This window comes from Micropterus salmoides, unplaced genomic scaffold, assembly GCF_014851395.1.
Source record: "Micropterus salmoides isolate LMB-PRFRI ecotype aquatic unplaced genomic scaffold, ASM1485139v1 Ms_hic_scaffold_21, whole genome shotgun sequence".
NCBI classification, from domain to species: domain Eukaryota; kingdom Metazoa; phylum Chordata; class Actinopteri; order Centrarchiformes; family Centrarchidae; genus Micropterus; species Micropterus salmoides.
Window position 1 is genome coordinate 12,629,962 of NW_024041262.1, and position 227,326 is coordinate 12,857,287.

The 227,326-nt window shown below is 40.2% G+C and overlaps 19 protein-coding genes and 4 long non-coding RNA genes across 62 annotated transcripts; 11 read left to right on the forward strand and 12 right to left on the reverse strand.

Moving 5' to 3' along the window:
• Positions 1 to 3,560: 3,560 nt before the first annotated feature.
• Positions 3,561 to 7,722, reverse strand: rexo4 (REX4 homolog, 3'-5' exonuclease). 3 transcript variants are annotated; one of them, XM_038736617.1, is made up of 9 exons: positions 7,254 to 7,722; positions 7,087 to 7,144; positions 6,816 to 6,924; positions 6,584 to 6,730; positions 5,656 to 5,849; positions 5,478 to 5,566; positions 5,316 to 5,390; positions 5,123 to 5,197; positions 3,561 to 4,232 (listed from the first exon to the last, which is right to left on the reverse strand). In XM_038736617.1, the coding sequence occupies exons 1-9, from the start codon at positions 7,470 to 7,472 to the stop codon at positions 4,074 to 4,076; spliced, it is 1,125 nt and encodes a 374-aa protein (XP_038592545.1). In that variant the 5' UTR covers positions 7,473 to 7,722; the 3' UTR covers positions 3,561 to 4,073. The 3 variants fall into 3 exon arrangements, with proteins under 3 accessions (XP_038592545.1, XP_038592544.1, XP_038592543.1); XM_038736616.1 differs by having other exon boundaries at positions 6,816 to 6,933; XM_038736615.1 differs by having other exon boundaries at positions 6,816 to 7,144.
• Positions 7,723 to 7,743: 21 nt separating this feature from the next.
• LOC119916571 (phosphatidylinositol glycan anchor biosynthesis, class P) lies at positions 7,744 to 10,613 on the forward strand. 4 transcript variants are annotated; one of them, XM_038736623.1, is made up of 5 exons: positions 7,744 to 7,838; positions 8,342 to 8,426; positions 9,558 to 9,630; positions 9,763 to 9,881; positions 10,208 to 10,613. In XM_038736623.1, the coding sequence occupies exons 2-5, from the start codon at positions 8,345 to 8,347 to the stop codon at positions 10,321 to 10,323; spliced, it is 390 nt and encodes a 129-aa protein (XP_038592551.1). In that variant the 5' UTR covers positions 7,744 to 7,838; positions 8,342 to 8,344; the 3' UTR covers positions 10,324 to 10,613. The 4 variants fall into 4 exon arrangements, with proteins under 4 accessions (XP_038592551.1, XP_038592549.1, XP_038592552.1 ...); XM_038736621.1 differs by lacking the exon at positions 7,744 to 7,838 and adding an exon at positions 7,987 to 8,258; XM_038736624.1 differs by lacking the exon at positions 7,744 to 7,838 and adding an exon at positions 7,987 to 8,258 and having other exon boundaries at positions 8,342 to 8,391.
• A 1,726-nt stretch (positions 10,614 to 12,339) lies between these two features.
• si:dkey-197c15.6 (putative nuclease HARBI1) lies at positions 12,340 to 14,674 on the forward strand. Its single transcript, XM_038736618.1, has 2 exons — positions 12,340 to 13,121; positions 13,971 to 14,674. The coding sequence occupies exons 1-2, from the start codon at positions 12,437 to 12,439 to the stop codon at positions 14,399 to 14,401; spliced, it is 1,116 nt and encodes a 371-aa protein (XP_038592546.1). The 5' UTR covers positions 12,340 to 12,436; the 3' UTR covers positions 14,402 to 14,674.
• LOC119916562 (receptor-type tyrosine-protein phosphatase H-like) lies at positions 14,582 to 29,246 on the reverse strand. Of its 17 annotated transcripts, none has more exons than XM_038736596.1 (27): positions 28,928 to 29,246; positions 27,846 to 27,930; positions 26,764 to 27,021; positions 26,268 to 26,525; positions 25,769 to 26,026; positions 25,270 to 25,527; positions 24,771 to 25,028; positions 24,272 to 24,529; positions 23,776 to 24,033; positions 23,277 to 23,534; positions 22,781 to 23,038; positions 22,285 to 22,542; positions 21,789 to 22,046; positions 21,290 to 21,547; positions 19,885 to 20,145; positions 19,464 to 19,694; positions 18,543 to 18,803; positions 18,173 to 18,266; positions 18,025 to 18,072; positions 17,709 to 17,790; positions 17,457 to 17,547; positions 17,250 to 17,326; positions 16,792 to 16,926; positions 16,430 to 16,552; positions 15,976 to 16,136; positions 15,668 to 15,803; positions 14,582 to 15,016 (listed from the first exon to the last, which is right to left on the reverse strand). In XM_038736596.1, the coding sequence occupies exons 1-27, from the start codon at positions 28,997 to 28,999 to the stop codon at positions 14,879 to 14,881; spliced, it is 5,091 nt and encodes a 1,696-aa protein (XP_038592524.1). In that variant the 5' UTR covers positions 29,000 to 29,246; the 3' UTR covers positions 14,582 to 14,878. The 17 variants fall into 17 exon arrangements, with proteins under 17 accessions (XP_038592524.1, XP_038592523.1, XP_038592533.1 ...); XM_038736595.1 differs by having other exon boundaries at positions 18,025 to 18,075; positions 28,928 to 29,245; XM_038736605.1 differs by lacking the exon at positions 28,928 to 29,246 and adding an exon at positions 27,151 to 27,278 and having other exon boundaries at positions 18,025 to 18,075; positions 27,846 to 27,928.
• A 2,075-nt stretch (positions 29,247 to 31,321) lies between these two features.
• On the forward strand, positions 31,322 to 33,341 carry zgc:56095 (uncharacterized protein LOC406286 homolog). 2 transcript variants are annotated; one of them, XM_038736619.1, is made up of 5 exons: positions 31,322 to 31,456; positions 32,097 to 32,200; positions 32,348 to 32,494; positions 32,585 to 32,710; positions 32,784 to 33,341. In XM_038736619.1, exons 2-5 carry the CDS (start codon positions 32,099 to 32,101, stop codon positions 32,931 to 32,933), a joined length of 525 nt encoding a protein of 174 aa, XP_038592547.1. In that variant the 5' UTR covers positions 31,322 to 31,456; positions 32,097 to 32,098; the 3' UTR covers positions 32,934 to 33,341. The 2 variants fall into 2 exon arrangements, with proteins under 2 accessions (XP_038592547.1, XP_038592548.1); XM_038736620.1 differs by lacking the exon at positions 31,322 to 31,456 and adding an exon at positions 31,802 to 31,972.
• Positions 33,342 to 33,495: 154 nt separating this feature from the next.
• On the forward strand, positions 33,496 to 39,166 carry syt5b (synaptotagmin Vb). 2 transcript variants are annotated; one of them, XM_038736613.1, is made up of 9 exons: positions 33,496 to 34,641; positions 35,515 to 35,742; positions 36,704 to 36,879; positions 36,976 to 37,074; positions 37,247 to 37,414; positions 37,796 to 37,963; positions 38,053 to 38,170; positions 38,323 to 38,456; positions 38,544 to 38,753. In XM_038736613.1, exons 2-9 carry the CDS (start codon positions 35,520 to 35,522, stop codon positions 38,751 to 38,753), a joined length of 1,296 nt encoding a protein of 431 aa, XP_038592541.1. In that variant the 5' UTR covers positions 33,496 to 34,641; positions 35,515 to 35,519. The 2 variants fall into 2 exon arrangements, with proteins under 2 accessions (XP_038592541.1, XP_038592540.1); XM_038736612.1 differs by lacking the exon at positions 33,496 to 34,641 and having other exon boundaries at positions 35,305 to 35,742; positions 38,544 to 39,166.
• LOC119916573 lies at positions 35,625 to 38,558 on the reverse strand. The gene is made up of 4 exons (XR_005447111.1): positions 38,412 to 38,558; positions 36,919 to 37,081; positions 36,688 to 36,785; positions 35,625 to 35,760 (listed from the first exon to the last, which is right to left on the reverse strand). It is a non-coding gene; the product is annotated as an uncharacterized LOC119916573 (long non-coding RNA).
• A 744-nt stretch (positions 39,167 to 39,910) lies between the features above and the next one.
• Positions 39,911 to 45,147, forward strand: LOC119916566 (dynein assembly factor 3, axonemal-like). The gene is made up of 12 exons (XM_038736614.1): positions 39,911 to 40,001; positions 40,550 to 40,644; positions 41,626 to 41,732; positions 41,830 to 41,923; positions 42,001 to 42,155; positions 42,346 to 42,546; positions 42,661 to 42,783; positions 42,870 to 42,992; positions 43,132 to 43,276; positions 44,023 to 44,137; positions 44,314 to 44,388; positions 44,599 to 45,147. The coding sequence occupies exons 2-12, from the start codon at positions 40,563 to 40,565 to the stop codon at positions 44,738 to 44,740; spliced, it is 1,362 nt and encodes a 453-aa protein (XP_038592542.1). The 5' UTR covers positions 39,911 to 40,001; positions 40,550 to 40,562; the 3' UTR covers positions 44,741 to 45,147.
• Positions 45,148 to 45,224: 77 nt separating this feature from the next.
• Positions 45,225 to 47,467, reverse strand: LOC119916510 (troponin T, slow skeletal muscle-like). The gene is made up of 10 exons (XM_038736551.1): positions 47,445 to 47,467; positions 47,201 to 47,277; positions 46,848 to 46,863; positions 46,659 to 46,719; positions 46,439 to 46,555; positions 46,239 to 46,316; positions 46,034 to 46,147; positions 45,778 to 45,887; positions 45,494 to 45,584; positions 45,225 to 45,242 (listed from the first exon to the last, which is right to left on the reverse strand). Exons 1-10 carry the CDS (start codon positions 47,465 to 47,467, stop codon positions 45,225 to 45,227), a joined length of 705 nt encoding a protein of 234 aa, XP_038592479.1.
• A 1,924-nt stretch (positions 47,468 to 49,391) lies between these two features.
• On the forward strand, positions 49,392 to 54,358 carry LOC119916511 (secretory phospholipase A2 receptor-like). Its single transcript, XM_038736552.1, has 3 exons — positions 49,392 to 49,431; positions 53,188 to 53,637; positions 53,934 to 54,358. Exons 1-3 carry the CDS (start codon positions 49,392 to 49,394, stop codon positions 54,356 to 54,358), a joined length of 915 nt encoding a protein of 304 aa, XP_038592480.1.
• A 1,329-nt stretch (positions 54,359 to 55,687) lies between these two features.
• LOC119915975 (carnitine O-palmitoyltransferase 1, liver isoform-like) lies at positions 55,688 to 74,734 on the reverse strand. Of its 3 annotated transcripts, XM_038735789.1 has the most exons (20): positions 74,561 to 74,734; positions 72,168 to 72,288; positions 70,088 to 70,252; positions 68,428 to 68,567; positions 67,753 to 67,924; positions 65,036 to 65,137; positions 64,457 to 64,594; positions 64,148 to 64,225; positions 63,490 to 63,597; positions 62,897 to 62,984; positions 60,806 to 61,001; positions 60,518 to 60,706; positions 60,302 to 60,407; positions 60,106 to 60,222; positions 59,155 to 59,319; positions 58,855 to 58,983; positions 58,507 to 58,662; positions 58,285 to 58,398; positions 57,834 to 57,923; positions 55,688 to 57,397 (listed from the first exon to the last, which is right to left on the reverse strand). In XM_038735789.1, exons 3-20 carry the CDS (start codon positions 70,226 to 70,228, stop codon positions 57,272 to 57,274), a joined length of 2,355 nt encoding a protein of 784 aa, XP_038591717.1. In that variant the 5' UTR covers positions 70,229 to 70,252; positions 72,168 to 72,288; positions 74,561 to 74,734; the 3' UTR covers positions 55,688 to 57,271. The 3 variants fall into 3 exon arrangements, with proteins under 3 accessions (XP_038591717.1, XP_038591718.1, XP_038591719.1); XM_038735790.1 differs by lacking the exon at positions 72,168 to 72,288; XM_038735791.1 differs by lacking the exons at positions 62,897 to 62,984; positions 72,168 to 72,288; positions 74,561 to 74,734 and adding an exon at positions 62,240 to 62,324 and having other exon boundaries at positions 70,088 to 70,228.
• A 475-nt stretch (positions 74,735 to 75,209) lies between these two features.
• On the reverse strand, positions 75,210 to 89,193 carry brsk1a (BR serine/threonine kinase 1a). Of its 9 annotated transcripts, none has more exons than XM_038736214.1 (19): positions 87,837 to 89,193; positions 87,567 to 87,661; positions 87,244 to 87,329; positions 86,641 to 86,781; positions 86,097 to 86,213; positions 85,763 to 85,796; positions 85,248 to 85,316; positions 84,983 to 85,129; positions 84,231 to 84,262; positions 83,913 to 84,077; positions 83,210 to 83,307; positions 82,174 to 82,324; positions 81,985 to 82,045; positions 80,302 to 80,578; positions 79,969 to 80,017; positions 79,719 to 79,842; positions 79,161 to 79,371; positions 78,454 to 78,543; positions 75,210 to 77,867 (listed from the first exon to the last, which is right to left on the reverse strand). In XM_038736214.1, exons 1-19 carry the CDS (start codon positions 87,919 to 87,921, stop codon positions 77,656 to 77,658), a joined length of 2,244 nt encoding a protein of 747 aa, XP_038592142.1. In that variant the 5' UTR covers positions 87,922 to 89,193; the 3' UTR covers positions 75,210 to 77,655. The 9 variants fall into 9 exon arrangements, with proteins under 9 accessions (XP_038592142.1, XP_038592144.1, XP_038592137.1 ...); XM_038736216.1 differs by having other exon boundaries at positions 75,210 to 77,855; positions 80,302 to 80,932; XM_038736209.1 differs by having other exon boundaries at positions 80,302 to 80,932.
• A 2,689-nt stretch (positions 89,194 to 91,882) lies between these two features.
• On the reverse strand, positions 91,883 to 95,433 carry LOC119915742. The gene is made up of 4 exons (XR_005446999.1): positions 95,141 to 95,433; positions 93,676 to 93,787; positions 92,789 to 92,901; positions 91,883 to 92,127 (listed from the first exon to the last, which is right to left on the reverse strand). It is a non-coding gene; the product is annotated as an uncharacterized LOC119915742 (long non-coding RNA).
• A 225-nt stretch (positions 95,434 to 95,658) lies between these two features.
• LOC119915741 (proline-rich protein 12-like) lies at positions 95,659 to 112,698 on the forward strand. The gene is made up of 15 exons (XM_038735456.1): positions 95,659 to 96,781; positions 98,610 to 98,767; positions 99,141 to 99,302; positions 99,552 to 104,266; positions 104,894 to 105,121; positions 105,236 to 105,929; positions 106,172 to 106,659; positions 106,990 to 107,106; positions 107,295 to 107,428; positions 107,822 to 108,273; positions 108,431 to 108,550; positions 109,020 to 109,117; positions 109,628 to 109,759; positions 110,954 to 111,049; positions 111,325 to 112,698. Exons 1-15 carry the CDS (start codon positions 96,699 to 96,701, stop codon positions 111,457 to 111,459), a joined length of 7,812 nt encoding a protein of 2,603 aa, XP_038591384.1. The 5' UTR covers positions 95,659 to 96,698; the 3' UTR covers positions 111,460 to 112,698.
• Positions 97,609 to 97,968, reverse strand: LOC119915744. The gene is made up of 2 exons (XR_005447000.1): positions 97,906 to 97,968; positions 97,609 to 97,803 (listed from the first exon to the last, which is right to left on the reverse strand). It is a non-coding gene; the product is annotated as an uncharacterized LOC119915744 (long non-coding RNA).
• A 520-nt stretch (positions 112,699 to 113,218) lies between the features above and the next one.
• Positions 113,219 to 118,369, forward strand: irf3 (interferon regulatory factor 3). 2 transcript variants are annotated; one of them, XM_038735464.1, is made up of 11 exons: positions 113,219 to 113,436; positions 114,419 to 114,591; positions 114,695 to 114,866; positions 115,485 to 115,558; positions 115,650 to 115,710; positions 115,809 to 115,877; positions 115,987 to 116,232; positions 116,418 to 116,508; positions 117,017 to 117,306; positions 117,391 to 117,509; positions 117,942 to 118,369. In XM_038735464.1, the coding sequence occupies exons 2-11, from the start codon at positions 114,421 to 114,423 to the stop codon at positions 118,053 to 118,055; spliced, it is 1,407 nt and encodes a 468-aa protein (XP_038591392.1). In that variant the 5' UTR covers positions 113,219 to 113,436; positions 114,419 to 114,420; the 3' UTR covers positions 118,056 to 118,369. The 2 variants fall into 2 exon arrangements, with proteins under 2 accessions (XP_038591392.1, XP_038591393.1); XM_038735465.1 differs by having other exon boundaries at positions 113,220 to 113,436; positions 115,812 to 115,877.
• Positions 118,370 to 120,672: 2,303 nt separating this feature from the next.
• On the reverse strand, positions 120,673 to 134,518 carry LOC119915747 (synembryn-A). 3 transcript variants are annotated; one of them, XM_038735462.1, is made up of 15 exons: positions 134,380 to 134,415; positions 134,165 to 134,267; positions 129,050 to 129,140; positions 128,906 to 128,953; positions 128,169 to 128,186; positions 127,983 to 128,072; positions 127,269 to 127,885; positions 126,566 to 126,701; positions 126,243 to 126,431; positions 125,929 to 126,023; positions 122,928 to 123,078; positions 122,699 to 122,794; positions 122,436 to 122,580; positions 121,374 to 121,650; positions 120,677 to 121,209 (listed from the first exon to the last, which is right to left on the reverse strand). In XM_038735462.1, exons 3-15 carry the CDS (start codon positions 129,137 to 129,139, stop codon positions 121,068 to 121,070), a joined length of 2,094 nt encoding a protein of 697 aa, XP_038591390.1. In that variant the 5' UTR covers position 129,140; positions 134,165 to 134,267; positions 134,380 to 134,415; the 3' UTR covers positions 120,677 to 121,067. The 3 variants fall into 3 exon arrangements, with proteins under 3 accessions (XP_038591391.1, XP_038591390.1, XP_038591389.1); XM_038735461.1 differs by lacking the exon at positions 134,165 to 134,267 and having other exon boundaries at positions 134,380 to 134,518; XM_038735463.1 differs by lacking the exons at positions 134,165 to 134,267; positions 134,380 to 134,415 and having other exon boundaries at positions 120,673 to 121,209; positions 129,050 to 131,409.
• Positions 134,407 to 143,952, reverse strand: LOC119915745. Of its 2 annotated transcripts, none has more exons than XM_038735458.1 (2): positions 137,628 to 143,952; positions 134,407 to 134,542 (listed from the first exon to the last, which is right to left on the reverse strand). In XM_038735458.1, the coding sequence occupies exon 1, from the start codon at positions 143,660 to 143,662 to the stop codon at positions 138,140 to 138,142; it is 5,523 nt and encodes a 1,840-aa protein (XP_038591386.1). In that variant the 5' UTR covers positions 143,663 to 143,952; the 3' UTR covers positions 134,407 to 134,542; positions 137,628 to 138,139. The 2 variants fall into 2 exon arrangements, with proteins under 2 accessions (XP_038591386.1, XP_038591385.1); XM_038735457.1 differs by lacking the exon at positions 134,407 to 134,542 and adding an exon at positions 137,418 to 137,527.
• Positions 136,067 to 166,663, forward strand: LOC119915746 (transient receptor potential cation channel subfamily M member 4-like). 2 transcript variants are annotated; one of them, XM_038735459.1, is made up of 28 exons: positions 136,067 to 136,205; positions 146,471 to 146,532; positions 146,641 to 146,818; positions 148,746 to 148,926; positions 154,151 to 154,320; positions 154,710 to 154,887; positions 155,420 to 155,484; positions 155,619 to 155,843; positions 156,620 to 156,722; positions 156,809 to 156,930; positions 157,032 to 157,322; positions 157,463 to 157,564; positions 157,706 to 157,834; positions 158,091 to 158,220; positions 158,556 to 158,701; positions 159,083 to 159,195; positions 159,292 to 159,411; positions 159,572 to 159,621; positions 159,770 to 160,008; positions 162,007 to 162,122; positions 163,133 to 163,265; positions 163,363 to 163,549; positions 163,664 to 163,829; positions 163,956 to 164,137; positions 164,393 to 164,525; positions 164,640 to 164,712; positions 165,889 to 165,982; positions 166,169 to 166,663. In XM_038735459.1, exons 1-28 carry the CDS (start codon positions 136,146 to 136,148, stop codon positions 166,198 to 166,200), a joined length of 3,780 nt encoding a protein of 1,259 aa, XP_038591387.1. In that variant the 5' UTR covers positions 136,067 to 136,145; the 3' UTR covers positions 166,201 to 166,663. The 2 variants fall into 2 exon arrangements, with proteins under 2 accessions (XP_038591387.1, XP_038591388.1); XM_038735460.1 differs by having other exon boundaries at positions 163,363 to 163,537.
• On the reverse strand, positions 144,158 to 145,714 carry LOC119915751. Its single transcript, XR_005447001.1, has 2 exons — positions 145,317 to 145,714; positions 144,158 to 145,216 (listed from the first exon to the last, which is right to left on the reverse strand). It is a non-coding gene; the product is annotated as an uncharacterized LOC119915751 (long non-coding RNA).
• A 314-nt stretch (positions 166,664 to 166,977) lies between the features above and the next one.
• On the forward strand, positions 166,978 to 174,535 carry LOC119915749 (cilia- and flagella-associated protein 251). The gene is made up of 6 exons (XM_038735466.1): positions 166,978 to 169,601; positions 173,601 to 173,695; positions 173,891 to 173,959; positions 174,062 to 174,116; positions 174,209 to 174,245; positions 174,378 to 174,535. Exons 1-6 carry the CDS (start codon positions 168,878 to 168,880, stop codon positions 174,397 to 174,399), a joined length of 1,002 nt encoding a protein of 333 aa, XP_038591394.1. The 5' UTR covers positions 166,978 to 168,877; the 3' UTR covers positions 174,400 to 174,535.
• Positions 174,536 to 191,394: 16,859 nt separating this feature from the next.
• ca15b (carbonic anhydrase XVb) lies at positions 191,395 to 210,873 on the forward strand. The gene is made up of 18 exons (XM_038736553.1): positions 191,395 to 191,448; positions 191,887 to 191,959; positions 192,088 to 192,114; positions 192,213 to 192,383; positions 193,372 to 193,520; positions 193,610 to 193,705; positions 194,325 to 194,403; positions 194,521 to 194,684; positions 194,789 to 194,966; positions 208,388 to 208,485; positions 208,895 to 208,961; positions 209,078 to 209,104; positions 209,198 to 209,365; positions 209,626 to 209,774; positions 209,869 to 209,964; positions 210,222 to 210,300; positions 210,393 to 210,556; positions 210,655 to 210,873. The coding sequence occupies exons 2-18, from the start codon at positions 191,887 to 191,889 to the stop codon at positions 210,856 to 210,858; spliced, it is 1,989 nt and encodes a 662-aa protein (XP_038592481.1). The 5' UTR covers positions 191,395 to 191,448; the 3' UTR covers positions 210,859 to 210,873.
• A 3,050-nt stretch (positions 210,874 to 213,923) lies between these two features.
• On the reverse strand, positions 213,924 to 224,120 carry mmp25b (matrix metallopeptidase 25b). Of its 2 annotated transcripts, XM_038735782.1 has the most exons (11): positions 223,967 to 224,120; positions 223,765 to 223,856; positions 222,256 to 222,388; positions 221,954 to 222,104; positions 220,602 to 220,909; positions 220,245 to 220,424; positions 218,084 to 218,168; positions 217,718 to 217,800; positions 217,388 to 217,540; positions 215,942 to 216,235; positions 213,924 to 215,328 (listed from the first exon to the last, which is right to left on the reverse strand). In XM_038735782.1, exons 2-11 carry the CDS (start codon positions 223,846 to 223,848, stop codon positions 215,072 to 215,074), a joined length of 1,728 nt encoding a protein of 575 aa, XP_038591710.1. In that variant the 5' UTR covers positions 223,849 to 223,856; positions 223,967 to 224,120; the 3' UTR covers positions 213,924 to 215,071. The 2 variants fall into 2 exon arrangements, with proteins under 2 accessions (XP_038591710.1, XP_038591709.1); XM_038735781.1 differs by lacking the exon at positions 223,967 to 224,120 and having other exon boundaries at positions 223,765 to 223,875.
• Positions 224,121 to 227,326: the final 3,206 nt, after the last annotated feature.

A 227,326-nucleotide genomic window follows, 5' to 3' on the forward strand; every position in this document is an offset into this window, starting at 1 on the left:
TAATCAAAAATTCCCATGAACACACTCCTAACCCTTGTGGACAGCCTTCCCAGAAAAGTTGAAGCTGTTACAGCTGCAATGGGTGGGCCAACTCCATGGAATAAGATTGAGATGTCATTAATCTTCATGTGCATGTAAAGGCAGGCGACTCTAAAATTGTGGTTTAAAGATTCATCAGTATGACCAGGTTTATATTCATATGTATGCAGTTGTGTCTTGATTTGTTAGTATCTAAGCCACTTTGTTCTGTACCAACAGAAGATGAAACTTAGATAAGCCACAGTATCCTGTTTTTTTTATCAGAGTACTCAAGGTAGCAAAACCAGGTTTCTCAAACCTGGGAAAAACATGTTTACAGGTGGGAGATTGACTGTCTGGTGACGTGGAGTGAACAGAAAAACTTGGAGCTAAAGACAGTTAAGACTAAGAATGCACCAATCCGATACTGATACTGGTCCGATACTGACTCAAATAGCTAGATCGGGTATTGGTGACAAGGGGGGCGACGTACAGGGCTGACCTATTCAATATAATTACATGTGTACTACACATTGCGTGAGCAATGCACCGGTAGACCCGAACATTTTGCTAGATGAGCTAACAGCACACCTCCAGGACCCCGAGGTAAGCAGGAAAAACTGTGGCTGACTTTGGGATTATTATCTCTGTACATTGCACATATTCTTTATACTTCATACTATGAACTTTGCACATACCTGCACAAAACTGAACAGCTCTTTTTATTTTAAAAAACAGATATATAGTACAGCTTTGTCGCTTATTTTTCCATTTCATATTTATGTTTTTTGACTTTGCAGCACTTGCTTCATACATATAAATGTTTGCAATTTATTTCATGATGAAGACCACAAGTCTAACAATAATGTTGTTCCATATACTACAAGTGTTGCTGGACCTCATTAGACCGTTTCCCCTTCTCCATGCACCTTGCAACTAGATGAAGTTGTGCCAAACACCCCTACTCTGCTCCTACTGTAGTTTTGATTTTCTTTTACTATGTTTGTTGTTATGCACGAATATACCAAAGGAAATTCCTTGTAGGTGAAAACCTACTTGAAAACAAAACTGCAAAACTTATTAGGCTGTGGCATTGTGACAGTAGATGGGAACTTTGAATGTGAGGTCCTTGTGTATTCATTATACATTTTCACATTCAGCAAAATATTGTTTTGCAATGTTTGTTGTTGAGCATAACAATACACACATACACACTATTATACACACTAAGATCTGATAGAAAGTGTATTTCAGTCAACAACAATGAACAGATGTGGGCTCACGACATCCCTAGTGCATGCCTCGTCCAAACTGAGATGACTATTATTTCCGGTCGAGTTCACGTAGAAGCAGATTTGTTTGAGAACTGTTACTAATCATACACCAATATATTCAGTAACTATATAAAAGCTAAAGTTTAGATCAAAGTGTTAAGACTTTGTGGCTTTGTCTGTTTCTCTCTGTATCCGACTACCTGGGCTCAGGTGGAGGACCCGTGTATGTAAAAGCAAACATGTGCTGTCACACAGACGGTGAGGAAGACACATAGCAGAGTGAGGAAGCACAGTAAGGCCGTGCATACTAAGGATGCCCTGTCTCTAGCACACAGCACAGAAGTCACCAGCTAACCGGGGCTTTCCACAAAGCCAGGTGTGGTTCAGATGACATGATCATCAATAAGCATGCCAAGGCCACAGAGGTGGAGCAGTGTACAGTGAGGCAGACATCTTTGCTCTGCTGACCAGCCACATGGTGAATACATGACAGCGACTTGGCTATCTGGTAATTTCCACAGAACCAGGTGTAGCAGTAAAGAGAGCCAGGAGATCACATCATGCTTAGAAACAGAGCTATAAAGGAGATCCAAAAAAAGTTGAAAATCAGTTGTTACGTGCCGTCATGTCAACTTGGGTCTCTGTTCTGGTAACAGGATGGGACTCTATTTTGCATCAATCTCTGACCCTCTCAGAGGAAACTTTTGTAATCTAATTGGCGTCTATTTTTGCTGAGAATAAAAATGTTGGGGAAAAGTTCAGGCCTTTTCATCTGGCCCAAGTCTTTTTACATAACATTGAGCTGAGCTGTGCCCAATGCAGCATAAAGTTCAGATAACCAATTTAAAGATTTTAATTCCTAAATATAGAAGTGCTAAACTTTCAACTATCTTCAGCAATAAATTTCCTATACCAAATTTACAACTAGTCTGTATCTTCTTTTCGTAAACCCTGACTTAGCTGTGTGATGTGTAAGTCTCTCTCCTGAATCCTTCAACAGCTGTTATTAGCTTTTATTATTTATCAGTGTTCCAGGCCCCCAGTCTCGTTGCTCCAGGTTAAGATCCAGACAAAGTGGTCTCCAGCATTATCATAATCATCCTTGGATTTTTAATTATTCAGATGATTTTCCTCCAATCTGCTGACTTTTAGTTTGCTAATAACCTTTCAATTTCAATCAACAGAACTCCATAATATATTTTGAACTATCAGAAGGGAGCAGCTTTTCAATGACAGCTTCTTGTTTTGTGATTTCCTGCATTACACACTGTGCTTCCTATGTTGTATACAACCTATAAACGTTTAACCACTAGGGTTGAGACATTACATAGCTCAACAGTTATTGTATGTACGTATGGGACATCCAATGAGGAATCATCTCTATTGCACTACAAATATAACAGATCTGCACCAAAGTAAGGGGTGTTATCCAGAAATCTAAATCTTAAAAAAAAATAAATAAAATAAACATTGCATCCAGTTCTTTCATTCCAGTTTACACTGAGGTTTGCTGTTCAGCTTTTCATCTGCCAGAGGCCTTCAAAGCGACTGACCCAGCTCCATACAGAGCCGGATTTAGAGCCTGCAGGCTCAACTAACCAAGGGCGTCATCTCCATTTCAGCAGTGCGGGGCATATTGTGCATCAGGCCAGCAAATCATACTGACATACTGTTGGCACACAGGGAGCCTAAATGCCTTACTTCATCAGCATGACTGAAACAAAAAACCTAAATAAAAATTCAGAAATGGATGAGATTACGTAAAATAATGGCCCCATAAGTTAGTTAAACTAAGTTAAACTTAATTTAGTAACTAGACTCTGAACAAGGTTTCATTTCTACTATGAGAAGGGCACATTCTAACATGGACAGCAAATCCCACTGACATACTGCGGGCACACGAGAAGCCTAAATCCCTCGCTCCACCACTGGAAATGAAGCACAAGACACATCTATAGAATACTACGTAGCTATGAGAAACCTGATCTAAATTGGAAAGATCAGTTTCATGGAACTCAAGTCTGAGGTCATCTCAGAACGCCTGGAAGTGATGTGTGAAAACAGGTTATAAAATAATCGACGTTGAAATAAACCAGCAACAAGCTACTAAACATTACTGTCACTCTGCTTCCAAACATCTTGTGGGTCATTAGGTCATCAGAGAGCATCAAAAAACACAAGAGTAAAACCCTTGTTCTGTGAGGAGTGTCACAGACAATAATTACAATGTAGCTTCACAGAATGAATTTCTTTCATGTTTATTCATACTTTTTTTTTTTTTTTAAACGTACATCTTTTAAGGCAACCAGGAATAAAATGATTTCAAACTGAGTCACAAGATACCACAGATCTAAACAAACTACTTATATAACACTGGAACCATAATGCAAAAACAACACACTGACAACTCCTTAAGTGGACATATTATTTTGAGTTATCAAGAATACTCCGTACAGGAAACTGAAAGCCACCTGCCTCCAACTGCTGGGAACTACACATTGGGAATTGATGTCTGGAAATATTCATGGAGGAAATTGCTGAAAGGATAAGTGGAAATAAAAGGCGCCAAATCTCTCTCAGATGTTTTAATCCCCCAGTGAGTCACAGCCTGAGATGTTATTGTGATAGATTTTACATAAGCTCATGACTGTCCCAGTGTCCAACATCTGTTACTTTCTTAACTCTGCCTGTGTGTTTTTTTTGTCTTTGAAAAACAAATCCAAAACTTTGATCATTTCAGTCCAGTCTGCTCTGATTCAGGGATGACAGGAAGTTTTGAATTCATAATCCCATGAGATTCTTGCCCTTGTTCTTGGGAAACTTGGGTCTTCTCTCCCTCTTCTTGACTGAGTCTTTGTTCTTCTGACTGGCTTTAATCTCTGCTTCCCACTGTTTTTTCACCAGTGTGTAGAGCCTCATGGTGGCCTGCGCGTCTTGGACCTGGTAGAGAGAGAGAGGTGGGGTGTCAGTCCAAGATGCTGGGTATTGCTGCTGGTAGGGTGGAACGGTTAATCGTTTTCAAATCAAAATTGCGATTTGAAAGAACACGATTAGCTAATCGTGAAGAGGGCGATTAAAATGTAGGTTAATTATACAGCGCATCTGCCATTTTAAGCAGTCGTGCAGTTACAGATTCCACTGTCATCCTTGTGTGACATACTTGCTAACCAATTAGAAGCACCATACGGTCCTACTCGACAATCAGGGCGTGTACATTTTACAACAAACGAAACTGGAGGAAAACGTAGGATCATGGCATCAGGCGAACCGACACAGGCAGCGGCTGTGCCACGGTTTTGTCAGGCGTAACTCACACTGAAGTGTTTCAGCAGAGTGTTTAGCCTGCCCTACAATGTTGACGTGCTGTTAATTTGTCATTTTGTGTGCTTCAACTATGGATAACAGCTCTCTGTGAGCCCATTCCGTTCTGCTCTGTGCAGGCTACATAAGAGCGTTCTGCCTTTTTGTGCTTCTGTTGTGATTAAGTAGGCTACGTAGTTTAATTGTTTCTTTTTTGGTCTGTTTTGTTGATATACAATCAGGAGTCTACACTGTGTGTTTGATTTTGAAAAATCGACCGGATTCTCTATGTTCTCTATCTGACTTCATGCTTGGTTCATCTGCTCTGTGCTGCTTGACGTGGCTTCCGTCAAAAATAGACTAGCAGTAAATATTGAACTTAAAAAAAAATAAATAATCCAAATTGAATTGTGACCGCAATATCTGGCAGAAAAATAGCAGATTTTCCCCCCCAAATTGTTCAGCCCTAACCGCTGGTCACCTTTTGAAAACAATACGTGAGAGGTGCATTTGACGTGTTGATGACTTACAGATGAATGTTCACCATGTTGGACCTTAACGTTGAGTATTTCTCTACAGAGGAGTTTCAGCGAGGGTCGACCACTCTAAAAAAAATAAAATTAAAATAATATAGATATAGATATACATAATATACAGCACTGATTCTGAGAAATGGGTCTGGGGAGGATTGACATGGGAGCATAGTTTGTCAACTTTAAGTACCTTTACAGTCTTCTTAAAAGGTTTGTACTTCTGAGTGTCCCGGATTTTCTTTTTTGGATGGTCCAACAGTAAAATCTGAAACAGGAATTTAAGATTGGTGCTCACATTCAGTATATTTAACAATGATTTTAGTTCCCTCTCAAGATATTACGCCCAGCTTACCTTTAAGTCATTGTGTATGGCATGACCAACCACTATTCTGCCTTGCAGGATCTCAGCAACCTCCCTCTGCACAGTGTGTACATCCTCTCCTGCAGTGGGGCAAACGTGGATGATAAATAACGGTATTTCAGTTCCTCGTGTCAGTTAATTGTTCATTGCAACTACTTTCATGACTTACCGTCTTTGATGTCCTCTGGTCTGATGCCGCTGACGGCTGTCCTATAGTCAGTCACCTTCTCTGTGGGCTTCACATATTTATCATAGATGCATTTCCCAAACTGGTTCACGAGGGACACGCGGGCCAAGATGCTGTCCTCTCCATCAGGACCGACTCCCACCATCTCGCAATCGATGGCCACGGCTCTGGTGAGGCTAACGGTTGGCGGATGGCAAACAGAATGGTAAGAGAGGACAGTTGTCACTACTATGTGAGCCTGCCTGAGGAGCTAAAGCTGGGAGGTTTTGTTTTCTGATTTGAATTCACGAATGACACAACCTATCTATCTATCTATCTATCTATCTATCTTCAAGGCAGCTGTAGGTGCAGGAAAGCCAACACTTAAACACACCTCCAAGAAGGCATTTTTAAAAATAGTCCTTGCTCATAAATGCAAACTTTTATGTCACTACAAGTTGATTTTCATGTCGTTACAAAATAAATGGAAACACACACTGATCGGCTTCTCATACAGCTATGAGAGTGGTATTATCTCCTCATGTAACTCTTTGAAAGAAAGCAAATTAGCCAATGATCCAAAAAGTCAAACTATTCTTTGAAATCTAAAACATGTAAAACAGCAGTACGGTCCTTTAAAAGCTCAAGCAGGGAGCATTCACATCCTCCGCTCACAGTATAATTATAACAACACCACAGCTGCCAATGATGCCTTCAGGTAATATCTGATTTATCAGTTAATGACTGAACTGTTAACATCAGAAAGATGCATGTCCATGGTGGAAATCAATTAAGATAATTTTAGATGATAGCTAGTGAATATTTCAAATTTATTATAGCAACCTGTCATTCCACTTTTACCAGTATGACTTGAACTCATTTGAATCACATCTGTGGGGCTACAAAGTACACAGACTTTGTCGTCACTCACCCCTCAAAGGCTTTCTCCTTGACCAGGGCGCTCTCGGTGTCCTTGCTCTTCTGAATGCCCTGCTTCTTCCTCATGATCTCCGCTGCCTCTGCTCCCACTGTCGCCTCAATGTCGTCAGGGTCTACATCATCAAACCAAAGGTCCTCTCTACAGTAGCACAGGACAAGATGAAGTTAGCAGACACAGTTCTTCTTGACAAAAATATTGGCAGAAGTTAGTGCTGTATACTTACTCTGTAGGTTTCATCTGTTCAAGCACAGACTTCTTTTTCTTGGCAGTTTGCTCTCTGTTTGGCTTTCCATTGTCCATTTTCCTTTTTGGAGCAGCAGCCAGTCTCGTCTCTGAAAAAGCTGGAACATTTAATTTCACCTTAGAGTCCTTGGTGACAACACTGTCAGGAACAGTTTTGTGCTTCACTTTTTTCCCAGGTGTTGTCCTCCCAGGAGTGACGGTGTTCTTGGAAATATTTGAATTTTCTTTAGCCTCCTTTTTCCGCAGCTCACCATTTTGAGGTTTTGGTATCACAGGATGCTTCTTCTCCGGTTGACTGGCCTTTAACATCTGTGCACAGTTTAGCAAAGTTGTGAACAATCTTCAGGAAAGTACTGAATGTTACAAAATCTAAAACACAAGTATGACATGCAAAAGTGTTAACAAGCTCTTGACAAACCTCTTGTAATGTTTTCCAGTTGGCAGAGAACTGTTGGACATCTTTTGGAGGTAATGTTTGCTGAACTTTAGCCTTTCCTTGGTCCTTGGGTGGAGGCTTTTTTCTCTTAAACTTTTCTTTCATCCAGTTTTTCCTTTTCCATTTCGCGGTTTTGTTCTTCTCTGTAGATGTGAGTGTTTTAGCAGAAGAGTCTGTTTTCTTTGCGTTCACTTTAGACATTATGGCCACTTAAGGTGAAATGTTTGGTGTTTTAATAAAGTCTGTGAACCGTCCTCAGCCACGTTGGGCCGTCAGGGCCCCGTCACTTGATTACCAGGTGATGTTAAACTGAAGAGTGGATACCATCTTCACACTAAACGTTTCTCCAGAGTACGTTTACCGCGTAGCCGCACCTACGCAGTGAAACGGTTCGGATATTCTCCTTAACTGCCGAGAAAATTGCTCAGTGGTAAACTCCAGGTGCTCAAAACCATGCTGAAATGCATCTTTCCGAGATGTGTAGCAGCCAAATGCGTCCGGCAAAGACATGAAACCGTAACATAAGCGCGTATTGTTTTCTACCGAGCTAAACAACCAAAGACTAAGGTACACAACTCATATCCACTTTAATTTATATAATGTGTTAATACTTTAAAAACGATATTCTGCTGTTTATTTTGCTTCTTATTCCAAATGCGGAAATATTTGTCTGGCAAATATTTCACATCGGACTGAATACCATATGGGACGAAATATAGGCAAGGTTGATTGGTCAGCGATGTTTGACAGGAACTAAATAAGCACCCTGAGTTTTGGTAGAAATTTTGAATATAACGTTGTTGTTTTTTTTTATAACTAAGTCGTTATTTACATTGTGATAAATACGTCGCGTCTCATATTTAAAGGATATTTTGGTTTAAAAAAAAAAGCAAAGCTCAGTCTAGGTGACAAGAACATATCTGGTAGCGTTTTGAGAGGCACAATCTTCTCAGTAGGCTTAGATGAACCAAACCTACTTATTTATAGGTGTGTAACTCGAGCTAACTCAGCTTTTCTTAAATTGTAACACTTCCTCATGGTACCTTTCTCTGTTTTTGTTGTGGTTTCAGATCATGGTGGTAAACTCTCCCTCTCCACTGCCTGAGAGGGCAATTTATGGGTTTGTTCTTTTCCTTGGCTCACAGTTCGGCTTCTGTAAGTGTTGTCATGTCTAATATAAACACTTGTGTTACAGCTGCTCACTATGTACATCAAGGCATTAAAGTAATAGAATTATTGATAGAAAGTTGGTAAGAAGAAAATATACAATCTAAAATTGTATATATCAAAATATAAATGGGAGTGTGTAACAATCAACAGGATTTGACTGTATATTACAGAAGTGTAATGAATAAATAGTTGAGGTAGTAGAGTTGAGCTGGAATGGATTAAATACCTTAAAAAATTCAGTGTTGGGACAGAGTAAACCAGAGTATTGCAGCAGAGAATATTGCACATTAAGTATTGAAACAGAGGATATTCCACATATTGTCAAGTATTGCCCTTTAATGACCAAGAGACTATGTGTCAGAGGCCTGACCTCCCAGGTCATAACTTAACCCAGGCAAAAGATGTAGTCTTAAATATTAGAAACAATAAAACATGGTAGTAATATAACCATCCGAGTCAAAGAGGAAAACATCTTGTTTTCATTAAAAATTGATACCCAGCTATCTTAGAAAAACCCAGTACAGTAGTTTAGCAACACTTTACTGTGAATATCCAAACAAAAATATTAACCTGAAAAGACATCTGTACTTACCAAACCCATAATATTTTATCCAACTTAGTAGATACATTGCAGTCAGTATTTATAGTAGGAGTTGAAAAAATGGCCTAAAACCTCAATAAACGAGACCTAAAGTCTTGCAGTTTAATTGTGTGATGAAAAAAAAATTAGGTTATCAGCTATTGTTGTTTGTGTTTGAAATGTTATTAATTTCTGCATGATTATTTGCTTGTGATCAATTGTGAAACGGCAATAAATATAAAAACACTTTCTATAAATTTCTGTGATCTTCCATTTTTTAAAATAAAATGAGGTGTATATTAATTTAATTTATTCACCACAGATGTACTTTACATTTTCAAAAACTAGTAAGTCAAATGTAGTCATTCAACACACTCACTGTCAACAGTAATTATGGTGATTGACACTGGCTGTGTGCGTGTGAGTGCGTACAGAGGAAGCCCAGTTTCTCCAGTGTCAAACAGTGTGGATAGGTATTCAAACAAAAAACCCTAGAAACTTGTCTACAATACAACTTTCCTTTCTTCTCTCCACAGTTCTGTATTGCATGTGGGCATTTATACCAGAGGAATGGCTTCATTCAATAGGGCTCACTTACTGGCCTCAAAAGTAAGTATAAAGTTATCATTAGATAGTAGTTAGCTAATGAAGAGCTTCCTCTCTGGACTGTTAAATGAAATTGTGTGCCTCAGGAAGTGCACAAACCACATTAGAAGTTTTATGACACCTTGTCCTGTGTAGATATTGGGCCCTTGCGATGCCGATCTATCTGCTGGTTGCATTAATGATCTTTGTGGTGTTGCTGTTCGGAGTGAACATGAACAACACGGCTCCCCTCAACTCCGTGGATAACATCACAGGTGAGGACGTTTGCTAGAGGCTACCTGTGACCTGCTGGTTAGGAGACAATGCACCTGTGTGGCAACATTATATTTATATTCTAGTAACGTTTGTTCTACAACGGCTACTGATATTAATACTACAGTCACATCGGCCCTCACAATACAGTGATTAGCTAAAAGTTAGAAGAAGAAATACATACTACTAACTATTACATACATACAACAAAATATACATGATGCAGTTGATCTGACATCATGTCTCCAGACAAATGTTAAGAGGATTTTTTCGTGGCTTTCCAAACTTCCTGACCCTCACCCCCTTGAATGTCTCCTTTTTGTCACAGATGTGTATGCGCAAGGCCAGAGGACAGAGGCCTGCAGCGAAGAGGGAATACCCAGACTGAAAGATGTTTCCATTAGTGAAGTCAACAAAATGTTCTATATGTCGCCCAAGCTATAACAAACAGAAACAGATTTTAGCTGGAGGCAGAGTAGAAGTGTAGCTGCTTGGGATTTATTGTGGTGCACTGTTTACCCTTTGTTTATAAAAGAAGGATTGTGCTTTATTTATTTATCCAGGAACTATGCAACATGGGGCAAAGATGTACTGAATGATTTGACTTTTTCTGACGCTTTACTTATTTACTGTATATATGACGTGCTGTGTGTGTGGTAATATCAGTAATATGCTGAATGTGATGTAACATAATATCACAATACAAACAAATAAACCTATTGTTGCAAATGGTACTGTGGAGAATAACCTATGTTACATGTATGTCTGAAAAAAATAACGTTAAACAATAACACCAGTTAAGATTAATAATTAAATGATGAGGAACCATTTAACATCTGAAATAAAGTACAGTGGGAATAATGTTTTCCTTAGCTTCCCAGAAGTGAATTTCAGTTAATCTGCAACTTTACTGCCAACAAGTAGGCTAATTGTTGAGAGACTGAAGAGAGAGAGAGTTAGGCAGAGTACAGCAGTTTGGCAAAAAGAAAAGGCTGTATAAATCACAAATCTAGGAAACACTAGGACTTGTGTGCACTAACTTGACCAGTTGTCTGAACAACACAATTCCAGTTTCTGGCCAACCTTCAAATCATGGGAGAAGTCTGATGTCTGAGTTCTCAGACAGGGAGCTAACTGTTATGAGCTTGAACTATTTAGTAAAATCATGTAACTTTTAAAGAGAAGATAAGATGTTTAACATAACCTAAATGAATGTAGTAGACCTGAGGAGGCATGTGGAACGACATGCCCAGATGATGAGGCCTCACCAAGCCTCACTTGAGTAGTGAGGAGATCTGTTTTTGAATTGAAGGTTTAAGGTTGTTCAATGTATTTTCATTTATCGTAAATGTATATTTTATCTTTTAATGTGTGTATTTGTATTCAATGCAATTATCTTTACTTTGTCTTGATATTCTTATGTGGAGTTATCAGAATCAGAATCAGTTTTATTGCCAGGTATGTGTACACATACGAGGATTTTGACTGAGGATTGTACATTGCTCACAATGTGCTTATTCATACAATAATAAAATAATAATAATAATAAAATAAAATCAGACACAAACTACAGAGTAGACAACACTAATATACACACTATGAACAAAACAATATAGACATATTGATCAAGCCAGCAGGAAAACCTTAGGAAAATATTTGGCCACTCAAAATGATCAATTCCACAATGAGAAATTGTGTGATACTTGTTTTTGTGAACTCAAATGGACGTAGGATAAAAAAGTACCTACAACTCCAACAGTGTGACGCAGTTTAGTAGTTGGCCACGTTGCCTATGTTGTTGTAGGTTTGAGTGTTTTTTATTGCTGAAGGGATCAGGGAGTACCCATCATTCTCCACAATTCAATCATTAGCTCATTTTACAGAAGCAACAAGCACCAAAGTATTCATTCAGATTTACCAGTATGGTCTGTCTCTGTCTCTCTTTCCCTGCTTGAGGTTGGCCTAGATTTGCTCATTTGTAATCAATTTGTTTTTGTTTATACATGTAATATTCATACAAGTTGAAATAAACAATTAGATAGTAGCCTATTTCACCTGGAAAGGATTTGGAGGTTCTGGAGAAGAAAATCCTGACTCAGATTTACCATGTTAAGGCAGCACTAAACATCTATCTGATGTCCTCCTCTTTTTTAAACCTCCTCTGAAGTCCAATGTTCCCTCTTCATTATTTCGAGAACATCATGCATACGGGAAATATACACTTTTTCCAAGCCTGTCTATTCGAAAGCTAATGAAGGGTAAAGGAATATGGCCTGGAAAGTTGTCCCAATATCTAAGAGAAAGAAGACAGAGACAAAATTCTGGTGTACTGCTTTGAAGATGTGGCAGAGTTGGACGTTTGATGAAGACATAGCTGCATTCGTTTTTAGTATTTATTCCTGTCCACTAGGTGGCGATAACGAACAGCTTTGCGGATTGTCTAAACCTCAGCGAAGAAGACTGTGCCTCCATGATACTTGCTGCTGTTTATCATTTGTAATTCATCCAGTAGTATTCGTCGGGCATGTTCAGTTAAACGCACTGCGGCAGTAAACAAATGGCCTTCGCTCTGCCGGTGTGGCTCGCGGTCCAGGATGAGCTCCTCGGGTATGGCGAAGTGGACTGCGGGCCTCCGAGCTGCTTCGACGAGTTCGAGGACGAAGCTTTGTTCCAGATGTTCCACCTCACCAGACCTTGCATCTCGTTCATCACAGACGCCGCCCGCATCCGCATGAAGAACGTCGCTTTGAAGAAACCCGGGCTGTCCGTGGACTCGATGCTCATGGTGGCGCTGAACTATTACGCGCACGGAGTCTCCTCCGCTCCCGTCCTGCAGAAAGTTGGACTCAGCCAGACGGAGTGCTACTCGGTCATCGGCACAGTCTCTGGGGTCATCGCGGGGATGTCCGATCAGTTCATCTCATTCCCGCTGATCCAGCAAGCCAGAGCCAACGTCGCCTTCAAGATAGAGAAATTATGTGGGATCCCCAATGTCCTGGGCGTCCTGGCTCCAGCTCACTTCAAGATCAGAGCCTCTCCCTACGAGAAGGACACGTTCAGGTCTTTTGTAAACACCTTGGGTTACACGTCGGTCGTGAGCCAGATCATCTCAGACTCTGACGGCAACATACTGAGCGTTGAAAAATGCTGTGTGGGCAGCACGTTTGAGCAGGAAATGTGGGACTCGTCGTTCAAAGGAAGAGAAATGGAGGAGGACTTGCACGGACCATTTTGGGTTATTGGTAAGATATTCTTAAAATAAGAAACAGAAGTCAAAGAATGGGAAAAGCCCATGTAGTCAGACGCATAGATAAGAATGGTTAGGCTACCTAGTCTTCACTCTGTGCAAAGTGATGCCTAACCCTTGACAATGTATGTTTTTATTTAAAATGTTTGCTACACATTAAACACCCAGCTAGTGTGCTTTGTATCTTAACGGATTTGTGTATTTGTTTAAAATAATAATAATATGACAAAAAAAAACTTAACTCAAAGGACCACTTACTAGCATTTTCCAAGGCTTCCTCAGCAGATAGGGTTTGCTGGGATGCCATGACAGCTCCATTTGCTAGTAAGTGGACCTTAAGTTGAACTATGTTTGTCAAACTACTTTCTAAGGTCAAGAGTGAACATTACTACTCAGTCATTCTGAAGATTGTTATATTACATCATACAGCACTGGTACTTTGTCACTATTTCATAGTAGTACCCATGCAATGCAGTCTTATTTTACCATCATTCCTTTGTGTGCTTTTGTTGGTGCTAGCATGGTCCACACTCAATGTGTAAATTATGTTCCTCTTTTAGCTTCTATTTAGCTCTGAAAATTGTTGCTTCATTATTTTCTAAATAAAACACTTGTGGTGTAATCATACTGCCTTCCTTGGAGTAGGTGTACAGATCAGTTTCTCAACTTTGTGTAATAAATTCCTGGCAGACTGCAAGGCCGGTTTGTACCCTCCACAATCCACATTACCTGTTTCATCTGCATTATTAAAACTCATTTTATTACATTACTTTAGGATTATCATTTTAATGCTCCTGTTTCTCTGCTGCTTTATTAATTGTATGATTTTGTGTCCTTCTTAAAGGTGGGAAAGGCTACCAATTAAGTAAACATGTCTTGACTCCTGTGTCAGAGCCTACAAATGACAGTGAGTTCCGCTTTAATGAGGCCCACGCAAAGATCCACAACGTCATGCGGACAACGCTCGGCTCCATGAAGAGGCGTTTCAGATGCCTGATGCAACTGGGTTTTGCACAAGAAGGCTCTTTGGACAAAAAGTCCAACATTATCAAGGCGTGCTGTGTCCTGCACAACATCGCTAAGAAGTTCTCTGACCCTCCTCCTCCTGTAGCTGGTAAAATTGAGCCCCTGCTTCCAGGCAAGCAGCATTCAGTGGCAGTAGAGATCAACACTGAGGCTCTAAAAGCCAGACAGGAACTCATCTTCAAAAACTTCTCCGCTGTCTCCAGTAGTCAGGACCCACCGAGTACAGGCATAACAGAGGAGGACATGTGAGCAGAGCAGGTGTGTTGCCTGCTCTAGAGGATCATCGACATACTGTTAAAGACAAACACTGGAACCAAATCCCAGCTTTTAATTGCAAGACTTATACACAGTTTGAGGCAAGTTGCTGTTATCATGTCACTTTGGCAGCATTTTCATCTCGTTTGCAGATTTTTTAAAACCACATTATGGTGATTTTGTTACTAAAAATACTTTATTTCTTGTACAAATAAAAAACATACTTATCTACCTACATTTCTTATAAATAAATTCAATTTGAAAACATTCTTTGGTCAGCAGGAGTATTGTTCCCTCACATGATGATGATGATGATGATGATGATGATAATAACTTTGCATATAAAAGGGAAACTATGCATATACACTAAATATATAAGGCTCAAATGTTTTTCATATTTACACTTTATAACAATATACAAAGTATGTAGACTTGAATTAGTTTGTCATGAAGTGCACAATCTTGTTTAGTTTAGGCATTTGAGTGAAACTCTTGGAGTGCAGTGGCATTAGCATAAATCATGTCTGAGTTCTCATATATGTTCTCTTCAAGCTTGTCGTGTGCCTGCAGACTGTCCATGATGCATTGGTGCAGGAAAACATACTGGGACTGAAAAGAAACCAAAGATGCTGGTCATTTCAAAAGCTGAACTTTGTACACACTGGATTCTGGCTAGTACTTCCTTGTATGCAGTATTGCCACAGAAAAGATTAAACACATTAAACTGTAGATGTTTAAAAGCCTCAAAGTTTCCTAATAATGTAGGTCAAGCTTTTTTGTTTGGATTTATTATAATTTGGCGTCACAAAGAATGTGAATTTGACTGAAAGATTTCCATTCATAGACAAAAAAAAGTGTGACGTATTGGAAAGGTGTGACACTTGCATAGAAACTGCACAACAAATGGCCCTAATTCCACACATATGTTAATATTTAGTATGATTGAATAATTCTTTCCTTTCCAGAATTACTGAGATTTTGATTCAAGATTTGTAAATGTCTTTTTTTGATAAATATTCAGGCAGAGTGACTTGTAAAAGCTAAGTGGGGTAGTAGAGAAGACTGTCTCAGACCCATATTTTGGGGATGGAAATGAGTAACTACATGGAAATATGTGCACAGCATATATGGGCTATAGTATCACTGCTTGTACTGTATCACCAGCTGTGTCTAAAAATTGAAAGAGACCCAACCTTAAATGGTTAGCTAACTAAAGATGTGGTAGTTCAGCCTGAAGCAACTTCGTACGATCAGTTTTACCTCTGTCTGCACCATGTATGGTCGACACAGTCTCATCTTGTGCACAAAACCGTTGATGTCCACTGCTCTTTCTTTCCCTAGCTGCTGGAGCAACACATCTAGGGCGATGATAGTGCCTGTCCTCCCCACTCCAGCACTAAGAGAGAGACACGCAGCAAAAGGTGAGCAGTTAGTGTCAAGGTATAAAGGTCATCATCAGTAGTGACCAAGAAAAAAATATAAAAATTAAGACAGTGACAGTTTTTTTTTTTGTTTCAAAGCGCCCAACAAATGGCTCAGTACTCTCCACACAAGCACTCATTCTGTACCTGCAGTGCACTACGGTCGGTGCTCCAGTCCCTTCTTTCTCTATATGTTGCCTCACCAGTCCCCTGAACTGGATCAGGACTTCTGTGCCCTGTGGGACGCCATGGTCAGGCCAGGCAGTGAAGTGAAAATGTTTCACCATGCGCTCCTCTGAGGTGTTCCTCTGTGAAGAAGATTCACATACGAGGAATTCAAATAACTTGGATCTATGGCTTGAACTAGTCAAGTGGTTGGTAAATGATACCTATAAGCATTACCCTCTTTAAAAGCAAATGTGTACAAATTCAGACAAACTTCTTTGATGACATTTACAGCGAAAGACATAATGTATTTAAATAAATTGCTATTTGTGCTTTGACACAGTTTGAGTTAGGCACAGTCAAAACAGAAATGTAGAGACATATTAATACCAAACCTATTTAGTCACACTATAAACATTTTAGAGATGTTTCATACATGTTTCATCCTAAATTCCCTCAATGTCCAGTTGGGCTCCTGCTGCACAGACGTGATGGTGACCAACAGCTCTCCGTGAAGGCAAGGCCTGCTATCAGCAGGCCAGTATTGTTCACACTTAGTCTAAAAAGGGAAAGCACAAACACTGTTTTAATGTAGCTGTAGCAGTAGATCAAAAAGTGTCACTAAACTTTGACACTTAATTATTGGTGTGCACTGTAGGACATGTAAACTGTCCCATTTGACAACCCATTAGCTATAAAAGCAAATGATTCACAACAAAGCAATAAATTGCTCAAAAAAGTTTGCACTTCCTGTCAAATGTGGCAATCAAGGACTCTCAAATCTTCCTGAAAACTCACCCTTCCTCCCTCAGTGCAGTTGGTAACCATGACGATGCGTTTCACTCTTTGTTCCCAGATCATCCTCCAGAAATCATTGACTGTGTAGGGCAGAGGACCCTGAGTGGCAATGTACTCTCTGTTGCTGTTGTAGCCCTGAGAAGCAATTGCCAGCATTAATGTGTACACTTCTCTAGCTTTTCTATGTCCTACATTGCTCAGTATGATATTAGACACCATGTTGTGCAGGAAGTCAGCATAAATTGCTAGACTTGAAATTAATGTACATGTGCATGTGTTTCAGCAACCATTTACTTCAGTTAAGATGAATGGTTCAAGCTTATAAAATCTGCCCTTTCTTACTAAAGGATTTTTTTGACAGTTTGAGTCAAGGTTTTTCCAAGCTCACTATATGGTGGTGCACAATAATTACAGAAAGAGTTTTCTTAAATGATTGTTAGTTATCAAGGAATACCTACTGGCATGTAATTGGCATTAATGTAGTCGGAGGTCCCGTTGGAATTTGATGTAGTTAGCTTCACCCGACACCAGTCATCTAGGAAGATAAAACAGAAGATGTTTAACTGCAATGCACCACAACAGCAGCAACTAGGATGAGTGAGTGGATCTGGACCATTTCATCAGCCTTTATTACTCGTGATAGCATGGTCAGAGGGAAGGCTTACATGGCAGGACATTGTTGAAACGATTCCTCGCTTTGTTCTCAGGTAGAACAGCTTCCTTGCGTGTCTGCTCAGTGCCAACAGGAATGAGATTCTGCGTGGAAGTTGGCAGATGAAGCCGTGTGATTGAGACAAAGGTCAACAGAAAACAATTTCAACAGTATCACAACTATGCACATAGAGTTTAACAGTCCTATACAAATATAGGAAGACACAGAAGAGGGGGAACAAAATACAATTTTCTTTTTTAAGCACCTCATATTCCTCACTGAAACCTCTGTTCTCATCTGCACTTAATTGGTAGAAGTGGTCTGGAAACTTCGTCACCGGAATAGCTCTGAAAAAACAACAACTTGTCATGTCATTTTGTAAGAAAGTTGACATACATAAATATTACAGAATAAAGATTGACATTAATATTAGATCCAGTTTATTTTTGTGGTTAACCAGCGAATTCTATCCCAAGTGAACCTCATTACATAGAGACATAATTTTCTCTTTTTTTTCACCACATTTTCAGGGACTGACAGTGGTGTTAACAATATGAAAAGATGATGAAAAGTATACTTACATGCACTTTTTATTAGATAGTATGGAACCACCGATGAACATCTTTCTTCTGCTGTGGAAAATAAGCAAATGTGTTCACTGCTGGAGTCTAATTGAGTACATTTCAGGGAGACAATCAGATAATGAATAGTCACCGAGGCAGTACAAACCTGATGATATCTGGTCTTTTAAGCATAATCAAGACAATCAGACCAACCAGGAGACCAAAAAGAAGCACAGCAAAAACTGACCCTGCAATGACTCCTACAAGGAAGAAAATTTGCATTAAATGTTTGTAACATAACGGAGAAACTCAACACAGCAGAGCAGTCTCTATTGGCATCACTGTCACACTATCTTTATTTTCCCAGAAGGGTGAATTTTGCAATGTGAGAAAAAAAGTGAAATATAAAGTCCCAAAACCAAACAACAAGAAAGTCATATAACTGATGCCAGCACAGCACAAAAATGGGTGAGAATATATTGTTTTACATCACGGAACAAACTGTTTTGTAGAGTCATTTAGTCCCTTTGACTCACCTCTTGGATCGGTAGGACATGAAAAAACAATTGGTTTATAACTCCTGACGGTCCCAGACAGTGAAGCTAAAGACACCTCATATGTTCTGGCAGGTAGGAATCCAGATATTTTGATATGCTGTTCCCCATTTTCCACTTTATGAGTTTTCCCAGTCACATTAACCTCGACTGAAGTCCACACTCCAGCCGGCTTATTCCAGACAATAAAGACAGAGTAGCCAGCTGCCCAGTACTCACAGTGAGCACTTAAATCTGGAGGAACTGAAAAAATCAAGTGAAAAGATGCCTTTACAATCACAAACATCAACATACCAACACAGTGTAACTATATAATTTGTCAAAATACACAACACAAATTCATGCATTTCTATATACTAAAGACAAATATTTGATGACCTATCTTTTTAAAATCTGCACTCCACTGCAAAAAAGGAGTGCACTTACTTTTTCCCATCAAAAATATGTAGTCCAACATAACACAATAATGCCACAATGTATTTTGTTTAAAAAATCTTTCATTCATATGATTAGTTAATCCACAGAAAATTATTAAAAACTGTAACAATAATCGATTAAGACACAAAAATGCCACTAAAACAATCAACAACACTTTAACTGATTTTAAAAAGTAGCATTAGCTACAGCCCATATAACCATATCATTTCAATTAGCACTAATAACTGTACATGTGAATGAAAGGTACTGTATTTTGCTGCACAGTGTATAATTACATTTATTACATGGTTTCAAGAACTCAAAACTAAAAGTAAATTACATTACATTATGTAATGTTAAAGTACTTGGAAATCTTTCTTAAAATACAGATTAAGCAGATCATGTTAGTACTTAATGTTATTTGTGTTGGAAATACAGAAAAATATTAATATTAATGTTAATGTAGTAAGACAGATCTGTACTTACTGATTGTCAGATTGTGGCTACACTGTTGAAAGCGTGTGGAATTTCTTTCATACACAAGAGACACTGTATAGGTTGCACCGGGGTAAAGACCAGAAAATGACACATTGCGACCTCCAGGACTGACATGAGTTTGGGATTTATTAGTGGCTGTTGCATTCGAGAACAAGCCTTCAATCACTCCTTGGATCGATAAGTTAGTAACATGCCAGGACACATTGGTACAGTCTATGGCTGAAATGAAAGAGAAAATAAATGCAGACAAAAGCCTATAAAGCACATGATTCGATCAAAAAAAATACTAACTTAAGTTTTCCAGAAACAGGACTTGTAGGCTCTTTGTTAATTTACACATAAAACAATACTGTGTTATTCATATCACAACAGATTTTGAGTTTGTCAGAGAGAAGGCATGTATATTTACCTGTCACTATGAAGCCTTTATAAGGAGTGCTTTTGAGTCCAGAGAATACCGTGGTCACGCTGAATGCATACTCTGTTCCAGGCTGGAGAGATTGCGATGACTGTGACACAACATTCAAGGATCCATTTTGGGGAACTTGAAAGGTTTCCCCATTAATTTGAAGAGTGTAGTTCCAGTTTTTCTCCACATCCACATTCCACTGCAGGGTTACGCTGGTAACAGAGCGTTCAGTCACATTGACCAAAGCCACCATTGTGGGAACTGATGAAAAGGGGGGGGGGGAGCCATCACTCACCATAAAATTAATTCAATTAAATTTTATTTATGTACGGCCAATTCATAACAGATATTATCTCATTGCACTTTGCATATAGAGCAGGTCTAAACCGTACTCTTTTTAATAGTATTTGCAGTGACCCACAGGCTAGTGACAGCCTAGTTAATCCTTTAGAAATTAGACCCCTGTGTAGATTTATCTCAAATATCTAGGCAGTAACAAGAACAAGTCCAGGTCACTATCTACTGGCTGTTGTGTGTTCAATTGAACTCCAGTTATAAGCATCTAAATTTGACTTTGCTGTGCAGTAATTACTATTCATCTGTTAATTCATGTAATGTAAAGAAACATTAGTCCCTCAAAATCCTATGTTTGTTGAAAGTTTCATTTTACATTTATTTTACTCAAGAGATTGGTGGGACTATTTGTTAACGTGTAGTTGTAGGTAAAGTTAAATATAACAATTTGTGTATGATGATTTGTGTTGCATATCGCAAGCAAAATACTTGGCTCTAAGTGTATACAGGTCACCTCCATCAAACGCCACATGACTCCCTCAAACACAGTGATGGGAGTGAAATTACATTTTGTCTCAGCAGTAAGCAAATGGATCACACATAACTGGTGCCTCTAATAAAATTAACTTGACCTTAACAAGACTGGCATTGTTATCACATTCTAGGATGTAAGTTGAGATGCTGTTAACCTTGCCCCATATCAGTTATACTGGTCTCAATTTGTGTCAACACGGTCACATTCTTAACATTTTCAGAAGCTTAAAGTCACTGATTTATTTTTAAATGAAAGCATATAACTATCATGATTTGATGTTATTTCTTTTAAATTTAATTTCATTCTTATATTTTTTCATATTTCACATATTAGGTGAGCAACAACCATTTGCAAATAAAATGTAAGCTGTTGTATCAACGTTAAATAAACTAGAAAGAGACAGGTTTTGAAAGTATCTAATTAAAAAAATCCCACCCCCTCCCTTGAGCCCTTCCTCCAAAGACATTCCTCCAAAACACATTTTCATGTGCAGTGAGTGCACGGGCAGAGTGCATGCAGGTAGACAAGCAGACAAGCCAGCCAATCATATTATTCGGATAAGGAAAGACATCTTACCAGTGACTGCAGTGATGTTTACTCCACTACTTCTGACATTTTCAAACACAGTGAAGAGACTGAAATCGTATTTAGTCCCACTTGTGAGTTCTACGATTGTACGTGTCACGTGTTCTTGTCCCTCTGATGCAGTGACGTTTATCACCTTTCCATTGAACAAAATGATATAGCTGAGGATGCCATTCACTTTCTTCCATTGCAGATTTATACTGGTCTCAGTTTGTCCAACTGATTTGAACTCCTCTGAGTTACGAGGAGCTGGAATGTAAAGAAACACAATGAAGGAATTGTCAGAGAATTGCATTTAAAAAGTTATGTTTTGTGCAGTTTATTTTCAAACATTTAATACTTTGCATTAAATTCCATTATTTTATCTGCAACAGTCCAAAATATTAAGTGAGCAACACCCCTCTGGTACTGAGACACTTTAAATTAGATAATGTTACAGAGCTTTATCCTGGCTCTTGTTGGAGCCTTTGTCAGAGGAAAAACATCTTACCAGTGACTGCAGTGATGTCTACTCCACTACTTCTTACATTTTCAAACACAGTGAAGAGACTGAAATTGTATTTAGTCCCACTTGTGAGTTCCATGATTGTATGTGTCACGTGTTCTTGTCCCTCTGATGCAGTGACGTTTATCACCTTTCCATTGAACTCAAGTACATAGTTGAGGATGCCATTCACTTTCTTCCATTGCAGATTTATACTGGTCTCATTTTGTCCAACTGATTTGAACTCTTCTGTGTTACGAGGAGCTGGAATGTAAAGAAACACAATGAAGGAATTATCAGAGAATTGTAAAAAAGTTATGTTTTGTGCACTTTATTTTCAAACAATTAATACGTTGCATTCAATTCCATTATTTTATCTGCAACAGTCCAAAATATTAAGTGAGCAACACCCCTCTGGTACTGAGACACTTTAAATTAGATAATGTTACAGAGCTTTATCCTGGCTCTTGTTGGAGCCTTTGTTCGAGGAAAAACATCTTACCAGTGACTGCAGTGATGTCTACTCCACTACTTCTTACATTTTCAAACACAGTGAAGAGACTGAAATTGTATTTAGTCCCACTTGTGAGTTCCATGATTGTATGTGTCACGTGTTCTTGTCCCTCTGATGCAGTGACGTTTATCACCTTTCCATTGAACTCAAGTACATAGTTGAGGATGCCATTCACTTTCTTCCATTGCAGAGTTATACTGGTCTCATTTTGTCCAACTGATTTGAACTCTTCTGTGTTACGAGGAGCTGGAATGTAAAGAAACACAATGAAGGAATTATCAGAGAATTGTAAAAAAGTTATGTTTTGTGCACTTTATTTTCAAACAATTAATACGTTGCATTCAATTCCATTATTTTATCTGCAACAGTCCAAAATATTAAGTGAGCAACACCCCTCTGGTACTGAGACACTTTAAATTAGATAATGTTACAGAGCTTTATCCTGGCTCTTGTTGGAGCCTTTGTTCGAGGAAAAACATCTTACCAGTGACTGCAGTGATGTCTACTCCACTACTTCTTACATTTTCAAACACAGTGAAGAGACTGAAATTGTATTTAGTCCCACTTGTGAGTTCCATGATTGTATGTGTCACGTGTTCTTGTCCCTCTGATGCAGTGACGTTTATCTCGTTTCCATTGAACAAAATGATATAACTGAGGGCTTCTTTCACTTTCTTCCACTGCAGAGTTATACTGGTCTCATTTTGTCCAACTGATTTGAACTCTTCTGTGTTACGAGGAGCTGGAATGTAAAGAAACACAATGAAGGAATTATCAGAGAATTGTAAAAAAGTTATGTTTTGTGCACTTTATTTTCAAACAATTAATACGTTGCATTCAATTCCATTATTTTATCTGCAACAGTCCAAAATATTAAGTGAGCAACACCCCTCTGGTACTGAGACACTTTAAATTAGATAATATTACAGAGCTTTATCCTGGCTCTTGTTGGAGCCTTTGTCAGAGGAAAAGCATCTTACCAGTGACTGCAGTGATGTTTACTCCACTACTTCTTACATTTTCAAACACAGTGAAGAGACTGAAATCGTATTTAGTCCCACTTGTGAGTTCTATGATTGTATGTGTCACGTGTTCTTGTCCCTCTGATGCAGTGACGTTTATCTCGTTTCCATTGAACAAAATGATATAGCTGAAGGTGCCATTCACTTTCTTCCATTGCAGAGTTATACTGGTCTCATTTTGTCCAACTGATTTGAACTCCTCTGAGTTACGAGGAGCTGGAATGTAAAGAAACAAAATGAAGGAATTGTCAGAGAATTGTATTTAAAAAGTTATGTTTTGTGCAGTTTATTTTCAAACAATTAATACGTTGCATTAAATTCCATTATTTTATCTGCAACAGTCCAAAATATTAAGTGAGCAACACCCCTCTGGTACTGAGACACTTTAAATTAGATAATATTACAGAGCTTTATCCTGGCTCTTGTTGGAGCCTTTGTCAGAGGAAAAACATCTTACCAGTGACTGCAGTGATGTCTACTCCACTACTTGTTACATTTTCAAACACAGTGAAGAGACTGAAATCGTATTTAGTCCCACTTGTGAGTTCCATGATTGTATGTGTCACGTGTTCTTGTCCCTCTGATGCAGTGACGTTTATCACCTTTCCATTGAACTCAAGTACATAGTTGAGGATGCCATTCACTTTCTTCCATTGCAGAGTTATACTGGTCTCATTTTGTCCAACTGATTTGAACTCTTCTGTGTTACGAGGAGCTGGAATGTAAAGAAACACAATGAAGGAATTATCAGAGAATTGTAAAAAAGTTATGTTTTGTGCACTTTATTTTCAAACGATTAATACGTTGCATTAAATTCCATTATTTTATCTGCAACAGTACAAAATATTAAGTGAGTAACACCCCTCTGGTACTGAGACACTTTAAATTAGATAATGTTACAGAGCTTTATCCTGGCTCTTGTTGGAGCCTTTGTCAGAGGAAAAACATCTTACCAGTGACTGCAGTGATGTTTACTCCACTACTTCTTACATTTTCAAACACAGTGAAGAGACTGAAATCGTATTTAGTCCCACTTGTGAGTTCCATGATTGTATGTGTCACGTGTTCTTGTCTATCTGATGCAGTGACGTTTATCTCGTTTCCATTGAACAAAATGATATAACTGAGGGCTTCTTTCACTTTCTTCCACTGCAGAGTTATACTGGTCTCATTTTGTCCAACTGATTTGAACTCCTCTGAGTTACGAGGAGCTGGAATGTAAAGAAACACAATGAAGGAATTGTCAGAGAATTGTATTTAAAAAGTTATGTTTTGTGCCGTTTATTTTCAAACAATTAATACGTTGCATTAAATTCCATTATTTTATCTGCAACAGTCCAAAATATTAAGTGAGCAACACCCCTCTGGTACTGAGACACTTTAAATTAGATAATGTTACAGAGCTTTATCCTGGCTCTTGTTGGAGCCTTTGTCAGAGGAAAAACATCTTACCAGTGACTGCAGTGATGTCTACTCCACTACTTCTTACATTTTCAAACACAGTGAAGAGACTGAAATTGTATTTAGTCCCACTTGTGAGTTCCATGATTGTATGTGTCACGTGTTCTTGTCTATCTGATGCAGTGACGTTTATCTCGTTTCCATTGAACAAAATGATATAACTGAGGGCTTCTTTCACTTTCTTCCACTGCAGAGTTATACTGGTCTCATTTTGTCCAACTGATTTGAACTCCTCTGAGTTACGAGGAGCTGGAATGTAAAGAAACACAATGAAGGAATTGTCAGAGAATTGTATTTAAAAAGTTATGTTTTGTGCCGTTTATTTTCAAACAATTAATACGTTGCATTAAATTCCATTATTTTATCTGCAACAGTCCAAAATATTAAGTGAGCAACACCCCTCTGGTACTGAGACACTTTAAATTAGATAATGTTACAGAGCTTTATCCTGGCTCTTGTTGGAGCCTTTGTCAGAGGAAAAACATCTTACCAGTGACTGCAGTGATGTCTACTCCACTACTTCTTACATTTTCAAACACAGTGAAGAGACTGAAATTGTATTTAGTCCCACTTGTGAGTTCCATGATTGTATGTGTCACGTGTTCTTGTCCCTCTGATGCAGTGACGTTTATCACCTTTCCATTGAACTCAAGTACATAGTTGAGGATGCCATTCACTTTCTTCCATTGCAGAGTTATACTGGTCTCATTTTGTCCAACTGATTTGAACTCCTCTGAGTTACGAGGAGCTGGAATGTAAAGAAACACAATGAAGGAATTGTCAGAGAATTGTATTTAAAAAGTTATGTTTTGTGCCGTTTATTATCAAACAATTAATACGTTGCATTAAATTCCATTATTTTATCTGCAACAGTCCAAAATATTAAGTGAGCAACACCCCTCTGGTACTGAGACACTTTAAATTAGATAATGTTACAGAGCTTTATCCTGGCTCTTGTTGGAGCCTTTGTTCGAGGAAAAACATCTTACCAGTGACTGCAGTGATGTTTACTCCACTACTTGTTACATTTTCAAACACAGTGAAGAGACTGAAATCGTATTTAGTCCCACTTGTGAGTTCCATGATTGTATGTGTCACGTGTTCTTGTCTATCTGATGCAGTGACGTTTATCTCGTTTCCATTGAACAAAATGATATAACTGAGGGCTTCTTTCACTTTCTTCCACTGCAGAGTTATACTGGTCTCATTTTGTCCAACTGATTTGAACTCCTCTGAGTTACGAGGAGCTGGAATGTAAAGAAACACAATGAAGGAATTGTCAGAGAATTGTATTTAAAAAGTTATGTTTTGTGCCGTTTATTATCAAACAATTAATACGTTGCATTAAATTCCATTATTTTATCTGCAACAGTCCAAAATATTAAGTGAGCAACACCCCTCTGGTACTGAGACACTTTAAATTAGATAATGTTACAGAGCTTTATCCTGGCTCTTGTTGGAGCCTTTGTTCGAGGAAAAACATCTTACCAGTGACTGCAGTGATGTCTACTCCACTACTTCTTACATTTTCAAACACAGTGAAGAGACTGAAATTGTATTTAGTCCCACTTGTGAGTTCCATGATTGTATGTGTCACGTGTTCTTGTCCCTCTGATGCAGTGACGTTTATCTCGTTTCCATTGAACTCAAGTACATAGTTGAGGATGCCATTCACTTTCTTCCATTGCAGATTTATACTGGTCTCATTTTGTCCAACTGATTTGAACTCCTCTGTGTTACGAGGAGCTGGAATGTAAAGAAACACAATGAAGGAATTATCAGATAATTGTAAAAAGTTATGTTTTGTGCAGTTTATTTTCAAACGAATAGTAAAGTTGCATTCAATTCCATTATTTTAACTGCAACAGTCCAAAATATTAAGTGAGCAACACCCCTCTGGTACTGAGACACTTTAAATTAGATAATATTACAGAGCTTTATCCTGACTCTTGTTGGAGCCTTTGTCCGAGGAAAAACATCTTACCAGTGACTGCAGTGATGTCTACTCCACTACTTGTTACATTTTCAAACACAGTGAAGAGACTGAAATCGTATTTAGTCCCACTTGTGAGTTCCATGATTGTATCTGTCACGTGTTCTTGTCCCTCTAATGCAGTGACGTTTATCACCTTTCCATTGAACTCAAGTACATAGTTGAGGATGCTATTCACTTTCTTCCATTGCAGAGTTATACTGGTCTCATTTTGTCCAACTGATTTGAACTCCTCTGTGTTACGAGGAGCTGGAATGCAAAGAAACACAATGAAGGAATTATCAGATAATTGTATTTAAAATCGTATTTAGTCTCAATGGTAAGTTTCGAGATTGTGTGTGTCACTAATTGTCCCCCTGGTGCAGCGACGTTTATCACCTTTCCAAAAAACTCAAGTACATAGTTGAAGGTTTCTTTCACTTCATTTTCATTTACTTTATTCCACTCCAGAGTTATGCTGGTCTCAGTTTCGTTAACTGATTTGAACTCTTTTGCGTTAGGAAGAGCTGGAACATGAACGATATGATGAAGAAACTGTAACAAAATCTGGAGTTTTTAAAATGACAGGATATTCCTAATAAAATGTTTTGTTTTGTGTAGTTTTCCAAACAAACAACAATATGTTGCATTAAATTAGATATTAAATTATAATACTGAAATCGTATTTAGTACCACTGGTAAGTTCAGTGATTGTGTGTGTCACTAGTTTTCCCTCTGATGCAGTGACGTTTATCTCCTTTCCATTGAACTCAAACGTATAGTTGAAACTGACATTTACTTTGTTCCACTGCAGAGTTATACTGGTCTCAGTTTGTTTAGCTGATTTGAACTCTTTTGGGTTAGGAGGAGCCAGGATGTAAAAGACATGAAGAAGGAACAATAACAAAATTTGATTTAAAAAAATTATAGGATGTCCCTGGTGTTTAACATTTTCAGGAGATTAAAGTTTCATTAGAGAGTGTTGAGTGTGACACGTTCACCACATTAAACATTATTCATGACTGCCGTAATATAACACAAGGAAATACAGACTTGTCACCAACCAAAAATAAGGGACAGCAGCTCACACTTACTGGTTTTCACTGCTTCTGTGGCTTTTGTCACTGTTGTTTTCTGTGTTTCGTCCGTTGATGAGTTTGTGCTGGAGTCAGTGACACCCTAAACAGATGACGAATCATTGGGGCCCAGAGAGAATCAAAAATATTATTTAAATCTAATTTCATACTGTACAAAATTGCCAGAAGTGCTCAGAAGTGCTGACTATGTAATCTACACAGTTGACACTATAATGCAATCTCTGAGTATCACAAAGCAATGCCATTTCTGTTGTTAATTTATATCTATATTATATTGTATCTATCTGTCAGCGGCAGCAGGAGGTAAAAAAAAAACAACACTCCCTATATAGAGGTGTTCTATTCTACTTTTAGTCAACAATTTTTCTTACAAGTACAAAATCTTTCATTACAAACAGGCTGACAAAACAGTTTGAGATAAATATATGATCTTGTTGTGCAGGAACCTTAAGGAAACATCAGAGATCTTCAAATGCAAATTATGGCCTGGAAACTGTTCTAGCATTTTGCACTTCTACCTCTAAAGCTTCAAGTGCAACTCTTAAAATATGCTACTAAAAGAGCTGACAAAAAGACTAATTCAGACACAATCGTCAAACCATTATTCGTTTGTTTTTAAATAAGAGCAAATCACTTTCATTAAAAACAGATATTTATATGTACAGATATCTTCCGAGGTTTAATTTTTTTACCACATCATAACATTCAAAATTCTATATCTTCTAATAAACAAACTATAAGACAAAACACTATCCAACTACAGCACCTTGTCTAAAACATACAATAAACAAGATAGGAAATGTTAAAGGTATATATCCCCTTCTGTTTTACAGTAAGTTATTTCCTCATCTGTGCTTTTTTTCTCTGAGGAAGTGAGAATAGACTACTGATGCAGAGAAAGAATTAAATCATATTTCACCATCTGAAAAAGTCCATCATTCTTATATCATGCAGATCTTTTTGTGTTCTTTACATACTGATATTTCAGGCCATGCTTTGAACATTCACTGCGGTTTCGACTCGTTTTCTTTTGTTGAGGGTAACTATCTGATCAAAACGGAAGGTTAAAAAAAACTTACCAAAAGTAGGCTGAGGAAGACACACAGCAGCAAGTGGACTGAGGTGATTTTACAAGATAAAAGCTTCATCATTGTTCATTGAGCAACACCCACACAATGAGCTTGTTGAACTCCTTTGTTGTCTGAAGCTCCCCTTCAAGTTTCTATTTTCAGTACTGCCACTGGTGTGTTGGCAGTGAATGTCCTCGTGCCACGGCTGACGTAGTCCAGTATTAACTTTATTCCTGTGGTGTTGACTTTTAATTCTTAACCATGTCCTCCTTCTGTAATCGCTGGAGCCCTTTCATATTGGCAAGTGACTAAGTAAATAGCTGCTTCTCCTTTTGGCCTTGTACAACCACAGATACCTTTGCCCCGCCTGTTACTTCCTTATTAACGGCCAAAGTGTGCCTGTTTTACATAATTATATGTGGTAATTGCTTTATGTATGCCATATGATTATTCTTACTAGTTTAATGTGTATGACTGTGTGTGTACCTTTAAGGTGTGTGTGTGTTTTAAGTATTTTAAAATGTTAATGTCTTAGTTAAAATCACTGTCTACTGTCTTCAGATCGGCTGGTTTCACAGAGCAGTAGACTTGCTTTTAGTTTCTTTGTGCGGTCTCGGTAGTCAGTAATATTTATAGCTTTGCTTGTGGTTAACAGCTATAAGGAACTGCAGCCAGAAAAAAATCACCAACACACTTTGAACAGAACATGAAGTTACGATAGTGTTTATAGGGTCATATTATGGCACAGCAGGCAATACAGCTACTGGTTAATCAAAGAAAATGTTGTCCATTGGGGAAACATGAGGAAGTTCTCTTCATAAATGATCATAGTTTTCCTCTTATGCTTATTTTTCAAGATTTCATTCTTAAACAGAACAACTACTGTATAGTGAGCTAAGATATTGAGCATAACCAGTGTTTCTTTTAAAAAGCATATTCATTCAACATTCATGCAAAATTACTTTATTTCATATGTGGCCCCTGTCTGCATGATCATTTCAAGACTCTACGATATGTATAAGCGAAAATCACATTTTTTTTGTAGTTTTAATCTATACAAACCTTAAAATTCATAATTTTTTGTGGAATTCATCATTTCAGAGGAAACCTCTTATAGTGATCACATCTGTTCGGGTCAAATTGATCACTATGAGTGGACAACTTGATTACAATAAGTGACTTACTTAAACAGCATTTTTATAAGAATTATTATGTCCCAAACTTTTTTGATCATTATAGGTTTCCACTGTACCAAAAAATAAGCCTTATAAAATCTACTTTACAAAATAGATTTCACTAATTACTTTGGTGAAGGAAGTCTTTGTATACAGAAAAAAAGTCTTATCACTATAAATTTTGTGGCTCTGGCCATTCTAACAGAGAACGACCTCAAACCTTAATGCAACACAAAAATCATACAATTCAGTGATTATTTTAAGTACTAGGTCATACAGTGCACCATGTTTATCTTTATACATCTAGATGAATGCCTGTATTTATTCTGCTTGGCATTTCTATGAGTGCAAAACTAAATCTTTTGTCCCTTAATTAGTCCTTTTCTCCTGGACTGATGCTAAAAAGCTCATCCATGTCTTCTGTCACAACTGTTTCAATTCCCTCCTGTTTGGTCCACCCTTCAAGATTCTCAACATATAGCAGCACGTGCACTGCAATTGTGCCACCAGTCCACCCACTCCTGCCACCACACCACCCCCCACTCCAGGCATCCACTGGCTTCCCATCCACTGCAGGACTTAGTTTAACCCTGCCTGCTGCTCACATACATATACAGGCTTTTGAAATGTATGAATCATGTATGAAGATGTGCTTGCCAAACAGTGTCTGCTTACCATCATCACGCTTCATTTCTGTTTTGATGACTAAGCAGCCTATTATAAGAAATGTGTTAGTTACAGTATTATGGCTCATGGCTGTTATGGCTGTTTAGGTTGGGTTGAACATACAATCTAGGTCAGGGGTTTTCAAAGTGAGAGGCGGGTCTCCCCAGGGAGGCTCAGTGAGAAGAAGTGAAACAATATTCATTAGTGATCAAAAGGAGATCACATATAATATCCTACATGTGTGATGTTGAGAGTTCAGAGATAGAGTAGTTGTGGGGAACTGTTTTGCCCACTTTATCAGAGACTTTTTTAATGTGTTTGGTCAAAGTTATGTCAAACATCAATATTAGGCAATCTTGGCTCAATTGTTGAGTGTCTATAGGATCAAATAACATAATCCTGATCCCACAGGCATCCAGGAAGTGGAGTGAAACTAAGCAATTCAACTAAGGGGGCACCAAGCTTTGTCTGTAGTGAGGCTCACCACAGTCTCACACTTTGAAAACCTCTTATCTAGATTGAACACCCACATTGTCTGATGCATGTCATGCGTCTCCAACACAAGAGGGGGCAGTAGAGATGCATAGAGAATAAAACACAAAGCGAGCTAACGCTAGCAGGTGTGTGCAAACAACAAGATAAAGCCAGATAACTTACAATACTGGCAGCGTGGAGTAGATTTACCCTCACAGAGCAAGTGAGTAACGAAAAACAAAGGTGCCATTAACCTGTAGTATAGTAATTCAACTTTATCCACAGTCAGGCCTGGCTAACTAACATGGCATACATGTCTGTTAACTAATGTTTAGTTAATGCCAACTTAGCCAAACATTCCGCATTGCAACGGAGGCTAGAGGGCAACTTTGTAAAGGTAACTTAGCGTTAGTAGCTACTTCTTGTGCTTTCAACAAACGAGCTAAAGTCGGAGCTTCTGATGTTAACGTCAGCGTTTGTTGTCTGCTTTTGAACTAACGTTAAGGTTATCAAGCTAACAACCTATGCTAACGTTAGCGTAAGGGTCTAAACACCTGGCTAGAAACGTTAACGTACATCCTACTTGAACTCCGTTTACATATTTACACATGACGGCAGTGTGACTGGTGTTTTGCTGAAGCCCTTAAATATTGGTTGCAACAAAGAAGTGCAGAACTCTTGGTAAGGGACTTCGGAGGGCGAGTAGACAAAGCCAAGTTAGCTGGCTGAGAAAGGAAAGGTGTGTATTTTTCATCCGGGATGTTTTCTGTTACAAAACGGGATATCTATCTCTCTGAAGTTAAGTAATCGCTTTATTTAAACTGCTGTTGGTTCGCTCTAATATTATTTTTCTTTCTTTTTAGAAATGCAGTCTGTAATAAAACAAAACTTCCATTCGGAGACCGAGGGAGACATCAACAAACTCGTCAACCTCAAGCTCAATACATCCTACACCTACCTTGCTCTGGTATGACTTCTATTACAGTAACATTAACCCACAGCTGTATATTTTTTTTTATTTTTTTGCATTCATATAAAACAATAGATAGCGGTCTGTTTGCTAAGAATCTTCTTTCTTATCCCCTAAATTACTGGGTTTCTTTCGTCTCTATAGGGGATGTATTTTGACAGGGATGATGTTGTCTTGCCGAAGTTCTCCAGCTTTTTCCTGGAGCTCTCGGTGAAAGAGAGGGAACAGGCTGAGAAGCTGCTGGAATATCAGAACATGAGAGGAGGGCGAATTCTGCTTCAGACCATTGCCGTAAGTCCAGTTCTTTTGGTTGGGGGCATTAGTAAGATTGGTATATTTCTTGGTGCATATGTTTATCCAAGTATCAACTTTCTGTTGTAGAAACCAAGCAGAGAAGATTGGAGAGGTGGTCTGGATGCAATGTCATTTTCCCTGGACTGCCAGAAGTCCGTAAACACATGTATCCTTGATGTGCACCGCAGAGCTGGCACCCACAACGACCCTCACGTAAGTCTGGCATTGTTGGATTCAACTACATTTGAAATCAGTGTCTTACATCTTAATGTTACTTCTTTTGCAGCTGTGTGACTTCCTCGAGCAGCATTTCCTTACCGACAGCCACGACACCATCAAGAAGCTGGGCGATTACATTGGCAGTCTGACCCGCATCACCGCGTCTGAGACACACGGTGCTATGGGAGAATACCTCTTTGATAAACACACTCTGTAAAGGTCACAGCAGTACAGACACAAGCTCCACATTTCAAAAGACAAATGTTCCCTCAGAATACGTTCATCTTCTCCGTTAAGAAAATTATTCAATGCCTTCACAGTTTACGAGAAACTTCATTCTTGTAAGTTTAAAGCAAAATAACAGAAAATACCTCAATTTTACTTGAAAGCCACAGTGGAAAAAAATAATGTTCTCACTAATATGGTGCTAAAAACAAACATTTTCTAAGCTATTAAAATGGTCACTTGTTCAAACCGACTCCTTTGTATCATATTATGCATTCCAGCATGTCAGAGGTTTTAACCTTCATAAATATTGTTTAATGCATACCATTGAGTCAAACTACTTTATTTGAAGAGTTTAGAATATCACTGAAACATTGAATAAAGGCAGATTAAGACAAAATTGGTTTTGTCTTTTATTTTTATTTTTCTCCAACCAGTTTCAACAGTTAAACTCTATGTCCAGTTGTCCAGACAGATTAGTCATTTCATGTGTCATGAAGTCTAAACATACTGTCTGTAGTTTCCCTAATGTCATGTCTGCACGTAGAGAACACTGTAAAAGATATCAGTGGGACTTTGCTTACTCACTGTTGGGTGGGAGCTTAATGTTAAACGTTAAAGACAGCTTGTGGTTAAAAATGCCCATGCTGCTGCTTAGTAAATGGCATGTTTCAGCAAAGATAAGATTCGCTTGCACTAGTATGTCAAGGAGCGCACCACAACCAGGTGTATGTCTTAATTTACTGTTAGTGTGTCAGCTGGAGTTTAGGGCGGCAACACACCCAAAATACATGAAACAAATATTGTATTGTGAGAAAACATTGGATAAATTCTTGATTTTTCAACAGTGTTTACTAAACATAAGGGTATAATTTAAATGGTCTCTAGTAATATTGTGTATACTTAAAATCTGGAGGAGTGCCGTTATAGGGGAGAAAGGCCCTGTTAATTAGCTGATGTCACTGAAAAGCCATTTTGTTTCCCTCTGCAGTTTAGTAGGTTTACTATTAGAGGAGGCTGTTGCATGTTGGCTTGGAGCCACTGTGATTTCCAGATGTAGCCGTGCAAACACGTGGCACCATGCCTGGGGATTACTGTTCACAGCGCTCTAAATACGGATCTGTGTTTTCTACAGTAAAATGGTAAGCCAAGGGATGGGGTGGATAGAATATCCACACTCAGTGAAAGTTGTTGGTAGTTTGACGAATGACTGCGAGGGCAGCTATGCTGAGGGGATTAGTGAACCACTACAATCTCTTCAGTCTAATGGATAAACACAAACACCACTGCCATTTCTCATCGGTCTAATGAAGGGTCAGTTTTCCTACTCAAAAATAGAATCCTTAAATTGTTGAACATGTGTGAATGCTGTAACAATGGAGTAGATATATAATAAAAGGTAACCGTTGCTCTTCAGGCAGAGACCTAAAGCAACAGATGTGTTGTCAGCATTCTAATATTGGGAGGAGGGGTAAAGGGGGATTAAATCAAAACACTGCTCTAGAGATTTGCCAGCGCTTTAGCTTTGATGGAAAGGGTTGCAGGGAGCCTGCTAGACAGAGTCTGCAGCATACAGAAGAAATGATGGGCATGTGAGGGCTGCAACAGGCCAAAGGGGAAGCAGCAACAAATACACTTTGAACCAGAAGTTGCTCCAAAGCTCATTCGGTATAGAGGGAATTAAAGGAGCTTATCACAAGGTAAGGTAAATATGCATAAGATTTCAAACATTTCTGTTATGATTAAGTGCAACAGCACAACACTGCAAGAGATACAAAACCAGTGGGAAAAAGCTAGACTATTTGAATTGAGGTTTTTTTAATGATGATATAACATTTGGTTTTTGACATATCCACTTTAAAGGACTGGTTAATCTATTGGCTGGTTATTTTGATTTGAATGATTTGCCTATGCTTACCTATGATTCTGAACAGAATCACCAACCTCTACTAAATGGCTGAGAGTTTCCTATAAATGTCAATAGACACAGATAATGTTTTAATGTCATTCATCTTTCTCTAGCAGCTGCAATTAGACAAATGTGACAATTGCCTCTGAGAAAGTTCTGTGATTCCAACAAAAAAATATTTTAAATAGTCCAGAATAAATGTTTTATGAAATACAAATAAAAGATCTGTGTTTTCCTTCAATCTTGGCCATAGTCCAGCATGTAACCTTCGAAATACCTTAATAAACAGTCATTATTCTAGAAAACTCTCCAATGGATTTTTTATTTAGGCTTTGAGGATCTGGGATTTTGGATTAATATTGTAGCGCCACAGTTTAATCTAGTTACATGCAGAGTCAGTGACGAGAGAAAAATGGGGATGGGAAAAACGGGGGAGTGAAAGCGGAGGGTTGTGGGGTGGGGGAGAAGACAGAGAAAATGAGAGTAACAGAGGGATTAGGGTCAGCCATGTTAAGCATCTGGCTTAGAGATGTCCCATGCTCTTGCATGAACACAGGGATTACACAGCGTACATACGAAGTTGTGTCATCTCTCACTGTAGGGGCCAGCATGACAGAGAACATAACAAACCAACACCACATGAATAACTTCACTGTTTTGACAGCTGACATGAGGTTGGCCAGTGTCGGGGTCCGGGCCCGGAGGGCTGCAGAGCCGTCTGAACCAGAGCCAGAGGAAGCAACAGAGCCCGTTCACCATGAGCACTCCCATACGGAACATCATGAGCACTCGCATACAGAACACCATGAGCACTCCCACACAGAACATCACCCTGGCCATGACTACAACCACATGAAGGAGAAGTTCATGAATGAACTTGGTCATCTGCCAAGTAAGCCACCTTTAGAATCTGCGTGAACATGGTCAACAGAAATTAATAACTTAATTTATGAAATAACCTGTGTATATTTGGTTATTATTTGAAAGACGTGATCCACACCTGTCCAGATTTGACATTATGATACATACGTATTACATATTTATATTTCCCAGTTTAGTCCAGCTTTTTAATGAATATAGTCTTTCTTGAAGATTCTAGATATTCGCGATTATGAGGTGGAAAAGAGTGTGTTTGACATATTTGTCATGGTACAAAGAATGATTTTATAGGAATATAAGCTTGTTTTCTGGGTCATCACACCAAGTATTTTTGATGTTCATACCCATGAAAATATAAGTGCATGAGAATTGTTTTCTCTTCAGTTAACAACTACTCTTGAGGTGGAGGTGCTTTGAGTAAGGCACTTAATGATAAACTGCAATGCTGGGGACTGTGTTTGTGCAGGGGCCCTCCCAGCTGGGAGTGTGTTATGATCAGATTGTAATGAAGGGTGTTGCTGATGACACACATGCCTGCCCCAGATAAACAAGTGCTTAAAACTTTTTTAAAGAGAACACAGAAATGCTCAAAAGAACACTTCAATCCACTGTCGTAAGAAGCACTGTATTTTATTTCCATATTATCCTATTTTATTTCAAAGTTGTCAAGCATTACGCCCTTGGTTCTGTTTCCAACCTTTGGATAAGCAGTTTATGTTCAATATTGTTGGAATTGATTTCCATTATAAGAGTAAACTGATTTATGAAGGTTGATTTCTTTTTTGGGATGTAATCTCAAGATGTGACTAATTGAAGGCCTCTTGAAAATCCTGAGATCAACAAGTTTTTACTATGTACTATGTTACTTTTGTGAATGTTAAGGACACCAGGGGATCAGACACCCACTTCTTTCTGGCATAACCTTCTGCATACAATGAATACTGATGAGTAAATTCACCTGTTTTATTTTGCAGTTCCCATGTGGGCAGTTGGAGCCATTGTCGTGGTGGTCCTGGTTTTGGTGGCGTGTTGCATCTTCTGTCTTTTCAAAAAATGCTTTGGGAAAAAGAAAAAGCCAAAGAAAGTGAGGGAGAGGAAGACAGGTCGCCGCCGAAAGGAAAAGGAAGGTGAAGGAGAGGCTGGAGAGAAGGTATGTGATTTCCAGTAACCCATTATTGTGCAGTCTTACCTGATTTAGATCTTCATGGTGAATATCTAGTGCACTGATGTTTTTTTGATCTTGTAGGAGGGTGAGGTGAAGAAGGAAGGGGAGCAACAGGAGAAAGAACAGGAAAATGTGGGTAAGCTGGAGTTCTCGTTGGACTACAACTTCACTGATACCCAGGTAGGTGCTGTGTGGAAACAAAACTATTATCAGGTTCATCAAAGACATTCATATTAATGATAAGAATAAAGGGACTCGACAAATATCACAAAGAGATGTATTTTCTTGTCATGACAGCTTAAACCTTTTGCATTCAATGGTCATTCTGACACCTGTTCTCTTCCCTCTGAAGCTTATAGTGGGTATCATTCAGGCTCAGGACCTTGCTGCTATGGACATGGGGGGAACCTCAGACCCCTATGTCAAAGTCTTTTTGTTGCCAGACAAAAAGAAGAAGTACGAGACCAAAGTTCAGCGCAAGAATTTATGCCCTGTTTTCAACGAGACTTTCATCTTCAAGGTACCCTGCATCTGACATTGAGTCTTTGTCGACTTGTCTGTGTTTTGTTTGTTCTTTCTCTTGTCTTTATGTCTCTGTCGCAGCTTGTGTTGGTGTTCCAGGTTGTTGATGGCATATCACTTTTTCCCTCTCATGAGGCAGAAGTTTGGCCTATGTCTCTGCTTCCCCTCGTCTTTAGTCTTTCATTCCCTGAATGCCGTCTGTCAAGGTATCCCTCCCCAAAAAATAACAACGCAGTTTGCTTTTAATTGTCTCCTGTCGCTATATGTTCTTTGTTATTGTCTGGATTTGTACATTTGTAAATGTAAATATAAATACAATTGTCTACCATCTACCTTCACCTATTCTACATCCCAATGCTGTCATACCTTCTTTTTCTAGATCCCATACGCAGAGTTGGGAGGAAAGACTTTGGTGCTGCAAGTTTATGACTTTGATCGTTTCTCCAAGCATGATATGATTGGTGAGATAAAGATTCCTATGAACAGTGTTGACTTGGGCCAGCCACTGCAACAATGGAAAGACTTGGAGAGTGGTGAGAAGGAAGAGGTATATTGTGTTTTCATTAAACCATGTGTCTATTCTTCATTTTAAATTAATTGATGGCATGATGGTAATCCACAATATTTTTCTTTCAGCAAGAAAAACTGGGCGATATTTGCATTTCTTTACGGTATGTACCCACTGCTGGAAAACTGACAGTGAACATCATGGAGGCAAAGAATCTAAAGAAAATGGATGTTGGTGGCTTATCAGGTAATTAAGCCTCCTGCAACTTATTATCATTCTGTCAGATATTTGCTTAATGCATTGTAAAAATTGGCTACTTCAAAAAATTTTAGTCTGATGAGGAAGTAAAATAAAGCCACAAAACACAACTATATCCCCCTCTTTTGCTCTTCCATTAGATCCGTATGTGAAGATCGTTCTGCAGCAAAATGGGAAACGGATTAAGAAGAAAAAGACGACAGTCAAAAAAAACACGCTCAATCCTTACTTTAATGAGAGTTTCAGCTTCGAAGTCCCGTTTGAACAGATACAGGTAGGCTGTGTCTTCATATCAATTATCAATTTGAAATGCTACTGACACTAAAAGTTGATGTGGAAAATTCTTATTTTTTTCTTTCAGAAAGTGCAGGTCGTCATCACAGTGTTTGACTACGATAAACTTGGGAGCAATGACCCCATTGGAAAGACCTTCATGGGTTATGGAGCTACAGGAGTTGGCCTGCGCCACTGGTCAGATATGCTTGCCAATCCCAGGCGTCCAGTAGCCCAGTGGCACACTCTGCTGCCAGAAGAAGAAGTCGACGCGGCACTCAAAGCTAAACCTCGTTAGTGTCGCACCTGGATTAAGTTTAAAATCACTGCTGATAAGTTATTTCACCTTTTGTTAATCCTGATGTTTTCTCAATTTGTTTTCCATTTATTTTATTTTAAGAAATTGTATGTGTACTTGTGTGTGTTTGAGAGAGATGTACAGACAATTTTTGAAATTTGGTTTTCATGAAAACGTCAGCTTCCCCTATTATTTACTTTGTGCTGTAAATCAATGACTGTATTTGTATACTTGGAAAACACGTATCTGTAAATGTTCATCTTTTGTGTGTGCTTGCGCATGGGCCAAGTAAAATGTGGAGATTTACTCTGGGCTTTTCTGCTCATTTTGAAGTGCTGTGGTGTCCTGAAACATGCTTGTTGTAACGCTCTGGATCTTTTTAAATGAAAATAAACCTACACAGTGGACAGTTTCACATCAATGCTTGGCTTACTCTTTCACCTTTAAGTTGATTTAATTCAATGGGTTATTATTAGTTGATGTTCTTACTGTTTAATTGTGAGAAGCAATTAAATAAAAGCTGTAGGAGTTGTGTATCCTAGAATGTAAAATTGGTAACTATAGCTATATAGCTATATATATCTATAGTATAGTAGCTATATATATTCATGCTTTCTGGAAATGCCCAAAGATTGTGGAATTTTGGAAGAATGTTAAAAGAAAAATTAAAGGTATTCGCTCTTGAAAGTCAACATTAAGCCGAGGCATTTGTATTTTAGGATTAGATGACACAACAAAGCAGGCTGCCAGGTATGAGGATATATTGAGAATTTGCTGGTACGTAATCGGTTTTAATGTCTGTTGGTGACTAAATATAACATAGCCTATTGTATGTGTGCTAAGCTGCTTCACTTGAGTGAGTGTTTTTGTTGTGGTCTGTTTAGGCTGAATTTTTGTTGTTGTTGTTGTTGTTGTTATGCTTGTTTCTGATGTTTGGGTGTATTATGATCATAATCAAATTGGAATAAGAATGGTATATAGGAGCACTTTGAGTTGTAAAACTGTAACTTAATTATGCAATATAAATTAATAAAAATGGAGAAATGATCCTAGAATGTTATGAGAGATAGATGAACGGATATCCAACAATGTTTCTCTATAATAATCGATTGTTTTAATTTACGGTCACCGGTAGTTGGCGCCTGTGCTCCCCATTTAGAAACCGTTTCCTAGTAACAGAACCCAAACTTTCTGTTCAGACGGTAAACTTAGCTTTGAATTTTCCTCAGTCATAATTCAGCCTGTGAGGTGAGTTTTCCCATGACTTTTGTTTCATTTGGTATCTGGTATCGTACGACAGGTTTTATCACCACATTCAAGTTATATACGGGGTTTGTGCCTCTGGATAACAGATTCATTGATAAGCTAATTTTTGATGTTCTGTCGACCAAATACCCTTTCGCTAGTTAACGTTCGTGCTAAGCTGAACCATAGACTGTGCCAACAGACACTCATACTGGTTGAGTCTCGTTAACGCTGTTTTAAGAAATTTTATGTATAGATTCGTGTGCAGACTGACAGGGTCTAAGAATATGATCATTGTGTCCATAGTTGATGTTTCTAAGACTGACACAAGGTATACATCTTGCTTTTGGAAACACTGGACCCGAAGCCTGTATATGTTCTATAAATGATGCTTCATCCGCATCATTCTTAATTGTTTTGTATTGTTTTTACATATGTAGTGTGCTGTCTCTATGGACCTTTGTGTCTTGAATAAAATCATATCTAGGCCTATATCTTAGTGTGAACCATTACAGTCAGGTGTGTGCACAGCTTCGTTTGTCTTTCTTTAGGCCACAGTACAGGATGAGTGCTGGACGAGCATCTGAGGGCGCGGGCTGCATCACTTGGTGGGGCTTCAGTCCTGCGCGCGACCTGCTGAGAACTGGTGAGAGGGGCACGAGGATGCGTGGTCCTCCTACACACGCGCATCACAGAGCAGTCATGGTTTGATGGAAAGTAACCGAGTACATTTTGTTTAGGGATGTACTTCACTAGAGTATTTCCATTTAATTAGTCTACTTCACTAGAGAATTAACGTAACTAACGTAAGTACATTTTAATTTTGTAGTGTATTTTACATTTTGAATGCAGGACTTTTACCTGTAATTGAGTATTTTATAAGGTATTGGTACTGTTTTTTTGTTATACTGGTAGACTGGTAGATTACAATAACAGAAGCGGAAAAACAGCATGAGTTTTAAAGAATTTAGCTATGCACACAAAACCAGTCAAATCACTTGTGAACACTTAAACACACTGCAGACAGTATGATAGATAAACAACTGCAGTAACTGGTAATACATTACTTAAGTGTTGTGTATGTTGGACAGAGAGGACCCAAAAGCAACGCTCAGGTGAAGTTGGTTTTATTGAGGGAAAAAGGGGTTGAGGAAGTGGAGGCGAGGGAGAGGTGGATGCAAATAGAGGAGCAGAGGAGACACAGACAGGCAGGCCAAAACACAAGGGAAAAACAGAATCACAAGAAAAAAGGAGAAATACACTCACCGTCAGCTGGGCTGCCACCACAACACTTAAGCATAGTTTTTGATACTTAATATACCTTACTTATTTCAGTGCTTTTCTTTTAATGCTCCACATTATATCCAAAAAAAGGAGCTTATTTTTCATTTCAGAAAGCCAAACCCTTGCAAAGATAAATTAGCAAAATCATGATTTAAATATAATTAAAATATCTGACTAAAGAATAAGTAAACAAGACAGATTTCACCACACTTTCAATGCCAACTTTTAAAACCCGGTGCAACAGAAACATTTCTGTTGGTGCTAAACAGTACTGAGGTTTGGTACCAAGCCCTGGAAGTATGGTGTGTTGGAACTACTATATGCTTTCTCTTTCCTCCCCCAGGCCCTGTGAGACTTGAAGGGGAAGTGAATGTTTTACTGGTTGGCACTGGAGATCCACGACATATTTTGAAGACCATTGCTGGTGTGCAGAATGAAGAAAGCCTTCACGTGAGCCTCAGTGTCTTAATCTGTCATGTGACGCCTGAGAACAAAATTAGTTTGCTCTACTGTGAGCTGCAAACGTCTTCTCTCTGCTCTACTGCAGGTGTGGGTGATAGAAAACAGCATGGAGGAGGTAGCCAGACAGCTGCTGCTCCTCTACCTGGCACTGATGCCCCAGGAAAGCATGGGAAATAATGGTGGGTGGGAGTTTGTGAAATGATTCACTTCATAATTGTTTGGTAAAAATGTTAATGATGTCCTTTAACATTTTCAGAGAAGACAGAGGTTTTCCTGGAGGTATTTGGGAACAGTGAGATCCGCAGTCAGACTGAAGAGACACTGAGACATGCAGCATCACAGCTCTCTGTGTCTGTTACTGAAACACTGGAGACGCCCACACACTCCTGTCTGAACACAACTTTTCTCAAGGTGCAGTGTTTGGCAAACAAGCGTGTCCTATGTGTTTCTTCAAGACATTAAGATTGATCTTTTTCTGAAATCAGACACTGACACCTGCTCAGTCAAACCCATGTAAAACAAGACTACATAATGGGCAAAATGTGGCTATGTAAGTGCTCCATGAATTAGTCCACTAATTTCACACTGAATATTTCTACAGTTCAAGGAGCGAGACGAACTGGCCAGGATATTCAAATTGTGGATCCAGCCTCAGTCTTCAGCATCTTCATCTGAATGTCCTGCTCCTATCATAATGTCCAAAGCCTGGGATTATCGGGTCAGGCAGCACCTTGGGACACGCTACAACGCCAAGAGGGGCTGCTTTGACTGGGACCTTTCAATGAAACTGCATGAGAAAGGGGTATTTGCATATAATTCCTTTATTTGTCGAAATATGCCCATATTTAGAAGGATGTAAATTTGGAGGCTCACATGTTGCACTGAAGGACTGAGACTGACTCTGCTGTGTCTGCAGTGTGGCGTCATCAGCAAACAACAATATGTGCGATGGAGGGAACGGGGTTTGGCTTTCGAAATGAGGGAGGGCGTCTACCAAATAACAAATCCAAGTTTGCTCTCTTCAAGAGTGTTCAGTCAGGTAAGCGTTTGTCTATTTTTACGTTTCTACACAATGCAGCAAGTAAGATGGTGTGAAGGAGCTTAAGTTTGTGTGTGTCCATACAGAAAGGGGACAAAGTAGCTCTCAGGGGCTACTGGGGAGACATTGTTTCCAGTCCCTACCTCTCCTTTGGCATTGAAACTGATGACAAGAGCCTGCTGAAGACACAGAATGGGCAGCACGTCAAGGTCAAACATACAGTAGTAATGGCACGGATGTTAGATTATAGATAGATATAATATGTCTTCTTTTTTATCCTACAGCTGAGGTACATATAACATATTAATGTCTGCTTTTTGTCCTCTCATCCTTTACTCACACCCACAGACAGCCCAGGATGTCTCCTTTGCAAATGTACAGGCATTGTTCTGGTCCCTGTCCAGTAGACGGGGCTGCACCACTACTTCTCAGTCAGACACAGAGGCAGAGGAGCCGTCCCCACAGACAGACCGGAAATCTGTCACCATTAATGGTAAGTGGCTATTACCACTGTGAAGGAATTTAGGGGTTCTATGACGCAGGTTTCCCCAGGTCATGATAGGGTCAATTACTGAGCTAAAGTAAGCCAAAGGTGACAGCCAGGGACTCTCCAAAACGGTAGGTCAGACACTCCCCTCCGCCTGCTTGGTCGCATGACTGACGCAGCTGCCTTGATAATGATGCATTGTTATCCATTTGTTAGGTAACCCAAGGTCGAGATTATCTTTATTTTGTTTCATTACATACAGACTGACTATCTAGAAAGTGTTGCACGTGGTTTAAATGGCACACAATGTGTCTTGATTTGGACCAATATCCAACAGACTGTTCACGCATGTATAGATAAGTGAACGATAACCTTATCTGGACACTTAGGGAATCTCTGTGGGTGTAGAGAGGATAAATATTCCCAGACAGGAAGTATCCTTCAGATTTGGTGTTGACATTCTCTGTGTTCACACGTTGTATGCTGGCACTGTGTCACCTTAGCTGCTTAACTCGCAGTGGAAAAGTGAAATACTGAATTTGATTTTGTGGATTTGTTGTTTCAGTGTGTTTTAATGTACATGTTTAAATACATTAAATAAGTGTACATGGAAAGCGGGTCTTTAAGCTTTTCAGGGTATGGTATCACTTCGCATCCTTTTGAAACCTGTTTTGATGCTTGGCACACAGAAAACAGCAACTGTGTGTGAAACCTGATGGTTTTATCACTGACCTTTTTCAAATCTTCTTCAGACTTGATGCATCTGAACGGGATCTCTGTGACCTTCCTGCCTATGGGCTCACTTCACAAACTGCCAGAAAAACAGAAATACTCCCACTTCTTCAACGCCATCTATTTCTCTGCCAGGTGAGAGTTTTTTTTTCTCTAATTACAATTCATATTTTCATAAATATAAATATAGTAACTTAATCTACAATAGGATCTTTTCACCATCCTGTCTCCTTGACTGCACACTACTGACATGAGTGCTGACCAGATTTAACTTCTCTGTTTTTGTTTCCGTCTTTGTCAATGCTACAAAGCTGCGTACACCAGTTGGGCCCGACGATAAGACAGATTGCAGCACCAGACGCTGTGCTCGTCGTGGAGTTGGCCAAGTGAGGGTTTTTATAGTAACAGTGCTTGTTACCATGGCGACAGTACAGTCACCAGGAGTACAGTGACTATGTTATGTAACTCGCGAGTGCAGAGTATTTTCTTTTGTATATTTGACGTTTGCTACATATTTAAGTTAATTGATAAACACTTAATACTGTCACAGCGGTCTTTGCATTTAAGTTGTATTTGTGTGTCATTGTATACATCAGGTACATTTTGGATCTGAGCAAAGAGCAAGAAGCTGGCTTTGCAAAGAAAGTGGTGAGCATCGCTCTCCAGGCTGAATTTGAGCCGTGGCATGATGGGAAGAGTGATGACGTCCATGCTGTGTTCATACCACAGAAGAAGTGAAGGTGGTTAATTTAAGCAGAGCTGTTTACTCTGCTCCGACTGTCAGCAGCCGTACCTTCAAAATATGCGACAGATTGATAGTCAAGGTGGTGTTGCTTCACAGCAAAGACATTTTACAAGATCTTATGCAGTCAGAATTTATTTTTCCTTAATAAGGGAGTTTACCAGTCAGCGAGTAGCAACTGTGAGTGTTTTGTTTGTATTGGCTGGGATTTATTTCATGTTTCAAATTTAATTTCCAATTTGAATGACAATGAATGATAGAAAATGTTCAGTTTATGTACACATGCATTTTAATAATTACAGATGCAATTGCAAGTAAATTTATTTCATTCATTTCACACCTAAATATTTAAATCCCAATTAGATAAAGTGATAAACACTGCAACAATCTTGTCCTGAAACTAGTGAACTGTCTTCTGGTCTGTCTGTCTTCTCTGTGCCTCCTGTGTCAGTTCACTTCCAGCGTCCTCCAACCTTCCCCTTACCATGGACCTTTTTGCTGCATTGAGACAAGAAAACGTAAAGTAGATTATGGACAGTCGTACTCCGCACCGAAATTACCAGCAAGTATGACTGAGTGGCAATTCAGTGGTTGTGTCATCATGGTAGATCGAGACGAGCAGACTCACAATTTCTGAGCATGTTGGATTCTGTTCAGGAGGACATTGATCTGAAGAAAAAATAAATAAGCGTCACGAATGAGCCATTTTTAAAATATCGGTTTTGTATATTCCCAGCTAAATGGCTCACCTCATACTTCTGCCTCCTCATCTTTTCAGTCAGGTCAAATTTCTCTGACTCCAGTTGGTATATGCATTCCCACATCTCCTTGGCTTTCTCTCTAAAACACAACAGCATTAACAACTTGAGATGAAGTAAAAAAAAAAAAGGTCACCAGCTACTTTTTCTGCAGCTGCTTCAAATACTATGTGTCAGACATACCCAGCTGGTTTAAAATGTAATGACCTTTACTTAGAATGAACCTAAATCTACTGGCAACAAAACTCAAAATGCATGTCTTTAATGGACCTGACCTCAGGGTTTCCTCTCTCAGGTTCTCAACAGCCAGTGGCTTGCGTCTCTCCGCCAGAGTCTTCTTCTTTATTTCCCTGGCTGTTTGCCTTTTGCCTCGCCTCTGCTCTACCTGCAGGAAACAAACACACTCATTTGACACACATGAAATCTGATTGTCATGCAGAGCCGTTCTTTCAGTGGGCACTACAAATGATATGCCCTGCACATACTCGCAGTACACAGTGACACACCTGCCTACAAATACATTATTCTGACCTTGGCCAGGAACCCTCCAAAGTGAGCACCCATGTTAGAGAGCACTTTCTTCTTCTTTGCCTCATCCTCTGCCCTCTTCTTGGCCTCTTCATCCTCTTTCCTCTGTCTCTCCTCCTGAGGAAGTCTTCAGTAGATTACTGCAGTTTCCGTTACTTATATTTACATAGTATCATATGCAGTAAGTATAATGTTAAAACCTAATTACCGCAATCCGTGTCTGTCTGTCCCGCTCTTTTTCAGCCCTCACACGCTGCTGCTCAGCTCTTTCTGCCCGGCGGCTTTCCTGTAACACAATAACCATGTCAACTCGAATTTCACACATGCCCCTTTAATCTTTATTATCATAAATATCCTGACAAATCTCGCTTTTAGACAAACAGAAAAACAACACGGGAAAGGCATTACAATCCTGTCTTTGAGTCCAATCAGCTCCTCTTCCTCTTTCTTCCTCTGCTCAAAATGGACATCAATCAGAGTCTGCAGCTCCAGAAGATCTTTCTCCATCCTTTTCCTATGGATATCCTAACAGGGACCAGCAGACACACTGATCAAGATTATTTAATGCTGTTTTAGGGGCTTGTAATTGTGTAATTGTTCAATTAATAACAATCTTGGAGGAGCATACATCAAAGTCAACCCTCTCCCCCTCAGGGATTTTAGGGGCAGCGAGCTGTGTGACCAGTGGCCTGTAAAATAATATGAAGGCATATTAACATATATGCTTTTTTGACTGCTCACATTATTTTTATTTACTACTTTTAGTGGTAAAATCAGTAAATAGTTTTTTATGTTAAGTATTCCCATGTAGCCTTACTTGTATTTGGGACGTTCTTCTTCAACATCACAGCCAGAGCAGAAATGAAAAAGCAAATCAGCTCAATTTTTATACACATATTTGAAAACACAACAAATCAAATTAATTCTGGTTTAACTTTAATAGGCAAAGACTGATGTTTTAATAAATCAGAAAACCCACAGTTCATGGCACCTGTTCATAATCCTAGAAAGATGAACAGAGTTTTTTATTGCCCTGGGGCAATTTAAGATTTTAAGTTCCCGGTTCATTTTGAATTTAAAATCCACAGCATAATCATGCAACTGAACATGGATTTGGATTCTGGAAAAACACAGCTGCAAAGCAAACAAAGTTCAGCATCGCAGTCTCACCTCCCTCTCCCTGCTCCTCATCTTCTTCTGCAGAAAGAAAGAGTAACAGAGCGATTGAGTTGAGGGAAAATATGAAACTGCAGCTTTATTAAATGAATGAATGCCCTTACCTTCGTGATGGCCTCTAAATAAAAAAATAATTAAAGATCACATCAGACATGCTATAAAACAGAAGCTTATGTATTATAAATGATAATAAATAATAATAATATAAAAGTTAACAGGTAGGACTGGACTGACTCACCCATGACCTTCTAAATCACACATAGTGACACTGGAGAGGAAATATAAAAATCAGAACTGTTATGAATGTGCAACAGCATTAGTGTGACATATGAAAGGTCTCATTATTTTTTAAATGTAGTTCAGCTAGAAATGGTAACAGCTGCATTGAATTTGTAGAACACACCTTAAATTTGCCAATAACATGGGTTTGTCCAAAATTACATTATGCAAACTTACTTAATTATGGGGATTTTAGCAGCAAAAGCAGACCAAGTCTCAACACTGTATTAAAGCTGTAATTTTTGAAAGACACAATCTTCCACCTAGAAATGAAAAGCTTAATTCATGAGAAATAAAACCATTCAATACACTTTTGTTGCTACAGACACATTCGGTCTGGTATGACCAGTAGCTTGTGCTGGCTAAAATAAGCCAGATGCTGAAGATATTGATGTGTAACAGTTTTTTCTGGATCAGTTGATGGACAGCTGGCACAGTTCTGGTGTGTTGGGTGTGTGTTTTTAATGTTTCCCTGTTTTAGTTTGTAGTTGCCTGCCTCCAGTATCGTCTTGTTTTACTTTCTTACTTCCTGTATACCTGTCTCATTCCCCTGATTGTTTTTACTTGTGCCTTGTTATCCTCACCTATCCTGTGCATATATAGTGGTTGTCTTTCTGTTGTCAGTTACTGGTTCATTGTTTTCATTTCTGTTGTTTGTCTCTGGATTATGCTTAGATCTTTGCTATTTGGACTTTTTTTTTGTGCTCACACCACATCACCTGTAAGTTTTTCATCCATACAGGATTAAACCTCACTCACAGTACCTGTTTAGCTCAGTCTGATCACCTAATAATGACGCCTTCAGAGCAACTGATGGGAAAATGTTGAACTTTCTCTATGCACACAAAAGGCCTATTTCTCTCAAACATTGTTCACTGAATCTGTCAAAATCTGTGTTAGTGATTGTTATCTCCTTTGCCGAGATAATCCATCCACCTCACAAGTGTGGTATATCAAGATGCTGATCAGACAGCATGGGTATTCCACAGGTGTGCCATAGGCTGGCCACAATAAAAGGCCACTCGAAAATGTGCAGTTCAATCACACAGCACAATGCCACAGATGTCGCAAGTTTTGAGGTACCGTGCAATTGGCATGCTGACTGCATGTCCACCAGAGCTGTTGCCCGTGAATTGAATGTTCATTTCTCTACCATAAGCTGTCTCCAAAGGCGTTTCAGAGAATTTGGCAGTACATCCAACCGGCCTCACAACCGCAGTAACCACACCAGCCCAGGATCTCCAAATCCAGCATCTTCACCTCCAAGATCGTCTGAGACCAGCCACCCGGACAGCTGCTGCAACAATCGGTTTGCATAACTAAAAGATTTCTGCACAAACTGTCAGGAATCATCTCAGGGAAACTCATCTGCATGCTCGTCGTCTTTCTCGGGATCTCGACCTGACTACAACTCCGTACAGCCATTGAAGAGGAGTTGACTAACATTCCACAGGCCACAATCAAGAACCTGAATCAACTCTGTGGAGATGTGTTGCACTGCGTGAGACAAATGGTGGTCACACCAGATACTGACTGGTTTCCGGACCTCCCCAATACAGTGAAACTGCACATTTTCGAGTGGCCTTTTATTGTGGCCAGCCTAAGGCACACCTGTGCTGTCTGATCAGTATCTTGATATGCCATACCTGTGAGGTCGATGGATTATCTTGGCAAATGAGAAGTGCTCACTAACACAGATTTTGAATATTTGAGAGAAACAGGCCTTTTGTGTACATAGAGAAAGTCTTAGAACTTTGAGTTCTGCTCATGATGAATGGGGGCAAAAACAAAAGTGTTGTGTTTATAATTTTGTTCAGTATATAAATAGATGAGAATTTTAATTCCAGGAGTGGAGATCCTTTCATTTTAATAGTCCTGTCCCCTGTCCTGATGTATTTCATGACTTATGAGTCAGCCACTGGAGATACATTACACGTTCAATGCAGGTCAGTTCTTTTGTTCAAAGAATAAGAGTAAAGGGAAGGCCATTTGTAGCTAATGATCTAGGAATAGAAGAGGCCAGAGGGACTATAGACCAGAGCAGTGTCCTGTTACCCAGGATAAGACTGAGGTATCAGCTGGCCAATCCTTCTTGTTTAATTTGATTTACAAGAGAGAATGTGGGATGGAGCGATTAAGCTGGTCGGCTGGCCGCTATTAACACCAGCCAAGTCCTCTAGTATCATTTGATCTACTCGCAGTCTCACTGAGCTGAAGGGATATTTAAATGTCTGTAGAGCCCCATAAATATTTTAGCATTCCTAACCATTGCTTCAGCAATTTATATACATATTTCAGTGTGGCTTGTTACAGGAGATATAGTATTATAATTTTACAGAGCGCAATCGTCAAGAACATCTGAAGAGCTACAGTAACTGAACGGAAACATTTGGATTCTGGAGAGACACACCAGCAATAGACCGATTTTCAAAATACAATTTTCACTGCAGACATTGTAAACAACTGGAAGCGCTCCCAGACTGCCTGTCTTTGAGTGTAAAACATGGCAGATCAAGTAATGAGGCCACCCCGAGTCTCTCAGATCCCTTCGTAGTTAGTTTTTAGCCAACATCTCAGAGCATGAGCATGTAAATCTGAATAAACACGGGCACAAGGACAAAAGGCAGATGAGGGATTGGGAGAGGAATTCATCACTTCACTGTTGAATGTTTCTAGCCAAACTGACCGACACAGTCCCAGGCGGACAGAGAGGCCAAGGGCACCAAGAATAACCTGTCATGAAGGAGCATTCAATTCCAGAGATATTATACACCTTTATCAACACCCACTGACCCACTGGCATCCTATGTTCAAACACATATTATGTTGTTATGTGCTCTTAAAAGCCCACTGACTTTTAAGATCCTACTTTTGCTGTAATTGAGTGAAGAATCCCAGAGTTTGAAAATGTACCTCATTCTTTCAGGTCTAAAATGTCTTTTAATTGATTTTTCTGTTGGGGGCAGACATGAAAACATGGCATCTTGGATTTATATATTTCACTCAATATTAAGATGTTATAGCTTCACAGAGTTACTGGAACAAGTAAACTATGAATATACTGAATCAGTGACATTGTATAATGAAAAAATAATCTGCCTTTTAAACTTATTGAGGATGACAGAGTCAATTTTGAATGCCATGTACCCGTCTAGCAGACATGGAGCAACATTACCACTTATTTAGTGTTGTGTTTTTGGCCACCTGATAAATGTAAATGCAAACTTCAATACCCTTTTAGCTCTGTTTTTGGTCTCCACCAAATCCTGCTGGAAATATCTGGCTCTTTAGCTGCCAAATGCTCTACTATGTTCTCCAGCTAACATCTGTTGACAACTCTGTGTCTGTCAGTCGATTAATGCTGGGCAGGTAGCATACAGTGGGGTTCTAGTGAATAGCTGTCTGCTGTACGACCGGTGAGAGTGAATCCAAACAAACAGTTAATCAAAACAATGAGCTGAAAAACGCTGAAAAGCTTTGTAGTGCTGAGGGGATGTGTAGATTTGATGATAATTCTCTGTGGGTATCATCACTATGAGCAACCCTGTTCACATTACAAATAGTCATTTGATCCATTGTTATCATAAAAATATTGATTATAGCTGCTATTAACATAATGATTTGCTAAATGTCCCTCACAGCCTTGAAATAAATCTAACAATAATGTCATATAAATTGTCCACAGTCTATAAACAACACTATGTAATCAAGCCCAGTGATTCACTTGGGCTTGCAAATTCTATAACTACGTATCAAGTACAGTACTACATAATGATTGTGCCATTTAAAAATGATGGAAGACTTTGCCTAAAAAAGTCTACTACTACTGCTTCTAGATGGTCACATATTTCAGTTTAGAGGAAAAGTCAAAGCACATACCTGAACAGCAAAAGAGAAGGTTGTCTACTGATGATATAAACAAGAGAAGTAACAACTAAAGGGGAGACAGAGTTTTATATAAGGGTCCTCTGGGGTGACAGAGAGGTGAAATGGACTGTGTGTGTGTGTGTGTGTGTGTGTGTGTGTGTGTGTGTGTGTGTGTGTGTGTGTGTGTGTGTGTGTGTGTGTGTGTGTGTGAGGTGGGGCATGATTTAGAAAAGGACAGGGACTATATGTGGATTATTAGCGGCTTTTGGGAGCATAAGTCTGACAGGCAGGATAATGAGCAAAGGGTTTGTTGCTGACTTCATTGCTGAAACAAGAGACAAAAAGACAGGTGGCAGAAAATAAACAGAGATAGAAGAGAGAGAATAACGAGAAGAACAATAAACTTTCAGGCAGGACTCAAAGGTGACGCAAAAAGATCCTGTGTAAGAAAGGCTCTGAGCATGATGGTACCCCTGGTCTGAACCTTGAGAGGCGATTCAAAGAAGGAAATTAACTTTAGTGCTCTGGAGGTAGTTCCTCTTTTTTTCCACTGACTTGTAAATTTTGGCTTACTGTGTGGGATTTCTCAGGGAAACTATTCCCAATCTTTATGTTTGAATGAACCGCAATATCATTTAAACATCAATAAATATATCAAATAACTAAATTAGAAACCTTGCACTGAAATGTGACACCTGTTTTGACAGAGCTCCTGCAAGATGCAAATAAATCCTTGTGATAGTCCCATGTACAGCATTTCCATAAAGACTCTTTGGGAATGACAGAAACACAACATGTGAAGAGTGAGAGAAAGAAGGAGTAACAACTTGCAGAAGTGCGCTTTAACATCTGTGTATATGGTAAGAAGAACTTAGATATTAATATGGACTATAATTAATTATTATAATTAATGTAGAATTATTTACAAAATAGAGCAGGGAGAAGATGATAAGAAATAGAATATTGTTTTAGATAAAATATCTCAAGATTTAGATTTTTTTTAGGGCATTCAAAAGAACAGATATCTGGCAGTGTAGAGAAGACGATGATGTCAATATTTTTTAAATACTGCCTGAAACTGAGTTGTATACTGGTGTCATTTTTATTGAACCACTTACTAAAAGTAGACAGCGTTATTATTTGTTTTTTTTTAATATTATGGATGGCACAAGTAGATATCACAAAAGATACAAAACATTAGGGCTGCAACCAACAATTCTTTTCATTATCAATTCATCTGCAGACCATTTTCTGGATTAATCGTTCATCCAATCTATAAAATGTAAGGAAACAGTGAAAGATGTTTATCACATTTTCCCAGAGTCCCTGTTAACGCCATCAAATGTCTTGTTTTGTCCCAAAACCCAAAGATATTCAGTTTCAAATGACATGAACCAGAGAAATGCAGCAAATATTCACATTGGAGAAGCTGTAACCAACAAATTATTATTTAACAAGAGACTTAAAGCAATTAATTGATTGATTTTCTGACAAAATAATCTATTCATTAGAAAATGGCAGTTTTCTTTCATTTCTTCAAATAACATGATCCAGTTGTGGCCTAGTTAGCAGAAAAAGCAATATACATCAAAAATAAAGAGCGACTTGCAGAACCAAGGTCACTTGAGAACCTGTTAAAAAGCAAAGCAAATTTGGTGTTCAACTGAATAAGAGGGACCTCATTTCAATCGGCTAACTATTAGAGACACACAGGTGGGAGGAAAGTGTTTTGTTTGATTTGTATAACAACTTGTATAACATTTATCCTTTCATGTTTCAGGTTTCTAGAAAACAACATGCTCCATTTGGTGACTTTGCTGCTGGCATCAGGTAAGTGAACATAAGAAACACTGTTATAATAACTGTTATAAACACTGTAATAACTTTATTGACGCTCCCCCCCCACCCAGGTTATGTCACTTTATGTTCACACATTCGAGAGTATCACTTTATAAAGGAGGCTAAGACATGGGAGGAGGCCCAGATATCCTGCAGAAACAACTACACTGACCTCGCTACTATTGGCAGCCATGATGACATGAAGAGGCTGGTGAACGTGACAGCAGCCAGTGGCATGACGGAAGAAATCTGGATTGGTCTCACAAAGACCAGGGTGGCATCCTGGCTGTGGTCTGTGGGAGAAACTCAGAGCAGTCATGGAGTGGCTGAATACACTAACTGGTCCATTGGTCCCAATTCCTCTCACCAATGTGGAGGCATGAGGGCTGATGGGAAATGGCGCAGTGCACTCTGTGAAACACCACTTCCTTTTGTCTGCCAGGAAGGTGAGTAAGATTACATCCATTTGACATTTACACTGCCTTATCTTATTCCCTTTTCGCGACAAGAGTTAGATGACCAACTTAGTGTAAAGATTTGGAATGGGTAAACTGAAAGGCCCGACTCTATCCAAAGGTACCAGAATCTACCCATCAGCACCTCTAAAGCTCACTAATTATATATCATAAGTGTAAAAAGTACAGAGTTTGGTTTAGAAATGCAACTGTAAGTGCGTGCAGCAGATTGAAAACTAGTAGTGTCTTTTTCTTTCTTTTTCTCCAAACACTTTAATCTCTTACAGAACATTTTGCAATATTCACAGAGGGGTCCAGTAGGGTGTATATTGTTCTTCAAGAGAAGTCCTGGAGGGAAGCCCAAGAGTACTGTCGACTGAATAACACAGACTTGGCCAGTGTGAGGAACCAGACTGAAAATCAGGCATTACAGCAAACAGTTTTTGAAAAGGGGTCATCGCTGTTCCTGATCTGGATCGGTTTGTTCAGAGATGAGTGGAAATGGTCGGACGAGAGTGACAGCTCCTTCAGATACTGGGAGAGAAGTCAGCCAAATGATGATGGAGTGTGCGCATTGTACAGACCCTCCGACAACAAGTGGTATGACAGAGATTGTACCTCCTCAAAATACTTCTTCTGCTATAGTGGTGAGTATATAATATCTGTAACAGTGTCTGTTTTGTTTTGTTTTGTTTGTTATGAAGGGAATTAATTACCTGCTTGCAAAGATGGATGTGAAATCCAGATTTTGGTTCTCAATTGTCCTTGTTAGTTACCACATCATTTAAAAGCCATCCTTAACATGATTGGTTTAACAAAACAAACTAAGTGTATACTTGATGTAATGGATTATTTGTTTGTTTAACCAAAGAAAAGAAAGTCATGAGGCAGATCGTGAGGGTAGAAATGAAGTCAAATTCGTCCTTTGACTTCAGTGATTCTGCTGTGAGCAAAGCCATTTTGAACCAAGTAAGTTTTACATTTCCTCAAATGTAGGTGCTGTTACGTTAATGTTGCTTTTTTTTTTAAGCAACAATAATGATATTTGCCAGTGTACACTATACTATATACTACACTACTAATACACTACACTATACTATTTTACTATATTTGCCAGTATATTTACACTGGCAAATATAGTAAAATATTAACTTGCTCATTTGAATGTAGGTGTGGTTTTTTCTTGCTTCCATAGATCCAAAAAAGGTATGACGGGGTCAAACTTCAGTGGAGTGTCCAGCCAGATGGGAAGATTTTCCATAAAAAATAAAAGAAGAAAGAAAGAAAGAAAGAAAGAAAGAACTGAAGCCTGTTATAATGCCACAATATAAAACTACCTGTTTCTCCAGAACATCTGAGCATAAAAATACTCTGCAGCTGCAGTGGTTACCACAGCCAGTAAAATCAGAGAAATGAAACCGCAATCAGCTGATTAATAGAGTTGTACTGAAGTGAATACAAAACCTGATGTATTTTATAAACAGCACAGATCACTGTTTGAAGCGAAGCCTTTTGAAAGAGCTTTGTGATGCATTTGGCAAATAAGAATTATCTTAAAAAGTCAATTGATCATTTTATCCTAGTTTAGTACCCTGCAGTCAGTATACGTGTGATGACACTGTACACACAGATCTTATTCATGTACTGATTAATATTTACATTTTTCTTGTCTTCAGTGTTTTATGTTCACTCTTATTTCTCATTAATAACTGGCAGTAGGTGTGCTGTGTCCTTTTGTTGCAGAAAAATAAGCTAAAATAAATACACAACCTTTTCCCTTCTGACAAGTCAATGCCTGAAATCATTATCTGGAAGGGGAACAACAGTTTATAACTTTTAAGTCTGTTTACAGGTCCTGAGGAGTACTGCTGCATAGGTGGGAAAAAAGCTATGTAAAGCTTTCTGAGCCTCCAGAGGGAGCTGCACAAAATCTGATAAATTGCCTGATGATGAGATGCCTGCTGCAGAGTTGCATTCTGGGTAATGTAGGCACCAGGTTGACAGTAAGAAGAATGCATAAAATAAAAAAAATAAACACACCTAATGCATTTTTCTTTAATAATTTTATGTTCACTAATAATTTGCATTAAAAAAGGCTGACAATAGCAATACAATGAGACAAGCTCAATTGATCTGGAGTGAAAACAACAAAAAAAAAAAAAAAAAAAAAAAAGAGGAGAAAAACAGGAATCTGCGTCACTGGTAACTCACCATCATTTGAATCTGATGGCTTGGCTCACTTAACGTGTAATCCACATCTGACCCACAGTACTGCTTGAGACTGAATAGCTGAACATAATATTATATGCATTATGGTGCTTGTTTATAAACACAGTGATGAAAATATAAAATACAAACAGATTTATAACTGGCAGTGAAATAACAAGTTCATTTCAGTAGTTTTTAACTTATTTAACTGACCTCTGAAAGATAAACTGACCTACATTATTTTTTTTTACAGTTTGAATAATAATGTTTGAATGTAAATAAAATAAAAGTTATTTCCTGGGTGAGCTGGCACTGAAAGGTTTAACATTTCCCATTAATATGTCTAAAAACAACTAAAACTATGTTACATATTGTGTTGATTTGTGTACTTACATTGTCCCTTATGTTCCCAACTGTGTTCAAACCCAGAGAAATCAGAAATTTTATTCAAGGTAACCGGCTAGTTGCTATAACTTCCGGGAAACACTGAAGAGTGAAGGAAGTTGGGAAACGTGACTAAACGTGACATGAATAAAACTTTTAATACAAACACTTCGACCGTGAACATGCTTTCTATCACGTCAGACAGATCTGGTGGTTGTTTAACAATGAAGACAACAACTCTCACCATATGTCACAACGTCATCAAACTACATCTTTTGTTACTGTTTTGATGTGGGAGACACATCTAGCAGCAGAAATGACAAACAAATATAATACGATTCAAACAGTATTGCTAACCTATGAACTGAACAGAGCCACATCATTTCACTACCTGTATAAACTGCTTGGCACTCTCAGCACAGCATTACAATCGTGTGTTTTTGTACAAAGCAAATTTATACATACTGAGTAAACACTTAGAAGTCACAGACTTCCAAGATTTTAAAATACCAGGTGTCACTGTTACAGCAATGTTGCATTCAGACGGTGTAAACTAAAATCACCTCAACAGTCCTGCATGTTTTCTCTCCATGCTAATGCTTCAGACTTCAATTTTAAAATGTCCTGCAATAAGGTGAAGTGTTACAATTTTCTAATTCTAACTTTTTAGTGGTGCAATTCATACTGGCCTCTTTCTAATAGTAAAACCCGTTTACGATAATAACTTTCTCATTTTAGGTTCATGATTATATTTTTCCCCCCAATAGTTTGACTGTTAAAACTAAACTAAACCAATAAACCTGTACTTGAATCACACCGCTTGATTTATTATTCTACGGAATCATTTTCCTTCTCACACACCTACCACACTGCTAATATACGTACACAAATATAGATGCGAACCAGTAAAAACACAACATCAGTTACTCCATGAGGATGCATGAGGGGAAAAAAACCCTGTCTTTCCTCACATCATAGTGTAACATGTATGCTTGCACACCTTCCCTTCAGCATCCATTCCTCGAGTAACCGCCTACAGGTCTTTCTTGACCTCTGGCCGATTCTCTTCTGTCTTGTTGGGCTCTTTTTCGTTGGGGCTCAGCAGCTGTAGCAGTCCGTTCATGGCTTTTCTGATCTCAGCACCGAACTTATGGGCATCCTGAAGGGGAGACAGGCGATAAAAAATTAGAAGAAAAGTGTTTGTGTCAATCTAAATAATAACAAAGAAATTTTACACTTCACAACCTCGGTAAAAAACAACAACTCTCAACTCGTAAGTATGGATATCAATATCTGTCTCACAAATCCAGTACCAGCCTGACTGTAAGGCTTAGCACTCTTTTCCTTTTTTTACAAACTACAGAAGTAATACATATCACACATTACAGGGCATGCACATATTCTATTACTTGAAATACACATATCTTGTGTACTCTTTCTAAATAGAAGCAATTTCAAAAATGGTGTCCAGAAGACGTAATGCGCAGCATAAAAATAAATATTCAGTCCTCGCACAGATGTTCCTGTCCCAAGATAAGGAGTTAATTTTGTTCACTTCTTATGCAGCATAAAATGACTACTTTCATTAAACTCACAGTGTCTGGACATGAGTGTTTGCACGCGATGTGGAAGTTCACATAATTTCCCAGAACTTGGTAGCACAACCCATAACCGTCATCAGCCACCTGAAAGAGATACAGACAACATTTATACTCTTGCTGTCTACATACAACCTAAGTTGTATGTGTAATATTAAAAATATTTGTTTATAATTTTACTGTCAAGACTGCAAAAAAGCATGGAATGGTATAGTTATTTCTCTAAAACTTAAACTGTGTACAGCCATTAAGAAGGGTTGCTTCCACTGGAAAGAAACACTGAAGGAGTGTCTATTAATGTAAAAGCTACTGTATGGTGTAAAAGGAAAATGTAATCACATAGATAGTAAAGTTACTTGTCACAATGGCAGTGTACATTAATTCTAGTTTCCAGTTTAGCCATTAACTTAAACAGTTTAAGGACTGATGCGCTGTGGGCAACACTGACCGGACCAAAGCCCCCTCCACAGGAGACATACTCTGGGTGGTTGACCAAGTCAAACATATGTAGCTGCTGGAATGGAATCTGACTGGTGGACAGCCGCCAGGGCTCAGACAGCACCTGAAATACCCAAGAAGCCATCGCATCAGTTTGCTGAAGTCGCTGATCCAGTAAAGAGATAAATACTCATAATGAACTGGACAGTCTGATATAAATAAAGTCACAAACCTCTTTCAAGAAAGGAGACTCCACTCCAAGGTATTTGGACACCACGTAGAGGCAAAAGAGGTGTCTGTCGATGCCACCTCCAGTCATAGCCAAGCGGTAAAGATTCTGGTGCTTCTCTGACGCTGCGTGGAACAAACGCCTGCACACATCTGCTGCCTGGTGGAGAATGGCATGAGCGGCGTGACTGCTTGGCATAGCACACATTAAAAATAGACACCGTATGAAGAAAATAGCAATTAGACATAATCATTAGTAATGTGGATTTATTTTCCTCAGAAAGCCTTAAATCATCCTCATTTTGAGTGACAAAAACCAATAGAAATCAAGAGACAGTTTCCGTGGTCTCACCTCTCCACCCTCCAGCGCTCGGACGAAGGCACTGCTCTCATTGGTACAGGAGCGAACAGTCTCGGTCCTGCCCTCCCTGAACAGACGGGTCATGGAGGCTTCATACGTCAAACAAAACTTCTTACGGTTCTGGAACGCAAAAACAAAACTCACATGCAACAGATAATATTGACAGTCCAAAATTCACTGTGTCCAAATGTCCAAACTTAATGTAGCACAGAGCCAGTATGGACTGCCTTTGTGTTCACTGTGTTGTAACCATGCAGGTGTATATAGGTTAAATTTCTGAGGGAGGCTCACCCTGTAGTTGGCCAACTGAAGAGCCATCTGAACGAAGGCATCTGGACTGACTCGACACTTCTTGATCTTGTCTTTGCCAAAGTCTCTAAAGACAAAAACGTGGAAGTCCACATCGTCAGCCAGGGCCTGGGCCACTGCCAGAGACTGGGAGATCTGCTCCTCACACTGAGACAGACACATTCAAATGGTTAACATCAACAAGATAGAGACATCTGTAACCACTGTGGTTTCAAAAGAATAAGCCATGCTTCCACATTGTCACAAACAAAGAGCCAGCTTTTACCACCCCGTTGTGCATGTCACAAAGTACAATGCAGTACATGCCTTAAATAAATACTTTCAGATTTTTGCAAATACGCTTATGAAGATATGAAGAGATACGAAGCTACAGTCGCTTAGCTGGAGTGTTTTTGTCAAAGTAAGGCTGCTCGGCAACAGCAGCAGCTCCAGGAAGTTATACTGCACTCAGACAAAAAAAAAAGTCCAAAACTGTGAAACCACAACATTTTGTTATTGGATTTCGGTTTGAGTATGATTAATCAAGCATAAATGTCCAGGCGCTGGTATGGGTACTTTTTGACCTCTGGACTGTCTTTATGCTAAGCTAGGCTAACCACTTACTGGCAATATCTTCATAATTAACATGCATGACATAAATTTGACATGACATAAATTTAAAATATGTTGACGTGTTACTTTAAAAAAGTGTTTTTCCTTATCCCAAAGCCAAAAAGGTTCAGATGGTTGGTGATTTCAGCATCAACCTGTGAGGCTATCACTGTGACAGACTAAATTAAAATACAATGTTTGCATGCTACAGTACCCACTTAAAATTGGAATAATCAAACTGGGAGTAATTGTGATCTAATTTCAGTATGAGCTTAATGTGAATTATGATATGATGGTGATTAGCTTAAGGAATTAAGGGAAACGTGTGAATGGATAACTAACTTCTGGAGGGATTTCCCAGTTCAGCTTCTGTGGTCGTGGTAGTGACGAATCCACTTCTCCTTTGCAGTGACCCTCTGCATTGTAACCGAGCTGGAAACAGTCGATGGCCAATGTGTGCTGGAAACGCACAGCAATTGTCAGTGATACTCAAAACCAGATGACAGTTTGCAACCTACTTTTTGTTCATGTTCCTTACCTCCCATAAGTGTGCTAACACTGGTGCATCAGCCCATGAGTGCTCACAATTTAAGCCATTCTTTCCATTCTTGAAGTAAACCACCGAGAAGGACTTGTCAAACCACCTGAATGACAACCGAGATAAGAAATTTACAACAATTCAACAACAAAACATAAAAAGATAAGTTATTTAATTAATGTTCACACGACAGTGATACATTAAGTGTAAAATTACCTGTCATAACATTTCCCATGTAACAAAGATTTGGCATAGCGATCTAAACTAGCTGCCGGGTCATCTCCCATCATGCCCTGTTCATCATCATCCAGGGTCACAAAGAAGGCGGCTCTCTCAATGCAGTCCAGAGAGCGTTTATTGACCCCACTGCTGAAATACTTTGCCCTGGCTTTAGCCCATGGAATTCTGGGAGACATTGCAGAGGAAAACAATGATATTACATTAAAGGATGCGGTGTGCGGTTCAGCTCATGATATTTGAGCACTGGTGGCTTGTCAAACTGACCTCTCTCCAGCAGTCAGGGCCCCCAGTTTGGCCTCTCCTTTGGAAGGCAGTGAGGGGTCATCGAGGATCCTCTGAATTTGGAATTCAATCTCCCTGGGGGAAAGGAGTCTGCCTGCCTGGTATACCCGGAGACGAAAGTAGCGCCCCCTGTGGTATACCGCTATGTAGTCACTGTCCTGCCAATGTTGCAGAGTGTCTTCGCACATGAAAGAAAGGGGGTCGAAGAGGGGAAAGTGTAAAAAGGCATGTTGTGGAAACATGAATAAATCAGAGATGATGCACTAAATTCAGTGATGTGTGTGTGCCTTGTGCTTCTATTTAGCTTATTTTTATCTTCTATTTTATTTTACTCTTTTTAACTTTGTCTATTTATGTTGTCCTGTGTTTCTTTTCTTGATGCCTCTTTTGTCTTATGTAAAGCACTTTGAATTGAGATGTTGTTGAAAGGTGCTATAAATAAACTTGACTTCCCTTAGGCTTATTCAAAACCTCAGCATTTGGCCAGTCCTACTGACACAAGTTTCTCTTCTTCTTTAGCAATGCATTCATTCAAGTCAGTTTTTTTGTTGGGATTGCAGCAACTGAATACACATAAAGTCCTGTTGACAATCATTGCATAAACTTACACAATAAAAACGTATATAATATTACACACACACACTTTTAAACTAAAATCTGAATAGTTTGACAGTGTATACACTTTTGCCTATAACATATTAGAACAGAAACAGAAGTATGTCCACTGAAGTGTCAGAATCCTTGAACCAGTCAACAAATACATTTGAGATGTGCTCCAGTAAAGTTACTCGCTGACCACAAACAGAATTTGCACTGGGAAGCTCAACAGTAAAACCTGTTTGAAAACAGAAACCCAGCTTTCAACATCCACTGGATTAAAGGCAAAAACAACACACACGGTAAGATGCCTGAGATTCCCAACACACCCTGTTAAAACAACTCAGCATGTTTCCAGAACCAAAAGGATGCATGTCATGCAGAGTGTCATGGGATGTGTGTTGTATGTACTACTCTACAAATCATCACCACAAAGCCGAATGAATAAGGTCTGACACTTGACACACCGGCGCGCACTTTACTTTACTGAATTCATATGAACAATGGAACATGTTCAACTTCACAATACAACTCCAATAGATAGTTTAAGGTTGACATAGCCTTCCTTGTGCTGCCAGGTTGACTAGCTCTAAACAGATCCTTTAAGGCCTCTTTAACAAATGGAGGAAGTAAGACATACAGTAAGAGGCATGTTTAAGTAAATCAGTGGTGCAATACTGAATGCAAGGATGTAAATTTGTGTTCCTTTTCAGTAAAATTATGTACAGTAAAAAGTGTTATGTACATTTATATTGTTATTATACTGGTTTGACATTTAGTGATCTAAAACTAGGATTGGGCTAAAAATATAAATACTACCTGTAATTGTTCCAGGGATTCGACAAGTGTCAAACATCCGCTCAAATTGATAGGAACAGCAAGGGACTGCAGACCTCAACAACCACTGAGCAGGATAACGAAGGATGGACCAGTACAAAAAACAAAGTAAGGGAGAGAAAGTGTGGAAACAAAAAGGATGACAGAAAAGAAAAAAATGAGGGATGGGATGAAAGAGAAAGAGAACCAGGGGAGAGAGGAAGGAAAAGAAGAGAAAACAAAATGTGTGGGCAGAAGAAGACAGACATCAGTTAGATGTGGACCTTTTCCAGAAACCCAGACAGACCTGAGATGAGACCAGAAGGTAAGAAGAGACAGATGAGAGATGACAGGATGGGCTGTACAGCAGACATATTATGACTCAGTGAATCACGACACCATGCTTCAGAAGACCACACACACAAACACATACTGTCTTTCACACAATTTTCTATCCCACACTTAAACTCCAGAGGGGTCAGACACCTTCAGTATGCCTCATCATCTCTGAAGCAGTGGTATGTTAGCAGTGTTCACTATTAGTCAGAAACTGGTGCGGGCTTTTTTGTTGAAGCCAACCGCTCATGTTCAGGCAGTATTGTGTGTCGGCACTGTGTGAAACATCACTTTGTCTGTGTGTGTACATGTCAGTCTCTTTACCGGTCTCCTCTCCAGGAGTGCGTGTGGTGTTGAATATCCTCTCACACTGAGCTGAACACAGAGGAATGACAGTGCCTGGTATACGACTCTGGGAAACGGAGAGGAGGAGGAGACAAAGGCAAGGGAACAGAGAGAAGAATAGAGGAGAGTGGAGGAAACGGAGAGTCAAGCAAAAGGAGGGAGAGAGAGGAAATGGGGGAGGTAAAAAACATAAGATAAAAAAAGGGAAATCAAGCAAGCGAAAGTGGTTGAAAGGAGTACAAAAGGAAGGGGTGAAAGATGAGCATAGCATGTGTACATCAAGGAAATGTCTTCACACAAACTTCAAAACAAAATAAAATGAACAGAGATGCACATTCTATCATATCACAGTCAAGACACACAAACACTGATGGATGGATGGATGTTACTCACACATTCAAAGTCTCATACATTTCCATGTTCTCTTATTATTTACCAGAACATAATATTTTGAGGTTCCACAAAGAAATATCCCACTGTCTCAAAATTCGAGACATTTGATTGACAAGTTATCTGCTGCTCTCTGCTCTGTGAATATGAAGCAGCTAAGTTTGACCGGCGGGTAAACTCACAGGTTTAAGCTCTTCTTTGTTGAGTTTGCGGCGGTATAGGAAGAATGCATGAATTTGGTTGCCTGCCCTGGCCGCCTGGATGGGTGTCGGTGTCACATGCAAGAAGTCCTGGGGAGAGAACAAACCGCGACAGGAAGTCAGGAAGAGGACAAACAAAAATTATTCCTAAGTACGCCTGGGATTGCAGAATCAAGATAGTGACACTTTCTTGGAGGTTGTGCCTGAGTTGTGTCTTCTCTTACTCATTATTACTACTATGGTTCCCTTTATCAGCTAGTAAAGGAGTGTTTATGTAATAAACATTTTTAGAAGCCATGTCTAAATAACACATTTAGATTCATATTTCTGTGTGGAGTGAACAAACATTGTCAGTTAACTTTTCCAGGATGAATAAAAGGCATAAACAAGAACACCTGTCTTAGTCCAACAAGCAGTAACACACAGTTATAAATGTTATTTTTCTCTCCTCATGACAAACAAACGGCTACAAATGATTCACAGAATGAGTCCTTAAATATCTTAAATGGAGTAAAAAGAATAAAATAACCTATAAGGTCTGGTACAGTCAACATGTACAACATTAAACAGTCACTCCAAAGTGAAGACTACACCGTGTTAGACTGGAAATTTCAGACCAAAAAGATAAAGGTTTTCATACCATGCCGTAATAGTTACTGTTGACCATTATTGGGCTCCGGCTGCGTAGATAGACATATTCCTCCCACCAGTCACTAACCTGAAGATTAAAAACAAACAGACAGACAGAATCTTTGTGAGGAGGCGAATATTGTGGCCAACTGGCAGTCACATCACTTGCATATTCAGACAGGATAAATAATTCAAACCACAGAACTTCACAAAGATATACATTGTTAATGGGATTTCCTTTGGACTGCTTTGCTTTGGACATGTAAGAGATGTTTTGAACTAGCCACACTTAACCAGAGCATTGTGGTCAACCACTTACGTAGTTGGCGGACCAGAGAGCTTTGAGTTTGAGGTACCACTGCAGGCGATTACCGAGGCTGCTCTCAAACTCTGTGGCCAGCTTGGTCATGCGTTCATATTCCGTATCATCCAACAGTGGACGCACCGATTCCAAGTACTAAACAAAACAGATGTGAAAAATAAAAAATAAAATACATATTTCAACCAGCTGAGCAACAAGCATCATTCAGTAGAAATAAAATGGTGGTCTGCTAAAAGACAGAAACACAGAAAGAGGTTAGCAGATTACTGAATTAACATAAATTAACACCCACAGTGTGTGGGCAAGTCTTCTACCATCCAATTCTGCTGATATAATACCAAATCTCTTTTCCATTCTATCCTCTCTCATCTGTCAAATATATCTTAGTTCAAAAGAGTAGATACCTTGAATTTCTTATACATTTCTCAGCTAGCTTGCAGCCAGATAAAAAACAAAAAAACAACAAACAAAAAAACACAAGATAATAAAGGAAATTTGGAGCAACAGAGGCAGAAAATGATGAATGTGAGAAAGTGATCCATCATGTCATTTCCTCTGCTTTGTGCGACAACTCACCCTCTTGACGGTGTCCTTGACGGCAGGCACAGGCAGGTTTGGCAACGAACCCTGGTAGCTGTAGAGCAGAGGCTTTCTGCCAGAAAAGATCCGCACCAGCGCCTGGCATAGAAACACAAGCATTCAAAAAAAAAACACACTCAAAATACCAAAGTCAGGACATACCTAGGGCTAATTATTTTTCTTCAATTAGTTAGCAGTATATCATATGTCATAAAAATCTGTGATTACAAAAAGAGCAGTGAAAATACTTAACTTTAATTCATTTGTTGTTCAGATTACTTACTGACTCACTCCCATTTTCCTCTGATTTATTGCTTTACTTTATGTTACTGGAAACATTTGAACAAGAGAACCTTGTTCACTGTAGAAGCACATTAAACAGTGTTTTCTTGAAGCCAGGGCCTAGCTATAGACATATAGACTATAACCACACTGTACAGGGGCCCGTGACTAGCTGTAGAGCAGAGGTTTTTTTTTTTGAATGCTTGGAGCGTGGCCCCGCCAGGTTACGAGTTGGATTTTGTCAGTTACATGGTAAAAATGCTTGCATAGTCATCAACAGTAGACTCCCAGCTCTCCTCATACCATTATGTTTCTACTGTAATGGTGTCACTCAATAGTTTTACTCACAAACATCTGAAACAAAGTATAAAAATTTAATTTAATTCCACAGAATGAATATTGTCTTTGGTGTTTGAATCACATAGCCTAAATATGAAATGAGGATTACTGGGTAATATGTGTGTGGCTGCCCAATCTTAAGTTTCTATTTGATCATGTGACAAAACTCCAGAATCCGAGTGAAACGTAAAAATCTGACAAGTAGACTAGCAGAGCAGACGTGCAAGCTAGCAGTCATGATGTTCAAACATAAAAGTTGCTGCAAGAAGAGACAAATAACAGGAGAGGGTCTCAAAGCTCCCAAGTAACATTGTTTTGGATTTTTTACTAAAGGACATTGCTGTTTAAAAGGCTGTCATCATTCTATGGACAAGTCTCCGCCGAGCACCTGTTTGATTGTGTGGACGTGCTTGTGGGTATTAAACTGTGTGCGCCTGAGCTGGCCTGGTTTCAGAACATGGTGTTGTTTATAAGTAGGCCGCTTTTCTTTCTTATTTACCATAATCTCTTGCCTCTCTGTCGAAGAGGAATTTGGTTGCTGTGATTTGGGAGATTACTGTAGTAAAAATACCTGAAAAAGTCAGCGTCATTTCAGCACAGTGGATATTTCCCCTGCACTCGGCTGTTTGTAGTGACGTTTCAGGATTTCTTTCACTCTTTTTTTTTTTTAAATGACAGCAATGGCCAGCTCCTTATAACTTTGTCTTTGACTTCTGTACTTTGCAAATACAATAGTCTAGGTGACACATTCCAACTCTAAAATCCATCACATGATGGTACTTCAGATTGGTGCGTCCAGGTACGTGTTGGAGACGCACACAAAGAGAACTGTTTAAATTTAATATGTTAATATAGAAAGAAACTGATTTAAGGAGCTTTAAATTAAGTAGGTTAGGTATTTACTGCATATAATCTTAGCAGTTGTTAAACCCTGTACAATGAGGAAACAAGGCATACAAAAAAAGGTTCCTTTCTAGACACGAACACAGAGTGTGTGCACTTGTGTGCTTCCTAACTGTGGAGCCAAAGGGCCCATCATAACAGCCTGCACTGGAGCCCATTGTTACTTCCTTACGCCACTGCTTGCAGCATAAAACACAAACATTTTGTAGTATGTTACGACATAAAATAATTTTGCTTCTCCAATCCAAAAATACAGTAACAAACAAATATGATGAGCTTTAGATTCCTTTATATTACACAGTACTAGTTGTATTTTTGACAGCATATAAAAGTGTCACAGAACTGGGGGACAGTGAAAAGTATGGTTAGTTTACAGTAACAAGTAGGGCTGAACGGTTAATCGTTTTCAAATCAAAACTGCGATTTGAAAGAACACGATTAGCTAATCGTGAAGAGGGCGATTAAAATGTAGGTTAATTATACAGCGCATCTGACCCGTTTTAAACAGTCGTGCAGTTACAGATTCCGTTGTCCTTGTGTGACAGACTTGCTAACTAATCACAAGTGCCATACGCCTCCTGTTACTGTCCTATCCCACAATCAGAGCGGGCACAGGGCGTGTACATTTTACAAGAACAAATGAAACTGGAAGAAAACGTGGGATCGTGGCGTCAGCTGAACAGACACAGGCAGCGGCCGTGCCGCGGTTTTGTCCAGCGTAACTCACACTGAAGTGTGTCAGCAGAGTGTTTAGCCTGCCCTATGTTGCTGACGTGCTGTTAATTTGTCATTTTGTGTGCTTCAACTATGGATAACAGCTCTCTGTGAGCCCATTCCGTTCCACTCTGTGCAGGCTACATATCCCACATGGAGCATTTCAGAATAAGAGCGTTCTGCCAGACTAATGTTGCTGACTTGTTCAGATTTTGTTAATCTGTTCAGCTGTCCTTGATTTTTGTGCTTCTATCATGATTAGGTAGGCTACGTAGTTTAATTGTTTTTTTTGTTGATATACGATCGGGAGACTACACAGGGTGTTTTATTTTGAAAAACATGGCTTCCGTCAAAAATAGACTGGCAGTAAATATTTAACTTCAGCGGAATGTTTTAAAAAATAATCGCAAATTGAATTGTAATCAAAATATCTGGCAGAAAAATCGCAAGCACAAAAAGTGTGAAACAACACTGACCACCCAGACTTTGGTGGTGTTGGACATCTTGCCGTGCTGTTCGAACATCCAGCGGTGGTAAGAGAGGAGCTGTTTAAGGCACAGGCGCATGGTGAAGATGAGCAAGAGCCATAGCATGGTGCTGAAGAGGACTGCTGACACCAACGCCTGGCACTGGGTACTCATAGACTGGCTGGGAATGGTGGGAGAAGATAGATGCATAAAGGGGAAAAACAGTGTAAAAACAACAGTGAGCGACAAATAAAGGAATTTAAAAAAAGTTAAAGGAAAATGAACAAGCAAAGAAATCACACACATGGATGGATGGGACTAACAAGATATATGTTTATTTAAATTACAAGAGCTAGCTGTTTCACAATGGTAATATCAAGCTAGATATTCTCTAATAAATTTTCAATTTCTGTCAAAGTAAGTAAAAGCAAAACTGGTTTATATTAAAGGAACAGTAGAAAAGAGAAAGGATTTAGAGGGAGGAACATATTTCACAGATGAGACAAAAAGAAACAAAAAAAGGATATAATTACGGAAGACTTTGAAAAAGGAATTATGGGAAAGGTTAGGGCCTGTTTGAAAAACATGATACATCTAGAGATACTGCACACCACTCTGTGTCACAATGTAGCCTACAATCAAGGCAAAGATTAATCATTAACTTTAACCATGTCATGGAGTTACCTGACTGGCAGGTGTTCCTGTATCTTGGCTATGAGTCCCATGGAGGGGTCGGAGCGAGTGTACATAGTAGCCAGGATTGCTATGACCACAAAGAGCCAGGAGGAAGGACTAGCAGGATATACCCCTGTTACCACACTGTTCTGTTAATGTGAGAGAAAAGAGATTGATTTCAAATCCCATTCTTCCTGTTTACAACATGCGCGCTGATAATTAGGTTATGATCAGATTAAGCTAATAAATGACATGTAAAAGCTCAATTCTGGCTGTCTTAACTGCATTCAGCTCAGTGCCAGACATTACTGGGAATTGAACTGTTAGTTTAAGGCTTTTGCATGTCCGACTTGGTATGAAACACATCAAACACCACTTTAATTCTTATTAACATTGAAACTAACACGAGGATTTCCACATCCTAGGAGTGTGTGATATTGTGTGCCATTAATTATTGATTGATGATTAAGTCCACACATTACAAGAGGAAAAAAAACTCAGAGCAAGCTATTTCAGATTGAAGTTTAATCCACTAAATTAATGGTTCGGAATCAGAACAAAGCTGTAGCATCAATCTCATAGCTAGCTTGATAGAGTAGAGAATACGTGATTCGGTAGACAGCAGTGGTGGAATGTAACTAAGTACCTTTACTCAAGTACTGTACTTTTGTACAATTCTGAAGTACTTGTACTTTGGAGTACTTCCATTTTACAATACAAAACAAAAAACTAAACATATTTTAAATAAAGCATTATATACCATATAAAAGGCAGCAATTAAAATACCAGTTAAAAACTTTATTTAAAAATGTACTTTTATCAGAAGGCATATCCTGATTTCATCTGAGCTGCCTGTTTTATCTTAAGGTATTTATTTTAGCTATATAAAGTTGCTATTTGTTCTAGTCTTATTCTTTAAGCTGATGATACATGGGGCAACTTTTTGAGCAATATTGCTGGGCAATCTCGCTAGTGGCAAGTCCGACTATGTTTTGAACGGATAGCGGCGGGGCGGGCCGGGTGGCGGAGTGATGGGGGAAGGGCATTACGGTAGTAATCTTTACTCATTAACATTGACAGCAACATTGCCCAGCACCATTGCTCTAAAAGTTGCTCTGTGTATCATCAGCTTTATAGTCAGCCTGTTTTACTTATGTACTTACTTGTGATTTCCCATTTTATTATTTTTTTTACCTTGTCATGTATGTAATCTTCTGTGGTTGTGTTTCGTGAACTTTTTTTCAGTGCTGTATAAATAAAGTTCTTCTTATTATATTATTAATAGACTACAATTACAAACATTAAAGACAACAACTAAAAATTACCACTCCTGCATACAGCCTCTATCAGTGTTTCAATAACTGGGGTACTTTTACGTTTGCCACTTTCAAGTGTATTCTTGCAAAGGAGCAAACTACAAACCTGAAATTGAAAAGAAAGAAAAGAAAATGAATGAAAATAGAGAAACCATTATATGGACAGGCCGAAAAAACACAGTACTTAAGATTCCTCAATATTTAGCTCTGACACAGATGCAAGTGCTTACGTGCAGAGAGGAGGAAAAACAGTAATAAGAAGGAGGAAGACACACATGCCTGTGTTGTTTAGATGGTTTAGACATATGACTAAACGAAACACACAACAAGTGTAACAGCCAGAGAGGACATACCTTGAGTCTGATGATCCGCTTCTTCCAGGAGCGCACACCAGAGAGGTAGATCTCAGTGAGGGCTTGGTGGGACAGCTGAAGATCAATGCCCTCTGCAGTGACGGTGAACTGGAAGGCCACCGCCTGGTGGGCTTCTGCCATGGTTACTGTGCACGAGGAGAGTGACTGACAGGGAGACAGAGCAAAAGAGAGGGGGAAAAACTGTCTATTTAAATAGTCAGCCAACAACTTAAAGCACGGTTAGACAGTAAGGATTGCCCGGGGCAAATGAAATTCCAAGTTGGGCAAGTAAATCTTAGCAATTCACTTGCCCGATCGAATTAGATGAAAAGGGTCCATCTCTGGTGGTAAGGGTGTGTGTGTTGCTTCGTATCTATGAGACACTGTGACCTCATTCTGATTAATTGACTTTATTATTTATAAAAATTAAACATGACAACTAACTTTAGTCTGTAGTGGTTATTTGATAACCGCTAAAAAATAAAACAATTTGAATAGTGGCAAGTAAAAACTGACTTTTTGCAAGTACATTTCTGACCTACTTGCCCAGCCGGGCAACATTGAACCCTGCCTAAAGGCAAGAAGTAGTGTGTGAAACCTGTATAAATGTCTGGTGTTGCAGATTATTGGCAGTATAAACATAAAGGATTAGCCCAAAGTCACACGGTCTTTCAGATTTAACACAATTGTATTAGACCTAGGTGTAATATATGGCGCGAGGTTGCTAATTCAAGCTTTTGTCAGACAATAAAGATAATTGATGGCTTGACTGTAAAAGGTATTACCTTGACAGCTTTCTCCGTTATGATGTAGAGAAAGTCCTGCCTGCTCTTGGGAGTTTGTAGTTAGAAACAATACCAACACTGTCAACTGTGACATTTAGGCACAATGGGGGCAGTTTACAGGGGCATCTACAAGGGCATGTGGGTAAAAGCTGCATTTTTTACTATGAAATGACCCACTTAATAACAGGACACTGAGAACTACATGCAAGCTGTCAACAAGAAACTATCAAACAAAAAGAACAATGTAAACGGCCAACTGCAACATCCTTTATTCTTTGTGAAATGTGATCACAATTCATACATAAAACTGCAGTGCAGCAGCTGGCAACAGGTGCTGTGAAGGGACTTACAGATGATTCATCAAACTAATGATGAATTGCAAAAGTTGAGTGTGTGTGCATGCCTGGCGAAGCACATCCATCTTATGCGAGAGCAATTTTAAGAGAAGCTCAATAGAGAAACATTATTTATGCGTCCTTTTCAAATGCAAAGTCAGCTTGAAATTGATACAGTTTGATGGCAAAGCGCTGACTGGCTGCTGATGTGATCAGGTATTTTTGTCTGAGGCAATAACTGCTCCTCTTCACAAAGAGAATTGATTTTCCTCCATAAATAGGCTATGGTTAAAGCCCTGAGGCGTAGTCGCTCTGACACTGGACCGCACCCCTGTGGAGGCCACGCCTGCTCTTGTTGTGTTTAAATAGGGCACGCGCGCGCGCGCGCACACACACACACACACACACCCACAGGTCCCATTGAGATTCTGCTCTTTAGGTCAGATCTGGCAGATACAGTCGTGCTTGTGCCAAGGACTAACAGCAGTACATTCAGCCGCTTTCTTTCAGTGCCAACACAGACACAACACACCTGCTCAACTCAGTGCTGACTGCGTGCGCGCACCCCCAAAGGAGTCACTTTATGCTGGTCCCACTAAATGTTATTGCCTATATCCCTCTCACTGGAATTCATGTTTTGAGAGCTTACTCTGTATTGACAGTGAAGTAATCCTTACAATCTTTGCAACTTTGATTCCCAATTCACATAGAGCTTATGCCTTTACAGCTATGTTATAAAAAAAGAATACCATTGACAAAGATAAAGCTTAACAACGATATTTTTGATTAGGCTACAGATATAGTATGAGAGAACAGAGTCATAAATAGGGGGACTGATGTATGAATAGCAGTCTGCTCAAAGGGGTTTTTCTGAAAAACTGACTGAACCCTTTACTTTTTTTATTACTTGCTTGATATAAGCATTAAACTACAATTTAAAAAACTTTGTGGAAAACTTACAGACGGAAGGCACGCAGATCAACAGTAGAGTGCGTTCAGAGCAGGAAGGGAGGAAAGAGGAAGGCAGGACCAGTGTGTGTAAACTAGGTGAAAGGTCAACAGCTCTGTGGTGTTCAGAAAACTGGAAAAGTATAAGCAAACAAAATCCTATAACAACATACAGACTACACATTGGTTTGTTCATGTGAGATAGATTAAACAACCAAAGTAAAATAGAATAAATCTGAACTTGAGCCATTACATTTTATATAAACTAATGACATTTAATTCCATGAATTTAATTCCCATGTTCTATTGTTTGACTATATTCTCTTCACGATGAAGTAGATGGGGGAGTTTGTGACCCTCGGGGCGATGGGGGGGGGCAGTTACAGAATAAAGACTAACTGAAAAGTAAAGAATGAAGAGTTACTGGCTTCACATAGCAAAAGACATATTCACAGTGTTTCTGTAAGCTCTGCCTTATCATAACTTTGTTTGACAAACCTTTTCCTGCCAGTCTGGGACGACAAGTAAGGAAAGAGCAGGCTCAAATGTGCAAAAATTTGAAATAGTAATTAATATCTAACATGCATACATATAAAAAGCATATTCAAAAATGATAATCTCTTTATCCCACCAACATATTTAACATACAACTAACTGGAGTCCCTGTGGACCCCAAGAATAGTCTACTGTAGGAAACAACCATCACAGCAAAATAACTCAATTAACTCAATTTTATTCTCAAACCTGTTATTAATGTCATCTGAAAAAAAAAAACAGGTTAATATTATGTTAAGTTACAGTTAATTTGCATATTGTGCCATAATACAAATTGGACCTTTTAAACCCAAATACAATCCGCATTAGTACTTAAAACCTTATTTAACATCCTTTGATTTTGGTATAATTTAGTTTTCATGATGATTTAAAGTTAAAGTAGGTCCAATGTCAAACATGAACTCAATAAATAGTGCCATCTATTAAACATGCACAGGCTGAATATGGTGCTTTTGACTGGATTCCCTCAGGACCCCAGTACAGTGATTTGTAAAAAGCACTAATTAAGACAAGAGACAGAAAACAATGATATGAATGCACAACCTTAACAACTGACAGCCATTACTATTAGCCAAGGTTATTTGCTGGTCACTGTGGATATGTAATCTGTCCCAATCCCAATATTTGATCTGTTTTTTTAGACAAAATCACACACACACACTTGTCTAGCAATATTAAGTAAGCAGGTCATCAATCAATGGTCATGAGACAGATGTTGCTTTATCAGGTTTTCTCCAGTTGAAAAGCCAAAGCCTTATCTTGTCACAACTTTAAATCCCCATGCTCAGCTCTCCAGCTCATGCCAGATTCTTCTTTTTAATCAATTTTAAGGCATGTGATCACAGTACTAGAATTGACTTTCTTCACTGGTCACATGTAGGTTTAGATTAGTGATTATGAAATTTCACTTACAACATTGTTCCTCTTGGTTAAAGTAATGTTGACCTCTTAAGAGCCTGACATCCCCAGGTAGGGCATTCATTGTTGTTCTTAAAACATGCCTCATACCTCGGTCTTCACTGTCCATCACCTCTAAATCAATTAATCAAACTTTATGATACTTACGAATACACAATGCCTTTGTTTTGGAGAGTTGTATTTTAAATAAATGTATTCTTCTTCAATGGAGGAATTAAAGGGTGTACACTGCTATGTCAGCAGAGTCTAAGCTTACAGCAGTCTCTTGCAGATCACAAACATATTGTGTGGATTATCATATCATATCAAAATTATCATGAGTGGTAAAATCCTTGGCATCCACACATTTCAACTCCACAGAACTTGAAAGTTTCACTAACGTTAAGCCACTGTAAGCCAGTGTCTTACTTATTGTCAGTGTTTTATGAGGCAGGGCTGTACATGCACTGCATGACTTTATTAATGATAGGCTTTTATGATAGGCCGACTTCTAAAATGAAACAAACAAAGCAAACAGGGGTTGTAGCTAACGTTAGCTAACACTTGCATCTTAGTAAAAACTAACGCTAAGAAACGTGAACATGAAGTAAAATTTAATTCAGCAGTAGTAACACTCGTTACGTTCATAAGAATCATGTTTACGTCCTTAGTTATTAAGCTCGTATTATTATTACATCTAAAGGCGCCACAATTATGTTAGCTGCGATGCTGCCATTATGGAAAGCTAATTAATGGACGTTAACGCTAGCTGACGGTTTAAATACAGCAGGTTTGAAAATGAACGCTAGCTGATGCTAGTGATGGCTAACCGCCCAGTCCATTATGTAGTTAGCTGCACACAAACGGCTGCTGATGCGGCTCCTGAACGTCCATGGAAAGATGCGACAGTTTGTTGCAACGCAGTAAACACTGCCAGAACCCTGATAGCATACCTGTTGTTGCTGTTGCTCACGGGGGCGAAATGTCGGTGTCAATGTAGAGTAGCAGAAACCGACTTGTAACTTCCGACGTCGATCGAGTCCCCGGTGCCAGTTACTTTAGCCTCGGTCCTCCGCTCGACTGAACTGTACAACAGATGCTCCCGCCTGGATGGAGCTGGTGCTGCATTCAGCGACTGTCGAAAATATCGCTATCATGCAGTGGTAGTGAGTTTTCTAATGCCTGAGCATATACGTTTAAGGGGCGGAGATTTATGGGTGATTTTGTCAACATGTCATTGTAAAGTTGGTATGTTCTGGTGGTGAGTTTTTGATGTTGATAAAGTAACCTCATCTGCGTGACCATGAGATGAGCTCAGTCCGCTGAGAAAAAGCCTAATATGCGGTTGAAAGCTCCAAAAACAACAAATCAGATTTGATTGAAAGCTCCAGGGAAAGCTAGTAAGCAGATATTGAGTTGTTTTGATGTAAAATTTTACTATTATATTATTTGATATGACAGCAGATAATTCAAGTAATTTTTGCATCCAGATGGTAAAACTATCTAAAGCAGATTTTTGGGGGCATTAGCGCAAGGTAAAAGAAACAGCCACTTAAAATGAACAGACACCTTTTTTAAGGCAGAAAGTAAATCGACACACACATGCATTTAGGGTTTATTATTGTAACCATAACAATAAGGTGGATCTCTCTTTATTTTGACCATCACTTCAATCATAATTGTTCTTTTTATCACAGGCAATAGTTATAATAGTGCACTTTTTATATTTAAATTATGATACAGACGTTTCTTTTTTTTTAAACACCTTATTCTACTGACCCTTATGAATGGAGAATAGTTTACAATCTTAGCCAGGGTTGGGTCAATGAAAGTGAAGGTGATGTGGTGATGAGAAAGATGAAATTGGTGATGGTGAGCAATCAAAGAGTGTGTACGGATAGTGAGGCAAACAACTTTGTACAGTTTCTCTTGTGATAATGGCTACACAACAGGTGAGGAGGCAGACAGCGGTCAAAGGTACGAGGCTTAAAAGCAAGAGATGAAGCCAATTAGCAAGCATTCAACATGTGTGAGAGAAATTGGGTGCCTGTTTTGGATTTGGCTATGTTAATTAATTTCATATTCCTGGGTCAGTCAAAATCTCAGTATGTAGTCAGCTCAAAATGCATCTGCGGCAAAGTTTTCAGCTCAGTGAGCCATTACCCACCCGTCTCACACACACATTCCAGTAACCAGAGATAAGCATGACGTAAGACAGAAACAAATATCGATGCAGAAGTGAGATGACAGCAACTTGTCAGTACTGCTGTCAAAGTCGTTCTTTTGCGTGGAAAGAAGTGCAAAAAAAGAGTGTTGATGAGAAATGAGTTTCTTGAATAAGCTCGATATATTTTTGTTGGCATAAAATGTAGTTTGTAAACGACACAAACATGACACAAACAATCGCATGACCAAATACCACATAAATAAATAAATAGAAATAAATAGATGTATAGTTAAGTAAACTAATAGAAAAAAACAACAAAAAATACCAGTTAAATAAACATTACTGTAGCATGAATATCTGTGAAAACATTCTGCACTTTTGTTGCATATTGTGCTGTATGGAAGACTGGTGATGGACATTGACTAGTCTGATAGTGTGCTGGAGTAATATATGAGTGTCCGAGCTGCTACGTCTGCTTGCAGAATGGTGCGACTCTCAGGGATGAGCGTGGGTGCAGTGATGGACTACTTGGCTTGTTGGTGAACACTGAAGTGAGGATGGGCTTAGGAGACTCTTTGCTTGCTTCCCATCTTGAAGTCCTGTTCAACAAGGAATTGACATCGCAAGCCTTTTAAGTCCGGCATTATGAAAATGTCCATTGATGGATTTCCTTTGTGGGTTTTTTGTTGTATTATGTAGTTTGAGTCAGTAGGTGAATACTATGGCAATAGGAGACAAGCTTGACGAGAAATGTGGCTTCTGTTTGATCCACAGGCCAGGAATGCTCTTCTCATTCTGGGCACAAACAGCTGTGATGAGGTTCATGGAACTATTCACGCATAGTGTTTTTTTTCTTAGATAGTAATGTTCATATTTCTGTTCAAATCAAAAATACCTTTCTTCAGAGCAACAGGGGTCCAATGCAAAAACATCTTAGATGCATTGTTTCATATTGTCTCTGAGTTAAAAGAAAATACAAAAGAATCAAAACATTTAACTTTAAATAGGTGCCTGCTAAAAAAGCAACTGGTCAGCTTCCCCTCTCCAGCACTGTAGTGTTTTCAGTTACTGTCTTTACTGCTATCACTGTGCTACTGACATCCCCAAAAGAAATATGTAAACATAAATAAAAACTAACTTAAAAAAATATTATTTCACATTCACATAATTAGCTTACTTTGTTGGTTTTCTTTACCTCAGGAGAAGACACTGCTGGAATTCCAGGATGTAGTTTCTCTTGAGAAAATCAGGACCCTTTCGTTCAGCTCATCGCCACTCTCTGAAGTGGTAGCAGGTTGCTAACTCTTATGGTTCATCTGCTAAGATACATCTATATTTCTTTCTTTATGGACTGGTCATTGCATGTTGCTTGATAATGATATATGAGCGTACTGGTTAATTTTAAGAGTAATCTTGAGTGCCATCACAAGACTGTTGTTTCTTTTTGGTGTCAGATACTGTATTACAATGATATGGTAGACTAGCCTATCTGATTGTGTCAGCATCCTTTAGCAGGCTGATTTGCTAACTGGCATGCACATTAGCACTTCAAAAGTAGTTTGATCTGTGAAGCTGTATTTATTATGGATACCAAACTGCCCATTCACATGTTTTTTTTTCATTAAAGGGTGATTCCTTAACACTTCCTTCTAATTTAAGGGTAGGAATCCTTGGTGATCCAAAAGATCAAAAGAATGTCGAGGTGAAAAAAAAGCATGACGGGGAAAAGGCTCAATCCTTGCTATGGTCGAGTGCCTTCAATAACGTAGTCAAGGAAGAATAGGAGTAGCTCATGGCGTACAGGGATACTTGGAGATGAAGTTATACTGGCTTCTTTCCGGTGTAGTTCAGGCATCCTGCAGCATGGTCTCACTTTCTAGCCTACGGTTGGGACTGGGTTCCATTGGAGGACAGCAGCCGAGTTCTCTCTTTCGCCGAGCCTCTGCGCTGCAGAACTCCCCCGCTGCCTCCTATTCCTCCGCCATCTGCTCGGTCGCCCCACTCGCACCTGTCGCCCCCACCCTCGGAGCGCCTCGAGTTTTGGCGGGTGGGGGTCCCGTGGGGCCGGCTGTTCTTCTCATCTGGGAAGGGATCAGGAGAGGAGGACAGGAAAGTCACTCTTAACGTACACATGCTGCAGTGTCTGTGGGTCAGGGCCAGCAATGAATTAAATGCAGGTGGGATTAAAAATGTGAGGGGTGAGTCTGAAAATTAGCAGTACCCTTTTTTCTTTCTATTCATGAGTCAGAGGCAACTACTGTTCCCCCTCGGCCACCATAGGTGATGCCTATGACCTTTCAACCGCATTCATAGCAAATAGGAAAAACAGAGTCATGTTTGAACAGTATACAAACATGCCCTTAGCCATAATAAATGACATTAAGCAGAACACTGGAAGTTAACGCGGAATCCACACAAACCACTGCTTGAAAGAAATTAAAAAGTGCTTGTGATATGAAAATGTGATATGCACATAGTCAGAAAGCTCAACACTTTAAGATACTTTAAGATACATTTAACATACTTCAAAAGAAAAAAATAAGTGTTCCTTTGCAAATATGCAAAAGAAACACATAAAAATGAAAATGTCTCTGTGCATACCTAGATGATTAAAGTCAAAGGGGGAAAATGTTATTTTTTTACTCTGGTGCGTACACAACTGTGTATAAGCAGTCTCACCAGATAGAGCTTGCACCATGGGTTGATCATGGGAGCTGAGAAGCTGAGCTTGAATCGTTTCCACCACTCGTCTGAACCTGCGACTCGGACCTAGAGATGCACCCACAAGCCACACACATGTAACTAGGTATTGTTCCAAAAAATAATGATGATGCCAATATGATACTTGAGTTTCAGTAACAACTATACTATTTTTAGACAATATTTAGCTGTGTTTAAAGATATTTGTCTGCATTTTTTTAAACAATTAACTTCTCAGATGGATTAGTGCCCAATGTCTACACAAAATACAGCCTTACTAATAACAACATCATGATTTAAATCAGGAAATGTCTAATCACAGAATAAGTAAACAAGAAAAGTAAACAAACATTTAGTGCCAACTTTCAGTTCTTCAAATATGGTTAATTTAAACAGCTGTTTCCTTATTTTGGGAAATACGCTTATTCGTTTTCTGGTGGAGAGTTAGATAAGAAGGTTGGTGTAACTCTCATATCTGTTGCTACAGTCAGCAACCAGTTAGCTTAGCTTAGCATAAACACTGGAACAGGATGAAGGATACTCCGCTAGAAAGCAATCAAGCGCATTTCCCATAATCTTGAGATTTTGTTTTAAGAACTTTTAACTAAAACTATATCCAAAGTAATATTCATGAAGTTTAATTAAATTCCCAATTGAAGGGATTAAATGTCTACACCACTTGATACCTGATATGAGGGTGAACGTCACGCTGTAGATTCCTGTTTCCCTCCTGCCCTCTCTCTCGGTCCTCTCCCTGTCCCGCTCTCTCTCGCCCTCGGAGAAAGCAATGTCCACCTGGAACTTGACGGGCTTCTGGAAGACGGAAGGGCCGCCGGAGGACTTGTATTCGGCCCGAAAGCTGGTCTGGGATAGGACGCTGTGACTGAGCGACGGGATCTGGGTGGCGGGGAGACAGAGAAGAAGCAGAGAGACCGACAGACTTACGAGGCGGGAGAGGTACGGGGTCCAACGTGAGTATAGGGAGACAAAGGGTGAGGGTGAGGAGAAGAGAGAAAGAGTGAGCCATTGGTGAAAGCAAAGTGATCCATCAACGTGCCACGAATGAGCAAGATCGAAATAATAACGCAAAATAGAGAGAAAACTGAAATAATGAAAGAAATGAAGTGTGTCCAGTATGAGAGTGCGTGTGAAGTCCTTACAGCTTTGCCAGTGAGAGCCATGCTTTCTACACACAAGCTTTGACAGTGAGAGGAGTGAAAAGACAGACCACATCAGACACTCACAGAGAGGAAGGCATGGACGATGTCGGCTTTGACTGAACTCAGAGGTTTGTCTCTGATCACCACAAAGATCTGCTCCTCTTTCTCCAAACCGATGAAGTTCCCAAACCATGACTTCTTAGCCAGCCTGGTAGCCAGACAAAAAAGAAAAAGAAATACCGTATGAGCAAAATGCAATAAGACATCCGTGAGACAATAACTTTATATTTTCAAAACGAGTGACACCAATAATTTATGTCAAGGAGTGACTTACTCGGGGCTGGATTCTGGTGTTAGACTGGACATGTCTTCTGATGTGGGAACTAAAAGAGACAAATCACTCTTAAAAATTAACATTTGTGGACAATGTTAGATCTTAAGCTGGAAGCCAGGGGAACAAAGCAACTGAGATTCACCCCACTGCCATTAGGTCTGGTGTACTGTATGCTGAAACAGAAAATTTATGTTTTACCAGTGTTAGAAAGGGGGAAACTTGAAACTGATGACCTACTTTAGTCTAGTTGATCCATACCTGTGCAGATGCTGGTTCATTGGTAAAAACACAGCCTAACTCTCTCATAATGTTATGGTAAACATTCAAACTTACCTTGCAGTTTACGGCGATGGAAACGAGGTGAGCCCAGCAGGTTGTTCTTGAAAGAATTGAGGCGAGTCCTCCAGTGGGCCGAGCTGCTGGCCGCCATGCCGCTTCCCCCTCCTGGGCTGGACGGCGGTGTCAGAGACAGCGAGCCCACCCCTCCCCCTCCCTCCGCCCGCGACGAGGACGAGGATGAGGAAGAGGAGGGCGGGGTGGAGGAGGGGTGGTGAGGGTGGTGGACAGGGGTACCCAAGGGTGTGGGCAACGGAGAGCCCTGGGGGGTGACCTGCGGCACAGAGTGGGCAGAGTTTGGGTAGAAGCTCTTAGTCACTGACTTTAGGACAGAGGACGAGGGGAAGAAGAAACGGGGGATGGGTGACAGGAGCGGAGAAGGGGAGGGTGAGCGGGAGCATGGGTTGTGCAGAGGCAGGGATTTGATGGGCTGCAGATGGGGCCGGTCGGCAGGTCCCTTGGTGGGCAGGGTCTGGGTCTTTGGGTTGGGGGGAGCTTTGGGCTTGTCGTGAGCCCGTGCTGAGCGAGGAGTGGTGATGCTTCCCTGTTTGGGCTCCTTTGTGAGGGGGGTAGCGGTGGCAGAGGTGACGTCTGATTGGCTGAAAGTGAAGACTGGGCTCTGATAGGACTGGGGAGTGGGTTTGTGGGGTGGGAGAGATGGATAACAAGAAAGAGAGGGGATGGAACATGGAGAAAGGATGGAAATGAATACCATGCTTCATGACAAGAAAGAGTGCATCTTGTGAGTAGTGAAAGTGTCAAATGCAATATTACCAGTGCTGACTATAAAAGTTTTCTTTTGTATCTTATGTGAATGAGGGTTTAGTGACAGTCGAATGCAGTGACAAAAGGACAGTGGCAGTGAAGGTGTTACTGTGCGGTGATTGCTGGCAATTAATTCATTTTACATCTGTAAACTCTTTTAATACAGTTTTGAACATGGGCAAACTAGGAAAGCAAACTACCCCATAAACGAAAAGAAATCATCTAATTTAAAGGTTCTGTGTAAATTTTCTGACACATACAACTAGTTCATGCATGGTGCGGAAGAGAAGTGACATGAAGACAGAAGAAAATGCCACGCAAACCTCCTGCTGGGTGAGAGACTTAATCTGAGGAGCTGGTGTTGTGATGATGTGTAAAAATGACTGAGGAGCTTGATAAATGGATATTTTAGGAGGTAGTGAGGTGTGGTTTACAATCTTTATAAGCAGTTTAATGCAGGGTGAGCGATATCAGAAAAAAAGTTGCAATAATAATCAAAGCATATCAATATTCATAGTTTACAATATAATTAGTAAAGCATTTAAAATTACACATGTAGCTACTTTTGATCCTATGGTTTGTTATGGTAAAAAAAAAAGTTACACAGTCCTTGTTCAGTGTAAAAGCTAATTTGAGGATTCAGCAATCTCAGTTTCCCTCTTTGTGTTTCCTAAACAGTGTTTCCTTGCTGAACCTGATTCAAAGCTCATGTGGGCACCTGACGTGGCAAACTGTAAACCTGTACTTTAACTGTAGAGCTATTAGGCAACTGGGGGGAGGCAAATAATACAAATGAACTTTGGAAATTCAATATTTGATTATACATGCTTGTATCATGTTCAAAGGCAGTGCAGGTAATCAAAGCAGCGACAGTTATGTGTGTATAGTTTTTTAAGTTGGCCAACAGGCCCTTACCCTGGGACTGCTGAGAGGGCTGGAGGAGAGACCGGTTGATGCTCCACTGACTGAGCGAGACCTGACAAAGAGACCAGAGGTCAAAAGATCGACAAATAAAAGAGTATAACCAACAAGAAACTGTGTGAGAGTGACTGCATTCTTGGTATGCACCATTTACTGTTTATGCGTAAGCATGACACACTGTACCTCTGGCTGTGTGCAGCTGTGTCCAGGGCCCTGCGAGGCGGGGTAGGAGACCCCTGTTCAGTAACACTGAGCACCTCCAGGCTTTTCCTCTCAGGGCGGCAGCGGCCGTGGCGCGTCAGCATAGGAGAGTCAACGCGTTTTCGAGGAGGGTCTGCTGAGGAACGCCAGCATAAAGTTGACACAGGATTCAATTTTAGTGGTTTAATGCTTCTGTAAAAGCAACATTTTTTATTGGTATTACATGATACGTTATGCACCTGCTTAAAGAAATAAGACCACTCTCAGAAAGATGGTTTGTTTCTTTCCCATGGCAGTGGTATTGTTAAAGACATTTCCAATAAATCCTATTGCTTTGTGAAGTGAAATGTTGCAGCATTTTCACCATCTCTGTCACCACTCTGTCACTACGCATTTATTTTCTCTTTTGCAGTTCTGAAAAGGATGATTATATTGAGAGTGATTTTTCCACAGGCCTTTCGCTCACTGCACCATCTGTGACTGTGATAAACTTAGCTTCATTTGCACTGGCAGAATAGCTGCCCTCTCCCAGATTTGTTCCATAGAGAAATTTTGCAGATGTCCTGCAAAGTCTGGTTTGAAAATCGTAAAATACAATTATGACTTATTGTGCGTAAAATGCTACACATAGTTCTGTAAATAAAATTGCATTTTACATAATTTTCAAAGAAAAAACAAAAGAAGCTTTTTGCCAACAAAGCCAAACCCAACTTGAGGGCATTGGGCACAAACTTCTGTCAGCCTGTCTTCCACATTGCTTTATGTTTTATTGCTAATGGTGGAGATTACAGTAGTGGATTATTTGGCTTATGGCTACTAGTGCAAAATATTTTATCCAAAACTTAATAAGGTTTAAAACATAATATCAAATCATCCCAAACTCATTGGCAGAGGTAATAAGTACCCGTGTAGGTATGGTCAGACTCACAGACTGTAGTACAACTGCTTCTGAGAAACTAAGGCTGAGGAGAGCAGCTCCCTCCATTGACTGGATTCCTCCTGCCCCCTAGTGACTGACCTACGTCATTGCGCGGAGGCAAGTCCTCGTCCTCATAGCTGGGGTAGCGCTCTTTCCTGTCCAGCAGCAGGTAATAGATCATCTTCTCCTGGTTTTCTCTGAGACAAAAAGAAAGACAAAAACTTAGAGGAGTGTTAAAGTTAGGGAAGAATAATGTAGAAAGGAGCAATATGTGATTAGAGTAGGTAACCCTGCTAAAAAGTCTATGCAGAAAAGATATGCAGGTTGTGGCACAGGACTGATCACCTAGCCATCATGCTGGCTTTTAACAGGGCTCTGAGAGACAATGCCCTCAATACCACTTTGTTGTCATAAACCCATTTTATTTTTTAATAAAAAGCTGACAATGTGCATTAATACTTCCTTTGTGCGACTTATCAGTTTTAATTGTTGATGACACTGTGAGAAGTGTGTTTTCTTTTAATTTGTGCTATTTTTACTTGTTTTCTGTTGTTGTCTAATGTACTGTATTGTTATTGTGTCTTGTTTACATGTTCCTCCGCGTATGTAAATGAAATAGACATAAACACCTTTCCGTATAATGCAGTTTTAAAACCATACCATAGCCTCATAACTGTTTACATTTTAAAGTAAGGGAGTAGTGTGTTTATCACATGGCTACTGCATTGCATTTTGCTGGTCACTCAGTTTACAATCGGACACTGAGAAACATAGTCATGTTTAGAGTTCGAAAACTACTTACTCTTCACATTGCAAATCACGTGTGAGCTTGACTCGGTCTCGAAAACAACCCAGCGAGTGCATGCTGTCCAACACGTCTGGGTCCAGCTCAGTCAGAGACAAGATTCGCCTCACACACACTCGCCTGGGAGGAGGCTGCTCAGGACACGGCTCATTACGACCACCCCTGGGAGCCCCACACACACACACACACACACACACACACGTCACACACAATGAAACACGTGTGAATGATACAGATGTAATGTATATATGATTAAATATGATGCAACATCACTTTAAATAAGTTTTCAGTATTTAAAAATGAATGCGTACTCACAGATACCATGCATGTTTCTGGATGGCCTCTAGCTATAAGGGGTGACAGGGCAGATGGGACCATTAGTTTGTACAGTCTGTTAACAGCCAGATGGCCACAGAGCTATGGTGGGTAAACAGTTTACACCAGATACCCTTTTTACATGCACAAAAGACGCCTCATCAGTTCTGAATATTGTATAGTTAAATCAAAACTTGCAAGACAGCAAGGATTTTTGTTTTGGAGAATATAACAGAAAATCATGCATCAGTAAGTGTACTGGAGAAATGTTATACAACCAGTTATAAATGTGATACCGGTAGTGAACACTGACATTCTGATTGTAGTTTAATACAACAAAGAAATGTAAAATCCTGGCATGAATGTGCCTTAAACACACTGATGATGCAATCACCCAATCGAAATGCAACCGTGTCTCTAGTCCATGTCAGCAATGATCATGAAAATCCTAGAGTGCAGATCCAGCTACAAAGAGCAAAAGCAGGGACAAGTTGGTAAATCTAAAAGTGAATCAAAAAATGATTTATATCAATGACAGCAGTCTAACAGCGAAAACTGCTCTCTTCATACACTATATATTCAAAAAGAATGAAAGAGAGATGATCCCAGTTCAGTGTGGACAATTTAACAGGTGTAAATCTGACTAAATGATTTCTGGATTCAGTCTGCATATGAGACTCGTATTCATTCCCGGTGTTTAGGCGACATTCAAACCCCCTGTGTATGAGCCAAGTGTGAGCACAGTCCCGTACCGTGAGCCTCTTCTCAGCGTTGACCTCAATCATGCCCTTGAGCAGGGACTGGCAGTCCGGAGGGATGAAGTGGGGCATGTGGAACACCCCGCTCTTCACCTTCTCCAGGAGCTGGCGTAAATTGTCATGGTCAAACGGTAGGGCACCCTGCAGGAGAGGAGAGGAATAGAGGGAAGAAGGACAAAGACAGAAAAAACAAATGTGATTAAATAATCTTGACAAGGGAAAGTAAGTAAGAACTGCAAAACAGGAGTAAAAGACTTACCACCAGTAGAGCAAAAAGGATGACCCCACAGCTCCACACATCTGCTCTCCGCCCATCGTATTTCTCCCCCTGCCAAACAGATATCCCATGAATTCCCCACTGAATCTATGAATACACTAATGAGCCACATTCATTTATGAATTCACTGAGCTAATTTCAGCTCATTTAAGGCGTATTCAAGAAGACTATATGTCTTTCAAAAGTAATCTCTGTCAAAGGAAACACTATACTTCATTATAATCCAGTCTGTTTCAGTCCACAACATAGTGAAACCATATTTTCATTGACAGAACTGGATAATCTTGTGGGCTGAGCGCTGTCAAAAATCACTCTTACTAAAGATGAGCCTTCTTAAAAACAACCCAAGTGACCATAATCCATTAAGACTTTTATGACTTTGAAACAATTATTGATGTATTTGTGTTTAGCTCATGTATTTGCAGCTAAATTAGTAATTTATTTACATAATATGCTCATTTATATTACAGCTACCAACACCAGAGGAAGACACTTACTCGTATAACTTCAGGGCAAGCATAATGTGGTGATCTAAAATGAAAGAGAAATGTGTTACGAGCAACACTACTATGCAATTCAATTCTGGAAGTATGGGAAGTAATACTAGTAATTAAAAAATAAATTAAAATTAAAGCATGTACTCTGTATATAGGCACATCTATAAATGTTGATGTGATGTCTTTAGCTTCTGTGGCAACAACTGTATACATTATTGTGAAGAGTATATTATGTAATATGCATAGATTTACATTCCTGTAATACAAAATATGACCTGTTTTTTCTTTGTGAGTATACGTTATTTATGAGCACACGCACAGAGTAGGTACTCACCCACAGCTGGTCTCTAACAGGCTGTCTCCCACCTGTAGGGAGGCCATGCCAAAGTCAGCGATACGGATGTTGTTCTTTTCATCCAGGAGCAAGTTCTCAGGCTTCAGGTCTCTGTGACTGCACAAATACAACAGATATTATTAGTATGCTGGTGCTGAATATGGCATTTCAGCTTAACTGTGACTTCAAGGGTTTGGAAAAAAGCAGCGTTAATATTTCCTCATGCTACAGAATTTTTTTTCCCACTCATTTATTGCTTGATATAATGTCACAAAAAGTTAACATCTTAAAAATAAATGTAAGAATGATAAGTGTGTGCAAATATTAAGTCAGGAATGATCATTTTAAAATACATTTTTGATGTTACGGACCAAGGCAGCAGGAACTTCTGACTTATTTTGCCATGACACATGAAAATTGCATTGATTTGATATTGTTTAAAGAGGCCTCCAAAGAGCTTAGTAAGTTAGCAGAGGAACCCAAAACATCACTCTACACATAACCCACACCCCAATTTAAGAACCAGCTCTATGCAAAAACCAACCAGATGGAATGACTGTGGCAGAAATCCAAAGCAGAGATGATCTGCCTGAAGAACTTCCTGGCTTCTTTCGGAGTCAGCCGGCCTTTCTTCACCAGGTAGTCAAACAACTCTCCTCCTGACACATGCTCCAACACCAAGTACCTGTCCACATACGGGTACAACAGTGTGATTTAAAACCTTCATCTCAAAAAGAGGAGAAGCTAAGGAATACATTAAGGAAAACAATACATCTAACCTAAGACACTCACTCTGTTAGATACCCTCAATTTATGATGTTGGATTCTAGAACCACAATATTGAGATGAAATGCTGTCATTTATCTTTTTTTTATGTACTGACTTTCAGCCAACCTGCCTTTCTACTCCAACAGCTGTTTTATAACAGTGTTAAAATATTTTTCGTCAAGATAGATCAAAAACATTTCTGAATAATTGCAGGAGATGAAGGAAACGTGAGAATTAGATTGATGAGAACAGATTAATATAGGTCTTATAGATATATTTATACTCATCCCACTCAAAGGTTTAGTATTCAGCAACAGAAAAAGCATGCAAACTGCACTGAGCTCAATTGTGAGGCCTCTTGAATGCAGAGGGAACTCACAGATATTTGTTATTCTCGTAAACATCATGCAGCTTCAACACATGCGGATGCTCAATCAGTTTCAGAATGGCAATCTCCCTCTCAACCTGGTTAGGGAGAAGAGACACAAATAGAAGAAGAGACAGAAAGAGATGAGCAGAGGACACAAGCCACTCTATGTTATTTCAGAAGCAACAGTACAAAGGTTAATTAATTAAGTAATACATCAGTTAAATATAGAGAATATGGAGCAGTTTGTGTACAGCGTAACACACCTCGCCATATACAAAATTAGCAATGTTATCGTCACTGTGAGCAACAACCTCAACAGCGTCATGCTGTACCTTCATCAGGACTGACTCAGACAGCTTCTCTCTGTTGACTATTTTGATGGCTACCTTCTGACCCGTAATACAATGGACCCCGAGCTTGACCAGTCCTGAAAGACAGAACAAGAGAGATGAGATTAAAATAAGAGATAATAGATAGGCATGATAGATAGAAAAGCATCATATGCAGTATTTTATTCTACATAAAACAGTAGTTTTTAATCCATTCTCACATTTCGGAAAAGTTGTATCATTTTATACTTAAAAACTGTTTGGTGTACTCACCTGTCTGCCCCTTCCCCAGTGTTTTTTCCAGTCGGTAGGGCCCAACATATTGAGCTGACTGACTTAGAGACAGTTCCTTACTCATACTGCTCTTACTGGATGCTAATACTACTACTAGTAGTACTACTGCACTGTGGTTATTACAATTACTCTGGTATTATACAGCTTATACAGGAGTTACTGTGGGATACAAGATGGTGCTTAACTTGGAGACAGGACAACCTTTTATTTCAGTGATAACACTGCTACTCTTAAGATACTGGGTGAACATGTAAAAAATGCAAAAGTCAAACGGGTGCTGATTTACAACATCTGGATGATAAATGAGCATTCTTCATCAACACCTTGTTAATGAACATAGCTAAATAGTTTTGCCTTTTTGTTCTGAAGCACGGTAAACGTGTACAACATTGATATTTAACAAAACAGCTTCCCAGTGGGAGATAAAAGCAAAGAAAGTGAGGTGAGTTGCTAGTCTGTTTTAAGCGTTAAATACTGACCACTACCCTAAAGATAAACATGCCAAGGTAGGCAAACTAATGAGGTTTACTTCTGTACATTAGCTTATTTGTATAACTTGAACCGTGTTACATGTATGGCGTTAACTATAACGGTTAATAGGACATTTATCGCAGGGTAACGTTAACGTTATATAGCCTTAACACAAGTCAAGTTTTTTCACGTCTGCTGCAAATATTTATGTAATTTGCCGGTTTAGTCCACCAACCAAACGTCAAATACGTCAAGTATGTCAGCACTGGTAAATTAAATCAATTTAATTCTCTGTGTCAGGCCTGTTTTTACAGGTGCAACAACATGCTATTTTAGCCTCGCCGCCACTCTCCCACACAGCAGCGAGGCTAGCTTAGCTTCAACGCCTTGACCAACGGCCGTCTCGCTCGCGCCGCCTGTCAAAAAAACCGACACCTCCTGAAGTTCCTGGGCATCGCCAAACGGTGAGATTGATGAGACGGCCGCCGCACTCTCACAATATTTCCTCGCGAAACAACCATCTTTAGCGTAGCGTTTAGTCCTCCCCCTCCCTGTCTCTCGCCGTCTCTCCCTCTCTACATCCCTGCAAGTAGCGGATCACAGCATCTTCTCCTTTGGCGTGTCCTCCTCCCTCACCGGCGGATACACAGGTAAAAAAAAACCACACAGATCACCCGCAGATCAACCCGCACTATAATCGACTGCCTTATTCCCTTTCCTCACTTCTGATAATAGTCCACGCAGGGTAAAGGCCCCCTGTATTACACTCCCTTCGGTTTTCTTGCCGTAAATCGATATTTTCTCTCTCCTCTTCCTTCCTTCGTCTCACTCGCATCAGCATCCGGGTCCCACTCTCTCTCCATCCTCTCGCCTCTCCTCCCCCGCCCCTCTCCTCCTCCTCCTCCTCCTCCTCCCGATCTTGTTCCTCAAAATACGCTGATCTCTGCATCCACCTCAACACCGGCCCCACCGTGAGCCCCGTGAGCTGCTGCTCCTTCACTGGTGTAGTGAAAGGCATTTGTAAACATCTCCAGAGGATGGGACGCTGCGTGTGTTGGGACGATGCTGGGGATGCGTGGTTCTTTTCACAATCACTGGTGGTGTCCCACAGGTGGGCTTTTGTTTTTAATTTTATTTGAAATAAGGTGTCACATTGGCTAAAGGTAGCAGGAAAATTTACACAGATAGTCTACTTTACTTCAGTACAATTGTAAAGTAGGCTACTTGTTCTTTACTTGAGTATTTCCATTTTAGGCTAGCCTATTACTCCGCTCCATTTTATAATGAACTATTTCACTTTTTACTTACAAAACATATAATGAACTTACAGAATATGACGGATTGTTATTTATTAAACTACCCAGAAGTGTAATATCATAAAAAATGCAAAGCGCTACCTTTAACAACATAGCTTGAAGCATTTAGAGTAATGAAACAATAATACAATATTTGATTAATATAACACTCTAAAAGGGCCCACTGTGCATAATTAGTAAGTACATTTGACTGATAATGATTTCTGTATGCTACTTCAATAAATAGCCTATTTGAATGCAGGACGTTTAATTGTAATTTTTTACATTGTGGTATTTTTACTTTTACTCAAGGATCTGACTACTTCTTTCACCACTGTCCATTACATGTCAAAGCCCTGTAGTCATAATCAGTAGCAAAATGTACAAAAAATAAAGGAACTAATTAAGCAACAGAATTGCACTGCTATAATATATTAATGTATTGTTATATATCCAAAAGGTATTTTAATTTTGTGGCAGAGGGAGACAGTTACTTTTTTGCACTGCTGAGCAGTTTAACCTAAAAAAGCTATTATATTTTATAAGGTTATCATACATTTTGTACTGTATGTAAAATCTTCATGTTCAAAGTAACTATTAATAGCTGTAAAATGTATTGGTGTAAAAATGTATTTCCCATTGAAATGTAGTGGAGTAGATGTAAGTAAAATGAAATGAAAATAAGTAGTAGGCTAATAAGTAAAGAACCTCAAACTTTTAGGACTGCGATTGAGTAAATGTACTTAATTACTTTATACCAGTAATAGTAGACATATATATCTCCTTCATTAAGATTTTCATTATTGCATGTTCATTAAATTTTCATGTTTGCTGATAGACTGTCATCACTGAAGACATGTCACAGGAGGAAAAATATTAAAATGAATGAATTCCACTTCAGTTTCAGAGTCCTGGTATTGTGCATCCCTGCCCCACTGTCTTAGTGGTATGTTAAGCACATATTTTGTGTCACCTTCTACATAAATGGTCAGCTTCAGCTTACACAATACCATTAAAAAATGTTGTTTTTGTAAATGAACACCCAAATTCTTATGCCACATGATTACAGCAATGACCCAGAAGGTGTCTATTCACAGACCATGTTCCTGTTGCTTTCTATTGTCAATTATCAACTTCTGAAAAAATGACACAGCAGCACATTGAAACCCACATTAAAAAAAATATAATTCTGATGAGCACACCTCAATGGTGACTGAATCACACCTCCTCTGGAGAGGAAACTGAAAAGACAAGTGTTGGGTGCTGATTTAAATGTATCACACAGAGATGACAGTTTTATAAAATAAAAAGGGGGGGGGGGGAGTAGGACATTTGAATGTATCATCTGTAAAGTGCCTTGAAAAATCTCTAAAATCTCAATTTAAAATGTTGTGCGTGGGCAGATAATTCCCCAAAGCCCATCTTCATCTGCGCCTAGCTGGTTGATTTGCACAAAGCCAGAAGGGGGTTGTCTCCAAATCATGGAGCAGAAATAGAAAGGAAAAGACCATTTTCTGGTTTGTTCTCATGCGACAGACACTGTCTTTTGAGATCAAAATACTTGAAAATACGTAGGCCTAAATCAGAGCAGTAAATGACACACTGTAGTTTGGCTTTCCCACAAGCAGTATTTGAAATAAAAGAATAGAGGCAAGGGAGTCCAAGAAGCAGAGCTGGGGGAAGAAGAAGTAAAACAAAATGTCTGACGTTCTGGCCTTAACCATAAACCTACGCACATACTATATACCTTAGTTTTCTTTCACAATGAAATGTCTAAATTAGATTATTACGCTCCTTCAAGTGAATTCCATCTCTCCAGAGCTTGAACCTCCCCTTCAGCTGACAGCACCAGGATCTACTCTGTCCTCTTGAATTACGCAGGAGGTTATTCTGTATCATCCGGCTTGTGAGTAAATCCCATAGGCTTACTAACACCTTTTCCTCCCAGCAGAACAAGGAACTCTGGGAAAACTTCTCTTCCAGGCCATGTCACCGGTCTACAATCCCCACATTCATTGCCAGAGCTCGGATTGGAAAAGTGACATAAGACTGCTGCGTGCAGGTACTAATGTGGGGATTAGGTATGAGATTAACAAGCTCTTCTTCATTCCATTAAGAGTAACTATTCCATGTGGAAGCCCATATGCTTGGCAAGTGGAGACGGTGCAACAGACAGTACTAATAATTTTGGAACAGAATAAAAAATACCGATATACAGTAATAAAATCTGTGATTACCAAAGAAAAACAAAATACTGTGTATGGTGGATAAGCTTTATATTTATTGTATTTGTGTGTATAAGAATGTTACGGTACATAGATGATTAGATTTATACTAGAGTCCATGATGGAGTTATAACATTTATGACGAAAAGGTTTCACATTGACAGAAGTATACAGTATCGGAAGCTCAGTCTCATCACCCCCTCTTCAGTTTTTCAGATGGTTCAGTCCAGTGCAATAGGCAAGGAAGGGAATGCTGGGAAAGTGAAGCACTTTGATAAGCTGTGATCAAAGATGGGAAAATGTATGACTCGGCAATATCATAGGTAGAAAATGTGACAAAATATGTGATTCAAATCATCCAAATACAATACAATGCCTACAACAGACAGTTTCTATAGTTTTAATGACAATAATAATATAATGACAATAATAACAATGTGGGAGTAATGAGTGTTACTGATGAAAGATCACACTCCTTCACAAAGCCAATAACTTACAGGATATATTGTAAATTGAGCAGCTTACTTACATACTTCAAATTGCCATTTCACAATATCCAATTGTCATTTCAATATACAATTTCCTTTTTCAGCTTTCTTTCTTTAAAGGCCTGATTCTGAGTCGTGCAATATTTGTTTATTTTCCATTTTAATTTTAGTCTAATTCTGGGTAAAATTATCTCCCATAAACTTTAACGTTCATCTCCTAATAAACTGATGGCCTTCTTGGTTACGTTTTTAAATAGAAAAATCCCAAAGAAGCACCCCACTGTAAACTTGCACTGACTGCCTGATTAGCACCATGGTTAAATGTTTTGCACCTTTTAAAAACTGTTATTATGGTTTACACAAGGCCACAGGACTTTTGTTTTATGGTTGGTTTCTGACTCTTATATTGAGGAAATAAAAAAAATTCTTTGTAGTCATTTGTATGAACTTACATTTTATTAAGATGCATTGCCTTATGTATTATGATCCCTCAGACAGGGTTTTTATACAGGCCTGGAAGGCATCTATCAGATCTTTACAGCCCTCTGCTCCCTTCTCTCTGACACTGAAACACAAAGCCATATTTACAAAACACACTTACAGTACCATACATGTAGCTGGGTTATTCTCTTTGGCATAGTTAAAACTGGGCAAAGAACATGATGTAAATGCAGATAACATGTAAAATAAATACACATCCAATGGATAAAGGTACATCACCTGAAACTGTGTGGAGGACATAGGAATATCTCTAAATTTAGTCTACATGTGCATCAAAGGGATTATCAGAGTATAGCTTGGCAATAAAGTATTTCAACTAAACCCCCCCCACTGCTGCTTTTATCTGCATTTGGTGAAGTACGAGAACAAGAGTGACTAATCTTCACAGAAACTCCATAAAGACTGATCGCTGCTGCGTGTGGAAACACACCAAGTGTTGCTTCTTGCATGCGTGTAACCATAGACTGCGCATGTAACATGAACCAACAGCCTGAATGTGTCAGTTCTCTGCAACAGGTCATACATGTGGATGCTTTTTTTAAACCTCAGGTCTATTTCTGCTTCTCAAGACATTTATTTTACTGTAAGGGCCCTCTGTCTCTGTAAATGTCATGCAGAGAACTCAATAAGTGATGACTGAGACAATGGCCAAAAGGACGTAATTGAAAGTGACCAGCATTTAGCTTTATCCTACACTCTAATGAATCTCCTTGGGGGCACAAAGTTATAAAGACAATCTATACTATCACTTACACTCACCAAAGAATTATGAAATATTTGTATTTATATAAATACCATTTTCCGTAATTAATTGTACATCATTGCTGTCAGTACTCACCATTTGTCAACATCCTCTTTGATGACCTGGCACGGTGCTGGCGCAGCTTCGTTAGAGTCTGGCATTTTGACAGAAGAGAGCTGGAGTTTGTGGAGGTGTGCTGCTGCAAGAGCTGCAGTCAAGTATGGTCACAGATTAGTTACAGAGATGGAGGCAAAGACAGCAAAGGAGGGAGGGAGGAGGCATAACAGTGTCCTACTATGATAAGCTTGAACGAGGGAATAGATTGTATGCAAGAGATTACTCAGGAGAACTAAGTTTGATTTGAAATTCTTCCTTTCATTTCTATAGTCTTACTATTTATTTTAATTACCTTTGTTTCTGATATCCTTTCCCATTTATGTACATCAACCTATATGATTGATTGCATTCTTAAATGCTTCCATTCATGCCCTTTCTTTTACTGTCTTTCTAATGGATATGCAGATTGCTCACCTTTTGAGTCAGGCATTATGCATCACAAAGGTCTCATAATGCATCTAAAATACTCACTACAGGGGAGGGCTTTTTCCTTAAAAGAGATTGGGAAGTCTGACTTTGTTTTACACTGTTGGCTTAGGAGGGTGAGCTGAGAGTTGTAGTATTTGTAATAAAATGTCAAATTAGCATTGAACATGCTGTTAGAAAATATGCACCTAACAATCTGAAAATAATCCAGAATTCTGAGGCTTAATAAAAGCAGTTGTGGTTAATAATAGTGAGGTAAATCATTGCTACTCATCAAAATACATTGTGCTTTCAACATTTTAACATTTATATAATTATATAGAACCAACAACTGAGCCAAGTTACAATATGTAACAAACAGCAATTTCTTCTTCTCAAACAAAATAATGACCATGTTAATTAAAGGAATATATTTACTGACACACATACACTGATGACTTGACTGGCATTTCTATCTATATGTAGCACATATATTAATCTTATCCAAAAGTGAGATACTTCCAAAAAACTAGGTAAAATAAGACCAATTCCTAGTATATAGACTTTATAAATATTTGTGGGTCCTCAAAGTCTAAGGATAGATAGTTTACTCAACTTTTATAAGATGGCAGTCACAACTGATGTCAATGAAATATATAATATTTAGGAAATGTTATATAACAGTAACCTACGTTTGGATGGATTTTAAATTGATATTTTTGAGTTAGGCAAAATCTGCAAAAACATGATATGCTTTCTCTGCCATGTTTGGCACACATGAAACAGTGCCTCAAGAAGTAGACCTAAAAATGTTTAAATGGATTAAATGATGTGTTTGCAGCTATTTACAGTATTTTAGTTGGAGGATTAAACCTCGCCACTAGAGGGCAACAAACACTTATATACACACAATGATGAATTTCTGGACAAACAGGCCTGTATAGTGTGTGATTCATTATTAGCTGTAAGAAAAGGGATCATATTTACATTCAGCAATATTACATAGTTTGGTTCATCTATTGTAACACTTTTCTATCACCTGATCTTGGCTGAAGTGTTCAGTTGGAGATAGAGACAGGTTAATAGGATGGTCATGCAAATTACAGCGTCTCAGAAAACCCTGGTCAAACACCAAAGACATGAAATAAGAGCAGAGCATCTCTCTATCTCGGTGTTTCCTCCTCCTTTATAATGACCATAAAATCCAGCGCGCCATCTGCAGGCGAACAAATCAAGTGCATATGGGGTCTAGCAGACAGGTTCTCCCAAAAAATAGCAAAAATAAAAGGGGGGATTAAAATAGGTATTGGTATCTTAAATTTTAGCATAGCTAAAGGGCGAAAATATCCCATAATGGCATGCTAATTATAGGCGAACTGCAGCCTGTTTAGTTAATTAAGCATCTGACTGGAGGCAGGAATAGCCACCGTGTCTCGGAACAGGCTGCACAATTTGGATGTGAATTTGCAAAGTGACTGCTGGAGGCCTATATAAATCTGGTTATTACTGGAAATATGTTTGCACTCGAATGCGTCTCAGCCAATCGCAGCGTTTCAGTACAAACAGCTGGCTATTTCTGTTCCTGTAAAATGTAGTCTAAGTTAATGATTAGCCATTACGATGAAAATCTGGAAAAGCGTGCAGGGCTGGTTGGCAGACTGAGGGCCGGCGAATGGAGGTCACCGCAGACACTGAGTGACTCTCAGCGGTGAGACAGAAGGGGAGAGGGAGGACGGACAGCCGCCTTCAAAAATGGCGTCTCCGGAGGAAAATGAGTAAAAAATATTAAAACGCGGCCTGTTTTCTTTACACTTCCTAGTTCGGTACTTGTTTACTTTAGCGGTATTTTTTTCCCGGTGCGAGCAAACTCGTCGTCGCTTACACTTGAATGGCGGAGAGAAAGGAGAAATAAGGGGAGCGAGCATTTGGGGAAATAAAAGCAGCCCTGTTTTATTTTGATGCGTCGTTACTGACAGCTAGCATCTTGCTGCTAGCCCACAGCTCTGCTCCGGAGGGGGGTGGGAACGATTTGCATGCAAAAGACGAGAAGGAGAGAAAAAAAAAACGATTTTGAAACTGGGAGATTTCTTTGCTCGACTACGGGGAGTGATTGCTGCTACCAACGTGGCCCGTCGATTGCAATATTTTTCTGGTGCTAGCAGCGTAGCAAAGACTAGCCTAAAGAAAGGGGAGGAGAGACGGTGAAAAAGGACGCATTCAAATCAAATGTTTATCAGCAATTCGTCCATCGCCGGCCAAATCCGCGGCATCTTCATCATGACCGTGAATGATTTCGGACTAAATCTGCATTCGTGGAAATGATAAATGTGAAGCGCGTAGGAAAAGGAGAAAGACTGGCTTTTTTTGGATGTGGTTGGATTATAACCCCGTAGACCCCCCTCTTTTTTTCATCCAGTTTTCTCCTCCTCCCCTCCATTTCTCTTTCAATATGCTGTTTTCCACTCCTGAGGACTTGCTTATGAAACCGGGGAAAATAGCTTGAAACCGAGAACGGGAAAGACTGGATTTTTTTCCGTAATCTGCTCTGCGACGTTCTCGTTGCTTTCGTCCTCATCGCACACATTGTACACACATAAATGGATAGAAATTACCCGGGAACAGGATTTGGTGATTTGGGCGCAGGAGCAGGATGGAGTTACGAGAGATCGGCAAAAGCAAGGTATGCACTGGATTCAGACAATGTGCATGCATCACTGGTACTTTGCAGGGCACTGTGTGGGCCATGTAAACAAATTGTCGCCATTGGGTTCATCTATAGTACCATGCCTTGCCATTATGTGTAGTGCATTGTCATCCAAACAGTTGCATAGTAATAATATTATAAACAGCAATGGAGCAGTGTGCGTGTCGTGGGGGTGGGCGGGGTGGAGGAAGGAAAGGTTGGGGATATGAATTGAATGTGATTGACAGACGTAGGTTTTAGGTGGACCTGGCGGGGTGGGGGTATGTCTGGAGCATCCATAGGAATTATTGTTCCCTGTGTGCAGGCCTGGACACAGACCCTGAGAGATAAATTCACTGGATTGATAGAAACTGCGAAGAGTGCAGACGCAGCAAAGCCCTCACAGCAGTCCCCCTGACAGACATCAACAAGAAGAATTGATTCATATTAAATGCATTTATTGAAGCATTTTTTTTAATTGTTACATTGTAAAGAAAACTGGCAGTAAAAAAATCTTAAATGTGAAGGTGGTGCCATTCTACTAAAACTGAGATTTTAAATGCATTTTGCCAAATCGTGATGTAGATAATTGATGGTGGGTTTGGGGTGGTTTATGTTAATTTGCACAATTAAATTGTGGCGTATCCCCACCGCATCAAACTTGCAATTTGCTGTTTGTCTAAAATGAAAAATAATGGCAGGGTGAATTTATAAGATGATGAAAATTGCCTGGACTGTGCAAGATAGCTCTATCTTTAGCTTCACGTTAGCCTGCAAGCTAGCGTTATGTTGCATGGAAGTCAGTCGAGGCCCGTACACGCAAGCACCATCCCCTCTTATTTTTATTTAGTTGCACAAATTTGAGAGATTTTGACCCAGAGTTGGCTGCCTGATCGTAGTCGAAAGCCTCCATCCTCCTATGAGAAGTGATATTAGGCTAAGCAAACCTGGCAAGTTGCTGGTGTTTGCATGCAGCTTAGCATGCATTTGCGTCGACCTGCACCGTCCAGCTGTTGGCTCTGTCGACAAAATCAATGGTTGTAGACAAATTAATCGTTTGTCTTTGGTATAACTTGAGGGAACTGTAATTTTCACTTGGTCCAAATGTGCACATTGGTTACCAGAAGTTTATGTACACGTAAAAGACTGGCCTTGCAGTTTGGGCCTAGTCTGCATTTCTTCCATAGCCGTTGTCCATTGCTGCTAGGCGGTGCGACCAGCAGCAAAAAATGCTAGCATGCTATCTGGCCGGCCAGCCACGCATTTCATCTGTCACTGGTAAAGCAAAGTTCTGCAACTGGCAAATACTTTGCATTGAACAAGAAGGTTATGTATTTTGTACATTTCTAAATGATGTAGTGGCTGGGTCTCGTGGGTCCATTATAATTGCAAATTAATTATCCCATTATTTTTTTTCATGACACTTCCATTGCTGGTTTGACAGATTTGCATCTGCTGTAATAGACTTTGGTGTCATGGCTAATAAATGTAGGTATTTATTATTTAGATATAAGAAATATGTTCCTTCCCCTTAACTTCAAATTTAAATCAGATTTGTCCGGGATGTTGGTTTTCACATGTAGACTACTATTGAGAAGTTGCATATGGACACCAAACAAATGAACAGCCTAAAGTTGACATCTGATGTATGGATTTTTAATTGAAGAACAATTTACTTGCATGGTAGATTTTGTACATTTAAGAAGTGACCCAAGCCTAGACTTTTCTCAAGGGTCACATTTTGGGAAAAGATTAGGTTTATGTAAATGTACTAGGAAATTAATGACCCTTCACAATCCCCCTCCCCACTCCTCTTCCTCCATAGTCTTGTATATGGGAGTTCCAGATCATCCCACCCTGAGTCTGAGCTCCTTCACCGACAAGCCTACGCCACCCCACACCCTCTGCAGGGCTATGCCACCAATCACCACCCAGGGAGCTCTGGCCAAGGCGGAGCTTGGGGAGCAGCTGGACGGAGTTTGGGTGAGATAAATGTCATACCTTCCATGTCACCACCATAAGGGGCCCCAGCAATGAATAATTGTATCTCTCTACGCAGGCTCCGGTAGATTATTGTCATTGAAAAAATGTGCACATTCTAGCTCAATTGAGTTGGAGACTGAGATGTTAAACCTTGATTTCAGGAAAAGCCTGTAGCATTCATTGTCAGTCTACCAATATCTTTGGAGTTCTTTTCAGCAACAGAACTGCTGATTCAAATTCTTAATGTTCGTATGTGTGACACCAGGCTTTCTATATAAGCTAAGCTTAATTTTTTTTTGTGATTATGAACAAATATATCATCTATATCTCTGCTACTAGCTGTAATTTTCATGTTTCTCTTTCCTTTGCAAAGGTCTGTCAGGGCTCTTTGACACTGGCCTGCACCATGCCAGCCCCTCTGCCCCCGACGCCTCTGTCATGAATCTGATCTCAGCCCTGGAGTCTCGGGGTCCCCAGCCACCACCCTCTGCCTCCTCCCTTCTCTCCCAGTTCCGCACACCATCCTGGCAGACAGGTGGGGCTGTGTTAGATCTTCCCTCATGCGTTGACATTCAAACAGGCCCCACAGTCAATATGACATTTAAAGAACCTCCTAATGTTTGGCTGCATTATTATTCTGACAGTGTTTGAGTATTTCCATACAACATTTTATTGTAATGCTTTTTGAATACTCTTTCTGGATTTCATTACTTTGTAGTTGAAATGACAGCTTGATGGATACCGAGTAATTTTGCAATATGTCTTCCTTTTTTTTTTTAAACAGCGATGCACACGCCTGCTCCACCTGAACTATTCATTTCTGGAGCCCTTCCTGGCTCTGGCTCCTTCCCCTCCTCTTCAGCTCTCTCAGCCTATCAGCATCCAGCATCCTTCTCCAGCCGCTCCTTTCCTGCCGCCTCCCTTTCCCTCCAGGACACGCCCACATTTAGTCCCACATCCAATGGCCTGCTTTCCCCACATGACCCTCTACTACACATCAAGGCCCCTTCCCAGTCCAGCCTGGGTTTTGATAGACTCCTGTCCTCGCAGGGTGCTGCTGCAGCCGCCTATAGGGGCAGCCAGGATCCCACCAGTGCCACATCAGCCCAGGCGTCCTCTGCCAGGCACTTGCAGTCACACCAGTTCAACCTGCTTTCATCACAGCTCCAGGACCAGTCGTCCCAGTTGTACAATGCATCAGTCTTCTCCTCAGCCCAACCCCAGCCTCAGTCCCAATCCCAGTCCAATTCGGCTCAGGAGCGGGCCGTGCCCCGGCAGGACAGTGTTATCAAGCACTACCAGCGGCCCACGCCAGCTCAGTCACAGCTCTCATCCTCTGCTGCCCACTCCCTTCAGCATTACCTCAGCTGTGGAGGAGCAGGCTACCAGCAGATTGCCACCCACCACAGGCATGCTGGCCTTTCTTGCAGCCCACTGGGCGACCAGAGCCCCTCATCTGACCACAAGCCCACCTCTCGCACTGAGCAGTATCGGCCAATCATCCAGCCTCCCTATTCCTCCTCCTCCTCCTCATCTTCTTCCTCAGCTGGGAAAGGTACCAAAAGCAGCTCTAGCAGTGGCTATTCTTCTGCCAGTTCAGCATCATCCTCAAGAACTCCTCACACCCCCCCTTCTGCTTCCTCTACCTCCTCTTCCTCCTCCTCCTCCTCCGCCACCTCTGGGGCTCATCCTTCCAACTCAATCCCCACCTCCAGCTCTAGCGCAGCCCCTTCCAGGCAGCAACCGCCCCCTCAGCCGGCTGCTCCTCCCCCAGCCCCTCAGCAGCAGCAGCAGCCCCCTGCCACCTCCACCTCGGCCCCCCAGTCTCTCGCCAAATCCTGCCTTTCAGGCTATGGGTCTCCTGTGCCCCCAGTGAAGACCCCCACCTCTGCTCTTACAGGTCAAACCCCACCCCAGCAACAGACACAGTCATATTCCCCTAATCAGCCCCCACCTTCCCACCTGGCTCAGACCTACGGAGGCTTCAGTTCACCACAAGCCCAAGATCTGAGCTCAGGTACAGGTGGGAAAGGCTATGGGAGTTTAGGAGGGCGAAGCCAGTCATACTCCACTGATATATATGGAGCTGACTCTGCATATGGATCACTTCCATCCTCTCTAGGTGGAGCTGGAAGCCCATCATTAGGATACGGAGCCCCAGGTCACTCCCCTGCCCTATTAAGGTCAAGTGGTTCATCAGGTAGTGGAGCATCTGGGGGAGGAAGCAGTAGTGGCACAGGAAGTGGGAACTCGGGGTCAGGAGGAGCAGCGGGAAATAGTATGACCAATGAGAGAGGTGGAGGTGGTAGTGGTGGAGGGTCGTATCATATTCCAGACTCTAGCCCCTCTCCGTCGAGCAACTCAGGCATCATCCGTCCAGGGTTGCACTCCCCAGTGCCCAACTGCCCCACACAATCTCCTGGAGGTGCAGGCTCAAATAAATACATTTCCTCAGTTCTCTCCCCCACCTTCCTAGCCTCCCCACAGGGCTACCCCGATACCAGAGGCCCCACCTCCCAACCTCAGTCCTATCATTCCACCTCCTCCAAATCAAAGGCGGACACTTCCATGCTAGGAGTGGGCTCTCAGAGATCCCAAGAGGAAGTAGATGATGACGACGAGTTCTTGATCCAGCACCTGCTGCAAGCTCAAGCAAGTCCTACTCCCCAGGCAGCTCATCACCATCCTCAACAACAACCCCAACAGACGTCCCAACAAACACAGCCTCAGCCCCAGTCAGTGCCCCCAACCACTGATTCAGGCAAAGGGCTGAGCTATGACATGGGTAAGACCTCTGAGGAGAGGTACCACCCCCAGAGTGTCATACGTACTCACAGTGCCACTTCCACTGCTGGAGTGGGTAATGCAGGGTCTGCAGGGTCCATCTCAGGGCTGGAGAACCAGCTGGAGATGTCACTAAAGAAACAACAGCAGCAACATCAACAACAACACCATCATCAACAGCAGCAACAGCAAAGAAATGAGAGGTCTGTTGGAAGCAGCAGGAGCAGTGGAGGGAGAGGCAGCGCCGAACAAGTGCACTCCCACCTCCATCACCATGACAACCTAGGCTCGGTAGTCCATTATGGGCGGGGTGACCCATATACCCAACACTCCCTGGCTCCCCAACACCCTTCACATAGTCAACACGTGTCCTCACACTCACAGATACCACCCCACACCCAAATGGAACTCCAAAAGAAGCCACAGGAACGAGCTGAAATTCCTTACCCTCGGAAAACACCGGAAGTCCAGCAACAGCATTCCCAGTCTCAAGCTGCTGCCTCCCTCATGGACTCGCCCACTGATCAGTCCCGTCAGCCACCACACCTGCTCCAGTCAGTGCTGTCCCACACCACCCGCAACAAACTGGATGCCCACCAACAGCACCACAAGATGGACTCTCATCGGCAACACCAACAACATCACAAAATGGACTCCCACCAACCACATCAGCAACACCCTAAAATGGATTCTCACCCTCAGCATCAACAGCACCAGAAGATGGACTCCCATCAGCATCAACAGCACCATAAAATGGACTCTCATCCCCAACAGCAGCAGCACTCTATTAGCCAACAGCAAGCTGTAATGGAAAGTGCTGGTGGGACACTTGGCTCAAGTAAGCATCAGGCTCAGTCTCAGTCCCAAACCACCCAGCTCCAACTTCAGCTCCAGTCCCAGGCTCTGGAGGTGGCAGCGGCTCACTACAACCACGGGCCCCCTCCACATCAGCACGAGCAGAGCCAGGTTAAACAAAGCTCTGTGGTGTCCTCCTTGGACATGCTGGAGCGCTCCCTTTCTCAGACGTCCACCACAGACGTAGCGGTTGCGGAGGACAGACGCGGTGGAGCAGGCAGCGGGGGAAGGAGCGGAGGTAGCGGCGAGCGCCACAGACAGCAGCAGGAGCAGCAGCAGAGGCAGCACCCATCCCACCATCAGCCGCAGCAAACCCACCACTCGCAGCAACACTCAGCCTCTGAACTCCATTCCTTCCTCTCTGAGCCTGACATCGGCTTGTCCGCCCCATCTCACATGCACCATCTTTCCCAGCACCACCCGCAGCAGCAACAGCAGCACCCCAGCTCTCAACACCAACAAACCCACTCTCACCACCCTCACACCCAACCCCACCCTCACCACATACCCCCACAGTCGGCCTCAGCCCACTCCCAGTCTCAGCCTGACCCACAGCAGCCACTCTCATCTCAGCTCACCCCTCAGCAGAGCCAGCTGGACCAACAGCGCTCAGAGCAGCACCAGTTTGACACAGTCAGCCCAGTGGAGAAAGCAGACCAGAATCAACAAAGTAACCGCTTTGTACCCCTAACTTCCATCTGCTTCCCAGACTCCCTCCTTCAGGATGAGGACCGCTCCTTTTTTCCAGGAATGGAAGACATGTTTTGTGCAGAGGACTACAAGTCAAGCTGTGCTGGAGGTGCAGGACCAGGGCAGGAGGAGATGAATGAAAGCCACACCGGGCAAGAGGGAATAGATTCCATGAAAGCTGGACAGAGTGGAGGTGGAGCAGGGGGAAGTAGTGGAGCTAGCTATGACATGATGGGTCACCATGGTGGCGATCAGGGTTATGAACCATACTGTCACGGCCTGGAAGAACCCAGCAACAACACCATGACTCTGGATCTAGACTCCCTGAAAACCCATGAACTTCCTTCCACTGTCAACACTGAACAGCTAGGATTGATACAGTCCCAGGGCCCAGCTATGGGCATGGGCTCCAATACTGCTGGTCCCAACAACTCTGGAGCTAAATTGTCCTCTGGGCCTGGAGGAGCAAGCACAGGAACTGGCTCTGGAGGCCTACAATCTCCCATTTTTTGCTCATCTCGTCCCAAGAAGCTCCTTAAGTCCAGCTCTTTCCACCTGTTAAAGGAACGCCGGGACCCCAACACACTGCCTAAGAAAAGTTACGCTCAAGAATATGAGTTTGAAGATGATGAGGATAAAGCCGACCAGCCAGCTGACATCCGGTTGAATAGCCGGAGACTCCCGGACCTATTGCCAGATTTGGTGTCAAGCTGTAGAAAGGGAAGTGGAGGAAGTGGGTCTCTCAGCCCTTTAATGGGTGACATTGACTTCTATCACTCCTCTGGCTACTCCTCTATGGGTTCACACCCCATTCTGCCTCAGGATGGACCCAAGAAAAGAGGCCGAAAGCCTACTAGACCCAAGAGAGACGGTCCCCCTAGGCCAAGAGGTAGGCCTCGCATCCGCCCAATGCCTGAGCCTTACACACCGCGAGGGATGATGGGGGAGATGGGTGGAACAACAGTAGGAGCGGGATTCAGTGTGGAGGGACGAGGTAGGGGTAGGGGCCGCGGAAGCCGAGGTAGAGGAGGAAGGAGGGAGGATATGTACATGGAAATGAGCGGGAAGGAGCAGGATCAGATGCACCAACATCACCTCCATCAGCAGCAGACACAGCAGCTCCATCACCAGCCACAACAGCAGCTGCATGAGCCTATTCCACCTCTGAAGGTCAGTGGCATTTGGTCGAGAAAAGGCTTGGAAATTTGTCAACAAACTAATTTAAGTACAGTTGTGTAATAAATGTAAAAACCAGCACTAGTTGTTGCAGCTAAATGTGGTACCATAAACACAGAAATTCTACTAGCTAGCTATAGCCATGTGCCTGGAAGTGGTATAAAAAGTGATAGTTATCATACCATGTACATTTTTATTAAAACTGGACGGAGAATCTTACCTGTGTACACATATTTTTGTTTATTTTCAAAATGGAGATTCTTTACACATACATACTTATTAAAAAAGGGGGGGGCAATTTTTGTCAGGACATGTTGAAATATAACATAAAAAAAACAATATTGAAAATAATTGTGGAAAATACTGTGAAAAACACACATTTTCTGAGTTGGTTATCACACCGTGAAAATGTCATACCGTTGCAACCCTCTTTTACTTACTCCCTCGCTCTACTCTCTCACTCTCTTTTTATTTTCAGACTAGTCACGTCTAGGAATAGGCTCAGTCAGTCTGTTTTTAAATTGCCATGTTATGTAAATGCTTGTATTCTTCCTTGAATTATCTGTAAATTCAGGCAAAGTTACTTACTTTAAACGTTAATGTTTTTTTCTTTTGTTTTAGATCAAGTTGCCAATTGGTACCCTGTCCTCCTCTGATGCCTTGCTGAGGACGGACTCTTTGTCCGGCACGGACCCTGCTTTGTCGGACGGCTCTGTGGGCTCCGCTCCTTCACTTGGTTTAAGTCCTGGACCCCCATGCAGCACTGAAAGCAACAGAAGTCAGGACAAGAACAAGCAGAAAAGCCAGATGATGAGTGAAGGAGTGGATGAAGAGGGGCTGGAGGAGAGGGTAAGAGCTACAAGATCCTGGTTATGTTAAGAGGAGTTTTATTGTTTGGTTGTTCACTACTTCAGTGGTGGCATTTGAGCTAAGTAAAGTGTCTCTCCTTTGTATCACTTTTAGGGCGATGAGAAAGACTCTGAGTCCAAGGCTGGCTTCGTCGCTTCGTTCTTGGACTTCCTCAAAACAGGGAAGAGACCTCCAGGCTTGGACATCTCACCCGGAATGGAACCAGACAATGGTGAAAACTCGCCCTGTAAAGCGGGGGGTCTGCGGCCTCTGTCTCCGGCACCTCCTCCACCACCACCACCTCCTCCGTTCGGGGACAGTGAAGGGAATGGGGGTCTGGCTCTGGGCAACTGCCCCAGTCCCAAGCGCTTGGAAGATGAGCTGAAAAGGAACCTGGAGACCCTGCCTTCGTTCTCCTCTGATGAGGAGGACTCTGTTGGAAAGAACCAGGACCTCCAGAAGAGCATCTCCTCAGCCATTTCTGCTCTGTATGACACTCCTCAGCTAACCTCCAACATCCAGCCCCCGCTCTCTCCTCCACCTCCGCAGTCTCAGCCTCAGCCTCCCCAGTCCCCACTTACTCCCACGCTGCAGCCCCCCACACTTAGCCCACAGCCCACCATGCATACTCCTCACGACCTGCCCCAGTCCAACGAACCCGATGTCCTCCAGCCAGAAGATGGAGACATGGGTGAGAACAAAGAGGAGGAGAATGAGGAGGAGAGGAGCACAGGAGGGGATGGAGAGAGTGATCTGACAGAGGAGAGAGAACCACAGCTGGAAACCCTGGGTACCCCTAATCTTGACAGTAAGGCTGTTTGTTTTTTACTCATCTCATATCCTATTTTCTTGCATATTGATTTGTCAATGTCTCAGCTCTCAGCTTAAAAATGTTTTATTTCCACCCTCAGGCTGAGATATTGCTGTACATCCCATTATGCATTTGTTAAAAAATAATTAGATTAAATTATTGTTACAGACCATATTGCACCTAAATAAATTGATCTGTAAAACTGACTCAACCTTAATGTTGCCGTTCTTTCCTTCCAGCGTCCCTCCCTGAGATTCCTCCAGCGCAAGAAACTCCTGAACCTCCCTCTGTCCCTCTGTCTCCCACCTCATCCTCCTCTTCTCCTTCTCACTCCCCCCTCCCTCCCCTCTCGCTCCCCTCACCCCTACCGCCGCCAGAAGAACAAGAGGAGAATTCCCCGCCTCCAAGCCCTGCCGCTCCCCCGTCCACTTCTCCGCCACCTCCCCCGACTGCTACTCTGCCTCAGCCTGCCACTCCTCCTCCACCAACTTCCCCTCCTCCCCCGTGTTTGGATCAGAAAGACTCACCCATGCCATCTCCGGAGTCCCTCGCCTCCCCTGAAGAGCCCCCGCCGCCTAAGATCACCTCCCTGCACCTTGCACAGAAGCAAGAAGATGCCGCCATTGTTGGAGAGAGTGAGGAGGATGAGAGTGAGAGTGGAGGGGAGGGCATCTTCAGAGAAAGGGATGAGTTTGTGGTGCGGGTGGAAGACATTCGAACTCTCAAGGTATTTGTGTTGAAATGTGTGTTGTTGTTTTTTTATGTGTTACTGACAGTTGAAGAATCACAAAGTACATTTGTTCGGGTGAAAATAGAAGTTGTTTGCTTCTTGGTGGAGAGAAAACTAATCAAATGAATCATGTTAACTAGTACTGAATCACTACGCTGATACGTATGTCTCTATACAGGCTAAAAATATTGTAATCTGACTTGTTAAAGCCTAGGAAAAATCACATGCTGCTCCTTTTAATGAGTAAAATGAGTTGTAAAGTTGAATCCTTCAGTAGCTGCCAAGTTCGAGACAATATTTACCCGTGTGTCATATGTTTGGACACAGCTTGCCCTGCAGACAGGTCGCGAGCCTCCTCCCATCTGGAGGGTGCAGAAAGCCCTGCTGCAGAAGTTCAGCCCAGAGATCAAAGATGGACAGAGACAGTTCTGCGCCACAAGCAATGTGAGTTCACCCAAAGCCCTCAGTAATCTAGCCACACCTGCAGTGTCATATAAAGTGTGTGTGTGTGTGTGTGGATAGATTCTTACAGACCATATTGTCATCTATCAAAGTAATGACACTGACAGTTGGGCTGTTGTATAAATAAATCTTTATACATATCTTTATTTATGTGTCTGTTTCTGGCTCAGTATCTTGGCTACTTTGGAGATGCCAAGAGGCGATACCAGCGAATCTATGTCAAGTTCCTGGAGAATGTCAACAAGAAGGACTATGTTAGAGTCTGCTCTCGGAGACCTTGGCGCAGAGCCACACCTGCTCTCAGGTACCAGCAGTTGCCATTTCAAAAATGCTATTCATATTGGATTACGACTTGCAAGACTTAGTTGATAAAATAACTTTGCCCAGATGAGGGAATACCTAGAGCCAGGCCTGGGAGAAGAGCACCCAGTTCAACGTCTGTAAGCCAGGCTAAGACCCAGGGGGCTCGGTTGATTGAACCCTAACAACGGAAATAGGCTAAATTGCGGGGACCTGATGCAGCCCTATGCTGGCAGATTTAGGTCCTCACCTGTGGTCATGAAGTTGGTGTTGTGATGTATTGTATTACTTTGCTGATAGAAAGGACACAGGGCACAGATTTCTGGCTATATGTGTACAAAGACACATTCTGTTAAACTCTGAAGTGGTTTCATCTCTAAAACAATTTCTGTCACAGACGCCAGTCCCTCCCCAAACTGGCTTCCCCTCCCACCACCCAGGTGCCACAGAGACTAGCTGAGAAAGAGGAGAGAGTGGTCCAGCGTGAACAGAGGGAGAAAACAAGAACAGCAACCACAACGGCAAAGGAACAACGGGAGAAGAAGGAGTTTCCAGCTGCTGTGCCCAAAGTGAAGGAGAAGGAAAGGGAGGCCGAGAAGGAGAAGCGGGTACAGCTGCAGCAGGAGAAAGTGGAGAAACGTGCTGCAGCAGCAGCAGAACGAGGCAGAGCGAGGGAGGAGAAGAAAGCAATGGAGAGGAAGGAGAAGGAAAAGGCTGAGCGCCCACCCAAGTCCAAGCCAACCAAAGTGAAGGCAGAGCCACCGCCCAAGAAGAGGAAGAAATGGCTGAAGGAAATACCTTCATCATCCGACTCAGACTCATCAGAAGAGGCAGCTAGTGAGAATGAAAGTGAGATGCCATTTTGATCCATTGTATTGGAGTTTCCTATCACATGTGTGGCCATAATAACAAAGCAGCTGTTTTGTTTTTTGTTTTTTATGTCATCATGTACCACAGTAGAACGTTGGTTCTGGACAGTTTTAAACTCTGGTTTTCATCCACTCAGTGCCAGTGAAAGGTGGTGTGAACAACCGTGCCATGAGGGAGATGTTCAGGAGCTACGTGGAGATGCTGGTCAGCACAGCCCTGGACCCCGACATGATCCAAGCCCTGGAGGACACTGACGGTAAGAACTGCACACAGCACACACTACCTCCTCAGCATATTAACAATTAAAAATCGACCGACACATGGCGGATGAAAATAGAGTGAGAAGCTGTATTGAAACAGCTGCACATGACTTTAGTATTTTCCAAAGTGGCTTCAGGCATCACTGTGCAGCTTGGGCAGGTTGAGTAAACATCATCAGCACAGACAAGCAGCTGCAGCCAGGTTTCAAGTGAACAAGCTGCCCTTACGACTGGGGAGCAGGGGAACTGCTATATAAATCTGTAGCATGCATGTTTAGATGAATCTTTTAATAGTTTTGGAAATCCCAAGTAAACAAGGTATGAGAGGTTGAAGGGAAGCCTTGGGAATGCTGATAGATCAGCAGCCAGAAAGAGCTGCTCTGAATCTGCCCTGGGTATTAAAATGATTGGCAGCTGCATGAATGGTTGCTAATGAAATTTCCTTTACCTTTGATTGGCCATCAGATGAGCTTTACCTCCCACCAATGAGGAAGATTGACAGCATCCTCTGCGAACAGAAGAGGAGGTTGTTGAGGAGAGTCAGCATGAGCTCTCAGCAGCAGGTAACCTGTCCTGAATGTACTGTTTCTCTTAATCATCATTTTTCTTTTCAACTTTTTATTTGACATTGTTGCTTTTCCTTCATTTATATTGGAACTCCTTTTTACATTCTGTAGAATATGCTAGTATTTGTGGCACAGGAAACAAATATAGACTACTGTTTGGCCACTGGTGCTCCATAAGAACAGCACTAGACTCATTCATAAGCATTATGATTAATGCAGTGGTTTCCAGTGAAACAATCAGCAGCTTCATTGATTAATCAATACACAGAAAGTTAATTTGCAGCTATTATTATTAATCAATCATTTAAGTCATTTATCGTTCAAAAATGTTTCCAGATTCTCAGGCGTGAGGATTAGCTGCCTTTTTAGCTGCTTTTTTTCATTTCATGTCATTGTAAACGAACATCACCTTGGTTTCTGACATCAGTTGCAAAAATCTGGCAAAATTTTGTCTCCCTCTGTCGGTTTCTGACTTGTATCCTCCTTGTTCTGCCACTTCCTTGACAGGAGGTCCTGCATGCTTACCCCCAGATCATCGTAGACCCCCTTGACTCAGGAGTGGTGAGGGTGCGGCTAAGCGGGGATGCTTACAACCGCAAGACCCTCAACAGAGTCAAAAAGACCCTGCCTAAACCACAGGTGTGTGCGTCAGTGTTTAGAGAGTCGGGAATCTTTTGTATGATGATTACAGGTACCCTTTTGCTTCATACCCTTTCTCCTTTCGTATTAGATGTTGTCAAATATTCATACACTACCGAGACCTCTATGGATTGTCATAGGAGAATTTTAGTCTGTAACCATGTGATTCTCTCTGGTTTCTGGGTGACACTGAAACCAAGGCATCAACAAAATTAACCATTACTGTGTTTAAAAAACACTCAACAGTGAAGGGTGGATGACAGATGGCTCGCTGGGGCCAGAGAGGGTAACACAGTAGCAGCTTCCCCTCTAACATCTGCTGCAACTTTCCAACCCTGCTCCACTTTCACCCTTTGTTACATAGAACTGTCAGATAAATACTCCCAGTAGCTTTATTCTAGGGCTGTACCGAATAGTTCAGAACTGTGACATTTTTTGCATGTATATTTGTTCTATTTAAAACCTGTTTTTCTACACAGTTACAGATAAAGATTATGCTACGCTAATATCATTAGTACTATACTATTTGTATTTCAGTGGTGGCTGTGTAGGATGGATTTCTAACGGCAGAGCGTAGTGAATAGATAGATGTAATCATTTCCAAAATTCACAACATGTTTTTATCTAAAAGTATATTCTGCTTCAATCCGTATTTGTTTGCGATTAGCCGTTCAAAAACATTTTCACTGCATTAATCTCATTTGCTGCACACTAAGGGAGGCACGCACCTGTATTAGGAGGGCGGTCTAGCAGCAATGTAATAGCATCATAAATTACATTTATACAACCACAATAACAAAAAATCCATTTAGTCTAACAGTATTATAGTAAATTACGTAACTTGTTACAAAAAAAAAGCTCATTGTGTGTCTGCATTAGTGCTTAATCAAGACATCCTCACTTTCACGCCGACAACGGCTGTAGAAAGGTGTTAAAGAAATCGGCAGTTTGGAAGAACTTTAAGATTGCTGATGATGATCCTAAAAAAAGTGCCATGCCAGATATGCAAAGTGAAAGTGTTATACCATCATACTACCATGAATTTGGCAAATATGATGAGACATGCAAAGCTTTATTCGAAATCCTCCAAAAGAAAATTTGAATGCACACATTATACTTTTCTGTCCATTGAAGTAATAAAATTGGCTGCATCTTAATCTGATATTTAATCTTAATCTTTTGTGTTTTTTTTAGGACCTTAAACTGTCAGCCGATTCGTACCGGATCTACAGTCTCTACCACTCCCTACATCACTATAAATACCACACCTTCTTACAGTGCAAGAAAGAGGTAAGAAAACATGTTTGTAGTTCTGGTACACGCTTCTGTCATGTTTGACAAGTTTATTTAGATAGTGTTGACATTTCGGAGCTCGAGCTGTCACTACAGGCATGCATTTAGCATGTAGGTACTCAACCTCATTTGAATGCGTTTCCTTCAAATGCACTGTATGGTAAAGCACAAATCTCATTAGAAAGACTGCACAGAGACTGCTTGTATATGCTTTCATGTTCGGCCCTGGTGTGAGTCTTCAAATCATCTGTGTTTCCATCCCACTTTTCCAGACCAACACCATTGAGCAGGCAGCTGAGGATCCGGGCCAAGAGGAAGTGGTGCAGCAGTGCATGGCCAACCAGAGCTGGCTGGACACCCTCTTCAGCTCCTTCATCGAGCTGCTCACGCTCAGCACCAAACCCTGAGTCCACCACAAAAAGAGTGAGAATGAATGAAAGCAAGGGGATTTAAAAAGAGACTCAAAGAAAAAACAAAAAGGTAAAAAGAGATGGATCCTACTGTACAGCCCCCCACCCTCTTCACATCTCTTAGATCTGAGGATGAATTTTTAAGGCCCTTGACGAACACAAGGGGGTCTGTTCGTGTGACCTCGGACACTGGCCTCTGTTCTTTTTCTTGTTGTTGATCAATGACTAAAGAAATGTTTTACTTTGTAAGAAGGCGGACCCCACCGGATCAGGGGTCTCACTGGCTGGTCAAGAGGGAATTGACTGTTGGTGAAAAGTGAGTGGCGTGAAGTGCAAGAACAAAGAGGAGGAGCCGCAACACCAAGTCAACTGAGGAGCCACTGGCATCTTGTTAACTCTGTGTCATAAAGACGATAGTTCAAAGAGAAACTGTTACCACTTAGTTTTTACATAAATTATTTTTTGAAGACTAACATCAGCTGTTGGCTTTTGAACAGAGTGGAAGAGGGTGAGAATGCTTTTTAAACTGCGTGTAGAGTGTGCCGTGAGCAGCGTGAACATGGACTCGTCTACGGATAGAAACGTGAAATGTGTTAACAAAACGCTCTCTCTCCCATCCTGTGCTATGTGAAGGGCAGCACCAGGCCGCTGTGTGATAATATATAAACACATTTTTATTATTTATATGAGGAGGTTTTTAACTTAAACTCTCACAAGCGCTGGGTTGCTGCCCTAACATTTTAAATACCTTTTTATTTTCCACAGGTTCAGTATACAATCATAACCCACATATCCAAGCCGTCTTCCCCTCTATACAAAAGAACAGACATTGAGACATAAATATTGTATCAAATACAGTGGGTGTAAAATAACAACAAAAAGAATGGAAGAAAAGGAAAAAAGATGAGAATGGGGAAAATCTATTTGAAACTTAACATTGTTGTGGTTCAGTTCAATCATCAGTCATGCAGGTGCAAAGAAAAAGAAGTAAAATATCCATTTCCCATGTCGGGAAAAAGGAATATAAATAAGTAATATTTAAAGAGGAAATAGTCATTTCATTTTTATCATTTTGATGTTTGTGCATACTATGACTTATTTTGAAAACAATCTAATTTTCCATAAAAAAGGAAAAAAAGGCGTGTAAATATTGTACAGTTCTTGATGAAATTCTTTGTCCTTCTGTACATTAACTCTCCTGTATTTGAAAAACAAATAAAATCTGCAAAGAACAAATGGTGTTTCATTTCCCTACAGTGTGGGTGTTCTTTTACATCCATCTTTGTGAGGACATTTTGGCTGGTCCTCACATATTCCAAATACTTTTTGGAACATTGCTCTGTTTCCCCCCTTTTTAAAACAGACTGTAATACTTGCACCTACGACCACGACTTGAGGCTTCACAACTATGGTTCAGTATGCAACATGTGCAATTGTGATGTGGAACCTGAAGACCTCCAGAAAACACACTGAAAACTGAGAGACTTCTAACATCCAGTAAGTAAACTTAAAGGGAAAATATTTTCAGATTCTGATTTTGGATTCAGGAGGAATAAATTCTAATTGATTTGTGTTCTGTGGTATTTTTAAAAGTAGAATAGAGTATATGTCGTATGTCTGGAAGTGATGTTTAATTTAGGGGTGAGGTGAAGGAGTGCATTATATGAATGATTGTCTTCTTAAGTATGGAAATATAACCGTGTGTAGCCCCACCTAGCGCCCGGCTGGTATGAAACTCGCTGACGTCACATCTGGAAAACGAAACTGATCAAGGACTCGGAGTTTCCCGAGAAAGCCTCTGCGGCTTAGCAGCCGAACTCTTGCTTGGTATTTAAAGAGAATTAGCTGCTGGGATTGAATGCCAGTTTGTCAAATAGCTTCAGTTCCTATTACTCATACTTACAGTCACCAGCCGTACCGTATTTCTGACTTTTGACCCTGAAAACGACTCAACACCCACCTCCCTTCCCTCAGGTAAGAAAGCTTTAATGTGTTGTTGAGACATTTTTACGTGAATTTAAATCTTCCCAATGGTGCTCTGTTGTGAAATTGTAGGCTACCATAAAACCTGTGAAAAAACATGTAGGTTACAATTCGACACATTGCAAGGAGCATTGAATACATTTTACTGGAATAATGAAATACTTTGACTTTTTTAAAAGAAAAACCTCATATTAGAGTATTTATGGTATTGAGTGCTGAACCAGTTCAGAAATTGCAAATTCAGGTGATTTTTCCCAACTGCACCTTAGTAGGCTGTAGATATCGATATAATGTTTCATAATTTAGTGGGAGTGGGAAAAGATAAAAAAAAAAGAGAGCCATCCCTCATTCTAAGTGCGTGAGGACCTTTTAGAAAATAGATTTTCTACACAAACATGCAAAGGTTAAGGTTCTTTTTATTTTATTCACTCCCTTTTACATTTTTTCCTGGACAAATCCCTTTGTAAAACGACTAAATAACGCCCTCCACAGGCAAAAAGAATATTTTAAGATGGACCTGAAAATTCAAATAATATATTAAATAATTTAAATAATATAAACCTATAAATACACTGGATTAAACATCCAGCCCAGCTCTGCTTAATAAGGCATATTAATTATTCCTCCACCAGCTATAATCGTTGAACTTTTCTATGATTCTTTCTGTTTTTCACTGTTGCATTCAGTGAATATACTCTGGGTACTAATATTTACAAGACTAAATGTTTCATTTGGAAAGACATGAGTTTTAAATTGAATAGATGTTATTTAAATAAACTAATCTTAAATGAAAGGCAACAGCAGAATGTATAAATTATTTCTGGTGTCTGGGAATCATGTTACAGGTCAGTGAAAAAGCTCAGCCCTGAAGTATATGACAGCAACCCAGTGCAATGAGAAATGATCAGGGATGCCAAATAAAACCCTGATGATGCTGTTGTGTTGACCTGACATTTTTTTCTTCCTACTGCAGAAATGTCTCATTCTAAACCACTGCTCATCCCATGGCTGCGAGCACAGATTGACAGCGGTGCGGAGAGGTATCCTGGTGTCCACTGGATGAACCCGGAGCACACAGAGTTCTCCATTCCCTGGAAACATGGTTTAAGACAGGACTCCTCAAACTCTGACATTCTCATCTTTAAGGTAATCGTCATTGACGCAACTTATCCCTTGTATTCATGGTGCTCTACACAGAGACTGGTCTTTGGTGTAATTCTTCCTGCTTTAACCTGTTTCTTCCCTGCAGGCGTGGGCCGAGACGAGTGGCAATGGCCGGGCTCAGGGAGACCCCTCAGTCTGGAAGAGGAACTTCCGCAGCGCCCTCCGAGCCAAAGGCTTCAAATTGGTCTCTGACAACAAGAACGACACCGCTAACCCCCACAAAGTGTTTCGCTGGCCGGATGAGTCAGCATCAGGAGGTGAGGATCCATAATGATGGTCTGTAGATCATCACCATTTGGTCCTTTATTGTAGTCGATAACAGGCAAGTTTTAAAAAAGGACTGTTTCCTCTGATGAACTGTACTAAAAATGAGCCACTAACAAAAACAGTGAATTAGATGTGAATGTGACATGTTTTCACTGGCTTCAGGCATTAAAAAGACACAGAAAAAACCCAAGAGAGATTGTTCTCTTGCATGCAAAATCCAATCATTTAATTTCTCCTTTAGTTTTATTTATGCAAAATTATTCGCCTTGTGTCTTAACTATAATCTCAGGAAGATGGAGGCATCAGTTGGATCTTCATACTATTGTACTGCTAAATCAGATAAATGCAAAAAAATCTGGTGATACAGTAAGTGGACCAAAGATAATCAGTGAAGCACCTTTCTGCTCGTGTGGCCACAAACAATACATATCTGATCACCTCCTTACCGGATGTAGATGATCACATTACTATCTATCATGCACACATTTATCTGGATTTCTGTGTCTGTGGTCGAGATTTGTCAAGGTAATATGCATGATGTACCATGCATGCATAAATGATTTAAGGGCAGCAGATATTTACTGAGCTCCTTGCTTTCACTCTCAAAGCTAACTCCTCTGCTGGATCCCAGGACCAAGATGACCCCGATTTGTTTGAGAATATTGGCCTTCCTACACAAGAAGTAAGTGACTGTGATTGTGTGTTTGACTTGATGCTGTGCAATTATATAATGGCATATGAACTCATTCAGATGTGTGTCCGTGGTTTCTTAGAGCCAGGTTGACCCGTGCTTCGAAGAATGTCTCTATATTCCAGAAGACGCTTTGTTTTTAGGTAAGGGAGAAACTCTCATACTATTTTTTACCTCCTGACTCAGAAGGTAAATTTATCACATCATTATCATCATTTCTGAACTTATCAATATTTGCCAGCAGAATCCACTGCCGACCAGGATATTCTCCAGGAGTGTCTAAAGGGCCTGAACATTGGCCCTCAAACAGGTAGGCGTGCTCATCATGTCCTCCTCACTGCTGCAGAATGAGCAAAAAACAAGAGTATCCAGGCTACTTTCCTAGAAACAGTTATTTACTTTCTCCAACTTTTCCACAGAGGGCACCGCAGGCTTTGAGCCTCCTCCCGAGCAACAGCAGCTCCAAAACCCAGTGGTGATTGGTGGACACGCGTTGCCTGGGCAACAGCAGTATCCAGTCATTTTTGAGGGTGCCGTCTGTGAAGCTGGGTTGCCTGAGCAACCGGCACATCCAATGGAGGGAGCCGTGGGAGGGGCCTGTGATGGGCAGTTGGCGGAGCAGTTCCTTCACACCATGACCAAGACCAGTGATGGAGATAATTTCAGTGAGTTGATAGATGTCACTGTAAAAACAAAAATAGTAATTTACACAGAACGACAAAAAGCACATCCCTCACATTTAAACAAAGTGGCCTGTCAATATAATATCGGTCGGGAGTTGCAACAATGTTTGAAACAGGAGCTGATAAACACTTTTTCTCAAACACTTCTCCTCTTTGTGAATCCTTAGAGACTGAATTCAGGATATCAGTGTACTACAGAGGGGTGAAGGTGTTTGAGCAGCAGGTTGAGAATGAAGCTGGGATCCGCTTAGTTTACAGGTAACATCAAAATAAAGTCTAATGTCTGACAAATGTTCATTATCCCCAGCTTAGCTTCAAATTGACTGTCATAGTTAAAGGCATAAGTTTATTTTTGGAAATATGCCGTTCTCTTTCTTGTGGAGGGTGACTCATGTCTCAACAGTAAGAATGTAGATGATGCCATGTAGCATAGCATAAAGACTGGAAAGCAGGGGGTTACAGCTAGCCTGGCTCTGTCCAAAGGTGTCACACTCTGCCTACCAGCTCCTGTAAAGCTCAGTTATATTGTGTTTAATTTGTCCAAAAAGTATAGAAAGGACCAGGCTAGCTGTTTCCCCCAGTTTCCTCTTTTTGTGCTAAGGTAAGCTATCAGTCTCCTGGCTGTAACTAAATATTTACAATACAGATGTGAGAGTGAATGTTGCCAAAATGTCAAACTCTTCCTCTAATTTTCTCAGGGCTCTGCCAGGCATTAAACCTGCCATTCAAGTTTAAATCTAATGAATAAACATTGTCTTTGCATCAGGCCCGAACTCATCGGGACAGTTTTTGATCATGAGTCAGGCCTTACCGTGGTCTCTCTGCCAAGTCCTGGAGCCATGCTGGATCAGACCCAAGCCAATCTGACCCAGCGCATCCTGGACAAGCTGGGCGACGGTTTGGATGTGGGGGTGTCCGGCCATGTGGTCTACGGCCAGCGACTGGGCGAAACCAAAGCATTTTGGAGCTTCTCCAAGTTTGACAGCAGCAGACAACCGCAAGAAATTTCTAAATTGCAGCCTCAACCACTGTACATGTTGAAGGACTTTGTGCGAGGTGGGTGAAAAGGCTAAGTGTGTAGCATGTTGTTGCAAATACATGTGGCGCTTGATGTAGTGACTGATTTCCCTTGCCCTCTAGGAATATTGGACTTTATTGAAGGGAAAGACTGCCCTCCCTGCTCCCTGTTCTTCTGCCTGGCGGAGAAGTGGCCCGACCCAGACAACAAGCCTTGGGAGAAGAAACTTATCACTGTGGAAGTGAGAGAACCTTTAAACTACTGAAGTGCACAGACAGTATTGTGCTTAAAGCAGTTTTTCAGTCTGCCAGAGAAGGTTTTTTGTTTGCTGCACATACCTCTATCAAATTTCATGAGTGACCAAACCACCAAAAATTGCCCACTCAAGGGAGCTGTAGTCAGCAGCACTTTTCAAGAGGCAATTTTGTCTCAGTATTGATTAATGGCACCGAGGGAACAAAGCCTGAATTCCAGTGGTGACAGCTGCTCCCTCGGGTGTAAAAGGTTTTTCTGCCCCCGAGCCTCTACAGAGTGCATGCTGAGGAATGAAAAGCGTATACTTTATAAAGTTACTTGAAAGAAACCAGCTTGACACGTCTCATTGCGCTGAAATTTGCCATCTCGCGCTTGTCATTGCATCTGACTTCTGCTTCCTGTTTTGTTTCTGTCTCAGGTGGTTCTGACTTCACTGGAGTTGCTGAAGAATATGGCTGTTGTAGGCGGCGCCTCCTCCCTGCAGTCTGTGGAGCTGCAGATGTCACTTGAGGAGATGATGGAGACGTACTGACGCACTTTGCTGTGCCTGAAGAGATTTATTGTTTACCGCATTTTTTGCTTAATCCTTAATCTTGATGACAAGGTAGAGCATCTCAGAAACAATCGTGTGGATGTTTTCTGAACATTTTGGATATTTATTCCACACTAAATAGATCAGGTGATAATAATGGTATTAATAGTTGCTCTGGTGTTGGATTTTCTGGTTCTGCATAAAGGAACAAAGAAAATATATTCAAGGTGCAACTTGCACCATGTTTAAACATAAATATGTGCTTTTAAATTATTTCCACATTGATATTTTTAAATAAAATAATGAGACTATGATCAGGGTGATTTTACTGAATATTTCTTTGATATTATTGTTGCTAGCAGGGTATATACAGGAATCTTGAAGTAAAATTCAATACCTTTTTAAGACCTTTTCAAGACTTTTTCAACATATCATAAGACTGCCGCGCCACTTTGAGCTAACCGATTAAATCAGCCACACACCTTTAAAAGGGACATATTTGAGGGTTTAAAAGGAATTTAAGTATATTTATAACATATTTATTGCCTATATGTCATCAGGTTGTAACGCCATATAAAAATTGAGGCATTCACCAACTTTCTCAGATGCCTATAACAGCCTGTATGGGCCAACTGTTTTCTATGTGAAGGACTGGTCAGATTTCCTGTGAAAAGCAACTGTCTTACATAAGCTATGATGTTTATGTACACAACATTATAGCAAATCATGTGAAACACAGTGTAATTTTGTGTTTTAGTTGGTTTAAACTAGATAAAGTGAGCTTCCCTGCAATGATACGTGTGATAACTTTAATTGACCACTTGATCAATACAACAAAATTCAAATAGGCCAGGAGGGAACAAAGAAGATGAGAATAAACTGAGCGTAAGTAGTGTAGGCGGTGTAGCACAGGCAGAACCTGGAGGAGGAACTAGTCTAAATGACTGTATTAGTATAGCCTAATATTATAACATTAAATTAAAAGTATATTGTTAATGTAATAGTAAACTTTAAGTTTGATATTAATATATTCATTATGTTACTATATTCAATAAAATTTCATATAATAGTATATAACTTACACAAGTATAAATATTAATTCAAATTACAGCTGTTTCAGTTTGGGGTTGTTTTTTATTCATTAACTTTGTGCAAGAAAAATGCTCTAGGCTACATGATAGTCTCCAACCTTGATTTTGGGCAGACTACTAACTCGTCAATCATCATAACTGCAGAACAACATTTATAAAGTTTGTTGCAACACATTAAGATTTTTTTTTAAATCCCGCTCTATCCAGGCTGTGATTGATCTGTTCACAAAAAGTGACATTGACGAGAGCAACGGCTTTATGAAAAGTCGCATCTCGCTCTTGTTTTTGAGGAACGGGGCTGTTCAGGTGGCCACAGAGCGACCGGCCAACCGGGTTAATCCCGTTACTCCTGATCGCCACTCCCGACTATGTTTTGGACGATTAACATTGCGGGTCCGGCGGGGTGGGAAATTACGGTCGGTTGTATACGTAAATCTTTTTCCGGTTCGCATGGATCTATTTTTTGGAGCTTTTAAGAGTGAAATAGGCGCTCGGAAGATCGCTGCACCTAACGTTACAGAAACGAATCACACAGTCGCTACTCTGCCTGTCTAGTATTTTTGGCTATGCATTATAAATAGTACGTTCATCTACACTTTTAGCAAACAAACTTTTGGACAAACAGGATTTTCACATTGAAAAAAATATCTTCAAATTTTAATACCTTGTTAAATGGCGATTAAGACTTTTTAATACTTTTTAATGGCCTTAATTTTCGTAAAATTGATTGATCACCTTTTAAGACTTTTTAAGACCCCGAGGGCACCCTGGGCTAGTGTTTTTGGGAATAAATACATTTCTGAGATAACTGGACTGTAACGTTACTTGCACTTTACTGCACATGTCACATTCACGCCATCCATACACTGATGGCAGAGGCTACCATGCAAGGTGCCAACTGCACATCAGACAGAAATTAATACATTCACATACATTCATACATTGCACAGCCTTCAGGAGCAATTTTAGGGTTCAGTATCTTTCCCATGGTCACCGCGGCACACAGACTGGAGGAGCCGGGGTTCGAACCACTGACCTTCTGATTAGTGGACATGCTGCTTTTCTGTTCAAATAAATAAAAGAGCTGTCACTCAGCACAAGAGGTAAACAGTAACTCCTTTCACTCATTCTACATTCCACCCTTTACGCATTTGTGTTGAAATAAGTGCACTCCAGTTTTATGCTATAAAGTAAAAGATTTCCCTGAAAAATATCCAGATGATGTGCAGCAATGTGCAGTGTCATCCAGAATCTGTCACTCGTCCTGGTCAATAATCTTATTTATACTTGTTTACAGAAATCATGTGAGTAAAAGTGGTAATTATCTGGATAAATCCCCACATGCAGTAACATGTATTTCTAGTTAAAAAGTCTTTAGACAAAGTCTTTGTTCCCTAAAGATCCTCTCATCAAAACTGAAAAATACTGTGGTACAGTGAATGTACTGTAACTCTGCTGAATATACACCTGAGCACAATCTGAGAGAGTTATGTAGCGCAACACACCAGAGACTGTACAGGGGAAAGTAAATATGCTGTGCAGATGTTTATTTCATCTTGCTGTATTTCAGGGTCACAGCTAACCAATGCAATGTACGAGACTTAAACTATACATCAAAATACACGTGTATAAGTACAAACAGTAAGATTTCAAGACTGTATTCAAATATTGGAGGATATTATCATGTAATTACCAATTTATTCTACTATAAATTCTATGAAATTAGCCTGAGTCCAAAGAAGAAGAAAGAGTTGAATTCACTCGGTTTTAGAGTGGCTGGCTGGGTCTGGGTGAGAACTACATCACCTTGTTTTTATGTCGTCCACACATTTACAGCACAATGAATATTTATGCACTGTCAAACTTTAGAAATGGGATATTTACTAGAGGAAATCAATCCATTGAATGGATTGGACTTGTTTCAGTCCTTCTCTCCTTCCTCTGTTTCTCCGTCAACACCTGACTCAGACCTCCCCTCCTCAGTGAGGGAATTTTCCCTCAGTCCCGACATCGGGACCAACTTCCCCTCTGAATCCACTTCCATCGGCTGGATGATGTTATCTCTGCAAAACAAATGAGGGGTAAAAAACGTGGACCATTTATGAATCGGTGTTAACGGTTCTGAGCCAGATTTGACACACAGATTTGTCACCGGTTTAAGACTTAAAACCATTAGCCAAAGGTCATTGATAAGAGATACTGTATATTATATATATAATATACTGACCTCGACAGCTTGTTGAAGAGCGTGATCAGCCTCCTGGCCTCCTCCTCCTTCTCCTCCTCTGTCATGCCCTCCATGGGGTCCGGCTGCTCGGTCTCCACCCGCCCCGTCACCGGGTTGACGCGATCTTTGACCTGCCGGTACTCCTCTGTGTCCGAGTCCGAGTCGCTGGAGTACTGGGCATCAGAGCTAGGGGTCCTGGACCCTCCGCCCAGCAAACCCCTGGTGGCCAGCAGGCCTGCAGCGTTGCCGTAGCCTGTGTACTTGACAAAACGACTCACTGGAAGAAGAAGAGTGAGGGTGGTGAGTGGTGGAGACAAATTATCGTACACACAGACATTAATGTTGATGAAAACCATCTATCAGGTAGGTAAGCTATGCTATGCAAAAAGAAAATACAAGATGAAAAAGACATTTTCAACACCACACTGAGTACTAATGCATGGTGTGCATAAATACTAGTGGAGAGCCCAAAGTTTCCAAATATGCCAGGCTGAATTTTCCAGAAATGTATATAAAACTATATACAACATTTTTTCCCCTAATATCTTTATCATGTCTTTCTGTTATTAATTCCTGCTCTGTTTTGTACCCTGGGGGTCTTTACTGTTGCTCTCTGCCTCTGGCTTTTTCATGTATACACGTGGATGGGCAGGGAGGTGCTCTCCCTACCTTATGGCTTTTCAATAGCCGCATTGAAGGAGCCTCCAAGAGCCTCCAAACCTAACTTACTGCAGTGCAAATATCCGTTTCTTTGATTGAAAGTTGTCCTGACAGAGGTGTGATTTTGTTTAACAAAAGTCACAGTAATTCATTGAATTTTAGAGGACATTTAAGGGGAAGTGGAGGATTTAAAAAAGACGAAAACAATGCTGAGGTTTAGTGGAGAAAACATGTTGAGATTTTTGCATCTTTACCCTTTTCCCCCCATTTTTCCCTCAAGTTTTTAATATCAAGATGAAAGAAAAGTACATCCTACGTTCATAGTATGATTTGATCATTTAAATTTACAGTAATATAAACAATGCCTGTAACTCCAGGGAAAATGGGAATGTCTGGCCTTACCATTTTCCTTGCAGAGGACAAAGATGAGGTCAGCAGCGCAGTGCTTGAGGTCTGTATCCAGATGAGTCATGAGACGGATAAGACGACTCTTCACTGTGGAGCCCTCTTCTGGCCTGTGTGATACATCTCTCAGAGGAGGCAGGATCTAATAACGGGGATAAATTTCAGTTGTCTTTAACGTTTGAAAAAATAATGTAATCCAAATATTGTTGAAAGCAGTATGTGACATGAGCTTTCTTTATGATGTTTTTTGAGGATATTACATGTTTCCTGATGTAACGGCGTGTTTCTCTGTGGGCCCTGCAGCTCTCTGTCAGCAGATTGAGGATCGGTGTCAGCTTCTCTTTGATCTTGTCACCCTGAGAAGGAAACAAACAGGAGAAGGTCTGACTCAGGTCATTTCAGTATGAGCGAAAACATTTCCATTTTAAATTCATTTAGCTTGGCCACAAAGCATTCAGCCCCTGCTCTAAATATTACGTTCTCCCTCACCGAATCCAGGCGTCTCTCCATAAACAGCACCAGGGCGTGAACACAGTCCATGTTAACCCCCTGGTACTGCTGAGAGTCTGGCTCCAGGGGCACCCTCAGCAGCACATCAAGACACTGGAGAGGCAGCGCTGACAGCAGGTTGACTGTGTGACTGTGGGATTGAGAGAAGATTACAGGAAAAGAGTGTAAGAAACGGCTGTATTTCTTACGGAAACTTTCCATTATTTTTAACTTTTATAGAGGAGTAAGCATCCTGACTGAAAACATCACCAAGTAGCATGGTATGTGCATGGCCCAGGACAGGACAGCTCTGCACAAGGTGACTGACAGAGCATCAATGATATCAGTGAGGTACCTGCGCAGAGCCCAAAGAATACTAAAAGACAGCCCGCAGCTACAGTCTGATCACCCTGCTGCCATCTGGCAAGAGATACAGAAATATTCTCTGTTGTACCACCAGACTACAGCAGGGTTCTTGCACCATTTTAAAAGTGGAATTTAATACTTTTTAAGACCTTTTAAGCCCTCAACAAATATAAATTTAAGACCTCAAATCTTGAAACAATTTCTTTGATAGAAAAGAGACGCGCGTTTGATCTTATTGTACAACGCAATGCCATATTTGGTGTTTTTATTTTCACCACAGGTGAATGACTTTGCTTATTGCATACTGTGATCGGGTAGCACTTGACCACATGAAAGTACATGTGTAAAGGCACCCGAGACGCATTGAGGACAGATGTGATCCAATCAGCAAAACGACCTCTGGAGGTGGTCAGGGACACCATGACCACATGGATGCAAATGCGTTGTCTATCCACATACAATAACTACTTGGGCAGAAATATGTACCAGTCGCAGTCTTCTGCAAATAAAATACAACAGTCTGACAGTGCAGACAGGCGCCTAAACAGTGTGTCAGTGTTGTGCATAAACGTGCTCAAACAGTGCCGATTATTGATCATGCTCATGTTTTTGGTGAACTGATCATGTCTGTGAACGTGAACAAGGGATGGACAATAAAACAATAATGACAATTGTCGCAATATAATCTTCCTCAATAACAATATAACAAATGTTCAATAAATATTTGATTTAATTAATTTGAATCACAAACAAATTAGCACTTTATTTTCTATTAAGATATTTATTGTGTTGAGAAAAAGGGACTGAAAAAAGATTTTAGGCCCTACTTTATTTTATTTATTTTACTATTTTTGTCCATATCGCCCAGCCCTAACTCATGCACTGCTGTGTAAAACTAAATATAAACTACAATAATAACAGAAAAGAGTAACTTACACATTATAAAGAAAGGTAGCTAGAAAACGATGCCGGACCAAACTTAAGTTTCACTTTCACTTTCCGACCGAGCTCATACACAGGCGCACCGCTAAATAGAGGTGATCCATGGAGGAAAACAAATCACGGTGAAAGACATAAGCCTACTTTAGAAAGTTATTTTAACCTGTAGATCATTTTTTGGACCTGCGCAAATGAGAGGAGGACGTGATGTAGGCTACAGTTGTTTGAGCTAGACAGTACGATCGATTCTTCATCCAACCACTAACTTGCGTCTCCCAATCTTGCAGCCACAACTGACGATAATATGACACGCAGCCAGACGTCAACGTCTGCAGCTAACGTAAACGTAACATTGGCAAAATGCTAAAAAATCATACAAATACACGCTAATTAGGCGTTTTAGTCGACTGTTCGTGACAATTTTCTCACTAGCCTTAAACGTACCATCGGTAAATTTAATACCTACAGCAAACACCTACATCTGTAAATTTAAGACAATTTAAGACCTTAATTTCCCCGATTTCAATTTAAGACCTTTTTAGACTTTTTAAAGAGCTGTGGGAACCCTGTACTGAGCAGCTTCTCCTCAGGCTGAGAGACTCTTTAAATTCATCCTCAGCAACCCACCATTTAAAATAGTTTTATTTCTATGACATGTAATTTATCCACCTATCTACTTTATATAATTGTATATATATTGTATAACAATTTGTTTTTGTGAGTAGAATAAAGGGAACTACAACCTAATCTCGTTATACAACCCTGTGTTGTAAAATAATAAATAAATCCACCTCATAACTTGAGTTGATAAAAGAGAGCAGAAAGGTAAAGTATTGGGTTTAGATTGGCATGACTGATTATTATATACCAGTACAACACTATACTTTTTATAAAGCTGTGATCAGTTCTTTACAGAAGAATATGGAGTGAGACAGAAATGTGTTATCAGCCCAACAGTTTCTTTTAAATATACATAAACAGAGAAATCGTCTCTAATATAAAAATCAAATAGTTGTTTTGTGCAGATAACAAGGGCTTAGCGGTCTTTAAAAAAGAACTAATAAAAATAAAATACATAAAATAAAAACAAGAACGAAATCCAGACCCCAGGAAAACTATATTTATTATCACAATTACCTAAGAATTGAATCACATCGACTGAAACATTATATCTGGTTGTGTAAACAGATGTAAATGTGAGTGAGCAAATCCAGAGGTATTTACAGATTAATGTTTATAGATGAAGGATTATTACTTTAAATTATGTCAATTTAAATGAAGTTATTTCAAGTTTTATTGAACAAACCCAAGTCGGTTTTATAAAACTCCAAAATCTAGAGTAGAGTTTAGGGTGTTCCCACCTCACATATATATCTTTATCTATTAATCTATACTTAATCTATACTGCTCTCTTTCCCATTCACTGACAAATGTAATTTTATGTCAACGTTAATTATTATATTCTAACTGTATAACATTAGAGATTAAATGTCCCTTGTTTACCTTGGGTACACCTGCACAGTACATGCTGTCAACACTTGATCATATACCATAGTATCCAGATCATTGTGACAATATTGTACTCAGCCATTTATGAGCTCATTTCAACTGAAACAAAACGTTAAACTGAGAGATGCATCATTGGTAATAATTCATCGATAACTGTCTATCCAACCTCACCTCGGTTTGTACTCACCCCTGCAGTTCATCAGCGTCATCTGACAGAGTACACTTCCTCATCAGGCAGAGACGCAGGAGCGCCACCAGGTGTCGATAAAGAGCTGCATCGTCCTGAGGGAGGAGAAAACACACAGCACATTCTGGATTTCTCTCTATGCAAATTAAATTGGGCTGATAATATGTGAGGTACAGCTGAGAGATGATGGACGTTAAGGGAGGATAGGTGTTGATATAATCTTAAACTTAAATCCTATTTCCTCAAAGAGACATAGAGGTGATGACGCCGCCAGTACGCCTGCAGGCTGACAGGTTTGTTATGGAGTCACTGACCTCACTTGGCTCCTGTCTGTGGGTGCTGTAGGTGATGTTGAAGAGGATTTTGAGGATCTCTATGATACGCTGAGAGGCTTCTAGTGAGATGGGTGGCGCTTCTGGGCTCAGCACACACTCATACTGGTCCTTCCACTGAACCTCCAGACAGCTCTCCAGAGCTGCTGTGAGGATGGACACACCTCCCTCCTGGAAGGGTCGACATAATGAGATATAGCACAGGGGATTCTTACAACAGAATGGTCTACCATATTTAAATACCATAATATATACTACACTACATATTTAGCACAGTACCATTGTAGTAAGTGAGGTTACATTACCTGTTGAAGCTGAGTCCTGAGCTCTGGACGTAGTGCAGTAACGAGGAACATGAGGCGAAGTTCATAGAACTGAACACTGGAGGGAGATGAGCAACTAACACTGGAGGACAGACACTCTATGAGACCGCACATGAGCCTGATGGCAAAAATAACAAGAAGTTAGCCGCCTGGAAATATGTTGATTTGTACAAAAGCCAAATGAAGTCTATGACAAAAGAGAATAACTGAGATTAGCCTAACACAGTTTAGACTTTGCTCTGTCACTCTCTCTCTCAGTCTGGGATTTGCATTTCTCACAGTAACCGTCAACAAACCCTCTGGAAACAGGCATGAACTTGTTGGTTTCAAAGTTTGTGTATGTGTATATAAATCAGCCATGTAAGCAGACAGTTTGCGAACACTGAGGCCTGTCTCTGCTTTTTCTCATCATTGAATGCTGGTGCAAAATTGCGAGTTGTACAAGCATTTGTTTCTTAGATTCAGGAGGATTGATACCAAAGATTTACCACTATGAATTCATTTCCATTTTGTTTACCTGTGACTGAACTATATTGTAGCTTCACTGGAAATACCCTAAAGTGACTTATGTGTGCAGGAGATGCATATAATGGACCCAGAAATGTGAGTTACAGAGCAAACAGCTGTGTTTAACAGTATTTGGAATTGTTGTGTGTTTTTGTCTGCGTCCTGCGAGGAAGCCCACCTGAGAGCGCTGAACCTCTCCTGCGCCCAGGTGCTGTTGTACACCACATTACACAACACCTTCATGGCCTCTTTTCTCTGTGCCTCCTCTCCTGGCTCCCCGTCCTCCTCCTCCTCCCCCTCTTCCTGCCCCTCCATCTTGCTCTCTCTGCGGTCCCTCCTCCCTCGCTCCAGCTCTTTGTGATGGATGCTGCCTCTGTGCATTTCGTTGATGCTGGTCCTATGGCTCCCAAACCAGCTGATGCTGTCCAGATCTCCGCTGGTGGTGATGCTGACGTTACTCTTGGCATCCTCATCAAAGGCAGAGCATTCATTGTTTTGGTCACTGGCTTCAACGTCGCCTTCGTCTTCATCAGTGTGACACTGCAACACTTTGGCCTCAGTGAGAGAAGCGATTATGTTATCGTAGAAATCAGAGTCAGGGTCGCTGGCTTCGTCACTTGCATCACATGTGGTCAGCCCAGCTAGTTTCGCCACCGTCAGGAGAGAACCATCGGTCACCAAGGGGCTGAGGACCTTTTTGTCTCTGGAGAGGATTCTCAGGGTGCGTAGAGATACTCTTAACAGACGGCATTTCACTCCTGTTCTTATGAACCTCAAGAGGACAATAACTAAATTCTGAGGACAGGAAAGGAAGAACAGACATTTAATTTAACATCATTCCTCAAAGGAACCACTAGGAATAGGGCTAACAGAAAGTGTCAGTGTCTGGTACCTGTCTGAGGATGAGGCCTCGGTCCTCCTGGTTGTACTCGTCACAGTCAGAGTCAGAATCAGTGTATTCCCTCACTTTATTGTTCCTGAACTGGAAAAAATAAAGAAGATCAAATGTTTTACACTTAATTACAGTTTATGAATTAGTTTAGGACACTCTCATGTACAACCAAAAGCAGAACTATACCTCTTCTAGTTTCCTTTGCTTGAGTTGGATGGTCCGATTTCAGTGAGCAATGCAGCAGAAGAGAGAGCAAATAATATCATTACATATTCATGTTCATGAAAAATGAAAAAACAAAAACAAATTAGAAATCAAATTAAATAATTCAATTTCAAATGTAATATAAAATAAATAAATAATTTAATTTAAATGAAATTACATTTATTTCAATTAAAATAAAACAATAAACTTAAATTAAATTAAAATCAATTAATTATTAAATGTTTTTAAATTTTAAAAGTTCATTATTGTTGTATTTTTACAAAACTGGATCCACATCACCTGCAGCATTTGACTGATGGCCTGTAACTACTCTTAGACTTTGGACCTGTTTTTAGTGCTAAAATGCTCTGTAGTTCACCCCTTGTTTTTAGGAGCTTCTTCTGACTCAACCAGTTTGGAGCTACCTTTGGCTTTAGGACGTTTGTAAATACGGCCCCAGATCTGCTGTTCAGTGTTTGCAAATGACAGAGCTTAGCGTGCTGAATAGATTAACATGAAGTATGTTGGTTATTCAGTAGGTCTGCCGGGGCTCAATCTGCCTGCGCATGCAAGGAGAGAGGATCAGGGACAACTGATACAGCAGAATTACTAATCACAGTGTGGAGTGCAGGTAGGGAGGGGGAGTGGGCGGGGTAAGAAAAGGTGAGATTTAAAGAACACAGGTAGAACAGAGATGTGATCAACATAAACCAACTTACTTTCCTTCGGTCCCTCTCCTCTGCATCAAAGAAGAAGCACTGGGCATACTGTAGGTCAGAAATGACGACAAAATGATGGTCTGCAAACATTACGAGCAGCAGTGTATCATTCAGACACAAGAATGTGTGCCCACGTGGTGTTACCTCTTTGTTGAACTCCTGCAGCTGTGTCTGAACACCGTTCTCATCCCCCTGCTTGATGCACTGGATAATCCCCTCCAGATCCACGTCCATGCTTTTGCACACACACACGCGCGCGCACACACACACACACACAAAATAATCATTCAGGCCATAACAAAATTAAAGTTACACAACAATATGGATGAGGATGACAGCAACAGAGGTCATGCATTCTTAAATAGTAAATACACCATGCATAGTATACGTGTGGTTTGTTCACACAGAATGTGTAAATGAAAGATAATCTATGTGACATTAAAAGACAGAAGTAATCATCATTCCATCCTATCTTCATGACAACCACATCAGTTTGATTACTGCAAATCCTTCCTGTGCTAATGAAAGCTGAAGCTGTATCTGTTTACCTGACAATTGTCCATACTGAGATGTATCACACACACTCTAAAAAAAGAGACTGCAGACAGATTACTTAAAGTTTGTGTAAATTTACCTTGTGCGATTCACTTATTCAACCAGGTGATATACCGAAGGTGTGCTGTCACCACTGCCAAGTGTACTTCAGCTCGCTTCCCAGTATTTGTCAGACCACGTATGCGCTGCTTTTGAATTTGCTCTTCACTTGCTTTCCAGTTACCGTCATGCACTAAGCATAGCTCTGTATTGCTCTCTCCCTCTCTTTAATCCAAGAGAGATGCAGGAGCCATGGAGTGGTTATGGTTATAATCCACTAATGGACTCTAAGCTTATATCTCTCAGCGTTGACCCTCTAACCTACAGGTTTTTCAGACTTGCTGCACATCTCTCTCTCTCTCTCTCTCTCTCTCTGACTGTTCAGCTCTTTCACTCAAATATCCTAAAAGCTTGGGAATCACTAAAATACCCATTAAGATTTTGTTTTCATCACGCTTCTCGAGCTGTTGCATAACCACCTTGTTGCTATCAGTGGCTGAGGTTGACTTGAAAGACACTGCTGAGATATGCAGATCCGCAGAGTCACCAAATATAACATCAGTATTGTTCAACTGCTAGCTCACAGCTTAAACTGTCTGTCTTTTTAATGAGCAAAATTTTCCCATTGTGTATTTGTAAAGGTACAATGAATTACATATTGTGACTGCTGTATTATAATGCTGTTTGCGTCTAGTCCCACAAGATGGAGCTGTTTTCAAGTCAATCTAACTGTGAAGAGGTAATCTCTTGCACAATATGTGTGCACTATAAAATGTTGTCCTTGGAAGTAAAATCTAAAAAATTTAAACTCCAGATGGTACCAATCTACATCAGAGGAGCTGCAGAACAGGAATCAGTCTGCTGTAAGCGATGACAGCAAACATACTGCTTGCATGACTTTGTTTTCAATTCAGCTAACCTTCTTTCAGTTAGTCATACACAGTGTACTGTCAAGACAAAGCAGAAGTTTACACACTTGTTGCTAAGATAAAATCTGTGAGAAGATGATATGCGAGTGAATGGCAGGATGCTGACTCTTGCGCCCAGTGGGTAGAGGAAACAGGACCGGGTGGCTGAAGTGGCCGGCTGGTGGCTGCAGACTTACAACAACAACAGGATGCGCACTATGTCAGCGATAGTAGGAGAAAAGTCAGACAAGTCCTGACAAAGAGCTCTCATGTTCATGAACGGATATTCCTTCAAGATGAATTAGACACTTCAGATGAAGGAAATCAACACTTCAAAGCTACAAGAGACTGATGACCCTCAGTGACCTTTAAAACCATCGGCAGAAAACAACTATTGTAATGGATGTACGTAATCCAGGACTATCCGCTTTAATCATCCTGACACAAAGTCTCATCATGACTACAGTAGATGTCATAACACTTGGGACACAATAAACTGCATGTCGCCTAAAATCAACTGACCTCAATGAGCTTTCAAGGGTGAATAGACTTAAATAAGAATCTGTTTAGGACTGAGTATGGATCTTTATGTTTTCGTCACAGTCTTTTCCCAGAAGATCCCATTAGGAGGTATGGAGTTGATGGGACAACGTGGGAGCTTGAAACCTCAAGTGCAAATGCCCTGAGAATGAACTTTCAGTGTATGTGTATGGACACATCGTGTGTCCAGTAATTTGAGTCACAGTAACATTTATAAGCAGTATATAAACATTTAATGAATGTTCTTAACACACTATAATGTAGTTATGCGTAGCTATAAAGACATTCTCAAGTATGAATTAATTGTCAACAAGTCTAAAGTCTTCTATGAAGACATATTTGCAGTGCTGGGCAATGATTAAAAAATGTAATCACGATTAATTGCATGATTTTCTGCGATTAATCGTATTGTTATGCACAAAATTGAATAATGAATTCTAAAGTAGTGTATTGTGCACATTTAATTTAAATGTACTGTTATATACACAAAAGTGCAATAACATGTGGTTTGCACACTTTAAACAAATAAGGTGCTTTTTACCAGCAGTATTCCCTTTACACAGTAGCAATAAAATATTTCTTGTAAATCTCAACTTAAACATTAATGTAATCAAATCAAATATAAAAGCAAAGTTATTTTCCACTGCCAGGGCATTACCTTTTATCTAGCTTGTTAAAACAAGTTACCATCAGAGTCCAGAGCCACGATCATAACATCATAACAGGCACCTTCTGAGCAACAGGTTAACAGCGGAAACAATTTTTTTTTGTTCAGTAGCAAATGTCCCTGTTAGAGTGAACTGAAGTGCTCGCTTCACGCACACTCCCGCCCGCTGCCGAAGTTGAATAGTCTTGAACTTTTTGTAGACGCCGCGCAGCACAAATCATTGGAAGAGAGACTGATCCTTGCAGTTTGTGAGTTTTACTAATCAGCATGCAGTGTGTAGCTATCCACTTTGCTATGGCATTTGTTCACTTGTCTTGCTTTTGTCTATCTTCTCCCACATGCTGCATCCAGCGAAGCCTCCTCCGCTTCTTGTTTGGGTGGGTGATTTGCAGGCTGATCAACATCCCACCCCTCCTGTGACCCATGGTTTGACTGTATGTGTATTCAGAGCCAGTGAGCAACTGACTTTCAAAATAATAGGCTAATAAAAATAAAAACTGCGTTAACGTGAGATAATATAATTGTTTGTGTTAATTCATTAATGCATTAACGCAATAATAATGCGTTAACTTGCCCAGCCCTACATATTTTATATCAGCCTGTTACTACTGTGTCAAATTGCTATATTGTCTTCATGATCAAAGATAGATATAAGGGGGGTCTGGCCTGCATTAGTGAGCCAAACCTGTTGAAAATCTGGTTTAACTCGTTGACTCGTTCCTGTGTCCCGTCTACTGATCTTGCGGACCTATTTGTGCCAGTAATAGCCACTTGGCTGGGTGCGGCAGCAGTCCGTGTTTTTGATGCACAAAGTAGATGTCCAGCCAGTGTCATGAAATGGCTTGTTTTGTCTGATCAACAGTCTAAAACCCAAAGATATTCAGTTTATGACCCCATATAACACAGAAAAGCCGGAAATCCTCGTGCTTGAGAAGCTGGACAAGGGAATGTTTATGGTTTCTGCTTGAAAAATTACTTCAACAGTGAATTCATTATCAAAATAATTGCAGGTTGATTTTCTGTCAACTGACTTATCCATTAATCAACTCATTTTCAAGCTGTTATTAGTGATGGAGTTTGTGATAGTAGAATGCATTTACTTGGGTTTAAAATGTTTAAAATGTGACAATGCCTTTGTTAGAAACGAACAATTTACTCAAAGCTAGGTAGCAGCATATGTACAGGAACTGGTTTACCAAGAGACTCTGCTGTCTTTTGGCACGTAATCCTCATCGTCATGCAAGTTGTAAAACTTTCAGGGGAAATGCTTCATAAAACAACACTTAGGTAATCCATGCTTAATCATATGTGAAATCACAAGACTGCCTTATCATTTGACGGCTAACTCTCTCGCATGCATTTCGCCAGTGTTGACTCATTGCACTACTTTGACAACTCAACCTGCCCAGATGGCATTCACAGGAAAGGTAGACAACAGACTGGAGAGGGGAAGTGATTCAGTAAAGAAGGAGAGAGGCTGGAAGAAACAAAGCGGGGAGGTTGGAAACCATTAAATCTGACACTGGCTCCCCATGGATTTACTGTATTATCAAAAGATTAGGAATTATGGGACAATTTCATAGAGAGATATTAAAATTTGGCCATGTGCACAACCTGAAAAGTTATTTCTGTGGCCATTTGTAAGTGGGTTAGCAAAGATATGTACCATACCTGAATGCTATAATTTTATCACATTATCTTGGATTTATTGTCTTTTAGGAATGATGTACGATCAAGAAGTTGTTTTTGAAACACTGCACATGTCTGTTTGTGTGTTTGTGTGTGTGTGTGTGTGTGTGTGTGTGTGTGTGTGTGTGAGTGTGTGTGAGTGTGTGTGTGTGTGGGGGGGGGGGGGGGTGAGTGCTGGACATTTCAGGAATAAACACGGTGACGGCAAAAATGACTCAAGGGAAAAAGGCACAGGAAAAATGGAGCGATAAAGAAAAGCCTAGAGGAAAATTGGGGTTATTTTGGTCTCTGCGGGCTTCCTGCAGGTGATAGAGATGAAAGAATGATTTCTGGGAACAATTGCTCAGCAAGTGGAATGAGGTTAGAATGGGATGCGGATGGGGGGGAGGGGGGGGGGTAAAGACTGACCATATCAATGCAAACATAACACAAGGTCACTTCACGTGTAAGTACAAGGTTGTTTATGTTAGTATCACAGCTCTTGCTAAACTGCCACCATAGCTGTAAATAATAGGCGTGGGAGTTTCTCTGGGAGCATGACACGCCCCTTCACCCTGCCATCACGCTATAAAGGAGCAGAAGTGGAGAAGGATGACTGATTTGGGCATCCAGCAATCAACAACAGACTACGAATGGTTTACTCGAAAATTCACAGGAGTGTTTTGGGGGATATACTTGGCAGTAAGTTTCATCTTGGATTCATATTTCTGCTGTTTTCAACAGGTCTCTAATCCATAATTGTTATCTTTATTGACTTTTCTTGTCACAGAATGTTTTGTCTCTGTGTTATTACCGCTAACAGTGAGTTGTACAAACTATTTGTTAGGAATACATCTGGTCAGGACAGTGTGTTTTCCTCACCATCACTGTTTTTCCACCACAGGCCAGTGCGGTATGGAGATTCTGCTGCTGCTGCTGACTGTGACTTTGACTGCTGCCACACCACTTAGACCAACTCACAGGTCTGTGAAAAACATCAGTATTCACAGCTAATGACAGTCACCATAATGATGCATCACCCACTGCTGGCTAATCTGTGAACAGAATATCAAAATGAATCATTTATTAATAGATACCTTTTTCTGATGGACCCACAGGTCAGACGCAGTCGCTGTTCTCCCAGGGGACACTGTCCAAACTTCAGGGGGGGAAATGGCAAAGGACACACAGGAGCAGCATGCTCGAACACTGAAGATCATTCCATTTCATTCAGAAGACAAACATCTAGACCTGGATGCACTGAAACACAGGTACAAAAGCGCATAATTATTCACAATATGTAGCGTGAGGGCTGTAAATGCAAAACTACAGAAGCGCTAATAGTACACTGAATGGCTGAAAACACCTCTTGTTTCATATGACATTTTAAATGCTAAGACACAGTCTGTAGTATGCTACTAATGCAGAAGAAATACTGTTTATTTCATTTCTACTAATTATGGCTTTTATAGGTTAATTGTTTATTAGAAAACTGAAGATTATTTTGTATATGAAGTTTTAAAGGCCTGTACATGAATTTTATGTCTCCTTTTCATCATTGACAGCATGGCAGTGAAATTGCGTTCACGGCGTGGATGCCAACTTGGGACATGCCAGCTTCACAACCTGGCCAACACTTTATACAACATGAGTAAAACAAATGGAAAAGAGGAGTCGAAAAAGGCCCACGATCCGCAGGGATATGGCAGATAGGGCCAAGAGGAATGACAACAGTTATGGACTAACGGGTGGAGAGTTCTCAACCTATTTACAACCCAATATCCCTGTATGTAATGTTCTGACTGACTGGTACTTATCATGGATTTATGCTCTGTAAGCACATAGAAGGCAGATGTTTGAATGTGTAAAATGTTTAACCCCATTACTTTTAAAGAAATATAAGATATTTAAATGCATTTTACAATAAATATTTAATATAAACAAGTGTGTGTTTAAATGTATGTATGTCTGCATTAACCTGCCAGTGGGGTAGAAGTGCCCTGAGACATTATTCTCAGGCTAGAAATGATCTTGTACGGATTGCATATTAGTCTTAAGTACAGTATATTCCTGTCCTTTGAATTTACATTTTACCTGAATGACCACATATTCTTATTTATCTTGAAAAAAATTTCAACCTCCCCACTTGCCCTGTTGGAAATCCAGGCTGCACCATGTGATAATTTAAGGCAACCATGTCAGCAGCAAAGTGCACAAGGCGTGTGTCTTCATTTGTCTGTCTGCTTGTGGTATCAAAGTGTGTCATCACTCATTGCACAGGAAAACATGTTCTGGGAGTGGTTTGTAGGGAGGTTATGTTAGCCAGCAGGTAACATTTTTTCGGATGGGTAAGTTACTTTCAAAATAAAGCTGTCACTTTCTGGTTCTCCAACGTTGCCTACCCCAGCTTTAACTCTTAGCTAACGTTAACTGTAAAAACACAATAGAGGGGGGGGGGGGGCTGAGTAAACCAAGATCATTTTCTTTCCATTTTTACCAAATCTCACTCACCCAAGTGAGGGGGGGCTGAGTAAATCAATTCATGTGCTAAGGAGTTTTAATTAGCATTAGCCCAACAAACCCCAGGTATCATATGCCTGATGTTTTGACTGGCCCCTCCTATCCTTTAAAGTTTGGAGGGCGGTAGGCTATTTGAAAAAAGTCCTTCCTCTTGTAAAACCGCACCCTCACCTGCGTAGGAAGGTTAGGGAGACATTGGGTGAATGGCATTCCCATAGTCCAGGGCATTTTCAGTTTTAGCAATCCAGTAAATTAGCCCTCTCATTGGAAAATGGTGAGAAAAAAGTCCTGAAGTCTTGTCGACCCCTTATCTCTTCCGCAGTCGAACAGTAAGGAAAAAAACATGAGAGACACAGGAGAAGGAGGCGGCGGAGACAAAACCAGTAAAACCGAGAAGGACCAGGTGGGTAACAGTTTCCATAAAATCCTTCTGCTCCGGTTTTTCAAAGTGGATGTTGTAATAGAAGTTGTGGCTGGAAGTTATTGCCTCGGGTTCTGAGTCACGATGACGAGCGATAGACAAACATTTCTCTGTTTAGGTCAGCACGTATCAGATGGTGGTTTGGTGATATAATACTGTTTAGGGGCTTTTCATTGCAGCAGCGTGGCAGCTTGTGACTCGCATTTTGTCCCACACCAGCTCCAGTCAGTTACTTTCTGTTCATGTTTGTTAACGCTGCAGGTAAGTTTCGTTATAGCAGACAGAAGTTAAGCTAACGTAAAAAAGGAAAAGATTTAAGTAAGTTAACGTTAATGTTACAGTACTGGAAAAAAGCTCAAAGCAGTTAAAATATTGCTTTACAATAAAGCTGGGGGTTATTTCAGAATATTTTTTTCTTATTTGTTGAAATCATATTTACATTACGACAGCAATCGATAAATCAAATGCTGTTACACAAAAATGAATAAAAATCCGGTGTCTGTGCCTGTCGCAGGACTGTAATAAGCACATTCTGGCCTACCTGCGTGCACTCATTGCACAGGAAAACATGTTCTGGGAGTGGTTTGTAGGGAGGTTATGTTAGCCAGCAGGTAACATTTTTTCGGATGGGTAAGTTACTTTCAAAATAAAGCTGTCGCTTTCTGGTTCTCCAACGTTGCCTACCCCAGCTTTAACTCTTAGCTAACGTTAACTGTAAAAACACAATAGACAGCATAACAATTAACGTTAGTACATATAATGTTACAGCACAGTATTTCACTAGCTAACAACATTTAATGATTTAATGCAACACTCAGTAATTTTGTAAGGTTTGTGCTTAAAGAAAAAGCTGTACAAAACAACCATTAACACCGTGATCGTAACATCCCAAGATTCTCACAGCAAATATTTTCACTGGACAAGTTTGGAGCTTAAAGTTGTATTTTAAAAAAGGAGATAAGGGGATAGGATCCAAGAAAGTATGATGTAAATTTCTGCCGTTGCACTGATCTCCATTAGTACAAATTAGGGCACCAAGAACAGAAAGTTTCATATTAGCAATATTAAGCTAGCGGCTTAACCGTTAACAGTCTCATTTTATGTTGTCATAGTAAGCAACATGAGTGTACTATAATACCTCACAAATATGCTCTATAACTGTAGCTCTCTTCGCGACAACACAGACACAGGTCAGTTCTTTGCAACGGGCGTTTATTGCTGTGGGCACATCGGGTCTCTTTGGTACATCCAGCCTCACACCATGTACGCCTTGAACGTCGTATATGCCTTATACGCCGTGAGAACTACATTGTAAGTGAACACAGTACAAATAAATCAATACATTATAGCTTAGCAGAGAAAATACAAACAACATCCAGATCAATAAAGACAATATAATAATACCTCGTTGGCCGCTTGTCGTGAAAAGAGGTTACTAAGTTCTTTGAAGTCTCTTGAATGTCCATTTGGTCGTCTGCATTAACTTCAAACCACATTTTTAACTTTAATGCAGTTTAACAAGCATCGGAGCTATCTGCTCCGCCGGAATTCAAGGCAGTGAGTGTCGACTTAAACCGTTGTAGCGGTAACACAGACAGAAAACATTAGTTCCGGGACAAACGTAAATATACAGAATGAGATAGATACACTGTTAACCACATATCATTTAGCAGCTTATTCTACCCTTTAGTTCTTAAACATGTATTACATTTTATCTTTACACCAAATTAAGTTATATTTGTTACATGAAATTATAACAGCAATATGAACTGTGCATCATGAAAACACAAGTATTTATGCAACAACACTTACACTCCCACCAAATCCCTAATTAACTTGAAATGTAGGATTTCTATACGTGGAAGGTCAATTAAAGGTGTTGTAAGACTGAATGAATGTAATCTTGTGTATGTGACTCAGTTAGATTCAAGTAAGGTAACTACTTTGTGAATGGGCCTTTCGAGGTAGATTCTTTTAGTTAGTGGCTGTCCTTTATCAGTAGTGTCTCCGACTAGTAGCTTCAACTTCCGCACCATACTGTCTGCACTAGGGTGAACTTCTACGACCCTGGCAAGCTTCCATTCGTTTCTTGGAGAGCTGTCATCTTGTAGAATCACAATGTCATCCACTTGTGAATTCCGTGTTGTTCTTTGCCATTTCTGTCGTTGTTGAAGGTTTAGCAAGTATTCCCGCTTCCATCTTTGCCAGAATTCATCAGCTAAGAACTGCACTCTTCTCCAACGTTTGCGCAAATAGAGATCTTCTTTGCAAAACTGCCCGGGAGGGGGCAGAATAACTGATGATTTCATCGTTAGAATATGGTTGGGTGTGAGAGGTTCTGGTCCATTGGGATCATGAAGATGTTCAACACTTAACGGTCTGCTGTTGATTATAGCCATTGTTTCGTAGAGAAACGTTCTCAGCGATGTGGTGTCAAGTCTGCTTGCGGATTTGTCGAGCATAACGGTTAAGATGCTTCGGATAGTTCGAATTTGACGCTCCCAAACTCCACCCATATGACTTGCTGATGGGACGTTCGTTACAAATTCGCAACCGAATGCTCGTTGACGTTCTTGGTCAATTCCTTTAAGCAATTCAGAAAACAGTCTCCTGGCACCCATGAAATTTGTTCCCTGATCGCATCTCAATTGACGCACAGGTCCTCTAATAGCTACAAATGTTCGAAGCGCGTTCATGAAAGCGTCTGTTGTTAAGTCGTCTAGTGTTTCTATATGTACTGCTCTGGAGCATAAGCAAGTAAACAACAATCCATAGCGTTTCAACTCTTTCCTTCCTTCCTTTACGATGAAGGGGCCAAAGCAATCGAGTCCGCAATAGGTAAAAGGAGGGGACATTTCTGTTCTCTCTTCCGGGAGATCTGCCATTTTTTGGACTTCTGTGGCTCTTCTGTATCTCCTGCAAGTTACGCATTTATAAATGTGTGAGGAGACAGCACTTCCGCAACCAAGAATCCATATTCCATTTGCGCGCAGCTCGTTCATGGTCATGCCTCTTCCTTGGTGATGTACACGCTCGTGATAGTGTTTGACTAGAAGGGCTGACACATGAGATTTCTTCGGAAGTATTGCCGGATGTTTTACGTCATGGTGTAAGGCTGATCGAGATAATCGTCCTCCCACTCTGAGAACATTGTCCTTATCCAAGAAGGCATTCAGCTGGCGTAACTTGTTACGCTTGTTCAGGGTGTTTTCTTTCTGGAGCTTGATTTTCTGAATGTCTTCAGCAAAAGCTTCTTCTTGCACCAGCTTGATAATAAAGATTTCGGCTTCTCTTCTTTCTTCAAGGCTAGTTGCTTCCTTTGTTCTTGGCTGATGTCCTTTGAATTCTCTGATGAATCTCTTTAGCCTAGCAGCCGCTCTCACTGCTCTGGACCAGTCCGAAAACTTTGTAAAGCGCTTCACCAGTGAATTCACCTCTTTCATCTTGACTGCATGAACATGGGCTTTGCGAAGCTCAGGATCGGTCATTTCAACTTCTCCCACCATTTCCTCTTTACATGGAAGATTCTGCTGCCAAAGAAAGTCAGGTCCTTTCAGCCAGTTCGACTCCTTCAACTGAACCGAAGTCAGTCCTCTTGAGGCATGGTCGGCTGGATTATTTCCAGAGCTGACATGTCGCCATTGTTCAGGATTCGTGCTAGCTCTTATACGTTGGATCCGATTGGCTACGAATGTGTGGAACCTCTTTGCATCATTGTTCACATAGCCAAGAACCACCTTCGAATCAGTCCAGTAATACTCTTCTAAGTTCTCAATCTCAAGCTCCCTTTTTACAACATCGCCGTTGCGCACTGAAGTCACAGCTGATGACAATTCAAGTCTCGGGATGGTCGTTAGCTTGGTAGGGGCTACTCTTGCCTTCCCCATGACAAGTGAACAACTGATCTGTCCTGTTTCACTTATTGCTCGGAGATAAGAACATGCACCGTATCCATTGAGACTTGCATCTGAAAAGTTGTGTAACTCATAACGCATGACTGAGTCAAAATGTGATGGAAGGTAACTTCTTGGAACATTCAGTGCTGCCAGGTGTGGCAAATCCTTAAGCCATAACTCCCATCTTGGCAGAATGTGTTCGGGAAGATCTTCATCCCAGCCTACCTTTTCTCTACATAGCTCTTGCAGGATCTGTTTGCCGACTAATATAAAGGGGGCTACAAACCCTAACGGATCGTAGACAGAGGCGACTGTAGAGAGAACTCCTCTTCTTGTCAGTGGGCTCTCTTTAACCACGACTCTGAATTTGAATTCATCAGTTTCGATGCACCACTGAACTCCAAGTGCTCGCTCGATGTGAAATTCTCCTAAGGCCATATCTTGATCTTTGGTCTGTGCACGTTCTTCTGGTGGTATTGCGGCGGTTACTTCCTTTTCATTGGACACAAACTTGTGCAGCCGAAGATTTCCTGTTCTGCACAAGGCTCTAGACTCTTCCACCAGATGAATGGCTTCATCGATTGTTTTTACGCTTATTAAGCCATCGTCAACATAGAAGCTTCTTTGGATGAACTTGATGGACTCCTCGCTGAACATTCCATGACCCTGAGATGCCAGATGTTTGAGTCCAAAGTTGGAGCAGCCAGGGGACGATGCTGCTCCAAACAAGTGCACTTTCATTCTGTACACTGAGGGTTTCGAGTCCAGATCGCCTTTGTCCCACCAGAGGAATCTTAAGTAGTCTTGGTGTTCCTTTGCGACATGAAATTGATGAAACATTCTTTCAATGTCGCACATAATGGCTATTGGACCCTTTCTAAATCGAAATAGTACTCCGACTAATGTGTTGGTCAGATCTGGCCCGGTCAGAAGATGATCATTTAGAGAGGTTTCTTGGAAACGTGCTGAACAGTCGAAAACGACACGGATCTTCCCAGGTTTGTGGGGGTGATAGACTCCATGGTGCGGAATGTACCACACTGATTGATTATCGAGTTCATTCCATGGGACCTTCTCAGCATCTCCTAGAGTTATTATGTCATTCATGAAACGGACATAATCCTTGTTATACTGCTCATTTTTTCTCAACTTTCGCTCTAAAGAGGCGAGCCTTCGAACAGCACATTGCTTATTGTCTGGGAGATTAGGTTTGTCCGTCTTGAAAGGAAGTGGTAGTTCGTAGTGGCCATCTTCCTTGTGCTTTATACCCTTCTCTACCTTGGACAAGAAAAGAAGGTCTTCCTGAGAAACGAGGTTGTCATCCGTAGTGTGATCTGCGAAATCGAATTCGAGAACCTTGATGATGTCTGTTGGACTAATCTCTTTGACCTGAGTTCTGCAGGCAAAGTGTACTTCTCTCTTTAACTCAACTGATTGATGCACTGCAGGCGTCACCTGTCGCACTATGATTCTATGACTGGTTCCTATTGCATCACTGCAGTCACTTTCTAGATTTGAGCAGCCGACTATGCTCCAGCCGAGATCAGTTCTCTGCGCGTATGGATGGTTCTCTTTGCCCGCCAGGATTTCCCTTGGTAGAAGAGCTTGCTGACAGTTATAACCAATCAATAGGCCTACTTCGCAGTCCAATGGTGGTGGAATCTTGTCTGCTAATTGTTCCAGATGAGGCCATTTTAGTGCTGTTTCAGAGGTTGGAATGTGCGATCTGTCGGCTGGGATAAACTCTCGTGTGAAAAGTGATGGTAATGGAATCCTTTTCTCTAAGTTGTATCCTCTCACTTGCAGGTTTGTTAGCTTTTGACAGGGTATGACTGTCGACCTTGTAGACATTGTGGATAGTCGCAAACTGACATTTTCTTTGTTTGTGTTGAGCTCCTGGGCCACTTCATCTAGAATAAAGGTTGTGTCGCTCTGTGTGTCTAGGAGCGCATAGACAAGAACTTCTTGATCTGGTCGTTTTGTGGATGAGATCCAGACAGGAACAATTGAAGAGGTTTGTGTGCTTACGCCGTCTTGTACGACTCTGTTTGTGGTTGCAGTTGCAGTCATCTCTTTGATGTTTGCCTTGTACTTTAAGTGTTCTTCTCCCTTTAGAGGTGATGACCTTTGACGTTCACTGACCTTGTCATCGTGCAAACATGTTGGATGTCTCCTCTGGCACCTTTCGCATGTGTTCTTGTTATCACATCTTCTCGAATGATGACCAGCCTTTAGACATCCAAAGCAAAGCTTCTCCACCTGTACAAACTTGACGCGCTCTTGAACTGTCTTTTCAAGGAACCTTCTACACTTGGCGAGAACATGCCCTGTTCTTTTGCAGAAACCACACGATGGAATGCTGCTCTCTGTTGTGTTTGTAGACAGTGTTTTAGCTTGTATGGGTTGGTTTCGTGGGTACCTTGGTTTCTCACTTTCCACATTCTTCAGCGCCTGTACCGAAGATATGGGATCACAAGCAAGATCTGCTTCCTTCGACAGAAATTCTACGAACTCTTTGAACGGTGGATACTCAGCTCTTGTTTGTCTGACTTCCATTGCCTTGCGATTCCATCTGGATACCAACCAGTCAGGCAATTTCAGTAGGATTTTTTGACTCTCATTGCAGTCGTTCAGAACTTCCAATGTTCTAATGTAGGGCATTGCTGTTTCACAGCTCCTAAGAAAGTCTGCAAATTCTCTTAGTTCAAACCCATCCTTAGAGCTTATTTTTGGCCATGCGTGCAGCTTGTTTCTGAAGGACTTCCCAATCACGAAAGGGTCTCCGAAACGCTTTTCCAGCAGCTGCCAGGCTGAGTCGTATGCTGATTCCGTTCCTAGTAGGACAAATCCTTCTACAGCTTTCTTTGCAGCGCCACCAAGGTACTTTCTAAGGTAGTACAGTTTTTCGTTCTTTGGAATGTTTTTCCTATTGATTAGCGCTTCAAAGGATAATTGCCAATCTTTGAATTTCAAAGGATCTCCAGTGAATAATGAGGGCTCTGGAGTTGGAAGACGATTAGCACTTATAGCTTCTGCTAGAACGTTGACCAAATCAGAGCTGTTCTGCACTTGAGGTATGGGCACTAAAGTTGATGGGGCTTGAGATACCAGTTGAAGGCTTTGTGGACTATGAAGGGCTTGCATTGTAGCTGGAAGAGATTGAGGAATGAACGGGGTGTTTGAGGCAAGAAGAGTTTGTGATGCGACTGGTAGGGATGGAGGACTGAATGGGGGACTTGAGGCATTGAGAATTTGTGATGCGACTGGTAGAGATGGAGGAATGAATGGGGGACTTGAAGCATAGAGTGTTTGAGGTTCTCCTGCTAATGCAACAGTATGAGGCAAGTCAATCGCTTTGAAGTTTTCTTCGATTTGGTCGTAGACCTTTACTCGAGCTCTTGCGGCATTCAGTTTCTTCACTTCTTCAAGACGTTCGAGTTTTCTACGCTGCTCTTGCATCGCTTGCTGTCTAGCAAGGTTCTCAGACTCAAACTGTGCCAGTCGTTGCTTATCTTCAACCTCTAACCTTTGAAGTTCTGTCATTTCCTTTTCTTGTTCATCCAACACCGCTAAAACCTCCTGCGATGCAGCAGCTTCGGCAGCAGCCTCATGTTTTTTAAGCGAGTGGAAGCTAGAGTTGACAGAACCACATTGTGATTGATGTGACAGTGGTCTTGATGGAGAACATGTAGAGTTCAGGATCGATCCAACATCAGGCCAGGGATCTTCTGTTGTGATGCCTTTAAGATGCCTTTCTGCCTTTTGAATGATAAATCCTGACAGCGATATACATGTGTCTACTCTACGTCGCAGTTCTGCTTCAGGAGCTTGGACTCTACTAATTCTTCGTAAACCATCTTTACATCAGAACACGTAGCTTTCATGTTCTCAATTAGCTCATACAATTCGTCTTCGGAGGCCTCATCATTCAGTATTTCTTTGCTTGTTCTTGCGTGATACCTCCACTTCTCATAGAGTATTCTATACCGACGTTGTATGCTCTTTAGCTTTTCTTCTTCGAATTCTTTTCCCTTTTCTGTTAGGGTTCGGGTTCTTTCGCTTCTTCGTAGCCTTTCTACATCTTCTGTAGCTCCAATGTCTATAGTTTCGGCTTGAGCAGATGATTTTCTATTCTCATGACAGGTCTCAGGACTTGAGTTTGACATTTTGGGCTGTGTGTAAGCTACAGTAGGCTAAGTGTGATTAACTAGGAAATTTTAGTAATTATTTGAATCTTAACAGATGTGTGAAGACAGTGAGCGAAGTCTAACTCTGAATACGTAAATGTTGTACCACAAACTGTGTCAGTATTTAAACTTGTTTAGACTTCAAGTTAGCTTAAACTAGGAATTAGTTTGGCAAAACACAAACCTTAATTAACATAAACCTTAATTGTGAATTAAATATGCTCAAAAGGCATCAAAACACTTGTTTTTACACTTGAAATTGAAAAAACATCAATGAAATTACTCTTTAAACTTAGCTTAAGTTATACTTTAACTTCTGTTACCTTTCAAAGTATAAATAAAGAAAATAAATTACAATGTACTTTCCTTTAACCTTACTGAAACGTGTTAATTTGCTTAAGGGGCTTGAACTTTCTTCCTTTTAGATTTGTTGCATGTAACAATCATGAATACCAGCACATTAGATATTTTCTTAAACACAGGCTAAACAGTATGCAAGGGTAATAGACTTAAATCCTTAACTGCAATTTCCAAGTTAAACCACTTCTCACACCACTTGACTTAAGATGGCTTTGGTAGAGCTCTTTCTGGCCTTTATACGGAAAGTCGCACCTTTTAACAAAGTCTTATAACATTTGCTTGTGGTAGCTATGTCGACAGTGTGTCCTGGGCTTTGCTTATCTTACATGCTGGATCTTCATCACGTCGTTACCCGCCGTAATCTCGTCTTCTCTCATACCCGCGCCGAGCAGGTCGAGTTCTCACTGTAGCTCTCTTCGCGACAACACAGACACAGGTCAGTTCTTTGCAACGGGCGTTTATTGCTGTGGGCACATCGGGTCTCTTTGGTACATCCAGCCTCACACCATGTACGCCTTGAACGTCGTATATGCCTTATACGCCGTGAGAACTACATTGTAAGTGAACACAGTACAAATAAATCAATACATTATAGCTTAGCAGAGAAAATACAAACAACATCCAGATCAATAAAGACAATATAATAATACCTCGTTGGCCGCTTGTCGTGAAAAGAGGTTACTAAGTTCTTTGAAGTCTCTTGAATGTCCATTTGGTCGTCTGCATTAACTTCAAACCACATTTTTAACTTTAATGCAGTTTAACAAGCATCGGAGCTATCTGCTCCGCCGGAATTCAAGGCAGTGAGTGTCGACTTAAACCGTTGTAGCGGTAACACAGACAGAAAACATTAGTTCCGGGACAAACGTAAATATACAGAATGAGATAGATACACTGTTAACCACATATCATTTAGCAGCTTATTCTACCCTTTAGTTCTTAAACATGTATTACATTTTATCTTTACACCAAATTAAGTTATATTTGTTACATGAAATTATAACAGCAATATGAACTGTGCATCATGAAAACACAAGTATTTATGCAACAACACTTACAATAACACTAAGTGCAACGGGGCCATTATGTAGGCCGTTACACCCATAGGTTACACCAAGTGGCAACACCAAGGGTCCAACTGCAGGCCTCCTCATGCCTCTAGTTCTGTGAGGAAATGGGGTTTGAGCATTAGTAGTGGGTCCCGTTTCATTGTATGAAGTAGGCTTCATAAACTTACTTACTCATTTCACCTTAGCAGTCCACCAAAATCTGTTTCTGAACATATTTGAGACAAGAAATAAGCGCTTCTCTTCACTAGATCTACAAGGCCTAATTTAGAAGTGTTAACGTTTTTGTCTCTATAGCTAATTTCCCCCTTTATGACAATTGTGCGGAGGGTGTATTTTTGCTTATCCATTTAAATTATGTTAAAGTTTAAAGTTATGCTTAATTAAGGGCATGGCCGCTTTGAGTGACAGATGGTCTCTCAGGAGGCTAGCTGCAAGGTGGTTCAGCAACTAGGCTTCATTCAGGTCACCCAAAGGGCCCGTCTGTTCACAAGGGCTCATCAGAAAGCTACAGGTGACGTCTTGGACACTCCATGTTTCATACAGTCTCCCACTGCATATATGGGCACACAAACACTGTCTTTCACACATAAACACTTATAGACTCGAGCTGAAACTACAAAACCGATTTACCTGGCATACAAGCCTAGGGTCAGAATAAACTTCATAAAAATTTAAACAACCTGTATAAATTATAATTTTAGTTTATCAGGCTAACCTTTTGAAATTGCTTTCAGAGTTGGATCCCCAAAATCATCAAGAAAAGAGTGTGCACCACCTTTGTAGAAGATTCTTTAAGGTACTGTGGAGCACATTCCTCTGTGGTAGTAATCTCTCTATGTTGACTGTGATGATGCTGCAAACGTTGATTATGTTTTCATAAATATTATCTTCTCACCTTTCTCAGTAATGGCGTGCAGTGTCAGTGTGGGGGTGCAAGAGATGCCCATGCCTCTGTGGCTCTCGGTGACTATTTCAGCACTGCGATGGTCAACCACTGGGACAGCGCCCAGCACTCCTCTGAATACCCAACTGATGCCTTTGGAGAACTGCAGTTTGTAGGGGTCAGCAGGAGGCATAGCTATGTGGGTATCCTTTCTGCTCTGCTGTTTGTTCTAATGTTCTCCCATTAAATGCTTTGTTTCTATAGCATTAGCATTTATGATTAAATAAGTTGTGTTTTGGTACTCTAAATGTAAGCCAAATAATGATTTGAATAGCTGTATTAGTCAGTACTTTTGCTTTACCTATCCTTTTAACAAACACAATACACTGACAGTAAGGTCACATAATGTGTACTGAGAAGCTCATTTGCTTATTATGACTGATCTGAGACATTTGTAGTATAATTTAGCAAGGATTTTGATTTCTTAAATGATCACAGTTCTTTAATTTATTAAACATGGGATATGCGATTCTTGACAAAGCTCATCCAAAACACTTTGTCAAATTGGGAGGGGGGGGGGGGGGAGAGAGTTCTGTGACCAAGCAAAGGTGAAGAGCCGTGTTAACATCGCAGAGGCTTTCAAACTTCTCAGTGTCTGATCACTTAGCAATAAGACTTTTCTTATTAACAAACTTATATCTGAACATAACCTTGACTGCATGTTTCTAACAGAAATCTGTTTACATAACGACCGACCTGGTAAAAAAGATGGTGGGACTGCCTTTGCTGATGCCCTAAACTGTAGAACTGTAGAAATTTGTGATTTTAACTCCTTTGAACATCAGGCTATACTGTTAAAATCCCCACTCCTTGTGCTTGCTATATAGCCCACCCCGAAACAGTTTCCTATCTTTTTAGACTGAAATGTTGTTAATTGTAAGTACCAATTATACACGTCTTTACATTATAGTTTTAGGCCATTTTACATGTACATACTTTCGATCTAGTTATCCCCTCATGGTCTAAGGATGGATGTGTCCTCTGTAAGTGACTTGGCAATCTGTTAAGAAATGTTACCTTACCTCTGAAGTTGAAATTTCATTAATCATATTAATAACATACCCCCACAGATCCCTCCCTCTTGTGAGGATTTATTCAACAATTTAAATAAGCTGAAGACTTGCATTGATGCTATAGCACCAGCCAAACACAAGAAGATTAAATTAAACTGTTAAAAAGTGGAGCATCAATGGAGAAAAACTAAGCTGCAAGTCCATTGACATTTTTAAAGACGTTCTAAATGACTGGATGGCAAAAAGGCCTAAATATTACTTCTATACTTAAGCGCTGATTTTAATACACTCGTTTAGGACATCCTCGTTAACAGACTACAGAGGTGTATTGTTCAGTCTCTAGGCTATATGCTGCCATTGGGAAATATCACCAGAGAACACAGGATTCGTTTTCATAGCTATGCCAATGACACACAACTGTACATGTCTTTATAACCCAATGGCATAAACCATATTGATAAACTGGTTCAATGCATTGATCATATCATATAGTGGATATCACATAATTTCTTGCTACTGAACATAGTTAAGACTGAGATTTGAATCATCGGAGCAACCGTTCAGAAGGAGATACTACATAAAATCCCGGGCACAGATCTCCAAGCCCCTCGCAAAAAATCATGTCATGCTTCTAGACCCTGATTTGACTTGACTGGAATCTCACATCATTAACCTTTGAAATATTGCTATAGTGCAACTGTTTTCCCAAGCAGATACTGAGAGACTTATGCCTGCTTTTATCGCTAGCAGGCTTGATAACTGCAATGCTCACAATGCTACACTGTATTATTGTATTTTCATTGTATTCTTATATTTCATTGTATTGTTCAGCACCTTGTATTGCAATTTTGCGCAATTTTTTTTAAATTTGATTAGCTTTGGAAGGAACACTGAGGGGAGGGGTGTATTTGTTTGGCTGTTGAGTTCAGATGACAACAAGCTTTCACCAGAATTGCATAGCCCACATTTAAGTCAAAGGTTGTCAACTTCTGAAATGTGATTGGTTCTTCTAATTAGTAAAATATCCCTTTTTGTCTCTTATGTGGATCTCAGTTCCTGCGTCTGTCATGGGACACACCTCCGTCTGCGGTCTACAACCTGATGACGGGCAACTGGGGACTTCCTGCACCCAACCTGGTGGTTTCTGTAGTGGGCGGAGAAGACAGGACAAAGGTGAAAACTTGGGTACGGGAGGTCCTCAGGCAGGGACTGGTGAAAGCCTCACAAAGCACAGGTAAACATATGATAAAAGCAAACTATTTTAAGTATGCCCTGAGATGTTCTACACCCATAAACTAAACTAAGGGTTCTTGTGACAGTGGATTGTGGTCATAGGAGGTGGGTTCCTCACCATCAGATCTAAAGTATAGCATGCACTGTCAATACTCCTATCTATAGTAGCTAGGAAACTCATGTCAGTTTTAGTAACATTTAATGAACTTAAATTAATTTCACTGGTTAATTCATCCACCTATATTCTGATGTTTATCCAGGTCACATTTATATAATTGATTATATCACTAGGAATGATTACTATATACTGCTGACAAGTACTGGAAAATGTGATATAATAATAAATAATTCTAGGCCATATAGTCCCTACCGGTTTTCCATTATTTTTACTTATCATAAAAGGTCCTAAAAAGTCTTGAATTGAACTTGATAGACCCTGAAATTGGGCACAGATGCTTTGGACTTTTTAAAGCTATGTTAGTTGACTTTACATTGATTTTTTTTATTTTATTTTATTTTTTCCCACTTTTCACACATATCAAATGCTGATTTCCAGACAGCTGACAAATGCTACGAACTGGTATTTTTACCTAATTTAACCTACCTTTACAGCAGTATTACTAACTGAGTAAGTCACATCAGGTAGATTACTTCTCTTTTCTTCCTTAAGTTGATTGTAGAAGTTTTCCTACCTCTTGTATGATTTGAGCTTGAGGGCAAGACAAGAGAATGAAGTCAATAATAGATGAAGTCAGATCCCTCTAAAATTCATAAACATTCTAGTAACTAACTCACAATGTAAAATAATGGATAACACTATCTTGAAAGACACAGAACCTGCTTATTGTGGTTTTCGTAAGAAAAATATAGCTGTTACAAAATGTAGCACGATTACACTTTATTACTCCCTGGGGTCCGATCCTAATTTGGTAATACAATGGCCATTTCCTCCTGGCTACCGTGCCAAGAGCAGGTGGCACATGGCGATACTGATCTCTCATCTGAGGTCACTCTAACTTGCTGTTGGCTGTCTCGGAGGCCCAAGGTCAAAACAAAGATAGGACAAAAACACTCGGACGTACAGACATACAAGGTGCACGCATAGACACAGGTTTGCTACTGCTCAATACAAACATGGTTGTTGGGAAAGGTGTGAGAACAGCTGTGGTGCTTTTGTACTGCAAAAGTGCAAATATCTGTGGTTATACATTAAACATATGTTAAGTCATGTACGTGTACATACATATGTTCAACATATGTACATGACTTGTGTGCATTTCTGCGGTTGTGTATACACCTTTTATTATACTTTATTTTAAACTACTTATTTATTAGATAAGAATGCTAAATCAAGTATCATCTAAAAAAAAATGCAGTGTAACTAGATGAAACTGACAATTTTGGAAATAACAAATATTAATTAATTAAAGGTGATGAAAATGGATGTGAAATGAAAAATAATGATAAATATTCAAGTGATTTGATTAATTAAGGGAAACTCAGCTATTTAACCTCAGTGGGGTCGTTTGCCAGGGTCATCGATACTGCTGGTTTGTTAGTGTTCCTGGTTGCTGTAACGACTGTCGTTACAGTTGTGGACTTTTTCACAGTCCAGAGGTGCAGAACCATGGTAAAACAAATAATTTTGAGCTGCTAATAACATGAGGGACAGATGTGTTAAAACAAATAGTCCATCTGCACACAGCCGTGCAGAGGGCATACATCCTACTAATGAGAGATAGTTTGATTACCTGGAAAAACGCACATGTGGTGTCCGAACAATAATGCTGCGATATGTTGAGAGGAAACCCGCTTGATGCTGTTCTTGAGCATAAAAGTTTATTACATCAAGGAGTTCAGCATCAATTACAAGCTCTGCAGCAGCTTGGAGAGTGACTCTGTCTCTCTGTTCATCAAACATAGCTTATATAGGATATGTTTAGGTATCTGTTAGGTACCATAGAGGGGTTTGAGTCTGCAAAATAAAAGGTCAATCCCATAGAAGGGTACAGTACTATTCTGAGGTAACAAAACAAGGGGTTAGAGGTCAAATTCTATAGAAGGGTTCAGTCCCTACATAACCACCAATCACTGCTCTCCCCGTAGAAGGTCACTGACCCTCTGTCCTGCTGCTACAGTGCTATTTTGAACTGTTATTAGTCAAATGCATAAATATTCGATACGACACACACTACAAGATTTTCCACTCGGCGACCTCGGGCTGTGATCGGGAGTAATTCAGCGGTGGATCAGCGGCCGCTAGTCGTTATGTCAACTACACAACGACTCATCAAAACGGCTCCCCGACACATTTCTGACACATCGCCGACGTCTGCCAGATATCTAGCATGCCAAATAGGCTATCTAGAAGAGTCGGCTGAATCGACATCCACATCCAAACAATGGGAGCAGGCAGCTACTTTTCACGCTAAACACATTTTACTCCCCTCCAGCTCTCTCTGTAGCTTAGACAATCCTTGCTACCTGCATGTGCTAATCCATTCTTTTACCCAAAATCTTTGTCTTTATAATTGCTATCTTTATAATAACAAACAACAGCTGGTTTGTCTGTGTGTCCCTGTCACTGATCAGTGACGTAGTGTGAACGCCACAACAACTTCAAAACTCCCGTCACAAGACAGCAATTTGTGTAGTGTGAACAGCACGGCCATCGGCCAACGCTGAAAGTCAGTCATGTAGTCTGCAGGAGCCTTAACCAACGTTGATCCTTCATCACTGACACTACCTCCATAAGACATAAACATAGGCCTAGCCTACCGGGTTTTCTCCTTGAAGCACAAACATGTATTCACTTTCCCACCATTCATGAAATTGCCTTCCTTCTGCATCAGTTTTTCACGTCTTTTCAGGACAATCATGAATTTTTAAAGCTTTGTGAGCCACATAAAATGACGTGGTGGGCCGCATTCGGCCCGCGGGCCTTAAGTTTGACACGTGTTCTAGATTCATAACACAAAGTGAAGCATTTCAAACCATTTTTTGTTTTCATCTTGATTACGGTTTATAGCTCATGGAAATAAAAACTCCAGTGTCTCAAAATGTATAAACATTTTAGAATAAAAATACATTTCTGTATTATAAATTATACAGAAATGTCAACTGGAGAAGAGCTCTCTAATCAGCTAATTAACTCAAGACACCTGCAAAGGTTTCTGAAGCCTGTAATCTCTCTGGTTCCGGTGCTCAGAGTGAACTTTTCCACAGTATTCTAATTTTTTGGGATGCTCTTCTAAAAGATGCCTCAGCGTTTTAATGTTGATAGCACTATTAAATGTTTTTGTGTTGTCCTCTTAAGACAGACAAATTTATATCAGCTGTAAAATGTACTCTAGCCAAGTTGTTGTAGTAACATTACTTACAGTTAAAGCAGACGTGGAGGCATCAGATCCTCAACAAGAATCTTGTGGCCAATATAAAAAGTACCTTTCTCTCTGAAGTGTCCTATTCCAGACAATAATCTCACACAGCCCTGCCAACAGCAGCAACATTATTCAAAATAGCAGTGTGGGGAATTAATTAACGTGATAACAGCCATAAACCAAGTTATACAGCTTCCATCATGTAACTAAGGACTCTACCACTAGCTTATTACGTTTATTTCAAGTAACATAACTGAGGTGACATCCAAATAAACGACCTGTAACTACCGTTATGTAAAAGGGTTAATTGAGTTGCTTCAAATTGTTTGTTTAAACTGTAAGTAAACGTTAACATAATTAATAACTGATTCATAGTTAGCAGTTAACGTTGGTCTCAACAAAATCTATATATAATTGGTCTCAACAAAATCTATATATAATTTTAATATATAAATATATTAAAAAGCATTTAAAACCTTGTGAAGTATAATGTCAATAACAGATATGTGAGTTAATTTAATATTTTCTGGTGTCTTACCTTGACTGAAAGCTGGAAATTACCGTAAACTGGTAACAAAACGGCCGCAGGTTCCAACCTCCACCGTACAGCACTGGGGTTTAGAAGCTACCTCTGCTAACGCAGAGTAGCATATAGCATTAGCTCCTTAGCATGAGCTAACTCGGTCATGTCGAGCTAGGCGGGAGTGGTTTCAGCAACACGTCACCTCAGCTCCACCCAAGACCCGCCTCTTTGCCCATTTATGGTTATCCGGGAGTGACGCGCAGTGACGCGGGGCCAAGTTGGTGATGGCCAGCTCCGCCCAATTTGGGCTTCAAAACTGCTCTTCAGAAACCAACAGGTGACGTCACGGATACTATGTCCATTTTTATATACAGTCTATGTACCTTATCAAGCGGCAAACTTCCTGTCTCCCACCTGAAGCCAATACGTAAGCATCAGAAACTGCAATTCATCGAGTGGCCACTTGAGGCTGGCTGCAGAAGGGAGTCAATCTCCATTGATCTCCAATCTCTCGCTTTGATTGACAGGCACCTTTAGCCGCTGCCACTGATAGCACTCGGCTAATAATAACTAAGCTATTTAACCTCAGTGGAGTTGTTTGCCAGGATCGTCGATACCGCTGGTTCGTTAGTGTTCCTGGCTGTTGTAACGACAGTCTTTGTGGTTGTTAGGACTCCCCAAGGCCAAGACTGAACAAACATTGTTGGCATCCTCACCTGAGGTCAATAGGTTACGTTTGTTGAGTTTCCTGGGAAGTGATGAAAGAACCGCGAGTTGAGAGCCAAAACCTCGATCAATTTGTCAGGGGGTGTGGTTAGTGAATGACGAATGTAAGTAAGGTGTTGTGAACGATGAATGGTAAATCAAGTTTATCACATCAATTGACAATTTATTACTTTAGATTTCAATTCACCTTAAATTGAACCCCTCTGTATTTCAATTCACAGGCATTTTCATCACCTCCATATTATTATTTACCTTTTTGTTACTTTAACCCTTGAGGCTACCTACTTTAAATGATGAATGCCAATTTTACGTTGTGAATGATTGATAAATAAAAATGGTTATGTTTTCATTCTATCACTACTGTTTTAATCAAATCGACTTAAAATTAATCAAATCACTTGAATATTTATCACTCTATTTTTCATTTCACATCCATTATAATCCCTTTATTTTTCCATTCACATGTATTTTTATCATTTAATATTTATTACTTTCCCCCATATGGCTTTGTGATTTGCTTAAAAACTCATTTCTATTTGTCTGAAAAAGTTACCTCTTGTCTCTTTTCTTCTCACACGTTTGTGCTCTTTACCCAGGAGCGTGGATCGTGACAACAGGCATGCGTGAAGGTGTTGGCGGATGTGTTGGAGAGGCAGTGAGGGATCATGCCACTGCAGCTTCGTCGGTCTCCCTCAACAAGGTGGTGGCACTGGGCATTGCTCCCTGGGGGATGGTGCAGAACCGACAGCAGCTGGTAAACCCTCAGGTTGGAAAGGCACTCGCATACTGTATTTACAAATGCATGTATGGAAAAAAATTCTTGTTCACTTATATTGTGCAACAATCTTACTGTAAGACTTGTATATTAAATATTTTGGTTTTATTTATACATTTTTGTTGCAAATTATTCCAAATAGGAAAACAAATAAAGGGGTCCCAATTTAAAAGCTAAGGAAAATGTATGTATGAAAAATTCTATGTTTAAAAATGTACAGTATATATTCCTCAAGTTTATAATCTGGGTTCCACATTGAATTGCCATCTTCTAGCACTGGGATCATGTCCTGTTAAAACACATAAGCAGCACCTTGGGATCCACCAAACGCACGCCAATTATACCCCGCTAACTGGATGCCTGGATTCTTCCTCTTGCAGGGCAGCTTTCCTGCCAAGTACTCCATCGAGAACACTTCCAAAGACTTCTGCTGCCTAGACAACAACTACCAGGCCTTCCTGCTGGTGGACGACGGGACTGTGGGACGCAGAGGAGGAGAGACCAGGTTCAGGGCCAAAGTGGAGGAGTACATCTCCCACCAGCGCACAGGCATCTGGGGTGAGAGATGGGATGATGAAATATAATGTTTTGCATCATATGTTGAATGGAATAGAAGAATCAGAAGAAACCGGTTTCCCTGTACTAATATTCCAAGATTATATTTATGTATGTTAAGAATGTTAAGAAAGCGGAGATAAACATCTAAACAGAACAATGCTCTTACAACCAGAAACATTTCACATTTCGAGCTTTTTGGCCCTCTGGTGGTGATCTTTTATTAATGCACATCACAGTAAGATGATCTTTTGGACGAAAGCCATTGCATGCCAGCGCATGAATTTGAGACACGGCTTTTCAACATGTAAAATCAAGCAGAGATTTGTCGAAGAAGAAGAAGAATTTATTGTAAAAATGTACCAGGGTATTCTTTCTGTGGCTGTGCCTCTTGAGCTCTTGAGTTAAAAGAACTATATACAGTTTGCTGAAAACATGATCATAATGTCTGCATTTAAGTGACGTCAGAGTAAACTAATCATTAACCGATGCACTGTAGGAATTTGTATTTGTAAGAATGCTTGTATTTTTGTAGGCAGCGGCAGCATTGACATCCCTGTCCTTTGTATGCTGGTATCTGGGGAGGCAAGCATGCTGGAGGTACAGTCAGTGTTTTTTTTATGTTTCTCCAAAAGAAATGATTAGGCTAATTTTTAATATTATAATGTGCTTTGTTATTATGCCTTTGCACTCAGTAAAGAAATGTCTCTCTCTCTTTTCCCAATATCTATCAGAGAGTGGATCGTTCTCTGAAAACCTGCATGCCCTGGCTGGTGCTGGCCGGCTCAGGGGGCTTGGCTGACTTCTTGAGCGATGTCTTGGAGAATCTGTCATTAGCGCCGGCTTCCAATGAGGTAGATGGCGAGGTGGGTCCCAGCGTGGACCTGAAAGACCGAGTGGCAGAACGGTTTAAGAAGCACTTCCCTTCTGAAGCAGAGTCAGACAAACTAGTTGAGCGGGTAAGTGCCGTGACACATGTGATCATTGTCTGGTTTGTTAACATGCAAAACAGGAGGAAGCTGTATAATCAGCAGCTACTGTGTAGATTGTCGTGACGTTTAACACTCATATTCACAATCTCAGAGGTTTTCAAATGTTCTTGGTGACCTGTTGAGATTTCTTTTAATGCTATGAAGTCATAATTCCCATTTTACTCACACAGGATATTTCATAATATAATGGGGTTTTAAACTCTTGACCCCATAGTCTTCTACTATAACCCTCAGGGCAAGTTTCCATTTTAAGCTCTGCTGCTGCGACTAGCTGTCTAGTTGGAATGGAAGTGACATGAATATCATGTCTGCTTCTCTGCACCCCGAACTTCCTCTCCTCACAGCTGCCGCTTTAAAAATTATTTGTGTGGGTTTGATTTGCTAAGTATGGTGTAACATCATCAATGGAGTGTGACAGGGTATTAACTGATTTATCAATATTGATTTTTTAGTCAGTGCCCCAAAAAGTTTTGCTATGCTTTAAACTAGGGACTGATTGGATACACACTCTTCTACTTGCTATTATTACTGGTGGTGCTTAACTTCATATGGCCTCATGAAGTCTTTAATTGCCACACATTTTCTTCTCTCTGCATTTGAACAATATCTTTTTGACAATAAATATTTCTTCATCACTTTTTGTCTGATTTTTATTCTCTTTCTCAGTGTCAAGAACATATTGTGCTCATATATTAAAAGTTCCTGTTTTTCTTGCCTTCTGTCTCCTTGTTCTGGGTCTCCAGGCTTTGAGCATCTACCAGAACAGAGACTTTATTACATTCTACCATGGAGAGCAGGAGGGCCCAAACGACTTTGATACAGTCCTGCTCAAAACGTTGGTGCAAGGTACATGCAGCCAAATCAATCTGTGGAAACTTCTGTCATTTTAGGTCTTTGTTTTCATGTTTGGGGTGTGATTCTGTGTTTTTCAGCTAGTAAGCAGCGCACGTCAGCTGATGCCAGCCCCTACAGTGAAGAGCTGAAGCTAGCAGTCACATGGAACAGGGTTGACATTGCTAAGAGTGAACTCTTTAACGGAGACATCCAATGGAGGGTGAGATGTTACATTCAGGGAAATACTTCCACTCTAAAGTAGATGCATTGCCTTGTATTAAAATCTGCCTAATAAACAATCACCTACATCCAATCAAATAGTATGAAGACTTGGAAGACTCCATGACAGATGCCCTGATCAACAACAAGCCTCAGTTTGTGCGTCTTTTCACTGAGAATGGGCTCAACATCATGGAGTACCTGACTTATGGCAGGCTGGAAAACCTCTTTCGTTCTGTGGCTGACGGGACGGTGCTTTACCAACTACTTCAGTGCCGTCTGGTGGAACGGCTAGGAACTTCACCCCCTGTTCCCACATTTACAAACCTGCAGGACTCTTCAAATGTGGCAGCAGGGAAGAGCAGCCCAGTGGCGGATATCAGCCTTTTTGAGGTGTGTTTTTTTTCTGATGAGAGAAACATCCATTCCTCTGGTCTAGTTTTGCTCCAGCAGAATCACAAAGAATGTGAAGGAAACTTGTGTTTACACAAACAGTTTTGATTGTTTGTTACGCTTACCCCTTTTTCCCTCAGGTTGCAGGTGTCCTGGACCTGTTGATGGGAGACGTCTGCCAGTCATTTTACTATGATGCTTTGGGTTTAGAACAGACGTCATCCAAAAGGAGAGCTCTTAGGGTACTACTTCCTATAACTTTTCCTATATGAAGATATACAGTATATAAAATCTAATGAACTACTGATTTTAGAAGACAAGAGGCATGCCACCTGTGGCATCTGCTTTCAATCTGACCCCCTGCTTCTTTTCATCCATCCCAGCGTGCCAGCAAGCTGCTGCGCAGTGACTGCATGTATAGGGCAGAGCGCTGCCCCTACCCCTGGGCTTCACTCTTCATCTGGGCTGTCCTCCAGAACCGCAGCGAAATGGCCATTTACTTCTGGGAGATGGTACAAGTCTTGCGTCTTACAGAAGTCAAAAATTTGTTCTGCTGCTGTTCTGTTTCTTTGAAATAAGCACACGACCCTCCGCTACACTCTTGCCACAATCAGGCTCGTAACTGTTGTAACATATATTTGTTTTTTTTAAACCAACTGACTGACATAGTGAACGAATTTTATGACCATCAGCTTCATTGGAAAATACTGTACTGTACCTGATACAAAGAAGTTTGTAAGCACTGACTTCTCTTCCTGTCTCTCCCAGTCAGTGGAGTCAGTGCTGAGTGCTCTGAGTGGCTGTAAGATACTGAGGGAACTTTCCAAGCTGGAGGATGAAACTGAGACTAAACTGTCCATGAAAGAGCTGGCTCAGAGGTTTGAGAACCTGGCACATGGTGAGACCATGAATACATCATCTACCAACGTTCAGTCAAACAAGAAATAATTTTAAAAAATGATCAGAAATTATGATGACATAAGATTTTTTCAAACGTAATTGTTGTACTCAGTGTTATTTGGCCACTCCTTGTTAGTAAATTATGGGACAAACTTGCTTTTTGTGAAAGTCTTCATGTTGCAAGCATTGCATACATGGCCTTTCTATGATGAATATTTGATTTGCAGAATAAACTTTACTTTGATGCAAGTGTATTTTCTTTTAACAGTCACTTTCATGGTTCTCTAAATGGTAACTATTCCACTAAACTCTCTTGTCTTTCTGTCTTCTCAGATGTCTTCGGCTCTTGCTATCGGAGCAATGAGAGTCGCTCTTTCACCCTGCTGATTACACAATCTCAAGTTTGGGCTGGGACCACCTGCCTCCAGATGGGCATGGGCGCCGACGCACGCCTTTTCTTCAGCCATGATGGAGTACAGGTGTGTCACTGTTTTCACACCTGTGTGACTGACTTAGAACAATAGTCAAGTCAATGACTTCATTCTGGCAGTTAAACCAGTTCTATTTATGCTCACGCCTTTTTAAATATTTAAAACTATATTTTTGCTGTATCTTGCTTACCTGGATTGTCAGGCTGAAGCTTAATTCCTTTTATTTATCCCCAATATGCTTCCTTTATATTGAAATACATGCTCTGCGAATGCTTAACTTGTAATGTGTCGCTTAAATCGCCAATTGCAAATATCAGCACATGGGCATATTAAATTATTAATGATACAATACTACACTTACAACACAAGCCTTTTTTCATATTGAACAAATGACTCGCAGTTGGTGAGAATGGGTATCTTCTCCTCCAGACTCTGTTGTCCCAGATCTGGTGGGGTGACATGAAAAGGAACACAGAGGTGTGGAAGCTCCTACTCACCTTCTTCTGTCCCTTCCTCTGCTACACCAACCTCATCACCTTCAGGTAAAATCCACATTATTATTATTTCCATGTCATTAAAATTCAGATGATTCAGATTTCCGGACTGATACCACTGATACAGCTTACTCTGCCTCACAGGAAACAGGAGGACCATCAGCAAGAGGAGGGGGGGGGGGAGCCCAATGAGGACGGACAGGGCAGGGACAGCGACAGCCTCTACGGCACCACAATCTTCTCTTTCTCGGACATCAAGAACATGTAAAACAAAAAAAATTCTAAAGAGCATGTTGCAAGATTCCTACAATATGTTTTTAATAACGTTAATGCAAGTGAATAGGATGGATGGATGGATTTAGTGTAGAATGAACGTTTCTTTTTAGTATTTTGGTTCACTAAAAATGTGTCATTGTTGTACCAGTGAAGCTGATGCACAAGGATCAACCAGTCCCAGGACAGCAGCCATCAAAGGTGAGTCCTCTTTAAATGTAGCCCCCCTGGAAAAGTGATGTCACTCACAACGGAGGAGAGGAAAGACTGATTGCAAAAACAATCATTTTTAGCAGCCGTTACGACTATAACCAGCTACTAACCCATTTCCAATAACCTCCCCTTACAGGCATACCTCACTCTCACACACCACCAAAGCGTCCGTTCATAGTTTCAAGATGGCGTCAGTTCTGGTTTGCACCTGTCACCTCTTTTTTGGGCAACGTCCTGATGTACTTCCTCTTCCTCCTGCTGTTTGCATACGTGCTGATGGTGGACTTCAAGCCCCCGCCTCCCTCTGGTCCATCCAACACTGAGTATGTGCTTTACTTCTGGGTGTTCACCATTGTGTGTGAGGAGATCCGGGAGGTGAGTGCGGAGAGACATTTTACTTATATCAAATTTATACTTATTACATCTGCAGTACTTCACATTTAGCCACTGCAAAAGCAGATACAAACTTAAAAACTGTTGTTGTAAAAAGTACACGCCCTGTGCCCGTTCTGATTGGTGAGTAGGACCGTAACAGGAGGCGCATGGCGCTTGTGATTGGCGAGCTGATCTGTCACACAAGGATGACAACGGAATGAATTTGCAACTGCATGACTGTCTGTGAAGGTTCTCAGTCATCCAGGTCATAGTTATCCAACGAAGGTTGAGGTCAAGGGCAACTGGACTCTGTAGAAGAAAAACTAGAAGACGTTTCGACCCTCATCCAAGTAGGGAAACTCATGCTATTTAACCTCTGTGGGATTGTTAGCTAGGATCGTCGATACCGCTGGTCCGTTGGTGCTCCTGGCTGTGGTAACGACAGTCATCGTGGTCGTTAGAAAGACAACTTCAGAAAGAAAACTCCATCACCCCCCGGAACAGTATTACCATTTGTATATTTCTTGCATAAATGGACTACCCAAAACACACAAAAAAGGAGCCCCACTTAGGCCGATTATCAGCAGCATCAACTCGGTCACCTACAACATTGCCAAACACATTTCTACCACCTTAGCCCCTTTGGTTGGTAACACGCCCCACCACATCCAAAACTCCATTGACATTGTAAACAAAGTTCGAGGACTGAAACTGGACACAGATGAAACAATGGTGTCCTATGATGTGACCTCTTTGTTCACCTGCATCCCCACCATGGAGGCAGTAGAATCCGTAAGGAAAAGGCTACTACAAGACAAACACCATGGACAACAGAACTCGCCTCAGCCCTGACCAGATCTGCAAATTACTCGACCTCTGTCTAAACACCACCTATTTCCAGTACAACGGAGGATTCTACAGACAGAAGCATGGCTGCGACATGGGTTCACCGGTATCCCTGATTGTGGCAAACATCTACATGGAATAAGTGGAGAGCAAAGCTCTCAACTCCTTCAGAGGAACAGCACCGAGGCACTGGTACAAGTAGGTGGACGAAACTTGGGTCAAAATAAAAACCCAGGAAGTTCAAGCTTTCACAGAACACATCAACTCTGTGGACAGTAACGTCAAGTTCACACGAGAAGATGTCCACAACAACAGTTTGGTGTTCCTGGACTGCGCTGTACACATTGAAGAGGACAGGAGCCTACAAATTGGGGTTTACAGGAAACCCACAAACACGGACCAATACTTACTTTTTGATACCCACCACCCACTGGAGCAGAAGCTAGGGGTCATCAGAACCCTGCACCACAGAGCAGATGACATACCAACAAGTGCAGAAGCCAGAGAGAAGGAACAGAACCACCTGAAGGGGGCACTTACAGCCTGTGGATACCCTAAATGGACCTTTGTGAAAACAGCCACAAAATCCAGGAAGAAGACCAACACTACAGGGGATGAGGTTAAAGAAGACAGAGATGATGGTTTGAAAGAGGTGTCAAGGAAGCCATCTACACCTGGGCTGAGAAGCCGTCGCTGAACAGAGGAGGGGGTCTACACCACTTATCCCCCACTTACAATGCTGTCCTTTCATCACTTCCCAGGAAACTCAACAAGCATTTCCACTTGGCCTCAGGTGAAGATACCAACGATAGTCATTCAGACTTGGCCACGGGTCGTGCTAACGACCATGATGACTGTCGTTACCACAGCCAGGAGCACCAACAAACCAGCGGTATTGACGATCCTAGCTAACAATCCCACAGAGGTTAAATACCTGAGTTTCCCTACCAGTCAGTCAGAACTGAAGAACTCTTGGATGAGCCCTAATTAACAGTATCGACACACCAAAACACTGAAGACTAAACACGTCACATAAAATGTGATCTGCACAGATCACCACTGAAAGTACTTTTCAGTTTTTAACTATATCTGATGATGTTCTGTTTATTGCTTCACTTGTGTATCTATTAAGTTGATTTCTTTTTCTCCAAGACGTTCTTTCTGGGGATAGTGACTTGGCGTCAGACGATGAGAGTTTACATTCAGGATGTGTGGAACAAGTGTGACCTCGTTGCCATCATGCTGTTCATCATAGGACTGATCTGCAGGTACAGCAAGACAACAGTTACACACAGGAACAACTACAGTATATACCACTACTGGATTATGCCAAAACCTTCCGCAGTGTTGATGTTTAATAGGTTTTAATGAAATTCCATTTTTATTTTCATTTGTTGTGTTAAGGCCCTTGTTCTCAATAGCTTTAGCTTTTAAGCCCTTACAACAGAGTAGTGTGTTGCCACCTGTGTCACAGGGTAAAACATACACAGTTCCAACTGAGTTTTAAGTTTCTATTAGTTTTAACAGTAATTATCAGAGAATGCGTTGCAGTTTTTTTCAAAGGAAAACTTACTGGACAGAAATCGCATCAAAAACATCATGGTAGCCGATCAGGCTTTGCTTTACTCCTACCACCCTTGTCTAGATCACATCTTTCGCCGGGTTTTCTACTGTCCATTATGTTACAGCAATGTCTTTAACTGTTCCATAAATCATCTCGTGTATATCCCTGTCCCGAGTCCTGCAATTCAATGTGTGCACAGGCCGCTCACTTCCATCCTCAATAAGATCCAGATTCCTGTTGAAGACCTTTAAAGTGCGGTTATTTTACAAGTTGACCACTGGGCGACGCTGTTACCGCTTAGTATAGTTAAGGGCGTTTGACTTCATGCGGTGCTTTACAGCGCTGACTTAACGTGATGCATGCTGGACTTAACATAAGGCATGCTGGTTAGACGTTTTGTCCGACTTTTGCCTGCGTTGCAAAACGTCAACGTGTTACATGACATTAAAACCTTGCGGGAGCAAGGTGGCTGCAGATGCTTTTCTCCGGCTGAACAAAGTTGGAACCATTTACCTTTTGCCTTTGCAAAGACAAATGCCACAAGATCAATCATTGTTCTAATCTCACAGTAAGCTCCCACACTCTACTGGAGGTAGAATAGTGTTTTTACACCCCACCCCTGCAGTTGCCTGCAGCTCACGTTTTACTATCAGGGCTGCGAAAGTCAGCCACAGTCGTCTTGAAACACACCTTTCGCTTCACACTGTGTTTTAGGATGTTCGAGTCGTCATATGGGTTTGGCCGGGATGTCCTGTGTGTGGACTATATGGTCTTCACCCTCCGTCTCATTCACATCTTCGCCATTCACAAACAGCTGGGACCAAAAATCATCATTGTTGGCAAGATGGTGAGAAACATTACCCTCAGTTGACAATATACCAATTTTATTTAGCAGGATGTTGGGATTATAATGACAAGAGAGTCAACTACTTTCTCTTGTTCAGATGAAGGATATCTTCTTCTTCCTCTTCTTCCTGATGGTGTGGCTCATGGCGTACGGAGTAGCCAATCAAGCTTTACTTTACTCTTACGACCCTCGTCTAGATCACATCTTTCGTCGGGTTTTCTACAGGCCATACTTGCACATCTTTGGACAGATCCCTGTGGAAGAGATGGATGGTAACATTATCTGTGTGTATTTAGACAATAAGAGCTAGTTTCAAACCAGTAAGAGTATTTAATCTTTTGTACTAATCATGTTACAGGACATATGACGTGTTCCCTATATTTTTGTGTTTATTTCAGTTGGGAAAGAGTGGGATATGGAGTGCACAGACAATGTGACACTAATTCAGGGCGGTGCGGAGCCGTGCAGATCTCTGTCTAATAACTGGCTGGTGGTAATTCTGCTGATTGTTTATCTGCTGGTCACCAACATCCTGCTCATCAACCTGCTCATCGCCATGTTTAGGTAAAGATCCATGAGATTAATGTCCATAAGGCAGTCACTCTATGGCTACACAGGAATGCTGGTCTCTATAAATGATTCTCAGTTTACCACAACACTCTTTACTCTGCCTTCTTTGTGTCCACACAGCCATACCTTCACTGTAGTGCAGGCTAACAGTGACATCTACTGGAAGTTCCAGCGCTACAACCTGATTGTTCAGTACCACTCCCGTCCTTCCCTGGCTCCTCCTTTCATCATCCTCTCTCACATCAATCTCATTATCAAGAGGAACATCCGCAAGGTGCCCTCTCTCAAGATCCACCACTTTGGTCAGTATTTGTTAGTCTACTTAGTCCAATCACTGTAATAAAGGTAGTGCCTAATGCACATTAACAACAAACGTCTCAAGTGTCTTTTGGTCGGCTTTTATCATTCCGTTCCTCTAATGGCAGCGTTGATGAAGCTGAATTGGATCATTGTTTACTTCCACATTGGTTTTCATCTGAGCTGTGGTTGGTTCCTGCTTGTCGTGAGTTGAATGATAAATCAGATTTTTTTTTTTTTAACTCTGCCCTCCCTATTAGTATTGCAGTTGTCAAAGAAGGAAACTAACAGGTTAATGACGTGGGAAACAATTCAGAAGGAGGACTTCCTCACTGCCCAGACCAAGATCCAGAGAAACAGTGACTCAGAGAGGCTCAAACGGATGTCTGTCAAGTGAGCACAACGTACTACACCAACACAGCAGCAGTAAAATTACTTTTTCACGGCTTCATCATACTGATGTGTCTCCTTTTTTCCCTTCTTTTTTTTTTTTTTTTTTTTTTTTAGAGTGGATGGTGTGGTTAAACATATGGCTGAAAACAGAGACTTTGACCACAGGCTGAGGGCTCTGGAGAATGAGGTAAAATAAAAAGATTTTTTTCAAAGCATATGACAAGCTTAAACTCTGTTTATCAATCTGAAGCATTTGTGTCATTCTTAATACATACTGTACATGGCGGAGCGTGTATGCTCAGTCAACTTATTCTTCATAAAGGTGAAATAACATATCGCAGGGCTGGGTGACAACTAGAACACTATGTTCTGATGTTGATAACACGAAATGTGTTTATGTATGTAAAATCTCACATTTGTTAAAGCAATAGTTCACCATTTTGGGAAATATGCTTATTTGCTTTCTTGTTGAGAGTTAGATTCATAACACTCCAATGTCTGTACAGTAAATATGAAGCTGCTGTACAGCCCGCACCTGGTTCGCTTAGTTTAGCATAATGAGAGGGAGGGGGAAAACAAGGAGAAACCGTTTGTTTGAAGCTGTTTTAGTGGGGGTCTTATGTGCTGGACGATTTTTTGTCTGGGACCAGTCTCCGCTGAAAAAGTTGTCTGGCACATACACGGTGTAAAATGGCGTTTTGTTTTTTTGTTTAGTTTTTTTTATTGGGTTTTGCATGGATAAAAAAAAATAGACATGTTAATTAGTTAGCTTTACAGGTGCTGGTAGCTGGATTTTCTTAGCACTTCCAGTCTTTCTGCTTAAGTTAAGCTAACAGGCTGAGAGTGGTATTGATCTTCTCATTTTACTCGAACGCGAATTTTGGATTTCCCAAAATGACGAACTATTTAAGTTGATGTTCATATGGGACTGTACGATATTCATTGGTCAAGCTAGAATTCTCATTAAAGCTGGGGTTAGCAAACAATATAATACAGCACAGTACAAACTGTAAAAACCTATATAAAAATGTGGCCACATTGGAGAACTAGAAAGAGACAGACAGATTTTGAAAGTATCCAACCCAAAAAACTTACCCATTCCCCACAAGGCTCTCTCCAAAGCTGGTCCCTCAAAACACATTTTCATGTGCCACGAGTGCCGCAGGTGGGTAGGAAGACAGACAGACAGACAGGTAGGCTGGCCAATCCTTTCATCCTGATTGGCCGTGCTACAGTCCTGTAAAGCCACAGATACCCAATTCTTTTCATTTGTGTGTCAGAGCATTTGATTTATTAATAGCTGTTGCCTACCCCAGCTTTAACTGTATGTCAATAAACAGCTTTTGTGTCTTTTCCCTCTCAGATGGAGTATTGCTCAAATGCTCTCAGCTGGATTGTGGATACTTTGGCGCAAGGCAGCACGTTTAAACCTCCTCGGCCTCCACCTATATTAAAAGGTACTTCCAAGGAGTTCTGAAATCATAGCATACATGTATATTCACAGAAACAAAATGTTGGAATGGCACAGGTTGTATTCAGTAAGCTCGTTTTTATTAGTTTATTGGATGTATAGTGTTTGCCTTGAGTCATTCATTCCTAACTTGTCTCCTCGCCTACCTTATACTGCCTCTTCTTATACACAGATGAGTTTGCCTCTTCTCCCAATTCAGCCTGATTCATCCTTGGTGATGCTTTCACTTGCTCAGGGCCTGTAAAAGACAAGGATGAAGTGCTTTTACTTAAGCTGCTCCCCGTGCCACCCACCCTCCAGTCTTGCTGTTTGCGAGACATGTTCATCACTGGACGCAGATTATTTCAGTTTGTTGTGAACTGAAAAAAAGTCAAACAATAGCAACCAACAAAGCTGAAATTTCAAGTGTGCAATTGACTTTATTCAAATGCCAAAGTCAAGTGTATGTATTTATGATGTGGCATGATATTTTATGTATTTTATTTGCCAGTGCAGTTTCATTTCATTTCAAACCATTATTTTAACTTAAAGAGCCATTGAGGTTGCCCTCATTGTCAATAAGTTAAAAATAAATAGGACAGACACAATTGTCCATAGGTTGGTAGATTATATAGTGGATTATTATAGTATTTGGGGCATTAAAATAAAATACTGACTTTTCAAAATCTTTTTTTTGTCTTTAATGCTGTTGTTATTAGATGGCCATGTTTTTATATAGGTTTGTACTGTGCTGTTTTGTAACTATTGTATTGTTTATATTGGCTACATTCAGTGCACACTGTAATTTTGTGTTCAGTTATTTTCAGTATAAATGGTTGCTTTCAACCTGAAATGTTAAATCATGTATATGTGTTACTTTTGCACAGTTTATTTCTCATCAGTACATTATATATACAGTATAATGAATGAATTCTTACTGTTAAAGGACTAATGCTAGTTTGATATTTTAGGAAACAGGCTTATTCACTTTCTTGCCAGGTCACATAGAGCCCACTCTCCCGAGCCAGCAGACAGTTAGCTTGGCACAAAGACTGGAAACAAGGGGCTACAGCTAGCCTGGCTCAAGATACAGAATAACATATTAGTTACAGGATTTTGTTGCATTTGGAGAGAGCCAGGCTTGCTGTCCCCAGTCTAACAGCAGCTAATTGGACTCCATACTTGCTGCACAGATATAGGACGGGTTTCAATCCTCTCATCTAACTCTCGGGCAAGAAAGCAAGTGTATTCCCTTTAATGAGAAATAATCAGATTCTCTGTTGACAATCCCTTCTTATTCAGCCTACCTTCAGCACTGTAGGCAAGAAAGAAGTGTTAAATGGAGCTATGGTTTCTCGCCAGAGATAAAAAGATGCCAGAAAGTAAAGCAAGATTGCAAAGACTTTAGGAGATGAAATGTTTGTGTGGCGCCAAAGTATAGTACGCTTGGTACAAAGAAACTAGGTAAAATTAAACTAGACATGGCATTAAATTTACAATTAAATAGAAAATCACTGAGGGAATGTGTGACAAAAACATAGGACCAAGGAAGTTGGATATACTGTAAAGAGAAGGGGATATGGATAGTGCGAAACATGCACCATGGTGCTGAGTTTCAGTATGCAGGGCTCTATTGAAGGTCACATAGTGGAACAGGGCTGCTGAAGGAGCCTTTACTGTAAATAGCCGGTTGGGCCACCTGTCAATCGTACCAGCCGCTCATACTGAGAGAGACGGTGTCATCACTTTCTACTCTCTTACTGCATGATGGCTGCATGTGCATATATGTACCCATGTTAAGTGAGCATAATTGTGTCTCACTGATGTTAATTTTCAGTGTAACTTGCATTTAAACGCTCCTCATTTAACACAACCCGCAGTGTTGCTGAATCTAAATCTCTCTGCTGTCTCTCACCAGGCTCCATAATCAAAACTCTGTAATAAAAACATTACGTACTTCAAATGTGAACTATTACTTTGGAATGTCAGTTGCCGACGAACATTCCGCATGTGCAGACCGACCATCCTCTCCATTTCCTTCTATTTACATCTATTCCATACATTATTCTGACATGACCTCTGCTTTTGATTGGCGAGCAAATATTAACTTCGCTGATAAGGCTGTGTCTGAGACGTGATGGTTTAACCCTTTGTTAATTGTAACTTGTTTTGCGAGCAGTTCATATTTTGTGAAACATGCAGGTGTGTGTTTCAGCCAGGTTCACTAGTAGATTCAGTCCAAAAAAAATAAGTTTATTGGTGCATGATTGCACCTCTAATAACTATTTGGCAGAGAATAAATAGCGAAAGTTGTTGTGTGTGTATCTCATTTAGAATATCTATCTATCTATCTATCTCTCTCTCTATCTTCAAAGAATTTGGCACAATGACAACAAAGTTTAGAGTATATTAAAGTAAACTTAACTTAAATTAGAATTATTTACAGTAATTATTACAGTGTTTGAACTTCTCCCTCCCTCTCATTTCCATATGTTCTTTGACCTCTCTTTTCCCCACCCCCATCTGCCACATGCATACACCCACTTCCCTAACACACTGTGTTAAGGACATCAGGAGCATTCTTCATTGACATGTGCTTCTGTCACTCATGCACATGCAGCCACACAACTACACCACACCCAGTTGTGTTCCCACTGTGTCCTCTGTGTTCCCAGCACAAGGCTGGCACACTGCTCTCAGTCTTGTGAGCACAGCCCTCTGCTCCCCGTCTGTAGCTTGGAGCAAAGACCTGAACAATATCCCTGAATCACCTGCAGCTCAATTACATTTTCTGTGGATTTAATGATTTTTAAGTGATAAAAACCTGTCGATTTGTTTTTTCTGGATAAACAAGGTAGAGACAATAATCCACAGTGTTAACTCTGTAACTGTGTCTTCCAAAATGGCACCTGTGAAAGGCTGGGTTGTGGGGCTCCTGCTGGTTCTCTTGTGCCCATCGCAGGTCCCGCTCTCTGGTGTAGTGAGTGCCCAGGACGTAGCTGAGGAAGACTTGCGTGCCAGAAATGTTGAGGAGGTTGTGGCTGAAGAGGGTGAAGACGCTGAGATCGATGATGGCGCTGCTGGGGAAGAGGTAGCTGAGAAGGAAGATGCTGAAGGATCAGATAATGATTCACAGACTGATGAATTGGAGGAGGAAGAGGAGACCGCTGATGAGGAGGAAGATGTGGAAGAAGAGACTGCTGAGGAAGAGGAGGCAGCTGATGAAGACGAGGAAGATGCAGAGGAAGTTGACGCTGAGGAGGCAGCAAAGGAAGATGAAGAGGCTGCAGATGAGGAGGAGGAAGAAGATGAAGAGGCTGCAGATGAGGAGGAGGAAGAAGATGAAGAGGCTGCAGATGAGGAGGAGGAAGAAGATGAAGAGGCTGCAGATGAGGAAGAGGAGGATGATGAGGCACCAGCAGATGAGGAGGAGGAAGACGAGGAGGAGGAGGCGGCCACAAGTGAAAATGATGATGAAGAGGAAGATGAGGAGGCTTCTCAAGAGGTTGAGGAGGCAACTGAAGGAGAGGAGTTTGGTGAGGAAGAGGAAGCTGGTGATGCTGAGGAGGACGACGAAGAGGATGAGTCTGACAATGAGGATGCAACTGAAGCAGAGGAAGATGACGGTATTCACATTTTTTTATATATATATATTGGGTTTTAAAATAGATTGATGGGTTATCAAAATACTAAACTATATATCAGCAGTGATTTAGTATAAAGTTCAACACGATTATTTTTCCTAGTTATTGTTCCCTAACTCTACAGCAGCCCTAGCTGCAGCTACTGTAGTCACACATATCAGTCCTAAAATAGACAGGCTTATCTGTGTGGTAGCTGGAAGAACCTAAACCATTCGTGCCTTTTGTTGCGCCAGTGTGGCTATTTTGAGACCCCAAAACAGGTACTGTTAAAGTGTGTAACATTCAGATAGAAGCAATATTAACACACATGTTAGTGCAAAAGGAAGAACGCTTAAAATAAAAACTTTAAATAATCTGCTAATTACTGAGTTGCTGAAGTCAGAATACCCACAATTCTCAGGTTTTACGAATCAAATAAAAATCTGATTACAGCAGGAACACCAAAGTTTTAATAATTGTAATTGTAATCTGTTATTTGTTTCAAAACAAAAACCGAAATATCCGTTTTTGGTGTCAGAATTCCTTTATGATTTGAAAAATCACCCATGGACTGTGTAGTTAGCAAGGTGATTATAGTTTACTTAAACTAAACATTTAGGATAACTGAAATAACAATTACAACTAATAAAATTACAATAATAATTCTGGCTGTTAATAAAACATTTTTAAGACCATATTGGTAACCTGTAACTTCAGATTAAGATAACGTGAACTAGTGTGATATGAAGCTGAGGAGAAATTAATGTTTTAATTATTATTTAATTTATAGTTTTAATATTTATACTTGCTATGTAGAAGCTCAACCAGCAGAGGCCATTGTACCCCCTGCTGCGGTGCCCAGTGGCAATACTGTTCTGAAAAGAAAGCTAGCACGGCTACCACAGGAAGCTAATCACTGAGTTTGAAGCCATGCCTTCTTGCTACTCTTTTAATGGCACTATCGCTGTTAAAATCTCTCTCAGCTTCTGCAATCTACTGTTACCCTTTCTGTGTCAGAGCAAAACTTTTCCAAAACACATCTGTGGAGTTTTTTCTATTTTTGCAATGTTATGACATTTAATTTGCCAGTGTAATTATGTTAGATTAAATATTTTACATGAAGCCTGTTGTTCTCATTAGTTAGGTAGGCCTACTTATGTGTGAAACCTGGTGAGCATTATTATGAGTAAAAAAGCAATCCATCAATTAATCTTCATTTATATAGCACTTTTCATACAAATACATGTAACACAGAGTGCTTCACACTACAGAGCCATTTAAAAACCACAATAATGTAATAGTACCACCCCCATATAATGCCCATAAGCCCTACCACAAATGAGCACCAGGGGGGACTAGCAGATCAAGCCAAACATCAATCCCTGCCCCCCCCAAAACACTAAAACCCTAGGACCACAGAACAACAAGCACTAGAAAAGCAGCCCATCAATACTAAAAGTATAATAAATAAATAATGTAAATAAACTATTTCAAATAAATACAGCTCAGTTAAAAGCTTGGTTAAATAGGTATGTCTTTAGTTTGCCTTTAAACATGTCCAGATTTCCCGCTGTTCTCAGCTCAACAAGAAGGGTGAGAGCCATAACATTGAAAGGACGCCTCACCGTAAGTTTTAGTTGAGGCTTTAGGAATAATTAATAGCCACTACAAGAGGATCTGAGGGTTCTAGTAGGTTCATAAGGTAACAGCAAATCTGATAAGTATTCTGGACCAATACCATTAAGTGACTTATAAAGTAGTAAAAGGATATTAAAATCAATTCTAAAATTAACTGGAAGCCAATGCAGAGACTTTAGGACAGGGGTAATGTGTGTTCTCTTTCTGGTCTTAGTCAAAAGACGTGCAGCAGTGTTTTGAAGCAGGTGCAGTTTAGAGATTTTATTTTTTGGAAGACCAGAAAGCAGAGCATTACTGTAATCAATCCTGGAGGTAATAAAAGCATGGATAAGTGTCTCTGTATTTGCTTGAGAGAGAAAGGGTCGTACTCTAGCATTGTTCTTGAGATGATAAAAAGCAGTCTTAGAAATATTTCTTATATGTGACTCAAAACTGAGATTCTGAACCAATGACCAATACTTCTGTTTTGTCCTGATTGAGCTGCAGAAAACGTGCTGGTCCTGGGTCATCAGGGGACACGGCAATGTAGAACTGGTTGTCATCAGCATAACTGTGAAAATTGATGCCGTGGCTCCTGATGACGTCTCCAAGTGGCAGCATGTACAGATTAACAAGGGTAGGGCCTAAAATTAAGCCCTGTGGAACAACACAGTTCATTTTATGTCTTTCTATTCTTCTTCAGAAGGGACTTCACCATAGCAGTTTTAAAGGCAGTAGGGAAAACACACATCTGTAAAGAATAGCTCATGATGGTCAGTAGATATTCACTAAAAAAAGCATAATGTGTTTTAAAAAGAGAGAGAGAGAGAGAGAAGCATCTCCTCATCTCCCCTTGCTCTAAGGCTTTCAGATCTTTTACTGCCTGTCTTGGGTTTAATTCTGTTTGATGAGCCACCAGGGAAAGGCAGTGCTCTGCATTGTTCGTACATGTGTAAAGTAAAATAAAAGTGAAATTGAGTCACTCAGTTTTTCTCCCTGCAAGAAAACCTACCAAAACCTCCCAGATTTTCCTCAAGATCACTCTGAGCCTGTGCAGAGTTTCAGGGCTGATGATAGTAGCAAGACTAGTCCTAGTAACCTACCATCTCTCTCTGTTCAAATAAATGCTGGACTGGCAGGACAAAGCAGAACACCACTCCTTCCTCCAGCACCATAAAAGGGTCCTGTTGTCGCCTTCAGATGTTTAGATCAGGATTTATGGTAAGCCACAACTTTTGTGCAACAATTGTGGCACTGCTTTTATGCATAAGGATAATGTCAAATTATGTTATTTTAATATGTATTAATATATATTTAGACTAAATATTATTTTTATATCATTTTTGAAGTACAAATGAATTACAGATTATCCAATGATACCCAGACTGATAACGCTCCTTTCACTGGTGACTTTGTGTGAGGCAACAGAAATGAAACGCTTTCATTGCAGTTGAAGTTATCACATTATAAAGTATAGTCTGCCCTCCAGCCCTGCTCACTGGCTGTGTTTGGTTTCATTGCAGTGTGCTCTTTTGCACACAGAGCTGCCTCTGCGCACCAGCCTTTTCAAACCCAGCCTCCAGTCTTTGGGCCAAGCCCCCTTATTGGCATTCACTCCTCAATCCTAAATCCCAAATGCCCAATCCTAAATGCCCCTCCTAAATGCCCAAATGCCCGATCTTAAATACCTAATGCATTTTTTATTTAGACTTTCAGTTTTAGGGGCCAAATTTACTAGAGGTTTGGGTGAGTAAAAACCTGTGTAAATTTGATATCACCAGCAAATTAACATGTGGGCTGATCTAATAGTGTGCACGCAGAACGGCGTTCAAAAGTGCAAGATAGCACTTGTTGTTGATTTAGTACTTTTGCCTTTGGGTCGTTTCAATTTTATTGTGCAAAGTAATGGGAGGGTAACATGCAAATACATTTATTTACTATACGCAACGTGATCTACAAAACCTAAACGCAATTTCATGTGAGTGCAACAGCATCTGTATTTAATACATTTGAAAGGAAGGTGCAAACCTTCCTTTTATTGTGGCCAGCCTAAGGCACACCTGTGCAATACCCATGCTCTCTGATCAGCATCTTGATATACCACACCTGTGAGGTGGATGAATTATCTCGGCAAATGAGAAGTGCTTGCTAACACAGATTCTGACAGATTTGTGAACAATATTTGAGAGAAATGAGCCTTTTGTGTACATAGGGGGGGGGGGGGGGACCAAAGTGTTGCGTTTTATAATTTTGTTCAGTGTAAAAATACCTCAAACCTACTTAGCGATACTGTACACACCAACAATGATATACCTATCTGCCAGGCTAATATACTGATGTAGCTCTAATTTGTTGTTGACTCTGTTGATGGTGACGATGCAACAGAAGATGAGCAGGATGACACAAGTGACGAGGAGCCGGCCACTGACATGCTGCAGTTCCACCCCAGCTCTTTGTGTAGTGTTTGCTCCATCTGTGAGGTAAAACTATGAGTCTTTAATGGGATATCTACCCATTTATGAATAGTCTGTGCTTTTTTCAAATAACCCACTTTAATAACCCACAACTTTTCATCCTAAGCTGAACTGTTTATTAGTAAGTCTGGCTTTGTTACAGTCACACTGATAATTGGTGAATGACTACTCATAACTGTACATGTTGTGTCCTGCTTTTAGCACTGTTCTAATAAGTGTGATAACTGCCCCTGTGAAGGAGAGGAATCAGATCACTGTGAGCACTGCCAGGTAAGCTGCTTCTTCACCATCCAAAATACTGTAAATAATACACATGAAAGGCAACATTTCAGTGGACAAGACCTCCTCATTTGAACCTTTTTTGTCTTCCAGGGATGCTCATCCTGCTATATTTGCCCCTTACTGTGTGACACAATTTGCACACCAGGTAAATACTGTTATACTAATTTGTGAAATTAATTTATATATTTCGTCAACTTTATCCTTTCTTAACTTTTGTGTGTCTTGCTTGTTTTTCAGGTGGCCTTGTTGATGAGCTATCTGGGTCGCTCTTTCAGTAAGAATTCTCACCTTTCACAACACATTGCCATTTTATGGTATACTTTATTTCACAACAGGTAGACACATGTTGGGAAATGCTCTATTGCTTAGTGTCAAGTTTACTCATGCCATGGATTTTGTTTTGTAGGGCCGTTGCCTCTCTACTCTGAGAAACCTTTTGACGCCACCATGTGGTTGCGTGAGGTGCTCTGCTCAGGATTGGAGCTGTCCAGCTGTTCATACCTTTTCAGCAACATGAAGACTCCCACAAGAGCTTGTCATGAATGGCTGACAGAAAAACAAACATATTTTAGTTTTAACTCATGTAACTTAGTTAACAGTTTTTAGAGTCTATTTTATTTTCCTTTATTTAATTAACTGCCTACTGTATATCATACTGTAGCCTTCCTAGGACTGCTCAGACTATAATAAAACATTTTGTAGAAGTATTATTGTAAAACAGTTTTAATTGTGCAAAAATCTAAGTGGGTGAAATCTGTATGAAGGCACCAGAAAGATGAAAACTTCTGTTGCCACTCATGATAAGCCATTTTATTTACAGTAAATATTTCACACATGTTATTACAAAAACAACTGATACAATGTTATTGATTCTCATCTGATAATAAATTTCATTTTGTCTGTAAAACTTTGTTTAATGTAACCGATATGTGCAAGGGTAAAAGCCAGGTGAAGTAGGATATTATTGTAGAAAGATGAAAATGACATTTCCTGATAAGCCCTTGTTTTTTGTAAAATATTTCACATAGGCCTACATGTTAATAGAAAAACAACTTATCCAATCAACTTCACATTGTTTACTGATTTCTAGATGTAGACCTATTTCAGTGCATAGCCTGGTTTGCCTTACTCATTTAAAAAAGTCAATAACTTGGGTAAATAGACCTATAAAATACTCCATAACTACACCAGGCCCGTAAAGGGGACAAGCTCTAATTGGGACTAGGCGTTTAATTTAAATTTTACAGTATCTGCCTTTTTGGGTCATAAATAAATATGCAAGAACAGGGGCTTGTTTTAGAAAGTGGGTTTAGTGAAAACTCTGAGTATGTTGAGCCCGAGATGAGGGAAACTCTGGGTTTTCGGTTTCAGAGAGCGAGATCAGATAAACTCTAGGTCTGTAACCCCGGCAACTTACGCTGTGAACCATAGGGGAACGAGACACTGGGTTGGTGACGACACTATGGGAACGCCTCTGGGCGTGGCAGGGCTGAATTATGAATGAAACTACTCCAATTCTATTAGTGTTGCTAGAACGGTAGCATGTGACGGCGTAACTGGAGGCATATATAAGCACGCCGGCACACAGGACACATTAGCTCTTTGCTATGAAGCAAGGCACTCCAGGTGGGGAGAGGTGTGGCGGACCGACGCAGTGTCTCGTTCCCCTTCTCGGGGGAACAAGGGTTACATACGTAACCCGAGACGTTCCCCTTTGAGGGAACTCGAACTGCGTCGGTGATGACACTATGGGAACGAGATCCCATAAACCCCCGCCTGCCCCCCAGCGTGCAGTAACCTGTACGCACGACTAAGAGATGAGCGCACGGGTGCCGGGTGCAGAAGGAAGGTCTAGACTGTAAAACCAGATAAAAGTGTGAGGAGTGGCCCAGTCAGCTGCCTCACACAAATCCTGGAGCGAAGCCCCTGTGAGGAGGGCCCTAGAGGCCACCATGCCTCGAGTAGAGTGTGCCCTCACGGCCATAGGTGAAGGCAACCCGCGCACCTGATAGGCCAGGGAAATAGTCTGAACAATCCAGTTGCTGATCGTGTGTTTAGAAGCGGGGAGCCCAGCCTTGGGGGACCCGAAACACACCAGCAACTGGTCTGCTTTCCTCCACCGGGAAGACTTCAGAGTGTAAATACTCAGCGCTCTTACAGGGCAGAGCAGATGAAGTCTCCCGTCCTCCACCATCACAGGAGGTGGGGGATGAAACGCCTGCAGCACCGTGGACCCTGCCAAACTGGACGGAACCTTAGGGACATAGGATGGCTCTGACCCTCCCCGGGGCAAACTCCAGACATCGAGGAGAAACCTGGAGCACAAACCCCCCCTGGTGATTCAAATAGGCCACCACTGACAAGGATGTGGTGACCGTGGAGGACGGGCAGAAAACTCCTCAGAGCTCTGAAAACCGCCAACATTTCCAGGCAATTTATGAGCCTCTCGCAAAGCGACCATCCATGACCGCGCCCCACCCCGTGAGTGAGGAGACTGTCGAAATAATTATTCGGCGACATGACGCTCCCAACACGGGACCCTGGGACAGGAACCAAGGTTTCCTCCATTCTGACAGGGAATGAAGCCACCTGCTCGTAACCTGTATCAGACAGAGTGGATTTCCCCTTGGGGAGAATCCCTTGGATTTTAACCACCACTGCAGGGCTCTCATGTGCAGTAGGCCAGAAGGTATTATACTGGACGCTGCTGCCATGAGACCCAACATCCTCTGAAAGTGTTTCACAGTGATGGTGCGGCCTAGTTGCACTCTGGTCACTGTGGACAAAATGGACTCGACGCGTGCAGGAGACAGGTGGGCCCGCATCGTCGTTGAGTCCCACACCACCCCTAGGAACGTAGTCCATTGGGCGGGCGTCAGCACGCTCTTCTTCGTGTTGAGCCGCAGCCCCAAATGGTGAAGGTGGGCGAGGACGACATCTCGATGCCAAACCGCTAACTCCCGAGACTGGTCCAGAATGAGCCAGTTGTCGATGTAGTTCAATATGCGGATGCCCTGGAGCCTCATCGGGGCCAGAGCTGCATCCATGCACTTGGTGAACGTGCGAGGGGAGAGTGCTAGGCCGAACGGAAGAACCCGATACTGGTACGCCGCGCCCTGAAGGCAATCCTCAGGAACTTCCTGTGAGAGGGACGGATGGATATGTGGAAATATGCATCTCGCAGATCTATCATGACAAACCAATCCTCGGATTGGATGTGACTGACGATGGCGGGGATGGTGGCATCTTGAACCCGAATCTCAGGTGGTAGTGGGCCCCCCTACTGGAAACCTCAGCCCGGGCCCGCCGAGACTGAATGATGGTCCTATTCCATGATTTACACAACTCATTGTGTATATCAGGAAAGAATGGCAAGGACCGGCGCGGGGGCGGCGCGTGGTGCCGCAGAAAACGCTCATTTAGTTTACTGCCGGCCCGCCTTTAGTTCAGTCTAGACCTTCCTTCTGCACCCGGCACCAGTGCGCTCATCTCTTAGTCGTGCGTACAGGTTACTGCACGCTGGGGGGCAGGCGGGGGTTTATGGGATCTCGTTCCCATAGTGTCATCACCGACGCAGTTCGAGTTCCCTCAAAGGGGAACGTCTCGGGTTACGTATGTAACCCTTGTTCCCCCGAGAAGGGGAACGAGACACTGCGTTGGTCTGCCACACCCCACCCCACCTGGAGTGCCTTGCTTCATAGCAAAGAGCTAATGTGTCCTGTGTGTCGGCGTGCTTATATACGCCTCCAGTTACGCCGTCACACACTACCGTTCTAGCAACGCCAATAGGATTGGAGTAGTTTCATTCATAATTCAGCCCTGCCACAGCCAGAGGCGTTCCCATAGTGTCGTCAACGAGGCAGTTCGGTTTCCCTCGAAGGGGAACACTGAGTTTCTCTCTGACTCCTCCCCTCCTGCGGAGCTTGAAGCGGCTGTCTGACATTTCCTCATTCAGACTGTCGATATCACACAGTTACGTCTTTAGAAACATCGAAATCACGGTTAAATAGGCTGTTAGTTTTTTTTTACCCAAACATGATCTTGACCATGACGCTTTTATGATCAATATTGTCATCGATGTATGGACAGAGAGTTATCTTTGGACATCGTAAATTTATCCTCAGCACAGAATAAAATCTATAAACTACACTGTGCTTTATAACACAGTGACTCTGTGGACATTAAGGCAAAACACTTACTACTACTGTGCGCTACAGTGCTGCAGTAGGCTTGGCCTAATCACTGTTTAAAGTAGGCTAATCTGTATAAAACTGATCAATGAACAGTAACCTTTCATATTGTAGTCGCACAGATTGAACATTCCCATCGTAGTTATCAACTGGATATGATGTGAATATTTCTGAGTGAGGATGAAGGTGGTGCAGCTGAAACAAATAAATGTGGTTTAAAAGTGAGGGTTTTTTTGCTGATAGCCTGAATGTGTTTTGACAGCATTTCATAAAATATGAAATGAGCAAGATTTCATTAATGTAACAAAGACATCTAAAACTTCACAGTAAGTATGAACCTTACTTTACAATCACGTCACTTTACAATCACGTCACTTTACAATCACAGGTCCATGAGGAGCCTAAACTGTGTCTAATCTGTTCGATTAATATTTTCCTCTTCAGTTATTGCCACTGGCATTTAGTCCAGTCAGGTTAGCTGAATAAACAGACCTGTAGCTATTTAATATGAATAACCGGATGTAGGAGAATTCCAGCACTTTATCATTCATTAAGGAAATTCCAGTCTGGTTAATGATGAATACGCAACGCTGTAGCCTATAAAAAGTAATATTGTTAACGTATCGATCCTCCACTCCTGCGTTTTAGAGCCAATCAGGGTCCGCGTTGGCACATATTCATATTTCTAGCTCCACCCAATTAAAATGGAGGCTCTGCCTTTATTTACCCGTTGCCATGGTGAATAGTAGTATCGGAGCTCCATTGATGATGGCTTTTTTTCATCCCCACGCACGCGCTTCCATCAGGCTCAACATACTCAGAGTTGATTGAACTTATTCTGATCGGCCTTTCTGAAACGGAAAACTCGAAGTTTGACAGCTCAGACTTAGTATCATGTTGGTGTCAGGTATTGGGCTTAAACCCAAAAGCAGACTGGCAGGAAAGGTTTAAGAGGTTTATATAACAAAAAACTATGAAGATTTAGGGAGTAGTATGGTGTGTGGCTGGGGTTGGGGTTGAAGTTGGGGTTTCTTGAATGTGAGTTGGCAGTCTGGCTTGACTGGCAGAGACAGAAATCTGATTGTCGGTTTGTGATGACAGAAAATATCAGATGTTAGAAAGGCAGGGAGGAAACTATAGAGTTTCTGGGCTCAACGAAGCCAACAAACATGTACTCTGGCACACTATGTTAAACATGACTCAGCATGGCCTGGCTTTTGATGGGAGGCTGACTGGGCTAGATGATGGTCAGGTGTGCTGATTGCAGTATGGTAAGGAAAAGTTGCCAAACCAGGAAAGCCCACAGCAACCAACAGAGAGAGAGGGAGAAAAAAAACAGACACAGAGTGCTTCTCAATTCCCTTATTTGTCGTTTTGTCGGTATATACCAGGGTCTTGAAGTCATTTGTGGTCGGCTTCACTGTTCCAACCAAGGGGTAAGCCAGGGTTTGTGACTGTCTATGGATCCAACTCTGGCTTACCCCTTTGCTCTACATGCATTCCTGGTGCGTGGGACTAAGATGCAAGGAAAAGAAACAAGTGAGTAAAAAGTGGATGCAATAAAGAGAACTGAGAAGCACCCACAGACAGACAGACAAAAAAAAAAAACACACCAAGCAGGCCACATTCACCCAAAAGCAAAAAGTAACAAAAACACACACTCCCGCAACAAAAGGGCGGTTCCAGAAAGCAGGCTTAAAAACTCTGAGCTTAACTGTGCTTCTCATTTGAGCACTTTGTATGTTCATTAAAATGTTTCAGCAAATCAACAAAGTGCCTTGGATCTTTCATCCATCCAAAGGAAATGACCCATTTGCTGTGGCCACTTGATCAGGAACTGACACGGGGAGGGGGGCATAGTCAACTGCTTGGCAAATCTTGTGACTTCACTCGGCAACAGATCAAAGTAGGTGTCACGTTGAATCAGCTGCTTCTCCAAATCAGGTGAAAAAATCTTCAGTGGCTTTGCATAACCAACCATTGTTGTCATGCCTGTCTGACTTCTTCTCTGTAATTCTTTGCTGTCCTCATTAATTTGTTCTGCAACTTCACCTGCCTAGTTGCCTCTATCATTGTGTCAGGTGGTGTGCTGCCATGCGCCATCTTTTTTGATAATTTCTAACCATCCTTCCTTCCTTTAAAAACACATTTCCTCATTGCAACTACAAACAGGCTTGTTACACTGTCTTCTATCCTTTTTGCTACTATGCAATTCATAACACCACATTATATTAATGACTGTTTGAAGTAGTGTGTGTGCATCTGCTAACACACTACATGCCTACTGCATGAGACAGTGTCTCCCCACACGCAGACACACACTACTTCATACAGTGTCGGTCTTGTGAAGTCCAGGAATGTGCCTGCTGCTGGAAACTACACTGTAGCTATAAAAATACATTTATAGTATAATTTAATCCTATTGTCAGAGATATTTTCACAATATCCCAATGTTTTGAGCATGTTCTTTGTGTCTATTTTTCCTGGGGCAAAAGTCCTGTAGACAACTTGCCCCAAACTGACATATGTGCTAATGTTGGCTAAATCCCATATAAAAGACATATCTCCTCTGCTTTGTGAAAAATTTTAATTTTGAACAATCACACCTACCAAAGTTGTATTGCATAAAATGAAAAGTGAAAATTATTTACTTTTTAAGCAGAAAAAAAGAAATGTGCTCACCTCAGATTAGAGTGACCTTGGCCACATTTGAACAGGAAATTGGCCATAGAACACAAACTCACACAAAGTGGCTATTTAATTTGTGTGATAAAGCCTCTAGTGTTGGAGTTAAGAAGAGTGTGACAATCCCGCTCTCCCCTATTGTTTCACATCATCTCATCAACATAATAACGTGCGACTAATCACAATATCACAGCTGATTGTTCATTGATCAGTTACAACTTCCTACAGATTTGTTTGATTTTAACAGTGATTACCGCAGTAATGGCTCATGCTAAATGTTTCAGTGTAACTGTTGCCAACCTGACAGTTGCCTTACCATCCACAAAGTCACAGTGTTGCAAAGAAGGACGGTATCTTACAGCCTATAGATTTTATGAGCTGAGGATGAATCCACGATTGATCATAAAAGTGGTCATGTTCAAGATCATGTCTGGGTAACAAATTAGCCTAATAAGCAGCATTTCGATGTTTTTCAATGTAATCTTCTGCATATGAAACTAGACCCTCTAATGTATTTGTCCACTTGCTCAGTTGTGCAACGGGGCCTCCCACTCCTCTTTTTGGTTAGGGCCAATTTGTGCAGTTCTGTGAAGGGAGTAGTACAGCATTATATGAGAACTTGGATTAGCTAACACAGAGTGCCACTGGCACATAGGGCTGTGCCATAGGGCTGATGGTTTCTGAAAATGGGCCCTTGTACACCTATTAAAATTTTCTATTTTAAATCAGCTGTTTGCAGCAACAATAGTCACAAAATATTGTATTTGTATAATATAATAACAAAAATGGTGCTGACTCAGCACCCAGTACATTACTGCAGTTTGTAGTCAACATTCCTACAACTGCTTTTGTGACCTTGAAGTCTGGCTTAATCCAAGGCGTAAAGACCATTTTCTTGCAGGAGGCCAGTTTTAATGACACAGCTGGATTGTAGTTAGACTACTTTACTTAAAAAACACAAACCATCTTCATTAAAGTAAATGTATGGATTACACAATAAAACACAGTTGCAGTAAAAACATATATCTTATAGGAGAAGTTAAAATTGTTGACAAATACTGTACATTAATTAAACATGTAAAAGTCTTAATATCTCATATTTGCTTACAACAGCATTAGTGTTTTATAAACCACTTATTAAATCTTCATGTACTACTTTTACATACTTAATAGTGGAGGTTAAAGAGGTTCAAAGTATGTCAAAATCCAGCTTTGAATTTAACTTATAGGGGTTAAGGTTATATTTGGGTCAACTATGTTTTTCACCCTCATGTTAAGCCAGCATTGTTTAAGGAAAGCTGAGTGCTGCATCATGGAGCAGGATTGATTTAGATGTTTCCAGATCATTGGCAACACCTGTATTTTGATTGCAATGTCTTGAAAGAAGAGTAGTCAACCTGTAGTCAAGTTACATGTGTCTCCCCCACGCCGATTTAGTGGTGTATACACAGTGGGCCCCCCTCCTACTCTATATCGCATCATTGCAGTGGGACATTTTGTCACCTCCACTTCAGGGATTTGTTTGGAAACGGACACGTTTGTAATGTGACACCTCATTCTAACTTACTGTTTTTTTTCTTGAGCCTTGGGGTCTCCAGACCTGGATGATAGTGCAGGATGATTTGTTCAGCTTTAACTCTTTTATGGACTCGACGCGTGCAGGAGACAGGTGGGCCCGCATCGTCGTTGAGTCCCACACCACCCCTAGGAACGTAGTCCATTGGGCGGGCGTCAGCACGCTCTTCTTCGTGTTGAGCCGCTGCCCCAAATGGTGAAGGTGGGCGAGGACGACATCTCGATGCCAAACCGCTAACTCCCGAGACTGGTCCAGAATGAGCCAGTCGTCGATGCAGTTCAATATGCGGATGCCCTGGAGCCTCATCGGGGCCAGAGCTGCATCCATGCACTTGGTGAACGTGCGAGGGTACGCCGCGCCCCGAAGGCAAACCTCAGGAACTTCCTGTGAGAGGGACGGATGGATATGTGGAAATATGCATCTCGCAGATCTATCGTGACAAACCTTCCTCTATATGTTTTTACATGTTCTCTACTGTAGCATACAGTAACGCTTCGTCATTCACTGACGCTGAAATGACATGAAACTGTTATAAAATCCAATTCAAGAACATATAACAGATAACAAGTTTCCTTTTCCTCCTTAAGATATAATAAGGAAGTATGCAGTTTGAAAAAAATTACACAGCCTATTTATAAAATGCTTCAAAATACACCACCCCATCTTACCCCTAACATCCAGCTTTGTCATTCAGTAATGGTCAAACTACCCTGTATATTGATTATATTCTGTAATAACCATTAAAAAAATACCTACAGCACAAAGTATTCTTAGGATCACAGATTGTTACTCCCTTGTACATGTACTGTAAGTATCCAGACATAGACCCTTAGTGGTACACAATTATGCTGATGCCGTAATCTAAAGCTTTATCATTCATACTGTTCATGCAGCTATTTTGGCATCTGACAAAAGCCCATTTAGTTGCCATTCCTCCACTGATCGACAGTCATTGTATTGACCTCATGATCAATCTGTCAACACTGGGTGTGGAGGTAGTCAGGTGATCACACTGACAGCTAAATTCTCTCCCTCCCATCACCACAAGTTTCACCAAGTTCAACAATATGAGTTGTGGGAGGACATACTGGACGGGAAGCTCCTTATTTGCATTTACGTCTGGATAAGAACATTCATTTATCAATTTCTTAGTGATACTTTATGGCTGAAGTTGAATTAGAAATTGTTACACCTGCAGCCACCGATGCATGCAGGCAAGCATCATTCACCAGTTAACATAAACAAACTGGTTCATCCTGGTGTCTGGTTCAATGATCATGTTTGATGATCAAGTTTGTTTTACTGTCTGTTGACTGTAACAAAAGAAAATGTTAGGCATGTTTCATGTGACTCTGGAAAAAAAACCCAGATAGTTTTGAGTCATATCTATGTTGCAGAATGACACGTAATCTTTCTCTCCATCTTATCTTCCAGACAGCCATGAGCGCTATTGATAGGAGGAGGCACGTGTCTCACATGCGTGTGGCCTTTTCTTGCCTGCATATGAGGGCTCAGCAGGCGCACGACTCTTTGAAATAGACTTAAAGCATTGGCCTGTCTGTGAAACACTTAAAACAGTCAGAAAGTTGTATTTTAGTACAGCAACTAATTTAAATGCTCCAAAAGTAAGGGCATAAAAATTGCCATGGAGTTGCCAACACCTTTTTGATGATCTTGGTTGATGTAAAGCACTTTGGACACCTGCTGGTTGCTGTAAAGTGCTATATAAATAAATGTTGATTGATTGATTGTTTTTATATCCTTCATAATAGTAACAGTTATTGCAGCACTGTTTTATTATACATTTATTTCCTGATTTTAATTGAAGCATGTAGATTTCTATGGTTTAACAACTTCATCATCTTCAGAAAAGATTCCGCATTTTCAGGCACTATGTAACTTTGAAAATGTAATTTTGAAAGGTGCTTTACAAATAAAGATGAATTACTTCTATCTTTTGCGGTAATTGATGTTTTTGTATATTACAGTGATAGCCAGCAGTGGAAGAAGTAGTAACATAATTAAGGAGCAATAACATAGAAACACTCTACAAGTATACAATTAAAAGCTCTGCAATTTTACTTACGTAGAAGCATCAAAATATACTTAATTATATTTGGTATTTTTCAACCTGGATCCTGTTTTCTCATGATTTTTTCCCCATGTGACTAATTGGGATAAACATTTTTTGAAGCCGGTCCAGTATTGAGCGAAAGAGGGATGAAATGTAGGCCTAATCCTTGCGGACAATTGCGCCCCTTCAATGTAGGTCCACTGAAGTGCTTGTTTTTGCTACTGATATGGCTCAGGTTGTTATTATAAGTTTCTGACAATGTTGTGGAACTGGTCCAAACAAAGAAAGACCTTTTTTTTAAAGAGTGACTGTTTCTGGTTAAATAAAAGGATCTTACTATGTCGCTCTTGACATACCTACCAGACTTCTTGACAAAAACTGTCATTGTCCGCAAGCTTGGATTATGTTGCAGCCCTCTTTTGCTGCTGCTGACTACAACACACTCGGCCAGTACTGGACCAGTTTTAAAGTATATTGTCTATTGTGTCTATTGTGATGCAACATAGGAAAACATAGGAAAATATGGTCCAGCTGGTGAAGGTGGGGCTTCTTCCCTCAACAGGTCACCTCACTTCATTGTAACAAATCAGCATTTCGTCTGAGACAAGAATGTTACAAACTCTACAGAGGCTATATACCTGCCATTCTTTTGCTTGTCTGATTTACAGTAGGATAATGTGGACTCCAATACACAGTAAAAATGCTTGGTCATTTTGTGAAATGCTGTCTCTTTTATGTCAGATACAAACCTTTGTATCCTGTGTAAAACCTCCAAATGCACTCCATGAGAATATCTGTATAAACTACAGAACTGAAAACACATAATAAATTGTTTTCACAGTGCATTTAAACTGAGGGAATGATGCATTCTTTTTTCTCCAGTCTAACTTTGACATTGCATAATAATCCATTGTGAATCCATTGTGTAAACAGATGTTATCCATTATCCTGTGATTTCATTACAAGAAACCTGCATGTTCCATTATATAACATGACAATCAAAACTTACAACAATGAGCTCTTAGAGGGAGTGTTGTCAGAGCTCTCTGACGCTACAGTTTGTTTGGCATCTCCGGTATGCACACATGATTGCACAGCAATTGTGTTGCAAATGTAAGAAGATAGGCATCTAGATAAACATCTGGTGGCACTAAATATGTAGTCAGGTGCCATCATACTACTGCAGAAGGGCGCAACAAGATTATGTAATTAAAAGAGCACCAGGTAAACCACAAAATGATGGAAGACAGTGTGGAAAACGTAAGTCACATGCTTCTTGCACATCATGATTTCTTTGCTAAGTTTTGATTGTACTTTGTGGCATTTAGCTTTTCTCTCTCTCAATGCACCTAGTTTTCCACCTCAGCCAAGACTGTAAGTGGAATTTTTTTAGATGTTTTGTGAGACACACCCACATCCCACTGGTTCTCACTGAAGACATACATCTTGGAAAAAAGGTCGGGGGATATAAATGTTTTGATTTTTAAAAAGGCTAAATAATTCCCTAAAAAAGTTAATTATTCAACCAGTAGAAAATATTGGAAAAATTAAAATGAAGGAAAGTTTATTTGTATAGCACATTTCAAAAATAAGGCAATGTATAGTATTTTACATAAAACATGAAAGCAACATAGGGAAACATAAAAAAACACTGAAATACAATTTTAAAATGAGTTAAATAGAAAATAAAAACTGGATAAAACAGGACAGTAAAGCTACGGTGCTGACGTGAATGCAACTTTAGTCAAATGAAGTAGTTATCATGGGTGTTTTCTTGGTTAATCCTGTCAAAACACATTGTGTGCACAGGTTATACTGATGGACCGGGTTAACTAGTGCAGGTACATAAAGTTTAACAGATATACATCAAGTCAAAAGAATTGATATAATGTCAGTCTGTCCTAAATGAAAGCTAACATTTTCTTTATCCCCACCAGATGATGATGTTCCAGATTCAGGCAGAATATCACAACGTGTTTCGACCTGCACAGTCTCTTCATAGCAGGACAATCTACACAAGCGACCAGTGCCCCTGGTCCCAAAATATTGTATGTACTACAATGTTAGTATGCAACTGTATAATCTCATAATTACAGTTTTTCTCACTCGCTTTGGTACATTTCTCAAATCATCCCTAATATCTGCAAAACAGGTTTCAAGAAATGCACTTACTATCGAACAAACAGCGCAACATGGTGGATTTCCTGCAAAAGCCCGTAACTCAGATCACAGATTATTATCCACATCACAAGGGATATCTTCATCAATTACAGTGAGGACATATTTGCAGAACAAGCAGAAATATAGAAAATATGATTGACAGATATAGACGATCTCTCTCACTCTCTCTCTCTCTCCATATATACACACACACACTTATATACAAGTATATACATCTATTGGCGTCTAATATATATATTGCACTATTCACTGCTCACTGTGTATTGTTACTGTTCATTGTATATGGTATATGTGGTAATATATATTATGTATATATTGTGATCAGCATGACATAACCAATTGATATTGTAAGAAACAGCAGACAATTGTACATAATCATTTGCATCAATGTGTCAAAGCATTTGCAATATGTTCGAAACAATGAGAAATTGCTTTTATGATGTGCACAAGTGATGAGATGTGGAGGTTGAAGAAGGAGTTTTGAGAATTTCAATTCTGATCTGAGAAATGTACTAAAGCAACTGAAAAAAAACTGAGACACTGGTGACTATAGGCTGATGAGGAAAATTTTATTTTCAAAAATCCCAATTTGTTTTTTTAAACTCCAGGGTGTTGTCAGGCCCTCTATCCACTGCACATCATGTTAGTAATTTGAATTGGTGAGCAGTGGCATAAGTACCAACGGTGCAATCGGTGCAGTGCACTGGGGCCCAGCTGATTATTAGGGTTTGAGTCGAGGGCAGGCTGTAAGAGTTGCGTTTGGCACTTCGGCTGCTGTCCGTGGTGCTGATCAAAATCTGCAGGTTTGCAATTGCGTGGGGAATTGTGTGTCTGTACCTATGATCTGTGCACCTGTGTGTACACAAAGGTGCTGTCTGGGCCGAGGGGCACAAAGAAAAATATTTGCAGCAAGGCCAATCACAATTATGTTGCACTGCTGCTGGTGAGTGATCTTAACAGTTTTAATGTTGTTTGACTACTCAGACATGTAAACTCCAATTACTAAACACAAACATCACCCCTCTAGATTCTAGATCAAAACGTCAACTGTCTTTCATGTGATTTAAGACATGCTAAAAGGAAATGATTTATTATTGGGGTGAGTGTTCTTGTGCTTTTGTGAGGACTGTATTGTTGTAACCACTAAAAACTAACTTGTGTTGATATTATTGGAAATGTGAAATGCTTTCTTGACTTGGATCACTTATTGATGACGGTTTCTGGCATACACCTAGAGGCTTCATATCTACTAGATTTGGGTGTACAATTCCTTTCGTGTAATAGTAGTTTATCGTTGATGTAAAGAACTACTGTCATCAGTGCTTACACTCACAAGGTCTAAATCAGTTCACTACAATGACACAACTCACATAGGCTATGTTTATGGCCACACTTCATTGGCATAATGGTAGTTTTAGGGCCTAAATTTGTTTTGGACATTATTTAAAGTATTCGATGAAGATCTAGAGCAGGCAGACAGGCAGAGCGACAGATAGGTAGACAGATAGATAGCATGCACTAAGGAATGCCACTGACCAAGTGGAAATGATCAGACACAACCACACCTAAATGAAGAGACTTTGATTAACAACTACCATAGCTTCTCAGAAGGTTGTGCCAGGAGCAAACACATTTAAATAAACACAAGACAGAAAATAAGCACGTGGAAATCAGGTAGGGCAACTTTAACGATAAGCCAACCTCGTCCCTGCTCACTGGCATTGTGAACTTTTACTCTTTTAGCTCACTGAGGGTTTTTTGTCTGTCCTAAACAGGAGGTATGGATCAGTCTCAGACTCTATCCTCAATGTCCACAATAGCTGTTTCCAACAAACTACAGGCGTTGAGATGCCAACTCTATACTTTTCATGATTAAGTTATTATAGACAATTATTGCAGGCATTATGGCACCACAATAAAACTTAGTGTCTATGAAGATTCTCAGTCATCCAGGTCATAGTTATCCAACGAAGGTTAAAATCAAGGGCAACTGGACTTGGTTGAAGATACTGGAAGACGTTTCGTCCCTCATCCAAAAGGACTTCTTCAGCTGAAGAAGTCCTTTTGGATGAGGGACGAAACTGAACTGAAGAAGTCCTTTTGGATGAGGGACGAAACTGAACTGAAGAAGTCCTTTTGGATGAGGGGCGAAACGTCTTCCAGTATCTTCAACCAAGTCCAGTTGCCCTTGATTTTAACCTTCGTTGGATAATAAAACTTAGTGTATCACAGTGAAGGCGACAATATGTTATATTTACTGTGCAATTAATTACAGAGGACTGACTCTAAAGACCTTCATGTTATCCACCATGAAAAAGAATCCATGTTGTCTCTTCTAATCCTTCACGGCCCTTATTTGTCTGTTGCCCCTATTTAATAGAATTAAAGATATACTGGTTATGTTGTATTTTCCAGCCCTGATGCTGCATCATGACTCTTTCATCTTTATTTGTACTTAAATTATGGAAGGCATAGGTGTGCTTTGAATTGAAGGTCATCTGTGTTTAGAAGTACCAGCCTGACTGCTGGTACTTCTAAACACAGTCTAAACTGACTGCTACTGATACTTTTTGAATCTGAAGAAAAGGAAATGTGTCTTTTGTATTCAGAACACCTCTAAACATTTTAGGAATTCATTGTGTTTATTGTTTAGATTCATAAAAACTTTGCTCTTTAAGGAATAACTGTCAGGTAAGAGGGCTTCTTAAAAGCACATTTTGTCACACTTAACAAAGACGGCTATGGATGAGGCTGGTACATTGCCTTCGATGGTGAACATGACATCTGATCATGCAGACAGTTAAACTGGTTTGAAAAAAAGTAAAAACTCAAGTACGCCATCCGAATGACATCAAAGATCCCTTATCTGGCTCAGATAAGAGATTTCCTCCTGCCTCTGTATCAATCAGTCTCTCTATCTTTCTGACTGTATGTACAGTCATGTAATCTTTGATATAACTATGTCACATGCTTTATACACCCAGCCATTCACCCCAGTCTCCTTCCAAGGAAACTTCGTAATGCTATGTCACATTCCTTCAGCCTTTTCTGCTGAGTCATTATTTGTACCTCCTCAAGATCTATTTAAGCATCTTAAGAGTTTAAACAATGATATATGATGTTATGTGGAGAAATTGTGAGACATGCAACAGATCATAGTGCGCGCTCAGATAATAATTCCCTCTCAGGAAAGTGGCCTCAACAGCTGATGTTGAATTAAATTGATGTTTTAATTAGTTAAAGTTGGTAAGTGAATATTACATGCTTGTGGCCAAACCAATGTCACATCTCATTCTCAGATTTTACTCATTGTATTTGTTCTTTATGGTAAAATGCATAGTCTAGAGTTTTAAACAGAGATACCACATAAACTCCTCACATAAAACTCAGGTGGTGTAGGGTCAATATGGGTCCAGTCATATGAGGACTGAGACCTCCACCCTAACCAGTGAGCTGCCATACCATTAAGGATGGATTAGCAATCCAGACCATGGTTCACCATATGGTTAACTGTAAATTCATCAGGGATTTTGCACTACTTTAGTAATGCACACTATCAACTAAGGCATACCCTGCAGTACTGGCTGTTTTGTGGCCCTGTCTTACAGAGGGACTCTAAGTCAAAACCATAGACTGTATAAAACATGGATGTAGTCTCTGTGAAGTAACCCATAGGAGCCATTCCTCATTTCAAATGCAAGTTAAGCTCTTGCTTCTGAACTGGTTGCTGGGTTTATGGAAAGGTTCTTGTCGAGGAAACAAGCTAGAAATTAAAATTTCATCTGCCTTATATGAAGTCATTCCCTCTTGGTGTGTAATAATAGCCTACATTGTTTTGATGAGGAAGAAATGCAGTCAGATTTTTTGGTGGTTATGTTACAGCCCACAATAGCATATTAACTTATTAATTACTGTTAGCTATATTTTGAATAAAGAAATGTGAATCCCACTTTGCTGTTCACTTCATGTTCACTTCATCATTAGACTGTCATGCCCTCTGTCTGCTGCAGGCTTCCTGGGCTTCACCAACTTTTACAGGAGATTCATCAATAATAATAATAATTATAATAATAATAGCTTAATTTTTTATAGCACTTTTCTATACAGGTAACAACGTGCTTTAAATCAATCAATGTCAAACATAAACAAGTCAGATAAAGATTTGAAACACACAGTGGTGTATAACAAAGAAAAGAATATATGAAACATAAAACATAATTAAATATCATCCCTGCTGAGTCAACTCACATGTAGGCGTGACTGAATGAAGCAAACACTTTAAATGTGCAGGTCCTTTTCACCTCTATAATGTAACTATTTTTAATAAACCTCTGTTCTTCAATAACCCCTTTGTTTCAGCAAATTTTCTGCTCATGTTCAAAACTTTCTGCACATTCAATGTTAAATAACTACAGTGTATATTCTCTGTAAGTGCGTCCCAGATAATTGCACAGTTGGCCATACATACCCTCTAATAGGCTAATATAATAGGTAACTAGCAGCTAAAAATAACGACAGTATAATGCAACAGCAACATTGGTAGATTTATACTTCCTGTTATTAGTTATGAATGGAGACATAACCGTTTCGGTTGAATAACTCTTTTGAAAAAACCTCCTTTGCTCACCTGGAAAAGTCTTGCAGGGAGGTCATGGCCAGCTTAGATGCCAGATAGAGGTGGCGTCAGACCAGCTGGGCTGAGCGAATATAAAAATGCAGGATGAGGCTCTAGTTCTGCTAACTTACAGAGAGGAGGTACAGATGTGCAAAGGTAAGACACACTGCTTAAATTAAAATACTTTTTCCTCTTGTCTGAAACAGATTCCGATATTTTGTTTCGTTTTTTGCGCAATTGATGGGCTCTATTGTCTTTTAAAATTAGCTGTGGCATTTTCAGATATCTGATTTCAGTATGCCTAGTTTACGATTAGGCCTATTTCAATTATTTTAATATTATATAGGCTATATTTAAAATATTTACCTAAATTCAAATTATATAAATGGCCTATAAATGTTGTAGCCTAATAAATAAATTTATTTTAAGTTTATTGTGTTATTCAGATCCCCGCGACCCTGTACGCAGGATAAGGGGTTGACGATGGATGGGATCGATGGTGTTATTCAGATGTTGCATGGCTATAGGTGCATTTCTCCCGGGATTTAATGTGGATAAAAAAAACTGGTTTGTGATTTTTGTCTGCTATTTTAGATGATCTGGCTTGTAGCTGCGTTTGCTGTGTGCATCCTCGCACCCACAGTCCACTGTGAATCAGCCGCAGTAGGTAAGTAGGCCTCTTTAAAATTGTTTTTCATCTTGGGTTCATAATTACTCATTGGATTAACAGTGCGTCTCTGTGAGACTGTTTGTCACGAATAAGTGAGAGACTAAATGCTCTTTTTCCTCCTCCAGCCTGGTGTTATGATGAGCCAAGCTGCAGTGAGTACCCAACCCCCCTTTAAATTTAAATGGCAACAATATCATCTTAACATTTCAAGCCCTGCTCCTCTCCGGCTAAACGTCTTGTTCCTATTTAGATACCACTACCTGGCCATTCATTGCTGCTAAACATTGCAATGGCACCCGACAGTCACCGATTAACATCGTCTCAGCATCTGCCGCACCCAACTCCAACCTGACTGCATTCACCTTTCATAACTACAGCAGCACCTCTGCTCTGAAAAAGATCGAAAATACTGGCGAGACAGGTGAGTGGGTGTGGACGGAAACTTGGTGCTAAAAGCGTTTCTTGTATTTGGTTACATAAGTTTCATACATAATATTTTCAACATTGTGCTATTCTAAGAATTTGCCAACAAGTTATATTTTTCTTGCGCCTTTTTAACAATGCAATCTTGGAAGCAGGCACATTGTAGATTGACTTCTAGTAGGTCCTTACACAGTGGCCACTTTATTACGTTTTGTAGTTACAAAAACAGCAAGGGAAACCAGGCTGCAAGCTGCGTCCACACCTGTTGGTTGTAATTTTAGCTCTGACCCTGTTCATGTTCAAACTGACTTTACACATAGAACCAGAAGGAGTAAATGTGAAGTTATACATCGACAACTCCTTGACACCTTTTGCTATTTTCATCTTTCATCATCAGTGACAGTTTATGAAGCACTTTAATGCTTCTGATGTAGGTCAATATTCCCTTTTTTTTGGTGTATAACAAAGATCTCACGAAGAAATAACCGATCATAAGCATAAAGCCTATTAGACTGGTATGGAAATTGACTTAGGTGCCATTTACTCTGGGGACACTGGGGACATGTCCCCACCACTTTTTGAAATGGCTGATTTTGCATAATTTGTTTTAAACATTCTGAAATGTAGAAAAACTCTTCTTTGTGATGAAGGAAAAAATGAGGCAAAGTAAAAAAGTAGGCTAGCCTACTGGTCCAATAGCCCAATAGAGTATAAAAGTAGGCTATAGGCTGCAGTTTTAAAAAGAAACCTTCATAAAAAGCAGTTACTAATTTTCGTTACCTATAAGGAGTAGCCAAAGATTTCCTTCTCTGGGTGTAACAGCACCCAGTGTAGCCAGGAATGTAGGCCCACAAACATAAAAAAAAATGAGCACGCTAGAAAATCTGTATTAGGCTATGTTTTCACCGGTCACAGAAATAAACTTTTCTTTCGTTTCTCATTTCTTTTAATTTAATATTCCATCCCCCCCCCCCCCCCTCCTCCAGTTAAAGTCATTTTTGGAAGCGGTGTTGGCATTTCAGGAGGAGATCTGTCCGAGGCCTACGACAGCCTGCAGTTTCACTTGCATTGGGGTAATGGCACCTCTTCTCCGGGCTCCGAGCACACTGTAGATGGCAAACGCTATCCGATGGAGGTACTGCCCAGTCTTTGTTTCATATTTGTAAATTAGAGTTTTGTCAGTATATTCACATAAAAATATATTTTCTTTACTTCACTCCCCAGTTACACATTGTAAACATCAAGTCATCCTATAAAAGAAACACAACTCAAGCTGTTGAAGACTCCACAGGACTTGCTGCTCTTGGTTTCTTCATTGAGGTGAGAAAAGATGCAATTTAAGTTTATGTAATGCCAACAGTGTTGGGGAGTAACAAATTACATGTCAATTAGTTAGCCTATGTGATTTAATTACAAAAACAATTTAACTAATCTGTTACAGTTACTGGGAAAAATGTTAAAAGCTAGTCCATATGTTGGATAATATTAATTTTGTTTTCCATGTGCTTCCTTTGCCATTTCCAGCTGTTCTGGGGCTTTTTATTGGTTCTCATGTTTGAATATACAGCGCCACCCCTTTCCCAGTTAAATTGCTTGTCAAGGTGTCATTTGATAATGGTTAAAAGTTGAAAACATTTATTAGAAATTTAGAAAAGTAATCAAAAGGTAATTAAATGTAAGTTACATTGTCAAAGTAACCTTTCCAACACTGACAGCCAACATCATTACTCTATGTATCAGCCACTTCTTTGACTCAGTAAGTTTTGGCATACAGTTAGACTGCATAATTTAGGATTATCTCTTTTATTCTAATTTGTCACTCCACTTTTTTTTGTCAAAGCCCTGTGAAGCAATTCTTCCTCCACCTAGGTGAAAATAAAATAAAACTTAAAAGGCTTAAAACATTTAAGCCTGATTAAAGACTGTGTCCACTTTTCAGGAAATGTCAGGTGATGCTACTGGCCAACCTGCAAGCTGGCACACTTTGACCTCCTACCTGACTAACATCACTCACCGTGGTAAGAAGAAGAAGACGTTTTACTCTTTTCTTGTTGTAAATAATGTTTACTACAAGAATGTTTTTGAATAAAATGTTTCAGCTACAGTCCCTTCAGAGTTCCTGTTTCTGTTCTTAGGTGAGAATGTTTCAATGGCACCTGGACTTTCATTGGATGACCTCCTCGTTGGGGTGGATCGCACCCGTTATTACCGCTACCATGGCTCCTTGACCACCCCCGGTTGCCACGAGGCTGTGGTTTGGACTGTGTTCAAGGATTCAATCAAAGTCAGCAAAGATTTGGTGAGTTTTTCTGGTGCATCTCTGTTTTCAGTGAACAAGACGGTCAGCAGAAATACTCTTAACTGTGCTTCATACAGCTAACTGGCTCACTATCTTGTCTCCAGATTAACCTCTTCAGCACAACAGTGCGCGTCTCCAACAGTACATCACCTTTTATGGTCAATATCTATAGAAATATCCAGGCTCCACTACAGGTCACAACACAGCGTGCCAGCAGCAGCTCTGGCTCTACAACCTGCTACTCTCTGGGTTTGATAACACTGAGCCTTGCCCTGGGGAGGAGTTAGAGCCCAAAATAATGCTGAAGCTGTTGTGGTGTCTCAGCAAGAACATTCTTGCTTTCCACTGTAGCTCCATATATTGATACAGTTAAAGTTCAAAAACATAGCAAATCTGATGATGTCTGCCTCGCTTTTCTGTGGTTGTCCATCACATTGCATCCAGAGTTTTGACGAGCTGTGAAGGATAATTTATCCAAAATCACATTTAATCTTTTTGCATACCTTATTTATATGAAAAATTATACACAAAAATGTTTAGCATTATTTTGTTACATGAATAATTCAGGCACAGCTCATGTTTGTTTCAAGTTGCCAAAGCAACATTAAGATGTCTGAGAAAGGGATGCACTTAGATGCAGGTAGATGTCATAATGGCAGTTTGTAAATCCAATGTAAACAACCAGGAGTGTGACAGAATTTGTTAATGTCTAGACTCTCTACAAATTGTTGTTACAGAATATATACATTTATTTATTTTTATTTTTATATTACATGACTTTGTAACTTGATTTACTTCATCAGTGCAATGTAACAACATTGCCAAGCTGTATGATCCAAATGAAACCTTTGCTGCCCTTTCAGTCGGTGTAATGAAGGACTGACTCAGTCAAATGAACACAATTATTTATCATAATCATATTTTCTCCTTCAGCCCTGTTTTGCACTTCTTGCACATGCAACAGAACTGTTACCTCATGATCTTGTATTAAATTAAATATAATGTAAAAAAAATATAATGTATTTAATTTAAAATGATTTGGTGCTTTCTTTTTGAGTGATCTTAGTTTTACTTTGATAAATACTGTGGAAAAAACTTCAAAACATTTTGAATCAATGCTGGAAAATTATGGAAAATGTACAGTAAGTTTAAAAAAACACATCGTGTAACATAATCACATTTATTTATTGCTTCCTTATAAATAATAAAAATAACAATACAATTGTTCCTTGTGCTTTTAACCTTATCAAATGACCTGAAGTGATATTTACAGCTTTCATTAAAGGGGCCATATGTAGTTTTCAGTGACCTCTAGCAGCGGTTTTCCGATGCTTGTGCAGATGCTCGAACTAAAGAGGGAGCCAAAGCAAAGGGATAGGGACGGGCACAAGTCGAGGAAAAGTGATGGAACAAGAAGAAAAATAAAGAGCAAAACAAGAGTGACTAAAAATATGCAAGTATAAAAATCAGTTTAAAATGCATTTTATAAATGCATGTTTATAGTATACTATATACTGATAGTTATTACTCATGAGTAATAACTATCAGTTCTGATATACAGATCCAAGACAAAAAGAACAAGATCAATTGATATATACAGTATACAGGAATATCACACAGCACACAACTTACACAGAGTTGCAGTTTACCAGAATATGCTCCCATTAGAGCCCATGTGTTAGGATGGATGTTATGTGAAGTACATGATGTGAAGAACATAAAACAATGACTGATTAAAATGTGTATTTAAAAGGAATTGATGGAGTAACAGAACGGTGCAACATGAAAATGAAACAGACGCTTAAAATGAGGCTTGAAATTCCCTCCATGTCATTTCCTTTATCATACCTCTGTCTTTGTATAAGGCGACGACTGCTGGGCAGTAAATGTATTTTCCTGCCACTCCTGTAAAACTTGTGTGAACAGCATGTCTGCTATTTGGACCCTGCTTTTGCTCTGTGTGACAGAAACGGCACATTATTCCCTGAGGTTGAGGGTCTGGGAATTTCCTCTTCTTTTCAGCGTTGTCCTCCATTCTGTGCTTTGTGAAGTCAGTCTGTGCAAACTCTTTAAAGGCCATTCTAGGATTTGTCAGGCCCTCTTTAGTATCACTTTAATGATAGCGGGTTTCTGGCTGCCCACACAAAGACATTTCGTCTGTCTGTAGGCAAGAACTAGTGGGGAAGAGACAGAGGCCGATTCTTTCAATTCAATTCAATTCAAATTAGCTTTATTGGCATGAATGTAACAACAACATTGCCAAAGCATCATATATACAACATAAAAACAATCAGCCCCATACATTTCATTAAACAAGTAATTAAAGCGTAAAGTAATCAAAGCGTATGTGTGTTTAAAAAATATAAATATTAAAAATTAAAATAACATAAATAAATAAAACAGTAAGCGTGTGTGTGTGTGTGTTAAAAAGTAAAAATATATTAACAATAAAATAAATAAACGAAACAGTAAGTGTGTGTGTGTGTGTGTGTTAAAAAATAAAAATATATATAAAAAATAAATAAATGAAACAGTAATGTGTGTGTATATTAATAGACAATTTTTTTTAAAGAATTAATTGATTAAAAAATAATAATAATAAAAAAGAAAAAATAAATTAGTATCAAATGTGAAAACAAAACAATTACTAAAATATCAAATGATCAAAATAATAATAATTTGAAAATCTGTACAATTATTTGTCAGTCTGTGCTTCCACTGGTTGTCCTCACTTCATGGCATGAGGAGACATATTTTGCAGCAATTATTTCACATTTGGGCATTTCTCCTAGTAAATAGGGGAGTTTCTGTGTGTCTGATATAAATTCGAATTTGGGGTATATTTGGGAAATGTTTGCAAAGTGTTTTTGTCTTTGTGTTTTATATTTAGGGCATGAGGTTAGAAAGTGCAGCTCTGTCTCTACCTGTCCCCTGTCACACTGGGAGAAGAGTCTCTCCTCTTGTAGTAGCCAACTATGGCGACCTTTTTCTATGGCTGTGTTCACTCAGTCTGTATGTTGTCAACATTTTTCTTAATTTGGGACATTTTATTGTAGTCAGGTAATTTGCCAGTGTGAATTCTCTTTTTAGGGTCGGATAACATTGTAATTTACTTTGTGTTTTGGTCGTTTCTTTCCAGTATTCAATATATTTTTCTTTCTGCTTGTTATGGTGCCAATTTGGTTTGGTCTGCTTGAGTTGGTGTTGCTGTCTTTCTTTCTCAGTTACTGCTGCAGTCTATACATCCGAGTCCCTGAAAAACACTTAGTCCACCTAGGCACCATCCTGCTGTCTCACGCCTCCCTCCAGGTGCTCATGGCATGAGAGCAAAAGCCAACCAGCTGGTCATCCTTTGAGGCTGTTCGAGCTCTGGCCTTTTCCGATTTTGTCGAAAGCTGCAGGCATAACCCACAAATGACAACAACTCGCCCTTGCTGTGCCCATCAGTCATAAACACTCCTGCAGCCTCTTCTTTCTCTGTGTGCTTAATGAGGTAGATAGTGTAGCAGACATTGTTTTCCAAAAGCCACCAGAAGATGGAGGATGTAAGGTGAGATCAGCTAAAATGGGCCAAGGTTGGAGCTTTATAGCACTCTCACAAATCACAAATATTGATCATGAATTGTTGCTACAACACTAAAAATGGTTTTGATTGGTCTAATATTTTCTATAGTGGGCATCGGCATCTCATCACTAATAAGGGTGATAAAGCAATTATAAATAACCTTACCAACAAAGCAAAATGTTTATGAAAGATGTTTTGCCAGGCTCTTTCAAATAAAAATAGGTCACATTTGTAAAGAAACTTAGATTTTGTGAAAATAGTCATTTTAGGTACTTTTTTAGCTCGCTAAACCAGCATGATAAATGGGCCACGTCAACACACAGGCTTACTGAAAATACACCAATGTGCAGAAACACACACCCATAACAGAATCAGTTCATTTTTAAATGCATTTTTCAATTAAATATTTCAACTTTTTATTGCATGAAGTATATTTAACATGTTACTTTATCACACCAAAGACAATGATGTCAGTCCCCTGCAAAAATTTAGATGATTTCAGCTAAAATTACTGTGTTGTTCTCTCTTTACATTTAACCTAAACAGCTGGCCCATTTTAACCAAAAAGCACAGGCAACATGCTGATACTCAAACTCTCATTACAAAACAATTACAATTACATTTTTTCAAATTTTTTTTTACAAATAAATATTTAAGAGACCAGTGCCAATTTATAAAAATATCATTCGATCTCATGCATAACTTTTTAGATAGTCTTATCGGTGTCTCCTCATCCTGCCTGAAAATCTGCACTGACCAGCTGGCCCACATCTTCACACAGATCTTCAACAGATCACTGGAGCTGCGTGAAGTTCCCTCCTGCTTCAAATGCTCCACAATCATCCAGGTCTCCAAAAGACCCTCCATCTCTGGACTAAATAACTACAGGCCTGTCGCCCTGACATCTGTAGTCATGAAGTCCTTTGAAAGACTGGTTTTGGCCCACCTGCAGGACATAACAGGCTCCTTGCTGGACCCCCTGCAGTTTGCATACAGGGCTACTTGGGACTGCATTACATCCTGCAACACCTTGACTCTCCAGGGACATTTGCAAGGATCCTGTTCGTGGACTTCAGCTCAGCGTTCAACACCATCATCCCGGACATCATCAGCACCAAACTCACCCAGCTCACTGTGCCTCCACCTGTCAGTGGATCACAGACTACCTGACTGACTGGAGTCAGCAGGTGAGACTGAGAAACATCACATCTAGCACACGGACTATCAGCACTGGCGCCCCCCAGGGGTTCGTGCTCACCCACTGCTCTTCTCCCTCGACACCAACGACTGCACCTCAGGAGACCCATCTATCAAAGTCATGAAGTTTGCCGACGACACAACGGTGATGAGTCGGCCTACAGACGAGAGGTTGATCAGCTGGCTCTCTGGTGCAGTCAGAACAACCTGGAGCTTAACACACTCAAAACTGTGGAGATGACCGTGGACTTCAGGAGGAGCCCCCCCACTCTGCCCCCCATTACCCAGTTATGGAATAGAGTTATCTATAACCCCAGGCTCCGGTTGTTAAAAACGGTCTGGGTTTATCAGACAGAGTTCGTTCAGGAACCTATTTTTATCAGCCGGAGACAAGAGTTTGGAACTACAGACTATATATAATAATCTGGTTGTACCAGAAGTAACGGCCCCCAACCCCTCACCAGTTATTTCCCACATGCTGTCACATACAAAATAAGAGGGTGGGCAGAGTTCCCGTGAACCAATGATAAGAGACTAGGAGGGGTTACCATAGGCCAATGATGGGGTCTGTGAAAATAAAACGAGAACATTGTCTTCAAGAAATTGCCAAGAGGGCACTTGGATCCTTGAGCAGTATCTATCTACCAAAGAGGGGACCTCCATGCGGTTCATTTTTTTCAGCTAATGAGTGTTTGTATCTCTTAAAGACTTCTTGTTTCTTTCAAAAATGTAAATTTTAACATCAGTGTTAGTAATATTTAAACATTTCTCTGTGATACAAAAATATTCAGGGGCACTTTATTGAGAATTTACATTTTTACCTGTTATTCAGAAATAACTCGGATGCATGCACAAATATCAAAGATTGCAGTATTAGCAGCAAAAGGTACTTTATCCAGGGTTCAATTATATAAAATGTCTTATTACACTAGTGCAGTCATTTAAACTTTCTCTTAGGGGAATTCAGGTTTGTCTGTGGTGGTTGGTCATTTTTATGACCTTTGTGGAATGGTGAAGTAGGCCTTTTAAAAGGGCCTTCATCAACTTTTACTAAACCTTCGGAATAATTCTGTCCCCAAATATTGTGAAATGACATTGACCAGTTATAGACAAGATTTCTATCAGTTTTGCAATGTACTTGTTTCTTCAATCTAAATTTTATAGGATTGCATTTTATTTATTGACTGCATTACAGAAACGTCCATTGTTGGCTGGCATGTAATGACACGGAGTTCCCTCTTAGTTCCTTCTTAGCTTGCATGGAGCGACACTCCAGCATGGATGAATAAAAGAATGGGGTATTTCTATTAAGAGAATATTGTAATCTAAACTAAATATTAAATTTTTAGTAACACTTACAAAATAAGGACAATTCTTATGTAGCAAAAAATCCAAAACTACAAGTGTTAACAGCGTCCAAATAACTCTAAATGTAGTCTTTCAGTAACATATAGACTATGTCCCTCATTCTAAACTAAAGCCTTACTCATAACTAAGTCACTAGTCACACTAACAGGCCTCCTCTTTCCCTTTCGTAAAAAAAGCTAGAATTATAAAAAAATATAGTTTACAACTTCATCAACTGGAAACTTCAAGAGCTAAAGTTTGATCCTTCTACTGAGAACCAGCTGCCTTTTGCTAATTAGGGTTTATTAGACTATTACAGAGGTCATGAAATCCAGAACCCTTCCCTTGGTGATGAAGTATTCAAATGCTAGTTAACTACTTTGTTGACATAACAGGACAGTAGTTTTCTGTTGATGAAAATAAAACAGAAGGTTTAAATAAATCTCCTATAGGTAAAAGAATAAAAGTCAGCTTCTTTATTTTGGCTCAACCGTGATCTGTGCTAATAACACTTATTGCACGTTCCAAAGCTCAACAGGAACCAGCAGCTTCAACAACAAAAGTCTGTAACAATATCTATCATATGGCTTTTTATTTTTTATGTAATGCCCAGATTTACCACAGGGTTTTTGACTAGCCAGAACAGGATGTTCAGCAGTCTTACACTGTTTCATTGCAGGTCTTGCATTCAACCATAGTGGCTAGTTTGCCCTTGACAATAAGGTTTTAGTAAAAAGTCTCATCACTGCTGCAACCTCTTTTTTGAGACCATGCTGTTTCTATTTTTTTTTCTAGTGTCCCCTTCCATAGCATTTTTCAGAGACACTACAAAAGAGGAAAACAGATTGCCATCGATAACCCAAACTCTAGGGTTAACTCGTAATTTTCATTACATTTGTTATGTAGTAAATCTACAACTTCAAAGCAATTTAGTGATCACTACCATGTAGTGATCAAATGTCAATGCTCTCTCTCTCTTCCCCATATTTAAAATGTGTAAAACTAATACCGCAAAACTCATCAGGAAGTGTAAGTTAACATGTTGCAAATTTTACCTTTGCTACTAAGAGTTAGTACATGACACGCAACAGTAGTCCTCATTTTCCGAGCTGCTTTCTGAGCTGCTTTTGTCAAGCTTTGTGAGACGTGAAAACATTTATTTCACCCCCACAATGTTTCTACATCACTGAAAAGAGCATGTGAAAATCTAGTTTTGGGGAGAAGTCTGTTTTTGCTTGTGATAAGCTAGCCCAAATCACACCATCAAAACTTCTAGTTTCACATTTAAAAAATCCTGCCCCGCCTTCATACTATTTACCTGTTTTGTGAAGCACATGCAGGAAGGATTGAATTACAATCAGCAGTGGTTTTACATGTCAACATTAGGTTATTGCAGAACAACAAAGAAGCCCCCTGCTGTGAAGAAGCATTTTGAGTAACAGAATTACATATCATGACAAATACATTAGTATATACCACTGGTTGTTGTGGCACTAAAAACTGAGTTGATGGCTCACTATGACTCTGAACTGATAAACACATACTTTTGTATTTGTATTGTGTATTTACCATGGGGTTCATGCCCTTCCCTTCTCATGTTCGCCTGTTTGTCCCTCTCGTCTGTGTTCTTGTTACACGGTGCAAAAGAAAAAATCTTATCCATTTTAACCAAAACAATACATATGTATAAATATTTACAACTTTACTACAAGTGTTATGTCAGTTACAGGATATTATAAATCTAAAACTTCAAAGCAATGTTAATTACATTTTCATTAGCTTCATAGTATTCTACAGCAACTGGCTAGGAGGTGTATTAAGTCATCTGGAAAGGGACATCATGAAAGTGATGGCAATTTTTAGTGAAGTTATATGTTATGGGCACTTATCTGACCAAATAGCAGTCTAAAGTGAAAAGGGCAAATGCTTGAGTGACAAAAACAATGCAAAGCAGGATAGCAAGAGTCAGAGAGACCAAACTAACATTGGTTTATATGGGGACAAGCAGCTGTACTGTCCCACAAAATACTAATGAAGACACTAATTTTAAATTTAAAGTTTGGTGATGTTGACACTGACATTAAAATAGCTTTAAAAGCGGCTTGCTAGTTAAACATTTCTATTGGGGCATACCTGTAGAGATGTGCCTTCCAGAGCGGTTTTAATATATTGGGGTGGAAAATAAAAACATGTATTAAGAATATATTTAACATAATAATTTAATAGAAATACGGTAGCTTTGCTTAGCCTACATGCAATGAATCAATCGCCTGACTCTCTCCATCCCTGCAGAATGTACAGGCTAGTATACCACAATATAGTTGATCATGTGTTATACGCTAATTCCAACATTTCTTTTCTTGATTCCCATGTGGAGAGACAAAACTTTTTAAATGACGTGTACATTTTGACTGATTTTCCACAAATGTAGCAGTAGGTTATATTACTTACTAAAGAGGATTTCTTTAAAGACTGTATGTACTGATCGTCACCAGTTTCAGCACTATCCTTAACAGACGTGTCTTCAGTATTTCCATTAAGAGCTTTAGCCCAAACTCCTGATACTTGTACTTGCTTCATTTCCCTACAAGTGTTTTCACTCTGTGTTGTGTTGACTGCAGTCTTAGGGTTGGACATTTTAATATTAAGTTCTTCTAAGGGTTGCAAATATTTTGAACGTCCTGCTGTGCTTTCTCATGAACTAGTCTGATTGACTGTAAGAATCAGGTACATATTCCATCTCTGATAAATTCTATTCACTTGAACTTGGTTCTTAAAAAAAGCTTAAAAAGGTCTTAGTCAGTACATAACTTTGAGAATAATTCCGCAATGACACTTACGAGCCTACCTAACTATTAACATGTTTAAGCTTAAATATAGATTTTTGCTGTTGAAAGTAAATAACAAAACTCATTGTATCACCTATAATCTATACTGATAATCATTTAGATGCTTAATTTGGTTGTTTCTTTTGAAGCATGTGCAATTCATCGGTTGGGTTGATTTTTCACTTCACTTTAATTGAGGTGCAAATTGATGTTTGTGCATCTCTTTGTTATTTATCAAGAAAATTAGTACTAAAACTTTGCAAAGAGGTACAAACATAAGTTTCTAAAATAGTTTTTACATGGAAGCCAATTTGACTTTTTATATGGATGTATGCGTTTAAAGTATTTCAGATTGTTTGTGAAGAAAATGGTTGCTGCAAACTTGTTGGATTGCAACCTGCAAGACTTAAGATAGTTGAATAGACTGCTGAAAGTGTTAAATATTTGTCTAGATACCGTTTAGTCCACACTGTCTTTGGTGTGCATTTTGGTGCCATCCATGTTGAGTTCAATGTTCATGTGCACTAGAGTAGCTCTAAGTTCTTCACCAAATTAGAAGTGTAATTTGCTAAAGAAAATGTAATTTCATAATCAATACTGTTGTCAGCACAACGGTCAACTTGAGGAGGGCTCCTCAGCGGTACCAGCCTTGGAAAATGTGCCAGATGAAGTGAACCCTTTTCCCCTCTTATGTGGCATGGTGTGAGATGTAAAGGTGAGTATTTTAATAAATAAATGTTGCATTCATGAATGCTTAACTTTAAACATAATAAGTAATAGTCTTTTATCTTCTGTAAGAATGCTATTTCAGTGAAGGTGGTAGTTAAGTGTTTTAATTTAACTTTTTTAAATCTTTGGTTCACCAATATACAGTCTATTGGAACTTGATACATGCAAAGCAGCAAATATTATATTTACAGAGGGTAAAAACTTCCTTGTGGTGTTAATTAATTGTGATTCTTCATATGCATCACTTTACAAATTTCTACAATAATCCTCAAGGGTGGGTTCACACCTAAAGGTCCGGTTCCTGAATCAAACCACTAAAAGGGAAATGAAAACAACTGAATGCACTGCAACAGTCTAGATTATAAATATCGAACATAAAAATTACACCAAAAGATACAAAAATAAATAATAAAACAACTAAAAATATTCTTGATGAAAAGCCTAGCACCTTTGATATATTGAACTTTCAAGCATGTTGGGTCCAAAATTCATGAATTCAATCAAGGACATACAGTACATAAATACATATCTATTATGTAAACATTGCCTGCTTTTATCCTTTTAGCCATTTGCAGGGGCTAACTCCATGATGTACGATATCCAGGTAGAAATATGGAGGGGTTTGTTTTTTACCCACTGAACAACCAATAATCAGATGACATTTCCACAAAATGGTTTATTCTAAGGGAAACTGGCAAAAAGTGAAAAAAAGTTTTATTTTTATCAACAGAACTACTGTCCTGTTATGTCAACAAAGTAGCTAACTAGCATTTGAATACTTCATCACCAAGGGAAGGGTTCTGGATTTCATGACCTCTGTAATAGTCTAATAAACCCTAATTAGCAAAAGGCAGCTGGTTCTCAGTAGAAGGATCAAACTTTAGCTCTTGAAGTTTCCAGTTGATGAAGTTGTAAACTATATTTTTTATAATTCTAGCTTTTTTTACGAAACCTGTTTTAGTGATTACTTACAAAAATAAATAAATAAATAAATAGGATCATGCTGCTGAGCATTTTAGTCCTAATTTATAATTATGAAGAGCAAATACAAAATAAGATAAAGATGAAGGCCCTTTTAAAAGGACTACTTCACCATTCCACAAAGGTCATAAAAATGACCAACCACCACAGACAAACCTGAATTCCCCTAAGAGAAAGTTTAAATGAGTGCACTAGTGTAATAAGACATTTTTTATAATTGATCCCTGGATAAAGTACCTTTTGCTGCTAATACTGCTACCTTGATATTTGTGCATGCATCCGAGTTATTTCTGAATAACAGGTAAAAATGTAAATTCTCAATAAAGTGCCCCTGAATATTTTTGTATCACAGAGAAATGTTTAAATATTACTAACACTGATGTTAAAATTTACATTTTTGAAAGAAACAAGAAGTCTTTAAGAGATACAAACACTCATTAGCTGAAAAAAATGAACCGCATGGAGGTCCCCTCTTTGGTAGGTAGATACTGCTCAAGGATCCAAGTGCCCTCTTGGCAATTTCTTGAAGACAATGTTCTCGTTTTATTTTCACAGACCCCATCATTGGCCTATGGTAACCCCTCCTAGTCTCTTATCATTGGTTCATGGGAACTCTGCCCACCCTCTTATTTTGTATGTGACAGCATGTGGGAAATAACTGGTGAGGGGTTGGGGGCCGTTACTTCTGGTAAAAATAGGTTCCTGTTTCGAAAACGAACTCTGTCTGGGGAACCGGAGTCTGGGGTTATAGATAACTCTATTCCTTCACTGGTCTACAAGATTACCTGAAGATGCTAATGACAGTTAAAACACACAACTTGATGTGGCTCATTGAGAAAACAGAGGGAGGTGCGGGGGGTGGAGCACATTCCTCAATTCACCCTGCACAGCCTATGCTACACCAGAAAGAGTGAGAGGACAGAGAAGAAGAGACACAGACTCACAAGTTTAAGACTAAGCTACAGCTTTTGAGTGATAATGATGGCAAGTTTGTAAGACAAAGCACTAGCAAAGATTTTACAAAGTTTAATTTTGGAACTCTCTTATATTAACTCTTATTTTGCTGCATGCTGTTGAAGGTAATTTAAAATGCTGTTTAATTTTAACTCACTGTTATACTATTTTAATGTAATTATTTCAATTTATTCTTTAGTTCTTTAATGATGGTAAGTTTGTCACACAAAGCTTTAGCAAAGATTTTGAAGGTAATTTAAAAATCTGTTTAATTTTAACTCACTGTTATACTATTTTACTGTAATTATTTCATTTTATTCTTTAGTTCTTTAATGATGGTAAGTTTGTCACACAAAGCTTTAGCAAAGATTTTACAAAGTTTAATTTTGGAACTCACTCTTATTTTGCTGCATGCTGTTGAAGGTAATTTATAATGCTGTTTAATTTTTACTCACCGTTATACCATTTTACTGCTTTAATGTCATTATTTCAATTTATTCTTCACTTGTTTAATAATAAAGACTGACTTGATTCCAAAGAAACCTCCTACTGATCCTTTGCTGGCCCCGGAGATTCCTCCTTTACTTATAACTCACTGCTATACTTTTTTAATGATAAATTTATTGCCATAAACACCTACTAGTTAATTAATTCAAGTTTTATTACTTAATAAAGTCTTTAAATCAATGAAAAACCTCCAATTATCAGTCAAAAACACACAATGGAAGGATGTACGCAACCCTCTCATCAGTTATACACAGACATATTTCCGGTTGGGGCGGGACCGGATGCACCCCTCTTATTAGTTACATACAGACATCCGGTATGGGGGCGGGACCAGAAATAGCTGTCAAAAATGAGTTTGATGGAATGTCATGTATAATTCTCTCTGACCTACACCCTGTTGCAATATCACAGACATGTGGGGCAAGTAGCGGACTGCTGTGTGTGTGTGTGTGTAAACTTGTGCGTGTGTGAGAGAGGGAAATGTTGAATAATGTAATAATGATCTCTCTCTCTCTCTCTCTCTCTGATAAATTAACAATGTAGTCTGCCTGTTTGTTGTGGTCATTGGGAAATAAAAGCACATCAGATTTATTAAGTGATGCAGAAGTCCTCACTCCACCTATCCTGACACGTCTAGATCTTTGCTCAGTTTTATTACTTTACATTTATTCATTTAGCTGACGCTTTTATCCAAAGCGACTTACAGCAATTGTAAGTCGCTTTGGATACATGTCAGAGGTCGAACTCCTCTGGGGCAACTAGGGGTTAAGTGTCTTGCTCAGGTTGTGTCACAGTGGGTAATTGAATCTGGGTCTCTCACACCAAGGACATGAGTCTTATCCACTGCACCATCACCTCCCCCTTTTATGTAATAACAACTCGTTTGAATAGGCTACCCAGTAATAAATAGATTAGGTAACCGGTAGCTAAAATATCTACAGTATGTATTTTTGGTAACATCCGGAATAGTTACCCCTTTATTCCATAACTTCACATCATGTTCCAGTAGCCTACCTGCAAATTTGTATTGTACACACTGCACTGTAACTCAGGAGTAGCTACCTAATTACACTATTAGCCTATGCTGTGGGTTGTACTTTAACAGATTTGTGTTCATTTTAAAGGCACTAACTGAGATTATAGAAACATTTAAACGAAGTTTTAGTCTATCTTATTTTTAAATTGGCGGTTATTTTGTTTGAGCATTTAATGCATATCTGTAGGCTAATTGTAACAGCTTCCCTGGTAATTTTAAACTTCCTGTTATTGAATACAGACATAAACATCTCCATTGAATAGCCTAACTCTTTTTAAAAACCTCCTCTGCTCACCTGCAGAAAAATCTTGCATGGAGGTCATGGCATAGATGTCATTTACACTGGGGAGGACATGTCCCCACCACTTTTTGAAATGGGTGATTTTGTTACCACCACTTTTGAACATTTTGTTAAAAAAAAACCGTTCTGAAATATACCTTGCAGATAACAAAGGAGCATGCTTTTAGAAAGGTTACTCATATAGGCTATCTCTAACTTTAAAACAATGTTTAAGGATCTTTTCATATAGTTCTCGTGAACCTAATGGCGTATTGGTAGGTCTCAAGTGTCTCTTCAACCCTTATCTGAGCCTCTTTGTCCCCACTGCTTTTCAACACAAAGTGACGCCCTTGGGTCATGGCCAGCTCAGATGCCAGGTAGAGGCGGCGTCAGACCAGCTGCTGGCTGAGCCAATATAAAGATGCAGGATGAGGCTCTACAGCCCCTAACTCACAGAGAGGAGGTACAGATGCGCAAAGGTAAGACACACTGCCGCTCAGGTCACCTGGATTCAGGTGTTCAAATTTCACAGTGGTTTGATTATTTCAATTAGTATATAATATATATATATATATATAATATATATAATATATATATATATATATATATATATATATATATATATATAATGTATGCATAACTGCAAATCGGTAACACATGGCATGTTGTGCCAGTTTGAAACCCACTAAAATGAATTGCTTTTATTGTCTTATTCAGATATTGAATGGCTATAGATGCATTTCTCCATGGTCATATGTTTTAGTTAATGAGTTTTTGTTATTTTAGATGATCTGGCTTGCAGCTGTGCTCACTGTGTGCGTCCTCCCACCCAGCTGTGAATCAGCCACAGTCGGTAGGTATTTGACAATTAAAAAAAAGATCCCGATTTTATAGTGACTCATTCGATAAACAGTGCGTCTCTATGTTTGTCATGAATAAGTGAGATACTAAATGCTTTTCCTCCTTCAGCCTGGTGTTTTCATCATCCAAGCTGCGGTGAGTAATCGTCGTTTAGCTTATATCTAAATGGCAACAATATCATCTTAACATCTTCTCTCCAGCTACTAAACGTCTGGTTCCTATTTATAGATGAGGATACCTGGCCAGTCATTGAAAGGAATTGCAATGGCACCCGACAGTCACCGATTAACATCGTCTCAGCATCTGCCGCACCCAACTCCAACCTGACTGCATTCACCTTTCATAACTACAGCAGCACCTCTGCTCTGAAAAAGATCGAAAATACTGGCACGACAGGTGAGTGGGTGTGGACGGAAAAACCACTTAGATGGTGCCAGTCACTTTGCTTGTACACATTTGGTAGAACGCAAATATTTCAATATTGTCCTTTTTTTAAAGAATTTGCCTGCAAGTTTGATTCTTCAAAATACAAAAATGATTACACTTGAATATTTGGATAATCTTTCATCCCAAAAGAAAATTAGTCGCAGTGTTTTTCTTAGTTTAGAAGTTAGTTTTAATTTAATATTCCATCCTGTTTTTCCACCCTTTTCCAGTGAAAGTCACTCTTGGAGCCGGTGTTGGCATTTCAGGAGGAGATCTGTCCGAGGCTTATGACAGCCTGCAATTCCACTTGCATTGGGGTAATGGCACCTCTTCTCCGGGCTCTGAGCACACTGTGAATGGCAAACGCTATCCGATGGAGGTACTGCACAGTCTTTGTTTCATATTTCAGTATGAGTATGAGTTTCGTCAATAAATTCACATTAAAATATGTTTTCGTTACTTCACTCCCACAGTTACACATTGTAAACAGCAAGTCATCCCATCAGGGGGACACAACTCAAGCTGTTGAAGACTCAACAGGACTTGCTGCTCTTGGTTTCTTCATTGAGGTGAGAAAAGATGCAACTTAAGTTTTTGACGACAATACATATGAGGTATCTGTCTCAAACTTCATTACTCCATGTATCAGCCACCTCTTTAACTTAGTGTTTGCATGCAACTGTTTGACTCTGCATAATTTAGGATGATGTCCTTTAGTCTAATTTGTCAACCCACTGTTTATTTATTGAAGCCCTGTGATGCATTTCTTTCTCCACTAAGTTGGAAAAACATTTGAGCCTAATTAAAGACTGTGTTCTCTTTTCAGGAAATGTCAGGTGATGCTACCGGCCAACCTGCAAGCTGGCACACCTTGACCTCCTACCTGGCTAACATCACACACAGTGGTAAGGAGATGTTTTACTCTTTTCATGTAGAAAGTGATCTAATGTTTTTGAATAAAATGTTTCAGCTACAGAGTTCCTGTTTCTGTCCTCAGGTGAGAATGTTTTAATGGCAACTGGACTTTCCTTGGATGATCTCCTCGTTGGGGTGGATCGCACCCGTTATTACCGCTACCATGGCTCCTTGACCACCCCCGGTTGCCACGAGGCTGTGGTTTGGACTGTGTTCAAGGATTCAATCAAAGTCAGCAAAGATTTGGTGAGTTTTTCTGGTGCATCTCTGTTTTCAGTGAACAAGACGGTCAGCAGAAATCCATGTGCCTCAGGCAGCTAACTGGCTCACTATCTTGTCTCCAGATTAACCTCTTCAGCACAACAGTGCGCTTCTCCAACAGTACATCACCTTTTATGGTCAATGTCTACAGAAACATCCAGGCTCCACTACCGGTCACAACACAGCGTGCCAGCAACAGCAGCAGCAGCAACAGCAGCAGCTCTGGCTCTACAACCTGCTACTCGCTGGGGCTGATAACACTGAGCCTTGCCCTGGGGAGGAGTTAGATCTGATGATGACTGCCTCGCTCTTCTGTGGTTGTCCATCACATTGCATCCAGAGTTATGATGAGCTGTGAAGGATTATTTATCCATAATTAAATTTAATGTGTTTGCATACTATATTTATATGAAAAATTATACACAAATATTTTAAGTATTGTATTGTTATATGAATAATTCCAGCAACATTAAGGTGTCTGAGAAAGGGATGCACTTAGGTGCAGGTAGATGTCATAATGGTAGTTTGGAAATACAGGAATGTAATCTGAGTGTGATAGTATTTAATTAATGATGGCATGTATCTGTTTAGATTAGAGAATGAAACCTCATTCTCTACCAATAGTTGTTGCAGAATATATTAATTTAGTTTTTTATTTTATTTTATATTACATGACTTTGTAACTTGATTTGCTTTCATCAGTGCAATGTGGCCACATTGCCAAGCTGAACGCTCCAAATGAAACCTTTGCTGCCTTTCTCTGTTGGTGTAATGAAAGATTGACAAAATCAAATTAACACAATTATTTGTCACTACGATTCACATTAGATTTTTCCTTACTTGCACATATGATAGAACCGTGACCTCTTTTTCTTGTTAAGTGTGTCTAAATTACATTTATTCATTTTTATTATTATTATTACAATTGCTATACATTTCAGAGGTTGCATGCCTCTGGAGTTCAGGGACAGAATGGTGGATGTGTCACAACGGGGAATTGAACCCGGGCCTCTCACACCAAAGGCATATGTCTCATCCATTGTGCCATCATCACCCCAAGTGCCAAATTCTCTTCTTTAGTTGTCTTAGTATTACTTTAATAAATATTGTGGAACATACACACTATAAAAATGTTTTGAATCAGTGTTGCAACAGTCTGGGAAAATGTTTGAAAGTTTTTTAAAAATTGTTTAAAAAATGTTCCCAGTTTTTAAAAAAATACTTTGAGTTACAGCATCAACCTTAATTGCTATTGATGCAGTATGTATGTATGTGAAGATGCAATTATTTCTTATTGGGCTTTTAACCTTATCAAATAACCTGAAGTACCACTTACACCTTGCCTAAATGCTTCCTTCTCAAGGATCAGAATAAATACTCGTGAACAAACTATTTAAATATTACATTACATTTTGGACTGTGTTCAAGGATTCACTGGTTAACTAGAGGTATTATTAAATATTTAATATTATAAATGTTAAAAACAAAAACAAAAAGATGAAGCCCTGTGAAGTAACGATGCAGCATTATTAATGTCAGTGAGAAGTAACTGTCATTAAAACAAGAAACTGTCACATTTTTATTTTTTTTTAATCACTTGACTTGCAGATAAGATGTTACCAGTGTTTCTTACCATAAAATCTGAGCTGCAAGTTCTCACATAAAGCAATCTGAGGGAGTCAGAAGAAAAATGTGAACCAACAGTGAGGAACAATAGAAACCAGTCTTTCTGGTTAAGATGATGTTCCTCTTCTCGATTTCTGCAGTAAGACTCAGTGTTCTTGACACAAGTACGTCATTGCCAAGAGGTGTTCTTAATAAAGATACCAATTAGTGGTCTGGGCAACAGATAAGGGACTGTCCACTTGGACTCAAGGATGAACTGAATAGAATCTGGAGATCAAAGGTCAAAGGTCAAGTTCCACTGTGACCTCACATTCATATCCTTTGTGTGAATGCAATATTTCAAGAACTCCTTGAAGGAATTTCTTCAAATTTGGCACAGAAGTCCACTTTTCCTCAAAAATGAACTGATAGACTTGATGACTAAGAGTTTGGTTGTCAAAGGTCAAGGTCAGTGTGACCTCAAAATGACCATGTCAAATCAAACATTTCACACAAATGTTTAATGGGATACAATGATGAAGTGAAAACATTTTCAGCTGAAAAATAGGCTATTATTCAACACTACAACACAGGAACAGAAGGGGAGATTGTGACCATAGCTTCAGCCTGAGAGAAAAAACTTTAAACACTGCTTTTGGAAACTGCCACCTTTCTCCACCTAAAATAACATACCTAAAATGAATCAGGAATAACTCCTCAACCTTTGGGCCTACATGCATAATTCTGGTCTCCTAAGCTAAGGAATATAAATCCATTGTACCATTACAGACTAAATGAGATGCAATGAAGAAAAATGGGATATTTTCATCCTCGCCCTGGTTAAAAAGCTATATTTTAAATGCAATAAACCATCATCAAATGGATTCTAATGCAACTGAATATCTTTTAATACACCTGGAATGCAACTGTAACTGTAAATCTGATCAAAATAAACTAAAATACAACAGTTATCTTACAACTTTAAAAAAATATATACCGGGCTGTCTGTATTTTGGCGTTTTATTGAGAGTTATCTTTAAAACACTGTTTATGTCCATACAACCACACCTAACATAAAGTTTCCAAAACATTGAAATATTGAAAAAAAAACAGTTAATATTCATTAATATTCCTATGACCAAAAGCACTCCCATGCTTTAAAGGCATGTGACTTGAAAACGGAACACAGAACTTTCATTTGATACCATGGATGTCTATGCTACTACGGGTCGGCCACCAGACCGCGAAAAAGACTGCGTCAGCGATTGTAATTGTATGTGTATATTGGCGCGTTTGTTGTTACTTTTATCCAGCTAATTAGTCTTTAATTTTCGTAATTTGAGTGATGTGAGCTATACAGCTGATCTCAGGGGGAGATTTGCTTTGGTTTGAGAGGTTGGACATGGGGATACGTTGTGATTAGAGATAATTGGATGCTTATAACTGTAGCCATGTACAGTGCTGACAGAGCGATGTTTGTTGTAATATAACTTAATTTAGATGCTTGGTGTTTGATGTGTGTTTGGTGTGGATAAAAATGGTTGGTTTGAGCTTTTAGCTGAGCCTCCTACCTTCACAGAGGTGTGTAGCATGGATAGGGTGATGCAATACTAGTGTCAGACATGAATTTCTCACTCTGCATTTTGTGCCAAAATCATGTGCTGCCCCTGGTACCTGGAGCGACAGGCTCAAGGTAAACTTTGCCAGCTGTAGCCAGGGAGAAAGATACAACCTAAAAAATAATTAAGAACTATGACATTTTTAATGATGATTTCTTTTATATCACAAGAATTGTCCCAAATGTTGATTTCTTGCATCAGACCTGCAGCTACAGTTCATACTGTACCTTTATAATAACTTCTGTACATCTGACCTTACATGACAAACACAGTACACCTAATAACCTTTAGCATAAAATGATTTATTGCATTACATCTGCAGAGCTTACTCCCCCACCAAAAGCATCATAGCGACAGATATCAGCAAATTTGAATAAAAAATAAAAAGATCAATTCCCTCATTATCTCCCCTACATATATATGAGCCCTCATTCCCCAGTGATTTGTCTGCTCGTCTAATATATTACCAAGACTAAGGTTTCCAGCCTTCGTGCGTCTTCCTGACCACAACCTGTTCCTGTTTTCACCTGACTGCTAGTTTGCCCCCGCTGACTGATTACCTGTTGCCGAACGCTTTCCAATGTAAAGATTGATGGCTTTCAACTGCTCTGCCTGCTTGTGAAGCCACAACACTGTGTGCAGAATCATTAACAGAAATACTGTCAAGCATAAATACTTCCAACATCAGACTCAAATACAAAAATGGTAGTAACAAAACATAGGTCACAATACACAAGTTTGCAAGCTTAATTTACCAACGAATATTGCTGTTTGTACTATATGTATGTATGCACAGGAACAAATCTACTCTAAGTGTAAAAAAATCAGCTCTGGTAAAAAACTTACACAGACATGTTTGTGTTACCTGTTTAATGTCCAAACAAAAGGTGGTTGTGTAAGACCTCATTATGAGGGAGTAACCTGAGTGCTGGATTTCTGTGTTGAATTTCTATGCTTTTACCTATGCAGAAATCATGTAATCCAATACTCATTCTAGAAAAATAAGGGGGTAAATCCTACAGTAGGATAGAGGAACGAGGCTAATTCTACCATTTTCACAGGTCAGCAATATGTTCTGATAAGGCAAAGAATTTACATTGACAAAGCACATAGGCTTGATTATTATTATTATTATTATTATTTATTATTACACATTGTATGTAAAATAAAACCAGCCTGTGGGTTGTAATGTGCTCTGAGTGAAGATGTGGATTAAGAGAAGTACAACAACCTGCAGACACTCTCGAACACACAAAGACTTTCAAAAGTTAGGTGTCTATTTTCTAATAAACTCATTAATTACCAATGTAACAGACATCAGAGGGAGCCAGCCGCTTCTTGGAAATGAAGACGATCCCCTTATGTCACAGTGGCACTCCTTTGGGATTTGAGGATTGGCTGGAGTGAAGGTTACCGGTGGAGCTGGACATCTGAGCCAGTCTACAGCGATGGATTTAGGAGTGACGACATCTTGGTTTAATCCTCCGTTCTTTAGCACCCAGTAAAGGTTGTCCTTGAAGAAGTAGGCATCTCCTAAAATGCAGCAGAAGCTGTGTGACTCTGATTCCGTTCATTTTTCATCAGATAAGAATAGAGATGCTACACAATAGCAGTGGTAGTCAGGAAATGACTTGAATATTTCCATTTTTTGATACTTTATACTTCAGCTCCACAACATTTCAGAGCAAAATATATGTTGTACTCTACTACGTTGTACTCTAAAACATTGCTTCACAGCGTTACTTGTGGTTAAAGGTACGATAACAAAATATTATAAATGAAACTTTGAAGAAGACATTTATCTAAAAGCCATTTGAGACTGAATAGCCAGTTCCTATGGACACACCTTCCCTTTAAATTCATTTGGTGCACCATTATTGTAGTCACAAGTCACCCAGTAAGCTTGACCTTGAGCTTAACCTGGTTATTATATTTGACTTTATAGTAATTGATAGTTGATTAATGTTGTTTAGTATTTTTTGTTTTGAATTTGAACTCTTCCATCGCTCTGACATATACCTTCCAGAAGCTGAGCAATCCTGTTGAAAAATGTCACCACCCTAAAATAACCTCTATAGGTTTTTTATCTATCTAGCACTGCTATCAGAAACTCATCACATATTTACGTGTCTGGTCACAATGTTACCTTCTCCCCAGCTGATAATGTCATCCATGTGGGAGGGCACTCCGGCCCAGAGGCTGGAGTTCCGTGGGTAGCCCTGCTCAAGCTGCCTGGTCACCTGTTCTGCCTTAAAGCTCTCATCAAACCTCCAAAACTCCCCACCACTGAACACGTAGGTCTTGCCGTTGTGGGCCCAGATGAAGGCTGCCTCCACCCTGTCCAAAAGCACCCCACTCTTTGTCCTCATGCCCCATTCTGAGAGGGGCTGAGGGTAACCGCTCATGGCCTCCGTGTCCTTGAAGACCCAGTATTGAGAACCTGGACAGATGGAGGAAAATGTGACAGAGAAAACAATTTGTTTGTGCAAATTAGATTCAAAAAGACGCTTGTAATGCTTACAGATTTTTGTAAAAAATAATCACAAACAGATTGTGTACTGGTTCAATGTGATTATTAAATACTGGTTTATGGATATGTATTTAAATAAATATATTAGTTTTGTTGATGAGGTAATTTAATTTGAAAAATAAAAAGGCTGATTCTTGATGATGTGGCATTACGAGAACCAAAAGAACACACATAAAGCCTCTGGCTACATACATAATGTAGCTTTGTTGTTTGTTATATTGGTAATTTATGAGTTTATTAGAAAATAGACACATGCTGGTTTCACGTTAAATAATAATAATAACAACATAAGGCCTACGTGTTGTGTCACTGTAAATTCTTTGCCTTAGCAGAACATATTGCTGACCTGTGAAAATGGTAGAATTAGCCTCCTCCCTCTATCCTACTGTAGGTTTTTTCTAGAGTGACTATTGGATTACATGATTTCTGCATAGATGAAAGCATGGAAATTCAACACAGAAATCCAGCACTCAGGTTTCTCCCTCATTATGAGGTCTTATGCAACCACCTTTTGTTTGGACAGTGAACAGGCAACACAAACATGCGTGAGTAATTTTTTTATCAGAGCAGATTTTTTTTATGGTAGATTTGCGCATGTGGATACATATATACAATACAAACAGAAATATGCTTTGCAAACAGTGTATTGTGATCTGTGTTGTTTTTTCTTCTCTTCTTGGTTTCTTTTGTGTATATTTGGGCCAACGTGCTATGTGTGTGTTGTATGACAAAATCAAGTGTAATGACTTGAACCAATATAAATTATGACAGCATGGTGCAAAGAAACGTTTGTTTGTTTAGGCTACAAACACCATCATTTAATATACCCTGTGTATAGTGACTGTATTTCCCCAAATTTAAAACTATGCATTTTTATAACAATGTGTTTGAGATTCCTGCTGCACACATTATTAGTTTAATATTTGTTCTACAATGACCATGCTGACATTTCACCACCTTCAAAATAACATCAAACAATAAACCATTTTCACACCTCCCACTGCAATTACTAAAATTAGAATGAAAAAAAGCCACACATAACCACTGGGTTTTGTTTCTCACCAATGAAAAAGACGATTTTGCTGTCGCTCTTCCTCTCATAAGCAGCGTCAATCTTGTTCGTTCCTGGCGGGAGGCCAATCCAGAAGTTGTTGATCTTAGCCGGATTGAGAGACACCAAAGACCCATCCCGCTTCGTTCTCCAGAAGTGTGCACCTTTTTTAGAAAAAGACATGAAGAAGACATGACACCGACATGACCAACATGTGTCACTGTATGTTCAGACATAGTATAGATAATAAAATTAACAATTGTGGACAATTAACATGATATTGGAGATTCTGAAGTACCTTTTAACTTTTTTTTTGTGCATTCCTCATTGCTTCTTCTTACCTTTAAAAAAGAAGACCTCTCCCCTGATATTTGCCACTGCGTCAAAGCCTCCCTTACAGCGCTCTAGGAATGAAGGGTCAGAGCTGGGACAGAAAAGATTTAGTCAAAACTCGAGTTATATTTTATAGAATGTAGTTTTATAAAAATTCACTAGAGGGTGCAACAAGGCCAAACATTGTCACAGTGAAGATCGATGAGAAGGCTTTTATCTGCATCCACTGGTTTTAAATTACTCATCATCCTTCACATGCCCGTGAGTAAACAGAGTGCATGGATAGGATATTCATAGTCTGTAAATGAGAATGATAAGTGCTTATTGTCTGAATGGATGGACAGTAGTTTTCATTGTTTTGTGGCTCTACTCACGCCTGCGTTGGTCTTGGAGGAGGTGGACTGGGCAGGCGTGGGAGGTCAGGATCAACACCCCCTGGTGACCTGCTGTCCTTCACACCTACAACAGAATAGTGACAGCAGACAATGTTGAAGAGGAAAGAAAGCTGTTGACAGCACTAAAGAAAATGTGCAAGCCACCCACCCTGACACACAGGATGCAAACAGTTTTTTGAGACACGGAAGGAAACTGTTGAAATCTTCTGATTGTGAGGTGCACCTTTACACAGTTAGCACCATAGTAAGTACTATAGTACAAAGTATGTAATGGTGAATAAAATAATGTATCAGTCTATGGACATTCTTTATCAGAGGGCTGTTTTTGGCCTCATGGTTCTTTGGGATGTTTCATCAAGCTATAAATGAACAGTAATACACTTGAAATTATTACAAATGAAAAATTAAGGTTCAAGATTTTTCCTAACTTTTAACTTGTAAATAATACATGCTATAATCCCATAAACAATAAGTAACCATCATTGACATTTTCTACTACAGTAGTTCAGGACCACTTCTCCATTTTTGGATGACTTGGAGGCCTACCACAAACCACCAATGGTCATGTTTACATGGGCCGTAAGCATTTTATACCACAATACATTAAGTAGTATCAAAATTCTGGGCAGATTAAAGGGCCAAAAGGGAACTTGGGTAGTGGTGTGGGATGGTAATGTTGGTCAGTCTGTTGGTTGGTCGGTCCACCACTTCAGTTCAGACTGAAATATCTCAACAACTTTTGGAAGGATTGCCATGACATTTAGTGCACTTCAATGGTTCTAACAGGGCTTTGGTCATCCCATGACTTTTTCTCTTGCGCCTTCATAAAGTTAAAGAGGTGGTATTATGCTCATTTTCAGGTTCAAAATCCTATTTAGGGGTTGTACCAGAACAGGTTTACATGGTTTAATTTTCAAAAAATTTTTTTTGTCATACTGCACATTGTTGCAGCTCCTCTTTTACCCTGTTTTGAAGGCTTCGTTTTAGCTATGGAGTGATACATCTTGTCTCTAAATGATCTTTGTAGGGAGTTGCACATGCGCAGTTCCTAGTTAAGGACTACTAGCCAATCAGAAGCAGAGAAAGGCAGGTCAGCGAAAAGACGGTAAACAGCTTTGATTCAGCTGTAGGCTACATGTTGCCGACCAGGTTGGCAATTTGGACTGGAGCAAGAGTTTCAGAGTGGTGAGTTATTAATCTGTAACAAAAATGTCTTTCATCCATAAAGTTTTAACTGAGCTCTGTCTTTACATCACAGTAACAACTTCATTGACTGCTTGGAGGGTAGCTAGTGTTAGGAAGGGAGAGGAGAGGTGTGCTGCAGCTCAGTGTTTTTCCACTGGTGTTTTTGAGGGCATGTCGGAGTAGCCGCTCAGCGAGCATTATGACACGTATTTTCATTGTGATGTCACAAGAAAGGGAAGTTAAGGCTGGACTACAAACGAGCTGTTTTCAGGCAGTTCAGAGCAGTGTTTTCTGTGGGAGATGGGAACTCCCTTTGGGGTGGACTTTGGGCTTTTTCACTTTGCAAACCTAGTAAATGCACAAAAAAGAGATACAACTCAATAACGGAGAGGGGAAAAGCCAAAAACCATAATACCATCTCTTTAAAAATTTTAACTGTCAAGTACTTTGGTTTGTGCCCAAATAGCTCCAAAACTAATGACATTGCCATCAGCACAGCTCTACTTTGTGTTTATTGCTAATTAGTAAATCTTGCATGCTCACACCTGAACTAAAATGGTGAATATAGTAAACATTATACCTGCTAAAATCAGTATGTCAACGTGTTCATTTCACATATTACTGTGAGATCAGGTTAGCATTGCTAATGTGAGCATATTACATTAAATTGATGATATTAGCATTTAGCTCAAACCATTACTGCCAAAGTAGGTTATAGCTTCACAGAACTGCTATAGCTGCTATATATCTACTGTGGTCTAAAATTCCATGTCAGCACTTTCATTAGCCAAAATAAAACCATAAAATTAATCAGCTGAAGGTCTGCAACATCCTGTACAAAATACACAGTATCAAACAAATATCACATATGAACACATACTGTGAGTGGGATGCAATAAATATCACAGATTGAGATGTAGTCTGATCCATAAAGTTAGTCCAACTGATTACTGACCATAAATCTGCTGGATGGCCAGCCTGTCATCCATGTCCAGCTGGAAGTTCAAAAAGTCTGTCACAGGACCCTGGTAGTACGGCCTCATGATGGACGGATCAGAGGAGGAATGGGACAAACCCAGCGCGTGGCCAAACTCGTGCACTGCAACTGTGAACAAGTCCGTTTTGCTGGTGTCACCTGAGGAAGCATGAGGCAAAAGTGTGACTTGATGGGCAGAGGAATGTGTTTCTTTTCCTTTTTTTATTACAAAATATCACTTTGGAATTATATTTTGTGTCAGCAGACAAAAACATCTCAAGAACATGTCTTCTAGCCATCATATATCCATCCATCATGATTTTAGTCAGTAAATACCTCCATGGCTCCAGAGCTCATCATCATCAAAGTGTGTGTCACCCGCCATTTCATCCGTGCCGGGGAAGAAGGCATGGGCCAGGGTGCCACCCTGCCCATCAAAAGGGTACCCGTCGTTGTGATACGAGCTGGTAAAAGACACTCTGATGTCCCCTTCAGCTATCGGCCATCTGTTGTCACTGCTGTCCAGCTGATGGAAATTCAAGGGGGCTACGTCGCTCCAGGCTTTGAAGGCGCGAGTCAGGATGTCGCCCACTACATGGGCAGTCAGGCCGGGTGAGAGGGAGGGCGATGGGTAGCTGTGGACACTGCAGACGAAAATAGATTTTGCATTACAAAAAAGTTGTACACTGTTATGTTTTGATCATCCTCTGAATCTGTTCACCGTGCATTCATGACATGTGGGATTTTTGTTTTGTTTTACCCTTTGTTACCAGTTTTGTGATTTATTACCAAATTTAATACATACCACACGAGTCTTCAAAGAGTTCAAATGTCTACAACTTACAGGGTTATTTTGGTTTTCGAGAATATTGCTTTTTTTCCTGCTTCACCCAAAGAAAATGGATGATTTATTTCTTACTTTTAACAAATCCAATAAAAGGTAAAATTGTACAATGAAACAATCCTACTAAGAAATATTGCCTGTGTAGCCAAAACCGGATACAGGAAGCTTACTCCTCTGAGCCACAGAGCTGCATTGTTGTCCAAAAACTATTAAAAACACATCAATGAGTTACATTGTTGCACTATATCTCACTTACTTTCATGAAACTATCTCACTAGAGATGTGTATTAATCCACAGGTAAAAAAAAGGTGCTAAGCCTTTCCTACAAATTTTTTTGTGACCCAAAGTTTTCCGTCTTCAGAATATGAATAATGATAGCCTTATTTGATTTTACTCTTTTAAATTTCATAAATGTGTCTATACGGTCCATGTAATAAAAATAAGTCCTCTTTTTAATTTTTACCAAAGATGGATCTGGTATATTGCATGGTGCTAATTTAACTAATGACAAAGAAATTAGAGATATAAAATGTACAGTCGACATACAGCTAGAACCTGATCACAGCCACAGTGGTAGAAGCAAAAGATCCAAACAGTTTGTATGCTTGTATAAATATTTGTTAAGAAAGATTGTTTGACTAACACACAGATTTCCAGTTTTTGATCTGATCTTCAAAATGTACAATGTGCAGGGACACAAAAAAAGACAAACAGCTAACCTTGCGTGACACTGAATTTTAAGAAAAAGGCTCACTTCCTCTAAACCTAACCTATGATATACACAACTTTATGATTCATACAGAGAAGACATAAAGTCATACTGTAACATGACCGGAAACATACCTCCATGTGAGGTCTGTCTTATGCCATTTAAGGCCTGACAGGGCATATCTTTTCCTCCTCCTCCTCTTCCTCCTTCTCAGCATGTCCTCACTCCCAACAATATCGGGGAGGGAGCATCGTGGCATGGACATGAGTTTGATGGTTTCGTCATCTGGAAGAGAAGTTTATCACATATTGTATGATGAAACGTAAGCGAGCAGATTACAGGGAGCTTGAGACCTCATGTGACCCTGGACATGTAATATCTAATATACACATTAATAACGTATTGTGCTTATAGATCCAAGTTGAGAGGTTGTTACCGAGCACCCCGGTTTCCTTGACCCCACCGAATCTCTGCATGACACGAATGGCTTTCTCAATCCCCTCTTTGGTCTGCAGTTTACTTGTGCGTGGATCAGGAACAGGGAGGTAGCCATATCTGCTCAACCAATCCTGGACAGAAAATAAAGAAACCAGAGGAAATTTGTGTCTGTGATCTGTGGGGGAGGAGGGGACTGAGTATACAGGGCCCTCATGTGAGGAGGTCTCACAAAGATAATAGAATGAATAGCCGTGGATCCGGGGAGGGGTCCATACAGAATGCTTCTGTACAGGACCCAGATTATTGTGCGTCTCCCCTGCATGAAGACTATTTGATTCACTGTTCCACTTGTCATAAGGCTCAGCACGTTCTTCACAATGCAGCCTTTTTTTCCCCTCATTAATATTATATCATGCTGTCCTTGTTGAATTAGCTGCTGACCGGGGTAAAGGCAGTGTACAATTTACAATTTGAATACAGGCAAGCAAACTAAGTCTGTTTCTTGAAAGGGATTTTGAAACCTGCCCTCCTTCCTGCTGCTGTTGCAGTTGAAAGGAAAAGGTGTTGGCTCACTCATCAACAGTTGATTTTACTCTGGTTTTTACTCATCTAAAAACATCCACCTCAAGTTGTTTAATTTTGTACTCACGCCTTACATTTTATTTCCAACAAAAACAGAGCAATTTTGCTTTATCTCTCCCAGCAAATTATGTTGTTTTATTTCTTCATATTATTATTTTTGACTAATTTTGAAACAGTCAGGTCCCCTTATTTTTGCATAAAAACAAGCTGAATTATTTCAGTCGGATGACTTTTTGACCCCACTCAGATTTTCATGCACTTGGAGCCTCAGACAGCAGAAGCATCAAACAGCATAGTGACTCTTATGTTGACAGAAATTAAACTTTACTTTTCTCACACACAACTCCCTCATGCTCATACATGCAAAGTTGCGCAAAGATAGTAGAAGCGGGAAGCTCACAGATTTCCAAATTATGTTGCCTTTCATGATATGTTTGATAATCACTGAAAACCTACAACTGCAATAAACCTATTTTAATATTTTCAATTTCAATTTTAGTAACTGCAAAAAAATAATAATGACCAATTAGGGTAGTAATTTTTTTTTAAATCCACTTTTCCCTAAAGATTGTTTAAATGTACATGCAACAAAATATCAAAGACCTTTCTTTTGGTTTTTATTAACCTAGTGATTCATCTGGACACTACCTCATGGGCACCAGCTACCTGCCTCTTTGTCTTCAACTCATGTTCTCTATATGACACCTTTCTCCTGACAATCAGAGAAAAGTATGTAAGATGCCATAAACAAGTGCAAGAACACATGCAAAGCCATATGCAAGGTGGGGTTGAGATTGAGAAATCACCCTCAACTTCTTGTCATACACATCCTTCACCACTTCATCACTTGAGAATTAAACTGAGAAATGGTTCCTGTAGGGGAAAAAAACACATTTAAGTGTTTATTGCACTATCCTGTACTCACCACCGCTTTACTGTACTGGTCAGGCACTGCTGATGTGCTTCCCGTTAAGGTCAAAATCATCCACACCAGGATACCCAACTCCATTCCAGCCGCTGCAAAAAAACGCTCCATTAATATCAGAACACGTATTATTTGGACATTTGTCGTTCCTAACCGCAGCAGCTTCCCCCAAACCACCCATAGCCAAGAGAACAAAGCTCACCGTTGTTTCTCCTCCGAAGCTTTAGCCTCTCTTGAGACTAGGCTGGGCTGATCGATCAGTTGACTCTGTCTCTGCCCTCTCTCACCAACCGACAGGAAGTCGTTGGTTTTGGCTTTTCTTGATCCAACTGTAGCGCGCGTAGCGAGCGTTGCTTCAGGAAGTATACAGATTTGAAGGTGAAATGACGCAAAATCTCTGATGCCACAGTGAAAAGACCATATTAAACACTTATCACAGCAACAATCAGTTTCTCCTCCATCATCTTGCTTTATCTCTAAATTAAACTAAACTAAATTAAAACCTAACGTTAATTTGAGTCCAGTTTCTGATATGCTGCCCTCTAAAAGGGTTTATAGCCTGTAACTAATGACTTAGTTATTAATAAATTACTAATGCTTTTTAGATCAGTTATATATATATCAGTTATTCTTACAGTGATCCATAAAATCAGCATTTGTAAATATGAATCAGTTTTTAAATAATGAATGATGAATAAATGGTCCATGTGTTCTGACGCCCTGTTCCAGTGAGTAAGTGGCCCAACCATGTATTGGATGGATCTTCATGATGCAGGGTTGACCGTTAAATCTTCCCAGCATGGCTGGGACCATGGACAAATAATTGTTGTTGGGGCCCTGTTGCCTTCAAATTCCAATCAAGTACAGTACACAGCACCCTGTAGGTGGTACCATCCCTATATTCGAGACCAGAGAGCAACCAGTAGGCCACTCCTATATTGGAAAAAGCACCAGGTGAACACTGTATAAACGAAACTGATAAAGTTGTTAGAACCAGATTATGACAAACATACGCAACATTAAGTAAAATGCAGGACCCAGTTGAATGTGTTTTAGCCAAATTCACACACAAATTTGCAATAGCAAAGAGCAACTGATGCACAGTGAACTTGCCCAGAATTCCCCCCCCCCCCCCCCCCCCCCCACGCTGCGTGGTCGAGGTGAGGATTGATAGCAAAGTTTCTCATAGTGTGAAAAAAAACTTGTGTCTGTAGTGCAGTGAGTGGGTAATGGGAGAGCTACTGATTTAACAGCTGTCACTTTGTGAAACCATGTAGATGTGTGTTCTGGCATAACAGGGCCACTGTGCTGCTTGTCATCATGGAAACAGATTATCAGATGTTTATTTCAGCTTCAGTAATATCGGCTGCCTTCCCTTAGACACACAGCTCCGCTGCTAACCGGAGCAAATGTCTTGTGACTGTTGATAGGCTATTATTTGCAACTTGTGACCAATCAGAAAGTGCTGTGGGCGGTACATTGCGCAAGACAATAGAGTGGTGATTACCAACAAACAGCACCCTGCCTGTACCTTTATTTTAAAACAACTCTCTTAAAAGAAGTTTTTACTAAACAGACTTGGCAATGCTGGTGAAAAACCAGAGCAGTAAAATGAGTTCTCCCCTCAGTGCATTTCAGTGAATTGGATGTTATATCCAGCCCGCAGGCTGGTCAACTCAAAAAGAAGCCTGTGAAATAAAAATTATGTTGTAATAATATTACCTTGAAAAAATACATTTTCTTAATGTCATGTTCATTAGAAATGAGCCTAATTCAAGACATAATTTCAATTAAAATGTTTGCCAATTGTAAAGATTAAAAGTAAATTGAATACATCACTATTAGCACGATTATGCTACAATGATTATGTTTGTGTTCATTATTAATGTTTCCATTTAAACTCTGATTTTGGCATAATTGGGATTTTCTTTCCTATACATTTTTTAAACATGACAATGAAAAAGAAAAAATGATTTTTTTTATTTCGTCATCACCCACAAATTCGAAAATTAAATTTCAATTTGATTAGAGAAATTTCATTTTATTATTGGCCCTCCTCGACTTCCATATATTTCATAATGAGGGGGAAAAAAGTGAATCTACAACAATATCAGTCAAATTTACTTTGAAAATTCAAATAAATTACAGAAAGAACTATTTTGCCCATATTTTCTAACACAAAGTGGGCCTACTTAAATTGCACTTAAGAGATATTGATGACGCTGCATTAAAATGGAGTGCACCAGCATCTCACATCTCATCCCATTATGTCCGTGGGTCTGCGCGTTCAAGCTCTCTACAAAGCATCACTGGTATTATCTTTCCCTCTCCCTCCCCCTCTTCCTCCTCTCCTATCTTTAATTTCTGTCCAACCTCCAGGGCCCAAGTGAGTCATGCCATTAGCACAGAATGCTGCCTTGCTAATGGTTGGCCAGTTTCCGTCATGTCCACTTCATGTCGCTGCACCAGAGGAAAACATGAAAGTCTTTTAACTGCTTAGCTTTAAGTAGTGGTGCTCATGACAGGCACCCCATTCATGCTGTTGTCTCTTTGAAGTGTTGGATGGTCTTATTCCTCCTCACTGAACCACAGATGCAGCTGGGGCCTGCTTCAGAAAGCCGGTTTTACAAGCTCACTGTGAAACTGAGTTTACACTACATACACTTTATGATTTGCATGCTTATCAGGTTTGCAACTTGTTGTTTGTTGGTTTTAACATTGTGCCAAGCATTTACAGTCCATGGGGGACTTCTTCACGTTCTGCTAGCTGTGTGTGCGCTGAAAACAAATCTGGTGTTTGTACTTAGTGAGCGGGAGCAGCAGTCAGTGTTGTTTTATCTGTTGTTGTGATGTTATCTATAGTAGCAGGAAACATGAATATTGCTGTCTGGAGCTGGTGTGCTGGCTATCGGAAACTGTCTTTTTCTCTTCTCTACATGTTAGCTTCACAGCAGCAACATTTGCATAAGGTCTATCAACACAAAGACCTCAAAACACAAGTTCGCCAGCAACATTGCAAGTATTTGTATTAATGCATAATTGAAATGGTATGCTAGATCTTCTGTCACTTTAGGTTTGTATAAAGTACCGAAGGGAGGGGTGTACTCCAGAATCTCCTACCCCACCTTTAATCCTGAACAAATAAGATATCTTAAAGCTGCATTAATTGTTTTGGCCACTTGGGAGCAGCAAAAGCAAGCTGTAAATATAACATTCACATACAGTATCATCGCCCTATCAAGTTGATATGGAAAACTTGTTAGCAAACAGTTACCCAGCAACATTAGCATTCATTGAGTTGTGTTTCTGTCCACCTGATTAATACAAGCCAAATATTCACTTTCTTTAACTGCATTTTGCTCTACATCAACTCCTGAAAGAAATATCTGGCTCTTCAGCTGCTAAATGCTTCACTATTTTCACCAGCTAGTCACTAACGGGGAGTGTACAGTGGGCATTTAGAGCTTATACACTAAAAACAGCTGTCTGCGACTGTAACAGTGCTGATGACCACAGTGAGGAAGATTAAACGGTAAAGTTGGGTGATACTCCTTTATCACTA

What these genes read in the sequence shown, in the direction of transcription:
- rexo4 (XM_038736615.1), bottom strand. Translation starts at nt 7,472, where the DNA reads ATGTCTAAAGTGAACGCAAAGAAAACAGACTCTTCTGCTAAAACACTC. An exon ending in CCATACACAATGACTTAAAG is followed by an intron (nt 5,391 to 5,477) that starts GTAAGCTGGGCG and finishes TTCCTGTTTCAG; the next exon opens with ATTTTACTGTTGGACCATCC. An exon ending in AACATGGTGAACATTCATCT is followed by an intron (nt 4,233 to 5,122) that starts GTAAGTCATCAA and finishes TCTCTCTACCAG; the next exon opens with GTCCAAGACGCGCAGGCCAC.
- LOC119916571 (XM_038736623.1), top strand. Translation starts at nt 8,345, where the DNA reads ATGGTGGTAAACTCTCCCTCTCCACTGCCTGAGAGGGCAATTTATGGG. An exon ending in TGGCTCACAGTTCGGCTTCT is followed by an intron (nt 8,427 to 9,557) that starts GTAAGTGTTGTC and finishes TTCTCTCCACAG; the next exon opens with TTCTGTATTGCATGTGGGCA. An exon ending in CTCACTTACTGGCCTCAAAA is followed by an intron (nt 9,631 to 9,762) that starts GTAAGTATAAAG and finishes TGTCCTGTGTAG; the next exon opens with ATATTGGGCCCTTGCGATGC.
- si:dkey-197c15.6 (XM_038736618.1), top strand. Translation starts at nt 12,437, where the DNA reads ATGGCCTTCGCTCTGCCGGTGTGGCTCGCGGTCCAGGATGAGCTCCTC. An exon ending in CGGACCATTTTGGGTTATTG is followed by an intron (nt 13,122 to 13,970) that starts GTAAGATATTCT and finishes TCCTTCTTAAAG; the next exon opens with GTGGGAAAGGCTACCAATTA.
- LOC119916562 (XM_038736595.1), bottom strand. Translation starts at nt 28,999, where the DNA reads ATGATGAAGCTTTTATCTTGTAAAATCACCTCAGTCCACTTGCTGCTG. An exon ending in AGACATCACTGCAGTCACTG is followed by an intron (nt 22,047 to 22,284) that starts GTAAGATGTTTT and finishes TTTACATTCCAG; the next exon opens with CTCCTCGTAACACAGAAGAG. An exon ending in AAAAGACCAGATATCATCAG is followed by an intron (nt 18,076 to 18,172) that starts GTTTGTACTGCC and finishes TATTTTCCACAG; the next exon opens with CAGAAGAAAGATGTTCATCG.
- zgc:56095 (XM_038736619.1), top strand. Translation starts at nt 32,099, where the DNA reads ATGCAGTCTGTAATAAAACAAAACTTCCATTCGGAGACCGAGGGAGAC. An exon ending in CCTACACCTACCTTGCTCTG is followed by an intron (nt 32,201 to 32,347) that starts GTATGACTTCTA and finishes TCGTCTCTATAG; the next exon opens with GGGATGTATTTTGACAGGGA. An exon ending in TTCTGCTTCAGACCATTGCC is followed by an intron (nt 32,495 to 32,584) that starts GTAAGTCCAGTT and finishes TTTCTGTTGTAG; the next exon opens with AAACCAAGCAGAGAAGATTG.
- syt5b (XM_038736612.1), top strand. Translation starts at nt 35,328, where the DNA reads ATGAGAGTAACAGAGGGATTAGGGTCAGCCATGTTAAGCATCTGGCTT. An exon ending in TGAACTTGGTCATCTGCCAA is followed by an intron (nt 35,743 to 36,703) that starts GTAAGCCACCTT and finishes TTTATTTTGCAG; the next exon opens with TTCCCATGTGGGCAGTTGGA. An exon ending in ACAACTTCACTGATACCCAG is followed by an intron (nt 37,075 to 37,246) that starts GTAGGTGCTGTG and finishes TTCCCTCTGAAG; the next exon opens with CTTATAGTGGGTATCATTCA.
- LOC119916566 (XM_038736614.1), top strand. Translation starts at nt 40,563, where the DNA reads ATGAGTGCTGGACGAGCATCTGAGGGCGCGGGCTGCATCACTTGGTGG. An exon ending in TGAAACTGCATGAGAAAGGG is followed by an intron (nt 42,547 to 42,660) that starts GTATTTGCATAT and finishes CTGTGTCTGCAG; the next exon opens with TGTGGCGTCATCAGCAAACA. An exon ending in AGAATGGGCAGCACGTCAAG is followed by an intron (nt 42,993 to 43,131) that starts GTCAAACATACA and finishes TCACACCCACAG; the next exon opens with ACAGCCCAGGATGTCTCCTT.
- LOC119916510 (XM_038736551.1), bottom strand. Translation starts at nt 47,467, where the DNA reads ATGTGTGATTTAGAAGGTCATGG. An exon ending in ACAGACAGACACGGATTGCG is followed by an intron (nt 46,148 to 46,238) that starts GTAATTAGGTTT and finishes AGACTTCCTCAG; the next exon opens with GAGGAGAGACAGAGGAAAGA. An exon ending in CTGAGAGAGGAAACCCTGAG is followed by an intron (nt 45,585 to 45,777) that starts GTCAGGTCCATT and finishes GTTGTGTTTTAG; the next exon opens with AGAGAAAGCCAAGGAGATGT.
- LOC119916511 (XM_038736552.1), top strand. Translation starts at nt 49,392, where the DNA reads ATGAGTCAGCCACTGGAGATACATTACACGTTCAATGCAG. An exon ending in ACATTACACGTTCAATGCAG is followed by an intron (nt 49,432 to 53,187) that starts GTCAGTTCTTTT and finishes GCATCAGGTAAG; the next exon opens with TGAACATAAGAAACACTGTT. An exon ending in TCCTTTTGTCTGCCAGGAAG is followed by an intron (nt 53,638 to 53,933) that starts GTGAGTAAGATT and finishes AATCTCTTACAG; the next exon opens with AACATTTTGCAATATTCACA.
- LOC119915975 (XM_038735790.1), bottom strand. Translation starts at nt 70,228, where the DNA reads ATGGCAGAAGCCCACCAGGCGGTGGCCTTCCAGTTCACCGTCACTGCA. An exon ending in AGCGGATCATCAGACTCAAG is followed by an intron (nt 68,568 to 70,087) that starts GTATGTCCTCTC and finishes TCACATTAACAG; the next exon opens with AACAGTGTGGTAACAGGGGT. An exon ending in CATGGGAAATGTTATGACAG is followed by an intron (nt 60,408 to 60,517) that starts GTAATTTTACAC and finishes GTTGTCATTCAG; the next exon opens with GTGGTTTGACAAGTCCTTCT.
- brsk1a (XM_038736208.1), bottom strand. Translation starts at nt 87,921, where the DNA reads ATGAGTAAGGAACTGTCTCTAAGTCAGTCAGCTCAATATGTTGGGCCC. An exon ending in TCCTTTTTGCTCTACTGGTG is followed by an intron (nt 85,130 to 85,247) that starts GTAAGTCTTTTA and finishes CCTCTCCTGCAG; the next exon opens with GGTGCCCTACCGTTTGACCA. An exon ending in GACGTTCACCCTCATATCAG is followed by an intron (nt 78,544 to 79,160) that starts GTATCAAGTGGT and finishes GTGCATCTCTAG; the next exon opens with GTCCGAGTCGCAGGTTCAGA.
- LOC119915741 (XM_038735456.1), top strand. Translation starts at nt 96,699, where the DNA reads ATGGATAGAAATTACCCGGGAACAGGATTTGGTGATTTGGGCGCAGGA. An exon ending in CACACCATCCTGGCAGACAG is followed by an intron (nt 99,303 to 99,551) that starts GTGGGGCTGTGT and finishes TTTTTTAAACAG; the next exon opens with CGATGCACACGCCTGCTCCA. An exon ending in AGAGCCACACCTGCTCTCAG is followed by an intron (nt 107,429 to 107,821) that starts GTACCAGCAGTT and finishes TTTCTGTCACAG; the next exon opens with ACGCCAGTCCCTCCCCAAAC.
- irf3 (XM_038735464.1), top strand. Translation starts at nt 114,421, where the DNA reads ATGTCTCATTCTAAACCACTGCTCATCCCATGGCTGCGAGCACAGATT. An exon ending in CTGACATTCTCATCTTTAAG is followed by an intron (nt 114,592 to 114,694) that starts GTAATCGTCATT and finishes TCTTCCCTGCAG; the next exon opens with GCGTGGGCCGAGACGAGTGG. An exon ending in GGGATCCGCTTAGTTTACAG is followed by an intron (nt 116,509 to 117,016) that starts GTAACATCAAAA and finishes TCTTTGCATCAG; the next exon opens with GCCCGAACTCATCGGGACAG.
- LOC119915747 (XM_038735463.1), bottom strand. Translation starts at nt 129,139, where the DNA reads ATGGACGTGGATCTGGAGGGGATTATCCAGTGCATCAAGCAGGGGGAT. An exon ending in TGTCCTCTGCAAGGAAAATG is followed by an intron (nt 121,651 to 122,435) that starts GTAAGGCCAGAC and finishes TTCTTCTTCCAG; the next exon opens with TGAGTCGTTTTGTCAAGTAC. An exon ending in CTCTTCAACAAGCTGTCGAG is followed by an intron (nt 121,210 to 121,373) that starts GTCAGTATATTA and finishes TTTGTTTTGCAG; the next exon opens with AGATAACATCATCCAGCCGA.
- LOC119915746 (XM_038735459.1), top strand. Translation starts at nt 136,146, where the DNA reads ATGAGAGACACAGGAGAAGGAGGCGGCGGAGACAAAACCAGTAAAACC. An exon ending in CAGACAAACTAGTTGAGCGG is followed by an intron (nt 155,844 to 156,619) that starts GTAAGTGCCGTG and finishes CTGGGTCTCCAG; the next exon opens with GCTTTGAGCATCTACCAGAA. An exon ending in CCATTTACTTCTGGGAGATG is followed by an intron (nt 157,835 to 158,090) that starts GTACAAGTCTTG and finishes TGTCTCTCCCAG; the next exon opens with TCAGTGGAGTCAGTGCTGAG.
- LOC119915745 (XM_038735458.1), bottom strand. Translation starts at nt 143,662, where the DNA reads ATGACAGAACTTCAAAGGTTAGAGGTTGAAGATAAGCAACGACTGGCA.
- LOC119915749 (XM_038735466.1), top strand. Translation starts at nt 168,878, where the DNA reads ATGGCACCTGTGAAAGGCTGGGTTGTGGGGCTCCTGCTGGTTCTCTTG. An exon ending in ATCACTGTGAGCACTGCCAG is followed by an intron (nt 173,960 to 174,061) that starts GTAAGCTGCTTC and finishes TTTGTCTTCCAG; the next exon opens with GGATGCTCATCCTGCTATAT. An exon ending in TGACACAATTTGCACACCAG is followed by an intron (nt 174,117 to 174,208) that starts GTAAATACTGTT and finishes CTTGTTTTTCAG; the next exon opens with GTGGCCTTGTTGATGAGCTA.
- ca15b (XM_038736553.1), top strand. Translation starts at nt 191,887, where the DNA reads ATGATCTGGCTTGTAGCTGCGTTTGCTGTGTGCATCCTCGCACCCACA. An exon ending in CTCTTGGTTTCTTCATTGAG is followed by an intron (nt 209,965 to 210,221) that starts GTGAGAAAAGAT and finishes TTCTCTTTTCAG; the next exon opens with GAAATGTCAGGTGATGCTAC. An exon ending in TCAAAGTCAGCAAAGATTTG is followed by an intron (nt 210,557 to 210,654) that starts GTGAGTTTTTCT and finishes TCTTGTCTCCAG; the next exon opens with ATTAACCTCTTCAGCACAAC.
- mmp25b (XM_038735781.1), bottom strand. Translation starts at nt 223,875, where the DNA reads ATGGAGCGTTTTTTTGCAGCGGCTGGAATGGAGTTGGGTATCCTGGTG. An exon ending in AAGACAGACCTCACATGGAG is followed by an intron (nt 220,910 to 221,953) that starts GTATGTTTCCGG and finishes TTTCGTCTGCAG; the next exon opens with TGTCCACAGCTACCCATCGC. An exon ending in CAAAATCGTCTTTTTCATTG is followed by an intron (nt 216,236 to 217,387) that starts GTGAGAAACAAA and finishes CCATCTGTCCAG; the next exon opens with GTTCTCAATACTGGGTCTTC.